The sequence below is a fragment of the Notamacropus eugenii genome, chromosome 1, assembly GCF_028372415.1.
Source record: "Notamacropus eugenii isolate mMacEug1 chromosome 1, mMacEug1.pri_v2, whole genome shotgun sequence".
Lineage (NCBI taxonomy): Eukaryota > Metazoa > Chordata > Mammalia > Diprotodontia > Macropodidae > Notamacropus > Notamacropus eugenii.
The window spans coordinates 216,693,067-216,920,949 of record NC_092872.1 but is presented as its reverse complement, the minus strand read 5'-3'; the positions used below and the strand labels follow the sequence as shown (position 1 = coordinate 216,920,949).

The 227,883-nt window shown below is 39.9% G+C and overlaps 3 protein-coding genes across 9 annotated transcripts; 2 read left to right on the top strand and 1 right to left on the bottom strand.

Annotated features, from left to right (window-relative positions):
- Nucleotides 1–17,510: 17,510 nt before the first annotated feature.
- Nucleotides 17,511–124,896, top strand: DNMBP (dynamin binding protein). 7 transcript variants are annotated; one of them, XM_072627168.1, is made up of 18 exons: nt 18,107–18,389; nt 27,218–27,533; nt 45,898–46,053; nt 47,857–47,979; nt 55,281–57,314; nt 103,009–103,202; nt 103,966–104,065; nt 109,632–109,779; nt 112,801–112,818; nt 112,969–113,168; nt 113,680–113,810; nt 114,756–114,860; nt 115,243–115,371; nt 115,933–116,265; nt 117,000–117,179; nt 118,379–118,577; nt 122,216–122,778; nt 123,089–124,896. In XM_072627168.1, exons 3-18 carry the CDS (start codon nt 45,909–45,911, stop codon nt 123,272–123,274), a joined length of 4,788 nt encoding a protein of 1,595 aa, XP_072483269.1. In that variant the 5' UTR covers nt 18,107–18,389; nt 27,218–27,533; nt 45,898–45,908; the 3' UTR covers nt 123,275–124,896. The 7 variants fall into 7 exon arrangements, with proteins under 7 accessions (XP_072483247.1, XP_072483280.1, XP_072483269.1 ...); XM_072627146.1 differs by lacking the exons at nt 18,107–18,389; nt 27,218–27,533 and adding an exon at nt 17,511–17,625; XM_072627179.1 differs by lacking the exons at nt 18,107–18,389; nt 27,218–27,533 and adding an exon at nt 17,990–18,051.
- Nucleotides 124,897–128,891: 3,995 nt separating this feature from the next.
- Nucleotides 128,892–199,269, bottom strand: ABCC2 (ATP binding cassette subfamily C member 2). Its single transcript, XM_072627207.1, has 32 exons — nt 199,118–199,269; nt 192,716–192,889; nt 177,545–177,670; nt 175,954–176,088; nt 175,362–175,481; nt 174,759–174,814; nt 170,724–170,955; nt 167,889–168,064; nt 165,789–165,966; nt 164,636–164,890; nt 163,191–163,256; nt 162,177–162,314; nt 160,273–160,419; nt 158,689–158,773; nt 157,549–157,615; nt 156,957–157,083; nt 155,316–155,492; nt 153,592–153,759; nt 151,802–151,982; nt 150,467–150,596; nt 149,676–149,817; nt 148,708–148,927; nt 148,444–148,598; nt 145,483–145,638; nt 145,082–145,281; nt 143,541–143,667; nt 141,702–141,803; nt 139,741–139,884; nt 138,682–138,840; nt 133,784–133,950; nt 129,712–129,906; nt 128,892–129,365 (listed from the first exon to the last, which is right to left on the bottom strand). Exons 1-32 carry the CDS (start codon nt 199,148–199,150, stop codon nt 129,239–129,241), a joined length of 4,665 nt encoding a protein of 1,554 aa, XP_072483308.1. The 5' UTR covers nt 199,151–199,269; the 3' UTR covers nt 128,892–129,238.
- Nucleotides 199,270–201,499: 2,230 nt separating this feature from the next.
- Nucleotides 201,500–209,906, top strand: LOC140516152 (soluble lamin-associated protein of 75 kDa-like). Its single transcript, XM_072627130.1, has 2 exons — nt 201,500–201,987; nt 209,219–209,906. Exons 1-2 carry the CDS (start codon nt 201,780–201,782, stop codon nt 209,830–209,832), a joined length of 822 nt encoding a protein of 273 aa, XP_072483231.1. The 5' UTR covers nt 201,500–201,779; the 3' UTR covers nt 209,833–209,906.
- The last annotated feature ends 17,977 nt before the right edge of the window (nt 209,907–227,883 follow it).

The window sequence follows — 227,883 nt, the reverse complement described above, 5'->3', positions numbered from 1 at the left end:
TGATCCAATCTGAACATGTTCTCTCTTAGTTAAGGTATCAAAGCTAAAATGGGTGGTTTTAACCCTGACCTCACATATAAATTTAGGAGTAATTTTAGTAGGGAAAGGCTTCCTGTAGAAAGTGGAATATGAAGTGAGCCTTGAATGAAGCTAGATAGACTAAGAATGCAGGTGAAGAAGTACATTCCAGCAAGGACACTGTATGCAAAGACTTGTTATGTTCAGAGAACACAAGTGAGTCATAAACAGAGGAGGGAAAGGGCAGATTCAAGAGATATTGCTCAATCTCTTGAAACTGACAATAGGGTAAGAGCACATGTTCTTTGCACTCCTATGTGGTGAAGGAAGATAATACGTACAGCACCTATCTCCTAGGTTTATTGTGGGGCTTAAAGGAGATTGCTCTGTAAACTTATAAATGTTAGCTATTGTTAGTAGGGCTTCTTGTATAGCAACCACCATAATAGGGTGCTTAGCATCTATGGTAACTAAACTACAGGTATTAAGATTGCTGGTATTAAGGTATTAAGACCTTATCTCTACTGATCTCTACTATTAATGTAGGACCTCACTGACCCTCTACATACTTCCCCTTGCCCCATGCCCCTAGACTGTAGTGAAGAAATCTGGGAAATTTGCCCCAAGGTCGACCCAGAGACTGCCTGCTCCTAAGGAAATTCAGAAATATGAAGGGGGCATTTCCTGTACATGGACTAGGGCTACTGCAGCTTTCACGGGGCAGTGATTCCCCAGTAGTTTAAGGTGACTCTGATACTCTTGAAACTGAAAATATGATCCTCTCACTCCTACATGGTTAGAAGCAATAAAGTAAACAGACCTGGAGAATTACATGGCAAATGAGAAAGGAAATATGACCTCTTAATATCTTTGTCTGACGTGGTGGACAAGGTAGTTGGTATCATTTCCTTTGCTGGATAGATTTAATATTTTTATATTACACATAACATACTTTTTCTTACAAGGGAAATACATTAATAACTGTAACCAGGGCATATTAGATAGAATTTCTTTCCTTTTAATACTGATCTAGATAAGATAATAGAAACAATCTATGGAGAACAGGTCCCATGTGAAGGTATAACTGAATTCCAATAACTTTAATTTATATTTCTACTGACCTTCATTTTTTTTTCTACTTTTTATTTTGTAAATGAGACTGGGTCTTTCAAATTTGCCCAAAATGGAAGTACAACAGTCCCTTAGGGGTCTGATCCCACTGTTGATCAGCTCATAAGCTTTGACCTGCTCATTTCTAACCTGGGCTGATGTCTCTCCTTAGGCAGCCTGAAGATACCCCTCCTCCCCTCTCTCTCTTTCCCACCTTTCTTCCTTTTCCCCCATAATTCCCAAGAACTCATCATACTGGTAAGAGTATGGACACTGCATCAGTTATGGCCTTACTGTAATTCAGAACTCCCCAAGTGATCCTCAAACCTCAGCCTATCTAGTTATTAAGATTTATAAACATGAACAACCACGCCTGTCCATTTTTTCTGCTTTTAACTCCTTCTTGGTCAATGCTGTGCAATTCCATAATTTTAATGGTTAGAGAAAACTATTTCAAGTCTTTAAAAGTTACAAATTTTTTTTTAAGTAGAACCCAGATCAAGTAGCAAGTGCTTAAAATCTTTTATTGTTGGAAAAAATATCACTTTTATTTACAAATCCACCTCTCTTCTATCTTTCCCAAGAAAGTCATACTCTGGAAGAAAGGATTAAAAAGGGAGACATTAAAAAACAGTTCAGCAAAATACACTAACATATTTACTAAGTCTGTATGAATGAAAACACATTTATTAAGAGCTTAATATGTTTCTAGTCCTGGGCTAAGCACTGGAAAAAAACACAGGCAAGCAAAATAGTCCCTCCCCTCAAAGAGCTAAAATTCCAATGGGGAAGACTGCACATATAGGTGAGCATGAGTTGGAAAGAAGGGAGAAGGGGAACACCAGCGCAGTCTGGGAAGTTTGGGCGCTGGTGATAAGGAAGATAAAATAAAAATCAGACAGCGTATGCAATATTCGGATCTAGAGCTATAGTCTAGAAGTTCTGTAAAGAAAAGAGGGGCATGTTTCTTTCTCTCTTCACTGATTATAGCTACACAGCATTCAGCCTCTTATGTTTTCCATTTATTTTGCTTGTAGCCATTATGTGCAATCCTTGCTTCACTTTGTACCATTTACTATGTCTTCCAGTGTTTTGAGCTTAGTGGATGCCTTCAGCTGAAGTAGTGTTAGGTTCTTTCAGGAAAAGGCAGTGACCCATAATCTAAGTTTGGCAAAAACCTCTCCAGCCGTTCTCGGACGTGATTCTCCTCCAGCAATTACAGAGAAGTATTTTCTGCCTTTTTTCCTTATCCTCCGCAGCAGATGGCAGTACAGAGCAAAGGATACCTTATTCACTTGGGTTTTTCAGAAGGAGAAGGAAAATTTTAGCATCCCTTTGGCTAGTCAAATCTTCCTGACAACAAATGACAGCAGAGAGAGAGGCACGGCATCTTTGAAGTCTCTTCTTTTACCTCAGTATCATTTTGGATCATCAGCTAGACCCTTTCTTGGCAAGAGATCTCAATTTAACCTGTGGTTAATAACCAAATTCTCATTTTCTATCACTAAGCCATAATCAGGTAATATATGTCTGTCCTATAATCATAAAACAGCTCTGATTTCCATATTTTCCCCAATATTAATCTTAGGATTCTCCATTTTAATGTACATATGAATCTTTGAAGTACAATCCTCTTATTCTGTTCTATTACGTATATGCAAATACCCATCCTATTTGGTATTTATTAAATTCAAAATGAAAATTAATAAAGATGTAAGAACAACAAAAGAGAGTCGCATTTTGAATTTATTATATACTTAAAAAAGAAAACAAACTTTAAATGATGGAAATTCAGTTTCATCTTTCAGTCTTTGCCCTCTATTCACTCCAAAGCTCTATAGCTTGTCATATGCAAATGAACACTGAGGCAAACTTAGCTGAGCAGTTACTTACCAAGAATACAGAAGCTGTCTTATGTCCCAGACAGATGAATTTCACAGCTCCACCAACATAAACTGGTAAAGTTTTAATTATCTACATTATATATAGCAAACTGTAATAAAGCAAGACATGGCACTTTGTAATCATATTAAGAAGTGTCTAAAATATTAATATAATAACAATAATTAAGTATTAAGGTCCTAGAGTTGAAGTGGAGATTAGAACTACAGTCAATTTTCTCTCTTTCAATTAAAAAATGTTAAATACCTACTATTTACAAGGCAATGTGCTATGCACTGGGGATGGAACGATTTTCTTTTAAGTTTCTGAACTCCAAGGGCTTACATCCTAGTAGGGGAGACAATACAGATAGGGTAGTAGGAGCCATCAAAGCGGGGTTTTGCTTTGGGGAGTCACAAGGGTGATGAGTGGAACCACAGCAAAATTGGCTTGACATGTACTTTCTGCCAGCTATGGATTAGGGTTCCAGGGATGGAGGGGTGGTGCAATGGTGAGTAGCATGCAGTAGCAGAGCAAATGGCAAGTTTCAGTCATCCAAAGGGTGCATCAGTAATCAGGATAGATGTCAATAAAATGGTTGGAATGGAATGTGACACATGGTTGAAGCTAGCTTTAGCATAATTCCAAATTTTTCTCCAGGATAGTTGGACCAATTCACAGTTCTACCAATAGTGTACTATTATCTTCCAGTTTATTATATAGTATTATACAGTATTATAGTATATAGTATAGTATAGTATATAGTATTATATAGTATTCCAGTGCATTATTGTTTTATTATTGTGGCTCCAGCACACTCCTAGTTGTCACATATTTGTTCTGATATTTCACCCATGAACCTCCTCAAAGTTTAATGTTATCATGGTTTGGGGTTTGAAAGAAGAGTGACCTAAGTCAGCTGGGTAGACCAATGAATAGCCAGAATGAGAGTCCTCACTGGTATCTTTCAATCCAGGGGGGCTTGTTTCTTCCATAGCAGGTCCAGATGAAGGAGCATATGTCACGACTCACATAGAGAGAAAATGAAATATCTTATTTTCAAGGAGCATAAAAAGAGAGCATGACCACTAGATCTTGTAACTTGAGGTGCTGGGACTGAGTCCAAACTGGATATAGCATAGTAGGATCAATGTGATACAGTACAACTCAGATATTCAAGAGTCAAAGGTTAGGGAGTGAGTAACCTTTCTGAATTTTTCAAATAAGCTAAGAAAGTAAAAGGGATTAAGAGGAACACCTGCTCCTCTAATCCTTATTTTGTTCTGTGGCTCAGAGAGTACCCTTGTTTTAGTTTTATTCTCAGCAGCACTTTTGCATATCAATATTAATAAATACTGTTAAGTGTCTATAACATACCAGGCCCTGTGTTAAGCAATGGGAATGCAAAAAGAGGCAAGACAGTCCCTGCCCTCAAGGAGCTTAGCGAATGAGTCATGTAAAATTTCTCATTAGTTCCAGCTAGGCAGCAAATTCATGCAGAGGTAGCAAGGTGCGGAAATGGACAGAACACTGGACCCCAAGTCAGGAACTTCAAATCTGGCTTCAGACACTTACTAGGTATGCAAATTTGAGCAAGTCAATTTATCTGTTTGTTTCAGTTTCCTTTTCTGAAATGGCAATAATAATAATACCCACCTCTCAGGGTTGTTGGGAGGATCAAATGAGATACTTTTAAACTGATTAGCACAAGTCTGGCACATAGTAGGTGCTTAATAAATCCATGTTGACCAAGGTCAGTACTCTCACAGCTCCAGAGGACAATGTAAAATGTTGTCATTGGCCACTCTTTTGTTGTCATTTTACTTTTATTTTTTATTCTGAACCTAACAAACACAAAATAAAATGAGCATTTCCATTTTCATTTTAGAACAGAAAAGGGCAGGGATCTGAAAGATGAAACTGAATTTTCATCATGTAGAATTTGTTATCTTTTTAAGTAAATAAATTCAACATGTAACTCTATTTTGTTGTTCTCATACTTTTTATTTATTTTTATTTTGAATTTAATAACAAATAGGATGGGTATTTGCATATACATAGCAGAACAGAAAAAGAAGATTGCATATGAAACAGTAAGTCTCATACACAGCCTGCTTTTCTTTTTGAATATATAATGAGATCAAGCTGCAACCTTCAATGCTATTTAGCTTTTCTGGGATTACTTCTGGTCTTTGTTTTCCTCTCTTTTGGACTTCTCTTCTCCTTCGGGGGCATGGGGTTCTCATCCCATACCTTCTCTCCTTCTCAACACCACCCTCCCCCATTGGAAAAAAAAGAAAAACAAAACCATTATAACAAATATGTATATTCAACCAAAGCAAGTTCCCATATTTGCTGTGTCCAAAAATGCTTGTCTCTTTCTGAATATTACGTTCATCATCTCTTTCTCAGGAGTTGAGTATAGTGGTTTGTCATTTCACTGATTAGGGTTCTAAAAGCCTTTTAAGTTTATTTTTCTTTGAAATGTAATTATTGTGTAATGGGGGACTGGCCAATGAGGGCAGTATATATGTTAAGTGAGTTCACTTCTGGAAGTACCTGATCATGTGTAATCTAGGGGATTCACTAGGAGCATGCCAAAGTACTCCCTGACTGCTTCTGGTCCACAGGTTGAAGAAATGGCCTTTTCATTGGCTATTGAGCTCAAATTGGGTGTGTATTCAAAAGATTTTAACTGGCTAAAACAAATCTGTCTCCCCACTCACTCAAATCTGACCAGTTTTCCTTAGTTTTACACAGGGTCACATAACATTTCCAAGATTCCTCAGGCAATTGAAACACTCCCTTACGTAACATCATTTCAATTATTCAAGGACTTTTTTGCACTTAGTCTAAGCCTGATGATTGATCATTTGAGACATGTTCTCACCCGGTTAAGGAGTCAGGGAGTAGCATTTTTAATCACTTACTTTAAATTGGGTGGGGTGACTGGATTTATTCACTCAAGCTCTACCTTTCTACTGGAAACTTGGTGGAAACACCCAGTGGATTTGGCTAAGTGCCTTTTGAAGGTACACCCAGTTCTAGTTTAGTAGTAGCTAATATAAGTCAGTTTCTCCACCATAGCAGACTGAAAATGCTCATATATTCTATTCTCCATTTCTATTCTATCATCAGGCACTTCTACAAGTGGGCTCTCATCGACTAATCCCTCATTACATTCATAAATTATTTTCCTGGTTCTGCTCAGTTCACCCTTCATCAGTTCGTACAAATCTTCTCAGGTTTCTCTGCCCTTTGTCATTTCTTTAAGCACAAAAGTACATTCCTACATCATAATGGGTTTAGCTATTCTTCAACTGACAGGCACCTTCTTAGTTTCCAATTTTTTGCCACCACAAATATTAACTACAAATATTTTTGTACCTATGAGTCCTTTTCCTCTTCCTTTGGTCTTCTTGGAAAGTTTAGTGACTTGGAGGCTTAGTTCTGCAAATTGCTTTGAAGAGCAGCTGGAGATGCACACTATTTTGCCTAAGTCACCCAAAGATTGAATTCATACTGCTTCTTTTAAATCATCATACAGAAGTGTTTTGGTAGGTAATTGGTAGGTCACAAGATAATTAGGGGATGTGGTTTCTTTCTCTTTTTCTTCCCCTAATAGCAGTTCAGAGGCAGCCAATGGAAACTTGGTTTAGCTAAAGCAGGCAACCTTCATTGTCTCCCAATGAGGGGATTGGCTACTTTTTAAGTCAAGCCAAGGGGCTGAGTAGGTTGTCTGGAGCTCTCCTCAGACAGGATTTCAGTTGGAACAATCACCAGTGTTACCTTTTAGCTTTAACATTGTCCTGCCTTCCTGAATACCTCTGTTCTCAAGATCCATGAATTCAACAAGTTTTTCTGACACCCCTACTACGCACAAGACACTGTGCTAGTTGCTAGAGATACAGAGATAAAAAAGGATCCCTCAAGTCAAACAATATTTGTTATAAAGAACAATGAGAATTGAAAAATTTAGATTTAGAGGTCTACTTTCAGCCCCTCCCATTGTTATTTTGCAGATGGGGAGAGTGAGATTCAGAAAGATTAAGAGACTTTTCTCAAGCCTTCAGGAAGGTAAGGTAAGTACAGGGGCCTCATTTGAGGCCAGGCCTTCTGAGTTCAAATCTTTGATTTTCCACTAGACCAAAGGTTTTCAACCCAGGGGGTCCAAGAACATTAATGTGTGTGGTGTGTGTGTGTGTGTGTGTGTGTGTGTGTGTGTGTGTAATAAATATATATGTATATGTAAAATTGTTATGTCAATATAATTGGTTTCCTTGATAATTCTATGTACCTTATTTTCTACATTTAAAAAATTCTTCTGAGAAGGAATTCATAGGCTTTACTAGATGGCCAAAAGGGTCCCATAATGTAAATGAGAAAAAGGAAAAAGTGAAGAACTCCTGCTGTATAACATACTGCTTCTTTTCTTGAGATTACAGTCCTTCTTATCCAGGTCCATTGCTATAGCCCAAGGCAGGAGGATTATAATTTATTGTACTGGAAATATAAGACAAGTATAAAGGACAGAAGAACATGCACATGGGAAAATCACTTTGACTTAACAAGGAGTGAGAACCAGGGACCCAAACTGGTTGAGAAAGGTGAGTTCGGAGGTTTTGACAAATGTCTAAAAGGTTCTTTTTTTTGGTCTGTGTGTCAGAGGCCAGGACTGTCAGCCTAAACAACAGTAGAGTTGTTAATGTGTTGGCCAGCCCCAAGAAACGCCTTCTAATTAATAAAGCTGTGACTGTCTGTAGGAAGCAGCAAAGCCACAGGAAGCAGATGGCAACTATAGAAGAGGGATGCAGTACAGAGAGTGCTGGGCTCTTATCTACAGTGGATGTCAGACTGAGGGCAGTGGTGGAGTGTTGGGACTGCGCCTAGGTCATGCCAAGGACCAGGAGGAAGGCACTGATTCATGATGTAGAGGAATAGACATGGACCTTGCTCTTCAATAGTACTTTGTCATGTGGTCTGTGTAGGTTCTCAAAGATGGGTGAGAATCAGTACAGGGAAGGGTTGTTGGATTCTCTAGATCCCTGAGTTATATTCCCATTTGAGTGGGGGAGGGTCTCGATTTCAGGGATGATACTCTAAATATGGAACAATTATAACAGTCTGGGAAAAATGAGACTCGTCAAAGGAGAGTATTTCTTAACTTACTAGACCATAGAGGCTTAGATAATATTTTTTTACTTGCTGTGTATAATCTATAGTCTGTACCTCATTAGTTTGGTGCTGGCAAAGAACTGCAGTTACCCAGATAAGATCAAGGAAGGAGACCAAATGAAAAGTTCCCAGGGTGTGGGTATGAGCCATAGATTGTGATTTTATTATTGATAAGCTTCCCAGATTCAATCTGATCCATCTGTCCTTTAATAGATTCATGGGTTACACATTTCTTCCATAGTCTAAGTAAATAGTATGTCTCATTGATATGTGCATAAGGTAAAAAATAGGAGGTAACTACATGATAGACCTGGAATCAAGAAGATGGTAGTTTATATCCTCCCTTAGATACTGTGGGAACTGCTGCCTACCTCTGTTTTCCCATTTCTAAAATGGGGATAAAAGCAGCATCTACCCCCTAGTTGTGAGGTTAAAATGAGATGGCGTTTGTAAAGCACTTTGTAAATGCCAGCTATTATTATTTTCGTTGTTATTGTGCTTAATAAAATAGAAATTCACTTAAAAGAATTACCAAATTCAGAATACTTTTGCTACATGTTTTCTCAGACAATAGATTTATCTACTCTTCATTCCCACTAATTCAAAGTACTATCAGTATTGGTTAGTCAATGGTCAATAAGTTTTTATCAAGCAATTAAACCAGCTATATACATTTCAAGTAAGTATTTCTCAAACTGCAAAAAGTTGGGAACCATTGCTCTAGCCCAAGTGCCCCATTTGACAGATGAGAAAATTGAGGAGATATCATTAGTACCTTGAAGAGTTAGTAAGAAGAGAGCTGAGACTTGAGCACAGGTCTCCTGACTCTACAGCTAAAAATCTTTCCACCATACCACATTGCCATTCTTAGGAAATAAAGCTCCTTTATAAAGAAGCTGGGCTTGGAAAAAAAAAAAGGCAAAATATTCATAAATCATGTGAAGGCGTGTTGGTATGTATCATGCGGCTCAAAAGCAATGCTCTTTCCCTGCCTCCCACCACGCTGCCACCATGGGTGAGCAGGACAAAAATACCTCCTGACGGAGCTTCTATTTATGAAATGCTCTTAAAGGTAAACAGGGCTGATGCTTTGCAAAATTGTGAAGTGAGCCAACCTCCTCCCCCCTTCTCCTACCCTCCTCTCTTTTCCTTCCCTCCCCCCATCTTTTCCCTCTTTTCCTTTCTCCCTCCTCCTCTTCTCCTTCCTTCCTCCTCCCTTGTCTCTCCCAGCTCCTGTTCCTTCTCTTTCCCTCTCTTCTCCTCTCCTCTCCTTCCCCCTTACTTTCTCCTCTCCTCCTTTTCTTCTTTCTCTTCTCCTCTCTTCTTTCTCCTTCTCTTTCCTTTTCCCCTCTTCCTGTCTTTCATTTCCAACACTCCCATTTTCACTCTCTTCCCTTCCTATTCATATCAATTACGGCCCACTCTACAGGGAACACTCAGTCTCCTGTTTTATAACTCTACTTTTGATAGGACAAAAGTAATCTCATTCAGTTATTTACATTTGCTGATGAACTGATGACATTTGGAGTGGGAACGAGTTTCATTCAAGTGAACTGTTTGCATGAATGAAAAGGCTTTTACTCCTTTTCTAGCTAAAGAGATTTGGGGCCTCAGTAGCCAGGTAGGGGGAGATTTTGAGGGAGCAAAAGGGACCTCACTATAAAGCTGGATCTGAGGGGGCATAGGGTAGAAGTGAGTGATGCCTTAGCTTACACAAAACAAACTATGTGTTGACCTAGCTCCAGCTGCTGAGGACCCATTATTCTTCAGGAGTTATTCCCAGCTAAAAAGCTTCCATTACTGGCTTCTTGTAGGATCTGAAGCCTACCCAATTAAGTACCCTTTTACCATGTAAGTACCCTCCCTTCATACCTAATAGCTGGTGGTGTAGTGGATAGAGAGCACTGGCCTGGGAGTCAGAAAATTAGAGTTCAATCCTGCCTCAGATACTTGCTAGCTGTGTGACTCTAGGCAACTCTCCTAATCTGTCTGCCTCAGTTTCCTCAACTGTAATATGGGGATAAGGATGGCACCTACCTTGCAGGGTTGTTGTGAGGATCAAATAAGCTACTATTTGTAAAAGTGCCTGATTATAAGACAGGTAACAGCACATGGAGGGCTGTTAGCACAAGGTTCACTCCTGATCTGGACAGACAGGAAGGACAGGAAGACAGCTTTGGAGGGGTTAATAATCTTGTTTTATTCTAGTCTAGTCTTCTCACATGAGGGTTGCTGATAATGGGAGCACCAACTCCTACAGCATTCCCTCATCACCCTTTTTGTAGGGGTCGACAAGAAGGAGGTGCAACTACCCCTATGTCTCCACGGGGTCAATGGAGACAGGCACAGCTTATGCACTCCCCTAAATTCCCTCAAGCTTCAATAGGGGCTGGCTGAGGCAAACACAGATTCCCCCAGGCCTTGAAGGGGACTGATCAAGGCACACACAGAACTCCAGCTTGTGCATTCAACCCTAAGGGTGGACCAGTCCCCACCTGCTTTATAGAGCAACAGAGAAAGAAGGCATATTGCTAGCAATAGCCTCACAAGTTTATATCATCTTACCATTATATCTCACTGAGAAGTCACAGTGGATATTTACAATTTAAGCACAAATGTTTATATTATATATCATTATATAATGCTGCACAAGCATGATGGAGATGTTTTGAACCATGAGCCTGAGAAACAGAGATTGTTATGGCCATGGATCCTGGGAAACTAAGTAAGAAACAATAACAAAAATCTACCTCACATACACTGAAATCCACCTTACTTACACTGATACATAGTTGACTCTATAGAAATGTTTATTCTCTTTCCCTCCCTGCCTTTCCCACTGTGTCATTTCCCTGTTTGAGCCTTGAACTTAATTTTCCCCTACCACTACAATTAGTCTTAGGATCACAAATTTAAAGCTGGATGGGACTTTGGAGGTCATCTAGTTCAACTCACTTATTTAAGAAATCTGGAAAGTGAGACCCAAAAGGGGGTAGTGGTTTGCTGAAGACCGTATAGGTAGTGAGTTGTAGGAATGGAACTTTGATTTTCTGATTCCAATTCAGCACTTTCAAGATATCACACTACAACTGCCTCTGGGCTTTCAGAAGCTCATTATATTTTTCCTGGCCCATCTGTTATTTTAAGTAGTATTTAATTGTGTTTTTATACCCTAATCTCTCTTTTCAGAAATCCTATGCTTTTTATATTGTCAGACAATGCATTCTCTACATTTATAGAGACATTTTTGTAAATCTTCATCTCTCCCGGAATGATCTCTTCTAGAAACTCTTTGAAGGTTGGAACTAAAATATACCAGTATTGGTAGCAACTTCCCAATATATACTTATAAATGAGTAACCCTCACTTAACATGGTTTGCTCTTCTCTTTGAGGGCAGGGACTACCTTTGTATTCCCTGCACCTAGCACATTGCCAGGCATCAAGGGACTAATAAATACTTGTTGGTTAGCTGATTGCCTGGGCCACATAGTGATGACATGGCCTTTGTGACCAGCAATGTGCCACTTGTATCAATTGTCACTGCTCACACTGTGGTGCTGCTTCTTCCATACTGAAGGCTGCTGCTTCTACTGCTGCTATACTTAAGGTTGTAGAGAGGAAGGAGGAAGATCCCATTAAGAAACCAAAAGCAATCTGCTGAGTGATACCAGGTTTTGCCATGTTCATCTATCTGATTCATTTTGACAACAGAATCCTTCGATGGAATTGTTGTGGCCCAAAGGACTTTAGTTTAGAATCCTGATATCTTAAAAGGTAACACTCAGGGACTCATTGTGCAAAATCCTCACTCCACAGTTGCTTCTGAAAAACTTTTAAATGCATGAGACTACTTTCAAAATAAAGTTAAAAGAATATTAAGACAAGATGCTCTTCTAGTTCAGAAGAATCAGATAAAGAAATCAGTGTAAGGTCATTGAAAACTTAACTCTACCACACAGATGTGTTTTACTACAATTAATTAAGGATTAATTCAAGTCAACTAAATTTCTAACGTGCCTGCTATGTGCAAAGCCCTGTACTAAGTGCTGATCATATAAAGTTGAGAAACAACAAAGTTTCTGCCCACCAAGAGATACAATCTAACAGGAGATGAAATATAGATACAGATACAGTTGTTACAAGGTAGACTGTAAGATGGTCTCTAGATAAAATGCTCTAAAAATCTGAGAAGGGAGTCTTAAAGGAAAAGAAGTAGTTTAATAGCCAGAGAGGTGGAGGGAATATGTTCCCAGGATGTGGGGTATCCATGAGGATACACAGAGACAGAAGAAGTCAGGATAAAGTTATAGAGAACAGTGAATAGAAGAGTTTGAATGGAATGTAGAGTCCCAGAATGGAAATCCTGTGAAGTTAGGAGGGGAAAGTAGGTCAGAACCATACTGAGAAAGGTCGTAATTGCAAGGCTAAGGAGTTTGTATTTTACAGAGAGCCTGGGAAGTTTCTTCTATACAGGTGACTTGTGCAATGGAAAGGTGATTTTGGTTGCTGTAAGAAGGATAGAGTAGAGATAAGAGAGCCTGGAAGCAGGAGAACCGTTTGAGAAGCTATTGCATTGATCCAGCAATGAGGGACTGGTGTAGGCTGATAGCAATGCAAATAGAGGAGGGTAGATACATGTGAGAGTTACAGACAAAGCAGACTAGATAGGACTTGGAGACTAATTCGATATAGAGGATGAGGAGCAGAGAAGAGTCAAAAATGATTGAGGTTTGAGACTGGGGCACGAGAAACAGTGGTGCCATCAACAGAAATAGGGAAGTTGACATGAGGCTTAGATTTTGGAGTCAAGGTTTTAAAATTCAATTTTAGGTGTGTTGAGTTTGAGTGACTATTCAGGTAGAGCCAGCAGGTAGTTGGTTAGAAATGGGAAATTAGAGCTCAGGGAATAAATGTTTGGATATATGAATTTGGGAAGTAATGATTGGAACCACAAGAGTGGATGAGATTGTTAAGGAAAAGAGTGTAGAGAGAAAAAGAAGTCAAGAACACACCTTTGTGGGAAGCCAGGAAGCCACAAGCAGACAGAAGGAAAATGAATCAAAGAAGATAATGGAAAAAGCAGCTAGATGTTGTGGTAGATAGGGTTCTAGACTTAGAGTCAGAAAAACCTGGGTTCAAATCCTGCCTCAGACATTTATTAGCTATGTCTCCCTGGGCAAGTTACTTAACCTCTTTCAGACTCAGTTTCCTGATCAATAAAATGGAGATAATATTACCTACCTCTCAGGGCTGTTATAAGGATAAAATGAAATAACAAATGTAAAGGGCTTTGCAAACCTGAAAGTAGTTAGACAGCTAGAAAGAATATTAGGAGAGTATAACATCACAGAAGTCAATGTAAGATGACAAGGAATTTGGAGTGGATAAGTCAACATGGTTCTCAGAACCACAGAATCTCAGAGTTGGAAGGGAATTCAAAGAGGGGGAGATCCATCAGCCCACTTCCTTCATTTGGTCCTCATGTAACATTAGCTCACACTCCATCACCTTGGTCATGTTCCTCTGGACACCCTCCAGTTTATCAGTGTCTTCACTCAAATGTGACATCTAGAACTGAACACCATTGTTCAGATCTCATTTGACCAATACAGTATCATTATCACTTCCCTAATCCTGAATACTATGCCTCTCTTAATGGACACTAAGATGGCTTTAGTTTTTTTGGCTGTTACATCACTCTATTAATCATTAATTAATTCATAATGAGCAATTCATATTGTTTCCAACAAACTGCTATCTAGGCATGCCTCCCCCATTTTATATTTCTAAAGTTAATTTTTCAAAACCAAACGTAAATCTTCAATTTACCCTTCACACAGCTGTCAAAGCAATAATACTAACACAAAAATCCAACCATGTCATTATCCTGCACCAAATTGCTCTGGTGGCTATCTGTTGCCTCTGGGATCAAATATAAATTCTGATTTGGTATTTAAAGCATTTAACAATCTGGGTTCAACCTACATTTCTAGACTTATTCTATATTATTCCCTTTGAGCAGTCTATGTTCCAGGTAACCTGACTTACTTACTACTAGTCATTTGCCCAGGCTGTTCCCCATCCCTCCCTCCATGTCTAGAATCCACTTCTTCCACCTTAATGGAATGGAGTTTTGGAGCATGTTCACACCACCTAACATGGTATCACCCTTGTGGAAGGCACTAGGGGACTACTTCTGGGAGAATGGAACACTATAGCAAGACTGGACATTTTGTGTTGAACTACTACACGGCTGGGAGTAGCCTTTTCCCATTGGCATATAACCAGAACAGCCAGTCTTTTAAAAACAGCCTGACACAGTACCTGAAGGGTTTTTGGGGTATTCATGTCTGAGGGTGAAGGATTCTTTCACTCATATCATGTAGTAAGTTGTGAGGAGAAGTGGGGAAGGGATGCTTCCTTCCCCCACTCCCATCCACCCCCACTTTAGGCCATATGGTTACAAGAAATGAGCCTACGTATTTGGCATTTTTGTTCAATCTTTTTCATTCTAGTTTTAAGGAGCAGAATCTCGGATTTGACCCAGAAGCATAAGCCATGGGGATTCAGGAGTTTAAAAGTCCAGGCCAGGTGTTGCAGACAGCCTAGCAGAAGCAAGCCCTGAGGAGTAAGGGTCTAGCGATGCTAGCCAACCCAGCTGGGTTTTGGGCTTGAACATGGTAGTGGGAATAATACTATGTAGGAACTGAGTTAAACTGTGAGCCTAATCTCTCCTTCCACAGAGGCCAAAGCAGTATTGGGGGGCGAGAAGGGGAAGGGAATTATGTACTAAGTGCTGGGGGGAAATGCTCTAACTTTGAAGTAAACCCCTTTGTAAAAGCTAACCTGATGTTAAGATAGTTAAGTAGAACTGGGGGTGCTAGCCATTGTATCCCTAAAATGGGAGGAACAAAGCTGGTGAGGGCTTGAGCCAATAGCTGAGACTCCCCACTCTCCCTTGGGGTACTGGAGAACCCTGTGGTGGGAACAATGTAACAGGTCAACTGGTCCCGAGAGAGGGTGGACCCAGTCATAGATGTTGCATTAGAATTAAATCATTATTGTTGTTGAGGCTTTTCAGTTCTGTCCAACTTTTTGTGACCCAATTTGAGGTTTTCTTGTCAGAGATAGTGGAATACTTCGCCATTTCCTTCTCTAGTTCATTTTACAGATGAGTAAACTGAGGCAAAGAGGGTTAAGTGCCTTGTCCAGGGTCACATAGCTAGTAGGAGTCTAAGGCCAGATTTGAACGAAGGTTTTCCTGACTCCAGGCCTGGTGCTCTATCCACTTCACCAACCTAGTTACCCTCAGAATTCTTAGTTTCCTTCCAAACTCCCCAAAGTCCATCTAGGTCTTTTCTAATCTCAATGACTTTGTACAGTATTAAATTTGTATATTTTGCAATTATTTGCTGTTTGTCTTGTTCCCGCTTCACTTCCCCACATACAAATTACTTGAAGACAAGGACTATTTTCTTTGCTGTCTGCCTGCCACATAGTAGGTAATTAACAAATACTGGTTAATTAAGTTGCCCTTAGAGCTAATTTTTTGAGCCTTGGTCAATCCATGCTTAGCACTTGGGAGAAGTAGAGAAGGAAATGCAATGAGGTGACCTAGGACTGGTGATTAGCAGGGTGGGAACAGCAAAAAAAACAAAGAGCAGAAGGATTCTAAAGGCAAAGTTTGGGAAGTTTGATCTGGGTGATCAAAATAGATGAACAGAAAGGATGAAAGCAGGAAGGTCTCCAGTATTTTGGGTGGACACTCTGTGGCTAACTTTTGGGAGGACACAGAGAAGGGTCACCCAGTATCTGCAGGTATGGATGGGATGCCATCTGCCTCATTGGTGGGAATTCTGAAATAGATAGGATCATAAATATGTCTGAATATTTGAGAGTAAGTATACAAAGAGAAACAAAGTAGAAATTTAGCAAAGGGTTGGACTGGACATCTTAAAAATATCACCCAACTCTAAATTCTTTGGGGTTTTTTTCTTTTTAAAGAACAGTTATAGATTTTTTTGGATTTAATTATTTTGTTTTTCCTCAATTACTTGTAAAGAAAAATTTTTAACATTTTTTTCTTTGACATAGGAGCAGCTCTCTGATGTACTTCAATTCTCATTTTTAGACTTACAGGAAATTGCTGCTGGACACATCTACTACTAGCACTATTACTGCAAATAATTAGTATTATTTTTTTTAATTAATGTTTTTTTTTCATTTAACAGGCATTAGTTTTCTCTTCCTCCCACCTCAGCCCACCCAACAGGAAAAAAAAGGGAAAGTAAGAAAGGAAAAAAAGAAAAGAATGAAAGAAGAAAGAAGAAAAACAAGCCCTTGTTACAAATATACAAAGTCAAGCAAGTCCAATTCCTGTACTGACTGACCATGTCCAACAATACAGGTAGCATCACCTCCCCCTCTGTCAGGAGGTGGGTAGCGTGTTTGATCATTGGCCCCCTGGAATCGTGGTTTGGTTTGTCCAGACACTGATCAGAGCTCTCGCATCTTTCGAGGAGTGGCTTTTCTTTATCAAGCTGCTGTTACACACTAACTGTTCTCCTGGCCCTGCTTGGTCAGCTGAGACAGGTCTGCTCGGTTTTCTCGGACCCTGCCTCTGTCACTTCTGATGACATCCCCAGGCCATCATCTTCCTGCTACTCCTTACCTGACCTACATGCCCTATTTTGCCGCTCGCAGTAAATATCTTAGTGCACACGAGCACCTTTTCTCTGACCTCTTTGGGGTCTCTAGCTTGGGGAGGTGGGGGTGCGGTGTGCACAGGTCGGTGACTCGGGAGCATTGTTCCAAACTGCTCTCCGGCACCACTGACCAACTGTGCACTGGGCAGTGGCTGGCTTTTCTCTAGGGTTTTAAAGTTTCAAAGTACTTTACAGAGTGGCATTTGTGACTCACAGGCCGGCTGGGTGAGGAAGCAGCCTGTGCAGTGAAGAAGGTCAGCACTAATTAGGCGCCCACTGTATGTGGGGGGGGGGGGGGAGGAGCTGGAAATAGCCGGGGATGGGAAGGGCAGAGCGCGAGCGCCAGACGGGGCTGGGGCGGTGGAAAGGGAGGCGACCTGCCCCCCTACTCCCCCCGCCGGTTTCAAGGCGGGGGGGGGGAGCGCGGTGAGGGGCGGCGTCAGGGGCTCGTTCCGTGGGGGCCTGACGGGCCCGGGCTGCAAGCTCCGCCTCGTGGGGGGGCATGCCACGGACGTGCGGGGCCTGGCGGCTCGGGGAGCTCTCCTCCTCCCCCGCTGGGCCGCCCTCTCGGACGCGGCAGCCGGGGCTCGGAGGGAGGCTCCTGGGCTGACTCAGCCGGGCGAACGCGGTCCGGACTGACAGCCCCGCTCGGACGCGGGGCCCCGGCCTTCCCTGTCCCGGGGGGACCCGGCAGGCGCCTCGGACCCGGCTCACCGGGGGCGGGGCCGCCGGGGGTAAGTGCGAGCGGCTGCAGGGGGCGCCGAGGAGAGAGAGGGTCCGCCGGAACACAAGCGCGCGGGGACGCGAAGCGGGGCTGGGGACGGTGGAGAGGTCACGGAGCGGGGCGGGGAGAGGAGAGGGGCCGATGTGGCAGGGCGTGCACAGGGCAGGACTGGGACGGCCCGGGCTGGGGGGGGTGGGGGGGAGACGGGCGCGCGCGCGGCGGCGGGGGCCGCAGGGAGCGCGCGGGGCGTCAGACCGAGCGGGGAGGGGGAGCGCGCGGGGCGTCGGAGGGGGAGGGGAGCGGCGCGCGCTCGCGGGGTCCCGGGGCGGAGGGGCCGCGGAGGGGGCGGAAGGCCGGGCGGGAGGAGGGCCGGATTGACTCACTGCCGGCGCTGTTTCCGAGGGGCCGGAGTCGGCCGGGTCACGGCGGAGCGCAGGTCAGGGGCCGGGGCCGGGGCCGGGACCGGGGGCGGGGCCGCGCCCTGGGAATGAATTCCGCCGCTGGGTGGACGAGGAGGAGGGGGTGGGGCCGGCTGGGAGGATGTCTCGGAAAAAGCGGGCTGCCCTCGGAGGACCCGCGTGGACCCGCAGCCCTTGGCCCCTGCCCCTCCCACGCCTCGGGGCCCCCCCCGCGAGTCATTACGTAGCCATAATAGAGTAACCGACCTTCCTGGGGCGCCCCGCCGGGTTCATCTGAACCAACGACCCTGCGAAGTAGGCACCCTGAGGCACTGTGATCCCCATTTACAGATGAGGAAACTGAGGCCGAGAGAGGGTGAGTGTCTCGCCGTGCCCCGCCCCCGCCGGGCGATTCTCCCAGTTTCTTTAGAAGAAGCTGGAGGGGAAGGGCATGGGGGAGGGCCCCCTCGAACTTGGGGAGAGGTGGGGGATGAATGATGGAGGAAACAGGCTGGAGCCGCGGCCGATGGACGCTTCTGAGAGTGGCCACAGGCTCCGCTGCCCACGAGGCATCCACGGAGCCCCGAGAATTCACTGGAAGGGAAGTTTGGAGATGAAACACGCCGTTTGTTTTGGTAGGGGAGCCAGAGAAGAGAAGGGAGGCAGCGCGATCACTGACACCCTAGGAACCCGTTCTGATCTTTAGGAACTTTATATAGATATATACATATATATGTATATATGTATATGTATGTATATATATAATACACACATATGTTCCCGTTTTCCACCGGAGAAACTGAAGCTTGGAGAAAAGGAACGTCGTCCAAGACAATCGAAGTCAGAGACAGAGGCTGCCAAGGATAGAAACCAGGGTGACTGAGTCCAAAGCCAGGGCAGTGTCTGCCAGACCCGATCACTTGAATTTCCAAGGACAGTCTGTTTAATGGTGCTCTACATTACAGTGTCATTCATAGTTAACCCTGATTTTCATTAGCAAAAACAGTCTTAAGGGGAAGGAACTCTTTCTTTAAAGTGTACACTTTATAATATTGATCCCATTATATGCCATTCAAATTCTGGCTGAAAAATAGCTCCCTTAATAGAGCTGAGTAGTCACTTTAGATGTGAGTGGGTCATGAGGTAAAAATCACCTACCTTGTAAAAAAAAACCAGTTTTCTTCCTCTCCTACTTGTACATTACATCCTGTTTCCTGTATGTACCAGTAAAAAAAAAACCATGTTATTTTATACTTAGATATTATTTTACACTATAAAATCAGCATCCTGTATTTATGGTCAATTTTATTCATTAAAACAATTTGAACTCTAGTATTTCTTTTTAAGGGCTGAACTAAAATGATTCCAAGAATAGGAATACATTGGTAAAAATTGGTGATTACTTTGGGATTGTAATGTCTGCATTTGGAATTTAGGAGTTCTCTAATTTGCTCTCTGTATAGCTGAATTATAGAGGATGTTAATGAGGAGATTTGGCTGTATTCATGATATTATTTTACCTATAGAATGATGAGAAGAAGGGAATATAGATGTCATCTAGTCCAACCTCCTCATTTTATAGTTAAGAAAACAGGCCTGGAAAAGTCATAGTGTCTTCTGAGGCTAATGTGCGTAACCACATAGGAACCTTGTAAGATTTTTCCTAGTTAATTTAAGAAAATTTTTTCATAATGACCTGAACCAAGGAAGTAGGCAAATCATATCACCTCTCTGACCGTCACTCAGTTTCCCTATCTCTGAATTAAACTAAAGTATTTTAAGTCCCTTGCTGTTGTGATTACAAAAATATAATTGAACTTTTTACTACAACAGAGTAGATATGAAAATGCTTTGTTTTGCTTTGTGTATGATATATAAGTGTGGTGTCAAACTCATGTAGAAACAAATTGTGCATAAGGATCCTTGCAGCAGCATATTGATCTAGAAAAGTACATATTAACATCAAGGTTCTATTGTATTTTTATTCATTTTGTTAAATGTTTCCCATTTACATTTTAATCTGGTTGGGTCTCAGCAAGCAGTATTTGACAACTCTGATATACATAATAGTGTCTGACTGGAATGATATACAGTGTACTGCAACAAAAGATGTCTTCTATGATGTACTTGAAGAACTTTGACTCAGAGAAGTAATCAGACTGTCTAAAGAGCATTCGTTAATTTTTTGTAGTAGATGCAGATCTATTTGCTATATATAGTCTTGTAAACTCCATTATCCACTTGCCATATGTGTACCTGTTCTCATTTTCATTTCTTCTTTTTATAGAAGCAAAACCACAATCCAACTCTCACTCAGAGGAAACAGAACGACAGTTCCCTCATTTGCTTTCATATATCTCAAGCTTGAGGAGCAAGGTGTTGTCTCTAACCCTTGTAGGTGACTCAAGTGCTCTGCTATGTATGTTTTCTGTCATATTTCCTATCAGATCCAACTCTTGCCTTGATTTGGAAAGTTTTTGCAAGGAAATGATGAAGTTTCTGCTTCGATCTAGTAGACCCCACCCTTATCGTTAAGAATACAAAGAATTAGACTCCTTCCATCTTTAGTATCTGTACAATTCCACAGTAACAAATAGTTCTTTCATTTAGCAAATATTTATTAGGAGCCTAATGCAATATGGAAGACACTGTGGGAGACAGAAAGTTGAACAATAGAGAATTCCTGCCTTCAAGGAATTTACACACAAAGTAGATAAAAATATTTGTGCTAATATCTTACTGTAGTCTTTAAAATATATCACAAAGGCAGCACCATTAGTGTCCTCCAGAGATTTGGCATTATCTCACTGGTTCTGAAATTACTACTTTGATATTTCATTGATCTATGATTTCCTTCTCACTATAGATCACATCTCCAGCGTTTATTAAATTGCTTCATTAGTTGCTTTGAGGGAGAACATCATCTGGTAGCCAGCCTTCTGGTGATGAGCCTATCCAAATTTAGCTCTTTATGTCCAGACTAGCAATGATGTGAAACCAGGTCAGGCTAGGAGGGGGAATAAGAGGTGGGGATGACCAACCTGGTAACACCATAAAAGGAGGGTATCTCAGATGGAGACTACATGAGACAGTTGTCATTCCCTGATGCTCTGTGCTCAATCATTCATCAAGCATTTAAACACCTACTACATGCTTAATGTTTGAGGCCCCGGGGATATAAGTTAAAGAAGACATCTGGTCCCTGCTCTCTAGGAGTTCTAGCAGGCCCAGGTGAGGAAGTAGAGAGCATTTCAGGTATAGGGAAGGCCTTTTGTCCGGGGAGCAGTAGGCAGGCAGTAGGCCTCTTGGGCTGCAGCGTGGAATGTATGAAGGGGACTAGTGATGGGATCATCCTGGAGAGATAGGCTCGAGCCAGGTTGTAGAGGGTTTTCAGTGCCAAACAGAAGTTTGTATTGCTTCCAAAGTAGCATTTTCCTGATTTCTTCCATTCTGATCTCTTACAAGCTTTGGAACATTGTTCTGGCCTTCGTTTCACAATCCCTGACTAGTGTTTGGGATTAGATACCCAGGTGAACTGTTTGACTTGACCTAGGCACAGCATTCTTTTTATCCTTTTAAATCACGCCTTAGATTATACCCTTCCCACCAGCCTAGATGAGTTCTTTCCCTCTCTGCTCCTTAATTGCTCCTAATCATAGGTTCCCTTTTGGCACATTCACTCAGGTGGTGGAGAATCTAAGAATCTTGCCTCTTGTGCAGACATTCCACCCTCCAACCCCAGATAAAGGGCTTCATGATAGGACTTAGTGCTGTAGCTCCAGACTACTGTACTCTGGTAGTGCAGCCACTACCAGATCAAGTTCAAGTAGAACTACTTAACTAAACCCAGTAGTTTCACTAGTTGTTTTTGTGTTTTTAAAGATCTCTCTTGTTTTTATACCACTTGTATTTCCACATAGAGTCTTCTCACACCTTTCTCCAGTAAGCCATCTATAAGAACAAAGGATTAAATAAAGAAGGGGGTTGGAAGCAGTTCAGCCAAACCAACCAACGTATCAACTCAATATGACAGCATATGCAGTATCCCATACCCATGGGTCCCTGTCCCTGCACAGAGAGAGAGGTGCATTTTTTTCATCTTTTCTCTAGGGCCAAACTTCTTGATCATTAAAATTATAGTGTTCAGTTTTGGACTTCTTTCTAATAACAACAATAATTAGCATTTGTGTAGCGCCTACTATGTGCCATGCACGGTGCCAAAGATCTTATTTAATCCTCACAACATTAGGAGATAGGTGCTGTTATTGTTTTTGAGGAAACTGAAGCAAGCAGAGGTTAAGTGATTTGCTTAGGATCACAGAGCTTGTAAGTGTCCAGGACTGGATTGGAACTCAGGTTTTCCTGACTCCAGGCCCCAGCATTCTATCCATTGTGGCACCTAGCTGTCTCAGCTTTTTACATTGTATATGTTGGCTTCCTGGTTTTGCTTATTTGAGTCTGGATCAGTTGAAAAACATGTAAAGTGTTTTGTAAACCTTAAGGCACAATAAATACTGGCTGTTGCTGTATGTCTTCCCATATTTCTCTTAATTCTCCATATTAATTTTTCTTACAGCACAGTAATACTTAATTACATTCATATGTCATGGTTTGTTTAGCCGTATGCTACTTAGCATCTATATTGTTTCCAGTTTTTTTATATTGCAAAAAATGTGACTGAGTATTTGGGTATATATAGGGCCTTTCTGTTTTTGATCTTGTAGTGTATATCTAAGAATTGGATCTCTAGGTGAACTTATTTTTAATGAAAACAACAACAAAAAACAAACTTCATGCACCACTCAATTGTGTACTTTCAATAGACTAAACAACGAACAGTGAAAATTGTTCCTAGAAGTACATTATTTGGGATGTGCAGATACAGAACAGATGTACTTTCAGGAGTGGTCAGTTAGGAAGAGAGAAGTAAGGTAGGAGGAGCAGTTGTATGTGGTGGGCTTTGGATTTTAACCACTGAGCCCTCTCTTCTTTGTCTAGGTATTTGTCTTCTTTTCAGACTTCTCTCAATACCAGAAAACACTGTAAAAGAAGAGACAGATCTGTTCTGAATTGGATAGACTGAACCATTTCTCCTCTTCTTACTTCCCTCTGCTACCACCCCTCTTTTCCTTACATTAATATCCTGATTCAAAGTGTCTTTTCTCTCTGAGAAATCTGAATTCCTTTAAAGTATGTTATAAATTCTTCTTGAGCTTTATATTACTTTTTCATTTTTCAGAGAGGCTTTACTCTTTTACAACATAGTTTAATTGCTAATCCATGTTAGTCTGAAGACTTCTCAAAATCTGATGTAAAATTCTATGAGGCTCTGGCTCTGGACAAGGAATGAAATGGATTTGAGTTTTTAGTCTTTTTTTATTTGTTTTTGTGTTCTTACATTCTGTTCTTATAATTTAGTGGGCTTGAGGAGTAGGGGAAGAGGGAGACTTGAACTATAGTTCAAGGGCTGTCATGTGGAAGAGAGACTGCTTATTATGATTCTGCTTATTTCCATCCTTCCATTTCCTCAGGCTCACAACCTAGGAGTCCTCCTGGACTCCTCACTATATCTCTCACACCCTATCCCCCTTCCCCTCATATCCAAGCTGTTGCCAAGGCCTTTCAGTTTCACCTTTCAGCATCTCTCAAATATGTTCCCTTCTCTCTGAAACTGCCACCATTCTGGTGTAGGCCCTCACCATTTCACTCCCTGATTATTGTAGTAGCCTAGTGGGTCTACCTGTCACAGACCTGTCCCGTCTCTAGTCCTTCCTCCACTTAGCCACCAAACTGATTTTTCTAGAGTGCAGCTCTGACCTTGTCACCCCCTTACCCCAATCCCAGTGGCTCCCTGTCATTTCCAAGATGAAATAGAAAATACTGTTTGGCATTCAAAGCCCTTCATAAACTCTCCTCCCCACTACCTTCCACCCCCATTTCTAGACTTCTCACCCTTATGCCTTCCCCCTCCCATTGACCCCCATATACTTTTTGCCTGTGACGCTGGCTTCCTTGATGGTCCTCGAACAAGTCACTCCATTTTTTCCTCTGGAAATTTTCCCTGGCTGACTCCAGTGCCTCCAGCTTTCCCTCCCCATCTCTATTCCATGTTGTCTTCTCAATCAGACTGTGAGCTTCTTGAGGAAAACGGTCTGTCTTTTAGCTTTCTTTGTGTAGAGATCACTTAGCACAGTGCCTAGCACATAGTAGGCACTTAATACATTTATTGACTTGACTGCCTGACATGTTACTGTTTCTACTATGAAGTAAAGTTTCAGGCAGAGTAACTGAAACGTCGTGATTGTTCTTTGGAATTCAGTGCCTTCTGACTACCAAGTCCTGAGGGCATGTGACCAAGTACAGACAGCAGAGTGTGTTACCTTGAGCAAGTCATTGATCTCTTCTTCTGTAAAATAAGGTAATGGGATTAATTTTTCTCAAACGTCCTGTGCAGAATTAAGATATCCTTAGCATGTGTTTAAAAGACTCAGAATACCAAGTTATAATTTAAAGTGTGGAAAGGGGCCAGGTTATATCACACATCACTGAATCAGTGTATACTCTGAACCCAACTCTAGCTGGCTCATTCTGAGGCAGATACTTGCGTTGCCAAGTGGCGAAAGCTGACAGCCAAAGATAAGTCTGGTTTAGTATATAAACTCATTTGCAAAATCTTAGGGAAAAAGATGACATAAGATGGAGCAGTATAAAGAAGAGAGAAACAGTGGAGGGCAAAACCGTGGAAAGAAACTTTGTCAAGAGGCTTGCTCTATACCCAAGGACCTTGAAAGTTGAAATGGAAGGAGCATAACAAATAGAAGAAAAATGGAAAATACCTGCAAAGATTTTTTTAAACAAACTTTTCCTTACAAAGACATCATAGAAGCAAACAAATTAGACCAAATGTAACTAGAGGAAACCTATGCTGCAGGTGACACAGTTATTACAGGATCAATTTATAAACTGTATGAGACGGAAGAGAGCATTTCATGGGTATGGAAAAAAATCTCAGGTTTTATAAATATCCCCACAAGGCAACAAAACGTCATTAACTTTTGGCCGATATACCTACTTTACCATTTATATAAAGTTAGATATAACTTTTTATGAAAACAATCTGCATACGCATTGAAGATGTACTTGATTAGGGTATTAGTAGATAATAGACAGGATGTTTCAAGTGAAATTCCACTGTTGACATTTTTTTAAAAAAATTCATAAGATTGTTGAATTATTCAATTCAGCTTTTAATCACATCATTACAAACTTATGCTGGTGGCACAGCTTAACTGGCTGCCCAAATGGGTAGCAGCATTACAATTCGTATGCTGTATAACATGTCTGCAGACTTTAAATTCAATAGATTATAAAAGCCAATCCTAAGGTACGACTTCTTTTAAACCAGATATAAAACAACTCAATAGGAGATGGTTCTTTCTGGATGAATTCATCTGTGTACTCTAAGAGTCTAGGTTGCTTGATTATTTGACACCCACACTATGAAATGGGATGATATACTTTGTTCAGGATTATCATACAACAAAACACAATGAAATGCCTTTCAATAATTGAAAAACCATATTTTAATATAATCATTGGGATTAGATTGTTTACCACTTGAAAAATTAGGGAATTTAAACTTGGAATTGCCTACTTTTAAATTCAGCGGACCTGCTTCAGCCCTTTGCTTTGGATAGGGTGAAGCATATTAGTTTACAAATGGGATTTTGCAAATTAATTGCAAGTTTCCTTCCATGCCATGAGTAACTGGGCAAGTCACTTAACCTTTGTCTGCCCCATTTTCCTGAACTATAAAATAGGTTAAAGTCATATGAGACTAGACTTTCCCCATTAATGATGCTAATAAATGTAAAAACATTTATATTGAAGGGGAGAGGACTGCCTTGATAAAAATAGTTGAAATTGACTAACTCAATCAAATACTAAGCCTCCTCATATCTTTTAAAAGAAACAGAGAAGTGTGAGAATTTGGTTGTTGCTACAATTTTAACAAAACGTGAAAAAGTGATCATTTAAGCATAAGCTTTTCTAATCTACATAATTCCTTTTTTAAGATGACTAAACAAAATTTTTAAACAATGATTCATAATTACAGTTCTCTGGTTGATGTAACCAGCTTAAAGAGGGTGGAGTTATAGTATGTGATAAAAAAAAATAATCTCATAAGAAACTGTTTTATAACTAATAAGGCAAATTCTTGCCTATTCTTGGTAGCCTTTTTGAGATAATGCTATCAAGTCTGTTCTTTTTACTTTGTTAATGAAGGTGAAAATGATTTTTGTTCCAGGGATATACTTGGGATTTTCCATATATTCTGTCAATGTATCATTTCCCAAGATCATGCCTTTGCTTTTACTTTTGTTGACATTTTATAAGAGAACCCAAAGTCTAAGTCTTTTGGCCAGAGTCTGCTCAGATTAGGTCCAGGCTTGCATGTTCCTCCAGCTTGGTGTCGAAGTAGATTGAGTGCTGCGCCTAGAGTCAGGGAGGCTTGAGTTCAAATGGCCTTAGTTATTAGCTGTTTGATCCTGGGCAAGTCACTTAACCTTTGTCTGCCTCAGTTTCCTGAGCTATAAAATGGGGATAATAAATAACACCTACCTCATAGGGTTGTGAGGAGCAAATGAGGTAATATTTGTTAAAGTGCTTAACATAGTGCCTGGCATGTAATAGGGCTTAATAAATGCTTATTCCCTCCTTCCCTTTCCCCCTTTCTTGACTCAGCATCATATATACTTCTGAACAAAAATCTTCTTGTCCTTAACGTCTCCCATTGTGAATTTGGCTCACCCAGCGCACATGCTGCTTGCTTGACTCTTTACTGTCACACATTTATTTATTTTTTTAAAAATGTATTTAATATTTTATTTTTCCTCAACTACATGTAAAAATAGTTTTTAAACATTTTTTTAAAAATCTTGAGTTCCAAATTCTCTCTTTTCCTCTTTCCTCTCTCACCCCAATTGAGAAGGCAAGCAGTTTGATGTAGTTTATACATGTGCAATCATGCAAAACATTTCCATATTAGTCACCATTAAACATTTAACTGAAAGATGTAGAGAATACAAGAACCTGCTATGCTTATTGCTTGTTGACAATAAAAAAAAACCATCTAATTTGGTAGAGCAAAATGCCACTTTAAAGGCTTAATTCTGACAAGATATTTTTCCATTTGCCCATCAGAATTATTCATGATTCCTTGAAAGATAGAATAAAGAGAACCTTTTTTCAAGGACTTCCTGATCATAAACATCTGGTGCATCATGAAATGGAGAGATGTTGCTTATCTAGCATGTTTGGCACTGTGGTGGAGAAGATCCAGCACCAAGTTCAAGTTGAAGAGGATTTTCTTGTGAGGTCCTCCAGATGCTTCTGTCTGTGGATGTCCTTGTGCTGGTTGCCTCAAGCCCTGGAACACTGAAGAACCTTCTGACTGCCTCTCTAATGCTCTTTCTAGCGTCATATGTAGAACAGTAGCAGTAGATATGTGAGCAGCTAGGTAGGTGACATTCTTCACACTATTGTTTCAGTTTGCCCTCCTCCTCACCACTTAGAGTTTATTTCCTTTTTTATCCTTAAGAAAATATGTACAAAGAGTAAAGATAAATTTGTAGCTTATTCTCCAGTTTCTGTGCAGCTATAATTAGCCAAACTGAATACATTTAACATTTTTATTCTGACTCAAATTGATGCAATTTTTTTTTTCAGTGAAAGGGGGTTGACAAGAAAGTGAATGGTAAAATTTATTCCTTATTTCCCTAAACATATTATGCTGCTTGATGAGTAGTGGAAAGTAACGAGGTCACTGGTTATCACTCATGTCAATTAGATCCAGCTTAACAAGTACAGCACTGTAAAATTAGCAAAGTGAAGTTCTGAGGCAGGTAAAAGAAAGAGAATGTATTTAACTTAATGAAAGTTGTGACTTTGATCAGTCTCTGTGACAGCTGGAGCCTCACCTTGGCTAGCCTTGGAGCTATATCCAGCATTTGTCCCAGCCCCTCCCCTTAAGTGTGCCTTTTCCTGAAAATAATATAACAATGCTGCTGATGGGCACGTGGGGGGGAGTAGGGGATTAAAAGAGAATGGCCACTGCTGACATTCTGGCCAGAGGTTCTGGGCCCAGCACAAACTCTACATTGTCCTTATGAGGTGATTGTCTTATGATAAATGATCCTGCTTTATCAGCAGAAAAAGTTGTAAAGGATGTGCCGTATTGTGCTCAATTCCCTATCCCCACACCCTCTTCCTGTCCCTTTCATGGAGTCCAGCAATTCTGTCGTACCCAGCAGTAGAAGAACCTTTCTGCTTCTCTGCCTTTTCTGAACAGTAAGTATTCCTGAATCTGACTCATGGCTCTTCTTACAAGTCACAAGTTATAGAAATGGAGGAGGAAAGAAAGCTCACTATGCAGGAAAGTTGGTGTAATGTCAATAGGCAAGTGTATTCCAGACATGTTAGGTATAGAGGGAGGGGTTCGAATTCTGCTTACTACCTGTGTGCCCTGGGGCAAGTCATTTAACTTTTCTGGGCCTTATTTCTCACCTATAAGTTGAGGAGGTTGGGCCATATGATCTTGAAGGTTCCTTCTAGTTAGACTATGATTATCTGAACCATACTACTTGTATGTTTTATCCATCTGCTCTATCAATGAGAATGGGTTTCAGATTGAACAGTGTGCCTTTCTTTGCTATTAGGAACACCAGGATGACATGGTTCTTTTCTCCCCAAAGTGCAGAATGGTTCTTTTCTGCTTTCTATAGCTGAATTAGACTTCCGAAAGATACCAAAGTAGATAAACACCCACATCTTTATTATAGCTTTCTTTAATAGTAATTTTGAAGCCTATTTTAGGTATAGTTTCTCTGTTTTGAACATGACTTATCTTGCTATATCATCTTCCTTTCTTTCCTGTCCAACCTGAAAATATTTTTTTCCTCTTCTCTTTCTTTAAGCTCATCTCCATATTTTCATTTGGTTCATGGATTTCTGTACAGGTGTATAGAAACATGTCTGTAGAGACATTTCTTTTGTACAAGGCAAAATCAGCTAGGTGGTGCAGTGGACAGAGTACCAGGGCTGGAGTCATGAGGCCCTGGCCTCAGATGCTTAACTAGCTGTGTGACCCTGGGCAAGTCATTTAACCCTGCTTGCCTCAGTTTTTTCTTCTGGAAAATGACTTGGAGAAGGAAATGACAAACCACTCTAGTATCTTTGCTAAGAAAATCCCAAATAGAATCACAGAGAATCAGACGTGACTGAAACTCAACAATAACAAATGCCATATTCTAGTCATGGCTTCTATCAAATCTCAATGCTATCTGAGGTAATGTTTAACTTAGCTAAAATTTCTAGGTCAGTCTGCATTCAAATTTTGATTTCATTTCTATTGATAGTCTGTTTATATCATCTTCAGTAAAAACTGAACAAAGCAAAACACCTTTCCCTTACCCAGCAAACCATCCCTTGTAACCAAAAAGAAAAAAAAAAAGAGCAATTCAGCAAAACCTAACTAGGACAGCAACTGAGTCCAACAGTAGTTATAACGTTGCACACACCATAGTGGTCCCCTTCCACTTTTTTAAAAAAAGGGAAAAAGTGCATTTTGTCATCTCCTGGCATAGGTGACACCGTGGATTGAGAGTGCTGGTCTGGAATCAGATAGACTTGAGTTCAAATGTAACCTCAGACATTTACTAGCTTTAGGACTCTGAACAAGTCACTTAACCTTGTCTCTGTTTCCTTACCTATAAAATGGGGATAATAATAGCATCTACCTTGTAGGACTGTCAAATGAGATGATATCTGTAATGTGCTTAGCACCGCACCTGCCATGTGCTAGGGGATTGATGAATGCTTGCTACTTTTTTCTGTCTCCCTCTTTCCTATGGTATTTTCCCTCCCTCTGCTTAAAAAGAAAAAGGTTTAGCGTGGATTAAAGAAATGGGATGGGGGAATACTTTAACTGAGGTTGGTGCACTGTCATGTCAAAGAGGGACTAGAATTACTCTGCTTCTTACCATCCTCCCAGTCCTTCAGGCTCCCAACCTAGGAGTCCTTAACTCCTCACTCTTTCCCACCCCCACCCCCCACATCCAAGCTGTTGCTGAGGCCTGTTGCTTTCTCCCCTGCACATCCATCTGACACTAACCACACTACTGTGGGTCTTCATCACTTTAAACCTATAGTACTGCAATACCTTGCTGGGATGGGGAGGTCTGCCTGTCTCAAGTCTTTCCCCCACTCCACTCTTTCTTTTAACCCAGACTCCAAGGACCTAAAAAAGCTGAGAGCTTTTCGACTGAAACTGCACAAACAAATTTCTTTTGGAGAGTTTTTATTCTTCTGTATTCTTCTTCAGCTGTCAAAGTGATCTATCCTCAGCAAGGCTATGACCTTGGCACACTCCAACTTGATAAACTCCAGTTGTGCTCTATCACTTAAAGGATTAAATATAAATCCTCTTTTGGGCATTCAGTATTCATTGTAACCTGGGCCTCCCCCTTTGCCTTTCCAGTCTTCTTATACCTTACTCCTCCTCAAGTGCTCTACAGTGCAGTGACACTGGCCTCCCTACTGTTCCCTGGATAAATTCCATCTCTTGGCATTTTCACTGGCTGCCCCCTATACCTGCAGTGCTCTCCCTCCTCATCTTCTCCTGAATTCCTTCAAGTCCCAGATAAAATCCCAGTACCTACAGGTTTTCAGTGCAGTGCCTTCCCTCTGTTAATTATTTCCTATTTATTCTGACAGTAGCTTATTTTGTAGATAGTTATTTACATGTTGTGTTCATTAAATTGTGAGCTTTTCTAGGGGAGGTACTGTCTTTTTACCTTTCTTTGTATTTCTGGTGCTTAGCATAGTGCCTATCACATAGTAGGCATTTAATAAATTCTTACTTGATAGACACAGTTCCAGATCCACTTAGCTATACTGTCATGTATCCCTCATCTCCTCATCTTTTGATGTCAAATGTTTTATCCCAAGAATGCCTCAGTCATTTCTAAGAAACCAGAGTGTTAGAGAAACTCCTCATATCCTTTTTACTTTCTCCCTGGGAGACAAGTTTGTACATGTGAATATAATTAGTTACCTCAGGGATGAAAAGAAACATGGTACCTACTTGTCAGATCACTGTTTTTTGGTATCCTCAACTCATGGGAAAAAATTTCCCTTGTTCAGTATCATAAAAATTGCCTATTTCTGTACCTCTTTATACATCTCTTGTGTGGAAAAGCATGTTACTTATTGTGCTATACTTCTAAATTTCACTTTAATTTGCATATGTTATAAGAAATACATTCAATATGGACCTAAGAAATTGATATGTAGCATAATTTGTATAGTTAAATTGATGTGCAGCTAAATGGCTTGGCCCAGACACTTCCAGTATATTTACTTATGACTCAGAAACTTAAACTTCACTTTAATTTGAAATGCATTCATGATATATTACATGTAAATTTGTGGGAACCCCTAATCTTTCACTTCATGGAAATACTAGTTTAATCCGTTTGGAAATTTAGGTCATTAGTGAAATTTTCTTTAAGCTTTATGAACCTGCAGTTCATTGTTAAGAGAAGGTATGTTGGGGAGGCCCTGTATTTGTTTCCTGGGTTAATTGAGCCCATCTCTTTAAATATGGATAGACCTACATTAAGTATATCCCACTAGTGGGTGATTATGGGTAGAGGTTAAATCTCATCAGAACCATATCTTTATTTCAAACATGTGAACCCCCCCCTCCAGTACTGAATCACCTTTCTCTATTCTCCTTCTAGAGAACACAGAGTTCCTTAGGGGAAAAAATGCTGATGGAGAGCAGAGTGGAACCCAGTACAAATGTTCGGAAATTGTTAGCACAAGCAAGAGAAGATGATGTTTTCTTTAAAAAAAAATTGTCCCTTAGATTAGAATCGATAAAAGTTTCATACCCTAAGTTTCAGCATTATCATTTTACATATTTTATTTTATTTTATTTTTTTAATTAATTTTTAACATTTATTTTCACACAATTTTGGGTTACAAATTTTCTCCCCTTTTATCCCCTCCCCCCCCCAAACCCGAGCTTTCTAATTGCCCCTGTGACCTATCTGCTCTCTCCTCTATCCTCCCTCCCTGCCCTTGTCTCCGTCTTCTCTTTTGTCCTGTGGGACCAGATAGCTTTCTTGACCCCTTAACCTGTATTTCTTGTTACCCAGTGGTTAGAACATTACATTTGGTCCTAACACTTTGAGTTCCAACCTCCTTAGCTCCCTCCCTCTCCACCCCTTCCCCTTGAAAGACAGGCAATTCAATATAGGCCATATCTGTTTAGTTTTGCAAATGATTTCCATACTAGTTGTGTTGTATAGGACTAACTATATTTCCCTCCATCCTATCCTGTCCCCCTTTACTTCTATTTTCTTATGGTCCTTTCCCTCCCCATGAGTGTCGACCTTGTATTGCATTCTCCTCCCCATGCCCTCCCCTCCATCCTCCCCCCCACCCTGCTTGTGCCCCTGTCCCCCACTCTCCTGTATTATGAGATAGGTTTTCCTATCAAAATGAGTGTGCATTATATTCTTTCCTTTAGTGGAATGTGATGAGAGTAGACCTCATGTTTTTCTCTTGCCTCCCCTCTTTATCCCACCACTAATAAGTCTTTTGCTTGCCTCTTTTATGAGAGATAATTTGCCCCATATAACTTCTCCCTTTCTCCTCCCAATATTTCTCTCTCACTGCTTGATTTCATTTTTTTTTTAATATATGATCCCATCCTCTTCAATTCACTCTGTGCACTCTGTCTCTATGTATGTGTGCGTGTGTGCATGTGTGTGTGTGTACTCCCACCCAGTGCCCAGATACTGAAATGTTTCAAGAGTTATAAATGTTGTCTTTCCATGTAGGAATGTAAACAGTTCAACTTTAGTAAGTCCCTTATGATTTCTCTTTGCTGTTCGCCTTTTCATGGTTCTCTTCATTCTTGTGTTAGAAAGTCAAATTTTCTTTCCAGCTCTGGTCTTTTCATCAGGAAAATTTGAAAGTCTTCTATTTCATTGAAAGACCATTTTTTCTCCTGAAGTATTATACTCAGTTTTGCTGGGTAGGTGATTCTTGGCTTCAGTCCTAGTTCCTTTGACTTCTGGAATATCCTATTCCATTCCCTTCTATCCCTCAATGTAGAGGGTGCCAGATCTTGTGCTATCCTGATTGTATTTCCACAATACTTGAATTGTTTCTTTCTAGCTGCTTGCAATATTTTCTCTTTCACCTGGGAATTCTGGAATTTGGCCACAATGCTCCTAGGGTTTCTCTTTTTGGATCTCTTTCATGCGGTGTTCTGCGGATTCCTTGAATATTTATTTTGCCTTCTGGTTCTAGAATCTCAGGGCAGTTTTCCTTGATAATTTCATGGAAGATGATGTCTAAGCTCTTCTTTTGGTCATGGTTTTCAGGTAGTCCCAGAATTTTTACATTGTCTCTCCTGATTCTATTTTCCAGGTCAGTTGTTTTTCCAATAAGATATTTCACATTATCTTCCATTTTTCGAATCTGCGCGGTATGTTCTGAGATATCTGTCTTTCTCGAAAAGTCCTTAGCGTCCATCCGTACCATTCCAGTTTTGAAAGATCTATTTTCTTCAGTGAGCTTTTGAATCTCCTTTTCCATTTGGTTAATTCTGCTTTTGAAAGCATTCTTCTCCTCATTGGCCCCTTGCACCTCCCTTGCCAGCTGAATTAGGCTAGTTCTCAAGGTGCCAATTTCTTCAAGATTTTTTTGGTTCTCCTTTAGCAGGGAGCTGATTTGCTTTTCATGCTTCTCCCTCATCCCTCTCATTTCCCTTCCCAGTCTTTCCTCCACCTCTCTAACTTGATTTTCATAATTCCTCTTGAGCTCTTCCATGGCCCGAGCCCATTGGGTGGGCTGGGACACAGAATCCTCGATTTCTGTGTCTTTGCCTGATGGCAAGCATTGTTCCTCCCCATCAGAAAGGAAGGGAGGAAGTGTCTTTTCTCCGATAAAGTAGCCATCAATAGTTTTATTTCTTTTCCCTTTTCTTGGCATTTTCTCCAACCAGTGGCCTGACCTCTGAATGTTCTCCTCACACCCACCTCGCCTCCTGGTCCTCCCAGCCAGCGTTTGGGGACTGAGATTCAAATGCTGCTTCCCGCCTTAGGATTTTTGGCGGGGGCAGGGCTGCTATTCAGTGTGAGAATTAAGTTCAGGTGGTCAGGTCTGGGCAGGGCCGCCTCTCAGGCACAGTTCCCTCTGGGGGTTTATGCACAGACCTTCCACAATGGATCCAGGCTCCTACCCGTTTGGGGCGCCCTCGTCCGCAGCCGCCTCTCAGCCCCCACCTCCCGGGGGGGCCCGAGCCATGGGGGCACCCCACTCCCCTCTCAACCCGCCAAAGAGACTCTCTCACCCACCCCCGTCAGTCACCTGTTGGTGGGGAGCCCGTGCCACCGCTGAAGATCCCGCCTCCGGAGGCCTCTCAGATCTGTGCCTCTTGGAGCTGCGGCCGCCGCCGCAGGTCCGGGCTGGGCTCCGCGTCTGCAGCGCGACGGACCTTTTGCGAGAGGTTTGCAGGTCCCTCTGTGGGTGGGGGGACCCGCGTGGCCGCTGGAGATCCCATCCCCGTAGCCCTCTTGGATCTCCTCCCCTCAGTGTCGCGGCCGTGGCAGGGCCGCACTCCGCTCCCCGTCCCAGCGCCCAGTCCGCGGCGCGAAGGACCCCCCGCAAGAGGTCCGCAGGTCTCTCCGGAGCAGGAATCTCCCTCGCTCCAATACTCCGTGGTCTCTGGGTGCAGAATTCGCCCTGGCTTGGTCCCCTCTAGCCGTTCTGTGGTTTGTGGGTTCGGAGCTATGTGTATGTGCGTCTTTCTACTTCGCCATCTTGGCTCCGCCCCCATTTTACATATTTTAAATTCCACAGGCTTGGCAGAAGCCATGCTAGGCCTTTATCTTCTACGATGTCTAAGGAAGCTTTAGAAAACATGCTCAGACACTGGTCGAGGGTCATTTTAACTTCCCCCCTTAGCATGTTTGACATAAGCAAAGCATGTTGTCATATAAGCAGCAAAAGCTGATGAATCCCAAGTACTTCTCTTTTTCAGGTAATTTCTCCCAGTCTTCCTAATGTAGCCATCCTAGGAACATAAAAAAGGAGCTTTTCTCCACAATTCACACCAACCAAACTGGGTTAGGAGCAGTCAAAACCTAGGTCAGGAGAGAGAACTAGGGATAGGGAAATATTGTTGCAAAACAATGAATATTAGCCCGCTGAACAGGATGGTCTAATGCCTGCTGGTTTCTATGAGAAGGACTTTACTTACTTATTTATTTTTAATTATTTTATTTGTTTTCAGTGTTCTACAGTCACTTCCATATAACTTATATTTGTTCTCCCCTCCCTACCCCTCCTTCCTCCCTACTTCCCTACTCCCTCCCTGAGATGGCATACATTTTTATAGAAGTTCTACACATACATTCCTACTAAATACATTTTCACCTTAGTCATGTGGCATAGGAGAATTAAAATGAATGGGGGAAATCATAAAACAAAACATAATACACAAGAAAATGGTCTCCTTCATTCTGCAATCAAATTCCATAAGTCTTTCTCTGGATGTGGAAGGCATTTTGCCTTAAGAGACTATTGGGAATTTTTTAAGTCCTTGCTTTGCAATGAAGTACTAAGTCTACTAGAAAAATTCCTCACACACTGTGGTTGTTGCTGTGTACAAAGTTCTCCTGGTTCTGCTCCTTTTGCTCAGCATCAGTTCATATAAGTCCTTCCAGGCCTCTCTGAAGTCTTCCTGTTCATCATTTCTTATAGCACAATAGTATTCCATTACATTCATATACCACAATTTATTCAGCCATTCCCCAATTGATGGGCATCCCCTTAATTTCCAGTTTTTGGCCATCACAAAGAGAGCTGCTACAAATATTTTTGTACATGTGGGATCCTTTCCCATTTTTATGATCTCTTGGGGAATACAGTCCTAGAAGCACTATTGCTAGGTCAAAGGGTATGCACATTTTTGTAGCCCTTTGGGCAGAGGAGGACTTTATTGAAATGAGTAAAACTTCTGCTGTTTCTCTGTAGTCAATTCCCTATGTAATTACCTGGCAAAGACACTGATCTTCTGTCCAGAATGAACTCCAGTAACATAAACTAGAGGAAGAAATATTATTTTTCTTGCTTTCTCTTATTTCCTGACATTTCCTTTCATTCTCTTACATTAGGAGGGGATAATGCTTCCATCAGGCCCAAACTCCAAGGGCTTAAAAAAAGTGAGAGTTCTTCTACCATGGCTGCAACAACAAATTTCTTTTGGAGAGTTTATACAATGTTTGTTATAAATAAATAAAATGTTGGTTGGTCAGATATTCAGTAATCTCTCTTGACTGTACATGCTTATGATTGTAAGGGTTTGAAAGAACACATGGAAAGATTGTGTAGGATTTTACACTGGTTTTTTTTTTTTTTTTTTTGGTAGTCATAATATAAGTAACACCAAAAGCAAAGAAGGGAAAAAGTAAGTAAGCTTATACCCAAGGAAGAGGTAAGAAAATCCACTTCCGTCTTTTACCCAGAGATGGGTGATGGATGGGTGGATTGCATATTCTTTAAGATTTAGTTGGTGTGTTGTTAGTTTTGTTGAATGCCTTTTTTAATTTATAATTTTTGATTGAAAGGATGACTTTCTGGGGAGGGTGAGAGAATTTGAAAATAAAGGTTATATAAAAATAAAATTTTCTCCCTCTGCCCTCCCCCACTCCATAACTTCTTGCATTCTGATTACCCCTTCCCTCAATATGATGCCCTCCTTCTATCACACCCCTCCCTTCCCTTATTCCCATCTTCTCTCTTTTCTTGTAGGGCAAGATAGATTTCTATACCCCATTACCAGTATTTCTTATTTCCCAGTTGTATGCAAAAGCATTTCTCAACATTCGTTCCTAATTCTTTGAATTCCAGCTTCTCTGTTTTCCTCCCTTTCCACCCATCCCCACTGAGAAGGCAAGCAATTCAATATAGACTATGTATGTGTAGTTTTGCTAAAGACTTCCATAATAGTCATGTTGTACAAGACTAACTATTTCCCTCCAGTCTATCTTGCCCCCCATTTATTTTATTCTCTCTTTTGACCTTGTCCCTCCCCATAAGTGTTCACTTCTAATTACTCCCTCCTCCCATTTGCCTTCCCTTCTATCATCCTCCTCACCCCACTTGTCCCCTTCTCCCCTACTTACCCATAGTGTAAGATAGATTTTCATACCAAATTGAGTGAGCATGTTATTTCCTCCTTGAGCCAAATGTGAAGAGAGTAAGCTTCACTTTTTTCCTCTCACCTCCTCCCTTTTCTCCTTCATAGAATAAGCTTATTCTTGCCTCTTTTATGAGTGATAATTTGCCCCATTCCATTTCTTCCTTTCTCCTCCCAATATATTCCTGTCACCCCTTTATTTTATTTTTTTTAGGTATCTTCTTATTCAACTCATCCTGTGCTCTCTGTCTATATAACACACACACACACACACACACACACACACACACGTATACATACATATACGTGTGTGTGTGTATAATCCCTTCAACTACCCAAATAGTGAGAAAAGTCTCAAGTTACAAATATTATCTTTCCATGTAGGAATGTACACAGTTCAGATTTAGAAAGTCCTCTATGATATTTCTTTCCTGCTTACCTTTTCATGCTTCTCTTGATTCTTGTGTTTGAAAGTCAGATTTTCTTTTCAGGTCTGGTCTTTTCATCAAGAATGCTTGAAAGTCCTCTATATCATTGAATGACCATTTTTTCCCTTGAAGTATTACTCAGTTTTGCTGGGTAGGTGATTCTTGATTTTAATCCTTTGACTTCTGGAATATCATATTCTAAGCCCTTTGATCCCTTAATGTAGAAGCTGCCAGATCCTGTGTTATCCTGATTGTATTTCCACAATACTTGAACTGTTTCTTTCTAGCTGCTTGTAGTATTTTCTCCTTGACCTGGGAACTCTGGAATTTGGCTACAGTATTCCTAGGAGTTTCTCTTTTTGTATGTCTTTCAGGAGGTGATAGGTGGATTCTTTCAATATTTATTTTGCCGTCTGAGTCTAGAATATCAGGGCAGTTTTCCTTGATAATTTCATGAAAGATGATGTCTAGGCCCTTTTTTTTTTATCATGGCTTTCAGGTAGTCCCATAATTTTTAAATTGTCTCTCCTGGGTCTGTTTTCCAGGTCAGTTGTTTTTCCATTGAGATATTTCACATTATGTTCCATTATGTTTGATTTTGTTTTGTAATTTCATGATTTCTCATAAAGTCATTAGCTTCCATCTGTTGCATTCTAATTTTTAAAGAACTATTTTCTTCAGTGAGCTTTTGAATCTCCTTTTCTATTTGGCTAATTTTGCTTTTTAAAGCATTCTCCTCATTGACTTTTTGGACCTCTTTTGCCAATTGAGTTAGCCTATTTTTAAAGGTGTTACTTTCTTTAGCATTTTTTGGGTCTCCTTTAGTAAGCTGCTGACTCGCTTTTCATGATTTTCTTGTATCTCTCTCATTTTTCTTCCCAATTTTTTCCTCTACCTCTCTTACTTGATTTTCAAAATCCTTTTTGAGCTCTTCCATGGCCTGAGACCATTGCATATTTATTTTGGAGGTTTTGTATGCAGAAGCCTTGACTTTTAGGTCTTCACAATTTAAGACCTAAATTGTTTCTCCTCATCCAAAAAGATGTAAGAAAATACCTGCTCACCAAGAAAATAACCTTTTATTGTCTTGTTGTTTTTCCCTTTTGGGGGGCATTTTCCCAGCCAGTTACTTGACTTTTGAATTCTTTGTCAGGGCATAACTCAAGGCTGAGATTCAAATGAGCTGCTCAATTCCCCCAGGGGCTCTGGGCATAGGGCTCCAAAAATGGAAGCTGCTGCTGCAGTGGCTGCTTCTGGGGGTGGGGGTCCAGACTGAGCTCCTCTCTCCTCAGTGGAGGAGCCCTCCCACTGACCTTTGAAGCTGTCTGTGGCATTTGTGGGTTGAGCAGTCTGGGAACTGCTACTGCCAGTGGCTCCCTGAAGCCTGTTCAGGGTCCTGTCCCTGCCAAGTTGGGCAGTGTTCAGTGCTTCCTGGGCTGTGCTGTGTGCTCTCCGTGCTTCCTGGACTCTGTTCACTTTTTTTCTAAAGCAGCCTTTTATCCAGTTTCAGACCCATGTTTAGATGGCAGGACCTAGAGCTAGTTATGAAGCTGTTTGGTCTCAGTCAAAAGTTTAGATTTTATGGCCTCAGTAGGTTGAGCAGGAATGTGTATGTCTATAGTCTTTGGGAATAGGTAGTATATACTGAATAAAAGAGTTGTTGAAAAGTGTTGGAAGCCTCCTACCCCATTTTTTTTTAACTCTTTCTCTGGAAAGAGATCTGGCATTTACATTTTAAAATTTATTTCTTTGGAAATTTCAGGGGTTATTATAAAAGGTCTTGATCATTTCAAACCAGTGTCAAGCGCTTTGGGAATTTTAAGGGTTGGCATCCTGGCCTTTAAGGAATGACTAGAAGTAAAAGAGTATATCCACAGAAATAGGTAAGAGGAAAAATTGTTCCAGCTAAGTTTGTGGAGTAAGAGAAGTCCAGAATTAAGAGTACTGTGCCTAAGAAACCAACAGGCAGAAGTAACTAAGGTAGATAGTGTTCATCTAATGACATTTACTTTGGCAGATAGCAAACAGGAACTCTTCTCTAAATTGGGGGGGAGGGGAGTTTTCCAGTAGGAAAATAAAACATTTTGGAAAGGAATCTTAAGCTTTTTGAAAAGATTGTATCCATTTGGTACATAATATGGGTGATTGAGGGCCTGTTTTCATTTAGAAAGGAGTATGTTCAGTAAGGAATATGAAAAGGAGGACTTGTCCCAATAAAACAACTATCCTAAGAGGGAGTTTTCTATAATAGGGACCTGGATAAGAAAGGATATTCTGTGATGAAGAATTCATTCAGTTTAAATTGAGGAGGGGACAGGTATTAAAGAGAGATTTCTCTGAGTAGGGAGCTCATCTTCTATCTCCACAGGAGGCTTCATGCTTGTTTTGGAGCTGACTGGCAGTGAGTCACGGGGGAGACTGCTATGATTTTAAGTTGCTGCCTGCTTCTGGTTGTCTGGAGAGTGGAATTCCCAGGGAGAAACAGGTGGCAGACAGTGAAATTGTAGATGATGTTCAGGGGCTTTTCAGAGAACAAAATGTCCCAGGTGCTGTTTGTCACACAGGTGATAGATAATGTAGATGCGGAAGGTTTGTCACTGGTGTTTTGGGAGCAGTGCCAAAGCTCCACTTGAAGTGTTGCCCCCTTCCTTTAGTGGTTTTCTTTGTCAGTTCTCTCGGTTCCAGTTCCTTCATGGTTTCTTTTCTCTTTCCCCTTATCAAAACCTAATGTTGAGAAAGATGTGGCAGTTATTCACACTAAAGTGTAAATGACTACTAGCATGAAGTATTTACCTCTTCTGGGATGTATGCTCTAACTGTGGTTCCAGGACTCTGCCAGCAGGGAAGCTTGTTCTAGGCAGGTACATACAGCTTTCCTATGGGGGAAAATTGGCTTTTCCATTTCTCCTCTGCTTTGGATTTTCTTTGTCCTTTCCCGAGGCAGACAGCTGAGCAGCTTCCATTTGCCTTGTAGTTGGTGCCTTGTAACATCTTGGTGGGGCCTTCACACATTCCAAGTGTGAATGATATGTCCTTTTTGTTTGTAGCACCCAGAGATTGAGATGAATTTTATGGTAATATTTGGGGGATGCAGCCATTGAGGTTCAGCTTCCTGACCTTGCACATGAACCACTTCAATTACAGAAGTCTTCAGCTGTTTTGTAACAGCAGCAGCAGCCTTCTAGGTTGTCAGGGGAAGGTGCTTTATTTAACCTTTTTTTTTTTAGGCTACAACAATCCTGGCTAATGTACTCGGTAATGTTGTTTGTAAGAGAAAGCATGGTGCCATTTGTTCTAAACAGATGACTTGAGGCTCAATAAATGCTTCTTAGAAGAACCAACAGTATTAGTCCTATGCTAGTCCTATCAATTTAATGTGATGCTTTCAGAGGGATGCCTTTTAACTAAAGCCTGAGGGCCTTGTAAGGAAGAAAATAAATTTCTGTCCAAGATTAGCATTTGAAGGTTGTTGCAGTTGCTTCTAAAAAGGTAAGCCCTGTGTGAAAATAGTTATTACTATTTTTGTCCTGTACAGATATTCCAGTTACCTGGAGGTTGGACTTGGGACAATTTCAACCCCTTCAGAACCTTGTCAAAAAGTAATCAAAAAAAGACCAAAAGTTTTCTGAGCAGCTGAAATAATTTTCACTGCCATGTGAAAGTTACTTCAAACACTAAAGTCTTGTTCTTTCTCCTAGGAAAAGCCTTTAGGTTCATGCTTGAAGTTGAATTTGAGTTCATTTATATAAAAGTATTTTGAAACTTGTTTGGTAACAAGCAGATAGATTTCTAGTGGCAAACTAGAAGAAAGCCTGAGAGGCTGTTAAAAGGTAAACTGGTTTCAATAAGAAATAAGGAGAAATAGGAACAAAACAGCCATCAGAATTTGCAATGTAGTACACTAGGAGATCTTCATAATACTGAGTCCTAAAGAAAAGATTACATGTAAGAAAGCACTAATGAGAACAAAACATTTTAGGAATATTTCCATCAAATTTACTAAAATAAACCATGTTTTGATACTGAAAGCCTTCAAGTTTCAAAATATTTCAGGTATCTGGAAAATTCACTTTTGCCAGATAAATATTTCACTGTAATAATATATAATGGATTTATAGATGCCTGCAAAAATGACATTTTCTGCATCTAATTGTAATTTAAGTGGTTAATAAAATTGTAGGAAATGTTTTGTATGGGGAGAAAGCAGGGAGTTGTGGAAAGTGTTCTTCATAGCTACTTTTTTTTCCTCTTTGTACTGGGATATGAAGTCAAAGATAATACGATCAGCTTTCTTTCTATTCTGAAATTTTTTTTAATTCACCATTTTATTTTTTCCAATTACAAGTAAAAACAATTTTGACATTTTTTCCCAAAATTTTGAGTTCCAAATTCTCACTGCTTTCTCCTCCCTTCCTCGTTGAGAAGGCAAGCAATTTGATGTAGGCTATGCATGTACAGTCATGCAAAACATATTTCCATGTAAATTATGCTGTGAAAGAAAATAGACAACCCCCCCCCCCCCAAAAAAAAAGAGAAAGCATGCTTTGGTCTGCATTCAGGCTCTATCAGTTTTCTCTGGAGATGGACAGCATTTTTCTTCAGCCCTTCAGAATTTTCTTAGATTATTTTATTGCTGAGAACATCCAAGTTACTCACAGTTGATCATCATACAATATTATTGTTACTACATACAATATTTTCCTGGTTCTGCTCATTTCACTTTGCATCAGTTCATGTAAGCTTTGCCAAGTTTTTCTGAAAGCATCATGCTCATCATTTTTTATAGCATAGTAATATTTCATCACAATCATATACAGCTTGTTCAACCATTACACAATTGATGTACATAACCCTCAATTTTCAATTTGCCACCACTAAAAGAGCTGCTAGAAATATTTTTGTACATATAGGTCCTTTTGTGTGTGTTTTCTATGTCTTTGAGATACAGATCTAGTAGTGGTATTGCTTGATCAAAAGGTATTTATGGGTTTATAGCCTTTTGAGCATAGTTCCAAATTGCTCTCCAGAATGATTGAATTAGTGTACAACTTCACCAGCAGTATGTTAGTGTCTTTATTTTCCCACATCCCCTCCAACATTTGTCATTTTTCTTTTCTGTCATATTAGCTAATCCAATAGATGTGAAGTGGTAACCCAGAGTTGTTTTAATTTGCTTTTCTCTAATCAATAGTGATTTCATTCTGAAACTTCTTGACAGATGACCCCAAGTCTTTTCTTTTAAGGACCTTTTAGATCAGTTTTGAGTTTAAGGTATACCAACATAAGCTATCTTACCTTAATTTCCCAACAAATGTAAATAGTATTATGTCGAAGGTTTAATTCTATCGTTTATGATTCAAACTTAATATTCCTTTCTAACACTTGAATGTATGTGCTTAACATTTCCCTCTGGGGTTATAAACTATATGGTAAGATGTGGGTGATACTACCTTATTGTCATTAGCTCTCATTACAAAGATTCTAAAGCACCTTAGTTTTAATCTTATCTGACTACATACATGTAGATATTATATTGGACTAGTTGAGGGGTTCTTAATCTAGGATCTGTGAACTTGTTTTTTAAAAAAAGTTTGATAACTGTGTTTCAGTATAATTGGTTTCCATTATGCATTTAAAAACATTATTTTGAAAGAGGTCTTTAGGCTTCACAAGATTGCCAAAGGGGTCTATGACACAGAAAAAGTTAAGGACCCCTAAACTAGATGATCTCTGAGGCCCTTTGCAAAGCTAAATCTCTCTATTTCCTTCTATTTCTGTTATTGAGAGTGACATATACACATCAGAATACTAAACAATGTGATGATCATATGCTTTCCTTAAAAAGCTTAGTACATAAGGGGTAGGCACAATTTCCACACCCACTTAATACACACTAAGATGCAAGACCCTATATGTTCTTGCAGTATCTGTAAAGTATTTTTCTATCTGTATAGCATTTTCTTTTTTATATATAATTAATTTATTTTTAGTCTTCAACATTCACTCCATAAAATTTTGAGTTTTAAATTTTCTTCTCCTCCCCTCTCCCCAAGATGGCATGCAATCTGATATAGGCTCTACATAAAAATTCCATATTAAGCATATTTTTAAGTTAGTCATGATGTAAAGAAAAATTAGAACTAGTAGGAGGAACCATGAGAGGAAACAAAACAATTCAACAAAGGAAAAAGAAAGCAAGTAGTATGCTTTCATCTGCATTCAGACTCCAAAGTTCTTTTTCTGGATATGGATATAGCATTTTCCATTGTAGTCTTTTGGAGTTTTCTTAGATCCTTGCATTGCTAAGAAGAGCTAAGTCTATCAAAATCAGTCGTCTCACATTGTGGCTGTTACTGTGTACCGTGTTCTCCTGGTTCTGCTCACTTCACTCAGCATCAGTTTATGTAAGTCTTTCCAGGTTTTTCTGAAGTCCTCCTGTTCATCATTTCTTATAGCAAAGTAATATTCCATTACATTCATATACCACAACTGGTTCAGTCATTCCCCAATTGATGAACATCCTCTTAATTTCCAATTCTTTGCCACCACAAAAAGAGCTGCTATAAATATTTTTGTGCATGTGGGTCGTTTTCCTATATAGCATTTTTTTGACCATTTTATAGGTTTAGCTCTTGACATTTCAAAGGCTCAGTTATTTGAGTGGAGTTTGAGGCACCAAGTAAAAGTAGGTAAGTCAGTCAGCAAGCATTTTTTAAGTGCTTACTGTGTGTCAGGCTTTGCTAGTAGTGAAGATGCAAAGAAAGTTAAAAAACAAACAACCAACCAAATATGATGTTTGCCCTTAAGGAATTCACAGTCTAATGATGAAGAAAGCATGTAAACAACAACAGTAGTAAACAACCAACTTTTGTATAGTGCTGTGTGCCAGGAACTGTGCTTAGCTCTTTACAACTACTATCTCATTTGATCCTCCTAACAACCTTGGGAAGTAGGTGCTATTATTATCCCCATTTTACAGAGGAGGAAACTGAGGCAAACAAATATTAAGCCCAAAGTCATTCGTTAAGCTAAAGTACTTGAGGTTGCATTTGAACTCAGTACTCTCCAGCCTCAGTACTCTATCCATTGCACCACCTAGTGGCCAACTTTGTACATACAAGACATTTATAGTGTAAATACTTCCCTCACTTAGAGGGAAAGCACTAGCATTGAGAGGGACAAAGAAAGCCTTCCTACAGAAGGTAGAATTTAAGATAAGTTTAAAAGGAAGCCAGGCAAGGAAAGAGGTGGAGATGAAGAGAGAGCATTTCAGGCAGGGAAGACATTCAGTAAAATGACACAAAGTCAAGAGATGGAATATCAAATATAAAGGACAGCAAGAAGGCTAATGTAACTGAATCTGAGAGTACACAGAAGGGAGTAAAGTATAAGAAGACTAGAGAGGTAGGAAAGGACCAAGTTAGGAGGGCTTTACCAGCTGGACAGAAGATTTTCTGTTTGATTGTGGAGCTAATAAGGATCCACTAGAGTTTATTGAGTAGAGAGGGTGACACAATCAGGCTTGCATTTTAGGAAGATTAGTTTTGCATCTGAGTGGAGGATAGAGTGGTGTGGGGAGATACTGGAGGCAGGGAAGCCCTCCTGTCTCTACAGACTGAAGGGGTCCTGCTTCTACTTTTCTAAATTGATCGAATCTATGAATTGCTTCTGGTGAAGTGCAAACCTACATTTCCTAACAGGTATCTCTTCAAACTCTCATGTGTATGCAGGGGTGGAGAACCTGCGGCCTTGAGGCCACATTTAGCCCTCTAGGTCCTCAAGAGCAGCCCTTTGATTGAATCCAAACTTCACAGGACAAATGCCCTTATCCTGTAAAACTTGGACTCAATCAAAAGGCTGAACTCAAGGACCTAGAGGGCTCCATGTGGCCTCAAGGTCACATGTTCCCCACCCCTAGAGAGCATCTATTGCCTTCCTACTTTATGAGCAGTCATTGAATCCAATGAGAAAAAGACCTCGAAAGGTTAAAAAGCACTCTGTAAATGTAAGAGACATAAGAATCAACCTTGTTATTATGAATGTCCCTCAAAAATAGGACAATCTCTTTGTCCTAAAGACACATCTCTTTGACTAACTCTTAGACTTTGTTATCTAAAGGTAGATTTGTTTCTGTGACCTTTTCAGTTTCGGATAGAAGTGTTTTTCTCTCTTTTCAGGTTTCTAAGCCATGGAACCTGGCTCAGTGGTTCGTGCTATTTTTGACTTCTGTCCAAGTGTATCAGAGGAACTGCCCCTGTTTGTAGGGGATGTTATTGAGGTGCTGGAAGTAGTAGATGAATTTTGGCTCTTGGGAAAGAAAGAGGATGTTACAGGTAAGAGGTCTACCACTTATTCACTATACACAAAATCTGTCTAACTCCTTTCCAGATTATAACTTAAAGTGAAAATGGGGAGTCAGAGGTGGGGGAGGAAGGAAGAGATAGAATTGGGAACTTACAAGTTAAAAAAAAGTGAAAATAGGGGAAGAAAGCCCAGAAATGAACAGTAGTACCCTATATTCTTATAATAATACTTACTTTATTGAACAGAGAATTCTGTGAGAGGCAGCATTATTTAGGGAAAGAGTATTAGCTCTCAAGTCAGAGAAATTGGATTCACACCCACTTCTGATACTTGTTACCTCTGTAAACCTGACAAGTCACTTAACCCCTCTGGACCTGAGGGGTTGAACTAGAAGGTTTCTGTGGATCCTTACAGCTCTAAATATGTGATCCTATATGTCAGTGAAGATAAAACTCTTAAATATTCCATATCTGTCTTCTGTTACTGGTGACAACTTTTTTTTCTTTAAGGACAACAGTTTGAGACCATTTGATGCCAACTACCCCCATTGTCCTTAACCTCATTCACCCTTATCTCTTCCTTCTTTTTTGCCATGAATTCTTTCTCTTCTGTAGTCAGTCCTAACTACTTCTCTTTTCAAAATCTGAATCAGTTTTCTCTTCAAATCTGATTCCAGATTTGGAAGGAACCTCAAAGTCTTTACAGAAAGTGAAAGTCTAATCCATACCTGAAGAAGAACCCATTCTGTAACATTATCAACAGATAATCAACAGCCTTTGCTTAAAGAGTTCTAGTGAGAGAGGATCCACTACTTGTTAAGATAGCCCATTCCACACTGGATAGATCTGATCAAGGAAGTTTGCTCTTATACCAGGTCCAAATTTGTATCTTTTTAATTTGTACTGATCATTCCTTGTTCTATACTTTGGGGTCATGAGAATAAGTCTAATCCTTCTTTCATTATGCTAGCCTTTCAGACATTTGCAGACTGCTAACATATTTTCCCTAAGCCTTCTCTTTTCTGCTTTAAACAATATTAATTCCTTCAACTAGTCATCTTCTGGCATGAGTTTTAGGTCTTTAACTCTTCTGAGTGCCCTTCTCGGGATGTTCTTCAGTTAAATGCTCTTCATTTTCTTAAAATGTGATTCCAGATATTGGTCTAACTAGGGTGCAGAATATAGTGGTACTTTCAACTCTGTAGTCTTGGACACTGCCTCTCTCTGAATGAAGCCAGAATGCACTCTTGTCCTTCAAATGCTCTGGGGCTTTCTACTGCCTTTTATATCCAACAGCACCTCCTGACCATGATCATTCAGATCCTTTGTTTATCTTTCCTCATGCCCTCATCTCCTGAAATGATCCAGCCTTCTTTTAGTTCAGTCAGACTGACTTGTGTTTTTATTTATGCTGATCATTCTTTGTAGATTATTTAGTCTGTCTTTGCTCAACTTGTCTTCCATTTTAGAAGTCGTTTCTTAGTTTCCATTCACCATGTTACCTTACTCCTATAAAAATCAGATTGAGTATTTCAGAAAGTCCTCATTGATAATGTTATAATGAATAGGTATATATTTTCATTTGAATAATTAACCTTATATGTATTTTTCTTTCCATGAGTCTTGTTTAAAGTAGATTTTAAAGTTCTTGAAGATAGACCCTTTGTCTTCTGTGTTATGTACTTGCCTTATGCCAGCAGTATTGGATAGCAGCAGAAGCTCAGTAATTGTTTCATATTAAAGTATACATAGTCTTGAGGAATGCTTCATGTGTTTTTGTGTGTCTTTCAGAAAAAAAAAGGTCATACCTGAAGTTTCTGTTTCTATTTCTAGGACAATTCCCTAGCAGTTTTGTGGAGATCGTGACCATTCCCAGTATGAAGCGTGGAGAAAGGCTGTTTGTTTGCATCTCTGAATTTTTATCCCAGGATATGGATAGTCTTTCCCTCCATCGAGGTAAACTGTCACCCAGGGAAAAGAAAAGACTACCTTAACTAAGATGAAAGGGAATTCTTCTTAGGCTTGGTGACTCTTAGGCTAGATTTTCCATGTTTAAATTCCCAGTCTTGAGCTAGGAAGACCTTCTGTCATGGTAGAGAGAGAAATGAGATTCAGGGGTCAGGCAGTGAATGACAAAGGAGACTCATTCTACTCTTCTAGTTCCTAGATATGGTTGGAGTTTTGTTTCAAATTTAGCTCTCCCCACAGTCATGAGGACCTAGTGTGAAATCAGTAGTTTTAAGAAGCTAATCCTAACCATGATCTTGGACGTATACATGCAACTTCTTAGAAACTAAAGTGTTATTATTTCTTTGAATTTCTAAGAATGGGATATAAAAAAATTCAAATGAGTATATTTGAAATCAGAACATTTCAGCACTGTAATGTCCAATTTATTTATGACAGTAATAACAGTGATAAATGGTAAGAGCTGACTTGCTTTAAAATTGATAAAATACCTTTTTCACATTGCTTCTTGATCCTCACAACAATCTGTGAAGTAGATATTAAATGTATGATTATTCCTTTTTTTTACAGAAGAGGAAGCCGAGGGTCAAAAATTATGTCATGTAACCAGTTAGCATCAGAGATAGGATTTGAACCCAGATCTTTCCTGGCTGCAAATCCATCAGTCTTTCTACTGTACTTTATTGTCACAGAGGAAAAAGAGAGTTCTAGATGAAGTACTTGAGGAAAATTTGAGGGGTGAGAGAGATCCCTTTAGTTTGTGAGTGAGGGAAGATTTTAAAAAGGAAGTGGCATTTGAACAGAGATGGAGGAAGAGAAGGATTTCAGTGGGTAACTGAGATCTGAGGGCCACCTTGAGGCATGAAGGGTGACCTCTGTATAGGCAGAAACGTGGGAAATGACAATTTGAGCAGAATGGGTAGCTGCTAATAGGCTCCTGGGCCAGGGGTATCAGCTCCTAGCTGTAGACTCTCTCTGCTTCCCTTAGTGTTGTAGGGTAGATATGTAATCTCCTTCTGCAGAGTAAAATGCTCCACCCTTGGACCTCCAGCAGGTGTCACCTGTCCCTCCTTTTTTTCTTCCATAAGCTTCCCATTGACTGGAAAAATCAAGGTGTTTTTGAGCTCTCCCTTTAAACACAGAAGCTAACCTGTCTTTCTGCTTAAATATCAAGAGCTGGATTAAGCCCTAGCTTTGAGTGCCGTTGATCACTGAAAACACAGGGAAGAAGGAAAATAAGGGGAATGAGCAAGAATAAAAAGGGAGAAAGAAAAGAGAAAAAAAGACAAATGTGGAGAGAAATGTCAAGAGTGATGCCCATAACCATTTCAAAAGCCCCAGATTGCTTGTCTCCAGTTTAGGACCTGTTTTGCAAGTCTGGTGACACCTTAAAGGATGGTACCTCCAATGACAATTACCAGTCAAGAAAGCTTCCTTCATCGATGCAGATCAAAGCCTCTTTTTCTGTTTTACTTTATAATACTATGTATTTGGTGTTTGTTAAGTTCATGGTTTGAAAAATGAAAACAAGAGACCAAAGAAATAAAATTAAAAGCAAAAAACAGCAGCCTGGAGGCTTTAGGGGGCTCAGTATGAGTCAAAAGTGATAAGGCAGCCAGAAAAGGAAATGTCATCTTAGTCTGCATTAGTAAAGTATGATGTCCAGATTAGGGTTGGGGCTAGTGTGGCAACTGCTCTGTCCTTTACCTTGCTCGGACCATATGAGGATATTGTGGTTAGCTCTTTCTAGTATTTTAGGAAGGACACTGATTAGTTGAAGAAAGTCCAGAGAAGAAGGATGAAGATTATAAGGGAACTTGAAATCTTGTCATAGGAACATCAGCTAAGGAAACTAGGGATTAATATCCCTAGATATAGCCTGGAGAGAGACAGTGGTGACTACATAAATGCCATCGTCAAGAATTTGGAGGGAATGTGGAAGAGTGATTAAATTTGCCTTGTTTGACTCCAAAGAGGAAAACAAAACTGTGGGTGGAAGTAGATGGGAGGCAGATGTCAGCCTACTGTCAGAGCTGTCTGGAAGGGGAATGTGGTACCTAAGGAGGAGATGAGTTCTTCATCACTCCAGGCTTCATGCAGAGGCCAGGTGGCTGCTCATGAGGATGATTACTAATTAAGGAAGAAAGGAGAGACAGGGTCCTTTCCTACACTGAAATTCTTTGAAATACTTTTCCAGTTTCTAGGTAAGGTGAACTAAACAAATGCTAATGCTTATCTCTACAAAGACAGAGATGCGACCAGAGAACTTACGGCCTAGATGGCAGCTTAAATGGAGACAGACTGCCTGTTCTCACACACTCTAGTGAAAACCTGAAATTCTCAGTTGACTGAATGATGATCAGGAAATCCATTGAGAAACTACAGTAATTGGATTCTCCCACAAAAGAATTGCCCAAAAGTCAGAAGTAGGAAAAGACCTTCAGCAAAGCTAGAAATAGTAAGTGCAGACAGATACACTAGTAGTCTATCAGTGCAAGTGGAGATGGGCCACAGACATGCCTAGCCTAGCAATGTCTGTGTCAGGAGACAGCAAGAGGATCTCTGGCCAGTGGCTCCTTCTTTGGCTGTGGCACAAAACCCTTTCCCATCTAGAGAAACCCCAGGGCTTTGGTATCCCAATATAGAGACCTTGGAAGCCTGATAGAGCAGTGGTGTCAAGACCAAATAGAAATAGAAAACCACAAATTAACATTACGTTCTATTGTATTTTTATTTTGTTAAACATTTCCCAATTACATTTAAATGTGTGTATGTGTGTGTGTGTGTGTGTGTGTGTGGCCCCTCAGGCAGTAAGTTTCTCACCTATGTATTACAGCATCAGTAGCTAGGGTGGCACCACAGACCTCTTATCTGGATACCCTAGGCACCCAGAGACTTTGAGGTCTCCAGTATTTTGTCCTGAGATGCTCTAGAGGGCCCTGAAGATCAGTGTTCTGAATCTGAAAGATTCAGGGAGGCCTGACTCTGGGAGGTAGGAGTCACTGCAAGAATTCAGAGAACCCTCAAAGAGACCAAGAAGAACAAATAACCCCCTCCAAAAAGCACAGCAGGGGATGGAACCTGGTCCTGGCACAAACTCACATTACAGAGTGAAAGGAGAAGAGATGAGCCAGCTAAGATGCTTACCAGTATAAACAATTATTTTAGATTGAGAAAAACCTGAAAAGGAGTAGAGAGTAACTCTGTAAAAACTATAAGCAAGATACTCAAAGGATAAAAAAGGATTTTCCACAAGGACTACATGAATACCTAGAAGAAATGAAGCAAAAAATTTTAAAAGTGAGATAAAAGCTTGGGAAGAAAGAATTAGGAAAAAAATAAATAGCTTGGGTAAAGGTTACCCAAGAAATGGAATCTCTGAAAATGAACATTCTAGGCCTGGAGCAGGAAGATCTGAGTTTAAATCTGGATTCAGATGCTTACTAACTGGGTGACCTTGAGCAGGCCACTTAATTTCTTGTTTGCTTCAATTTCCTCAACTATAAAATGGGGATAATAATAGTAACTACCTCTCAAGGAGGTAGTGAGGCTCAAAGGAGATATTTGTAGAGCACTTAGTATGTGCCTGGCACATAGTAGGCACAAAATAAATTCTTATAACCTTTCCTTCCTTCTTCCCCTAAAATAGATCAAACAGAAAATAATGGTCCCATGACACAGCAAGAAATATTAGAATAAAATCACAAGATTGATAGAGGAAAATGTAAGGTGCATGATATAAATAATTGTGACCTAGAAAAGAAGTTAAGAAGAGAATTTTTAGAATCACTACAATCCCTAAAAACCTATAATTTGAAACAAAAAACAAAGCCTGGATATTCTATTCCAAGGAAAAAGAAAATCACTGTCCTCAAGGAGCTTAAATTCTAATGGTGGAGAACAATAATAACAACATAATAGGGAGGGGTGGGAGATGGGGCAGACAGCAGCAGGTACATGGAGAAAGGCATGGTGGTGAAATCTGGACAACCAGGGGAGTGAAGCGTGGCTGACTGGACCTGTTCCCAGAATGTGAGTACCCTCAGAAGGAACTTTCAAATTCAAAAAGAGGGACAGCATGGTGGAGCAGCGTTCCAGGGGTGAGAAGATTCTGGACATGAACAGAAGATCCAGAATGAGGAGGCAGCTAAGCTGTGGTAGCAACGTCCAGAAAGTCCATAGCACAGCGGATAGGGAAGTGAAAGTACTGCGTATTGATGCCGACGTTGATGCAGAGTGAAGTAGACTCGAGAATAATTTATACAAGACCAACATTGTAGAAATCATCTTTGAAAGAATCAAAAATCCTTTCTTCAGAGGATCCATGAGGAAGCATGTCATCTGCTTCCTAACAGAGAGGTGACACACTCATGTGCAGAGATGTGAATTTTTGGACCTGGCCATTCTCTGCATTGGTTTTGCTTAAAAAGCAACTTGTTTTTTTTTTACAAGTTTGACATACAGTTCTTTTTGTATACTGCTGTATAGACAGGAATGACCTCTTTTGATTCTTAAGTTCATAATAGGACTTTTGAAAATGCAACCAGATGCTAATACAAATTTTGATTTGCAAGGATGCAAAAGATTTTAACTCTAAAAATGTCCATGTTAAGTATTATTCTCTTTTGAAAACCTAGTCAGTTTGATCTTGAACCTTCCATAGTGGTGTGCAGGAACCTAAGAATGACCACAAGCTCTCCTCTCACAGGAGCCAATGGCAATGGTCTCAGAGAGCTTCTTGCTTTAGTAAAGATTCATGCAAGGACCACATTAGTCATGTTGGCCTGACTGCCCTGCCATCATTCCATGTAGAAACTGGAAGCCTCCAACCAGAGGAGATGGTGGAGGGCAGAGATCCTGTCTTAGCTTCAATTTGTAGCCACACAATCAGCAATAAATTGCATCCCCTGGTAGGGCCCAGAATCCACCTGAGAATGCCCTTTCAGCTGTCACATATGCTACATTTGCTAAGGTCATGTTGGAGGAAGTGGCTGATTATCCCTTCTTCTGGGTCTTGGGTCACAGTCATGTTAGTGGTAGGATTAGTGTCTTTCATCCTAATATAGCACTATGTGCTACCCTGGGAGGTAGGTGCTGTTATCATCAAGGGTATTACCTAGGGTCACACAGCTATTGAGTGGTTTGAGTTAGATTGAAACTCAGGTTTTTCTGAGTCTGTGCCTAGTACTGTATCAACTGTGCCACTGAGCAGCCCACTCTGAAATTCACACTTTTGTATTATGACTCTCCTCTTATTTGATTAATATAATCAGAGACTAAGAGCAGCCAGAAAGGACCTTAGAAGTCATCTAGTCCAACTTTCTCATTTTATATATGAGGAAACTAAGACTCCGAAAAACTTAATGACTTGCCTAAGGCCCCCTAAAACCAGATAGTAAAGAACAGAACGCAAGTCTCCTGACTCCAGTTCCAGAGTTCTGTCTGCTGTACAGACTACTTTTTTCTCATTTTTCAATTTGTGTTGTACTTTGATGGGTCTGTGATCTAATCATGTGCACACTGTGTCCAGTAGGGCCAATTACAACCCATCTATGCCTCCTGAACAATTCTTGTCCATGCAACCACATAAGTCCAGTGGATGCCAGTACAGCACTCAGCCTTGCATCACCCGTAGTCCTAAAATAGTGCTTTCTATATAAAAAGTGATCAGTAAGCATCTACTAATTGGCTTTATTGTATATCCTTCTGGGGAAAAGTAAATAACCATCCATCTTGGCAATAACAACATGGGGAGTAATATTGGTGGTTTTAGTACTCCCTATATTGCACAAAAGAGGCTTAGTGGAGAAAGATTTGGCAAGACCTGGGGGCAAGTTCTACCTCTGTCACACACTGGCTGTATGACTTTGGGCCAGTCACTTTTCAGTAGGAAAAGGAATAGGAAATAAGCATTTATTTAATGTCATCTGTGTGCCAGGCACTACACTAAGGACTTTTACATATATTACCATTTGATACTCAAAACAACCCTGTGAGGTAGGTGCTATTATCCTCATTTTACAGATGAAGAAACTGAGGCAAACAGAGGTTAAGTGGTTTGCCCAAGGTCGTACAAATAGTGTCTGTAGTTGAATTTGAATTTAGGCCTTCCTGACTTCAGGCCCAGCACCCTTCCCTCTGTACTACATAGCTGCCAACTATATACGTACAAGATTTATCTATGGTGTTTGTCTCTGTGACTTTATCAGGATAAGGAACTCTCAGTGTGGAAACTACCTTCACTGATGCCGACCAGCAATAATTTATTTGTATTTTATGGCCTTAGAGAACAATCTGCCTCTTCACCATGACTCTTCTTCCTTTTCATCTCTTTTGTCAGAATCCACATTCTTTGCTTTTAATAAATGGCAGACTGCAAAGGTGAAAAGTAATATGCTATGACACACTGTTAGGTAGTTTTTCTGAACTGTTTTCAAGGAATACCTTGGTGGCTACTGTGGTTTAGGTTTTTGTGGAGAACTGTTTCTGGGTCTAAACAAAATAACAGTGTTTTAAAAATTCATTCATTATATCCCATTCTCACTTTTGCTTAATCTACCAACACATTTACAGATCTTTTTGTTTTTACACTACAAATTTTGGTCCCTGCCTCGAAATATATCATACCAAATTTAGAAATATAATAACCCAGGGAATGAAAAAGATTCAGAACATTGTTCTTTCTCTACTTACCTGGGAGTCAGGAGACTTGGGCCCGTTCCAGTTCTAGCAATAACCGGATATGTAACCTTGGGCAAATTACTAAGCCTCTCTGCACCTCATTTATTTTTTCAACTGTAAAATGGGAATACTGTCAATCCTGTTTCTCCCTTGCTGTGAGAACAAAATTAAATACTATCTATTGGAAAATGCTTTTAAGAATGGAAGTACTTGTGTATGTTGAAGTTTTGTAATCATATCTCATTATGATTGATTTGGGATTGAGTAGTTTTTGATAGGATCTTTGAGAAGCCAAGGCTTGGCTACAAATATCTTCTTGCCAAAGGTTTCAATTTCATTTTAGGAGATCCATTCTGGGCCACTTCCAGGGAATTTAGCTACTGAACCATCATAAATATTTTGTTTACATATACGTTGACATCATAATGCATTTTTTACCTTTGAAATAATTGAAAACACAAACAAAGACACTGTTATAAGGAGATTCCAGGATATTCAGTTGTTTAAGATTCCTAGAGCTTCTCTAATATTTAGTGAACAGGTACTGAAGATATTCTCCAAGGATGGTCATAGCATGGTCATTATCTATTTTCCTCCTTCTGCTTTAGGTGACTTGGTGATTCTAGATGGCCCTCCTACCTCCAGCTGGCAAGAAGGTCGAAGTTGCTGGGGGACCAGAGGCTTTTTCCCATCATCATGTGTACGAGAACTTTGCCTCTCTTCTAGAAGCCGCCAATGGGAATCTCAGAATACCCTGCTTCAGGTTCCTGAATATTCAATGGGCCAAGCCCGGGCACTGATGGGACTTTCTGCTCAACTGGATGAGGAGTTGAATTTCAGAGAAGGGGATATAATCACCATTATTGGCATACCTGAACCAGGCTGGTTTGAAGGGGAACTTGAAGGCCAAAGAGGTATATTCCCAGAAGGTTTTGTGGAGCTTTTAGGGCCCTTGAGGACTGTGAATGAAGCAGTAAGTACAGAGAACTCAAGATACATTATTAATGGTGTGTTAGATGTAGCTCAGGAAGAGAAGAAGAGAGGACTAGAGGAAGATGAAAATGAATTGGGAGCTTACGGTATTGCCCTCTATAAATTCCAAGCCCTGGAGCCAAAAGAACTGGACTTTGAGGTGGGAGATAGGATCCAGATTCTGAGGACACTGGAAGATGGCTGGCTGGAAGGAAAACTGAGGGGCAAGACAGGCATTTTTCCTTACAGATTTGTAAAATTGTTTCCTAGTACAACAATGGGGGAAGCTATAGATATACCCCAGGAGAGTGATCAGAATAAAAGTCCTATAACTCCATTGAGTAACCTGGAGACCTCCTTTGTTGCCCATGATGAAAGGAATAAGCTTCACGAATGTGATGTAGAGGAATCCACTTGTACTGTCTCTGAAACATCCAGTTTGTCACTGAGCCATCTGACTTTTGATTGTGAAGAAGATAAAATTCTTTACGAAAGGGAGAGTGTGGGTGAGCTTCCAAGAAGCCCAGAAAGAGGCTGTGAAGGTCGTCTTAACAAAGGCTTTCTTAATACTGATTCCACAAAACCAGTCAATGGCATTTTCTCTCAGACTCCAATTCTTCCTCAGTCCTCAAAGCAGAAAAGCCTAGATTTCCACACTATAAAAGAGACACAACTGAATATGGAAGCAGCAGAGAGCCACCAAAGTTCCGAAGGATGCTCTAACACTCTTCCTTCAGAAGCAAAGGACAGGGATAGCCCTTCTGTATCAATCAGAGAAACAGGTTCTCTGCCCAGAACCCTTGGTGGTCTAGTGAGCCCTCTTCAGAGCAGCTCTGCAGCTTCAGACTCTGGGCTACTAAAGTCCAATCAACTAAGCCCTAAACTCAAGGATGGGACTGGCAGGACTAAAAACCAGCAATACAAACCCAGAGAGCCTTCTTCCAGCTTTAGTAGTATATCAAAAGACATGGAGATACAGGCTGGTCTGCAAGCCAAGGGAACTGTCACTACAGCACCAGTCCTTCCACAGGGAGAAGGCAGTACTGATCTGGATTCTAAATTGACAGAGCAATTGGCACAATTTGAGAAGAGCCTAGCTGTACCTAAGGCAGAGTTGAGCAAGAAAATATCCAGGCACTTTTCAATCACAGACTTTAGCTCTGAGAAGGATATCGTCCGTGGTTCTCCCACACTAACAACTCAGCAAGAGCCACCTGGAAGGCGAAAGGTCCTGAGGCCACCACCTCCCCGCCCCTGTGCTCCAGCATCTACTCCTCATTTATTGGTGAACCAGAACCTGAAACCTGAATCCCCATCTTTTTCAATGAGGCCCTCCCGTCCAGCCCCTCTCCCTCCTTTGGCACCACAGAGGATGAATTTAACATCAGTCAAATCCCATCCTCCTTCTCAGCTTCACTGTGATACATTAGAGAAAGAGAACTCTAGTTATCTGGACAAGACCCTAGACTCAGACTCCCAGTGTTCCTTTCTGCTTGTCAGGATTCAGGAAATGGAGCAGGACCTAGAGGAATTTAGCAGGACTCGAGAGGAACTAAACCTGTTGCTAGAAGAAAAGCAGGATGAAGAACTAACAGCAGGGACACTGGAGAACCTGGAGTTCTGTGACTATCACATTGAAAGGCTGAATATGGAACTCCAGCACCTTCGAGGTGAGTAAGATGGAATTCAGTTGTCATATCTGATTCATGATACATTCATGTAAAAAGCTTAGCTGGGCTAACTAGGGACATGTTATAATTTCTCACTTACAAAGAACTGTTACTTAGCTATTTTAGTTTTTGGTCTTTCAAACGAAACTGTTCTCAACGTCATCCTTCTGATTGGGGGATCCTGTGAAAATAAGTTAACCTTGCTCAGCCTCAGTTTCCTCACAAAAGTGAGGAAACTTGTAGGGAAATTTTTTTTAATAAACTTTAAAGGGTTTTATTGATATGCAAGTTATTATTGCCTTCGCAGGGCTGTTGTGAAGAAGGCTCTTTGCACATGTCAGAGCACTATATGAATGAGTTCTTTTTATTAGCTGTGACTTGGTAGTTGACTAACTTCATTTAGCCCTTAATAGAATCTACTGTCCTCCCTTCATTGATGACAATTCCGTAAAAGTAAAGTGGCACTATCTGTGGTGCCTCGGGATAGAATGCCCCTGATTATATCTTCTCTCAGTCTAACTGCAAAGGCAGTGAAGACATGGGTGGTGGGGTCACCATAGTCCAGAGTCTCAATCTCAGTTTCCCAGGTTCAGAAAGTCCACTTTAAAAGACTACCCAGGTGTAAGCAGGCCCTGGAAAAGTGATTCCTGCTAACCAAACTGATAAGAAACTGTAAACCAGCATGCTATTTCTAATAGTCAGCAATATTAAACATGTAACTTGTCTGAAGGAATCTATGTTGCCTAAGAACTAAGACTGATTATTCTTTCTGGTGGTAGGTCCTTTGCAGACCAGGTTATACATCAGAAAATTTCTTGGAGAGAATGATCTTTGCTATCACTTACTGAGGGTGAATTTCCAAATAAGCCCTTTAGAAGTTGTTTGTTGACCTGTAAGTATAGGAAGGAAGAGGCCTGCAATACTAGTAGCTGACATCAGGTAATACTTTAGGTTGTAACGCATAAACCAGTTGGCTGTACATAACCCCTCAGGTATGGATAATGGAGAAAGCTTATAAGCTACTGGTAGTTCATGTATACTTGTTCTAGCAAATTATAGCTTAAACTAAGGGCAAATTACTTAGCTACCTCCTATAAGAGAGGCAGAAAATCTGGTTATGGCATTTACTTTCAGTGGCTTCCTAGTGCCACTGGACATGTTCCTCAGTTTGACATTGAAAAAGGCTTTTACAGTTTGGCTCTTAGCTGGCATCTGAACATAATTTCACATTATTCCCCTTAACACACATAACATTTCAGACAGACTGGCACACTTGCTGTTCTTTGAATTCAGCTCTCCTTTTTTCACTTCCCTCCCTTTAGACAAGTGATAGTTTCCTCTTCCCTTCTGCCTCTTAGAATCCCTGGTTTCTTTAAAGGCTCAGCTCATAAGCTGTGTTCTATGGGGAGTCTTTCATGATGCCTGAATAGCTAGGTTTTGTCTAGCTTCAGATTGTCCTGTGTATATTTATCTATTAATACATTCTGTCTATCCAACAGAACAGAAATTTCTTGAGGACAAGGACCATTTTTATCTTTGTATTCTCAATACCTAACAATGCTTTATGCCTAGTTGGTGCTTAATGAACATTTATTGGATTAGTTTTCATAAAGAACTATAGTAAGATTTTCAAGCAGTAACACTATCTGATGAAGTCTTATACTTTTATGCCCTAACCTTGATTGTTATTAACCACCATTTAATAAAACACTGATATTTTCTTATAGCTCAGTAGAACATATCTTGAATCTGTGATCAGCTTACTCCCAACAGCATCTCTAGGCTGCAATTTAGACATTAAATTTTGATGTTCTCTTTTTGTCTACAAAAAGCTTGCATTTATCCCATGATTTGGACTGGGAGTTTAATCACTTCTTGTATTCCTGTCCTTGCTTCTTCCCCTGGCTTCTCTAGTCTCCTAATTCCATACCATTGGGCACCTGGGAGAGACAGTAAACAAGGTCAGGAGAGGGAGTCCCCACTGAAGTGTCCTCTGGCAGTTAACCAGGCACTCCTTTTTCTTTGAACCCGTTCCTCCCACTCACTCCTCAGCAGTATCTATAGAGTATTGCCTCAACTCTGGGAAATGTATAACCTGACTAGCTGCTAAGGATCTCTGGAAGTTTTTTAAAGAGTCAAGAAATTCTTCCTGCTGAATATTTTAAACAGCTTGAATAGAAAACAAAAAAAAAATTTAAAATACAGTTAACATGATGGTTTCCTCACAAAGGCACCTCTGACCCCTCCATACCTCTGTGTTTTCTTTGTGTTCTTTTGTACTTTAGTACATTACTGCTGCTTTGACTTAACTTTTTTCTCCCAATGTTGACCTATTGTTAAACAGCACTACTCTGTACTGTTATCTGCTCTCAAAATCCAGCTTTTCTCACAGAAGCTGTACTAAAATGTCTGTTCTCTCTTCAAGTCTCCCCTCCCCACCAATCATAAGCATTTGTTTAGCATCTACTAGATTCTGGAAGTACAAATAAGAAGAATGAACAAATCCCCTTTCCCAAGGATCTTATGTTCTAATGGGGAAAACAAGTACATAAATTGATATATTCAGAATAAATATAAGGAGGATAAGTATGCAAAATAGTTAAATCTGAGGTAGTTTGGGAAAGAGGGCGCTAACAGCAGGATAGAAGGCAATGCCTGAGGAATGGAGAGAAGGCCTGTGTAGAAAGGGGAGCAGTATATGAGATGAAAAGAAGGGGAGAAGAGGGGATTCATTTTCTTACGTAAAGACCTAACTTTGTACTTTACTGAGACATTTGCTCTGAACCCCTTCTTTTCCCCTTCTCTTCACCTCAAAAACTATTTGATATCTTTTTCCCTCTCTTTCCTTCAAGTTTCTGATAATGAGGTCCTTTCTGAGCTAATCATTTCCACCAGTTGCTCCCTCAATCTTCTCTCTCTCTCTCTCTGTCTTTCTCTTCCCCCCTTTCTGTATCCCTCCTCCCCAATTCTTCAGCCTATTTACTGGTTCTTCTATACTGCTTTCAAATATGCTGTCTCTTCCATCCTTCAAAAATCTTCCCAAGATCCTCCTTTCCCCTCCCCTCAAGCCATTGTCCTATATCTCTCCTCCCTTTCTCAGCTAAACTACAAGAAAAATTTGTCTATATTTGTTGACTTCACTTCCTGCTCTCTTAATCCTTAGTTTGCAATTTATTTTGCAACCTCATTGTTCAACAAAAATTGTTCTTACCAAACTTAACAAAAATCTTTTTTTTCAGTCCTCACATTTTTTTGATCTCTCTGTGACATTTGATATGGTTTACTACTACCCTTCTCTTCTTGGATACTCTTTTCTCTCTGGGTTTCTGTGACCTTGGTCTTCCTGTTAGCTGTCTAGCCTCTCTCTGGCACCTATGGCTAGATCATTGTCCTTATCATGACTTCTAATTCTGGGTGTTGTGCAAGGCTCTGCCCTTGGTCTTCTCATTTCTGTCAGTTTTCTTTCACTTTGAGGTGCCTTCTAAATTTTTATGTCTAGCACTGTGCTCTCCAGCTGAGCCTCAATCCTACCTTTTGAGTATTTCAGACTGAATGTCTTGGAGACATCTCACACTCGACATGCCCCAAGTCATTATTTTTGTATTTATTTATAAATGCTGTCCTGTCTCAAACTTCTCTCTGGCTACAGCACTGGAGTTCTTTCAGTCTCTCAGGTTCACAAACTCCTGATTTGTTCTGTAATTGAGCAACATTGCTGCTATGAAACAGTAGCTAGCCTGGACTTCTCCCACGCTCCCAGATATCCTCCACAGAGCTGCCAAACAGATCTTGAAACTCAGATCTGACCATTTCATTCCCACACTCAGTCAACTCTAGTGGTTCCCCATTGCTTCTAGGATCAAATATAAACTCATCTGTGGTTTAAAGGCCTTTTCAACGTGGCCTCATTGATTTTACTCCCCTTCTGTCACTCTGTTGTCTAGCCACTTTGGCCTTCTCTCTGTTCCTCACAGTCCATCTCCCATCTCTCTGCCTATGTGCTCACTGTCCTCCATGCTTGAAATACACTCCTTCCTCATTTTTACCTCATAGAATCCTTCTTTTCAAGATGCAACCCATGCACTACCTTCTACACAATTTCTTTCCTGATTTCTGCAACAGCTAGTGCCCTCCCTTCTTAACTACCTTTTATTTTTATTTATTTTCTACATATTAATTTTGTATCTACATATATATCTACTTGTTGTCTCCTCAATACAGTGTAAGTTCCATGAGAGCAGGGATTTTTTTCTTTTTTCTTTTTTTTTTTGCCTCTGTATCCCTAGTGCCTAGCACAATGCCTGGCACATAGTAAATGCTTGATAAATACTTGTTGATTAATTAAGTGAATGATTTTTAGAGAGATTTGTGTTTCACTGTGGTAGTTTGTAAAGCTATTTTTATCCATAGAACTACAACCAGGATCTAGATTCAAAGAACCTTCTCCTCAAACCATAATTGAGAGACATTGACAAATTCTTTCTCTCTAATTCTTATAATTTTAGGCTCAACTACTTTCACTTTGCTTACATTTATTAGTGATGGGTTACAATTTCCAAATTTACACACTATTTTTCATTGATTATATTTTAAATTGACTGCTTTCTAATAATATTTAACTTGGGTCAGCAGTCCTTGGCACACTTAAGCACTCAGGGCAGTTGCCAGCAGTCCTTGGCACACTTAAGCACTCAGGGCAGTTGCTACTGCCAAATTATTCAACCCTTCCTATTCATGAATTCTTTTTTCTTTCCTTTTCATGATTTCTTATCTAACATTTACTTAGTTCCTTTTTCCCCACTGCAGCAAGAAGCATATATTCAGTAATTCCCTTATCCCTTACTCCCTAAACGCACCAAAAAGAAAATAGTTAATACTTAAGTTAGAACACCCAGATGCATATAGAGTCAGGTAGCCTCATCATCTCACTAAACTGCCTGTAGATCACAAAGTAGAATGAGTTACTTTTGGTAATGATTTCTCTAAGTAATGTTACCTATGAGTTACAGTTTCTGGTTAGCTTCCATCATGACAGGTTGCATTTTATACTTTATACCTGTTTGGGGATATTTCTTCCTTTTGGAACTTTGGTATTTCCGACCCTGTGTGAAGAAGTGGGAAGTCTCACCCTCAGGACAACTTGTTCGAGACCCAACCCAGTGACACTCTTTACAATTTGCTACGTTTTCACTACCACAGTCTCTCTTGATCTTTCTAGCCTTTACCATGAATTTGTCTAGCCATGCTGTTGTGCCTGAATGTTCTGGAATTCTGCTCTTTAAGGTTGAAATTTCTGTTTTCACACTATTTAGTACAAATATGATGCCGTCTAAATTTTTTTCTTTAGCCTTCCCACCTCCAAGAAAATGTTGAATCGGTGAATGAATACTCTGGTAGTAAATGGGTAACGTCACCATTCATTTCTACCCACATCCTAGAATTTTTTGCACTAAATAAGTAGAGAAATTACTTCCAAGGCTGACTTAATATCTAGCCATTGTTCATATTTCAAGTTATTTTTAACTGCTAAGTAAAAATCTAGAGTGTAGGTTAAGTTTCATGTAGGTAAACTTTACTTTTGATTTGCATTCTTATCAGTCTCTTAAGTGTTTAATTCCATCCAAGATAGTGTTGAGCATATGGGAGGCACTAAGTAAATACTGATTTAATTGTGTATCATCTCTAGATTTTCTGTCTGTATCCATATCCAATCTGACAGCGTTCATTTTTACACCTTTAGTTCACAGACATGCTATTTATACTGTCTTCTCATGTGACTACATAGAACTCTTCTAGGTACCTAGCAGCACAAACAGCCATGCCAGGCAGGGAAAGAATTGACCAGATCCAGAGCTTTTGAGTGATAGCCTTAGCCTTTGACCTTTGCAGTACTGTAGTCCTACAACTTAGGCTCAGGCAGCAGCAGTGGCTGGGTTGCCTTCACAATTGTACTAGAACCTACAGAGACCTAGTTCTGTAACTGCTTCCCAGCTTTCTTTCCCAGTCTATTGGTGTATTCACCTTTCTTTGTTATCTCTAAGCAGAGGATAGCAAAGTAACTAACGTTAGACTTACCAGTCTCAGAGAAGTGATTACATATGCCCTTCAGGCTCTTTGAGGATATCAGGTTTGGTTGAATCACTATTGCTTCTTGGGATCCTATGAAAAGCAGTGTGAGGTAATCCCTAAAGTGTTAAACTTAGAGAGAGATAAGAAAACCTGGGTTCATATCTCTCCTCAGATATTTATTAGCTGTGTGATGCTGGGCAAGTTGCTTACTCTCTGTGCTTCATTTTCCTCATCTCTTAAATGAGGGGAATGGATGCAGTGTCCTCTAAGATCCCTTCTAGCCCTAAATCTATGATTCTATGAGTTCTGGAGTCAAGAAAATTCTTTTTTATACCTGCGTATGCTGAATTCCCTTATTCCCCCCCCCCCCCCCCCCGCTTTTTCCAGTAAGAAATTTGTTTTTTATATGCTATATGGGGAGAATTAGGGAGGGTTTAGAAGTGTAATATAACATGTTAGGGGGTAAAGCATAGTTCTGTAAAATTCAGAAGGATGATAAGGTCCCAATTGCTAATCAGTAGACTGAGATCCATAGCCATGTTCAGATGATACTATTTCTAAAATCTGATCAGTATTTTGCTATACTGGAAAGAGCATTGGATTTTGAGTTAGAGAGCTAATGTTCAAATCTTGGTTCTGCTACTTATTCTGGGACCTTCAGCAAGTGATTTCATCCGAGTCTCAAGGAATTAGAACTGCATGGTTTCTAAGGCTATAGCTCTAGCCCTAAATATATATCCAATATATAAATATATAGGACAGCTAAGTGGCACAGTGGATAGAGCACTGAGCCTGGAGTTAGGAAGACCTGAGTTCAATTCAGTCTCAGATACTTACAAGCTCTGTGTCCTTGGGCAAGTCACAATTCTGCTTCTGTTTCCTCATTTGTAAAATGAATTGAAGAAGAAAATGACAAACCACTTCAATATTTTCTGCCAAGAAAACACCAAATGGGTTCATGAAGAGTCAGACATGACAAATAGCTGAATGACAAAAATATATATATATATTTCTCTATATCTGATGATCCTGTAAGTTGACTTCCAACTCAGTAGATTACTTCTGGTGTTAGTTTGGAGATGCTAGTAGTTCAAAGATAGAATGCCCCTGGAAACAGTTGTGTTTTACCTTGGGAACATGATGTATTGGTACTTTAGAAATTCCAGGACCTCCCATAATTTTCATTAGCACAGCAATACAGTACCAGAAGAAGTTCTGCTGACCACATTTATTGCATCAGCAGGATGATAGTGTCTTTGGTGTCCTTCTAATCTGATGATACTTGGATTGGCATCCATGTTCACATCATATGGAATTACCTGGAATATGGAGTTACCTGACGTGTGAATCTTGGGATAGATCAGGACCAGAACCAACCTCATTGTTTTCTTTCTTTCTTTTTTAATGTTATTTTTTTAACATTCCTTTTTAAAATATTTGAGTTCCAAATTCTCTCTAACCCCTCCTTTACCCATTGTGAAGGCAAACAATGTATCAATTATACATGTGAAATTATTAAAAACATTTCCATATTAGCCATGATGCAAAAGAAAAAGCAAGAAAATAAAGAAAGTGAAGAAAATAATGCTTCAATTTGTACTCAGGGTTTATCAGTTCTCTCTCTGGAAGTAGATAGTGTTTTTTTTGGTGAGTACTTTGGAATTGTGGTGGGTAATTGTGTTGATCAGAGTTACTGAAAGTTTCATAACTATATTTATTATATTGCTGTTAGGGTGTAAATTGTTTCCCTGATTCTGCTCATTTCACTTTGCATCAGTTCACATAAGTCTTTCCAGGTTTTTCTGAAACCATCTCCTTCATCATTTCTTACAGGATGATAGTATTCCATCACATTCATATACCGTAACTTGTTCAGCCTTTTCCTAACTGATGGGTAGCTCCTCAGTTTCCAGTTCTTTGCCACCACAAAAGAGCTGTCATAAATATATAAATACATATATATCCTTTTTCTTTGATCTCTTTGGGATACGGACCTAATAATGGTATTGCTATGTCAAAGGGTATGCATAGTTTTATAGCTCTTTGGACATAGTCTCAGGTTGTTCTCCAGAATGCTTGGACCAGCTCACAAATCACTAAAGTATATAGGGGTCCTGATTTTCCCACATTTCCCAGCATTTGTCCTTTTCCATCACGTTAGTCCGTCTGTTAGGTGTGAGGTGGTATCTCAGAGCTGTTTTAGTACTTATGTATTGTGTACCCAGTATATTCCCCTGATTTCCTCTGTTCCTTAGCCATCATTAGGTTATTTTGGTGATTGGTATCCCATTGTTTTCAAAGAATTTTAGATATATCATAGGCAAAACACAATTTCCAAGTGTTCATGCTTTCTCACGCACAACCTAAATGTAGAAATAATTATCATATAGTAAGCACTCTAGTTTTTTTGTTCATTTTAAGTCACGAAATAATTTATTGAGGAATGATTTTCTGATGGACAGTTTCCAACAGTAAGTATAAAGTATGGAAAGCACAATGTAAATCGGATAGTTGCAAAAATGTATTTCTGGTTTCCAAAAATAACGGTCTTTGACTTGAACGTTCAGGGTTGAGAGTGCCCACATTCACCTGGGAATGAAAAATATATCGTGGGGGAAAACCTTAATGACCGCAGTGTGGTGAAGACACTCGGATCCGCGGTGGCCACCTCCACAAACATGGCGTGTACCTTGTGCCCGTCACGTCTCTGAGAGGAAAAGGGTAGCGTGCGGCCTGCGAGAGCTTTGGGAAGCGGCTAGAGCCTGCTCTGAACGGAAATGGTGCTTCTGCTTATTGGACTCCCGCCGATGCTTCCATTCCATTCACATAGCCCAGTTTGTGAGCCAGTCTAAGGCATTCCCTTAGCTTCCGGGTGAGGCCTGCACAGCACGAGGCCAGTGCAGGTGCGCATGCGTCTGTCACGTGACCCCCCCCCCGGGCAACCAATCAAGTGTCTCCAGAGGCAGGCTGACGGTGGTTGGTTTTGGCAGATCACGTGACAGCCACGCCAAACCCTCTAGCGGGCGGGGCGGTGTGCTGGGTAGGCCTCTCCACTTTGCCCACCCTTTCGTGTCGTTGTCTGCATCAAGAAGTCTGTTTTGGGGTGACCCTTCGTTTCCCAGTGTTATCCGCTTAGACGCCTCCTCCTCTTTGTTCTCACTTTTCCCTTTAGAGCTTGACGCATTTCTGAGAGCGGTGGGGGGCTGTGTGATTTATCCCTTTCCGATGAGGGCAGAATTGATCCAAGGTATGGAGGTGCCGGACCCGGAGTCAGGAAGGTCCGGGTTTAACCTCGGACCCGAGCGCTCGGCAGCTTGTGACCCTGGATTAGCTCGCCATTTCTTCGGCCTAGAAGGGGGTGTTAAGGTTCAGATGAGATGATCCTGGCGCATGTTAGGCACTTCCCTCATCATTTGGAAGGGTTATTCTTCTCCAGTATCAGCGCACTTTCTCTGGGTAGCTGTGTGTGTGTGTGTGTGTGTGTGTGTGTGTGTGTGTGTGTGTGTGTGTGTGTGTGTGTGTGTGTGTGTGTGGACACATAGGTGACATGCACAGAGAAGAGCTGGTTCCGGAGGTCTCACGCTTTCAGCGCTGCTGAGGTGCTATGGCTTGGTGAGAGGCGTGGTCGCTGCTGTCTCGGGGTACACTCTGGCTCTTACCCAGCCGGGGCCCCTGTGCCCTTGTGAGCAACTCTTGCACTCTTCTCCACACTGGAACTACAACCCAGAAACTGCCTACGGCAACAGAGTTGCCAAACACTGCCATCTCCTGCAGCCAGTGCCAGCAGGGGGTCCCCTGTGATGTTTCCCACCAGTTGTTTGACCACCTTTCCCAGAGCTGCTGCGCTGCTGTGCCCGCCTCTTCAAGGCCTGCAGCCTGGATGGGCTCTGGGCCAGTCCCTGCCCCATTGTCGCAGACCTTTCCTGTGGACTTCCTCAGTTGTTTTAGTCTGGAAAAATGCCTCACCCCAACCTGTCATTGGCACTGCCACTTCGGAATTCGATTTGAGGCGTTATTTTAAAGTTGTTTAGAGGGGAATGTTAAAGGGTTTGGATGGGTTGCTGTCCATACTGTGCCATCTCGACTCTGCGCTGCCTGTATAGTTTTTAATACCAGCATCAATATCAATTGATTTTAAATATGTAATTTTCCGAGTTTTGATTTGTGCTTCTGTAAATAATAGGATTTTAATTTTTAATACGTTAAAAGAGCCGTGTCTCAATATGTCAGCAACTTTAAATTTGGAGGACTAAAGTTTATTTTGAATGGGTTTAATCTGTTACCTATTTCCTTATTAAATGGCTTTTTCTTGCTTTGCTAAACAATGTAGAAAATGCTGAGGAAAAGCCCCAGGATCCCTACCCTATTCATTGTCTTTAAATTTCTTTTTTGATTTTTATAGACATATACAAATGCATGCATTTGTGTTTATCATTATGTTTCTGTTAGTTCTCAGCATATAAAATAGAGATTTTTGGCATTGAAGCTGAAAATGATTATTTTCATATGAAACATCAGTCTACCAAGTAGGTTTTATTAGCACCTCCACACGTCTTTGTATCCTTCTAATCTAGACTTTCTCCTGAACAGCAGAACATAGGAACACACCTCTTGGCAGATAGATTCTGTTTACTGTTTCTTTTCTTTCTCTTTTTAATTTAGTTTTTTTTACAAGTTACAAAAATCCATTTTCTCTTCTTTTCACCTCCCACTGAAAGAGAAAACAAAAACCTTGTAACAAATATGCAGTCAAACAAAGCAAATTTCTACTTTGGCCATGACCCAAAAATGTACCCTGTCTCTAATGTTGTAGTGCAGATTTAAGTTTTGATAGATTCTGTCAAGTGGCAATTACAACTTCACAAAACTTATGTGAAAAACTAAGTTTATTATGAGAGAAATGAACATGTTTACGGAACCCTAAGCTAGGGCAGAGTGGTTCAGAAATATAAATGCAACAACTTACAAAAAAATGTGACCTCAGAGTTAATTATGTGTATTTCTTTTTTATATGATTAATTTTGTGAATTCCACATAAATTAAAATTTTCATAAGACAGGGCACCTTGTCATCATTACTGCATTTATGACAGTTTTTGGATGACACTTTCTCAGACCAATGGTAGGTAGAGGAGATCCTCATGTTAGACCACCTCAGTGGCCTGATCTATCTCCATTAGATTTTTTTCTTATGGGGTCATGTTCTCTGGATGATAAGGTTGGTATTAAAAATACAGTTCTTTTGGAACTTGAAAGGATGTCCGTCAGTTGGGTAGTGGCTGAACAAGCTCTAGTATATGGTTGTAATGGAATATTATTGTGCTATAAGAAATGATAAGCAGGATGATTTCAGAAAAACCTGGAAAGTCTTACATGAACTGATGCAAAGTAAATTGAACAGAACCAGGAAAATGTTGTACACAGTAACAGCAATATTGTTTGATGAAGAACTGTAAATTACGTTGCTATTTTCAGCAGTACAATGATCCAAGACAATCTCAAAGGATGATGAAGCATTCTATCCACATACTCCAGAGAAAGAACTGCTGTTGTTTGAATACAGACTGAAGTATGCTGTTTAAAAAACAACAATTTTTTCAGTCACCGAGCAGTAGGTCATGAAAGTTTTTACAAAATGTGAACATCTACTATAGTGATATATGGCACAAAGTAAGTATGTGGAATTTTAATCTTGTTTCAATATTTTAGGAAATATAAGTAACTTTTCAGATGTTATTTTTTTTGGTAAATTTGTAGTATTTATACTTCTTAAGTTAAAAAAAAGCTTAAAATTGCTCCTAGACTTTTGGGACACTTCATATATGTCTTAATCTGCAGCCTGAGTTCCTCGCTTCTCTTTTAGGAAGTAGAGAGTATGTTTCTTTTTGTTGGGAGGGGAGGATGTTAGGGGGAGGAAAGCATGTTTACTGTAATGGTGTCAAAAAAAGATGGCATTGAATGTCTTCAAATATAAAGAAGAGGAAAAGCTTCAAAAGGAAACAAAGACAAGGAATAACCCTTGGAATCTATTTTTAAAAGTAAGTGGCATGAGATGGAAACAGTTCCACATAGAATCTTCTGTTTCTGTTTTGCTGTCGTATGGAAATATGCACATGTATGGGTGTGCACATATATGTAGAAAGCACATGTGTATGTGTAATTATGTGTTTTAAAGTTCAGAATACCTTTTTTTAAGTTGCTTGCAGCACATAGAGGTTAAGTTACTTGCCTGGGTCATACAATGATTATGTTTCAGAGGTGGAACTGGAACCCAGATTGTTCAACATTTTATCCATTACGCTAGACCTTCTTTTAAAAATGCTAAGCAGATGAAGAAATTAGCATCATTACCAGAGAAGTCTTTTTTTTTTTTTTGCAAAAATACAAAAAGAGTACACATGAACATATATGGTTAACCAAAATGGTGCATGCTTTTCAGTCCTGAAAAATTAGTCCTGAAAAGCCTCAAGAATACCTCTGAGAATGTCTGTGAGAGGGCCCATGCTTGGGAGAGGCAGGAACATATTGTGTGTCTTACTCTGGATCACTTAACTGAGAAGAGAACAGGATTCCAAGAAAGCCACAGTGAAATTAGAAATTTGATACTCTATTAAAGCCAATATCCCTTTCCTGGGATTGAGAAGATAATTTTCAAAATATGTGTGTTGAAGACTGCTTTAGGAAATGTGGTTAGCATGTCGATTTCAACTAATCAAACAAATTCAAGGCTTTCCAACTCAAATTAGGGAGCTTTTCGTAAAAGGAGAAACTAATGTTCTGTCTAAGGCTCTGAATGACTTCATTAAAATTACTGTTGCATGCTGGGATGAGTGCAGCAAGAAGAAATTCTGCTTTTTTTTTGCAGAGCCAACACCCTGAACCAGATGTTAGGCAAGTTCAGCATATTTGTTTTTCTCCATCTACTCACAGATCAGAAGGACTGCCTCCTGTTCAGGCAGCCTGTTTGGCAAGAAATTATAGTCAACTTTCTAAGAGTAGCAATCTTAAGACACCTAGCTGTGGAGGCTCCCTGAGGTTTTCTTCCAGGCTTTCTGCCCTCTTTTCAGGGTGGCATCAGCTTAACATCACCACAAAGCGTATGACTCGGAGATCTCTACTATAAACCAGCTCTGGTCTCTCTCCTGACCTTTAGGTTGTCCTCAGTTGACAACTGGATTTTTAAAACTGGATATCTCAGAGCCATCTTGAGCTCCATATTCAAACAGAACTTATCTTTCCTCTTAGACCTCCTCTTCCAAACTTTCGTTTTTCTGTTGAAGCCACCATCATTCTTCTAGTCTTGCAGTTTCATAATCTGAGCACTCAGTGGCCTCTTCATTCTCCATCATCCTATACAGCCAGTCATTTGCCATACTTTGCTCTTTCTGCCTTTACATCTGACCTGACCACTTCTTTTTCCACTTCTACCACAGCTCGGAGCCCTGTATAATTGGTTTCTCTGCCTCATCTCTCTAGCCCCAGCCCTGGTACATATTTCTGCCAAATTGTCCTCTCTGACTAGCTCCACTAGCTTTCTGAAGCCCCAACTCAGTTTTTCCAGTCTCATTGACCATCACTGCCCTTTCTCATTTTGAGATCCAGCCACATTGTCTCCTCTGCTTCTTAAAACCCTCTACCTCCTATTTCCCTGCCTTTGCACAGGTAATCTCACATACCTGGTGTACACTATTAATATCTTTACTTCTACTTTGAAGAATCACTCTAATTCTTTAGACCCTGCTCTGTTCTCTTCTTTTGCAGGAGGTATTTTCTAATAATCCCAACTGCTAGTACCCTCCCTCACCAAATAGTGTACTTAAGTACATTGTATGTATCTATAAATATTAATTATACATTTATGCCTATACTTCTTGTCTTTCTCATTAGAATGTAAGTTCCATGTTGGCAGGGATTGTTTTATTCTTGGTACTTATATCCCCATCACTAGCAAAGTGCTTGGTATATGTAGTAGGCATTTAATAAATACTTGTCAATTGATATGTTTCAAAGAAGATGCCATTCTTCATTGGTAGAGGGAATTTCCTCACCCAAAAGTTCCCTAAATCAATGAAATCACTGATCCTGCTCTTGTCCCTTAAAAACATTTATAAAACACTTTCCTCAGAAAGGTTAAATGATTGTCTCATGAGTTCAAAGTTCAGATTTGAACCCAAGTCTCCAAGTCCATCAGTCTGTTTGCTACACCAAGCTCCCTCCTCACTCAGTGCCTTTAGGAGATGACTGGGAGGAGGGTGGTACTACTGACAGTGCCTTTGTCTCAGTCTCAGTGCCTTTAGAAGTGTCTTCTACATTACACTGCCCTTTTAGTTAGGTCTGAGGATGAAATTCTGTTTAGGAACCCGCAATACTACTTTAGCATCACCTAAAGGTGGCGGAAAAGGCCAAATCTAATGGCCTTTTCTCAGTCTTCATTCTTCTTGACCTCTCCAGAGCCTTTGATACTATCAGGTACTCTCTTCTTAATACAGTCTACTCTCTAGGTTTTTATGTCATTCTCTCCTGTTTTTCCCCCTAACTATCTGACCATTCTTTAGTCTCCTTTTTTGGATCTTCATCTAGGTCATGCCTGCTAACCATGAGTGACCCACTGGGCTCTGTCCTGAGCCCTCTTCTCTTCTCTACACTATTTCACTTGGTTATCTTATCTGCTCCTGTGAATTCAGTTATCATCTCTATACTACTGACTCTCAAATTTATTTATCTAGCCCTAACCTCTCTGCCGACCTCTACTCCTGTATCTCCAACTACTTACTGGACATCTTAAACTGGATGTCCAGTAGACATTTGAAACTCAGCATTTCCAAAATTGAACTCATTATCTTTCCTCCCTACTGCCTCCCATTCTGAACTTCCCGATGACTGTCAGTGGTACCATCCTCCTCCCAGTTATCAAGGCTTACAACTTAGGTGTCATCCTTGACTCCTCACTTTCTCTCACCCACCATATCCTATCTGTTGCCAAGGCTTATTGATTTTATTTTTATAACATCTCTTGTATTTATTGACTGACTGATTTAAATTTTCAAATTAAAACTAGTTCTAGCCTCTTTGGTATCCTTCAGATCCAGGATAATCTGAGACTGAAATTATCCCCTTCTTTCTCTTCTGAAAAGCCTGCTTCATATGAGATACACTCTGCTGAATTTACCTTAGGAGGGATCTGATGGATCCCTTAAGGGTTTAATATACAAAACAGAAGTCACCATTGAATTTATCCTATGGTATTCACGTTAACGTCAGATTTTATATGCTTTCATATGTAGGGCAACACATTCTAATGAAAGCTTAACCAAAAAGAGCAAGAGGTTATCACATTTCTTCCAATTTTACCTGATATCTTAAAGTTCTTGAACTACTTTTCATATAATCAGACTCAGATGGTTTGGTTTAAATCAGCTTCATATTTTGAATAACTGAGGATTTTATTTGTGGCTAATTGACTTCATTTACATTTCATTTGAAGCACTACTTTCGGGGAGGTAGGAATTGTATCACATGGTTTTTATTTATTTATTACATAGTTATTAGATGTAAGTTAGATGATAGAATTGTAGAGAAGGACAGGACTTAAAAGACCATAGAGATTATTTAGTCCGAGCTAATTATTTTATAGATGAAAAAAATTGAGCAATTGAGCTTTGGAGAACTTAAGTAGACTGTTACATGGTAGTAAATAGAATATCATGAGATATAATGGAGGCATTACCCCTGATATCCAGTCCCCTAAAGCAACAGAGGGAAAGTATAATTATTGGTATAAATAACAGCAGGAAATTCCTGTTATGGAAAGTGAAGCGACAAGTTTATAGAGTAGGAGGACCAGGATCTAGAGATATTCTTTCTCATCTGGGATATTAAGACTGAGCAAAGAGAAGAAAATTGAGATCACTTATCACATTTCCTTCTCCGCAGCTCATCTCTGTGTGTGTGTGTGTGTGTGTGTGTGTGTCTGTCTGTCTGTCTGTCTGTCTGTCTGTCTGTCTGTGTCTCTCTCTAATCCTGCAGGAACCAAGACAAATATCTTCCTCTTCAAAGGTCTTGTTGCACCAGAATTCAGTTAAGTTCAAGAATAGTGCAAAATATACAGGTAGATGCAGAACTGAGACAGTTGCTTCATTGTCTATTAAAGTGATAAACACAGAAAGTAGCAAAGCATCTGCTAAATAATCAATACTTACAAGTAAAAGCAGGTCCTAGAAGGAAACCCTGAAATCATTTCTGAGTCACAGAAGATGTACACTGAAAGCAGATAGGTATTGCCATTCCAATTTCTCACTGATAGATGAGTCTAACCCAGACTTCTGAGTCAGAAGTCCTTAATTTCATTTTTATTTCCTTCTGCTGTCCTGTTATATACCTAATGTGCCTATGACTCATTCTTTATCCTTCCCTTTTATCTCCTCTCAATTGATTTTAATAGGTGTGTTTTCTATCATACTAGCTATATTAAGACTTTTCATTTGCTCTAGAAGGAACAAAGTTCCCTCCATAATCATTCTTGGAAGGTCTTGTCAGATCATAGCATTATAGATTGTGAGAGCTGTAAGAAAACAGATTATCTCGCCTGACCCTCTCATTTTACAGGGCAGGAAACTAGGACCTTGAAATGTTAAATGGCAATGGCAGAACTGGGACTAGAATCCATATCCCTCAATTCCTAGTCATTATTCTACATTGTGTCTCAAAATGATTTATGAATCACTGAAGTCCTGTCAAATTGTTTTGCTAGCCCAGTGATTTGGTGACAAAATCAGTTTGACTAGTGGTAAGGCAACAGCATTCACATTAGGAACTGGGTCAGTGCTGCTAGGCACAAATTATTAGTGATTTATTGATGTTAGTCTGCCCTTACCTTACTCAGTGTGGTGAATGCATTTGGGATAGTGGCATTGGTGGTTAGAAGAGGGAATAGTGGGTATCCTATGAATTCAGTAGTAGTACCCCCTCAGAGCAATTTCACTTATGAAGAAAGTTAGTAGTCTCTGGTTTTGAGTTGTTCTTAGAGCCTAGTGATTATAGAAGGTATAGAGAACTGAAGCAAACAGCAAACTACATCATAACCAAAAAGTTCTGTAAATGTGTTGCTGGCTGTGCACCCCTCACAGGTCCCAGGAAGGCAGTTAGGTCTCCCATCAGGATTCTCCAGGTAACCCTGAAGCTTCACTCATGAATTCAGATCCACTGAATTCCTCTTGATATCAGTCAACTTGGTTACTGAAGATCAGCTAATCACTGATTACTACCCTAAAGTTATTTTGATCATTTTATCTCTTCTCAATATCAATTAAGCAATTAACATTAGTTTTTACAAACGAATATATACTAAGAACATACAGCAAGGCCTGAAGTACAAAAATCTCTGAAACTAGGAGTTCATTTTCTTCTATTACTGTTCTATACCCTGGGAATAGTAGACTCACAAAATGGTTGTGAGTATCAACTCTACAGTCCTGCCAAGTTCACTTTTTTTCTTGCAGGACTTGCTGTCTTGGCTGCTAGGTTAATTCGCTGCTGGGATAGCTTAATCAGGTTGCTGCTCAGGGGTGACTCTTCACTGAGACTTCTGCTATAGCCACTGGCAAGCTCTGCTCTGGGCTCCAGTGTCTGAAACTCTGCATGTTCTGGCTTTTCACAGCTCACAAGGTGATAACTTGATCCATTCTTTCTCTGATACTTATTTATATAAAATCAAGAAAGAATAAACATAACAGGAAAAAAAAGACAGCACCACTATGTAACCATGTGGTAACTTGATAGGGAGATAATACAGCTTGTGGCAGGTGGGAGCCATTGCTTCTTTCACTGCTGCTACAGCTCTTTGTCCTCAAGAGTTACCGCAGTTCTCGTCTGAATGTAATTTGAGTGAAGTTTGGGATCCCAGGGTACAGACGGAAGGCACATGCCACAGTACTGAATACAGCATGAGATGGGGACTAGCCGAGAAAAGAAGAGCAAGCCAACTTTGTTTACAATATAAGGGGGTCTCAGTTAAGAAGGATGGTCTGCTCCAAATGGCCATCAGATCTGTGGGACTTTGTGGTGTTTTGAGTTTTTATCTCGGCCAAATAGGACCAGGCACTGAGTGGTGGGGGGAAGGGAGGGGGCAGTAGGGAACCTGAACTTTCTGTGGAGGTAATGGACAGGGAACTGGTGCTGATTCATGTTGGTGGGGGTGGAGAGGGGATGCCTGAGGAATTGGGCACCAGCTACTTGGTATTCAGATTCCTCACTGGCCAGAAATCGGTCTTTTGGCTATTACCACGTGCCTTACTTTGGCTAGGTGACTGGGAATTTGGGCTTCCCCAGCTTTGTTTAAAAGACTATGGAAATCTTTATTGCCCTGAGGACCTGAGGAAAGAGATCAGTTTGATCTGTTGAAACTTTAACTCAAATCTTCCCTTCTCCATGAAGCCTTTTCAAGTCCCCTCACTCCAGCTCTTCCCCATCTTCCAGCACAAATGGCCTTCCCCTTTCAGATTACTTTCATATATCCTGTATATGTCTTTTATATACCTATATTTTATTTATAAGTTGTCATTCCCATTACAGTGTGCCCATCAGGAGGGCAAGAGTTAAAACCAGCCCTTTTGCTTTTCTTCGCATCCCTAGTGCAGTGCCTGGTACAGAGTAAGTGCTTACCGAATGCTTGTTGACTGACTGACTTGACTGACGAACTGACACGAAGCTCTGGCTTATCAGCCACTTAAAAGGCTTCAGCATGGCCTGCATGAGGAGCCAAGGACAAGTGGACACAGATTCACTATGTTTAAGGGGAACTTAAATCTAGAAAAACTTTAAGTATATCAGTAGAGTACTCACAGGATGTATAATATATTAGGGGCTTGAGATAAGGAGGCATGTAGAATTTTAATGCTTCAAGGAAACTTAAGATCATAGATTTCATAGGAACCCTAAAGTTCAGCAAGTTTAACATCCTCATTTTATAGATGAAACATTAAGACCTAATCTCATTTTACAGATTAAGCTCCCAGAGGGTCTTGGTCACCATTAATCAACCAGTTAATAGCACATCTGAGACTAGAAGCCAGGTCTCCCAACTCTCTGCATCTCATTATTTTTTACTATGCCATGATCAGGGCCTGGACAGAAGTTTAAGGACTCAGACATTAAAGAGATGAGCAGAAAAGCCTTTATAATTCTAAATATAAGGAAGAACATGAATATTCTTGAGGTTTCTTGGGCAGGGCCTAAACTTTAGTAAGGACTTTGAAGATGTCTTCTGGGGAAGTCTGATATTCCACATATATTCTCTTGCACAGGAATTATCTGTTCATCTGACTGGAGTAGGAGGAGATAATTCTTCTCTTTCATTTCTTCAGCATATCTAGGAGTTTTAGTGGTAGTATCTTGGAATTTGATTATTCTGTTTTTGGTAACCCGATATTTTCCGCAGTGGAGCCCTAGAGAAAGAAAGAAGCTGACCTCTGGAGTGTGGAGGGAGGGGGCTTGAATTTTGGAGGGAAGGAGAAGAGAAAACTGGATTCTGAAATGAGAAGAAAAGGAAAAAGAATTGGGGGGCTGTTTGGATTCCATGTGAAATAATTTGATTTGACCACTTATCCAAGAGTTTTTAAGGTAGTTTCCCTTCACCTAGCTTTTCTTGACACCCCTACCTAGCTCCCAGCAGTTCAAAAGGCCTCCAGCCTTTACTGTGACAAAGCAGCCAAGCCTGTTTGACTAGCTCAAGGGAAACACCGAACAACGCTGCCAAAGAACGTCACGTGATACTAGTTACTAATTACCTTCCAACCCAGATGGGGAAAGATAAAACAGCTCACTTACTGATTGGGTACCTAGGTTTAAATAACTACATACTCTACTGGATTCCAGTTAAGGCATCAGGAGAAGGGAGTGCCTAGTATAGAGAAATATCTGAAGGAGGAACACAGCCCTGGGCCAAGCTGCACCTGCCTGGATTTCCGCACAGCGATGAATCTGTAGAAGAAAGAGAGTTGTGGAGTGGAGAATGTGTCCACACTCCAGGTTCATTACATATTAAATATGGGCGAACCCCAAAGGATTCGAGAAGAAGCAGAGACCATGAATAAGGGGCATAGAATCCCTAGCTGGGAGTATGAGGATTGTAGCAGTATACGAAAAAGAAACATTACAGAAGTGAATAGTCGTTATAGAGAACATGTTTTGGATTTGAAATACAGGACTGAGGGACAAAACCGGCACTGTAAAAAACGGAATTGTGGTTATTGGGAATTTGGAAAGGCTGAACCAAGCTGTATTGACTCCAGGAACACAGACTGTTACTATGAAAATCTTGAGACTACAAAAAGTATCAATCAAGACCGTGGTGATTATATGAAATTGGAAGATGTAGACTCTGGGAAACTGAATTACAGAAATAAGGATGACTGCTATACAGAAAGAACAGATCTAGACCAGACAACTGGAGATTGGAAGAAGTCTAATGACCACTTTGCAGATTACAGAAATTTGGATTATGATTCTGAGGATTATAAAAAAACTGGTAGGCAGAGGACTGACTGCAGGATTTTAGATGATTGTTTGGGGCATTTTGATGACCTTCAACAGTGGTATATGTACCCCAGGAATTTTAATGATAAACCTGAGGATTTTAGGAAAGCTAATTGCTTTGAAAGGAACCATAGACATTTGCATTATGAAACTAGGAATTATAGAGATATTAACAATGAGTATGTAGATTGCAGAGATCTTAACCTTGACAGTGAAGGTAGGAAGAAGGCTGTCAACTGGGGCATAGACAGTAGAAATATTTATCAAAACAATTCCTGCCTAAAACCAAAGATTCAAACTATTGATCAGTATAGCTCTGAACAGATCAATTTTCGTAAAAGTGAAGGGTATGGCACTCAGTTTCTAAACTGTAAGTATAAACTTCAGGCCTGCAGAGACCCAGATTTTCAAGATCTGGAACATAATTGCAATGACATGTCACTGAAAGACAGAAAGCTTTCCTTGGATAATTTGGAGACTATGAGAAAAGACACTAAAGGCTATCAGCTTGGGACTCCTCGAAGCCCCTCAGAACTGAGGCAGGTCTGGGATCTTGAAGAAGACAAATTGAGGGGCTCAGACTTGTGGGGAAGAAACAGTTGTTACCGACGCACCGCGCCCAGCACCCTGAGGCACTCAGAGTTTGTGCAGAACAGGAGGAGAAAAGGTACTAAATGAGCTGCTTAAAAATAGACTGGGAAAGTGATTCCCACTTTGGGGCCCCTTAGTACTGTAGTGACCATATCACTGCCTTCTTCCTTAGATTGACCTTAAGGACTAGCCTTATTCTGAGACGCTTTTGAAGTATTTCTTGAGAGCAGAAGAGTACATAATGGTGTAATGCATTTCTCTCAAGGACATTTTCTGGGTGCCTCACTGTTCTCTCTAGCGTCTGTAACTAAAATAATCTTTCTGTTCACTCTGGATCTTACTTTATTTTGAATGCAGTGCTCCATGGATGATCAGAATACATAACCCAAGAACTATAATAATAAAATAACTCTATATTATCCTACTTTGTTTATGGGGTCTACCACACTAAAAAATCCAAAATTAACATTAACTTTGATCTGACTAAAAAATACTGATGTATTTTTTTCTTTATACTTCTTGCTGTTTTTTTCTTGCTTATTTCTCTTTTCTTCCTGCTCTGCAGTGACCTTTGCTTGGGTTTGTTTAATTATTCTTTTTATGAGCTCTCTGTTAACCCTTAATTTACTGTCTCATTCTACTTATCATAGTTGAAATAGAATTTATCTATGCAAAAGATCAGACTTAGGGTACACTGTGTTGCTCTTAGTCTTAAAGTTTGACTTCATTTCATTCTTAGACGTGTAGAGTCAGACCATTATGTAGTCAGTAGAGAGGAAGACATAAGGAAATGAAGAATTCTTAACTTCAGAGTGAAACTCTGATTCAGTGTAGAACTCAGGCTGTAGCCTGAACTGAAACTTTCCTCCATGTTGAAGATCTATAGAATCTAAGACAGGTTGTTGCTTAAGACCAGCTCTCTTCCCAGTTAATCATAATGTAGTGAAAAGAGAAAAATTTAAAATCAGGTGACACTTGGCTTTGAATCCAAGTTTATGGGGTGTATCGTCATGGAGATCATTTAATCTCTTTGAGTCAGCTTCCTCATCTGTAAAAACGGAATTAATAGTATCTGTAGTACATGCCTCATAAGACTGTTGTGAAAATCAAATGAATTGGTATTTATACAGTACTTTATGAACTTTAAAATGCTATATGGGTTTTTTAAAAATTAGATTTGAAACATAAATCACCATAAAAGGCCCTAGAGCAGCTCTAAATGCCTAGATTGACTCCCCAACTTCTTTGGCTCTCTGAGTGATCCTCTGAGTTTGAATCTTCAGTGAGGTTGTTCTGAACCAAAGTAGACCTGCAGTTCCAAAGATGGCCTGGAGTCAAGGTAGTATGTGGCTGCATTTGATCTCATACTGATTGTCTCCCCCTACTCCTTATCACTCCTGTTTTGTAGTTCTCCCTTGCCTTTGTGGCTTCTCCCTCCTTTCTTTGGTTACTTATTGTATTGAAGTGCCAGACTCCTTTGGAATATGTGGTCTTCCTTGTGTTTGACTTGCTGAAGTCACATTCCTTCTGGGGTGTGTTATATTATGCCCAGTGATCTCTTTGAAGATTTGTAGCTCAGACCCACTTGACTTCATTTGCATTTACAGCTTTCTCCTCCATGCCTCTCACTACAGATATTATATTTTCTCCCAGTTTGACCTCCCTTTCTCTTGTTTTTGCAGAAGTGATACTCCTATTAATTTCTTAAAGCTAGATTTTAAATTTTGCTATTGTTTCAGAAATATAATGTTTTCCATTCATTAGATGGGCCAATACAGCATGTAGGAGGCACCTCCAATAGAAAGTGCTAATCAGAATGAAAGCAGTTTTAGACTGGAAATAATCTAGTACAAATTTATCATTTTTCAGGGCCATGAACAAGGGAATTACTGGTACGGCAGAATCCATTTCATCATTTTGTGTCTCATTGCCTTTATGTCACAGGTTATGAGGTCCTGCTATCCTATAACCTTGAGCATTAGGTCAGCCCCAAGTCAGCTTATCCTTCCCCCAGTGAGAGGTACAAGTTAAGTCTAAAGTTTTTATGGAGATGGTTTGGTGCAGTTCAGAGTATGCCCGGTAAGGTAAATCTGAAGGTGACTACATCAGTCCTTAGTGTTTTGGGGGTCACAGATCTACATTCTAGATTTACACTTGTCAAGTTCAGCTAAGGTGAAAAGGATGCTAAGACCTCTTTTCCCTTCTCTTTTCAATACCTGCTCCCCTTAACATGGAAATAAGACTTTGCACACGGAGTGCTTAATGACCCCTAAGGGGGGAGATGTAATTGCTTCTCTTCTCACATACACTCCTTGCCTTGTGCTGTTTCAATTCTGGGGACATAGATTCTGGACCTGTGTCCTTGTGTGCATTGTGCGCATGTCACATCGTGTCCATAAGCAGCAGCAGCACAGACCGGATTATACATTTCTGTTCTCTATACCCCCTCCTGGGCCACACCCTTTGATCCATATTTTTCAGGTTCTACTTTGGACTTTGTGGCATTTTAAGTGATAGAGAGGTGAGGTATTATCATTTCTTCCAGATTCTGTATCTTTAGTTTTGAGATCTCTCAGCCTTTGAATTGATCATAACCTTGTTGTGGAATGGTCCTTTGGTGTATAGTCAAGTTGACTTTGGACAATTCACTTAAACTTTCTAGTTATCTGTCAAATGAGGTATTTGGGAAAGATCTCTGATCTCATGAATCTAAAACTTCTTATGTTTATGTGTCCTTGGCAAAACATCTTATATCAGATGGAAGCCTTATAGGAATATTTTTAAGAATATTGCCAAGCAAGCATATGCTTTACAGGTGCTTGCACATCTTTTTCTTAAGTAAATTTTTATTTATTTGAATTATAAAGCACTTACATTTTTATTCTTCCACCTACCCACTTAAAGTGAAGGGAAGAAAGAAAAAGAAGAAAAGGAAAAAAGATGAAAAGAAAAAACGGAAATACAGAACACTTGTGTCATCTAAACATAGGTAAAACACATTTTCATGTTGCCTTCATCTAAACATGCATTACTCATTCTGCATATTAGTTATTAGTCCAGCATCTCTTTATGATAGGGTGGGCATTGTTCTCCTTCATGAGCACTCTGAAATCATAGTTGATCATAGCATTGAACAGAGTTCTTTTTTTGTTTTAAATAAATTTTTATTGATATTTTTGGGTTTTTTAATATCATTGTAATTTCCCTTAGCATCCCCTCCCCTTCTCCCAGAGAGCCATCTATAACGAATAGCATTTTTTAGTATTTTTACTATATAACGAATACTATTTTTTAGTATTTTTCATAGACGTTTAAATGCCTACTTATACTAAGCTCTGGGGAAACCAGAAGAAAGAATAGTCCCTGCCCTCAAGGAGTTCACACTCTAAAGGAGGAAGACAATACAAAAGAAAGGAGGCTGAAAAAAGGTGGGGGCCGTGATGATGGTGGAGTCAGCATGAAGCAGAGCAGCTGGTGGCGAATGAAGATTTAAAAAGATCAATGTCTCTCCAAATTATTGACCTCACTTTTACTTCTAAGCTCTTTTATAATTGAATTATAGTTCTCGTGTGTTTTTGATAGACTCCCAAGTATTTTGTGCTTTCTATAGTTGTTTCAAATGAAATTTTTCTTTCTTTTCCTGTTGGATTTTATTAGTAACATACAGAAGTACTGATTTGTGTGGATTTATTTTATCTCCTGCAACTTTGCTGAAGTTTTTATTTCAGTCAATTTAAGTTGACTTTTCAGGGTTTACTCTAAGTCTACCCTCACTTCCTCTGCAAGAAAAGTGATCATTTCTTTTAACCTATGCTTATTCTCTCAATTTCTTTTAATTGTCTTATTGCTTTTGCTAGCATTTCTAACGCTCTATCAAATAGAAATGAAGACAGTGGACATCCTTGCTTCACCCCCTAATCTTATTGGAAATGACTCTGATTTATCCTGTTATACTTTATATATTTTATTTACCATGTTAAGGAAAAGTCCTATTTATTCCTTTATTTCCTCATGTGTCTTAAGCTTGTTCTGCATCTCTTAGGGGAAAAGCATTATTTGTTTTGTCCTTGTTATTATTAATACGGTACTTATGTTTATAATTTCCCTCATATTAAACCAGTCCTGCGTTTTAGGTATAAATCTGACCTGGTCATAGTGTATAGTCTTTGTTGCTATAACTTCTTTATTAACATTTTATTTAAAAATTTTTGCATCTGTGTTCATTAAGGATATTGGTCTAATAGTTTCTTTTTCAGTTTGGATTCTTCCTGGTTTATGTATCAGGACTACATCTGTGTCATAGAATTTTCTAGTATCTCTTCTTTTACTATATTTTCAGTTTGTGTAATATTAGAATTAATTTTTCTTTGAAAGTTTGATAGAATTCACTTTTGGATTCATCTGGTCCTGGGTTTTCTTTGGGAGTTTATTTATGTTCAGTTAGTTTTTCTCCTCTTGAGAGGCTTGAGTGCTCTATCTTATTTTGTTTATCTGTGTATTTTATATTTTTGTAAATATTAATCTAAGTAGCTGATCTTATTGGCATATAATTAGATAAAGTGACTTCTAATTATATCCATTATTCTTTATTTTTTTATGAATTCTCCTTTTGAATTTTTGATACTGATAATTTGGTATATCTTTTATTTAGGATTCCCCTTCCAAAAAAACAGCTCCTACTTTTATTTATTAATCCATTTTTTGCTTTCAGTTTTGTTAATCTCTTTCTTGACTTTATCATTTCTATTTTGTTGTTTAATTGAAGTTTTTATTTGCTAGTTTTCTAGTTTTTTTAGTTGCATGTGCAGTTAATTAATCTATTAATTATTAATCTGTCCTTTCTTTCTTTTGTTGATTGTGTTTAGAGATAGAAATTTTCCTGTACAAACTGCTTTGGCTGTATTTCAGAAATTTGGGTATGGTATTTCATTATTATCATCTTTAAATTATCCTTTTATGATTTATTCTTTGCCAACCCCTCTCCACCCCCAATTTGCTAGGGTTGTGAGATTTATACATTCCAATACATGATCAGTTTTTGTAAAGGTGCCATGAACAACTGAGAAATATATGTGTTCCTTTAAGTTCCCCTTCAATAATTGCCAGTGCCAGAGATATCTTATCTAACTTTTCTAAAATTCTGTTCACATCTTTCTCAGCTGCTTTTTTTCCCTAACTTTGAGACGAATATATTGAATTCCCTCCACATATTGTAGTGTTACTATCTATTTCTAGCTTTTCCTTTAAGTATGTAGGTGCTATACTAATTGGTAGATAAATGTTAAGTATTAAAATTAATTCTCTGAGTTAACTTTCAGCAAAATATGATTCCCCTGTTTATTTCTTTTAATTAAGTACTTTTGCTGTTGCCTTGCAAAATCTTGATTGCTACTATTGCTTTTTTGAATTCATCTGAGGCATAATAGATTTTGCTCCAACCCCTTATTTTAACTATGTGATGTTTGAAATGTGTTTCTTGTAAATACCATATTGTTGAATTCTGCCCTCCTTCTTCCATTTTCTGGGTGAGTTCATTCCATTCTACGTTTATTTTAATGAGTGACATGGGAAAAGACAAACTTCTCAAATGAAGGTTTAGAATTCATTCAATTAAACAAACACTTAGACATAGTAAAGTGTTCCAAAACTGCGATGTTATAGGAATACTAAGAGGGGAGAGGATTCGTTAAAGAGTCATGTGTATTTATATTCAAACCTTCAGTAAGTTAAGCTTGATCTAACAGACACTTAGCCTTTGGTGCTACAACTAGACATCTTATTGTATGTTAATGGTATTCCTCCCTTTCCCCCTCCATTCTTCCTCATACATCACTTGTGGATTTGGAAGTTTTGTTGTTCAGTTATGTCTGACTCTTCATGACCCCATGGACCATAGCACGCCAGACCCTTCTGTCCTCCACTATCTCTTGAAGTCTATCCAAGTTCATGTTCATTGTTTCTATGACACTTATCTATCCATCTCATCCTCTGCTGTCTCCTTTTCCTTTTGCCTTCAATCTTTCCCAAAGAGTTCCATCTTCTCATTAGGTGGCCAAAGTATTTGAGCTTCAGCTACAGTATTTGACCTTTGAGTGAATCTCCTGAATTAATTTCTTTTAAATATTGACTGACTTAATCTCTGATGTCCAAGGGAATCCCAAAAGGCTTGTGTAGCACTATAATTCAAAAGCTTTGATTCTGTGGCACTCAGCTTTCCTTATAGTCCAACTTTCACAGCCATACATTGCTACTGGAAAACCAAAGCTTTGGCTATATGGACCTTTGTTGGCAAAGTAATGTCTCTGCTTTTTAATATGCTGTCCAGATTTGCCATAGCTTTCCTTCCAAGGACCAAGTGTCTTTTAATTTCATGGCAGTAGTCACTATCTGCAGTCATCTTTGAGCCCAAGAATATAAAGTGTGACACTGCTTCTAGTTCTTCTCCATTTGCCATGAAGTAATGGGTTCAGTTGCCAAGATCTTACTTTTTTGGAAGTGGTAAACCTGTTTTGGGTAGAGACCTTTGGGTAAATCTTTTGTGTGGGAGAAACCATGCTCGGTAGCCTAGGAAAAAACAGTACAGACCTGCCAGCAAACAGATAAGTAAATATAAAGTAATTTGAAGTAAACTTAAGAGTTAGGAGTCTTTGCGAAACAGGTGGCTCCTGAAGGCTCTTTGAAGGAAGGTAGAAATTCTGAGAGAAGGGATGGAGGAAGTTCATTCCAGGTATGAAAGAAAGTTAGAACTGCAAGTATTAAGTGGGGTCAGTTTGCTTGGAATGGAGTTCTCAAAGGACAGTCATGTGAAAGGATTCCAGAAAGGTAGTCTGAAGCCAAATGGTGATTAAGTGGTTTGAAACTATGGGGATTCCATGGCAACCCTGGTGATGGGGTGATACTGTGAGAGGATAGAAGGAGTTATGAAGAAACTTCTTGTCCTTGGAGAAACTGGGGACCTCTAAAAGGTGAAAGAAAAACCACTGGACTTTGTGTCAGGAGACATGGGAGGAGCCCCATTACTTTTATATGATTTTTGTGACTTTTGGGTGAATCACTTAACCTCTTCATCTTCTATTATTTATCTGTAAAATGGGAATAACAGAAGGCTTATTGGAAGGAGATCAATTTGTAAACTGTCAAGTACTACATAAATATTATTTAAATTTAAATAAATTATTATTTAGAGCAGGGTAGCAGGTCAAGTAAGATTGAGGAAACCCCTTTTTAAAAAAAATTAAGAGACTTTGATCCCAGGAAATAAATAAGATAAATATAAAAATATTATATATAAAAATAACGTGTATTGTATATTATATGTTATATAAAAATATCAAGTAAAATAAATTTTAAATTGATTAGTTTCTGAGTGAGAGAAGTATTTTTATACTTTCAGCTTATTCACTTTTAAAATGAAAGACAGGGATCAGAAAACTTAAATCTTTTAAAACTTCAGTTCCTAAAGAGGGAAATAGGTATAGGCATAGGCAGGTAAAAGTGATAGTGAGCTCGCAGAAGGGGAAATAAAATAATAACTTAGATTTATATGATGCTTTAAAGATAGATGTAGGCATAGGCAAGAGACAGTCAGCAGGAGAGGAAATAAAATAAGGGCAACTCAGGTTTGTATGGTGCTGTAAGTGTATGAAGTCTCTGGTGCAAGTGTTTTTGCTTGTTTTGTAGATGAGGATATTGAGACTCAGAGAGATTAAGTAATTTGTCACACAGCTAATTTTTCCCCAAGTTCAGCAATGAGGCAGAGCTAAAGAAGCCAGCATTTCCTACCTGCTCAGTCTCAGGATCTCCATAATTAGGTCAAGAGAAAGGAGAAGGAAGCCTAGGATTTCACTCTCTACAATTACTTATCCATACCTCTCTTTATAGACAACCTTAGGACCATAGTGTAATAGGCTCCTGAATTTAAAACTGTAAGAAACCTTATTTAGTCCAGCTGCCTTATTTCACAAATGAGGAGACTGAGGCCCAGAGAAGTTGTGATTTTTCTGAGATTTGAACCTTTGTCTCTCCTTTCCAAATCCAATATTTTTTCTTTTTATTTTTTCAATATTTTAAAATTTTAATTTGAGAAATTATAATTAAAATTTAATTTTCAGTTCCAAATTCTATTCCTCCCCTATCCAATGAGAAGCACAAAATATGACCATACCCATTATACATATGAAGTCGTGCAAAATGTATTTCTGTATTAGCAGTGTTCTCAAAAAAAGAGGGGAAAAAATTTCAGTGTTCACTCTGAGTCCATCAGTTCTCCATCTGGAAGTGGATAGCATTTTTCAGCACTAGTCCTTTGGAATTGTGATGGGTCATTGTGTTGCTCAGAGTTTCTGAGTCTTTGACATTTGATTTTCTTTACGATATTGCTGTTAATGTGTAAATTGTTCTCCTGATTCTGCTCACTTCACTTTGCATCAGTTCATATAAATTTTCCCAAGTTTTTCTGAAACCATCCTCCTCTTCATTTCTTAGAGCATGATAGTATTCTATCATATTTACATACCACAACTTGTTCAGCCATTCCCCAATTGATGAGCATCCCCTTAGTTTCCGATTCTTTGCTGTCATAAAAAGAGCTGCTATAAATATAGGATCTTTATACACGTGTGTGTATGTGTGTGTGTGTGTGTGTGTGTGTGTGTAATATTTAGGTATATATAATTTATACAGGTTCTTTCCTTTCTCTTTGATCTTGAGATACAGCCTTAGTAGTAGTATTGCTGGTCAAATGGTATGCACAGTTTTATCATCCTTTGGGCATGGTTCCAAATTGCTCTCCAGAATAACTGACTCAGTTCACAGCTGTACCAACAATGCATTAGTGTCCCTGTTTTTCCACATCCCCTTCAATATTTGTTATTTTCATTTTCTGTCATATTAGCCAGTCTGACAGGTGTGAAGTGATACCTCAGAGTTGTTTTAGTATACATTTTTCTCTAATCAATAGTGATTTAGAACATTTTTTCATTATGAGTAGAGATAACTTTGATTTCTTCTTCTGAAAATTGCTTATCTGTATCCTGAGACCATTTGTTAATTGGGAAATGACTCTTATTCTTATAAATTTTACTGACCTCCCTATATATTTGAGAAGTAAGACCTTTAGCCAGTGGGATATTTTAATGGTTCTGTTAGTAGGATATCCTCAATACCAAAATATTAACTTTATGTTATCTTTATTTTGGATTATCAAGGGTCCTCTTTTCATTATAATAACCGTATAGGAGTCACATCTTTACAGAATCTCAGAATTGGAATTGACCTCAGAGATCATCTAATCTGTTCCCTGCATGAACGGGCATCCCCTCTACCACACACCTTGTTATACTGTCTTTGCGTGAAAGCCTCTAGTGAGGGGAAACCTACTATTTTCCAGAGCAGTGTATTCTACCTTTGGATAGTTCTAATTGTTACCGACTTTTTCCTTAATATAAAGTGTAAATTTTCCTCCTTGCAACTTACATCCATTCCTTCCAGTTCTATCCCCTGGGTTCAGATGGAACAAAGCTAGTCTCTCAGTCCCACACAATAGCCCTTCAGGTACTTGAAGACAATTCTTAAGTACTCTAATAGTCAGTTTTTAGAATCTTTGTTTTTCTTTTTCCTCTGAGGAAACTTTTTTTATTCCTCTCTTCCCCTCCCCAGTTGTTAGTGCTTCCTCCTGGTCACCACTTCACCATGTGGCCTATCCCAGACAAGTCAAACTTGAGAGTAGCCCAAGTGGCCTGCCAGAGTTCCTGGGACAAAACTCTTCAGTGTGGCCCAAACCAAATTTAAAATGTAATGGGAAATATTGAACAGAATAAATAAAAATACAATACAACATGGAGAATGTTAATTTGTGGTTTTTTTAAGCACACACACACACATACACACACCTGGGGCCCCAGACTCTGATGAGGTGAACTCATATCTTATCTTTTACCTTTATTTTGGTGGGAACCGGACCTCCATATAAGTAATCTCCTTGTCATACTGCCTTTCCCTGTGGATCCCACCCCCTTTGGAGCTCTTCTTTATGTGTTGTTGCCTTCTTCCATTAGAATGTATGCTCCTTGAGGTAGTAAAACTTAATGCTTTGTCATCTTTGTCCTTCCCTCTCTGATAAGTATTTATGTATGAGCTTGCATCTTCAATCAGGCAGTCATCATTTATTAATGTAAATATGTACTAGACACTGTGCGGAGTGTTAGGGATACAAAGTAAAGAGGCAAAAGGCCTGCCCTCAAGGAGATATGCAAAACAAGCTATGAACAGGATAAATAGGAAATAATTAACAGAGGGAAGGTGCTGGAATTTAGAGGAATTGGGGAAGTCTTTTTGTAGAAGGCAGGATTTTAGTGGGGACTTAAAGGAAGCCTGGGATGTTGGTAGTCAGAGCTGAGGAGGAAGAATGCTCCAGGCAGGGGGAAATTGCCAGAGCTGAGAAATGGAGTGACTTGTTTGTGGAATAGCCAGGAGGCCCTTGTCACTAGATTGAAGAAGATGTGTTGAGGAATGTGGTGTAAGAAGATTGGAAAGGTTATGAAGGGCTTTGAATGCCAAACAGCATTTTATATTTGAGCCTGCAGGCAACAAGCCTTCCCCAGCCTCTCTTAATTCCAGTTCCTTTCCTCTATCATTTCCTATCTATCTTGTTTATAGCTTTGTATATATTTGTGTGTTTCTCCTTCATTAGATTGTGAGCTCCTTGGGGTGAGGGGAACTGTCTTGCCTCTTTTGTATCCACAGTGCTTAATATGGTGCTTGGTACAGAGTAGATGCTTAATAAATGTTTACTTGCTGGTTATTTTGGAGGAAACTATTTGCCGGAGACTAGGGAATCAGGAGAGGCCTTACCTTGGAGATGATGTTCTAGCTGAGCTTTGAAGGGATTTAGGAATCATTAAAAAGGGGGGGGGGGGGGGGCGGGAAGAAAGGAGAAAGCCCTTTTCAGTCCTTGAGGACAGCCTGAACAAATGACCTGGAAATGCAGTATGTTGCAGAACAGCTAGTAAACTAGTTTGGCTACCCTGTAGAGTGCCTGAAGAGAATGAAACTGAAAAAGTGGACTGAAGCCAGATTATGAAGAGCTTTTGAGTAAGGAATGAGTCTGTATTGTGTTCTAGAAACCATAAGGAGTAATTGGGGTTTGTGAAGCAAGAAAATGATGTGGTCAGATTTGAATTTTAGGAATTTCAGTTTTGCAGGTGTGAGGGAAAGAGTGGGGAGATTTAAAGTAGGAAGACCAAATGAGGTTACTTCAATATCATCTTTTTGATTCCCTTCCTAAATTGTGGTGCCCAGATTGAACATGATACTCTAGATGTGGTCTGACCAAGGAGAGTACAGAATACAGGGCACTATCACAATACTTACTCCTTAACCTTTTAAAGTTATACTTGTTGTAATGCAGAACAGGATCAGCTTGGTTTTGTTTTATTTTGTTTTTGGCTGACAGGTTAACACTTTTTACTTAGTTTGCAATCTGTGAAAACCCCCAGATCTTTTCCAGACTATCTAAATATGCCTTCCCTCTTTTGTACTTGCCAAGTTGATTTTTTGAACAAAAGTGTTAAGACTTTGCATATATCCTTATTGAGTTTCTTTTTTTAGGCATTTGGTCTGCATATAGCTTAACTGGATAGGATTTTTTTGAATTCTGCCTCCATTATACCAGTGCTTAGTAGTTTGTCCCAGCTCTGTCATCTTTCAAATATCATAAGCTTGTCTATTATGCCTTTATCCAAGTCACTGATAAAACTGTTAAATAGCACAGATCCTTGGGGCACTTCACTGAGACCTCCTTCTAGGTTGACTTGGAACTAGCTACTCCAGATGCAGCCATTCAACCAGTTCTTAAATCACCTAATTGTACTATTGACCACCGTGTAGACTTCTCAGAACTAAGCTCCTTTCCCCCTCCTCTCACAGCCATCTGTGTCAGTCCTATACCCTTGTGCCCTCTTGAACTCTGTTTTTAACAAACTAGCCCATGCTTCTTTCCCCAGAATAGCATGAAAAACAATAATGAATGTTTTGCTAAAATATAGATAAATAGTAGTTGCAATATTCCCCTTTAGCTACTACTTTTGTTACTCTGTCAAAAAAAAAAAAAAAAGGATAAAACTGGTCTAACATATGTGGTCCTAACTGAAGCCACACTTCCTTATCTAGATATTCACTAGCATGTCTAAGTACATTTTAGAATTTTGCTAGGAATTAAATTTACGTTCATTGGCTTTTAGCTTGCAAGTTCTCTTTTATTCCCTTTCTAGAAAAGTGGGACAACATGATTTACCCTTCTCCAGCTCTATGGCACTTCTCCTATTATTCACAATTTTTCACATATCACATCTGCCACCTTCTGTGTGATATAGTTGATAGAATATTGGATTTTGAGTTGGGATTACCTCAGTTCAAATCCTGCCTCAGACATTTATTAGCTATGTTAACTTTGGGCAAATTACTTAAACTCTCTTGACCTCAGTTTTCTTATCTGTAAAATAGGAATAGTCCATAGTAAATAACATTTATTAAGGCCCTGCTTTGTGTCAGGCACTGTACTAAGAACTTGGTATAATAGTACTTTCTTCATTGGGTTGTTGACTCACCTTTAACCAAGATAATATATGTAAAGCATTTGCAAATCTTTAAGCACTATATAATGTTAACTGCTGCTATTACTTTTAACCTAAGGTGTTGAGTAAATGGTTTGGGCTTAGTGATTTGAACCAGCTCCAAGATGTCTACGAGTTCTCTTACTACATTTTTACTCATCTTATTGATGGTAACAAACTTTCATCAAACCTGAAGCTCTATAGTAACGAGAATGGCACGATAGAAATTTGGAGTGTCCTGGGCAATTCAAATACAAAAAATATTTAAATCCCTATTGTAATTAAGATTGTTGTTGTCTTTCAATTATGTCACACTCTTGGTGATCCCATTTGATTTGGGGTTTTCTTGGCAGAGATTTTGAAGTGGTTTGCCATTTCCAGCTCAATTTACAGATGAGGAAACTGAGGCAAACAGGGTTAAGTGACTTGCCCAAGGTTACATAGCTAGTTTCTGAGGTCATATTTGAAGCAGGGAAGTTGTCTTCCTGACCCCAGCCTGGCACTCTATCCCCTGTGCCCCCTAGCAGCCCCAGTGAAGATTAGGGAAAGCGGCCAGCTAGGTGAACATAAAACCCCAGGTAACTGGGCCTAGAGTTTTGGGAAAGTGTCCCATTGTAAGTAAGTTTCTTCTATATAATCAGTTAGAGGCTTATCTTGAAATTCTCATTAGGGTAAGTAAATAAAATCCTAGGAAATCAGAAGACTTAGATCTGGAAGAGATCTTAGAGATCATGTAGTACAGCCCCCTTATTTTAAAAGAAGAAAATTAAACCTAAATCTCTTGGTCTCCCTATACAGATCATTTTTTGGTGAATTCTGTCAAGGGAAGATGTTGGGTGGGAAGATGGGGAGGGATCTGGACAGGACTGGATAGGACTAGAAAAAGAGGGAAAGTCTCTTAGGTACTAGGAATTCCTTAAATCTAACCAAGCCTATATATAGCATGCGCAAGAGAGATTTGTGGCATAGTGCAGTTTATATATTCTTGTTTTGTAGTTTGTTTTTTATGGCTGGTTAATATCAGGTATATATACTCAGTAGTAAGTGGCATAGTCTTTTCTTTATCACTGACACCATTTTAAGAGTTTAATCCATTTTTGACATCAAATTATTGAATCCCATATCCCATATTGGATATTACTGGATCTGGTATCCCAAATTATTGAATAATCCTTATTCCTACTGGTTTCTGTTTGAATGTTAGAAAAGATAAGATCTCAGTTGACATTTACATAACTTTCAGGTTTAAAAATTGTCCTACATTATTTATTTCAGTTAATCCTCATACCAACCCTGTTAGTAGGTAGATATGGGCATTATATGGCCATTTCACAGATGAAAAAATTAAGGCTCAGAGAATTTAAACTACTTGTCCACAGTTACACAGCTAGTGTCAAAGTCAAGATCCTGTTTAACCTTTCCTGATACCCATTTTGGGCATGAGTAACCAGAATAAGTTATTACCTGATTATAGATAAATTATGTCACTGTCATGTTTCATATGTACATTTAAATTCTAAGAGTATATCTTCTCTTTTTGTATCTGTTACACCAAACCCAATGCTGGTTGACACAGTGAGCATGTAATACTTATTCACTGATAGAATAACACTTGGAAAGTGAACTTATAGTTTGACAAATGCAGTTTGACTTGGACATTCTAATTGGATGTAGGTGAGGAATTTAGTTCTCAGGGAAGAGATAAAGTCTGAATATTTAGAATCATTTGCATAGGAGTGATCATTGAATCCATGGGAATTGATAAGATCATATAATGATAATGGTGATAATAATATCTGGCATTTATATGACACTTTAAAGTTTTCACTTTACATGAACTATTTAATTTGATTTCATAATAACCCTGTGAGATACATATTATAAGTATTATTATCCACATTTTTTCAGATAGGGAAACTGAGCCTGATAAAGATTGTGGCTGGCCTAAGTAAATGTCAGAGGTGGGATTTGAGCCCCACCCAACCTTAAAACCTCTTAATCTTACCTCTCTTCATTGTAGGGAGTGGGGGCTGCTTTTGAGTAGTGTCAGTTTGCCCCCCCACCCCACTTGCGCCCCTCCTCCCCCTTTACACCCAGACCCAGGCCTAGGGGCAGGGCTTGGTATGAAGATGAACCTAGGAAGGGATCCTTGGTGCCTTCTATGTGACAGGATTTGTGCTAGTAATTGAGGCTGTCTAATGCCAGAATTATTTCTACTCTATATCTTATATATATAAGCCTATTTGTGTATGTTTTCTCCCCCATTAGAATGTGTGTGCCTTAACACAGGGGTTACTTAAACTTTTTTTCTTTAGTGCTTGGCACATAGTAATCAGTAAACATTTATTAAGTACCTACTATGTGTCCCACTGTCACTTTGCTAAACACAGAGATACAAAAAAGCCAAGGACAATCTCTGCCCTCAAGGAGTTTACAATCTCAGGGGGGAGACTACTTGCCGACAAATGCAAAGAAAGCAAGCTATGTACAGCACAAATAGGAATAATTAACTGGAGTTGGAAAAGGCTTCCTGCAGGAGGTGGGATTTTAATTGGAACTTAAAGGAAGTTGGGGAGGTCAGCAGTTGGAGTGATGTGAGAGAGAGCTCCAAGTTTGGAAGCAGACAAAGTGCCTAGAGTCAAGAGACAGTTTCTTATTTGTGTCATCACCAGGATGCTAGTGTCTCTGGATGGAAGAGTGTCTGTGGAGGGAGTGAGGTGTAAGAAGATTGGAAAGGTAGGAGGGGCTAGGTTATGAAGGGACTGGAATGCCTTGAAGAGAATTTTATTTTTATTCTTGGAGGTAATAGGGAGCCAATGAAATTTATTGAGGGGGAGGGGGATGTGTGTGACATGATTGGATCTGGTCTTTAAGAAAATGCCTTTGGTGGCTGAATGGAGGATGGGTTGGAGTGGGAAGAGGCTTGAGGCAGGCAGCACCATCAGGCTATTTCAGTAATCCAGGAATGAGGTGGTGAGGGCCTGCACTAGAGTGGTGGCAGTGTCAGAGTAGGAGGGAAGAAAGTTAGCAGAGGTGAAATATACAGATTGTGGCATGGGGGCGGGGGCCGTAAGAGGGAATGAGGAATTCAGGGTGACAACCTGAGGGACTGAGGGGTATGATGTGGCTCCCTAAGTAATTGGGAAGGTAGGAGGTAGGGAGAGTTTCGGGGAAGTGAGCTCTATTTTCGACATGCTGAGTCTGAAAGGCAGTTGGAGATGTGAGAGGTAATGGAGAGAGGTTGGGAGAGGATAGGTAAATTTGAGAATCAGCTGCATAGAGTTAATAAATGATTCCTAAGGAATTTCTTCAAAAGGAAAAAAACAAAACAAAAAAAACCACCCTGCCTTCAAGGAGTTTATTCTTTTGGGTGAAAAAACCATAAGCCGAATTTGATTAGAAATATCTTACCGTTAAACTTGTCCATATAATGCTAGGAATGTTCTTGCCTGTGTGACAGCCACAAAAATACTTTTGTTACCCAAACTGTCCATTGTTTAGGGTGTGTTTGTGTGTGTGTGTGTGTGTGTGTGTGTGTGTGTTACCCAAACTGTCCATTGTTTAGAGTGTGTGTGTGTGTGTGTGTGTGTGTATTGGCAAGAAACTTAATCTGATTTGGAAGTCTAGGAACCTGGTTCATATTTGGAATCCAACTGGGCAAATCAGTTTAACTCCACCTCTACCTCAGTTTCCTAACCTGTAAAATGAGGGTACCTGGCTTATTAAGATGCAATGAAAATAAAATCTGATATAGCTAAGTTTTATTCAGATACAAACTTGTATTATTTCAGTCTTTAGTCAGAATCATGTGAGCTTGAATATGATCTAAATGAAATGGTTTACTTATAAAGTATTTTCGCCTATTATTATATATCTGTATTTTATTTCTAAAGATCCTTGTATTTTTAAGGACCCAAAGAAAAAATAAACAAAAAATCCACAAACTTGCTGAGTAAAACTGCCTGGTGTCATGGTGTACACAAAAGGGCTGAAACTGGTTGTTAATTGTATTAAACTTATCACTGTGACAAAATGAAGTCCAACAGTGAGTTTTATCAGAAACCTGGGACTTTTTTTAGTTAACTTTCTGGTTGTCCATGACGTGCTTTCCAGGGATAGAGGGACCACAAGAAAAAGAAATATGGAACTGATCCAAGTTAGCAGACACGGGAATCCTTTTAGGGATTTTACCATTGTATTTTTAGCCAACTTTAGGGGAGGAGCAGTTATTGGAAAAACTAGCCAGAGAAGTATCCCCTTCCCTCCACCCCTGTTCCCCATTCCAGTTTTTGGAGCTGTGCTTTATGGATTTGATTTTGGTATTTAAAAATCTGGGAAGAGGCCTTCAACACGGTAAGACTAGACAGGATTGTGAATTACAGTGCTAAAAGGACACAAGATAAACTTTCTCCAAAAGGGAAGAAATACTTTCTGAAGTTCTAAAGGAAAGTGGTGTGGGGGCTGGGTGAAACTGGTTGGAGAGGTGTGGTGAAACATAAAACCGGGATTTAGAATTCAGCAGCACTCTGGTAGAGGGGGAAGATGCACTACATCTAGATGAGAATTATTTGCCATCTCTCTGCCTCATAAGGATGTTGTGAGATAACAGTTCTAAATATGTATTATGTTGGGCATTCCTTTCTAGCATATTAAATTAATTTCAGTAATGAATCAATTTTTAATCAGTAATTTAGTAGAGGAAGGAGCAAAAGAGACCTAACATTAAATTAAATTAAACCTATTATTAAATTAATCACAAAGTTGAAACAAGATTATGGTAGGTACGCAGGAACAATAGTGGAAAGTGACATTTATGTGGTTTGTGACCCTACAGGATAATCTAGAACTGACTGTTGAGGTTGTCACATTATTTTGCAACACATATCCATAAAATCTGACATTTGTCTTTACTTTAAGGGGACTAGTAAATCCATGTTGGGTGCTAGATTCCTAGCCCCTAGGGCAATGCTTTAATAATAAATATTTCACAAGATAACAGGATTTAGGATTGGAAAGGAGCCTTAGATATCTTCCTTTGCATTTGTACTATGAGGACTCACCCTCTTCATTTAATCAATGGAAAATTCACACAGAGGATGTTGAAATGATTTACCTATGACCATATTTTACAAACCTCAAATCAGAACACTTGGTTTGATATTGTTGTTGCAAAGTTTTATTAAAATTCTTTCTTTTTATTGAAATCAGACCTATCCAGAAAAATCCAGAACATTTGGTAGTCATGTCCCATTGAATAGTAGGGGAAAGGGTGAGGGGCTGTGGAGGGGGATAACTACTTCTGAAGTCACCACTTTGTGGTTAGCCCCTCCCAGGTCACTTGGCATAGTCAGACTACTTTTCCCCCTTGGGGTTGCTTCCATTTCCTTCTAATTCCTTAAAGCAGAAATTCTATTTGTTGGCTCCCCAGACTGCTGAGCTAAATACTTTAAAGGAGGGAGGGTAAACCAAGGTCTCTGGAGACCACCAAGATTTCTTTGGAGACAGGAAAAGCATGGATTAGCACCATGTGGTAGCTTTCATTTAAAAACTCATCTTTCTTTTAAAATAAAAATCTTTTTTTCACCGGGTAAAAGAACCAGGAAATGACAACTGAAATGACTGAGAAAGGTTTGATATGTAAACAGTCGTTCTTACTCTTCCACTAATGGTAGTATTCCAGCTCCACCCTTTGGGAGCAGCCGAGCTGAGATAGCCTCTGGGACTTCGGGCTATTCATATGGAAATGTTCGAGCTGGAGAATGAAGACCCTATTCCCTGGATGTGGGGGGGACTTTGAGGGGAGTGAGAGGGATTCTGGAGCTGTGGGGAAGATACCCACAGACTCTACCCTCCTTATTTCTGAAGCTGCAGGTACCACTGGAGGTTGCAGAGTCAGGCCTGGAATAGATTGGTTGGAAAAATACTTTCCTAGCTCTCTATTCTTTGGCACCCTGCCCTCCTTAAGAATCATGCCGAACTGATAAGATTTCTACTGCCAAAGAAAGGAGGAGGACCCAAGGCCCAGTTAAAGCAAACTCAGAGGTGAGGGATGGTGTGGAAGTAGCTGAGAAACTTAAACCTTGCAACGGCTGGAATGCTCTCAAATCACCGCCCGTGATCAGTTACCTGCCACAGTCACCTTTTATCTGTGATCTCTGAACTCTTCCTTACAGTTTCTTTATAGAAGTTAAGGGTGGTGGAATGGGGAGGGGTATGCCTGCACTTTTCTGAATCCGCCCTTTTAGTGCCTAGTACAAGAAACACTGGTAATGGTGATAAAAATGAAAACCTGCCAGGAAAGAGGAGAACCGTGTAGCATGTTTCTTGCATCGCTTTTTACTTTTAGAACTATCTTAGGAAGAGACCCAGAAAAATAAACTGGACTTCGTTTCCCCCCATGCATTTTTCTCTTTATCCTAATTTCAGTATATTTTATTTAGTTTATTACTTATTTATTTAGTCAGATCACTTTTCAGTCATGTGGTGCTTGTTACTTGGGGATTTGAACTCCCACACTTTGGAAAGAAGCCTTTTTTGCAAAGCTACGTTTTCCTTCCGAGGTGTTTAAGAACAAGAAGTCTGCTATATTTGGGGATCAGAGCTGGAACTGGTCATCTAATCAAACTCCTGTTTGGAGCACGGAATACAAAATCATTTCACAGTTCTATAGAGGATGATTGGTTGACCTAGTGAAAGGAGTTTGAAGTTAGATTGGAGGCCTAATTTAGTTTGTCTAGATAAACCAGTCCACCTCTTAGCTGTTTTTATTTGTAATTAGTTACCTCCTTTTAAAAAGAGGATAATGTTTACTCTAGGTTCAATTTGATAGAACATTTTTAGTGTTCAATCTCATTTGGATTTTTGAGTTGATCTGACAAAACTGTTGTGTAAACTCAGGTAGTTGTTCATTTTAGTTTCTTGTTTTCCTGAGAGAAGCCCAATTGGATCTTTTGTCTCTGTTTTGCTGGTTTCTGATTGCTGAGTAAGAGTGTGCTGGAACTTTGTAGCTTTAACTGTAATTTAATAAGGTTTTTGTTCAAGGGAATGGATAGTTCTTCACGGAGTTTGAAAGGCATAAAATGAGTCAAATAAACGGATTTTTTCCAGAAGACACTACACAAAAGATAAAATTTTAATGGATAAACAGTAGTGAATTTTCTTTATTGATCAAAAGAACATTTTCGGGTCTAATATCCTGTTGGATTTAGGACCCAAAGGAACTGTAAAATAAAGATTAAGAAAAAACTTAAATAAAATTTACTGGGTCTATAGAGCTATTTTTAATTACCATATTCTATAATGAAATGGGAGTTAATACTTTAAATAGACATATTCTTAGAATCCTGGAATTTTAGAGCTAAGAGATGAAAGATTATCTACTCCAACTTCCTTAATTTTATAGATTTGAAACCAAACCCCAGATCTCAAAATTTGCCCAAATCAGAACCAGGATTCTAGATCCTAGGTTTCCATAATCATTCTTAACCTCCGCAGTCATCCTTCCCCAAATTTTTATTTTGTTTTAGAAAGAAAAATCGGTTTGCTCTTTGTCTCTTGGCAGCTAGGTAACTCGGTCAATGGATAAGAAAGGTGGGCCTGGAGTCAGGAAGATCTGAGTTTTAATTCTGCCTCAGACACTTACCAGCTTTGTGATCTTGGTCAGGTCACTTCACCTCTGTTTTCTCAGTTTCCTCATCTATAAAATGGGGATAATAATAACACTTATTTTCCAGGGTTGTTGGGGACCAAATGAGATAATAATTGTAAAGTGCTTATCACACTGCCTGGCCCATAGCAAGTACCATAAAAATGTTAGCTGTAATTATTATTGTTAGAGCTATTGTTTTAAAAAATATTGATCAGTCAGAAACCAGTTGTTGTGCATTTGCTATGTTCCAGATCTTATGGTAAGCACCACAGAAATTAGTGTCTGCCTTAAGGAATGTACATTCTGTTAAGGTGATAGAACAAGTCCATAGATAAGTAAATATAGAATATCTATGAAGTAAGTTAACAGAGGAAGGGACCAACATCAGAAAAGGCCCCTTGAAGGAGATGCTGCTTAAGTGGAGGCCTTAAGAAAGCTGGAGGTTCCAAGAGTAGAGATGAGGAATGAGGCATTCTAGGCAAAAGGATAGTCTGTGCAAAGGTGTAGAGGTAGAAGATGAAATGTGTGAAGGGAAGACCAAGAATGTAACTGAATAATATCTAATCAGCCCAAAAAGGAAGGCAAGAACCAAAATGTGAAGGACTTTTTAGATAGGGTGGAACAGGAACTTCCAATTTACACTGGAGGCAGTGGAGCTTTTGAAGCTAATTGAGCCAGGGTCAGTCTTGAGCTTTAGGCTTTTGGAAAAGAAAATGAACATGCGAGGTGGAAGATTGGGTTCAGTCAGCTTTGATCAGGTAGACTGAACAGGATTTAGCAGTGATTGTATATAGTGAGCAAATCAGCCAGCATTTATTAAGTGCCTATTATATGCTAAGCATGAGAGACCCATAGAAGTCCCTGGTCTCTTGGAGCTTGCCAGTTAATGGAGACGATGTGTAAACAACTAAGGACAAACTAGATCAACGGGACAAATTGGGGATACTCTTGGAGGAAAGGCTTCTTAATAACAGTAATAATAGGTAGCATTCGTATAGTACTTGGTATGTGCCCGATACTGTACCAAGTGCTTTACAGTTATCCTCACAACCACACTAGGAGGTAGGTGCTGTTAGTATCCCCTTTTTACCAATGGGGAAACTGAAGCAAACAAAGGTTAAGTGACTTGTCCAAGGTTATACAACTAGTCAGTGACTGAGGCCAGATTTGAATTTGGATTTTCTGAATGATTCCAGGCTTGGTGCTCTGTTTGTATTACCTAGCTGCTTTTTTTGCAGAAGGTGGGACTTTAGCTGAGGCTTGAAGGAAGCCAGGGAAGGTAGGAGGGAGAGATGAGGAGGGAAAGAGTTCTGGATATGAGGGACAGCCAGTGAAAACGATCTGAGCCAGGGGATGGAGGTCATGTACAATGAACAGCAAAGAAGGCCTGCATTGCAGACTAGGTGGAGGAGAATAAGGTCTAAGAAAACTGGAAAGATAACAAGGGGCCAAGTTACAAAGGACTTTAAAAGCCAATCAAAGGGCTTTATTTTTCCTTCTTCAGCTAATCAGGAGCAGTTTTTTATAGGAGGTGAAATAGTCAGACTTGCTCTTAGGAAGATCACTGACAAAGTGGAGGAAGGACAAATGAGGAGAGACTTGTGGCAGGGAGACCAATCAATAGAGGTGACACTGCACTGAGGTGACAGTAGTGTCTAAGAAGAGAAGGGGATGTATAAAAGGAATTATGAGGGTACAATCCACAGGACTCGGCCACAAGCTAGAAATGGGAAACCAGGAAACTGGCAATCAGAGGTTGTGACTTTCTCAGGGTCACACAGCTAGGGAAAGATTGAATCTGGATTTGAACTCAGGAGTTCCTGATTCCAGGCTTGGTTGCTCAATTCATTGTATTGCCTATGTAAGGCATCTGATCACTGTTAGATGTGGAGGAAAGGAGAAGAGGAATCTCTGAAAAACATGGTCCAGGGTTCTCAAGAGCTTAGGAGGTTTGAGGAGGGATAAAAAGACTTGGAAAAAAGCTTCACTGTGTTGAGTGGAAAAATGAGTTAATTAGGGAAGTGTCAACCTATTACCTTGCTACAGTGACAGCCCATTTGAGATGAGACAGCATAAATTCATGGTGGATCCAGTCAGCGTGGTTTTGTGATTTTTCTATAGCTTTGTTCAGCAGCATGTGAGTGAGTAATGAAGACAGCAGATGGTGGGAATGATCCAATACTGGAGTTTGGAGGCATGAGAACTTTGGTAGCATAAAGGGACAAAGGACCTGAGAAAAGACAGTGCAGAACTGAACTGAGTAGGCCTTTGCCAGTCAGTCCCTCTTAATTCTAGGACCTTCCCTCTGTTAATTATTTCCTATTTATTCTGTACGTAACTTGCTTTGTATATATTTGTTTGCACATTGTCTACCCCATTAGATTGTAAGCTCCTTGAGAGCAGAGACAGCCCTTTTTTGTATCCCTAGACCTTAGTACAGTGCCTAGCACTTAGTGGGCACTTAATAAATGCCAGTTAACTGGCTGGAAAAAGGTGTGCACGTTGGAAAAGGAAGAGAGTGTAGCCAGCTGGTGCAGAACTGAGAAGCAGAGGGATAAAGCAGTGAGTGAACAGATGTGCTTGAATCTCAGGAATGAGCTAATTAGTCTTTTATGGTTTTCTTCTTAGTAAGATGTTTTTGTGGCCTAGGCCTATCAGTATAGAGAATGTGTTTATGTAAACATAAAACATAAACATAACATATTCTAAAAAAATGAAGAGTTTCAGGAATCCTGGGTAAGCAGAGTTAAAACTTGTGACAAACTACTCTGACTCTACAATTTTACATGATGGCTTTATTTTTAGTTTTTGCTTTACTATGTTCTTATGTCCCCATTTTAGTATTTAATGTTATCTTAAATGAACAAAAGTTACTTAGTTTTAGTATTTAATCGCTTTCTTAAATGAACAAATAGTCTGTTTATTTTAGTAACAAATAGTCTGAATATTTTAATGTAGAATCTGGAATTCCTCCTTGAAATCCATCTCATTAGACATGTAAATAAAATAGCAATCTTTTCATTATATTAAGCTGCAAATAACTTGGTTTTTCAGATAATTAGAAAGTTAAATAATAGAATAAATGCATATTTTCACTTTCAAAATCATCCAGCTTGATCCCTACAAGTAAATCCTTTTAGCCCTTTTCTCCCCAGACATTTGAAACAAGTCACTTAAATTAATTTGTGAACCTGGAATTTAGAAACACGTTTCACTGTCAACTGACATATTTTGTTAATCAATTAGCCAATAAGCTTTCATCTTGACAGTATCTGTGGTAATGGAAAGAACCATAAGAGATTTTTTTTGGTACATTGATGAAAATCTGTCTTAGGTCCTTAGAACAGTTGTGCTCAGGCTGCCCCACAGTGCCAAGCTCAGAGTTCCCAGGCTGCTTCTACAGCCCCAGACCTCAGAGCCTGACATTCTTCAAGAAGCTCCAGGGATACCACATGTCACTATGAATACCATCTCTTCTAGTTCCTCTAAGTCTCCTCTGGACCCTCATTCACTAGTAACCCTTCCCAAGCTTGCTTTGGCCCTTCCTTGAGCAATAGTTGTTCATTATCTCTCCCTGATAATAAACCTGTACCATTCACCCTCCTCTTACCCTCTCCCCCACCTCTAACCCCATCTTCTTATCAAAAACTTCTCTGGGCTGGCTCAGGGAAGGATGAGAGGAATACATGGTAAATCTGACTGGATACTTGATAGAGTATGTACGATTGTTGTATAAGTGAGATAGATCTGTGTGCCTAAGAACAGCTTAAACTACTAGGGCGAGGGGTCTCATAGACTACAGCAGATTCAGGAGCCACATGAAAGGAAGGAGAATACTATTAAATGTGAATCTTCGTGGATGAGTGGTAACATAGCCTAACTTGTTAGCAGTGGAGAAAGTTAAGTATTAGGAGAAGCAGTGTCACACCTAGAATTATACAGAAACTTGTAGGGCTCTTCATATATGACTTGTTTTAGAACTAATCTCTTATGAACCTTATATATTCAGTGCTGTATGAATATGTAAATTCCAGGTGAACAGGCCCTACTGAGAGCTACCAAGATCTTTGTCTTCCCTTTGGGATTTCAGAATCATTTCTTTGTTAAAATTTTTGTGCCTTATTTAATGCTCTAGATTCCTAGCATGCCGTATCTTTTTTGGGGGGGGTATGGAGACATTAGGACTATGATTTCATTGGTGTAAGGAACTCCAGGTAAAGCAACTGTTCTGTTTTTCTTTCTAGAAATGACTCTCCTCTCCTCTCAGTCTGCATCCCTGCAGTCACCCTCTGTGTCTGTGGCCTCTGAGGACCCAGAGCAGAGAATGCTGGAGAAGCGAGCCAAGGTGGTCGAAGAACTCCTCCAAACTGAAAGGGACTATGTGCGGGATCTTGAGATGTGCATTGAACAGATCATGGTGCCCCTGCAGCAGGCACAGGTGAGACACATGGAACAAAATGTATTAGAATAGTGAAGCTTTTACCACAAGCACTTAATTAGGTAAAAACAAGGCAGTGACTGCTATTGATATAATTCTAGGGCCCTTCAAGATAAAGTGTCACCAACTTAAGGCTCAGTTGTCCTGATAGTACTTGAGTCAGCTACCATCTCAACAACTTCACTACTGTTTCTCTGAAGTTCCTGTTAATCTTGCTTCTTAGGACTCTAAAAGTGGCAGCAACTCTTAGAGGCTCTGGCTAAACTTTCTCTGAGAAATGTCCTCAAGGGAGATCAGTGGGGGTGGCACCTACCCTATTGAGTTAGAGTTTTTCCAGGTATGTGGAGTCCGTAGTTAAGTGGCACCCAACTTCTTAGCTACTATGATGGGTATTCCTAAATGCTTTCTTTATAAAGTAACATGGCCCTAAGCTTCTAGGTGCTAGTTGAAAATATTTGTGCCCTGGAATTCCTTATCATGGCATTAATCACAGGTTAGGCTGAATATATCCATAGATTTATTGTGGATTAAAGAATTAGGTGGGTAAACATTTCATGAGTGATGATAGTACATGGTGGTGTTGAACTATATAGCCTTGTGGGAGTTACACTGTTATTAGACTTTTGATTCTGGCAACAGTGATTGCTGAAGAAAGAGCTCATGACAGGAAGTTCTGAGATGTGGAGGAATGTGTTTTCAGTGTCTTCCCTGGTAAACCCATTTTTATGTATCATTATATGTATTTGTCTCTTTTGTCTCCTAGGTGCAGAACATGGATTTTGAGGCACTTTTTGGAAACATTCAGATGGTGGTTACTGTCTCAAAGCAGTTGCTAGCTGCTTTAGAGACCACTGATACTGTAGGTATGGATGTCAAGTATTACCTCTCCCTAAACCACCTTTTTCTGGACTTTGTCCTAGAAAGGCCATAAAGTAGGAGTGGTATTTCTGCCACAATTTTGAGTATAGTTATGCAATCAAAATTAGGTCTTGATTACTCATTTTGTGGATTATTTACTTTTTTGCTTCTCTTAAGCCACTTGCTTTGAGGTCATGAGAATTGTAGAATCTTAGAGGAGGAAGAGATCCTTCTAATGAGCATTTAGATCAACCTTATAATTTTACATAGAAGGAAACTTAAGCAATGAGTAGTTAAATAATTTGTCCAGAGTCTCATTGCTTGAAGAGTCAGGACTAGAATCTAGGTCTCTTGACTTTGTTAGTCCAGTGTTCTTTTCATCATATCAGTCTTTCCCAAGTCATTCGTACCACTTAATTCTACTCCCCAAAGGATGAAGAGAGGAAATAAAGAGGAGATACCACACCAATTTAGCAGTCTAAGTCGAGTAAAAGCTGATTAAAGCATCCCCAATATAATTGGTAACTCGCAAATTTTGGAAGAACCAAAATGCCCAAAGATTTGCCTTGAATGACTTCCAAGCCCCTAAAACTGCCTGTGCAAATCTTGCCCATTCTTCAGTGGTCTCAAGTCCCACCACCTCTTTCAGAAGCTTATTTGTGTAACATTATAGTGCCTTCATGTAAGTTGGTAATCATTAAATAAATGCCTACTTTGTCATCTTCTGTCTCCTCCCCCACTTAAAAAAAAAATCTCCACACAGCTATTTTCATATTTGTTAGTGCTATCTCCTTTATTCCCATCTCTTGGGCTAGAAACCTTGAAGTGACCTTTGACTCTTCATCCGCTATCTCCTGTATGTACCATATTTTGTCATTTCTTTATTGGAAGCACTTTTTTCTGGTTTATCACCTTGTTCCTAGCTGTCACCAGTTCACACCTGGATAGCAGCAACCTTCTACCTGGTATTCCTGCCTTTTTTTGTTTTATCCATCTTACTAGAATAGTTTCATCCAGAAGGTTAACCAATATAAATTAATTGCCACAATAGGGAAACCAAAAGAACCTGGTCAGCATATACCTAAATTACTTCCACACAGAGAGAGATGGTTGTCAGAGGCAACACTAGGTTAGAGTATAAACTCATCTGTAAACTCTTATGAAGAAGTATATTGGATGACTATAAGCAGTATTGTCTCATAAATCAGGAAGAAGCAATGGAGGATAAAACCCTTTTAAAGAAATCTTGGTAAGATAGGCAACAACTGGGCAAAATAATCCTGAGCATTCAAGATGAAAATAGAAGGAAGACTACAAACAGAAAAAAAAAATGAAAATCAAAGACCATGGAACTACTACACTCAGATCCGGCAGCACAATCCTCAAGGTACTTAGAGAGAAGACACAAACGCTACTAAAGAGAACAGAGCTACCAGAAACAATTGGATTAGACTAATACTATTCATAGAGATCAGTGCTAGTCCCAATACTATTGTAAAGGAATTAAGGGACGAACATGCAGCCTGTTTGAAGGAGAGAAGACATCAGAAGTGTGAAAAAAAAAAAACCTTAGATCTTATTAATACTAAAAAAAAAGGTGACCAAGAGGACATCAGTAACTGCAGATCTATATGCCCACTCTCACCTATATTAAATCTTTATAAGAATCATCTACCCATAAACTGAGGACATAACTTGATGAGGGAGAGTATCAACAGGGAAAAAGCAAGACTTTTTCACAGATGATATTAACCAATATGTTGCATCGTTTTTAATCTCACAGTGGTCTGAAAAATGTAGGGAATTTAGGATCTTGTTTTGCTTACTCTTCATTGACTATGAAAAAGCATTTGATTGAGTAGAAAGAAAATCAGGCTGTTTTAGAGCAAAATGTATCCTGTCAAAATGATTCTGTAAACATCTGGTAAGGCTTAAGACAGGAATATGCTAATCAAAGGTATTTGCCACTGTGATAGAGGAGTTCCAGTGAAGAATGTGGAGTCAAGGAAGGATTCCTTGTGAATACTGAGGTCTTCTGGATATTGTTCTGACTGCATCAAGCCTAAGGAGATCCTCCTGGTAAAGATCAGAGTTGACTCAAAAGGTTTGACCTTGTCCATACAAGAAAAGGCAATGGATAAAGAATTTCTCCTGCCCAGATTGTGACATGCCTTTGGATGGACACCATATAGAATTTTGCTAACGATAGGTATATCTGAAACAGCATCAGTGGACAATAACTGAATCCGGAACTGAAAAGTAGGAAGAAAGAAGGCCTTGTTTTTGTTGTTTCAGGCAAATTGATAAACTCTTTTACTGACCCCATGCTACCTATGAAAGCAAAGGCCCATCTTTTCAATACCTAACATTTTATTGTTGTTAGATGGCAGTGAGATGTAGAATACCACTCACCAATTCTGATTAGCTAAAGATGAGTATCTTTCAGAGAGCATTGAGAAGGCGATGGTGGCTGTGAGCTGGCTATATCATGACCCAGGGAATCATTCCAAAGAACAGGAGTAAAGAACATTTTTGAGGAATTATATGATAGGAAGGAAAGATGGGCTAGTCGAATGACAAGATGATAAGTGTTCTCATAGTGCCCCTTTTTGTACTATCAGAGGAATAATATCAGAAGAAACTGAGAAGGACCTCCAAAATATTGCGTCTAACCCTATTCCCTATTTTTGGAAGTCTGGATAAGAGTTGCATGGCCAAGAGAAGCATGAACAGGTCTCTGGAGAAGATTCCTAAATCAATGAGATCACAGAACTGTTTTTCTTCATTTCTGTATAGTTGATTATGTTAAGATATTAATGTTGTCATCCCCAAAGTTGATGTAATAATCCAACATTTTTTTAAAAATTAAATGAACTTTTAAAAAATGAATCTGTGCCAGGGCTAGAATAGAGGCCCTAGAATTTCACACTTCTCTTCTTATATGTCAGGGATCTCTGTAGCGGTCTTTTAAAAAATTCTTTTAAAACCTTATAATGGTAGTTGAAGGACGCAAGCTGACTTTGAATTCTCTGAGTAGGGGAATGGATTGAGAGCTGGTTCACATATGTCCTAAATACTAATTGATCATCATTGTGTATAGCTTGTAATAAGCAGGTATGTTAGAAAAAACAGTACAGAATAAAACCAAGTAAATATACAGAAAATCAGATACTTCTTGCTTTACTAAAATCAATGGAATATTTAAGGGACTATTGGCAGTTTGTCAAATATAGTAGAAGCATAAAACATTCTTCCTATTCATAAGGTGCTCAGAGTCTAGACAGGTGATAACAGAGTTTGGAGAAAGGACTTATAAGTGTGGTTTATAAAGATCACATGTTGACGAGGGGAGTTGGGCTTTGGAGAACAGAAAGGATATTTGTGCAGTGAGAGACAGTTAGTAAGCCTACCTGATTGGAGCAGTGAATTAGTATTAGAGTAATGGAAAATGATAGGAAAAATGACCAGATTTTGGAGGGACTTGAAGAAGTCAGGCAAAGGAGTTTAGATTTGATTCACAGGCATTAAGGAACCCTTGTAACTTTTTTATTCAGTCAGCAAGCAGTGTGCCAGATGCTGGAAATATAAAGACAAAACAAAAGGTCTGCCTTCAAAGAGCTTATATTCTACAGGGAGAGACCACCTGTATACATATAAATATATGCAAAATACATATAAGGTTAGTTGAAGGTAGAGGACATACCAGGGGAATTAGGAAAGGTCTCATGTAGGAAGGAGTGTTTGAGCTGAGCTTTGAAGAAAACTAGAGGTTTCACGAGAAAAATGAGGAGAGAGTAAATTCCAGGAATGAAAGATTTCCAGAGAAAAGAGATAGTATATCGCGTTTGAGGGACAAAAAGGCCAGTTTGGCTGAACAGAAGAGTGCCTGAAGGAAAATAATCTATAGTAAGGTTTGAAAGCTAGCTTGGAGGTAGTTTGCTAAGTGGTTAGAATGTCCATTTTGAAAAAAATGACATGAAATATTACATTTTAGGAAAATTACTCAGGCAGCAGTATCCAAGTTAGTTTGGAAAGGTCAGTGTCAAAGAGACCGATTAAGAGACTTGCCTGTATTAGAGTGGTGGCAATGGGCACGGAGAGGAAGGAGACTTTTTGAGACAGTGCTAAGGAAGAAATGTAGGGGAAAAAAACCGAGGGGAAAAGCAAAGATGACTCTTAACACTGTACCTGGTTAACTTGGGAAATGATTGTGTCATTTACAGAAATAAGTGAATTGGATACTCCCTCCCTTTGGTAGAATATGATGGATGTTGTCAAATGTGGTTACTTACCATGTCTATTAGCTTTAGTTAAATGTTTTTCTTCGTTACAAGGAAGGATTTGAGGGGAAAGGGTTACTTAAGGGGAAATGATTAGTATCTTAAATAAGACAACAAATAAAATTTTAAAATAAGAAAGAAGTTAATTGGCAGGAAATCATGGCAGAAATATCTTTAAAATGGTTGAAATTACTAGACTGAAAAGCCATGTGAAAATGCAGAGCCAGAGTCATTTTCAGGAGTCATTATTATAGAGCTGTACCATTAGGAGAAGATAAGCTTTTTGAGGGAGTGAATTTGGAGAGAACCAAGGAGGAATTTTGCCTTGGAGAAACTGATACTTCCCCCTCTGAGTAGAACAGAATGCCAATGAATGAGATAGAAAAGGAGCAGGTAAGGAATCTGTTATGTAGGATTTTACAAGCCTATTAGACGTTTTAAAGAAGTAGGGGCTGGTCCAGTGAAGGAGAGTGGAGAAAAGTGAGGATTGAGTAGAAGGCATTGGGTTTACCTAAAAGGGAGGTTATCAGCTCTATCTTTAGAAATAGCAATTATTATAATTGTGGAAAAAGAAGCCAAAGGAGGTAGGTAATGAAGGGTGAGGAAGTGTTGCTGTGGAATTATTTATGCAAGAAACTTGACTATGCAAAGGATGGTAAAAATTGCATAGTAGGAGGTTCAAGTGATGGTTTTTTTTTTGTTTTAGCTAAGGGAGAGATACATGGGTGGGAGTGGGAGTGTGTGTGTGTGTGTGTGTGTGTGACAGACAGACAGACAATGTTTTCTGGGTCAAGATCCTAGAAGATGTTGGAGGGAATGGGAATGAGGCTATTAGATGGAAGAGTAGTTAACCTTGGCAAGGAAGAGAGCCATCTCTTTTTTTGAGAATGGAGGGTAAAGAAAAAAATGAGCAAGGTCATTGAGAATTTTAGCAGACTGGCCAAAGGGAATTCTCATCAGATGGTCAATTCCATCTAGTCATTGAGGGAAATTGTTATGCTTTAAAGGTTTATTTAGTACTTAATGGAAAATAAAAACAAATGTAGCCTGAGAATTTCTTTTGAATATGGTTCTCAGTGTTTTTGTTTTGAAGACGTCATGCCTCGACTTCTTTAATTTTCTTCAGTGTTCTTACTCTTTTAATTAGGAGTAGTAGACTAATAATGAACTTGGTAATGAAGGGTAGGTACCAGTTTTTAACCAAACTCCTGTTTATGTAATACTTTCAAGTTGATCAGGGGAAGAAAACTGTTTGTACTTGGATTCCTTAGTATCCCTCTCTGTTTTAAAGGGCCTGTGTTCTTGGAGCATCGGGATGAGCTTGAGGGTGTATACAAAGTTTACTGCCAGAATCATGACGAGGCCATCGCACTGCTGGAGGTCTATGAGAAAGAAGAGAAGATTCAGAAGCATCTTCTGGAATACTTGGAAAACCTTAAGTAGGAACTCTGATCTCTCTCTCCCCTCTCTGCTTCCCCTTAGCTCCATCCTATTTCCTAACTCAGCCCAGTATGTCAAAGAGATGTTTTGAATCATAGAGTCATGAAATTGGAAGGAGTCTTAAATGGCCCAGGCCTAAAATCCCAGGATAACTATGGAACCATCCCAACTTCCTGGTGACCAAAAAATTACCTTGAGATTCTAAGACCTGCCTACCCAAAGCTGGAAGGGATGTCATTTACTGGTTTGGGGGAGGTACCACAGGGCAGGGGAGGAGAAGATAGAAAGTGGATGACTCTTTTTGTTTTTAACTAAACCTTTTATTGGAAATGATATTAAATATTACCACAAATATTTAGCACATTAACACATTATCTTATCTAATGATATCATATATTAATACATGTATTATGTGACGTGTCACAATATGGTATATGTCACGGGGCATGTAAATGCATATTATTATAACACATTGCAATATAATTACATGTACTACATAGTTATATCTCACATATAACTATATATTAAAATATACTATATTATATACTATGCTGTTATATATTAATATATTCAATATTATTTGTCATATATATGTACTAAATTTAATAATAATATTTGTTAATAGTAACTTGTTATTATTTACATGAATTAATATCAGTGCATAAAGTATCAGTCCCTCTTAAGATTCTTTGTTTATCCTCATCTCGGTTTATTTTATTTCCCCTTATTGTATAGTCCTTCACTAACATGAATTCTGCCTTATAGCATAGAAATGACTCTGGGTTCTTAAAGGTTATGCCAAATGAGTTCAAGCTCTGGCAGGTCACCTTGAGCTGAAAGGGATTTAGGTGCTGGCCTTGTGACAGACCGTCTGTTATCTGTGCACTAGCCTTGTTAAGTTCGGAGAATCTGATAATCAGAGAATAATGCCTTTAGTTAGCCACAGCTTTTCATGTATACTGTCTCCTAAGATTTGGAGGGATTTTAGTCTGCATCTGTACCCATATCAGAGAAATTACAGGTCCTTGAAGTATTGCAATGAGAATTATATGCATATTCTGTACTAGGTACTATAAAAAAATCCTTTAACATTTTTTTAAATGGTCTTTTGTAATAGGAATTTAATCAACATCAATAAACATAAAATTACATTTTAATTTTAACACAGTAGTAACAAAATTGACCTGCTTGTTTCTGTCTCCTGCTGAACTTCTGCGTTCTCCTGGGCATTTTTTTTTTGTTTCCTTGATGTTCTTGTTTGTTTTCCTTCGGTTGTATCACTTGTTACTATGCACCAACTCTGCCTACACCTCCACTTTGATCTCCCCCAAATAAAAACTGCCAAGACGTATAGAGACGGTCTAAACCTTACACATTGGTCATTTCTGGAAATAATATACTTCATTCTGTCTCTAGTTCAGCTGTTATCAAAACATGGCCCCCAAGTCCTTCCTAAGGGGTCTGCAAGATCAGAAATGTTTTCCTAATAGTACTGCGACATTTTAATTTCTAATATGATAAATATCAATGAATGTAATTCACGTAAACAAAAGCTCTTTGTGGGATTCGTAATAATTTTTTTAAAGAATGTAAAGGGATCCTGAGGCCAAAACAATCTCGAGAATTGTATTAAACTGCCCCTTTCCCTGGAAATAAAGAGCATGCTTCATCATCAGGAGAAAAGCTTTTTTAAGAGTTGAATGCTAGATTCTGCATCCTGACTTTTTTCCTGTTAACTCTACCTCCCTTAACTTTTCATTTTAGATCTTTTTTTCCCCTTGAACTGCTTTTTATTCACATAAAATCCTTCTTAATTCAGGGGTTATTTCTCCTGCTCTTATATATCACCCTTTACATGCTCTATGTTCCTTCTCTTAGTATATCACTCACTGCCTCTGCTCTGAACAATGTACACCAAAGTAAAGTTCAAATCCCCATAGTTCTCAAACCAAATCTAGTGCCTCCCTCTTCTTACCTCCTTCCACAATCCCAGATAAAGTTTTATAAGCCTGATCCCTAAAAGGGAACAAAAATAGTCCCTGTTTTTGAAAATTATGGTGTGTGGGATAGGGGAATTGTGGGGGGCAAATGGGGATCTTTTCTATCTCTAAAGTTACTGAAATCATTCCCTTTGCAGTTTATTCCAATGTGTTTCATTTCTTGTGAGGAAAAGGTGGTACTATACTAATTTTTCTTATTCTCAAGAACTTAAATAATGATATGTATACCATTTTTTTTCCCTCAAGATGCCTGAGTAGTTAAAATCCTTTCTTTCTACCAGTTTTGATCTAAGGATTTCTGTACCTTGCTGTGGTTTAGAGGTCCATGCTAAAATCCTATCATTACACTTTGTTACTCCTGTTAGTTTTACTTATAGAGACTTTAGTTGGAACTCTTTTGGGTTGATTTATATTTGAAGTTCTCTCTGTGTTGAGTTAACATTTCTAGGTCTGTAGATTCAAGGGGACCCAAAATTTTCCCTAAAGCGTCAGGAACAGAGGTTGTGTCCAAGTAAATAATCCCCAGGATGAGGACAAAGACCAAGTACTGTTAGTGTTGGCAAATCACCGAGCCACATTTCCCTAGATATAACAGAGTTATATCTTTAAGAGAGACCGCAAATAATAAGATATGTTAGATCACAGATTCTTCACATATATACAAGGTTAGAGATTTAATTCTTCACTTTTCCTACCACCATTTGAAAAACAGCCATTTGCCAAACCAACCATTTCAGGGGGAGGGGAGGAGAGGGGGGAGGGAAGGCAGACACATAAATCTTTCTCAAATTCTAAATCCTATGTCCAGTCCTTGTACAGTACCAGACGCCTGAGTAAAGAAATATTTGAAGTTAACAAGGTTTATCTCTTCTTTCTAATAGCCTAGATATGGCAAGAATTTCTAGTTTCCTCTTTTTCCTTGTGATTTGGTATAACCATTGGATATCCATGCCTTGAGATTAATGTAAAAAGCCGCTAACAAATTGTTTCTTTTTTACTTTCATGTTCTCTGCCTTATAGGAGCCTGTACAGTGAATGGTAAGTTCCTTTGTTACTTGCTATGTCAATCCATTCATTTGTTCATTGACTTTTCTGATATAATCTCTTTTATAAGTACAAATATTATGTTTTGCCTGTAAGTGACACAAAAGTTGTGATGATTGATGAAAACCTCTTTTTCTTCTACAGGGGTTGCACAAACTACATTAATTTGGGCTCCTTCCTCATCAAACCAGTGCAAAGAGTTATGCGTTACCCACTGCTGCTAATGGAGCTCCTGAATTCCACTCCAGAGTCTCACCCTGACAAAGTTCCTTTAGCCAATGCTGTCCTTGCTGTCAAGGAGATCAATGTTAACATCAACGAATATAAACGTCGAAAGGACCTGGGTAAGATTGGCATGACAAAATTCCTAGAAAAAAAGGAGGTTATGAGAAGAAAAGCCCTTTTAAGAGAAGTTGGCAGAAAAGATAGGTACAAGTTACAGTAGAGAATGGTGGAATTGCTTAGGGATGTAATTTTTATGAATAGTCATTCTAAACTAAGTAACTACAATCAAGAACTAACATTTAGCTACACAGATGTATAAATGAAGTCATAATACCACTATAACTTCAGTTATTTAGCTCTCTAACATTAACAAGATAGTAACAAAAACACTGTTTACATCTTCTTTTTGGAGGTCTTTTTTTTTCCCAGTTGTATGTTTTAGGGGTTTTGTTACAATTTTTACATAGTTGTAGTCAGTATGTATAGCGTATATCATTCTGTTTCTTCAGTGAGGATGGGAATTAGGTATTGTTTTGGTACTAAATCTCAGTTTTATAGCCAAATACTCTAATCCCTGTCAACATTTTAGAAAGTATTTGTTCAGTCACTGACTTGAGTTTTGCTCTTTAGTCCTCAAGTACCGTAAAGGAGATGAAGACAGCCTAATGGAGAAAATCTCTAAACTTAACATCCACTCCATCATTAAGAAATCCAACAGAGTAAGCAGTCACCTGAAACACCTCACAGGCTTTGCTCCTCAGGTAAGATCCTAGCATATCTTGGGCTGCTGAAGAGAAGGTTAATGTGTTTGTTCATGATTAGCTGGTGTAGCAGCTGTTCTTGCATGAGTTCTGTACATGAGTTTGAGTTGAAGAATAAAAAGCACTTTTCTTAAGAATAGAGCCTCATCTGTCTCTTGGAATATATACCAAGACTTAGGGAGTGACTTACGACACATTTCTTCAATAATCCCCAGATATCTGCTACCTTCCCTCTCCTCCCACCATAAGATAACCTTTTCATTCCAGAAATTCTCTCCCTTCTTTAGCTAACCATTCTAGTGTATGTCAGCAGTTAAGTTGAAGAACCTGAAGCCACTGGTTCTGTTGCTCTGTGAATACCTAATTGGGAATACAGATACATGAAACTTGTTTCTTGACCTTAAAGAGCTATCAGGAAGAGATGAGACTAACATACATTAAAAAATGAGAACAAAATATAACTAATTATATAGTGTGTCCAGTGAGTTCCTCATGGTTCATAGGAAGAAACAATGAAAGCTGGAGATTCAGGAGAAACTTCATGGAGGAAGTGATATTTGAGATGAGCCTTAAATAACATAAAGGAGTTAAGCCAGTGGAGAAGAGGGAAAAGCTTTATAGATTAAGGGAACAAGAAGGAAAGCATGGCAGTTAGAATGAATATGGCCTGTGCCAGGGACAATAATGAGAGCAACCTGATCAGACCAGAACAATGTTCTTGTCAAAGAATAGTGGGAAATGTGGTTGGATGGGTAAAGTACAGACCTGAATTATATGGCTTGAAAAGGCAGGCATAGCAAGTTAGGGTTGGTCCATTTGGAAATTGGGAGCCAAATAGAATGATGAAATGTTTAAGAGAGACCTGTTTCTCGGGCTTTAATCAAGCATTGTGACTTGACTGTAGACAGAAAGAAAGACTATGTATTTACTGTTTATTTTATACAGATAAGAGATGAAGCATTTGAAGAAACGGAGAAGAACTTCAGAATGCAAGAAAGACTTATTAAGTCTTTTATCCGGGACCTTTCCCTCTACCTTCAGCATATTCGTGTGAGTAAATAACCAACCAGTCGTGTTTATGTATTATTTACTTAAATTTGTCGATACATTTTGTTTTAATGAAATAGGCAATAAACCTCCCTTGCAAAGTATTTTTCTCCAACCCAGCAGGATTTGTTAACAAGTTGTTAACAGAAAGGAGGGACAACCTTTAATTTTGAGAGTGTGATTCATAGATCTTGAATAGGACTAGTACAACTTCCTCATTTCTTAGATTAAGAAACAGGCCTAGAAAGGTTAAGTAACAAAGTTACATAAATAGTAAATAGCAGAACCAAAATTTGATTCCAGTTTTTCTGACTTCAAATCTAGTCTTTTTTTCAGCTGTAATAGGCTGCCTTGATTATAGGATTTGTTATGATTCTTGCTCCAGGAATCAGCATGTATGAAAGTTTTGGCTGCTATCAGCATGTGGGATGTGTGTATGGAGAAGGGAAATGGAGACTTGGAGAAGTTTGAGAAAGTGCATCGTTATATCAGTGACCAGCTCTTCACAGATTTTGTAAGTGGCTTCCTCTGGTACTATTTCTTACAAGTTGGCGTCCTTACTACTCATAATTCGTCCAGGTCCTAGAAAAAATTCTAGAAATGTAAATATGTAGGAATTACTTGTAAGTTCTTAAGTTGTGCTAACTTCAGGCTTTTGGTTCATTTACTTCAATTTAAGTTATATTCAAGCCATACAAAATTAAGGCAATCAGACCTGGTTTGCAATTTGAATATTAATCTTTTTTAGGTGTATACTTTGGTATTAATCATCAGTTTACATTAATTGGTGAAACTTCAGGTGGAGATCTGATTAACATCACTTATTAAACGCATTTGCTTGCATGTTGGTGAATGCTGGGCAAACTGGATAAATGAATAGATAGAAATTTAGAATGTGGAAGTGTGAAATAATGTCACTCATCCTGGAATGCTATAGATGAATATTATACTGTTATGAATCCTTACAAATGGGTCTATATTCCAGTGTGTGAACAAATGACAAATGTGGACAGACAGTGCAGACTGAGTACACCAAGTAATTTGCCCAAACAATGTTCCTTTCTTTTCCCCACAGAAAGAGAGGACAGAAAGGCTTGTCATCTCACCCTTGAACCAGCTTTTGAGCATGTTCACAGGACCCCACAAGCTCGTCCAGAAACGCTTTGATAAGTTGTTGGACTTCTACAATTGCACAGAACGGGCAGAAAAGTTGAAGGACAAGAAAACTTTGGAAGAACTGCAGTCTGCCCGTAACAACTATGAGGCCTTAAATGCGCAGTTGTTGGATGAACTCCCTAAATTTAGACATTATGCCCAAGGCCTTTTCTCCAATTGCATCCATGGCTATGCGGAGGCACACTGTGATTTTGTCCATCGGGCCCTGCAGGAGTTGCAGCCACTGCTCACAGTGAGTGCCTTATTCCCTTTAGTGATATGAGTGAAAAGCAGCCTTTTCTGAAATTTTACTCATTTGGTATGGAAAATAACAGTATTATCTGGTAAATAATGTAAATCCCAGTTGGTAAGATCTGGCCCTGGATCAAGCCTAGTTACAATTTGCATTCTTGATCTTCTTTCGTTGTTGGTGAGATATCTGCTCTGGAAGTTTCTCTCATTTCATCAGAATGAGAACCTCACAGATCACAGAGTCTGCCCCTTACCTGAGCAGGAGCCATCTCTACAATATCTCTAACAGTACTCATCCGACCTCTACTTGAAGGTCTCTTGTTGTGGGAAACTTAATACTTCCCAAGGCAATTCATATCCCTGTTGGACTACTTAAAATCATTGTGATGTTTTTCCTTATATTGAAAAAATAGCCTTCCTGAAACTTCCACTTTAACAAACAAAACAAAAACTCTTCTACAAACTTTTTTTCAAATACTTGAAGTCAGTGATCCTCTGTCCCCGTGTCTTCTCTTGGCCAGGTTAAATAGGCTGGTCAGTTTTGCATTTTGACTGTGCATAGAGTTGTTAGAGTTGATACTCCAGCCCGTGGTTGTTGACTCTTTACATGGGGTGGACTGAAGCAGAGCTTTTACTTCCAGAATTAATTTTGATGGAAGCATTCATTCCTGCAGTTCTTTCTTCTTTTTGATTCTTTCCCTGCCTTATCATTGCTCTCCTTTTCGTGGGCTCTAGCTGCTTAAAGTTGCTGACAGAGAGGGAAACCTTATCGCCGTCTTCCATGAAGAGCACAGCCGAGTTCTTCAGCAGCTCCAGGTCTTTACTTTCTTCCCAGAGTCTCTTCCAGTCACTAAGAAGCCCTTTGAGAGAAAAACTATGGAGCGCCAGTCTTCTCGGAAGCCTCTTCAGGGTTTGGTGAGTCCAAGACTACTTCCACAGAAGAAGTTTGTGTACCCAAGCCAGTGTGACCAGAAGCGGTCTTCATACAGAGTTTGTAGGAGCTTAAATATTGTAGCAGATGGAAAAGGAGAATTCTGTTCTTGTCTAGGTTCTATCAAAGATACCTGGAGTCATGAAGTTGTAATTTCCACAGAATGTATTTATCCCATTCATTTCTCTGAAAAGCATACTTTGGAACTGATCTTGATAATTATTAGAAGGGAATTAATTCCTTCTTAGAAATTATAATATGTCTTTACTATATAATGAAAAGGTTACTTTTTTAAAAAATTCCAACTTTTATCATTTTAATTTTTAAAAAATTACCTTTTTAGTAATGCATTTGTTTTAATATTATCCCAATCCTTACACAAACCCAATGAGCTTTCCCTCATAACAAAGAAAAGCAGGTAACCAAACCACCTGACATAGAGCAGTGTCCTCCCTCATTGAACCACTGTTCTTCAAAGAAGGAAGAGAGGTATGTGTTCCCTCTTCTCTAAGGCCAAGAATAGTCATTGCAATAACGTGGTATTTGGCTTTGGTTGAATATATTTTTCATTTACATATTGTAGTCATGGTGTATAGTTTCCTGGTTCTATTTAATTCATTCAACTGTTGACACTTTTTTTTTTCTAAATTCTTCATATTTGGTTTCTTGCAGCACAAGCATATCCCATTGCATTATTTTACTAGTTATTCATTCATTCCCCAGTTAATTCACCTACTTTTTGGCCAAATTATATATACGAAGATAAAATGATAATTTTTCTTAACCCAGATAGGAAGAAATTGAACACCAAAGTTCTTGGCCTGTATCTGTAATGAGGCCAAGGAGTCATGATGGTAATAGCTAACATTTATATAGAGCTTACTGTGTGCCAGGCACTGTGCTAAGCACTTATTTGATCTTCACAACAACAGCCTTCTTACCCCTGTTTTTATAGATGAGGAAACTGAGGCAAACAGATGAAATGACTTCTCAGAGCTAGAAAGGGTTTGAAGCTGGATTTGAACTCAGATCTTCCTGACTCTAGGCCTGGTGCTTTTAGGTCTTACATTTTTATGAGAGGAGACTTTTGTCATTGTTTCTGAGACTCTCTTTGAGCAGGTTGTGAATTAATCCAAATGAGGAACCATTATTAATCACTTGTACCTTTTGTGTTACTTTTCAGCCAAGTTATATGCTACAGTCAGATGAACTCCGTACTACCCTGCTGGGGAAATATCCCCCTGAAAAACTCTTCCAAGCAGAAAGGAATTTCAATGCTGCCCAGGATTTAGATGTGTCACTCCTCGAGGGAGACCTTGTGGGTGTAATCAAAAAGAAGGACCCTATGGGTAGTCAGAATCGGTGGCTGATTGACAATGGAGGTAAGTGTTTGAGATGGCATTTGGTGCTAGCTGCTCAGCAGGGACAAATGGTATTGTAAGTTATTCATGAATTTGTTCCAGTCCAGGAACAATGTCTTTTGATTCTTGCCTCATTGAAGCAGATATCTGATTCTCAAGACATCATTTGATTTCTCCTTTACCTTTAGGTAGTAGTGTTTAACACCTGTGCTTCAAAGATGATAATCAGTCCATTTCTTTTAAATCTCCAAAGGAGACTCTTTGGTTTATCTTAGATATATATTTGATTAAAAACATTGATAAAACTTACAACCAGTAAAATCCTACCTCTAATAGCTAACTTAACTTCTTAGCATAACTTAAGCCTTTTGAAATGCAGCACATTTATAGCGGAAAGAGAATTTGAGGTAAAATAATCTTGAGTTCAAGTCCTAGGTCCTCTAGTTACTGTGTGGGAAAATTACTTAACCTCTGATTGATCCTTGTTTCCTCTTTTGTAAAAATAGGTATTTGCACCATCTCATGCATAGGATTATCACCTCTCTCAAGATGATCCCCAAATCCACATATCTAGCCTTAACCTCCCTCCACATTTCTTTCCTAAATATCTCCACTCACTGGAGTTCTCACTGGAAGTTCAAATGCAACATATCCAAAACTAAACTGATCATTTTTCTCTCTTAAACCCCCTCTCTTTCTCCAAAACATCCCTGTTTCTGTTCATTGTATTCTTGTTACCTAGGCTTGAAACTTCAAGCCCATCTTTAACTCTTCCTTCCCACTCCCCACATCCGACGTGTTGATTTTACCTCTTTTTTTTATTAAATCCATCTTTACAGCTGCATTCTAACTCAAGTCCTTGTCATCTCTCAGCTGAACTCTTCTTACAGTCTTCTTATTGGTCTCCTTTGTCTCTATTATCCTCCGTTCTCCAAATTATATTTCACACATCTGTCAAAGTAATCTTCCTAAGGGCTGATTTTGTCACTTTCTTGCATGGTGGTTTCCAGTTGCTTTTAATGTAAAACGAAGTTTCCTTAGCTTGGCATTTAGGGCCCTCACTAGCCTGTCTCCCAGCCTACTTTTCCAAGAAACTCGATTACTAGAACACTCCTGAATCTACATTCGTGGACTTGTCTAGACTTTCCCTTCATGCCTGAAATGCACTCCTTCCTCATCTTTGCCTTTTAGAGGCTTTGTCTTCAACGCTGTGCTCATTTCCTGATCCTCAGTTTTTTCCATCTTCAGATTTTCCTAGGGTACTTTCTCTGCATCTTGCCTTTGCCCAATTATTCCATACTTACTTCAGCTTGTACTTATCTATATATTTCTCTGTATAGATGTCTGTTCCCCCAAGTAGAATGTTAGTTACTCAGGGGCAAAGATTTTGTCATATTATATTTTTGTAACTTAGCAGAGTAGTGTTTTTAGAGGAAACATTGAATGAACATTCTGTTCACTTCATAGCATCCTAGGAGTGGTACATTTTTAGTCGCCATGAGCGGTAAATATTAGACTAGGAGATCAGAGAAATCCTGTGATTTGAACCTTACAGTTTGTTGAGATTTCAGCAGGACACATCAAATCATAGGACTTCAAGGTAGAAACTTTAGAGAATACCTAGTCCAGAGGTTCCTAACCCAGGGGCACATGAATTTCTTTTTTTTTTTCAACAAAATTTGTTTTCTTTCTAATCCTTTGTGTTTTATTTTAAGCATTTAAAAGCATTCTTCTGAGAAGGAGTCCACAGGCTTCCCTGTAATGCCAGAGGAGGGGTCCATACACAGTAAAGGTTAAGTGCACCTGATTAAGTCCACTGAGGTACAAGAATTTGCATAGGGCTAGAAGGGACCTTACACTTTCCATTGGGACATATTTCTTGTCCCAGTAACCTTGGAGATAGAAATTTGGATTAGACAATAGGCCTATTAGGTAAATTAATAAGATCCAGACTTGGGTTACAAAAACCAGCTTCCACAAATACAATAGGGGAAAAACATGGCAAGACAACACTTGATGCAAAGAAAACTTTAGAGGTTTCATTTGATATAAACTCAGTGTCAGCTATATGATGTGGCCATGTTATTGAAATATATAGTGTCTAGAAGGAGAAAGGAAAGAGTTCCTCATTAGCCACAGACAGTCATGTGTCTTAGTAATTCTTGACAGCATATTTGAAGAGGGACATTGATTAGCTGGAGCATGTCCAGAAGAGGGTGACCAGGGTGCTGAGGGGCATGAAACCATGGCATGAGAATCATTTGACAGAACTGCAGATGTTTCTGGAGAAGAGAAGACTTCTTGCTTTTGTTCAGTCATGTCCAACTCTTTGTGATCCCATGGACCACAGCACGCCAGGCCCTTCTGTCCTCCGCTGTCTCCCGAAGTCTGTCCTACCCCACATTCATTGTTTCCATGACACTTATCCATCCATCTCATCCTGCTGTCTCCTTCTCCTTTTGCCTTCAGTCTTTCCCAGTATCAGAGTCTTTTCTGTTGACTCCTGTCTTCTCCTTATGTGGCCAAACTCATTTAAGCCTCAGCTTCATTATGTGACTTTCCAGTTTCCCAATGGAAAGCATAAGGTTCCTTCTAGTCCCAACGGTACTATGTAAAATCTTGCACCTCACTGAACTTAATCAGGTGCAGTTAACCTTTACTGACTTTATTTCTTTGAGTATTGACTGATTTGATCTCCTTGCTGTCCAAGGGACTCTCTTCTCCAGAACTAGTTCAAAAGCATTAGTTCTGCCCGTGCTCAGCTTTCCCTATAGTCCAACTAAGAGAAGACTTAGGGATTGTGATTTCTATCTTGAAATATTGAAATGGTGGATCTGTGAAAGCAGAAGTAGATTAAATACATAAAACTTCAAAGAGCAAACTTGGATCAGAACTTAGAACCAGATATACTTTGCTCAGTCTAAGAAGAGAACTTCCTACCAATTAGAAATATCTAAAAATGAAAGGAGCAGCTTGATGAGGGAGTGTGTTCCCCTTCACTGTCACTGTTGTAGCACATCTGAGGGATGGTGTAGTGTTCATTCATGTTATTCATTTTGACACCAGGTCAGGCAGGAGGTGGGGTCAGAGGAGGGAGGTCCATTTAATAATAAGTATTGTTGAAGTTCCCTTTGTGTTAGGCAGCTAACTGGTGCAGTGGGGGTGGGCAGGGTGCAGGACTTGGAGACAAGAAGACTTTTATTGTATTTGTAAATGACCATACAAATGGTAGATATTATTGCCAATGCTGTAAAAATTTATAAATCATTTTACAAAAAAGTTTATAGGTACATTATTTAATTAGAACAGTGCAACAGACCTGTAAAGTACGTACTTCAGATTATCCCCATTTTACAGATGAGGAAATTGGAGATTCAGAGAGAGTAAGCACCTTGCCAGTGATCACACAGCCAATAAGCAGAGGCATCATTTGAACTCCAGTCTTCCTGACTCCAAGTGCCACACTTGGTCCACTATTTCATGCTGCATTGAACTTGATGAGCTCTACCATTCTTTGTGATCTGATTTTGTGATTTGAAGATCTCTTGTCCCTAGGCATCTTGGCATTTTTAAAAGAGTGTTCTTAGCAGCTTGACTATTGATTTTGTTATTCCTTTGTTGCCTTGAAAACTGCTGACCTTTGTATTTATTTACTGTAGTCACCAAAGGCTTTGTGTACAGCTCCTTCTTGAAGCCCTACAACTCACGTCGGAGCCATTCAGATGCTTCTGTCGGCAGCCATTCCTCTACTGAATCGGAGCACAGCAATTCTTCTCCTAAGTTCCCCAGGCAGAGTAGCAACAATGCCTTGTCCATAAACCCTGGCAATGTAGTGGCAGATGCCTCAGGACCCCTCCAACAACCCACTCAGAGCTCTGCCTTGTGGCAAGAGTCTGGCCAGGAGAATGTCCATACTTCTTCAAACTCAGTTGTTCCTGAGGAAGCTCCTTCCAGATGTCTGCTAGACAAAGACTCTCCTTCCCAAACCAGGTCATGGAATCCTGTGGACATGGTAGACTTAACTAGAGATGTTGACCAACGGACTCCTGCTGTGAGAGGCTACCGACACACCAGTCACCCTGTAACAGTTAGCCAAGTAGTGCCACGACGCAATGGGCAGCCTAGGCAAGGGGGAGACCTCTTAAAGGGATGTTCTAAGATGCCACCCTCAGTGGAAGATCCAAATGAGGAGCTGGAAAGTGTGGAGGCTGCAGGCAATCAGGTAAGTGCTACCCAAGGGCCTCAGATTTACTCAGAAGAGATAGACTGTGATAAGGATAAGAACTACTTTCCTTTGGGTTGGTCATGTGAGGGCATTAAAAAAAAAAACAAAACCTGGTCATTGAGCACCCTGTAGCTGATCTTTAAAGAGCTACAGTTGGGAACCTTCTTTTGGAGCACTGGCCCACCCAATAACTGTGTTGATTGAGCTTTTTCCAGCCTCAAGGCCATGAATTCAGGTCCCTGAAAGGATGAAGGGTGAATCTTGGTTGCGAGTGGTCTGTTGATAACTCATTCTCTTATACACACAGGTTTATTTTGCTGTCTACACTTTCAAGGCCCGGAGCCCAAATGAATTGAGTGTGTTGGCCAATCAGAAACTCAGGATTCTTGAGTTCAAAGATGTTACAGGAAACAAGGAATGGTGGTTGGCTGAACTGAATGGGAAGAGAGGCTATGTTCCATCCAATTACATCCGAAAAACTGAGTATACCTGAATCTGCACTGCTTCCTGTTCAGTCCTGGTGCTTTTGTTTCCAGTTGGCAGCAGGGGTTCTAGGAACCCAGTGAAGAAAAGGGAGAGAAAAAAGGGGCACTGTGTCTCCTATATCTGATATAGAGGGGTTGTCTGCACTGTTTAACTATGGAATGGCAGAATACAAGATTGAAACCTTGTTGTCTGCAATGGTATTATGAATGCTGCTGCTCATTAGAATTAGTAGAACTTAAAAATGGACCTGGGACTTAGAGGTGGTTCAGATATCACTAAGGGGAGAGCCCAGGCCTGGAATCCACATAGGGAAAGAACATTTATGACCAGCTTGTACCTGCATATGATGGTGATAGTGCCTTAGCCTGAGGATCTTAAAGGGGATTGGCACAGCTTGCTATGCAGTAGCTGCATTTGACCTCATGCACAGCCCCAGGATCCAGCAATGAGATGCTGACTTGGATCAAGTGAAAAGTGATGGTTATTTGGGTCATGGCCTGACCTGTGACCCATTTCAGACTGCTTCTGGTTGGTTCTTTACACATGGCAGTGACATTTTTGGACCTAACAGACCTAATGATTGTAAGCTCCTCTGATAACGCCATTCTCCAGTACACAAAGGCCCCCAAATACTAACAGTCCTTTTACTAAAATGTTCTTCCTTTCCCTAGTTCTGGTATGTGAAACATCAGTTTTTTCTTTATTCTCTCTAAGATGCTAGGGTTTTTTTTCTATACATACTTCACCTGAACAAATTCTTTCTCCTGTGGTGGGGCATAGAATAATTCTTCCCATTTTAGCTCACCTTCACCTAAGTGGAAATGGCCCTTTTTTATTATCACACTAAATGGGAATGATACTTTCACATATCCTCTTTTTAGGTGGCTCCATAGATTCTAACCCAGTAGGGCTAGAACTGCAGCCAGTTTATAAAGAGCTTTAGATCTCTATGTTTGGGATGTTGTTTGGGCTAAAGCAGCATGTCAGAATATTTCCAGGGATATTTTGCCCTCCTTAGTTCAGCAAGGCCTCCCTTCCCTCGCATATCTCTGGGTGCTAAAAAGGTAGCCTCCTTATCTTGTTAGACTAGAATTTCTAAAATCATTAGGGAGCTCTCTGAGGTAGATTGAAGCTGGAGAAGAAGCATAGGGCCATATACTCAGAGTAAGAGTGGATATGTGCATGTGTCTATATCCAAACATAGGACTGCCAAGACCAGTACTATCTGCTCCATATTTTCTGTCATCTCAGAACATACTCCCCAATCTATACTCATGTCAGGGTCATTTTCCACTACAACTTATGACAGCATACCTCCACCAGCCTCCCAGCCAAGACACGTATTTGTTTACAAGAGCTTTCCTGTCTTGGAACCACTCATGATTGGGTATTCAAAAGAGCAGTCTTTCTGGAACCTCCTTTTCACCTTCTGCTCCTCAAAATCAAGCTCAAATGAATTAGGGAGGTAACAACATGCCCACCCTCTCCCTCCCAGCATGGAGAGATGTCTGCTGCTCTTGCTCAGAGGAGAAGGAAGAGGTTCTCTCCTTTAGTCTTGGACTGTTAGTAATTTTAGAGTTGTGGATACTGAACTGGTTCTTTTTGTAAATAAATTTTTTTTTAAGTGAATGGCCCTTGGCATATTTTATCTTTTATTCAACATATTTTTGGTCTTTGGACATTTTCTCAATAAATGCCATAGAAATAAGCAACTTTTAAAATAAAAGAATGCTTTTCTCAGGATCCTGTGTTTCCTTAAACTTAACAGAATGGGAGATTCCATCCCAGAAAGTGCAGGACAAAACTCATCTTTATTGCAGCGTAAACTGATGTATGATATGGTCAAAAGATATCCAGGCTTTATTTCAAGGAACAGTCACTACTACAAAATTTGAGAACTCGTTGTAACAGGGTTTGACCTGTAGAGGAAAGTAGTTAAATAAGGAGTCTCTGGGCTCAGGGAACAGTTTTAAAACAGCAATCTCAGGCAAGTCTGGTGGAAGAAAGGAAGAGATCTTAAGCAAATAGGGACTACATCCTGGTTAGTATTTAACCAAGGAATGAGTCTGTTCTTGAGCAACACAGTGGCATGATGGAAGCAGTATTATAGGAAAATTGGTTGGACAGCAGCATAACTTGGAGGCCAAGAAGTCATCCAAGAAACTGTTTTTAAAAGCCTGGCATAGGGGGACAAGGGCCCTGCCAGTGGGGCAGTGCAGTCACAGAAGAAAAAGCAGATCCAAGAGACTTTGCAAAGAAAAAAGGGTTATTGGCATTAAGTGCGGGGAATGAAGAAGATAAAAAAGGAAAAAATATTTTCTTGCCTAGAAGTCTCAAAAGAATGGCAGCCCCTGACAAAAATGAGACCACTGAGAAGAGGAACCAGTTTGTGGAAAGAGGATCATGTAATTGTGGGAAAGTTCTGTGGATATTTGGAAATAAAAGGTCTAAAGCCCAAGTGAGAGATCTGGAGAAGTGGGTGTGAAAGTCTTTGGGATAGGAATTATGGTTGGAGCCATGAGAGTTGAGGATAAGCTCACTCAAGGAAGGAGTGTAGAATGTAGAGGCAAGGACCAAAGGCAGAACCAATGAGGTTTGCCTACAGTAAAGAGGTAGAAGCAACCTGAGAAGGAGATGAATTAGAAAAACAAAAAGAAGTGTTGTTCCAAAGAGGATTTCAGGAAGCAGGTAAGGGGGTGGGGTGGGGGAGGAGACCATCGGCAGTGTCAAAGGAGAAGCAAGAGAGGTCAAGAAGGAGAAGGCACTTTCTGGGTGCCTCTTTATCATCATGGTGATCTTAGTTCTCTCTAATTGTCTGGATAGATGCCCCTGAATCTCTGACTGTAGGAACAGGTTTGCTACGTGTTCCTTTAGGTAGTATGGAGGTAGCATAACATGATGTAGAGGAGAGATGAGTAGGTTGGAGAGTTGTATGTTTGTGACCTCAGGCAAGTCCCCTAACCCCTTGTTGGCAGTTTCCTCATGTGTAAGATGAGACAGGAGGGCAAAAATGAACTCTTATATATTCCTAGGTTTCAGGCAGAGAAAACGACCTCTGCCCTGCCCCAGCCTACGTTATTCAGGTCGGATAATAACTAGGGGTGGGTGTGTGTGTGTGTGTGTGTGTGTGTGTGTGTGTGTGTGTGTCTGTGTGTCTGTGTGTCTGTGTGTCTGTGTGTGTCTGTGTGTGTGTGTCTGTGTGTGTGTGTGTCTGTGTCTCTGTGTCTCTGTCTCTGTGTGTGTGTCTGTGTGTGTGTGTCTGTGTGTGTGTCTGTGTGTCTTTGTGTCTGTGTGTCTTTGTGTCTGTGTGTCTGTGTCTGTGTGTGTCTGTGTCTGTGTGTGTCTGTGTGTGTGTCTGTGTCTGTGTGTCTGTGTGTGTAGCATCTGCTATAAAAGTTGGGTGCTTTACAAATATCTCATTTGATCCTCACAACAACCTTGGGAGCTCAAGTGCTATTTATTATCCCTGTTTAATGGTTAAAGAAACTGAGTTAAGTGATTTGCCAAGGTCACAGAGCTACTATGTATGTGAGGTCACATTTGAACTCGGGTCTTCTGACTACGAGGCCAGTGCTCTGTCCACTGTACCACCTAGTTGCCTCTCTTTGTAGCCCTCCCATAGGGCATGTTACTCCTAAAATAAGATCACACTTAACAAAATTTTATGTTTGGCTTTTGCTAAACATTCATAACGTGTTAGGTGCTATGGAGCACAAGTATAAACCTCCAGTCCAACTAGCGCAAGGGCTATTCATATGAGGTCTCTTGAATGTCATAAATTTCATTGTGCTTTCCTCAGTAATCGTACATGTTGTATTACATTCACTTAAGAGCATCAGTCTGAGAAGGAAGAATAAGCCGAAAGGGGCCCCCGACACAGACGAGGTTAAGGGTCCCTGGACTGGCCTGTTGCTTTATTTGTGGTTTTATTTCATACAGTTTCTTCATGAGGTAGCCTGTGCCTCTGAAGTTAATAGATTCATTGTTACAGAGACAAACTTCATCAGTCTGACGTAGCTCTGACATTCTTGCCTCAGCATTTGACAACATTCCCAGCAGAGAAGCCCAGATGCTAAGCAGGTGGCCCAGCATTGTTTTGCCAGTGGGGTTTGGGGATGGGGAGCGGGCTTCCCCTGCAGTAGTGATGGAGCCTAGACTGCGTAAGAGACAGGTGACTAAGGTGTTTGCTGAAAGGAATGTTTTTATCTTCAAGATGGCTCCAGACACCACAGCGGTTTTAAATGTTGCTGTGACAACTGCTGGAAAGGGGGAAGGTATATGTGCCTCATTTTTCAGGCAGCTGGGGCTCAGAGACCAAGGACTTGCCTGCAGTCCCATAGCTAGTGTCAAAAAGCAGGACTCGAACCCATGACTCCAAGACTCATGTTTTCCCTGCGCCATCCTACTTCACAGTGTGGTTGTGGGAGGAAAGTGCTTTTTACCCTCTTCTGGCTTTTTTGGGGGCAAGGGAGGCAGGTAGAGGGCCAGGGACATGTGGAAGTCATAGAGGTTAGAAGTGGAAAACTGGGAATGGTGGGAGTGTAGACTCTTCATGAGATTCATCAGTTCAATCCCAAGGACATTTTGGTGCTGTGGGTAAATTTTTTGAAAGGAGTTTTGAGATAGAACTTGTAAAAAAAAAAAAGTAGGAAGAGGGGCTTGAAACAAAATTCGATATTTTATACTGGTAAACTGCTTTTTGAGGTTAATCACTACTTAATCCCCCAAATCCCATGGTGACAATAATAAATGTGATATGTTACTATTAGGAAGCTGAGATAGAGATAGTGACAATAGTAGGCCTTCAGTTGGTATATCTGATGGTTTTTCAATTTTGATTTTTACCCTATCAAAAGGTAAAAAAAATACTCAAAAAATTTTTTAAAAACAACTAAAATATTACTCAAAAGCAATATTTGCATTTGACATCTGATACATTAATATTTTGAAATCTCTTTTGCATTGTTGTCTCTCATTAAGGTAGATCTGCCTCCTATTCTGAGGGGCTCAGGGTGGATAGCTGTTTACACAGGCTGCACACACACATCTGAAGTGGGTGCAGGTGTCTGATTTTTCCATGACTCCCAGGTTTGACTCCTCACCACCTTGTGTAATATTACATTCAGCTTGGGCAGCCCATAGACATGAAGACACTGGCCAAAGAGATGTATGTTCATGATGGCTGAAGCTGGTGGATGCAGGTGACAGACTTCTTGGGCACATGTGGGTGCAGGCCTCCTTAACTGCCATTTGTTATTCTCTCTTTGGGAACAAGGAGCCAAATATTTTCATTTTTACCCTTTCACTTACCGTATATCACAGACAGGGAGGTAGAAGCATCTGCCTCTTTTTAAAAAAATATTTTTTATTTCATTAAATATTTCCCAATTACATGTGAAAAAATTTAACATTTGTTTCTAAATTTTAGGTTCCAAATTCTCCCTCTCCCTCCCTTCCCTTTCCCACCCATTGAGAAGGCAAACAATAAGGTAGCAATTACAGTCATCATCTGCCTTTTTTTAAGGCAAATTGGATTAGAGGCACATCCCTCATTTGTCACTACTAGGGAACAAATGGGCACCCAAAATCCTTAACACTCATAAAACAAGAAGGCCAACACTCCCTTAATCAACAGGCTTTTATTAAGTACCTACTACTTGCTAGGCACTGTGGACAAAATAGGTACTGTCTTCGGTGTTACTCAGCATTCTCCTACAGCAGGTACCACCCAAGGTAGCAGTCACCCATCACTTCTGTCCCTCATGTATATTTTGGGAATTTTAATATAGTCTTAAAACCAACATAGAAGGGCCAAGGCCAAGTGGATGAGTTTCATTGCCTCAGCCCTGTGGGATAGCTGAAGCATAGTGAAGATCCAGATGCTCCAGCTCAGAAGCCAATGTCCTTTGTACAGCTTCATTTATTTACATCAGGCTTTGTGCATTGGTGGCCTCCTGGCATTTGGATGTAGCTAAAGTGATGTGTTCAGACTTTCAATGCCAGCATCTTTGGCCATGGAGTAAAAAGGACCAGACCTCTGGAGCAGTTCATCAGGACTGTCAAATTCTACAATCTTGCCACTATCCAACACCATAACCCTGCAACCGAGACAGAGAGGAAGTGTTGAGTCTCAGGAGTTAAAAAGTAAACCTAAACTCTTAGAATCTGAAGGAACATCCGCAATCCCTTTCACCCAGTATGATGAGCCCATCTTCCACAACTCATTTCCTCCCAACCCCCCAGTTTCTGGACTGTTCCATGGAAGGGCTATTTCCAGCAGTTTCCATAGTATGTTTTCTCCCATTTGTTATTCTGTCAAGTAATAGATTTCCCATCTATGGATTCTCCATCTCTGTATTTTATAACAGATGCTCGCCTCATTCCTGTTCCCTTTTACGTGTATTCTCCCATCTCATCCTCTCAAGTTTAACACTCAGGACTCACCTGTCACTGTCCATAATTGTGTGGAGGCGGTGGGCAATGGTGATGACTGTACAATTGGAGAACTCCTTTCGGATTGTGGCCTGGATTAGGTTATCTGTTTCCAGATCCACAGCAGCTGTGGCCTCATCCAGGATGAGAATCTTTGATTTCCGAAGCAGAGCACGACCCAGGCACAAAAGCTGTCGCTGCCCGACGCTGTCATCAATATAATAAATCACAAGTGAGCACTCAGATCAGTGGTATTCTGGTCTTGAATGCTGGATAGAGCTCCAGAATTCTTGGTCCAGATCATTTCCAAATTGGTAGACTCAAATTCCCAGCTAGGTTCCAATTAGTGCAAAGTGGATGGGTCAAATGTATTTGAATTCACTCTATTCAATATTATAATTATGTAAAATATGGTGATTGACTCCAGCTCAGTGAAAATAAGGGTGAATTTGAATAATGCCACCACTTAAGAGGATTCATTATTTGTACTAATCAGGACCTACCTATTGCCTCCTTTAGAAGCTATGCAAATAATATCAAGGAAAAATGATGGATATTTGGTACTAGGAATAGTACTGTGAGACTATTGTGGGACCATCTTTGACTTGTATCATTTGTGTAGGGGGGATATCGTAGTCTGAAATGTTTCACAATTTCTGAATAATGTTGGCAAATTCACTAATTTTTACATGTACTTTTAGCCTCAAGTCTACTCTCTGTTTAAAGATCTGCCTTGACTAAAGATGACCATGTTTGATGAGCCCAACTTCCTGATTTAAGCAGGCTTGTGAAGTGCAAACAAGCTTTGATTTAGGAAAAGCCCATAAACTAGGCAGAAACACCTGCTTAAGGAGTGAGACAGTTAAGGAATATATTCATTGCTGTCCCCTGTTGATATTAGAAAATATTAAGTAAGAGTGTTAGTAAATTAGAGTTCTGCATTATCAGGCAGAAGAAAAACCTTTCCGTAGAGGAGTCAAGGCAAGATAACCCAGCTTTTCTCCTTGGCCACTTCAGAGAGGTTTACCAACTATTATCTAAAGCTCCACCTGCACTAATGTGACTATCTAGTCTGCGGTATGTACACAAGGCTGGTGGTAGGCCTAAGAAAATGGGCATGGTCAGGAAGCTCCTTCTGTGCCCTCTGAGAAGGTTATTTAAAGGTATCTTTGCCAAATCTCAGATCAGATAAAATGATCAAGGCTGGGGCAGCATTTTGGTGTCACCCATTAAGGGTCAGGGTGTCAGGATCATTTTTATTCTATAGAACTAAATGGAACAAAAACCATTATAGCGAAGATTGTAGCTTATAAAATGTTTTGCATGCCCCAAAGTACCATATAAATGTTAGCTATTAAGTTGATCTCAGGATTTAAAATGTTCCCCCAAATTTAAGAGGTGACTGAATCTTTTGCAACTGGAAGCATGCTACTAATAGGTGGAAATCACTCTAGTCTGGTCTCTTGATAGTTAGTCCTGACATGTATCAGGGATCCCTCTGCCTGGGCCTGGCATGATGCCACCCATAATCAGGGGCTATGGTGCTCTCAGACATCTAAGGAAGAATTGCCCTAGATGGTGAATGTGGTTAAGAAATAGAAATCTTGAGCAGCATGGTGGTATGGTAAAGGACTAGCTAGATCAAATCCTAGTTCTAACCCTGGCTAGCTATGTGACCAAGGGTGAGGCATTTAAACTCTCTAGCACCAGCTTCCTCATTGATACAACGGTAATAATAATGATCATTAATATGGAACTTCAAATATCTTCCTTGACCATCACAACAACCCTGCAAGGTATTGACCTTTGTCATCCTCATTTTATAGATGAAGAAGCCAGGACTAAGAGCTATTACGTGACTTGCCCAGCATCACACAGTCAGTCAGTGTCTGGGGCAGGATTCAAACTCCAGCAAGCTCTCTATCCACTGGGGCACCTACCACCCTCTACTAACACTCCTTTCCTCAGGATGGTGAAGAAGGAATTTGGCAAACCTTCAAGAGACCTAGAAATACGAGCTACTATCTTGCAGAAAAGGCCAGTTTGATTTATACTTCATGAGAAAAGAGCCCCCAAATTGGGCAATAATGACCTCCCCTTGCCATAGAATACAACGTCTATAAAATACCTTGTTATTAAGCCTGATTCTCCCCTCTCAGGCAGAAGTCTTTGGGGGGAGAGGTCACAAAGGCATCAAAGTCCCCACAACCCCACCTGCAGCAAGAAGCCAGTCTAGATTCCTGCCATAGGAGGACACAGGGAATGTGAGGGAAGCTTATATGCCCCAGAAGACTTCTGGGGAAAGAATGACTCCAAACAATGTAGCATATATTACTTTAAAATGTAACCAGGTATGGGAAAATGAAACTGTCTTAATCTCTAAAAGAACAAAGATGATGCAAGATAACTGCAGACTTCAGCTTTTTAATCTAAGTCTGAGCTTTCCAAAAGGGTTTTAGGAGCATTTTACCTATTCTTGGGGTGGAGGGAACACCTGAATATTGGAATTTGGAAATGATCTTTGAGGAACTTAACAATTCCTCCCAAGTCGTAGATGCATTGTGTGCTGTTTTCTCCCATATCCTCCCTGTAATTAGTTTATACATGTGTGGGAAGAATCAGGCTCAGTATTATTTAAACAAAAAGTATGGAAGGGTTAGACCCTACTGCTAAGCACACACATCAAGAGCTGGAATTTGAGCCAGGCAGTCTAAATTTCAACACAACCACCTTCCTGGCTGCCGTTTTCTCTTTGGTTTTGAGAAAAAAGTTTTAGGGCACTCTAAGGTGACTTCCCAACAGGTGACCCATGGAAAGTGACAGCTGCTGAAAGAACTCTGCAGGCTGCTGTGGAACAATGCTTCTATCTCCTCATGGCTCCATCTAGAACCACACCAACCTCAGGCATGGAATCACATGGTCCCAACAAGGATTCCTGCCAGAAGCTGGGGCAGATAAGTGAAATCCTACACTCCTCCCTCCAAGAGGGCAATGTGGTGGCACAAATGGATCTCAAGAGATCCACTCTGGTCACTGAGAGTTTTAATCCATGATGTCCCAAGGGACTCGGCTAGTTTCTGGGAGACAGGATGCCCAGCAGTTTTCAGTCCTACAATAGGCATGCAAGAAGAGAAGGGCCTTTTCTTACATTTCATTTCTTTACTACCAACCAAAATAAAGTCAGCAAGACAAAATGATTTCCAAGCCCCCGACAACGAAACACTTGTAGAGATAATATGTGACAAAACAATGCAACAAAAAAAGGTGTAGAGTCCCCTGGAGTTAATTGTACCACACTGGGATTTAAACTATACCACTGTCCTAATTCCTGCCTATACAAACACCCTGGAAATAGCTCTTAATGCTGCTGTTCTGCCATCATCCACATCCTTTCTGTGACTTTGCACAGCAATAACCAACATGGCACTTTGAGACTTACAAAGCTTTCTAGGTATATGATCTCATTTAATCCTCACAACAATCTGGTGAGGTAGGTGGTGTTATTCCTTTTTTACAGATGGGGAAACTAAGGCTGAGAAAAGGTGGTCCAGTGTCAACCAGCTAAGAGTCTAAGGACGGATTTGAACTCATGTGATCTACCCTGTGCCACCTAACTGCCTACACAAATGTGGAAATGAAGCACATCAAAGGACTATTCAGGGATATGAGTCTGGTCAGAATGGAGTCAGGACCAGAACCCAGTTCTCAATATTTATAAGCATCATGCTCTTTCCACAAATGAGAATTAAAAAAAAAAAAAAACAGACCTGAATCAGCTTTTTCCAGAACATTAATGCCCCTTATTAGTCATCTAGTGCTACATATTTACTTTAAAAATGAGTAAACTGAGGCCCCTGAAGGGGTGGTGCCGACTTCATCCAGTGTCCTTTTCACTCCTCCAAGCCGATCTAGGATGACCCTCTCTGGCTGAGGATTTTAAGATGCTTTATTGACATGATACCCACATTACAGGATGAGGTTAGTTACAATCACTCACAAGAAGCATGAGAGAGAGGAAACATTGCTTCCATACTTTGGTCTAATGGTTGTCTTAAGAGGACAACCTGTGTGTTTGGGGACTTACCTGAAGTTGTCACCAGCCTCGCTCACTTCATAGGACAGACCTTGTGCCAAGCCTTCCACGTAGGGCTTCAGGTGAGCCAATTCCAGCGCCTTCCAGATCTCTTCATCAGAGTATTTGTTGAAAGGATCCAAATTCATCCTCAGGCTTCCAGTGAACAGGATGGGATCCTACATAAACCAAGGGGCGGGAGGAGATATTGGATCCTGGCAGGCAGGACCACCCTTCCTACAGTCTCCAGATTGGTGATGGGTAAGCTTTAGAAATCTCAGGGCACTTAAGACTAGTGGTGGATCACAAGAGTAGAGTTCATTCAGTGGGCAAATGATAAAACTGGTACCATAACAAGGCATTTTTAAGCTTAGTACTATATTTCATCCACTAAGTTTGGTGTTCTCCCAGGGGAATATGTCCCGGAAGTTTTATTCTGAAAGGAGAGGTATGGATAGCTGAAACAGTTTGGTTCTTCTTGCTTTACCAATGGGGCCTAGCCCTGACAAACATAGTCCTTCATTAAGAGCACCAACTTTTTAATCAAAGAACTGGTGTTCACAGTGTCGGATTAACAGTGGTCAGAGCTTGGGTTTATTTGTCTTGAGTCCAGAAAGCAGAATTAAGTCAAATGATCAAAGTTATAGGGAAAGGGAAGGAAATAGCATGTATTAAGAACCTACTCTGTCCTTAGCACTGTGCTAAGTGCTTTTAAAAATATCTCATTTGATTCTCAGGAAAAACCCTGGGAGGTAGATGTTACTACTACCCTCATTTTACAGATGAGGAAACTGACACATTACATGACTTGTCCACGGTCACCCAGCTAATAAGTGTCCAAAGGCCAGATTTGGATCTTTCTGACTCCCAGGAGGTTGGGGGGTGGGGAGGAGAGTTCTAACTACTGCACCTCTTGGGCAGGAGGACTTCATCTCAATATAAGGAACAGCCACGTGAAGATGGAATGAATTGCCTTAGGAGGGAGTAACTATCAAAGGTATTAGAGCAGAGGCAGGAGGACTTCTGGGGCGTTGTTAAAGGATCCATGCTTCTGTGAGGCATTGTGCTGGTGGATCTCTGGCTTTGTATGATTCAAAAGGATATAACTTGGGAGAAGTGGATGGGAGTGAGGCATGTGGTCAGGGACAGCTCCCATGGACCTTCACACTTCTCTTCTTTGTCACAACTAAACTCTTATGCACATTTCAACTTTGTGTCCAGCTTCATCCCTCAGTTGAAACTGTTTTCTCCAAAATGACTAGGGAATGCTGATGTGCTAAATCAGACAACCTTTGCTCAGTCCTCTTCCTTCGCCCCTACTGCCACATTGGACACTGTTGGTCACCCATTCCCCCCTGGAGACTTGCCTCCCTGGGTTTTTGTGACACTGGGTTTTCACAGGTCTCCTCTTACCTGTCAGACTGCTCCTTCTCAGTCTCATTTGTTGGTTGCCCATAATCCTTAACTCTTAGTATCTCTGCTCAAGGCACTCTTCTATTTCTACATTCTTTTACCTGGTGAACTTATCAACTCCCATGGGTTTAATTACCACCTCTATACTGATGACTCCCAAATCTATATATACTTAGCCCTAGTATCTCTCTCTCTGTTTCTCTCTGTCTCTTTCTCTCTGTCTCTGTCTCTCTGTCTCTGTCTCTCTGTCTCTCTCTGTCTCTCTCTCTCTCTCTCTCTCTCACACACACACACACACACACACACACACACACACACACACACCATCTCCCATGTCTAGAATGCCCTTCCCATCCATCTCCTGTCTGCCTTTTAGGATTCACCCTTTCCTAAAAACTCTGCTCAAGTAACACCTTCTACATAAAATCTTTTCTGATGCCCCCAGTTACTGGTGCCTTCTCACAAAAAAAACTTTTTTGAATTTATTTCATATATATGTTTTATGTACAAATTTCCCTTCCCTCATAGAACACACATTTCTTGATAGCAGTAACTTTCATTTTTGTCTTTGTATCACCGGTGCCTAGCACCTAGTAGGTGCTTAATAAATGGTTATTCATTATTTGATTGACTGGTTGTTGCAATATCCTGTCTGGAGAAGACAGACTTAGTGGGGACATGATACCCAATGGTAGACTGTTAGACTTAAGAGTCAGGGACACCTGAGTTAGAATCCTATGTCAGATAGGTATAGCCCCAAGTAGAGGGTTCACTGTTCAGATATAGATTACATTAGATAAACAATTCTCAAAGTGTGGTTTGCAGATCCCAGGCCCCAAACCCTCAAAACTATTTTCATAATATTATTAAGATGTGATTTGCCTTTTAAAATCTGAATCTCTTTTCCAACTACATATCTCTTTGAGGCCAAATTTTCTTCAACTAAAACAACTTAGTGCAACATATGTAATATTTTAGTCTTCTGTTAGACAGAGATTTGCAAAAATATGTAAAACAGTGTCATTCTCATTAAATATTTTGTTTTGTCATAAAAATATATGACTATAATGTATTTATTGTTATTTTTAATGAATAAATCATTTTTAAATTTTATCAATTTCATTTTCTGTCATGGTAAATATTGATATTATAATGCACATAGACAAAAGCTCTTTGAGGTCTTCATAAAGTGTTAAGGGGTCCTTAGATCAAAAAGACTGAAAACTACTGAACTAGATACCTTCTGATGTCTCTCCCAATTACGAAATTATGTGGCTCACTGATTAGAAAATGCCTCTCCTTTAGTCATTTGATAAGGGGAAAATATTCTTAGGTTGGGTCATGGAGAAGGGCATGTTTAGGTCAGGAATTCCAGGAAAGATCCCAAAGTCCTTTGCAAATGCTATAGAAGAGCTAAAGAAATGATAAATAATAATCCTAAAGTGTTGAGTTACTGCCACCTACTGGTTGTTTGCTAAATCATAGCTGTGATTTTTTTTTGGCTGCTGCTGCTGCTGCTGCACTCAGTAAATAGAAAGCATAAGAAGATAGTAGACTATTCATGATTTATATGGTTTGCAAAGTGCTTTGCATTCCAAGATATGTAAGGAACTGATTAAAAAATATAAGATTAAGAGCCACTCCATAATTGAACAAACTGTGGAAGGATAGAAAAGGTGGTTCTTAAGGAAAGAAGTTCAAATAGCTATGAAAAAAATGCTCCAGAGCACTAATTATTAGGAAAATGAAAATTAAAGCAACTGTGCTTCCACCTCGCATCCTTTGCTTGGCAAAGTTGGTTTTAAAAAAAAGAAGGAAAATGACAAATGTTGGAGGAGCAGTGGGCAAATAGGTATGTGAATGCAGAGTTGGTAAAGCAATGAAATTGTCCAGTCATTCTGAAAAGCTCTTTGGAATCCACCCCCAAAGTTACTAACCTGCATATTCTTCTATTCACAGTGTCACTAGGCCTATCTCCCAAAGAGATCACACGTAAAAAATGTTGACAGTAACTCTTCTCGTGATAGCAAAGAACCAGAAACTAATGAAATGCCTGTCAATTGGGGAAACGCTGAACTAATTAAGATATGTGGATGTAATGAAATTCTATTGTGCCGTGATTCCAGAGGACCAATGATGAAAAATGCTACCTACCTCCTGACAAAGAGATGATGCACTAAATAGGAAGGGAGGAAGGAAGGATTCAAGAAGGAAGAAAGAAGGGAGGGAGGAAGGAGAGGAGGAAGGAAGAAGGAAGCTGGTATTTATTTAATGCCTACCATATACCAGGCACTCTGTTAAGTGCTTTACAGATATCTCATTTGATGCTCACAACAATGCTAGGAGGTAGGTATTATTATTATCCCCATTTTACAATTTAAGAAACTGAGACAAACAGGGATTAAGTGACTTGCCCAGGGTCACACAGTTAATGAGTGTCAGAGGACAGATTTTAATTAAATATACAGAATGAGTCACATATTTTTGTACATGGCCAATGTGGAAATTGGGAATTGTTAGGTGGACTAAATAAATGATCTCTAAAGTCCCTTGCAATTCTGAGATTCCATGATTCTGACAATGAAGGAATGGTGGAAAGGACTTCCTTTCCTCCCCCTACATTCTTATGTACCTCCACATTACCTATGGGACCTCAGTAGGATAAAATCCCTGCAGATGGCCCTATTTCTCAGTAATCTCAAAAGAGAAAGAAGATGAAAGAGAAGAGAAAAAAAGATGAAGATGTAAATAGCAAAATATCAGAACAGTACCTTGTACAAAATAGGTATTCGATTAATATTTGTTGAAGGAAGGAATTCATTAACTCACTACCCACCCCTCCCACACCCTCTTGCCCCTAGGAGGGCCCGCCAACTTCATTCATAACCATCCAACAATGTCTTTTTTATTGCTGTTTATTGCTGAACAGCAATTTGAATATAGCTGTTGCAAGAAGAAAAATTCTAGGTATGTTGTCTGTTTATTTGCTCCTAGACAATCAGATAGTCAGCAAGAATTTAAGTGATCACTGTGTTCTAGGCAGTGTGCTGAGCACGGGGCGTATAAAGAAAAGCAAACAAAACTAATCTAAAAAATCAGTCTCTGCCCACTGGGAGCATACATCCTACCAGTCACACTAGTGTGATTTGTTCACTGGTTTAAAAAGCTGAAAATTGATTGTAATGACCAAGTTGTCCAAATTCTCCACAAAGCAGAGAACAAGAACTTCAGATACTAAACCCTGCAGCACAGAGAACTCCTTGTCCTGCCCTGGGATGGGGCTGTGCCTTTTGTTAACAATATACCAGGAATGAGGCCCTGGAAGGCTCTGGAAGGCTGGGAGCCACAGGAAATGGTCTGATCATTCCCATTAATGATCAAGTCCCCTTCATCTGCACTAGGGATTAAGCCAAGAAATGGGGATATGACTAGAGTCCCATGGACTTCCCAGGGGCAGGGAAGTGGGGAGGGATGGGAGGAGGGCGTCCAGAACTCACCTGAGGGATGATCGTCAGTTTGTTTCGGAGATCGTGGAGCCCAATAGTGGCGATGTCTAGTCCATCAATTGTGATCTGGCCACCGGCGGCTTCTAAGATCCTGAAGAGGCAGTTGGTAAGGGATGACTTCCCAGCCCCTGTCCTGCCCACTATGCCAACCTGTAAGAAACAGTCTTTCTTTAAGTTATTTACACATGTTGCCCTCAAAGAAATTTTATTTGCCTGTGGCCCCCTTGCTGTCATGGGAGAAGCAGGTCCTAGACCTTTGTAAAGTTCCTTTGTACCTCACCTTTGACCATAATTAAGCCAAGGGCTCTACTGAATTATCCCCAAAGAGAAGTCAAGCAAAGCTAGGACTGTTCTTTTTTCTCCATAGGATAGGGCACCCCACTTCACTGTTTTCCTGCTCCAAATGATCGTCTCCCTAAAACTGTCCTTGGGACTCCACTGATAGTATTCTTTCCAGAAAAAAAATTTAACCCAGGACAGGAAGTAGAAATAGGGATTAGATGCCCACCTGCAGGGTAGGGAAGGGAGATAGTTACCTTGGATTACCTCAAAGGTTCTATATTACTAAAAATATGGCCACCTAAGGGGGAAGTCACACGGAGGAGGTGGGCAGAGCTGGCAGGGGAACAAAGGCATTAGTAGAGAAGGTCAGTGGCAGGGGCGGCAAGTGAAGAATCACCCACAGGAAGGGGCTGTCAACACTTTCCAAATGATGCACCCTGGAACAAAGCTCTAGCTACCCCACCCTGGTTACTGCTGCAGTTACTCTCCTCCTCCTGGCTTCCCTGTACACCAAGTAGGGAAGTAGAAGAACAAATCAAGGAACTGTGGCAGGAGCCCACATAGGTAGGAAGAGCAAGCAGAGAAATGCCCAAGTACTCTTGATATTCTGCAGTCTGTCTGTGAGAGCAGCTTCCTTATTCTCCAGGAGGGCAGCAATCTGTGTAGCACAATCCTCCACCCTGGCCCAAGGAGGAAGGATTCCAGAGGTCTGGGACCTCTTTCTGGTTACCAGACATCCACTTCAGGGTAAGCTACAGCTATGCTTACCTTCTCCATACTCTCAATGTTACAGGTTATCCCGTGCAATGTCAGGTCCAGCTCAGGGCGATAACGCACTTGGTAATTAGTGAACTGGATCTCCCCTTTGCTGGGCCAGTCATCTGGAGGCCTCTTCTCTGTAATCCAGCGGGCCTGAGTGAGAAGCCAGACATAGAAGCCTCAGCACCAACTCTTCTTTAAAAAATATTATTGCTATCTTTTGTTTTTATACCACCTTGACTTCCAAATGTCTCCCTTCCCCTTCCCCTTGCCAGTGAATAATGCCCTTGTGGTAAAGGTTTAAAAAGGAAAAGAAGGGGAAAAAGTAAGCAAAATTGACTTACACCTCACCACATTCTAACAATATATGTAACATTCCACACCCATAATCTCCCACTTCCTCAAGAACAGGGGGAGAACACCTTCTAAAAGGAATATGCTGAATCAAAAGATCTGCCATCTGAGGACCTGGGCTCACATTCCAGCTCCGCTAGCTACTGCCTGGGGAACCTTCAGCATCACACTTTCTGGGTTTCAGGTTCTTCATCTCAAAGTCAGAGAAGATGATTCCTATATTCCTTTGTAACTCCAAGTCCTCCATTTCTATGTCTCCCCTGAATTGAAACTCCTATGGAATTTTTATCACTTGATGTTTGGGAGAATGGCAGACCGCTACAACCCAATGTTTTAGTTTCTCAGGCCATCATGTTGAATCTTCTTGTCCACTGGCACGGATTGGACCAGAATCATGATTGCCCCATTCTCTTGTCAACTCCAGCTCATCCACTAAAGCCTCAGAAGTTGTATCAATCTTCATTAAAAAGCTCCATTTGATGAATCCCTACATACAAACCCCCAATTCCCCACTCAAATTCAATTCACAAGCAAGTCAAGACAACAACAAGGGAGCCGTAAATCTAATTTTTGTTCCCAGGTTGAAAGAATCAAACTCATTAAATGTCTTGCAAGAAAATGCTTAGGAAAAGCATTTTTTCCCTAGAACAATCTTACATGAAATTTAGAGGGGAAATGTGTGTGCTCTTCAAACAGTTATGGTTTCATTATAAGCCTGACTAACCAACCTGAGATAATACTGAGCTAAAAAAATTATTGATTACTTTTGTTTTTACATTATCTACCTTTCTGAATGTATCCCTTCCCCTTCTAGGGGGACTAGGGACTCAATAATCCCTTCTATGTGCCTAGCACTGTGTTTTAGGGAAAGAAAAGGCCAACACAGGAATAAGTGAGGATGATGAAATACAGAGTAGTTGAAAGAGGATGTTCTGAGTGGGGGAAAATTGTCAGGGTGGCCTTCATGGAGGAGAGGAGATTTGAACTGATCATTGAAGGACACAGCATTTGGAAGATGACATTTTGGGGTCTCAGGAGCAGAATCAGCACACCAAAATGCCCCTCCCTGCTTCCTCCATGGTTCTGTCACCTTTGAGAGTGACTTCCTTTTAAATCTTAAGTCTCAAAACCTAATGCAGTGGCCTTATATCCACCCAGAAAACCAATTCTTCTAACAAAGAATAAGAAAGGATGGGAGTGAGGGAGGAAAGAAGGTCAGCAAAATTAACCAACACATTAGCCAATTCTGACAGTATGTGCTGTGTCCCATTCCCATAGACCCCAACTTATACAAAGATGGGAGGGAGATGTGATTTCCTATCTCTTCATTGGGGATGTACTTAAGTAGGATCATTATCCAGCATTCTGCTTCTATTTTTCTTTTTGCCAACAATATTACTTTAATTAACAACCCTCAAATTAAAATATTCTGATCTGTTTGTCATAGGAGGCAAGGAGACAGAGAACAAGCAGAAAAGAGTTGAAGAAGGAATGAGGAAGATGAAAAGAGGAGAGATTGAAAGGGAAAAAAAAGCAAAAATCTGTAAAGGACAAGGTCCACTTAAGCCCAAATCATTCCTATCTCCTGTCTCCTTCTCTCTGGAGTTCCTTCTTACCTCATTTTTTACTTTGATGTACTCATTTATTCGTTCAACAGCTACAATGTTGGTCTCCAATTCAGAAGTCATCCTTACCAACCAGTTCAGAGTTTGTGTTATCTGTACCAAAATCAGAAAATAATGGATCAGCCTCTGACCAAGAAACTTGCTCTGCATCAGCCTGTCAACAAGCATTTATTTGTTGTTTTCTATGCTTTCTGTGCTCAGTATTGTGAGAGATACACAATTAATACATAGATGAAGCAGTTTCTGCTTTCAAGGACAATGAAGTGTTACTGAGTGCAAGACCAGAAGGAGTTTGGGGAATGGAGAAATTGGTGTCTATGAGGGGTGTGTCAGGAATGCCCAGAGAAAGCTTCATAGAGGAACCTTGAAAGATGGATGCATAGGGGAAGCCAGAGTGGGGAGGGTCACGACTTAGCAGATGAAAACTACCCTGTCTGCCTCCTCCTAGGTGCTCTGCTTCACCAGGGACAGGGTTAACATCAGAGCCTAAAAGCCCTAGGGTAGGATCATTGGATGGGTAGTTAGGAAAGCTGAATTCTGGCCACACTTCTGCCAGCAGTAGCTCCTGTGATCCTGTACAATTCACTAAACAGTTACAGGCTTTTCTTTTTCCCATGGACAAAATCAGGAAGCCAGGCTAGAATAATTCCCGAGGCTGGCTCTCACAGTCTGTGCCCCCAGAGGACCTGTAACAGGAGTATCTGTACGCATTTCTTTTATCTGCTTCACAGTGATGCAGTCAGTAGTGTTGGACTTGGAGTTCAGAGAGCCTGAATTCAAATCCTGATTCTGATTCTTTCTAGATCTGTGGCCCTGGAGAAGTCACTTAATCTATCTAAGCCTCATTTACAGAATGAGGATAATAAGGGTGCCTTCCTCATAGGATTGTTATGAGAATCACAGGAGACAATGTATAAAAAGCTTTGCAAACCTTAAAGTACTTTATAAATTCTATTATTGTTGCTGTTATTAATATTAACAATATTACTGTTACGCTGGATCTATCCCAGATTCCCAGTTGTTTTCACAAGGATATTGCTGGGTCATCCCTGATCTTAAGTGGCAATACAAGGGTATGTAAAAAGAGTAAACCTAGAGGTATCCTCTGTCAGTCAGTGGGATGCCACTGGATACCACAGAATGCGGTATGGGTAAGGATCCATCTTACTCATCTTTGTACTTTCTTCCCATACCACTCTGCACAGCACCTTGGATAGCGCAGGAGCTCAATAATAAATGAATGAATGAAGTAGAAATAGTAATGAGGAGAAACTAATGGTGTTCCGCACAGTGCCTGGCATGCCATAGGAACTTTGAAATGTTTGTTGGTTAGTTAGTTGATTGATTTATTATGAATAATTATGCAAACAATAGCTAGCATACATGTAACACTACAAGGTTTATAAAGTGCTTTACACATTATTTCATTTGATCCTCACAACAACCCCAGGAGGTAGGTGCTCTTGTTATCCCGATTTTATATTGAGAAAACTGAAACAAAGAGAGGTTAATGTAACACAGGTAGTAAGGGTCAGAGCCAGGGTTCAAATTCCAGCCTTTCTGACTCCTAGCCCTCTGGCCTCTGCCTAGGAGGAGTGTGAATATGACCAGGGAAGGACTATAGACCAAGAGTTCTGGGGAATCCAGGAAGAAGAGGAGAAAACAGAGTATGGCACCTTCCTCTGGATCTGTTGCTGGCTATCTGCGTTGGGTCCTTACAACCAAACCTGGGAATGGGGAATGGAAAGACTAAGGGGAGCATTGGCTAAAAGGCAATGATAACCTTTGAAATTCGTCCCTAGCATTGTGGCACTGAAGCTTCAGACTTACATTGAGTGCGTTGGAAAGTACCAAGCCCACCATGTCCCCTTGCAAGTTTTTTCTATAAATGACCATCAGCAAGGCAGAAAAGAACACCACCAGGTTTCCAACCAACTCCAATCGAATTGCCAGCCACCTGTAGGGAAACATGACCAAGAGAAGAGTTCTTGACTCCACAGCCCTCATGATACAGTGCCCAAAGCAGTTCAGGAGTGAAAGGAACAGTGAACGTGGCACCAGGCTCCTTAGGAGGAAGGTACAAGGAGGTACCCAGTTGCAGGTGTGCCTCTCAGAGTAATATGGGTGTCTCTAAAAAAAACCTGTAGGTATTCACTTTTGTAAAGTGAATCTGATTTTAAAGAAATCTAATACTGGAAAAGGGGTCATGCAGGAGGAGCAAGAGATCACAAATGAACAAATGAAAAAGCCTCTATTGTGTGTTTACTCTGTGTCAAGCACAGAGTACAATTTCTGGGAGTACAAATACATTATCCCAACTGCCAAATAAAGGAATGAATGAATGAAATACAATAAATCTGATTTTAAAGAGGAGGAGAATGCTTTTTAAAGGCAGCCCACGGTGAGTCCTTTAATACAAAAGTCAATCACTTCCTAATCAGTCTGTTCTGTAAACCTGTACTTTGACAAATTTTATTTACTTCAGTCAAAGTGTAATTCCTGTGGGATTTGGTTTTGTCTTTGGCAATGGGACCACAGCAGCACCCTGGCAGTAGGAGATAGATAGGCTCCAAGCCCAAGTATACGGAAGCATCTTCTTGGCCTTAGGGACTCATTTGTTTCCATTTACAATAAAGTTCTTGACTTCTTAGTGTTCTGCCACCATCTCCAAAAACAAAATAACCGAGGAACTCCAATCTGCCTCTTTGAGTGCGTTCAGCAATCCATCAAAGAGTTTTCTTTATCTTTAAAAATGTCTTCCTGTTTTCTGGGACACCTCAACCTTTAATAAGTTTTTGAGTTCAGTAGATATCTTACCTGGAATGGGAGAAGTCCCCTAGCCCCTTTCACCTCAAAAGATATGAGCTCGCTAGCTTTTTACAGGAACATTCTGTCTCATCTACTCTCCTTCCCCTCCATGCCTAAATACAAAATAATTATCCTAACATCAAATGGATCAGTCTACTCCTACTGTACCCCGTACAGTACATCAGGAGTATATCCAGTACTGTGAAATGAGTTTTGTAAACCATATTTTTGTTTATAACTTTTATTTTTACATCACCTTTATTTCAAACTCTATCCCTCTCCTTCCCTTCCCCTACGAGTCATCCCTTGTAACAAAGATTAAAAAATGAAAAAAGAAAAATACAACAAACTCAGCCAGTGAACACATTGGATGTGTCTGGCAATATATGCGATATTCTTGACCCACAGTCCTCTACATCCATGAAGAGAGGAGGAAGATACATTTTCTCATTTCTTATAAAAAATAAATAACAGTTGCTGCCCAGGCTCACCACACCCATCTGTAGTCAGTACCAAGCTTACAGAATTCAAAAACGTGATTCCAGACTAGAAATGCTCCTCACCTATTGGAAATGATCCAGGAAAAGACACATTTCTTGTTAGTGTCAATTAAGGTTTCATTGTGCTTCAGAAACTGCTGCTGATGCTCAAAGGCCCTGATTATGGGCAAACCAGTCACCGTTTCACTGAAATGGGAGTATATTGGAGACTTGGTGACAGAGTCTAGACGTCTCAGCTGGCGGGAGGTGGCCACGTAAAATCTCTGAAAGCATAAAGGAAGTTGAAGATGAAAAGGGGTGGGTAGCAGAAAGTCAAGTCATGTCTCACAATGAAAAGGAGAAGGAGCTGAAAAAGTCAGTGGCAAGCAAAAGAGTGGATACTCATTAGGAGGCCTGAGCTTGTAGAAAGCAGAGATGGGGAGTGGCTAGTTCTGAGCCTCAGCAGTGAGAAGAGAGGTCTCTACCTGTACAAGGATGTAAAGGATGGCTAGAGGAATGATGATGGCGATAAAAACTGGGGTAGCCACAGAGATCATAATAAGGGTACTGATGATGCCCAAGAAGCAAAGGACCCAGCTTCGGAAAGACATAGGTATGGTGTCATCCACTGTAGAAATGTCCTGGGGACACAGAGAGTGAGGAAATTGGTTAGAAGAATGGTAAGAGGTTATTCCTATGGGCCTTTCCCATCCCCAGCCCCCTTACTCATGCTTTATTTTAAAAAAAAGATTCCTTAGTTCTGCTTTTGTTGTAATCTCTTTGTAGAGAAAGCAATGTATATGTCTTATTCATTCTTCACTCTGGTGCTCGTATGCATGACTGTCATTTCTTCCCCATTTTTTGCTGAAGAGTAAGGATTCCAGTTATGGATATTCAGGCTTGTGACTTTCTCAGCCCTGGGAAGGCTTTTCCAAAACTTCAGACAACATGGGCATTTCTTCTTTTCCCCAGAAAAGGGGAGTTCACCTTTCTTTCGTTTAACCTGTCCCATTGGCATCTCAAGTTCAGCAGGTCCAAAATGGAACTGATCATCTCCCCTAAGCCTACTCTGCTTCCAGACTTCCCTGTTTGTGGTGAGACCACCATCATCTAGTCGGGAATCCATAGTTCTGGAGTCTTTTTTTTTTTAATTCCCTTATTCCTCAGCACCCATATCCAATTAATTGTCAGATCCTGCTGGCTCTATCTGAATCTCTCTCACATAGCTCCTGCACTATCTCAGGTCTCCCCAACCCTCATCTGGACTCTACATAGCCTCCTGTTTGATCTCTCAGCCTTCAGTCTCTCCCTTCTCCAAGCCATCTTCCATAGAACTTCCAAAATGATCTTTGTGAGGCACAGCTTTGACTGCTCAAAATTCTTCACTGGTTTCCTATTTCACTTGGGATAAGATAGAATTCCTCGACTGGACTTTTTAAAGGCTCTCTGCCATCTGATTCTGGTCAACCTTTCCAACCTTATTTCACATTACTGTCTTCTGCACACTCCATGGTCCAGCCAAATTGAACCTGTTCTCCAGATTCAACATTGCATGTCCCATGTGAAGTATTTGTAAAAGCTTTCCCCTTTCCTCTCTGTCTCTTAAAATCATGGTCTTCCTTCAAGGCTTGACTAACTAATGCTCTCCAGTATTAATGCTCTCTCACTCCTCAGATTACTCTCAATTTATTTATCTTTATGCATGTTGTATGCCCTAGACCACATTCTGATGTAAATTGTTAAAGGGCTTGACTGATCTCTTCTCTGTTCTCTTCTCTTCCCTTCTCTCTCTCTCTCCCCCCTTCCTTCACTCTCCCCCTCTCTTCCTCCCTCTATTTTTCTCTTCCTCCCTTTCTCCCCCTCTGTCTTTCTCTATCTCTCTTTCTCTCTCTCCTTCTCATTCTCTCTTTTCCTCTCCCTCCCTCTCTCTGTTTCTCTCCCACCCCCCCTTCCCTGTCTCTCTCATCAGAGGCACAGCAGGTCTTATAAAACGTTTCCTTGATTTAATTGAATAAGAGCTTCTTGTGGGGATAGCACTTGATTTGGAGTCAAAGGACTGGGTTTAAGTCCTGACTCTGCTATTTACTTTCTGTGTGATTCTGAACAAGTCATTTGCCCATTTTGGTCTGTTTCCTCATCTATAAAATGAGAAAATTGGCCCTAAGAAACACTAAGGTCCCTGACAACTCTACATCTGTGATCCTATGAATGTCCCTATCCCCAGAGGTGGATTCAGTCTGTTGCTAACTCAAAGCAGGTCCTTCCAAATTATGCTGCCCGCCAGAAGTCTTGCCCTAGTTATCCCTGTTTTATTACACTAGGTGTAGCCTATTAAAGTGGTTCCTAGGTCAGGCCTGGGTGGCAGGCCTAGGCTAATAGTTTCCCAAGAGATCTCTGAACTGGGACTGAACCACAGTCACACTGTCCTGGATCATTCCAAAACCATATGAAGAAGTGGGCAAGAAAAAAGATCCTACCAGGAAACAATTATGTATACATATAGAATTGTAAATACTGATTTTTATGCCTTGAAGCAAGTAGCATTTAACATACCTTCAAATCAACCATCCCCATGAATAGGAGAGACACTAAGACACTGCTAGGTGCATCTGGGAAAACCACTGAGAAAATGTAGAGGGGGGTGGAGCTGGGAGGAGCTCATCTGTGATTTTGGGATGAGGAGGAATCTTCTGGCAGCCTCCTAGTTTAACTTATTTTTCTTGCTAACTAGTTTCTATGACACTGAGGGAGCAAAAGTGTTGTCGAAATAGAAATGTAACAAAATTTAAAGTTGTACAATCTTTTAAAATTATTGTTTTAAAAATTTTGTCCCTTCTAAATGTCAGTGCTATGGTACAAAGTCCCAGTCTCTCCACCCTGGTTAAAGCTTTGATTCTATTTTTTTTTGTTCTATTGCTTAATAAAAATGTATATCCTTTTATACATTTTTGTATGCATCTATGTTGTCATCCCAATAGAAGGTAACTTCTTTGGCGACATTTTTGTTTTTGAACCTCCAATGTTTAGCACCATGTCTATCATATAACAGGTACTTAATAAATGCTTGCTGGTTGATTGATATGGAGATGAATTGGATCATGATCTAGTTCCCTGCTGTCCAAAGAGCATCTGGGATCTGGACCTTTCCCTGCAAGGAAAAAACCCCTCAAAACCTACCTACTATGATAACTTTCCCTTCTCTCAAGCAGATAAACAAAAAAAGCTGACTAAGCCAAGCATGTGTTAGGAAAGGACACCTCTTGCCCCAACAGAAGAGTCTAAAGATTCCTGACCTTGTTCCACAGATGTGGCAAGGTTACTCTCTACCTCTTCTCCACTGCTGTAAGAGACAGAAGTGCACAACATTTGTAAGGAGACTTCAACCTCAGAGAGAAATAGGGGGACCTTCAGATCTCAAAAAACCAGAATGCCTTTCAAGTACTCACATTGGCAAACCTGTTCACAATCCTGCCTGTGGGTGTTGTATCAAAAAAGCTCATGGGCACTCGAAGGATGTTATCTAGCAGCTGTGTGTGCAGGCTTCGGGAGGCATGTACAGCACCATAGGCGGACAGAACACTTGCCAGGAGCACAAAGAAACCTAAAAATGTTCATTACTCCAGTCAGTCTTGCTATGGTTGGAGGAAAGTTGATCCAATTCTCTTCTCCAGCCCACAGACAGGAAATGTTTTTGATTATATCAGACCAACCTTGAGCAAATCCTAGAGTTCCATAGATTCCAATTCTCAAGTCTCGCTGAGAGGCTGGATAAGTTTTATTCCAGTAGGTCTTGGAATCGTTGGTCCATTCAGTGAGCCAGAAGTTGGATCCCATGAAACCCGCAGAATTTCCCATGTAAGCAAGGAGGATGAAGATGATAAACCACCATCCCATCGAATCCAAGTACTTCAGGAATATGGAAAACTTCACCTGGAAATCCCCCACACCATCATCATCATTATCATTATCAACATCACTACCACAACCATCATCACCATAACCGTCATCATCATCAGCACCAGCACCAGCACCAGCACCATCATTATCATCATCAACAGGAGATCCCCTGACACCTTTATGGTTAGGTGCTGCCTATAACATTAATCAGGAGCAAGCCCAACCCAACAACCTTGATGAAAAGAGAAGCTAGCAGCAAAGTCTAGCAGTCATTTTCCTATGGTACCTGAGCCTGGGTCAGGCCAATAGGCAAATATCCAAGTGCCCATCAAGGTAAACACCCACCAGGTTAGTGATCCCCTGGAGACAGTATGTGTATGTGGGGAAATGGGGGGTATTGCAAAGAGAAGAGAAAGATTGATAGAGATTTACTTTGTCTGTTTCCCAATCAATGTTATTTTCCAATAACATCATTAATATATCACAAACAAACCCTATCAACCACAGTTGGCTAAACATAATCAGATGATGTTTGAGGTCCAGTAGCAATAACTCTCCTGAGCATCATCACTATCTTACCTATGTGTGCATAAACATTGCTTCTATGGAACTAACTGCCCCCTATCATGTTATTTCACCTGGCATTAGTTTTTTTGCAAGAACAATGAAAGTATTACGTAGGATATCCCCGTAGACACACTAGGTTCCACCTATCCTTGTGGTCTTGAAGTTCTGAGCTAAAAGATGATCATACTAATAGTGATGGTTGTTTGTTTTTTACCTTTCCAGTTTCTACCACTTCCTTCTCAATTAGTTTCTGCCCTTTCACCACCTCTTCATGTTCTTTTTGCTTTGGCTCCATATTACCAACTTTTAGGGAATTTCGGAGGGACTTTCGATGTCTCTTGCTGTCAGACCTGGATCTGAAAGGGAATGGAAAAACACCATATTTAGAAGGCAGCCTCACAAATCCCCTGCCTACAAGCAGATGTTTCTATTCCTCTATTTAGGGAGATGACTTCCCTTTGGGATGCATTCTGAGCCACACAGTCATTGTAGGAGGACTGAGTTGACATTTCAGTCCTTACTGAAATCCACACACACTCACACATTCACACAACTCTCTCTCTCTCTCTCTCTCTCTCTCTCTCTCTCTCTCTCTCTCTCTCTCTCTCTCTCACACACACACACACACACACACACACACACACACACACACACACACACACACACACCCCTAGTCCTGTCCTCAAGCCTTCTCCCGCCCCCTCCATCCACTGAGGCAGAGAAATATGGTGCAGTGGAAATGACATTGAACTTGGCATCAGAGGACCTTAATTGGAATCTTATATCACTTATACCCATGTGACCTTGATGAGGTTGTTTAACCCTCTCTGCCTCTCAGTTTCTTCATCTGTAAAAGGAGAGAATTATGCTAGACAACCTTCAGTTCCAAATCTAGGATACTTTGACAGTAAGAATCTCAACAATTCCTTCCTTTAGGCGAAATACTCAGAGTGAAATCAGAACATGGAAGCAGCAGGGGCTTCTGCTAAAGGAGAGGCTCCCAACCTTCGACTGAGTGTTCGTTGAAAGCTGTTCTCTCTTGTTAAGGCCAAGGAGACTGCCTCATTAGGAAGTTCTTCTACACTTGGTATTAATTCAAGGTCATCCTCATCTTCACCTTCACTCCCATCACCAACTAGAGAGAGACGTAAGGAGTATAGACAGAAGTACAAAAAACCAAAATCCGTATCTATAGAAACCATATTACTCCCCAGATCAATGCATGGAGAATCTCAATCTTACCCTTTATCCACATGCCAATAATTTCTCAAAGAGACATCATTTCTGAATAGAAAACACAGTGACGTTTCAGGAGTTATCTGTACTTTTTGCCTACAGTAGACCCAAAAATGGTGAGAATGTTTCCTTTTCTAACCACTATTGCTCCAGAAATTCCTTGCCTTCACATGAAACAGATAAAATCTGCTTCAGAGGGAGCTTGGTGCCACAGTGAAGAAGGTGCTAGACTTGGAGGCAGGAAGATCTGAGTTCAAATCCTGCCTCTGACACTAGGAGTGTAACCCTGGGCGAGTCACTTAAACAGTTCCTACCTCAGACTTCTCATCTGTAAAATGGGAATAATAGTAGCACCTACCTCCCAGGGTGTCCCCTAGCAGCCTCGGGTGCCAAATGGCAGTGGTAGAAGGAGCTCTTCATCTGAGAGTTCTTATATCAATGGAATCACGGGTCTAGTCTCTGTCTCTATGATGCCTAACAGCTCCTGGTTTGTAGATAAATCTTTTTTCTCTTTTAATACAATCTGTTTAAATGTTAAAGGAGGTGGATAGTAAAGGATGGACAGTACCAAGAAGTGACTTTACTGGTTTGGGGGTTGAGGTTCTAAGCCAATAGAAGTGTGGCATTCCTAACCAGTAGACTTGTGTGCCAGGGATGCCTCTGAGGTGAAAGCCAGAAGAGTGTCCCTCTTGAGGTCGACTTGGTAAGGGACAGATAGATAGATAGATAGATATACATGCGTACATACGTATATATTATATATATATACACACACAAATACATATATATATACACACTAGGTTTTATTGACATGTTACATCAATAAAGCTTTTTGCTTTTTTGAATACTCTTCTATACACTATCCTCCCATATATTTCATTCATTTGTTGTATCCCACAGTTTCAGGGAGTGCATCTGGAATCTGAGTCAGGGACTGAGTCTGGATAAATAATCTCCAAGTACCTTAATTAAAAGTGTTGATGATCCCAAACCCCATTTTTAATAGGAACCTCTGCTCGTGCTCAGTACACAGAAGAATAAACCACATGGTCTGATACCAACTCCCAGGTACAATTTTATCTTACATGACATTTACTCCCATACCTGTGGCCTCTCCTTCCGAGCTGTTCTGCTTGGCATATAGCTTCAGATTCTTGGCGAATGTCGCTCTGTTAGCCAACAGAGCACTGTAGGATCCTTTCTCCACTATGGCACCATTTGCCAAGACTACAATCTCATCCACTTGAGGAAGGAAGTGAATGCCATGTGTCACCAAGATGCGAGTCTGCAAAATGGAATCATTAGGTATCCCAAGTCTATTATCCACTCCTGCTGGGGCAGGCTGCAAATATCATCTCCCTCCATCCCATAAAAATGATCAAGAAAAGAAATGCTTTGGAACTCACTCTGGCTCCAATCTGGGGCCCCATCCTGCCTCTTTTCCTAACTTTTTTCAAGTCCATAATGATAATAATACTAATGATAATTCCATTCCACTCAAGAAGACAACACCTTTAACCTCCTTCTTAATTAGTCTTAATGAGACTAATATTTTGAGTTGTTTTGACCAGGTGAAGCAAGAGGGTTTGCACTATACACACTCCTATTCAGTTACCCTGCTGATCAAGAGAACATGTCCACAAAACATCTGATTGGTGGGGGAAGGGTGGTACAATCTGTGGCCAGAGGTTATACAAGGGGTCCCAAAGGTCTTGGTGTAGTTTAAAGCTGCACCAAGACCTTTAGGAAACCCTATATAATGAAGCTAACAGGTCCGCAGGATAACCAGTTCCGTGGCATTCTAGCCAATGAAATGAAGCAGCACAAGTTGCCTGATATTGACACGGGGAATTTTAAACCAAGAGGACCTCTGAAGCAGTTCTGTGACACACAAAAAGGCCCCACAGTTCCCTGAAAAAGAGCATCAGCTCTGGTGACAGAGGACTTCAGCTCTACCCCTTACTATCAATCAATTAAGAAGCATTTATTTAACACCTACTGTGTGTAAGGCACTGTGCTTGACTCAGGGTATACAAAGACAAAAAAAAGAGGAGCATTCTTGCATTCAGGGAGCTTGCTTTCTTCTGGGGAACATAGTATGCATGTATATAAGAATACCTAAAGTGAATAGAAGCTGATTTTCTGAGCGACAAAATGTTGTCAGTCACGGGTTATCAAGAAAGCCTTCACATGGAAGGTGGCACTTGAGCTGAGATTTGAAGGAAACAAAGGATTCAAAGAGGAGGGATTGAGGGACCCTCCGTGAAGGACTGAGGGACTCCCAGGACAAAGAAAGGGATGCAAGAGGAGCAGAACATGATGTTCTTGCAGAAAGAGACATAAAAGCAATAGCCACCATTTACACGACACTTTGGAATTTACAAAACATGTTCATAATAATCTTCTGGAGGTGGTGGCACACATGCTATAGTCTGTTTTAAAGATGGGAGAAGGTAAGTGATTTGCCCAAGGACACTCAGATGATAAGTGACCACACAAATATGAAACGCCAAGTTCAGTGTTGAACATAGCTTTGAACTCAACACAATACAACTATCTCCTAAAAAAGGAAAAGACTTCTGTCTGTCTCTCTCTCTCTCTGTCTCTGTTTCTGTCTCTCTCTGTCTCTTTCTCTCTCTGTTTCTCTTTCTCTCTGTCTCTGTTTCTTTCTGCCTCTGTCTCTCTCTTTGGTTCTCTGCCTCTTGCTGTCTCTGTCTCTCTCCCCAAACCCCAAGGGAGATAATAGTAATTGACAAAGAAGTAGTGTGAGTTCATCAAAAGCACAAACAAATAGTCTTCTATAATTGTATCCCTGGCACACAGTGGTGCTTTATAAATGCTTGCTGATGGATTTTTGGGTAGGCTGCCTCAGTTCTCTCCCTTTGTATTCTTACCTTGTCCTTCAATAGCCCATTTGGTCCAATGACTTTGTTGAAAAGATGCTTCCCTACATGAGAATCTACAGCAGAGAGGGGATCATCCAAAATGTAGATGTCTGAGTTATTGTAGACAGCTCTGGCTAGGCTGATTCGCTGCTTCTGCCCTCCACTGAGGTTTATGCCCTAAAAAGAAAAAAAAAGCATTTGTGTTCATCCTACTTCTTAAGTACAAGGGAGTTAAAGAATAATAATAACTTAGATCTGTTGTTGAGTCATCTCAGTCATATCCAACTCTTTTGTGACACCATTTGGAGTTTTGTTGGCAAAGGTACTAGAGTGATTTACCATTTCCTTCTCCAGCTCATTTTTCAGATAAGCTGAGGCAAACAGAGTTAAGTGACTTACCCAGGGTCACACAGCTAGTAAGTGTCTGAGGTCAGATTTGAACTCAGGAAAATGAGTCTTTCTGATTCCAGGCCTAGAGCTGTATCCACTGCACCAACTAACTACCCCAGCTCACCTTTAGGTACCTGCTTTAATGTTTATAAATTGTTTTACCTGCATGAGCTCACTTGATCCCCACCATGTACTCTGGGAGGTAGGTGTTATTATTATTATCATTTCACAAATGAGGAAATCGAGGCCTGGAGGGATTGAATGACTTGCCCAAGTCATGTAGCTAGTAAGTGGTAGAGGATGATTTGATTGTCTCTCACTCTATGAAGCTGACCTAGGATCTTCCTTCACAGATCAGAATTCTTCCAAGCCATGCTTAGCTCTGTTTTTCTTTTAATCAACTTTAAGCATGCTCACTCTCTCATTCTCTCTCTGTCTCTCTCTCTCTCTCTCAGTTGGGGTTAAGTGACTTGCCCAGAGTCACACAGCTAGTAAGTGTCTGAGGCCTCATTTGAACACAGGTCTTTCTGACTCCAGGGCTGGTGTTCTATCCACTGTGCCTCTTAGCTGTACCTTATAGACAATCATTTGACCTTTTCCTTTGAGTCCTTACCAGCTGGTTTCTCCAGCCTTCATTTATCCTTAGAATTTCTCCACTGTGGATCTCACACACTAATGCTATGCTCATGTAGCCCCCTAAATCATTACAGACCACAAAACACTGTGAGTCACTCAACAGAGTGAAGAGGAAGACTTTTAGCGAGGAGTCACAAGTCCAGTCCGCTACCCTCACCCTACTAAGGAAGGCAGTACAACATAGTGGAAAGAACATCAAAATAAGAGTCAGGAGTTGACTTCTTGACTGCTACTTATTAACTTGTGTGAGCTTGGGCAAGTCACTTAACTCCAAGGAACCTCAGTTCATTCATCTATAAAATGCAGGTGCATGTAAGGGTGGACCATCTTATCAGTAAGATGTGGAAAATATTACCATTGGGGTCCAGCTCAGGTTGTCATGAGGCACAGACCAGATAAATTCTCATTACTATTATTGCTATTATTACTAGCGAACTCCACACTAGAATGCATGCAGAATGGGGTAGTGGAGAGACATAGGAGCCAGGCAACCAGGGTTCAAGTCCTGGTTGGACCATTTAATTCCATTGTAACCTTTAGCAAATCACTTCATCTCTCTGGGCCCCACTTTACCCATCTATAAAATGAGGAGGGTTGGACTGGATGATCTCTAAGTTCCCTCCCTCTCTATCTATGATCCTATGACTTCTAAGGACCCTCTCAGCTCTCTGAGTCTAGGATCCTAAATCACTTTGAGCTCCAAGTACCTTCTCTCCGATTTCAGTGAGGTCCCCTCCAGGCAGTATTTTCAAATCTGGGAGTAGAGCACAAGCCTCTAGAACCTGCTGGTATCTCTTTTCATCCAATGGGGCCCCAAACAGAATGTTGTCTTTTAGAGTGCCATTCTGGATCCATGACTGCTGAGGGACATAGGCTATGGAGCCCTGGATGGAGAAAGAGAAAATCATGCTGACATTTACAGTTATAAAAACAACGAGAATAAAGGAGTAAAGAGGAGACAATAAGAAAAGAATGATGTTTCTAGAGTTTTCATTTTGGGAAACAGAGAATGGATGAGGCCACTTGGGCACCCAAGATCTAGAAACATGGCCAGCACCCACTGCACTGACCATGGAGACAAAGACAACCATTCCATTCTCTGCTTGATAGACCATATTGGGTTTTTTGGAATTTTGTCTTCCCTGCATGATTCCCAAGGATAAAGAACAAGAAGATTTGGGGCGCAGGAGGTGAGGGCATAGGGCATATGTTTGTAGATACCCAGGTTCTAGTCAAGCCTGAATGATTAAGATGAACACAGATATGCCACTGGTGGCAGAGGCAATAAGAACAGCATGCAGCAAAGATAGCAAAAAGGCAGAAATTAGAGCCAGAGAATAATATGTGGGCTAGCAGAAAACTGTTTTGCATACTGCTCAAAAGAAGATCTATTTAGAATTGTCCCTCATAATAGGACCATTTAGTGGCAGAATGGTATTACTCTGAGAGTAGGACATTTCTGGGTAGTCATATGTAACCTTTGACCCAAAGGGCCAGTATATATGTCAGCTTCATCCCAGAGTCTCTCTCTCTTCAGGGACCTGAAGAATGAAATAAATTCTCTCACAGCTGCAAGTCAGAAGACCAGGATCACCAGCTCCTCCATTGCAGGCACAAAGCACTGAGTAATCAATCTCCACCAATGAAGCACTTAGCACTATGTGCCTGGCACATAGTAGGCACTAAATAAGTGTTTATTGAATGAATGAAGCTAATCTTATACAAACGGCCCTTTGACTCAAGGGTTACACATATCCAAACCAATATAGTCTAGGAGTAGAAGCTAACCTAGTTGAATCGACTGATTTTGAAGGAGGATCCAAGACATTGCACAGAAAGGGCAGCCTTTCCAGTCACAATGAGGTAACATAGGAAAAGGCATTTGTTACCCTCTGCTTTGCCATGGCATCCTAAGTAGCATGATTCCTTTACATCTACCTTGCAACTGAAAACTCCCATATACATTCTCTCTTCTCCATTAGAATGGGAGATCCTTGAGAGCAGGAATAGTCATATTTTTCTACTTGTATCTTTATCCCTTTACACAGCACTTTGCCTATAGCAAAGGGTTAATAAATATCTTTTCATTCATTCATTCATTCATTAATTCATTCATCTCTGGTTGGAGAGTGATCCGGAGCTGAGGTTATAACTAGTCTCTCAGCTCCAGTGCATGTTTTCAAATGAGATAAAAGAGCTAACTGTGACTTCCAGTTTTCAGACCTGAAATGCCTTAAGACATTTCACTAATTTCATTAAGAAATTTAATTTTTCAATTTCATTAAGACATTTATTTCTGCCTCTATGATCAAGTGTCTGAGATGCATCATCCAGCTATTTCCCCTTACCTTGATATTGATGTGCCCATGGATGGGCTCCATTTCTCCCAACATGGCAGACATCAGGGAGGATTTCCCAGAGCCAACAACCCCCACCACAGCTACCAGTTGGCCTGTCTTAACATCCAGAGTCACACTGAAAGACAAAAGAGACTATTTAGGGGAACAAAGGAGGGAAGAGAGAGATAGTTAGAGACATAAAGACTGAGACACAGAATCATATAGAGACCAAAGCCCAGAGTCTCCAAGGGTATTCTGGCATTGGGGTATGTTATCCTTCAAAGTTGGAGACTTTGCCCTCCCAAACCCATGACTTAGTTTCTCCCTCCATCATGTCTACCAGAGCTATGTCCAAGTATTCAATTCAGCAAGCTTTTATTAAGTACTTATTGAGTATGTGCAACTTTTATCTTAAGGAATTCATCTGACCCATGAATCTGTAGCTTTTCTTCTCCCCATTCTCTTGCTTAGAAAAATCCTCTCTTGCATGGCTTTTTCTGTCTGTTTCATTCAGAGAAGTTATACAGAAAAATGCTTCATTCTAAGGCTGGGCACAACAATGAGAACGCTTCAGAAAATGGCAAAGGTGTTAACTACTCACTTTCTGACAGCTGGTTCAATACTTCGGTCCCAGGTAAAGGAGGCCTCGTGGAACTGAATAGCTTTGCCTGTTGAGAGAAACGTAAGCTCTTTCAGCTAGAGACAAGGCAGAAAATGTGGCCAGATCTATTGTTCGAACTGCCCCTCAGTTTCTACTACAACAAGTTGAATACCTCTTGTCCCAGACTATCCATTCTTAGACACTAATTCCTGCCACAATAGGAGATACATAAAAACTATTAGGATAAGACAAGGATTGGCTCAGGTCTTTCCCGTTGTGAGTGTCTCAGACCCTGTCCAGTCTCCTTGGCTGGAGTCTTGCTGCCTAAACTACCTCCCCCAATACCAGCTATGATCTTTGAAGTCCTTCCTTAGTAGCTAGTCTTGGTCAGTCATTGCCTATCTCTGAGTCTCATTTCTTAAAGGCCCCTTCCTCTTCAGAATGTTCTTCTGCTTCTGCCATCTGCGAATGTCCACTCTCCAAACTGCCTTGTGTTTATTTACTTTATTTTTATGCTGTTCACACTTATGTACTTGTCTCCACTGTTTGAATATAAACACAATGAGAGCAGAGATGGTCTCATCCTTTGTACTCTCATCCCCAGCACCTAGGACAGTGCCTGGCTTATAGTAGGCACTTAATAGATGCTTACTGATTGATGGATGGATGCCTGGTCTTCACTGCTTTGATGTCCAGTTTCTAGACCCTTCTGAAGATCTGCCTACATCAATACCTCTCTTTTATCTGCATTCATGTGAGTTCTTCTGGCCCTACTTCACTCTGCGATCATCACTACTATGGCAGCATACCTAATATATGTGACCCAGGTTGTGTGATAAATTTACGGATGACCTGTGGCTACAATACATATCTCTTTATTCTTAGTCCAGTTATCTATCTTCTAGGTCTGTGATGTCCAATGGTTGCTCAATATACTATGTTGCATATATACTTTTAATATTTAAATGTAAAATAGTTTTGTTTTAAGAATTTGGTAACATCCACCCTACTCATTTCTCCTTGCTCCCCTCAGTGGGAAAATTATAACTACTATGGAGATGCAAAAACAGATTTAAGAATCACTGCCCTGCATGCTCTCTGTGGGTAAACATGACCCAGTTTCCAAAAGCCATTATTTACCTGAATCAACATCCTGTCCAATGTTGGATGTATCCAAGTCACCTCCAGTCAAGTACTTTTCCAGGCGCTCAGTGGAAACACTAACCTATAAGAAAGTACAAAATATCCTTAAGAATTAAAAGCCACTATGAACTGATGCTAAGTGAAGTGAGCAGAACCAGGAGAACATTATACACAGTAACAGCCACAGCATGCGAGGACCCTTCACAGCAATTTAAGGACCTAAAACATTTTCAAAGGACTCCTGATGCAAAATGCCATCCATATCCAGAGAAAGAATTCAGAATGAAGCAGAGTATATTCTCTTTTGTTAGGTTTTATTTTGTTTTTCTCATGGTTTCTCCCATTCATTTTAATTCTTCTATGCAACATGACTAATTTGAAAATGTGTTTAATAGGAATGTATATTGTTGTTGTGTTCGTCCTTCATTTTCGAAGAAGACCATGACATCAGAGAAATGATGATGTGACTTGCACTTGACTTTGTTTTGAGTGAGAGAGGGCTGTGCAGGTCACCAGTCTCACTTTCTCCTCCTGAGCCATCTGGATCCACTGACCAGATATTCATCAGGATGACTGGAGACAGTGCCCGTATAAGGTTGCATGCTATCTTGGGGAGGAAGGAGGGAAGGAGGGAAATCCTGTCACTGAGTTTCCTACCTATGGTAGGGCCCTCTGAGAGAAAAGAAAGGGATAAAATGCCAAAGAAGTCACTGAAAGCATGCATAGTTGTGGAGGCTGGAGATTTATATGGAAGAGGTCACCAAAACTGAGACAGGAGACTTTAACTCACCAGAAGCAACATAGGACCATTCCAAAGCCCAGAGGGAAGAATAAGGCAAATCAAATCAAGATGTGCTTATACATCTAAGAGAAACATTTTTACCTGCTACTTTCCAGTGAGACAGGTACAATAGATATATTTCCATTTTACAGAGGGGGAAACTAAGGCTCAGAATTATGAAGTGATTTAACAAAAATCAGACCAGACAGCTCTAGAAGACCAACAAGCCCCTAGAATGGCAGGGTTGTTGGGAAAGGCCCCTTGTCCACCCCAAAATGCACCAAAGTATTCTAAGAACACTCAGTACTTTGAGCAAGTAATTTCATGTCTCTAGGCCTTGGTTTCTTCATTTATTAATTGGGGAATCAGGAGAGGAAGATCTCTAAAGTCCCTTCGAATTCTCTTATCCTATGTTCTGTTTTATATCATAAACCTCTGCTATAAAGCTTATCATGACATACTCTTAGCAGCAAGGTAAAATAGAGGAGTCAGGATGACCTGAATTTGAATCCAGCTTAGATACTTATTAGCTGGATGATCCTGGGAAAGTCCCTTAGTCTTTCTCAGCCTTAGTTTCTTAATTTGTAAAATTGAAATACAGTAGTCCCTGCCTTACAGGGATGTAATGAAGATCCAATGAAATAATATATATAAAATGCTTTGTATATCTATCATCATCATTGTAATTATCCTCACTGCTACATTACTCTTCCTCCCCATAATTATCATCATTATTACTCCTCCTGCGACTCCTCATTGTTAACATAATTATCGTCACTACTGCTATTGCTGCTGCTTACCTGGAGTAGGGAAGAGATCATCATCGGGAGCATGGCCAGGGGGAAGCGGAGGATGTTAAACAGAGTGATGGATGTGAAGGCCTTTTGTGCGTCCAAAATATTATTCTCATCCACCATAACATAGACGGTGAAAGTGATCACTGATACCTGAGAATCATAAGGTCATTGAGAAAACTGGGTGCTTTTAAAGGACAATAACTAGCCTAACTCTAACTTTGAAACATGTACATTCAAAACATATCATTTGGGCGTCAATCAATCAACGAGCATCTATTGAGCACCTATTCCAATCTGCCGGCTGAGAACCTTGCCTCATATTTTAAAGAAAAAGCTGAGGTCATTTGCCATGAGCCACTTCTCCTTTCCACTCAGCTCATATCACTTAAATACCTTCTGACATGATCTCCATTACCTCTGCCTTACAAGACAAAGAGAGCTTACTTCTTATCAAGGCAAAACCCTTTACCAGCACAAACAATCTCATTCCAGCTCCTCTCCTCCAACAGAATGCCCCTTCTGTCAACACCACCCTTTCACTTATCTTCAGTCTCTCTCTGTCTATTGCACAGTGCCTGGAACAGTAGGTACATAATAAGTATTTATTGATTGTGTCAGGCACTAGGCTGGGTGCTGGGGATTCAAAGACAAAAACGAAACAGTCCCTGACCTCAAACAGTTTATGATATTCTATAGCTCCCAGGTGCCAGCACTTTATATCTTCTCCCACAAGCAGCTTCCTTCCATTTCCCACATGGGTGCCTTCATCTTAGGTGATCCAGACAAAGCCCAGTTACACATATAAACATTCAAAGGCTAAATAAAGTATGATTTTAAAAGGACTATTGATTTGTTAGGGGAAATTTGGGCAATTGCGACTTTTTAAGCAAAAGGTGAGTCACTCAGAGTCAGGAGGCTCTGGTTTAAGCCATGGAACACCAGGCCAAGAGGTGCAAGTGCAGGTGCAGGTACAGGTGCAGGTACAGGTGCAGGCAGAATGGACAAAGAACCCGACCAAATAAGGAGGAAGCTGGGATGAGGGGGTGAGGCTGAACAAAAGCTGCTCAGCCCAGCTGTGGCCATTAGGGGCAGTGTGGTGATGGAAGGTTCCAAGCCAAATGATTCCCTATTGATCAGAGAGAACTAACTTTATTGGGCAAGAGCTCCAGGCACATTTCAGCACACCTGGAGATGGAGAAAAGTGAGTAACTTTTCATAAGGGTTTGTTGCTCTCTGCTGCCACCTCTAGCTGAAAGAGGAAACGGAGAGAAGTTCTGTAGCTGTTTTGGTGCCCAGGTGAGTCTGGTCTTGTCTGCTCACAACAAAAATTTAACTAGAGGCTTTCACAGGTATGCAGTATAGTCACGGTGTGCTGGAACCAGCCCATAGGAGTGGATTGTTAATTTCAGTGTGAGCATTTACACTCCAGATATCTGCAAATTCTACAGATCATGACTTGATTTATTGTTTATTGTCTGGACTTAGGACAGGGATGGAAAAAATATTAACAATTAAAATTAAACTTAAAAGTATGTCTGGAGCACTCTTCCCATGACCCCTCCCAAGAACTAGTTGCTAAACATTTTTCACCCCTGACTATGCCCTGCTTTGCCTGTGGGCCCCATTGTATCCCATTTGCTGCATTACATTGAGGGGGCTCATCAGGGTAAACAGAGGAAACTATACCTAGGGTATCAGAGACTGTGTTTACTTTTTCTTTGTATCTCCAGACCTTCATGCTGCACTTGGAACATAGTAAACCCTTAACAAATGCCTGTTGATTGACCATCATGGCATTACATGGACCGTGGGTGGGGCGGGGTAGGACAGTCTGCTCCCTCCGGGACACTGTCCTGAGGAACCAATGACACTCATTTCATTGACCCAGATTGTTCCCTCACACTTACCAGAACAGGCGCCAGGTTGAAGATGAATACAACAACAGACTGAAGCAAAGCGAACGACCGCAAGTTCTTCAGCTCCGTCTTTCGAATTCCCTGGATCTGCTCCATAAATGAAGGCTCCCAGGCAAAGTATTTCAGGATCTAGCAAAGTCAAAAGGCCACTGCATTTTAGAGCTGGAAGGAGATTTGGGGGGGGTCTACTCATCCAAAGGCTTTATATTCCAGATTAAGATGTGTAATATCAAGTGACTTGTCCAAAGCTATGTAGCAAGTTAAGGCCAGATTCCCCAATTCCTAGTTCTTTGCCTTTCGCAGGATGTCCTGCTGATCACTGACACATACACTTTAGAAAGTATTGCCTATTGGGGTCTTAGGACATAACATCTTGGGCAAAATCTTGGGAAATGGAAAACTTTGAGAGAGAACCATTTGAGCTACAGCTCAAATCATGTCAATAAAAGGATCCTCAAGGGCAAGAACCCGAGTCTTTGAGTAAGTTCAAAAGCTGAGAAGGGCAGTACTTCAACATTCAAGAATCTGTGATTTCACTGTAGAAGAGTCCCTCCAACAATGCAAATCCAGCTTCAATATAACTTATTAGATGGTCTTCATGAGTAAGTGGCTGAAGAAGTCATCACTTTGATGACAAGTAGGTGATAAAACTCTCTGAACTCAAATTGGTCCTCGGACAACAGCAGTCCATCTCTAGGTCCCTACTCAAAGTCTTTCCAGCTTGGTAGTAACTGCCAGAATTCTCATTCCACCAACACGGCCTTGGAAAACCCTAGATCACCACTATACCACAAAGGGGTATTGGAGGATGGCTAACTTTAATGGAGGAATAAGGAGTAGTAAGATATGGAAAATGAGATTCTACAGGGTTGTCAGGTGGACCATGGCACTCACCAGGACAAAGGGGGCAGAATCTCAGATCTCTGAAAGTTCGTGAAAATCAGGAGGCTAATGAATGCCTATGACCACACTGTGGGGGAGGAAGCCCCAGGCTCTGCTTCTCACCTTTATTCCACTGAGAACCTCATTCATGAGTTTCAGACGCTTATCCTTGTTCTTCATGTTCTCAACCTGCCAGGAGAGAAGGAATGTATGTTATGTATCTACATATGAACACATATCATATACATGCATACCTCTGTGTACGTATACATACATATACGTAAATATGTGTGTCTACATATATACATACACACATATATGTATATACTTACATATGAGGGAGCTAGGTAGTTCAGTGGATAGAGCACTGGGCCTGGTGTCAGGAAGACCTGAGTTCAAATCAAGTCTCAAACACTTACTAGCTGTGTGATCCTGGGGAAATTCTTTAACTTCTCTTTACCTTAATCCACTGGAAAGGAAAATGGCAAACTACTCCAGTATCTTTGCCAAGAAAACCCCATGGACAGCGTTGATGTGCGATGGTCCACAATGTCGCAAATAGTAGGACACAAGTGAGCAACTGAACGCCAACAACTGCTCCTTATAAACGTCTATGTATGCATGTATATGATGAAAAGATATTGTATTATGTGTATATATTCACACACACATTTATATATATATATATATGTACATGTATATGTGCAGATATATCGCAGGTATATGTTCCACTTCAGATCTGGTCCCCCTCCATCTTCTGTAGAATATTTCCCCTTCTATCATCCCTGCCATCTCAATTTCTCCCTATCCACAAGCATGCCAACTCTCCCTTATCCATAAAAAACCTGTACTAGATCCTATATTCATAGTAGCTACCATCAGTTATCTCTCCCACCTCTTCTTAGTTAAATTCCTTGGAATAAAACTATCTACACTTAATCCCTCTATTCTCTCTCCTCTCTCTTTTAAACATTCTGCCATCTAGCTTTCAACCTCTTTGTTCAACTGAGACTGCTTTCCCAAAGTTACCAAAATCTAACTGACAAATTGAATGGTCTTTACTCTATCTTCACCCTTCCTGGTCTCTCTGCAGCACTTGAAAACATGAACCACCTTCTTCTCCTGGATACTCCCTCCTCTCTGGATTTTCCTGGACTCTGCTTGCTCTCTCTTTCTCTTCCTCCCTCCCTCTCTCTCTCCCCCTCCCTGTCTCTCTCCTTCCTCCCCCTCCCTCCCTCTTCTCCCTCCCTCCCTCTCTCTCCTCCTCCCTCCCTCCCTCCTCTCCCTCCCTCCCTCTCTTTCTCTCTCTGTGCATTTAGCACAGTGTAAGCATACTGAGCATACAGTGAGTACTTAATGGCCTGAATGTCTGATTGGTGTACCATAATATTATTTTCCTGGTTTTGCTTACTTCATTTTCTATCATTTCATCTAAGTCTTACCATTTCTTACCTTCACCTAAGTTACAAATCCAAACTTTCATTTCCAGAGGTTACAAAAAGGAAAGGTTTCAGATTGTATTTCCATGTGTAAAAGAATGAAGTTATTTTATTCCCTTATATTCTTACCTGAATTGCTCTGCATTTGGTGGCCAGCACTCCATTAACAGGAATAAGTAGTATCATCACTCCTAGACCTGCAAGGATAGAGGGTCCTAGCTCCATCCACAAGAAGACAATGGATAGCACAATTTGAAAAGGACACGACCATAGCAGGTGAATAAAGTTGGTTACATCCATAAATCGCTGGGCATCCACAGACATCAGGTTCACTGTTTCCCCAATAGTGTACTGCCTCCGAGCATTGTTGGAAATGGTCATTGTCTAAAGAGAAAATCTTGGATTAGTACCCTAGACTAACACCACTTTGGAGCTGGAGGAAAGGGACTTAAAGGCAGCCATTTATTCAAGAAAGTAAGATAGCAAGGAGAAAACAATCAGTTAACAAATAATTTATTGAGTGATTGGTTCTGGCCTCAGACAAAATGGATAGAGGAATGTCATCTTGAGTCATCTCCCCATTTGGGCAGTCTGGTTACTTGTAGTGAGTGAAGAACTTTTGGAGTGGAGAGAACTATGGAATCCACACTTGAGGTCAAGTAACTTGCCTTTCACTAGACACAATTCTTTTTTCTAGGATCTGAGCCCTATTGGCATAAACCCACTAAACAAAATGGATAGAGGACCATGTTTCTGAGCCTTCCCCCATAGGAAGTGGTGAGCACTTACAGCAAATGAAGGCCTTTTAGAGTGGAGAGAACCATAGCATCCACACCTGAGGTCAAGTCAATTGCCTTTTATCAGGCATATTTTGTTATTTCTAGGCTCTGAATCTTGTTGGTGTAAGCCTCTTATTCTCTTGTGTGGGATCAGGTTAGATCCACCTCTATTGCCACTTCTCTCCCCAAATCTCTTTGTCTCATGATCTTTTCAGTCCACCAATTCACTATTTGGGAGGACATACCAGATTTCTTGGTCATGATACATAATCAAGAAATGTCCCATAGGCAAGGAGCATAAAGCTACTAATGTTCCCTTCCCTGGATTTAAGGAAGCACACAGATGACCCCATTTCTGCCTTTGGGCAAATGCCCACTTACCTTCTGAAGTTCTCCAACCATCAGTGATGGTGGGAAATAATGGAGCTATCTTATGATAGCTCCAATCATAGTAGCTATTTGGGGACAGAAGTTGTTTTCTGGAGACCCGTGATTCTGCTTACCTTCCTATAAACAGCAGCCATGAGGGTTGTCCGCACTGACATGCCCAGAAAGAAGCAATACTGAAAGTACCACTGAAGGCTGAAGGACTGGATGAGGGCTACCACAAAGAAGAGGGCAGAATACCCGTAGCCTTGCCACACATATGTTGAGGGGTCACTAGCAAATGAGATCATCAGCCTGCCAGAGAAAAGCCAAAGAAGTGACACCATCCAGATCTCCAAGGACCTTGAACCCCTCACTTTGACAGACAGGTGGGACCCTGTCTGAGCTCTGGAGACTAGAATTACTGGCGTGCCGATCAGCCTCCTGGCTTGACAACCAAGCTCCCTTCCTCCCACTCTGCCTCCCTGACTTTACTGAGAGTCAGGCCAGATTTGGGATTGAAGGATCCGGTTTCAAATCCTGCATCTGCCACTTATTGACTTTATGACCTTGGGTCCTCTCTCTCCCTCAGTTTCCTCATCCACAAAAATGAGGAGATTATACTTAATGATTTTTTAAGTCCTTTCCTGCTTTAGGTTTGTATCCTATGGGGAAAAGCAAAAGTAGAGAGGGCAATGTAAGGCACTGAGGTTATCATTCCCTTCTCTTAGCCTTACTTCTCCTCTCTTCCTGTGAATCAGCCTGTCCTGAGCGTCAGTGGGATAGACTGAGGGGGTTATAGCTGCCCTTGCCCAGTTGGAAATGCAGGCTTGCTAAGCAAGCAGGAGATGCGATGCCTCTGGTGTAAACTGAAAAGGTTTCTCCTCTAGAATGTGGCTTTTGATAGTCCACAGGAAAGAATAGGTTTGCAAAGTATTAAAGAACAACTAATCCAACCTTCTCATTTTATATCTGAGTAAACTGAGTCCTAAAGAAGTTCTCCAGGTTACATGGCTTATGACAGGACTAGAACTGAGGTCCCTGGTCTTGTGCAAGTCATTATAATATACCTAAACCCCCATGGAAGGCCACTGTTAGACAGAAGGCATTCACCAAAAGCAAAATGGGAGCGTTCCCCTGGCAATGCAGGCTACCAAATGCACCTCATTTAGTCAACAACAATTCTATTGTGCAGGAAATAGGATCTATGAGTCTGTCTTAGGTTTCCCTAAAAAGCCCAATCTAATCCAATAAGCATTTATTAAATCCCTACAGTATATAAGATATTCTACTAGGCTCCAAAAGACTAAAGACCAAATGAAAAAGCTGCCTTCAAGGAGTTTTCTTTCTACTGGGAAAATGCCACAGGTGAACAGATTAAGTGTAATATGTAACAGATACATAAACATAATACATAACAGATACACAAATTGAGTGCAGCGAGGACGAACAAGTAGAGGGATGAAGAAGGCTTTCTGTAAACAGTGGCATATGAGCCATGAGCCCTGAAACAGCCGATGATTCCAAGAGGCAGAGGCAAGAATGGAGTGCGTTCCATGTACGGAGGCCAGGCTGCTCAAAGGCATGGAAACCAGAGATAGAACATTCAGTCTGAGGAACAGCCACCAGGCTGGTGTGGTTACCACACAGGGTTTGAGAGATGGAGAACAGAGTTCAGGGAATAACAAGTTGTCCAATTTGGCCAGAATTCAGAGTGTGTGAAGGGGAATAACGGGAAACAGGCTTGCAAAGGTAGATAGGAACCAGATTGCAAATATGAAACTGGGCAGCTTGTAGGATGTCAGGGAAGCAATAGGGAGCCACTGAGGACTCTTAATTAAGAAAGTAATAGGGTCAGATGTGCTTTAGGAAGATTTTTTTGGCAACGACTCAGAGAATGGATTGGAAAGGAGACAGATCAGAAGAAGGACTTAATATGAGGCTATTACACTAGACCAGGTAAAAGGCAGTGTGAGCAGAAAGTATGACAATAACCACGCAAATGGAGAAAAGGAAAATAGGGATAGATGCAAGAAAAGCTTAGAAATGATAGAGGGAAGGAAAAGAGACCCACTACCATTTCCATCACCTTAGTTTTTGAAAACCACTCCTTTGTTTTCAATCAACTAAATGCATTAGGTCGCAGTAAAAAAGTTCAGTGGGCTAATGCCAGCCTTCTGCCTAGATAGACCAGCACTTTATCCCCCACAATGGCAGCACAACACTCCACAACTCACTTGAGAAGCTGAGGACTCAGAAACGTCAGGATGTCTTGAGCCAGCTTATAAAAGAAAGACTTGATCAAAATACCACGGAAAGTTTTAAACAGAACTTTGATCAACCAGGACTTGGCAAAGTCATCCTTGGTTCCAGATATTGACTTTTTCTTCTTTTTTTTCTGTTTCATGTCTTCCTGAGAGCAAAAACAAATAATTGAGAAAGGATAGAAGAGCCATGAGTTAGGTTTCTATCAGTCTTCCAAAGTGGGTATCCAAGATTATATGTGTCTTTTGCCTCACATGTGATATAATAAATTTGAAAGCCCAGGGACAAAGACATACAGCTCAATTTTCTCATATTTGGAATGATTGGTAGGCATTCTTGCCTTTGGATGCACTTTTTCCAGTCTTCTAATTCCGGACCTCCTACCTTCTTTGGGTAAGTCTCTCTACTCTTTCCAGTTCCTTGGTTTGGCTCTTGGCCCAACATCCAACCACTCCACTGCTCCTTCCTACTCTGGGCTCTGAATCCCAGCACCTCCCACCCTCATGCAATCTACTGCTACTTCCTCAGTGCTTATGCATTAATGATTAATCCTTGCTCAGCCATGGCTGATGGGATATGTCTGTCACTCTGCTCCATCAGTCATTTTCCTCACCATCTCCTGGAACTCACTGCTGATTCCTGTCCTCTGTCCCTTTGCTTATGTTGTATCCTGTCCTTAGTCTGCCTCTCCCCACTCTTTTCTACCTACTTCAAAATCCTTTAATTCACCAAATGTTAATTGTGTCATTGTCTCCACCCCTAAACTCTAAGAACTGAAGTTGGTGGTCAACCAGCATTGAATGGTATCACGCAACACCTCTCTGGGGGTAGAGAGGGGACTGTATTACAATGGACTGCAGAAGTTAGGGGTTACAGGTGTTTGGGAGGTAGCCTGATGGTCATGGCAATACATTAAGAAGATCATCCTGGTAATGTTGTGGAGGAGAGATTCAGGGAGAAACTGGAAGCCAGGCGACCAGACAGGGGACCAGACAAGTTCAGGTGAGAGGTAATGAGGTTTTGGGCTAGCGTATTGGAAGTGGAAATAATCCTAAATAACATTTGTACAGTGCCCTAAGTTTTTAAATGTACCTTCCATGTTAGCTTATTTGATCTTTAAAACAACCCTGTGAGATCTCAGAGAAGTTAAGTGGCTCATCCAGGGGCATATAGTAAATGCCACAGGCAGCATTTGGACCCAGCTGTCCCCTGACTTCTGTGCTTTTTTTTCAGTAGATTGCTCCGCCTTTCATGGAAATGAAATGAAAAGGAGAGGACCATGCAGATGACACTGCAGAGAGAGACTCACCATGATATGGTGGCATGCACGTGTCTAGGTGGGGAACCGGGGTAAGAAATAAAAACCATATTCGTTTTGAACTTGAAGGACAAAGAATACCAGGGCCATTAACAGAAATATAGAAGACCTGGGGAAGAAATTATTGTGGGAGGAAAATGACTTCAGTGTTGGGGGTGTTAAACTTGAGAAGTCAGTGGGACATCCACCTAAAGATACCAAGTAGAAGCAGCTAGGTGGTGCAGTGGATAGAGCATCAGTGCAGGAGTCAGGAGAACCTGAGTTCAAATCTCACCTCAAACACTTGACACTCACTAGCTGTGTGACCTTGGGCAAGTCACTTTACCCCAATTTCCCCATCCTGGGTCATTTTGATGAATAGCTGGTCACTAGATTCAGATTGCTCTGGAGAAGAAGTGAGGCTGATGACCTGCACAGCCCTCCCTCACTCAAAACAAAGTCAAGTGCAAGTCATGTCATTATTTCTCTGATGGCATGGTGTTCTTTGGCAATGAACACACACACCAAGTAGAAGGTTGGAAATGTGGACCTGGAATTCAGCAGAGTTTTACTTCTATTTTAGCTAAAGTTCTAAGAGATAGTCAATGGAGAGGGTAAAGAGAGTGGTTCAAGGGAAAATCATGGAGAACAACTCCATCTAGACATTTAAGGCTCACTGAAATCCCAACCTCCTTCACAAAGTCATCTCTGAGGACTGTCTTTTCTCTTTGTTTAGTCGTTTCAGTTGTGTCCAATTATTTGTGACTCCTTTAAGGGTTCTCTTGGCAGAGATACTGGAGTGATTTGCCATTTCCTTCTCCAGCTTATTTTACAGATGAGGAAACGGAGGCAAACAGGATTAAGTGACTTGCCCAGGGTCACACAACTAATACATGTCTGAGGCTGGATTTGAACTCAGGAAGATGAATCTTCCTCAACTCCAGGCCCAGTGCCCGGTCACCGAGCTGCTCTTTCTCTTTACTTTGATCTGATCCATCTAGCATATATTTATTAAGCACTTACTATACACAAGGTACTGAGAATACAAAGACAAAATGAAAAGTATTAGTCCATGCCTTCAACGAACTTCCATTCAGTAACAGTAATGGCTTAGAATACACAATTTAGCACTTAGCTCTGTACCTTCTTGTATTGTTCTCAGTTAAAGAGCTCTAGATTGTGACCAGGACATTGGATTTCTGGCCTTAGTTCATGAAGCCTCATGCTATGTCACTTGAATCTTTCTGAGCCTGTGTCCCCATCTGCCCATGAGTCTGATGATACGTTTTCCATGTACTGTTGGTATCATGGCAAGGGTCCAATGAAATAATTGAAAATTGTAAAGTGCTTTACAAATATAGGGCATCATCCTCCCTGTTATTACCATGGGCACAGATATGCACCTAAGATAGGGAAGAGTGTGTGTGCATTCACGCGCGCATACACACACACACACACACACACACACACACACACACACACACATTCGTCAGTGCTCTGAGAAAGTTACCAACACAAGGTTGTCTTGGCTCTGACTGGTGCTTGGGCCATTCATGTTGGCTCCAGAAGTCTCCCGGGATTTCTTCTTCAGACGGCGTTTCTGCAGCGCCTTCTTGGCCTTCTTTACCTCTACTTCCATGTACTTTGTAAACGTCTTAGAGGTTTCTTGGGTTTTCTCATCTTCGTTCATATCCCAGACATCTTCCAAAGTCAAGGGTTGTTTATAGCCTTTCACAATGATACTGTAAAAGAAAGTTCACAGGATTATTGAGTTAGAGCCAGAAGGGACCTTCCAATCTCACCTTCTCCACTAGATCCTTCCCCTCTCACCTTTCTCTTACCTTTTGAAAAACAAACCAAAATCCACTTGACTCTGCAACCTCCTTCATCCTCCTATTTCCTTAATTTTTCCTGACTAATTTTCCTAAATAATTCATATTATTGCAATCACCTCCTTATTACCCACTAATTATCTCCCTATTATCTGTCTCCCATCCCAACATTCTATTGGAAACAGCTCAAGAGTCACCAGCAACCACTAAATCAACCCAATTAAGTCCTCACCCTCCTCCTGATCTCTCTGTAGCATTAACAGTTGACTCTTCCCTTCTGTCTTTCTTTTTTAAAATACATTTCTATTGATCATTCCCTTGTTCTTTAAATACTTTCATGTTTCTCTCTCCACAATATCTCTCCCATCCAGCTCCTTCAACAAATATCTGTTAAGACACCCTACAAGGCACCCTGAGAGATTTTTTAAAATGAAAAAAAAAATGATCTCTACCCTCAAGCGCATACTAGTTGTGGACATAAATGATGATGTGCATAGGCTACAAAACTTTATGTGTCAATTCCATGATATAAACAGAATGCTTCTAACCTTCACTGAAGGAGAGATCAATTTTGGCTGAGCTTTTCATAGGAGGCTTCATAGAGATGGCCAATATGGATAGATAGTATTAGGGTAACCAGTGGAGTGTTATAAGTTGGTAGGGGAAGAGGCATTCTAACTAGAGAGAGTAGTCTGGCTAAAGAGGCAGAAAAATGTAAAGAAAGTGCAAAAAGTAGTGAGTGCAATAGTATAGATAGGAAGTAGCAGAAAACAAACCAGGAAAGGTTGAGTGAGATTATGGAGGGCATTTCATGACAAAGAAGTCTTGAGATGGGGAGTCATTGCCTTAGTTCTTATCCCCCTCATCTGAAGTATTGCAATGGCCTCCTAACTGGCCTCCCTGCCTCACATCTCTCCAACCCATCCTCCAAATATCTGCCAAAGTGATTTTCCCTAAGTGCAGATCTGACCATGTCACTCCTCTGCTCCATAAACTCCTCTGACTCCCTATTGCCTCCAGGATCAAATAGAAAATTCTTTATTTGAGCTTTAATGTCTTTCACAACTTGACTTCAACCTGTCTTTCTAGCTTTATTCTACTTCATTCTATACCCCTGCTTCTTGTTATTATTGTAATTCTATGCAAATCTCTTATCTTTTTCCCAATCTCTTTCCTGAACTCCAGTTCTTATATTTCCAGCTGCTGATGGGATATCTCTGTCTGGATAGTTCAAGTGTTGCTCAGGAGGTCTTGAACCTAATTTACCATTTTTCTCTCCCTTTCCCCTCCCCTCCTCAGACAAGCTCTTCCTTCTGACTTCCCTGTTTCAGTTAACAGGTCTGCCATTCTCTTAGGCATTCAGGTTCTGAGTCCTGATGCCCTTGTTAATTCTTCCCTGCTTCTGATTGATTCCTGTACACTTTTTTCTCTAGAATCACTTTCACACGTGGACGTCCACTGCCATTTCCACTACTATCACTGACATTCAGGCTTTCTTAGCTCACACCTGCGCATATGGCTGAATTCTTCTGTCTTCTTTTATACAGTTTTGCTATGGCAGTGGCCTTCTAACTGGTCCCCCTGCCTATAGCTCTCTTACCTTCTAATCCAGGGGCAAGAAAACTGCAGCCTCAAGGCCACATGTGGCCTTCTAGGTCCTCAAGTGCAGCCTTTTGACTGGGTCCAAGTCTTTCAGAACAAATCCTTTCATTAAGGGGCTTTGTTCTGTGAAGCTTGGACTCAGTCAAAGAGCCGCACTTGGAAGGCCACTTGTGGTCTCAAGGCCACAGGTTCCCCATCCCTGTATCTAATCCTTCTCACACAACAAAATGCCATCAGATCAATCTTCCCAGAGTATTGGGTGGATTAGGTCACCTCCCCTGTTCAGTGAGTCCCCATTCTTAGACTTCTTCATTTGGCTTTCAAGGACATCCATAATCTTGCTCAGCCAAAAGGCTTTGTATTTCCTGCTCCTTCCTACCCATACTGTCTTACTTGTAATTTTCAGAACTTGCTTTCTGCCCTTTTTTGCCTTAGTATCTTGATTCATGGTTTTCCCTCTAGCCAGAATGATTTTTTGCTACAAGCATGGTAATAATAGCTAGCATTTAAATATTCACTTTGTGGTTTGCAGAGCTCTTTTAATGAGTCATCTCATTTGACCCTCATAACAACCTGTGAGGTGGGTGTGATTCTTGTCCCCACTTTACAGACGAGGAAACTAACTTGCCCAGGATCACACAGCCTACATCTGAGACAGGAATCAAATTCAGTTCTACCTGAATTTGTGCCTCCAGCACCCTATCTACACCTCTGACTCTCAAAAGTCTATCCATCCAATAAATAAATTTTTTAAAAAAAGGCTATCCATCCTTCAATATTGTCTCTATGAAGCCCTTTATGGAAAAAAAATAGCCAAAACTGATCTCTCCCTTCTCAGAAGCATGGCAGGACTTTGTCTATATTATATATAAGTCTCTTGTCACATAAAGGTGCGTTATCTTTGCTATGTGTAGCTAGCTGGCTCAGTAGATAGAATGCTAGGCCTGGACTCAGGAAGATGCATCTCCTTGAGTTCAAAACTAGCTTCAGACACTTACCAGGTGTATGACCCTGGGTGAGTCACTTAACTTTGTTTGGCTCAGTTTCCTCATCTGTAAAATGAACCAGAGAAAGAAATGGCAAACCACTCCAGTATCCCTGCTAAGAGAGCCCCAAATGGGATTACAGAGTCAGAAATAACTGAATGACAATATGACTGCTGTTAGGTCAGGGATCATATCTTTTTAATCTCCCAGGATCTCTAGTACAGGGCCTTACTTGATAAACATATGTTGAAATTAATCACGGTGTATTTTGAAACACACTTCCAAAGAACATCACCAGCTTTGAACTAGGAGGGCAAAGCTTAGTTGGCTGGTTCTTGCTGTTCTTCAGGCATTTTTCATTTGTATCTGACTCTCTGTGACCCCATTTGAGGTTTTCTTGGCAAAGATACTAAAGTAGTTTGCTATTCCCTTCTCCAGATCATTTTATAGATGAGAAAACTGAGGCAAACAGAGTTAAGTAAGTGTGTGAGATTAGATTTGAACTCATATCTTCCTAACTCCAGATCTGGTGCTCTATCCATTACACCACCTAGCTGCCCATTGAGCAATTACTGCCTGGAGTCTATCTCTAATCCTGTGCCTACAGTCACTCAGAACCTCTTCTGATTGCTATCAGTTCTTGTGCAACAAGTTGTTGCCAATGGATACATTTCATTTGTATGCTTGGACTGTTAAAAATTATAGCCAGGGATGTTTGTCTTCCTTTTCCCTGTCAATGTCCTTCTTCCCCATCCCCAGACCCTAGGAAGTAAATTCCATTCACCCATCTGGACATTAGCTAGCAGTAAATGAAACTTAATAACACTTAGAACATATTGTCCTCTGTTTGTATTTGAATAGGGAAACTATAGGAGTCAAAAAAAAGACTTCTTAAACCAACAAAATAAATCTATCATAGTAGGATTAAAGACAGACTGGTAGGTAATTATTTATCAGTAACAAACACTTGGACTTAACAGTCCATGCCAACTTTGTGTCCAGAGCAGAAGAGAATCAGAGACTGTCTCCAAATCCACTCTTATGTAACTTTCCATGTCCTCTCGAAAGAGAGGGAAGGGGAAGAGACAATTTTGAAGAACCAACCCATACCCAAGTGTATCCTACCTGTCAAACCAACTAAAGGTAATGGAACTAAGAAATGAGGCCGTGGCTGATGGATTCTGCAAGACACACAGAAAAGAAAAAATCAGACATAAACATAACAAGAAACTCTGAGATCAGGAACATTTCATTCTCCCACAGTTCAGACATTTCCCCAGACATTTAATCTGTTGCCCTGGAATCTGTCAGTCTAAAGGGCTTGTTGAGCATGTTTGAAGTTCTCAATATGCTAATAACTGGTACATGATTCATCAGGAGTTTTCTCCAAGATAATTATTAAATAAATGTCCAGGCTGAAGACAAGGAGATCCTTCTAAAGTCAACAAGTCAATGCTATAGCCATCCCCTGTTTCTAAAGCCCTTGAAAGTATCTCTATTATTCTATCCTGGGCTTCTTGGATCCCCCACATGGGACTGCTGAGATTGCCTTCTCTCAAAAGACTAAAAGAATGTAAGTTTTTGAGGACAGAAACTGTCTCACTTTTGGTTTTGTATCCCAAACACCTGGCACACTGCCTAGCATAGTACTCAATTAATAAATATGTGTTTATTGAATGGCTGGCTGACTATCCCATGACATATGGAGTCAAAATTTCAAAATCTCACATTTGATGCTGCTTTGGTTTCTGGAGTCCTCTCTGAAATGGATGAAATTATCACAATAAGGACCTGAATACCATAGGAGATGAAATATAGACAGAATCCAGCAATATTGGAATTGCTTCCCTAAGGAGAAAAAAATATCAAAATAAACCCCAGAATATTATAGCGTAAGCCTCCAAGATGATTCAAGACCAAGCTATTAAGCTGGGATCCATGAGCTTGTTTTTTAAAAAAATTATTTTGACAACCACATTTTAATATGATTATTTTTCTGTAATCTGATATATTTTATTTTGTATACGTATAAGTATTATTTTTCAAAGACCTTCCTAAAGTGCGTGACACACAAAAAGGCTAAGCACCCCTGCTCAAGACTGACCAGATCTTTTCCCAATGATTAGAACCAATAAATACATTTTATTTTTTACATATCATTATTTTCATTAATATATTTATACTAACATATTTGAAAAAACAAAAAAACTGAATCCCAAGCCTGATAGTCCCATCATCACAACTCCAGCTAGAACCCTCTGATTTCCTTGAACTTTGTGTCCTTGTCTCCCACTCCCTTCTCATTTCTCCCTTCTCTAACCTTTAAGAGGATCCGGATAAGAGTCTGTAACTGGAAAACCCCACAGACCAGAGAGAGAATCCAGAACAGAAACAGTAGCCAAGAGTCCTTCTTCATGCACCATGTCCTACAGTGATGGATCACCAAAACCAGGAGCTGGGGAGAAAGCCATGTTTTGTAAAAATCTTGCTCCTTAACAGAATGATGAAATCAACAATGGAGATGGGGAAAGACAAATCCAAGACAAAATGGTAGCCAGGGATGTTTGTCTCCCTTTCCCCTGGCAATTCCCCATTCGCAGACCCTCAGAAGCAACACTCTAGTCACCCATCTGGTTATCAACTAGCAGTGAACTAAACTTAATAACACTTAAGATGTGCTATCTTCTCTATTTGAATGGGGACCTGTGGGGAATCAAAAGAAAAAAAGACTCCTAAACCCACCAAAATGAATCTATAATAGTGGGATTAAAGACAGATTAAAGAGGAAAAGATGTAAGATCTCTATGCATATGCCTCCTACTAATAACAGCCAAAGCAAATCGAAGAATCAGAAAAGCTAGCCGGTTCATCTAGTCCACCTACTTCTGTACCTAGATGCTCCAGGGGAAGAAAGAAATCTAATTCTGTTGGTTTCTCCACGATCCCTTTTCAGAAGGTTTATAGAAATAATACTAGATAGCTTTCTACCCACGTATTGCCTCTGGCTACCTAGGATCAGATTTAGTTTTGGGCGATTATTTTTACATTCATATCAGTTGAATTTCTCTCTCTGCTTTAATCAAGAAACTCACACTTCATCTTCAGTACTTAGATGGGAGGATATAAGAAAATCCAGTTCACCCTCTAGGAAGTAGTGTGCTGCTGCAGAAAGCAGACCTAGGTTCCAGACTTGGCTTTGTTACTAACTATAATCTGGAGCATTTAACTACTGAGTTATCAGTTGCCCCATCTTTCCCATTAAGGAAGATATTCTGCCTCAAATAAAGCTTGGTTTGGCACCTTATCATAAATTATTACCTGTTTCAATTATCTATGCTTAGATCTTCATCCCCTGTTGGAGCAGGGGTCATTTCTTCTCTAATCTATGTCATGGCCCTAGAACCTAGAATAGTTATCAACTTAATAGATGTTTGTTGAATTATATAAAATAAGGGGGTGAATTAGAATTTACATCATATAATCCTATTATCCAAATCTTTAAAGCTCTCATTTCACTGAGGGAAATGACTCCACAAATCAATGCCTACCAGAAAGCTAAAAACCTAAAATGATCTGTTCTCCAGTTTTACCCTTTTTATAATCCACCTCCTATTGTACCAGCAACTCCCTTAGAAGCAATATTCAAGTCAGAGGGAAGTAGTGGAAAGTCCATTGGACAGGGTATTAGGAGACCTGAGTTCTAATCCCAGTTCAGACAGCAATTTACTAGTCATGTATTCTCTGTTTGACTCAGTCCCCTCATCCATAAAATGAAGAAACTGGACTAAAGTATCTCTAAGATCTCTTCTAGATCTAAGATAACTATGACTCAATGACTCTTGGATCTGGACTGTTTTCATTTCATTCCAAGAGAATGAATTTCAGGCTCAGAGACTTATGAAGCTTCTTACCCAGGTGACTATGTGGAGACATGGGTTAGTGTATTGAACAGGGGGACCAGGCTTTTGACCCCACCCTTCAACAATGGTGAAGACCAGCTCTATGACTGATGTAATTAGGAGTAACACAACAAGCACCTGGAAAGAGAAAAAAAAGCTAATGTTAGTAAGAGGTCACTCTCTACACTCTACAGAATTATAAAGCCAGGAGATTGGACTAGATCAGGAGGTTTTAACCTGGGGTCTGTGAATTTTAATTAAAAAAATTTTTGGTAGCATTTTAATATAATCAGTTTCTTTTTTCCCCTTAATTTTATTTATACATATTTTAGTTCATGTTGTATTTATATTTTATTTAAAACATTATTTAAAGGCTGAGAAGAAGTTCATAAGACTTCACCATCCCGCTAGCCCTCCCTCACTCAAAACAAAGTCATGTGCAAGTCATGCCATTATTTCTCCGATGGCATGATCTTCTTTAGCAACCAGGATGAACATACATACACCATTCTGCTAAAGGGGACCATGATATCAAAAAGGTTAAGAATCCCTGGTCTAAACTAAGGTTCTCCAAGTTCTTTAAATGCTCACTTTGAATCTGTGACCTTTTGAGTTCCTATAGAACCAAGTGTCTCGAATACAAAGGATTTACAAATGATGTACATTGGTTCTGACAGGACACTTAGTAAGATCACTATTAGGAGTATTTGAAAAAGTCAAGGTGTCAGGGTTCCAATGTCATCCCAACTCTAGGCCAATCCTTTGTTTCTCACCCAGGACTAAGGGCAGTCCCAGAGGGCAGACAGAGGTGAGATCCTAGAGACTGACCAATAAGACCCTGGGTGAAAATATTGATAAAATGGGTCACTTCCTTAGATTGTACACATGTAACTGATACATTTTCTGGGACTCCTTAATTTCTTACATTAGATATATTTCAGGGAAGTCATAATAATTAAGCACACTTTGATGAAAATCAATATTTAAAATAATAAAAACAAAGATGGGTCATCAAAGTTGTCTGAGCAGAACTGGCTGGAGGGATATGAGAACTAAATATAAATACAGCATAAAGAAAGGAGAAAGAAAGAGGAAGGAAAAAGGAATAGAAAAAGGGAGGAAAGGAGAAGAGGGAAAGGGAGAGAATAAGAGAGAGAGGAAGAGGGAGAGAAAAAGGGAGGAGAGGGGGAGAAAAAGAGAGAGAGAAAGAATGAGAGAGTTTCAAGAAGAAAGAAGGGGGCAGAAGTATTAAATGCAGAATGAGGACTGAGAAAAATCCCATTGCATTTGGTGACTAGGCTAATCCTTGAGAGGGCTGTCCCAGCAGGGCAATAAGGTAGAAAAGCTAGATTGTAAGGAGCTCAAGAATGAAAGGGCAGTGACAACGTGGAATGCCTCAATAATTTTGGGTGGTTCCCTATTGCCTCTAGGATAAAATACAACTTGTCATTTAAAGCCCATCACCACCTGGTTCTATCATACATTTCCAGGCATATTTCACATTGTTCCCTTTCACAAACTCTATGCTTCAACAAAGTTGGCTCATTTGTTGTCCCCCAAATTCAGGATTATATCTCCTGTGCGTGAGTCTTTGCCCAGCTCTTCCACCATGCTCCACCTCCACCTTAGAATCCTTGGCTTCTTAGCCAATCTCTGGCTCATTTCCAGTACCACCTTCACTGAGAGCCTTCCAAGATTCCCCTGGTCATCAGTGTTCTCTTCCTCTTCAAAATGTCTTACATTTACTTATCTGTGTACATGTTGTATCATTTTAAACAAGGGATCACAGATTTAGAGGTGAAGGCAATCTCAGAAATCATTTATTTTTCAATCCCTTTATCTGTAGATAAGGAAATTGAGGTCCAAGAAATGACTTGCCCGTGGTCATACAAATACTAAGCAGTGGAACTAGTATTCTATTCCAGTTTTTCTGAAATATTTGAACCATGTTGGCTCTTCTCAAGGGCAAGAACCCTTTTAGAGGGTTTTGTCTCTATATTCCCAGCACCTGGCACCATGCCTTGCATGTAATAAAGGTTTAATAAAAGTTTTTGTAATTGAGTTAACAGTATCAAGTCCTAGAGGAAATGGGAGATATGGGGATCCAAAATATTTGGACAAAATGTGGGAATATGTCTGACAGAGTTTAATAAGAGAAACATAAATTCCTGTTCTTGGGTTCCAAAAAGGCACTGCTTCTGTTCCTCAAAATTCTAAATCTTCTGTGAGAAAATATTCTCTTCTCCGACCATTGATATTTAATAAGGGAGAGGAAAGAACTTCAGTAATTATGTTCAGTCCTGTCCTCACTAATGGAATTTGATTGTATCATTATCTTCTCCTGAGGTAGGAGTGACGGGGCCCCAGTTCTATTTATTGCCAACAGTAAACATTGACCTGAAAGCATTATACCTTCCTCAGGAATAAACCTTGACACAGGATAATATGTTCTGGGGCCCACAGCAGACCCCAAGATAATATAAGAAATGTGTTTGAAAGGATCTAGGGAAAATACTGGGTGGGGCTGGGGGGGTGGATTGAACATATAGCTGTCGTAGATAGCTCCCTGGGATAAGAAGGAGTGCAGTATAGTACAATAGAAAGAGCAATGGATTTGGAATCAGAGGACCAAAAATGGACTTAATCAGAGGCTTAGAGCATTCTGCCTGGATTTTGTTAAGTTGACCTTGTCTATATGTATAACTATAACTATGACTAAAGAGCCATCATTCTTGATGATCAGGGAGAGGTTTTCTATTGACTAGCTCTTAGCAAAGAAGAATCAATATAGCTAGTAAGTGGCCTTGAAGGCATGAAGGCTAGAAGCTTGTAGCATAGAAAAGCCCAAATACCTCTGAGACCAGTAGAGACCCCCTCACAGCCAGTACAATGCTCAACAGAGACCAGAGAGATGAAGTCCAGCAAAGAAAAATGACACCATCTCTAGACAACCTTAGCAACTCTACAGCACAATTGGTGTAAGTTGCCCTACCCATGCATGTGCCCTAGCCCCATATGTCTCTAATATGTGTATCTTCACACAAGTTCTCTGATCATACTGATTCCTTATGAGAGTACACTCCATGTGTAATCCCTGATCACACATGTTCTCTCTGTGTGTTCTCTTCCACTAGTGTGGTGGTAACTGGTAGGAGGGTATATTTGATGCAGCATAGGAGGATTTTTTTAGTCATTTTATTTGCTATGTTATTTGATTAAATATATTTTATTTTGAAATAATATATCCACTGGAGAGCTGGAAAAAGGTAAAAGTAAGATTTCATGAGCTATGATTTTAAAGCTATGGTTTGATGGGGTGCTTGGGTACATGTGCTTGGGCCCCAATTCTAAAATCACATTTTTCATTAAAAATCACATTTCTCCCTAGCCTCAAAACATTATCCCAGGCATTTTCTCCCCAGCCCAAGGACACAGCCTGCCCTAGCAACAACTATTATCTCTCTTCCTGCTACAATAGCCAAGTGCACCTGTAGAACTTATTAATCTGAACCAGCTGTGTACTGAACTGGGTCATAATGACATTTACTACTCACTGACCAATCATAGGTATCCTAAACTTAGACATACATACACTTCCTTACATTTATCTTGTCTAACAAGATATTGATGAGAGCAGCCTGGTATTTCTGAGCCAGCTCTGACTGTTAGTTGACTCAGTGATGTCTCAGGTCTAAAACCTCCTAGCCCCTCTCCTCTTGGGTGATTTCTTGATGAATTTTGGGTAAAATACCTGTGCAGAAGATACCAAAAGTGCATGTTCCTTTAAAGATTCCTTAACCACTCCCTAACCCCCCCCCCCCAAAAAAAGCCTAGTTAGCATATTTGGCACATATTTCACTATAGAATATCCTATATAAACTTTACCTATACTCCTCTAAGGTTGCAGATTCCCTAAGAACTCTTGCTCACTGAAAAGCATAATAAATCTTTACCTTGACCTCAGGAATGCTTGAGTCCGTGATTTCCTTCCAGGCAGCCTGCCCCTGGTACTCTAGTCTTTGTGGGGTCTCATCACCCTCCCCTTCCAGCAGCACAAAGTGCTTAAATCTGAGATAGCCCCAGGGACTAAATTTTTAAAAAGAACCAAATTTGAAAATCATTTTTAAAAATTAAATTAATTAGAAAATTTGGTTGCTTAAAGATGTTATTTAGAGTTTTGTTAACTCTTGCATTTTACCCATAGCATTCTGACTAACTTTTAATATTGCAGGCAACCCTTATAATGACTGACTTGACTCTCTACTCTATCTCCCTCTTGTATTTGCACTTTTGGTCATTTAAATCTCAACTGTAATTTTGATTATACTCTACACTTTGGGACTTGTTTTTTCTTCACTTAGAGTACTATGCACATAATAGGTGTTTAGTAAATACTTGACAGATTGATTGGACTAGGTGAAGAAACTCAACAGACTTCTCATTATCCTATTACATGGTGGGGCCTCTATTTATTTTGATCTCGTTGACCTCCACACCTTGAGTAAGGGAAATTCTCACAAGTTCCCTAATTAACAACCCCTATTTCAAAGTGACCTAGGCTGTCCTTCAATTTAGCTTTTGCAGATATTTTTTTTCAAACTTGGATCTTTCAAAACTTCTGAACATTCTTCTCTGAGTATTAATGAATATAACCTTAAAGTACTGGACCTCAGTCAATTTACTTGAGACCCATTCACATAAAATCAATTAAGGTCATAGATCACAGGGATTATAGATTTAGAGATAGAAAGGATCTTAGATGCCATCTAGATCAACCCTCTCACTTTACAGATGAGGAAATTGAAGTATATGGAAATTAACTCACTTCCTTAGCCACCATTTTCCCATATGTATTATCTACCTAATTAGGATGAAAACTCCTTTAGAGCAGAAACTATCTCATATTTATATTTGCATCCTCAGCCCTTGGCAAAGTGCTTGGAAATAAATGCTTTTCATTCGTTCATTCATTCATTCATTCACTCATTCATTGGCTTGTCCCAGGTCACTCAGGTAATAAGCATAAGAAGCAGAATTTGGACCCAGTTCCTCTAACTCCAAGTTCTTTTTCCACTACACACATAATTTTTTTTAATTAACCAATTTGTCCAAGGATATTTCTCCCTGAATTTTACGTTTCTAATTTTTTTAAGTATTTGTAAAATTTGCAGGATGTCAAATAAGAGAGTCTCTATATATCAAACTGAACTACCTGTTTGAATTCCTGTTCTGTCATTTATTAGTTATGTGACCATGAGCAATACCCTTCATTTCTACAAGTTTCAGATTTCTCATCTATTAAAAAAATAATAATCCTTAGTCTAGTTATTTACTTCAAGAAAAAAGTTCTATAAACATAAAATGCTCTGAAGTATGATTTCTGCCAGTAGTGACAGTACCATTAATTGATGTTCAGTATACAAAAAAGGGCACACACCTGTGTTTTCATAGTCAGATGACAAACAAAGTAACATCTCTAGATCTCAGCTTCCTCATATGTTAGACTAGAAGTTTCCTTTCAGTAAAGGTTAAAATCAACATCAAATTAGAAGGCTAAAGACAAGAAAAGGGCTTCATGCAATTACAATAGCTTTAACCTGACCTACTTGAAAAAGCAGTTGAAACTGGATAATAGTGTGGTGGAAACTGGGCAAAGGCCAATGCCTGACACCATATACAAGAATAAAGTCCAAATGAGTACGTGATCTAAGTATAAAGGCTGATATTATAAACAAGTTAGCAGAGCAAGAGATAGTGTATTTGTCAGATTTATGGAGAATGGAGAGATCTATGACCAAACAAGAGATAGAGAACATTATAAAGTGCAAAATGGATAATTTTGATTACATTAAATTAAAAAGTTTTTGCACAAACAAACCCAATGCAACCAAGATTAGGAGGGAGCAGAAAACTGGGAAAGAATTTTTACAACTAGTGTCCATTATAAAGGCCTCATTTTTAAAATATATAGAGAACTGAGTCAAACTTACAAGAATACACATTATTCCCCAATTGATAAATGGTCAAAAGATATGAACAGGCAGTTTTCAGAGAAAGAAATTAAAGTTATCTATAGTCACATGAAAAAATGTTCTAAATCACTATTGATTAGAGAGATGCAAATCAAAACAACTCTGAAGTACCACACCTATCAGATTGGCTAACATGACAAAACAGGAAGATGACAAATGTTGGAGAAGATGTGGAAGAGGTGGAACACCTCATTGTTGGTGGAGCTGTGAGCTGATCCAGCCATTCTGGAGAGTAATTTAGAAATATGCTCAAAGGGCTACAAAAATGTGCATACCCTTTGACCCAACAATATCACTTCTAGGACTGTATCCCAAAAAGATCATAAAAATGGGAAAGGGTTCCATATGTACAAAAATATTTATAGCAGCTCTCTTTGTGGTGGCCAAGAACTGGAAATCAAGGGGATGCCCATCAACTGGGGAAAGGCTGAACAAGTTGTGGTATATGAATGTAATGGAATTCTGTTGTGGTATAAGAAATGATGAATAGGAAGACTTCAGAGGGGCCTGAAAGGACTTGCATAAACTGATGCTGAGTGAAAGGAGCAGAACCAGGAGAACTTTGTACACATCAACAACCACAGTGTGTGAGAAATTTTTCTGGCAGACTTAGCCCTTCACAACAATTGCAAAAGGCAAAATGCTTTCCACATCCAGAGAAAGAACTATGGAACTGAATCACAGAATGAAGCAGACCATTTTCTCAAGTTATGTTTTGTTTTGTTTTATGGTTTCTTCCATTCCTTTTAATTCTTCTATGCAACGTGACTAAGGTGAAAATGTATTTAATAAGAATGTATGTGTAGAACCTATATAAGACAGCATGCCATCTCAGGGAGGGAGGAGGAAAGGAATAATGTGTATTCTTGTAAGTTTCACTCAGTTCTCTATGTATTTTAAGGAAAAATATGGAAGTAATTGTAGAAAACTGAAAATAAATAAAATATTTTTTAAAAAAATGCTCTAAATCACTATTGATTAGAGAGATGCAAACCAAAACAGCTCTGAGGTGCCAACTGGGGAGTGACTTGTATTCTTTTAAATTTGACTCAGTTCTCTAAAATGAAGGTTCTTCATCAACTCATGTTTGTTTTTTCATTTTTATAAAATCTTTATGATTTATGCACTCATATCAATAGTATGCTTGATGAAAATTCGTCCTTCAGTCTTTTGTAGCATTTAATTAAACAGAGAAAATTGGAGCCTTGAAGTTTCTCCTCCAAGATTATGCCTTCTATGCATTGGTTAAACTCACACAAAATTCTTTGATAGATAAAAGCACAGGGAGAACTTTGTCATCATTATCAAGGGAAGCATAAAACAGGGAGAGGTATGTGTGTCAAAGGTGTTTGCTACTGATGTGAAGAAAGTGCTGCCCAGAGGCACCAAGGAAATGGGCACTGCAGGGCCTTCCAGGAAGCCTGAAGCTAGTGTGGTCATCAGTATCATTGGGTCCCATCAAGGCCATAGTAGGGAAGAAAGACAATTCTTGGTTGATGATTGTGTGAAGAGAAGGGGATACATATGGGTAATCACTACATGATATATAGGCAGAAACCAGAGACTGAGGCAGAGGGTCGGATCTGGCCCCAACCTCCTGTCACAAGGAGAGGGACACACTCCCAAGCCATCCCATCCAGAACAGCAGCAAGGCTGAGAAAACAGCAGCCATACTGCAGAAGAGAGAGAACTAGAGCCTAACTACCCAATCCAAGAGAGGGAGAACCTGACCCAAGTATACTGTGCCAGTCTAGGAATTGAGGCTGGAGACATAACTAAACAGAAGAAAATGCTCTACTCAGTGAAGCAATACTATGGAGTTAAAGAAACTCAAAGCTGGGTGCTCCTGGCCCCTACTGAGGCTGCTAGGGATAGCAGTGGCCCTGGCACAGACTCCTTTGGGAGGCACAGAATGGATGCTGATTTTTCGGCAATTATGGTCTGTTTCTCTTGTCCCAAGAGTTCCGCCACCACCATTGTGTGGCATGCTATGCTGCATGACTTGGGGAGCCCGCGGGACAGGTACAAATGAGTTGTGATGGAAACTTTGAAAATGTAGAGCTGGGTGTCGGAGGGAAAAAAAAGAAAATTCCAAGATGGGTCATTCACTTTGTCAGTGGTGAAACCATGGAAGAATATGGTACTGATGAAGGTGAAAGCAATGGTCAAGAGATGAGACCTTTTACCTACTATTGATCCAGGTCACTCAGGAGATTCGTGCTTCCCTGAGGCTGCGGGGCAGGGATTACATCAAAATCACCTAAGCACATTATCACAAAATTACCTAAATTAGCAACAAAGGAAGTCAGTAAAAGCAGTTATAGACGAAATTTTATCCTGGGTAGTTCTCCTGAATTAAAATTTAACAAATGTTCAAGTTATTGTAAGAAAGTCCTGGGGATACAAACATCCAAAAAAACCCAACATTCATAGAATCCTAGAATTGTAGATTTGGAAGGGACCTCTTCGCATCTAATCCAAATTATGCCTGAAAGGAACCACCACTGTCAAATATCCAACACATAGAATTATATTGGAAAATAACAAGTTATACACTTTAGCAAAAGTAATTTGTCTAGAGTATGCTTTTAAGAATATAACTTGACTTTTGGTAAAGATAATAGAAAAGATTGTAGATTCATCTCCCTTAATAAATTCTCTAGGAAAGTTTTAAAAGGGTACCAGAGGAAACAGTGATGAGTATGTAAAACCAAAGTTCCTTCATCCATTCCAAGACTTCACAAAAGAGTGGTGAGAGGAAATCTACTAAGGGGACCCAAAGCAAACGGCATATTGCTGGTTCCGGGACACCCAAAGCAAGATAAAAGTCCCAGAGAAGTCACTGTTCAAAAGATAGAGAAGACTCTACCCACCTGGAGTTAAAATCTCTAATAACTTAGATGCTGCTCAAGAGAAAAGAGCCAGCTTTCATCAGCACAGTACCTTCATAACCTGGAGTCACAGTGGGGACAGTTCAGTGGGAAGTACCCACTATGAGGCCTGAAATTAATGGGGTTTCTGTATTCAGTGGTCAGGCTCGGATACTGAGGATAAAGAGCTGAGGCAGAAACTCCTCATCATGCCCGAAGCCTCTTCTCAGGGTCTCTGTTAGGGACAAGCCCAATTCATGGTTTAGTGGCAGTGGAGGAGGCAGAGGAAGGACCAAAACCAGCACTGTGTTGGGCTACCAGGAATCAGAGGCAAAAGTCAGGAATTTCAGCAGAGGGTGAGGACAGATCCCAGCTCTAAGACTATTTTTTGTTCTAAACCAGGAGCTAAAGCAGAGAGCCAACAGCCAGCTATGCCATCCAGAACTGTAGTGAGTCTGGCAGAAGAAGTGGCATCTATATTACAAAACAGTCATGAACAGTCAGGGCTTGCCCATACCATCTAAAAGTGGAAAAGGCAGAGCCTGGATCTCATTACAAAGTCCCAATCCAGGAATCAAGATTGGAGGGGTGAATAAATGAAAGAGAGCTCTGAATACAATAAAGAAATATGGTAGTTTAGAAAAGTCCAAGAGAAAAGTAGAGTCTCAATATAATTGACTTGGCCATAAGGATTCTTATGAGTGTATCAAGAAATGAAACAAGAGGAAAGAGAAATTAGAACCCTTGAGGAAAGAAATTTGCAGAACAAAATGGCTTAGAACAGAAGGTAGAAAGCATTATGCAAGTAGTGAACTCCCTGAAAAGAGTGGAGCAAACAGAATTCAATTAGGATCTCTAATCCATTTCCTGGATTTTGCCTCAGTTTCCTAGTAGTCCAACATGGGTCTTAGCCTCAGGCCTGCTTCTATATCCATTGCCTTCCAAGATCTCTCTCCAGACACTATGCTGGTTGCTGAGAAATTCAAAGACAAAAACAAAATAATCTCAGCCCTCAAAGAGCTTATGTTGTAACAGAGGAGATAGCCATAGACACATAAAAGCTTGTGCAGAACACATATGAAACACCTTCTTGAGGAAGAAGACACAAGCAGCTGGAGGGACCAGCAAAGGCCTTTTCCTGCTAAAGCCCAACTGATAGGATGGTGAATTTACTAGACCAGAAGAATGCATCTCTGCTTGTGTTGTAGATGAAAGGAATGAGAAAAAAAAAGAAACAACAACAAACCTCTCAAAGGATTCTACTTTATAGGATCATTCTGAAGAAAGTGCTTTACCAACCCTCAATTTCTTTATAAGTACAAATAAAGATCAATTATAATTTTTATAAATAAAAATTTTAATGTAAATTCCATTAAAAAAAAAAGCCCAAAGCTGGGAAAATCATAAAAGAGAATAACTCTATATAAAGCAGTTAGATGGTACAGTAGATACAGACTGGACCTGGAATCAAGAAGACCTGAGTTCAAATCCATCCCTAGACACTTACTAGTCTTGTGACCCTGGGCAAGTCACTTAACCCTGTTTGCCTCAGTTTCCTCATCTGTAAAATGAGCTGGAAAAGGAAATGGCAAACCACTCCAGTATCTTTGTCAAGAAAACACCAAAAAGTTGGACAACAAAAATCCTTAAAGCACAATGTAAATTGTAGCTATTACTATAATCTACAAGTACAAGCAGACTACAACCGACTCAAGTACACCAAAAGTAGATGAAAAGATGAAGCAAGAGACTTTTTTAAAAATGAAATTAGAGCTCTTAAGGAAAAAATTGGAAGGAAAATAAATAGCTTAGAACAGAAGGTGGGAAATATTAATCAAACAACTCAATGATTCAATGAGACAGTGACAAATATTGAAACAAAACAAATGACCTGGAAAATGGGTCAAAAGAGGAATAATTTAATAATTTTCAAACTCCTGAAAACTAATACCCAAAACAGGACACTACACACACTCACACACACACACACACACACACACACACACACACACACACACACACACACATACACCCTAAATGCAGTATTCCAAGAAATCATAAAAGAAAACTGCCCAGAACCAGAAGGTAAAATGAAAATAGAATTCACTTGTCAGCTCCTGAAAGTATATCCTCTCCCCAAGTCCATGTTATGATTGTCCCAAAGACTAATAGAGAGATGGGTATAAGAAAATGCAACATATTACCTATGATAATTTGCATGCAGGAAGTGGCAAAAAAAATGTTAGCAAGAAAACATATAACTGGAAACAGAGACAGTTCTATCATGGAATAAGGTCAAAGGTACATGAACAGTTCAAAAGCTGCAATGGAATCCAAGAAGACCGAGAGGAAAGCATTTGTTATGTTGCGTAGATCCTTTATAGAAGACTTATGGGAGGACATGGATGAGAGTCCTACAGGATGAGAAAATGTAGACAGATTGTCCTCTGAAATGGTGGGATGGGTTTTTGCATTGAAGTGATTGAAAAGCCATTAAGATATCAAAGTGAGGAGTAATAATTATCATACCAAGAAGCACATCAGAACATACCAAAAGTTCATTCTTATACTGTTCCCTGGCCCTTTCTGGTAAAAGGACTAGAGCCTATGGCCAGGAGCTTTCCACAGAGTAGACTGCAATTCCTATAGCGTAACTGGGTCTGGCAAGGCATAGTACAAAGTTCTGGTGCATAGTACATAGTACATGGTTCTGATAGTGAGGCCATCTGAGGCTGAAGGATCAGTTATCTCCAGGTAAAGTCCAAACAGGAGCCAGAGGCAAGTGACCTGTCATTTGTACATCTGTAAACATCTATCCACCATTTACATCTGTAAGATGAGGGAGTTGGACTAAGTAATCTTGAAGGTCCCCACAAGCTTTGAATCAATAATTCAGATATAGAAGTCAACAATTTGGAAATGTCATACTCCAAAGGGCAAAACTGGGAAAATGAGATGCTGAGTCACTTCCTGTTGGATTCCCATTAGGTAGGAATCCAATCACACAAACAACTCTGTGCGACAAAGAGAGATTTCTAATTCTAACTCACTCGGTGCTACCAATATCTCTCAATAGCCTTTTGAACCCCTGGTCTTTGAAGCTTAGCCTACTCTTATTCTTTTTCTGCAGCACAGTGTAGTGGAATGAGCATTTCAACCTGGCCACAGATCCCAGTCTGTGAGATCTTGCACTTCCTACCAAATCATAATGTGTCTGAGTCTCTGTTCCCTCAATTTTAAATCAAGGTAGTTGAACATTATGATCTCTAAATCTAGGATCTGATGAATGAGCCTCAGCCATGGACAGTTCCCCATGATAGCAGTATGGGAAACCTGTTATGGAATCAGTGTATGCTATTCAAAGGCTAAAGTATCTAGGGCTGGAAAGGGTGTCTGAGGCCATCTAATCCAAACCCCTCTTTTTCAGATGAGGGAACTCAGGTCCAGGAAATTTGTGATTTGCCCCAGGTCTCACTGTTTGTGATTGCCAGAGTTGTCAGAGTTCTATTATTCCAGAGTCCCTGTTTGTTCCGTTAAAAGTCAGATGTATCTGTGCTCAACACAGAAGGGACTGATGGAAGACCAGATGCATTGGCATTGTGGTTGCGATTCTTGGCTATCAGTAAGCCATCATATTTACTACTTGGACAATGGAGAAAGAACCCATGGCTCTGCCTATTAGTTTCTATGTTCTAGATTGTCTAAGTTCTAGATTTTCAGCCATATTTGATACTGTGCACAAAGAGGTTCCCCCAGGGAAGATTACTGAATCACATAGCTGGAGGGAACTTTAGGCCTTATCTTCCCTAAACTATATATCTGAAGAAGGATCCCCTCTATAATGAACTTAACCAAGTGTCCTCCATCCTTAGACTAATGCCTCAGATAAGGTTCTGAAGCAGCTCATTCCTCTTCTAGACAGCTCTCCTCATTAGAAAGCTTTTTCTTCCATCATATGGAAATCTGCCTTTCCACAACCTCTGCCCATTGATCCCATGATGCTCTCCTGGGTCAAGAAGTCTAATTCCTCCTTCTATATGATACTTCATCAGTTACTTGACAACAGCCAGCATGCTTCCAAAGTCTTCCCTTCTCCAGGCTAAATACCCCCATTTGTTTCAATTGCTCCTTTTGCTTGTCGGTTTTTCATATTTAAATCTTTTCATTGGATTTTAAGGTGGGAATGGGGTGTGGTTGTCGCTGTTCCTCATAGCATTAGCTCCAGGCCCTTCACCATGCTGGCTGCCCACCTCTGGACACTTGCCCACTTAATATCTTTTCTAAATGTGTCACCCAGAACAGAACACCAAACTCCAGAAGTATTCTGATGAGGGCAGAGTACAAGGGGCTGAGCACCTCTCCTAGAAGTCATTCCTCTTTAAGAGGAGCCTAAGCTTGCATTTGCTTTCTTGGCTGTCTGATATTGACATGTTCAGTTAATAGTTCACTAAAAGGTATTCTCAGGCAAACTGCTGCCTAGTCATGTCTCTTTCACCTTGTACTTGTGAACTAGATTTTTTTGAACCCAAGTAAAAGACTACATTTACCCTTATCAAATCTCATCCTATTAGATTTAACCCAGTATTCTAGCTTGTCAAGATCTTTTTAAAGCTTACTTAGAGCAGTATTTGCACCTTGCTCCAAATTCCCAAAATCTCTTCCCATACCTCTTAGGATACTGTGACATCATTCCCTCCCCCCTACCTCTAGTCCCTTGAACTATCTCTAGAGTAACAATTGAAATTTTAAGGCTTTTCCCCACAACCACACTTCTGACAGTTCTAAATCTTTCATTCTCCCCATTGCCATCCCAATATTGACCTAGAACTTTAACCGTCATTCCCATTTGCCTTAAAGGAGTGTTGGGAGGAAAGTACTTGGTAAATATTATCTAAATATAATTGTTATTCGCATCGTGCCCACATTTATGTTTAAGAATAAAATTGTATTGTCAGAAGATATGTTTGTCATAGGACATAAGAATCCAGTCTGACATTATGAAGTCAGATTTGTACAGGTGGGGAAAATATTTGGAGGGTCATGGAATGAGGGAGAAGACTGGACATACGAGTTACAGAGGAATGATGGTCAAATTAGGGGCCCCCAACCAACCAATATCATTATAACTCACAGCCTTACTTCATAAATCTCCAAGATAGTTGAAGATGTAAAAATCCATTCTCTTTAATTAGCTGATATTCCCAGTGGGGGAAAAGAGAAATGCCTACCTCCCCACCTCTGCCAGATTATCTAACGTGCTTGACTATCAGAATACCCTCCCTTCTAACAAGACTTTGGAAAAATGAAGTAGCTCTCCTTACACAGATTATGTAGTATGAGAGTGAGTTAACCTTTGGTTGAAGGAAGGACAGCCGTGTTGCTTTGAAGAACTGTCTAATGAAAAATTAAAAATACTGTTACATAAAACAGATCTTTATTATGGAAATCCATACTCTAGACTGATATTATCCAAGGCATAGTAGATAAGAACTGGACTTGGAATCCAGAAGACCTGAACTCAAATTTCACCTCATATATACAATAACTCTATGATTGTGCAAGTCACTTAACCCAGCAAAGTTTTTGTTTCCTCATCTGTTACACAGGCCTTACAATAGTGCTTCAATATAAGCCTTGGTCCCTAAGGCTCCTATAGTACCTACATAATAAGGCTATTTTGAGGATCAAATAAGATTGTATATTTAAAGCACTTCATAAACTTCCAAGTCTAATAGAAATGTCAGGTATTATTTTTGTGGGAGGTTCAGAAATATCAAAATCTTACATAGAATGAGTAGGTTTGAAATATAGATGTGTCTCCCTATCATCTCCTTGGCCAATAAAATCACATAAGTCTCATTCATGAAAAGTGCTTGCTGGAAATGAGCCTATTTCTCTCTCTCTCTTTGGAAAAAAAAAAAAGTTTTTACCAGCTTACTGATCAACTATTTCCATTTGCAGTTAATGTCAGGTTGTACCAGAATCTAACAGCACAAAATCTCCCCCATGGATAGATTAAAGGTGATGTCAGCCAACAACGTGAGTAAGGGACAACATGGACATGGAACATGAAGTGGTGAATAAGCTCAAGCATCTGCTAGTTATTGACTTAGATGTAAAATGAGAGAATTGGATTAAATGGCCCTTCAGATCTGGGATCAATGGGAAAGTTACAGGAATCAGAGTCATGGGGTAAAGAGAGTTGCTTCCTTCTTTCTTTACTTAGACTCCTTTGCTATGGACCAAGGACAAAGGGTAGGGAAATGGTGAGAGCATCATACCTGCTTTGTGAGGTAGATTGTGGTTAAAGATGAATTTTTGGTTCTAGATTTATACGTGTTGAACAAATGCCAAGGAGCCAAAAGCCAAAGGAAGATCAGAGGTATCCAGACCAGAACAGTTTGTTCAAAGCACAGAGGTAAGTCGGCATCTGGGCGGTCCAGGAATGAGGCATCCTGATGAAAAGGAAAGAGAATCCAGATTAGTCACATCCATTTCATGCAACAGTATCTTCCAATTTTTCATTAGAGAGTTCTTTAAAACAACATGCCTGTCCTCCTCCAACTGAAAGTTAACTCACTCCCAAGTGAATGCTCCTCACCTGCAGCCCTATTTCCCAATTGTCCTAGTAAGACAAAACTTGTCCTTTGCTCGAGGCAGTCCTATAGAAAGAAGACCCACCCTGGCTAATCACAGTCTAAGTTGTACCCTAGAGCCCTACTTGGGGAGGGGAGAGGTCAAACTTTGAGTGGAAGAGATTCAGTGTGAAGTAGAGCACTGTTTTCTAGGTTTGGCATGACCTTCTTACTGTACAGCCTAAAGACTGTGCAGCATAATTCACATTCATAAAAGTGGGGTATTGGGTTTCCCATTTTCGTTTTGCATATACTCTGTTCATCAAATAAGAAAAAAACCCTCAATATGTATGGAAGTTTAGAACCTCAAGGCAGAGAGGTGGGTAAGAAGCTCTGGGAAGTTAAAAGACAAGATGGAGGAAAGGAATATTTACTTCAGAGATTTTCTCCTTGGTTATCTAAGGCAAAATTCAACTATAATACTTGCCTTCTAGGTGGCAAGTAATATAATATAATACTTGGTCAGCTAGATGGCACAGTAGATAGAGTGCCAGATCTAAAGTCAGGAAGATCTGAGTTCAAATTCAGTCTCTTACTAGCTGTGTGACCTTGAGCTAGTCACTTAACCTTGCTTGCCTCAGTTTCCTCTTCTGTAAAATGAACTGGAGCAGGAATGATAAACCACTCATGTATTTGCCAAGAAAACTCCAAAAAAGAATCACCTTGTTTGCCTCAGTTTCCTTGTCTGTAAAATAAACTGGCAAAAGAAATGACAAACCGTTCTATATTTTTGCCAAGAAAATCCCCAAAAAGGATCATGAAGAGTTGGACACAAGGAAAATGATTAAACAATAAAACACTTGACTCTTCCTCCCATTCTAATTTCTGGATACAATTCCCAAACCTATGTCTGTCCTTATGAGAATGAATCCTAGGCAAGAAGGGATTTTAGTACTAAGGTGTCTTAGGCTCTCTCACTGTTTTCATTCCTTTTCTTGTTAGTTTAGAAGGAATTTTCCTATATTTTGGGTAATCTTAATTATGAAAATGTGACTTGAGCACCCATTCTAATCCCCATTTCTTCATAGACTTTGCAGAAACCATAAACCAAATATCCAAGTATTTAATCAAAGCAATATAAAAGGTAACTCACAGGGAAATACACAGGCCACCATTCTCATCTCCTTTCTTCTCTCTCTGAACATAATCATTGCTGCCTCCTATAAGTACCAGTGGGGAAGTAACAACTGCCAGGAAAACCTTTAATTGAAAAGCCATCCTTCTTCTGCATGGGAAGATGGAGGTGGCAAAAGTTGGGCTTCTCTTGTTTCCTTTTAGCTTGATCTTGAGAATAGCATGAAGGTTTATAGATGCCTCTCCAGAGAAGGCATTTGCCTGACTGGATTCAAGATCATCATGATTCCTCTAAGACTCCTCCTCAGTTAAGGAGGGTCTTTGCAGATTCAGCCTTTCAAATCCACTTCTTTCTTGCTTTAGCCAGAGATCCTATTTCCAAACACAGTAGCAAGTCATCTGTATCTCAGATGACTTGGTCTCTAAGAAGTCAGCTCCATTAGTGGCTGCATCCCCCAACCTATACTAGCCACCACCATGAATGCTTCTCCATGGTTCCTACTTTTTAAACTGGCCCTTACCTCCTGATACAATCAAAGCCCAAGTATCACAGGATTTTGTTTTCCTGTGCTTTTCCCCAGTGAATACTAGCATGGAGTAATGGAAAAGTCACTGGGTATGGATGGAGTCATAAGGTTTGAGTCCTGGCTGTTCAACTCACTAGTTGTGTCACTACAAGCAAATTACCTCAATTCTCTTAGCCTCAGTTTCTTCACCTATAAAATAGAAATAACGATGCTTCTCTCTGTCTAAAGTATTGCTGTGAGGGAAATGCTTTGGGAACCATAAAATTCCATAGAAATATCGACTGTCATTATTACTAACCAGAATTGACCTTTGGGACTAGTAATTAAGGTAACTGAGGAAATGAGGGTAAATCAAGTCTGATAGCTAATTCTAGGAGACTAGACACAACAAACCAAGTATAGCTTGTAGAAACTGCTCAGAAGAATCTCTCCCAAAGAAATCCTAGAAATATCAGTGTCTGGTTCATGTTTCTCTCCAAAAGAGTCATTAGTTTCTCTGAAAGCAATCGGTTAATATTATTTAAAATTTCAGTCAGGTTACATTTAACCCAGCCAAAAGTACAGAATGGTTTATGTAAGAGCCACTCCTCTATCAAACAAATTGTCTCCCATTTTCTGGAAAGTGCCAAGCAAAATTTTCTCTTGTGGTAGGTCCTACCTCACCTCAGGACCTGTGACTTCCATGTGATTAACAGTACCAGGAAAGGGGTAGATGTGAGCTGCACGTGGCTTTCTGTCATGACAACCTGCCTAGTATCAGCAAAGGCAAAGTTCATGGGGCTTCTCATGTCTATTATGGTTCTATAATCTATTGTTCCTCTGGGTTTATGGTTCTCTATTGAGCTGATATGTCCAATGTTAATAAAGTCAAATTGTATGGGTTTATTTCTCCCCACCATCGTTCTATGCCTCATTGCTTATCAGTACCCGTGGCTCCTTGTGACCTCTTCCGTACTACGAAATGGAAGATTCACAAGTTTTTCCTTCATATCATGGTTTGGTTATTATTTCATTATGTCTGTCTGAAATCATTTCCTGGGTGGCATTGGTTTCTTGCCAGGACCACATGGATGCATAGCTTTGTGAGTGTGGAGGCAGAGATGACACCAGTCCTTCATCTTTTGTGGGAAGGGTGCTGAGAATAACTAAGAAAAGATATACTTCCAAATACAACTCTTAGAAGAATGGGTATGATTTCTTTCCAAGGTGACTATCCCTTTTTAGTATTTTGGAGGTTAGTAATTCTTTCCCCTCCAAGATACGTTTTAGACATGTTCATATAGCACTAAATTTAAGTACCTAAGATGTAACTTATATAGTCAGCCTTGGAGTAGATCCTTATGACCACAGGTAAAACATTAAATTTTCAGGAAGCCCTCTAGTACTATAAATTATAGATGAAGTTGTCTATTTGTGTTGGTGGAGGGGATTTCCATACTAGGAGTTCCAGAAATTGCTGAAGTTGCTGAAATTACAGATCTAGATCTTCCCTCATATCCTCCCCCCCAAAAAGCTACAGGTTAGATCTTTGTAATATGATTGGAACAATTATCCAAAGCCAAAAGGTTCTCAAAAAGTTCTCTTTGGGGGCACTGTGTAAATTACTTCAAACTCTGTAACAGACTTCTGTGAGCTCTAGGAGATTTGGTCCTTTGAAACTTTGGTTAGAAGATGATTGCTTGAATGCACACACAGGCTGCTCATTCCCCCCAGCACCTACTCCAACAAAAATCTGCATTTGGAAATCCTAAAAGAAAAGTCCTAGAAAGGCCATAGCCAAAAATCCAGATGCGTCACGTCAAGATTTCTTGAAGAGAGAAGATCTTAGAATACGATATTCCAAATGATAAAAGGTATAGTCTCATAGCTTAGAATAACTTACTCTGAAAACCTCCAGAGTACAATACTTCAGGGGGGAAAATGGGTCTTTAACAGAATAGAGGATTTTCAGACATTTCTCGTGAAAAGACCAGATCCGGGTAGGAACTTTGAAATTAAAAAACCCAAGAATTTAAAGAAACTTTAAAAAAAAAAAAAAGAAAGCAAATGACATGAAATGTAGATTTATGACTTCATATAGAATCCCTCTTTTCGTGTTCTGCAGTATGTACGGAAATGCTGTTTTTGCTGTTTCAGAGTTCAAAATTAAAAATAATATTTAATTTTAAAAATTCCTGGATGATACTCCTATAGTCTGTAGGCTTTTCTATTTCATCATTGACTCATAGGAAGCTTTCATTTCCCCCAGAAATCTCCCCCTCCCAAACTTCAACATTTAATTTAGAAAAAATAATTTATTTTTCAAACAGCATGCTGAAAAGTTTTTATGCAGATTAAGGAATGAAAAGGTTTAGGAATTTATTTTGGAAGCTTTGAATCGTTTTCCTAGATATACTCAAGTATCTTTAGCATTCAAAAAAACCACATCTGCCAGGTGGCCTTTTTGTCTATTCTCTAAAATATTAGAACCATCTTTCTCTGTCATGCCTGAATTAAGATTGTTCTGAGACTTCTTTTCAAAGAAAAATCAAATTCAGAATTTTTTAATGGCTAGTAGGGTCCTAAATAGGATAGTTTAGTATATACAATAACAAAGAAACAAAAATCCCTTAGGAATAAATGTGCTGTAGGGTTAAGCCATTATCACGTACTAGACTAATACTTGCAAAAAGTTTTGAGTAAAAGAAAGAATTACAAACTGATGTTCTGTAACCCTTTTATTCACATCTTACTGATTTCCTAACACATTCATCACAATAGCTATCTCAAAATTACTTTTTCCCCCATGAATTCTTCATTCATTCTCCTTTCTCTCTCAACACTGAGTTGTAACCAGTAGCCAGTCTTTGAATGTCTATCTCTATCAGCATTTTATCTTCCTTACTTCCTTGGGAGAAATGTCTCTCTGCCTTTGGAAAGTTAATCTCTGCATCTGTGCCTTTTGACCCCACTCCCCTCCAACCTCCTCTGTCAATTATCCCCTATCTCTTCCTGCCTACTGGCTCTCTACTCTGGGTCTTCAAACATTCAGCTCTTCTCATTCTGAAAAATGATTTAATTTGATTATTAGCCCATCAAAGTACTATCTTTTTACTGACAAACTTCTAAATAAGTACTATCCTTTTACTGACAAATTCTAAATAAGTAATCAGGATATCGGCTTCTGCCCCACATCCTCAAAGAAAGAAAAAAGGAAAGAAAAGGAAAAAATAGAAAAAAAAAAAAGAGAAAAAATCTGTATGTTTCTTTCCAATCATGCCTTAACTAACCCCCTACAATTTCTTCTCCTCTCCACCAATCATCTCCACTCTACTGAAATTACTCCCTAGAAGGTCACCAATGACAGCTTAATTACCCAATCTAATGAATTTCTTTCAATCATCATTTTTTAATTCCCTGCAGCTTTTGACACTGTACAGACCACCTTTCCTTTAAAATTCCCCACTTCCTCCATTATATATATTCTAAATTATCCTGGCTTATGTCCTAGTTCTTTATTTTAAAGTTTATTTATTTATTTTTAGTTTTCAACATTCACTCCCATAAGTTTTAAATTTTCTCCCCCTCCCTGCCCAAGACAGCATGCAATCTGATATAGTTTCTACATATACATTCCTATTAAACACAATTTCACATTAGTCATGTTATATAGAAGAATTAGGATGAGTGGGAAGAACCATGAAAGAGAGAAAACAAAACAAAAGAGAAAATAGTCTGCTTCACTCTGCATTCAGACTCCATAGTTCTTTCTCTGGATTTGGATGGCATTTTCCATCATGAGTCCTTTGGAACTGTAAGTAAACTTAGTTCTTTGACTACTCCTATCTCCTCTTCCTCATCGTGCCCCTTAAATTTGAGCTTATCCAGGATTTTGCCTTTAGTTTCTGTTCTTCTCTCACTACCCTTTCTTCCCAAGAGAACTCAGCCTCTTTCATGGTTCAGCTATCATCATCTTGATGTAGTTCTTCCTAAATTTCTTTTACTCCTGTCTTTTCTCCAGTGGGCTAGTCCCATTCCTTCAATTAATAACTGACTCTTTTCTACTTGGACATTCTCACTAACCCTCATTCTCAACACATCTAAAATCAAACTCCCCTTTACCTCCCAAAAACCAATTCTTTCTATCAAAATCTCAGTGAGGGAATTAGATTCAATGACTTCTAAGGTCCCTTCCAAAAGTCTATGATTCCAATTTGATAAACTAATCCATGCTAAAATATGAATGGGTGATAGAGGATGAATGTGCTACCTCTTTCCAAAATCACTATCGTCATTCCATCCTGAACATCTTGGAGATGAAATGCCTTGACTTACAGAAACAACCTCCACAGACCTATTAAAAGGTGAACATCTCTAGAATTTCTGAAGGTTGTCTCGGGCTAATCAGACACTTATCCTGAGCATTAGAGAATGGTCTTCAGCAAGGATAAAAAAGCAAAGTGCTCACCCAGAAGGTAGAGTTGCAGTATTCTTCTAACATGATTCTTAGTTTGTGTACAGGCTTCTACGGTGAATCACAATTCCTCTCCTTTCTTCCTTTTCTCGGAGCTTATAGTAGGTGAACCACAAGGCATGTTCTCTATAAGAGACTGATGGGTGGAGATAATGATCTTACCATCCAACTAAGAGCAGAGTCTCTAGGTCTGATGTCACAAGTTATTTAATCTTTAACCTCATGGCTGGGAGGATGTTTGTACAATCCTAGAAGATAGACACATGACTGCAGTAGGGAATTTGAGTCATCTGGCAGGATCATTGGCTCTCAAAGTGCTAGGTAGATCATTTCTTTCATCTTAAATCCTCCTGGATGATAATTTCTAAAGAATCACTTTGAAAGATAAGCCTAGGCCATGCCCAAAATATGGGATCAGGAATCTTGCCATCCATTGAGAGCCTCTAAACTGCAGAGAAATGATAAAAACAATAGGCACTATACACAGTGGGGGAAGAAAACCCAGTTCTAATAGAAACAAAACATCCCCCCAAAATATAAAGAAAAATATCTCACTCACCTGCTGAGATGGTTCAGTCAATTATTCTGGGTTTCAGGATTTTGGTAAAAGAAATTATAGTAGCACTGACTGCTGGAATTTCAGCACAGTGAATTATTTCATAAAGCAAGAAAATTCAAAATTGGAATAAGTACAATTTTCAACTGTATTGTCATTCCCACTATCAGGTATATGTGGCAGAATATTTTAACCAAGAGATCCCTTCTGGTTTGCTCAGGATGGAAATCTGGATGGAGGGAATCAACTCCCCCTGAAGCCTGCACGTTTTGGGTTTTTTGGGGCTATTTTATAGAAGAGTAAGCAAAGTACATGTGAGAGGAAAAAAAGAACAGAGAAAACCAGCTGAGGACATCAGGTATGTTTTGCCCCATAAATAAGTTTATAGGTAAAAATTGTTCTAACCACAAATCAAGTACTGCTTTGAGAACTAAAATTTGCCTACCCTAGCATACAATCAATCAGCAATGTGTTAGGCACTTATTATGTGCCAGACAGTGAGATAAATACTGGCATACAAAGATGTTTCCTCAATACATCCTCCATGGCCTTTTGTTCTGATGGAAAAGACCACATGAACATATCGAGATGTACATTCAACGCATACAGAACAAACACAAGGTGACCTCAGGGGTGAAAGGAAGGTTCTTGCAGCTGAGGGGACCAGGAAAGGCCCCCCTGAAATAGGTGGTATTTGTAAGACTCAAAAGAACTCTGGGCTTCCAAGAGGCAAAGCTGAGCAGGAAGAAAGAGCATTCCAAGTATGGAGGAAAGCTAATACTAAAGACTGGAGAAAGGAGATGATATGCCAAGTATAATGAACAGCAAATAGGGCATTTTTCTGGATTGTAGAGGGAACAGAAGGGAGTAAGATGTACGTAAACTGGGAAAGTAAGAAGACAATATGAAGATGTTTGGTTGACAAAGTGGGAAATTAATATTTGATCTTAGAGGTAAAAGGAACCGTTCCTCAAGCTGATGAGGAGACTAGGAGATTCTTTTGCCCTAGTGAGTTGTACTGGGAGGCATACATACATACCTGAATCTGTGTCTAAATCCACCCATTGAGCTTCCACAAGCCCTCCCCCATTCCATTCCAGTCTAAACACAACATTCTTTCCTGTCCAATTCAGATGTTATATATATGGGCATATAATTTCATGGCATATACTTATGCCACAAAAAGAACACCTTGACACTAGATACACTACCTGCCACCTTTTTTGGGAGGTAGATTTCCACATAAAAATACCTAATTGTGTCATCTTTAGAAGACTTTGAATCAGGGAAGGCTGACATTCTTTCCTGATGGACACAATAATTGCATCCCAAATTCCAATATTTCTTTTTGCCCCTCCCAGCATGTATATTACAGAGTGACTCTAGGAGCATAGGCTGAGAATTGGAAGGGTTCTTAGAGGCTACCTAATTCAATCTCCTTGTTTTTCAAATGAAGAAACTAAGGACCACAGAGGTTAAGCAATTAAGCCAAGACCATATATCTAATAAGTGGCAGAACTCCATTAATGCAGGACTTTTGGCACCATATCCATACTCTTTCCTATATGTGACCATATTACATATCTTAAGTATTCTTCAACCTTCTAAAACCCATAGAGGATTCCATTGACTCCATTTGGGCTGCCATACATAGTTCACCTTCCCTAAGCCTAGACTCATATTTCTCCTGACCCTATTGGTACAGAGAAGCCTTAGAATGTGGGTGTAAATTGGGTACTGGTTATCCATTCACCAGATCCTCTTAGAGTTCTGGGGCATGGCCTGTTGTGACCTAGATGTGACCTAGACTTCAAGTCCCCTTACCATCTGCTGCCAGAGAGTCTCCTATGGTTCTGCCCCCTTCCACACAGAAGAAACCTAAAGCTCTCCTTCCTCTTCTTCTCAGTGATTCAAGAACCTTATTGGTCCTTCATTTTTGAAGAGGACCAATGATGTCACAGGGTGGATTGGATCTAAGTGAGGCAGAGTTGCCCAAAGTTCTCAGGTCTCACTCTCTTTTCCAGAGTCACTGAAGTCCAAGGACAGAACAAAAGTCAAGACAGCTGGCACTGGCTCAGGACACAGCAGATAATCTCTTCAATGTCTGGTCAAACTTCAGCTGCCTTTGAAACAACTTGTTCTCATTCACCCATTCTGCTGGGGGAAAGTCTTCACATGCTTGGGGTGGACATCCCCTCCATTCACACACCACCAGGTTTGAGACCTGCCAGTTACTCTCAACCTGGTTTAGCCCATCTGCTGAGAGGGTTTCCTGGAGTGCAGCTGCTACAGCTTCTTGGAGCCACAGGTAAGAGTCCAGTGATAGGTAGCTATACCAAAGGTGGTAAGGGATGAGCAGTCCTGAAAAGGACCCAATAAACCCTCATACCAGAGATGCTAGTCTTCCTTGAACACTCCATACACCCCTAAGAACCTTGAACGAGTGCTATAAGAAATCTTGACTTCAATGTCTACCATTCGTGGAATGGATCTAGACAGAACTGGGAAATTACATATACATATATGCATATATATATGTGTGTGTGTATACATATATGTACACATAATGAATACAACAATGTAAATAAAAAAACTTAATATTGTAGAATTATATTGAGCAAGGAAGCAAAAAGAGAATGCACCCCTCCTTCCTCCCTTTTTTTTTTTGCCAAGAGGGAGGATTACATGTGTGGAATGTTGCCTGTGTTATCTGATGGGATGATGTGTTGATTAGTTTGGCTGAACTGTCTTTTTTCCCTTTTTGTTAAAAGGATTAGTTGTCTGGGTAGTGGAGAGAAAGGGTAAATATTATAAAATGAATGCAGTATAAAAACGAGATATCAATAAAAATTCTAAATACCCAGATGAGTAAGGATTCTAATCACAGAGGAGGACAGTTGTTGATAAGGACCACAGGATCATACAGTTAGAGCCAAAAGGGACCTCAGAGGCCAGTGAGTCTAACTGCCTTATTTCACAAGAAAGGAAAAGGGTAGGAAATAAGCATTTATTAAGTACCTACTGTGTGCCAGGCACCATGCTAAGAACTTTACAAATATTATCATTGGATCTTGACAACAACCCTTTGAGGTAGGAGCTGTCATTATCCCCATTTTATGATTGAGAAAACTAAGGTAAACAAAGGTTAAGTGAATTGCCCCGGGCATGCAGGTAGTAAATGGCATAGGTAGGATTTAACCCCAGGTTCTGTTGACTCTAAAGCTACTATACCACATTGAAACTGACAGGGATGAGAGTAAAGAGAGATAGGAGGGATATGTTTTCCCAATAGGGTGCAAGTTGAGAGGAAGAAAATAGATATCCTTATTTTTTAATAGAAAGGTGTGTGTGGGTTGCTACAAACGTGAAATGTTACATGCACTTTTGGATAAGGTCACTCTATTAGTTTTATTTAATTGTCTAATTTTGTTAAAAGGGACCTCTCACAAAGTGGGAGGAATCTGTCAACATATATAATGTAAAAACAATACACACGAACAAAATTGAAAGTGACCAGAAAACAGAACTTGAATTTGCTTGAGCAAAGCATGGGAACAAGGAGAGCAGGAGCTGGGAATTCATCTTCTTTATGGTGAGGAATCACTAGTTAATAGGGGCATCTACCTTCTAGAGTCCTGTGAAGACTGGCCATATGTAGGAGAAACTAACCACCAGTGTAGACATTCAATTTCCCATCTCTGAGTCCCCCTAAAGAGAAGGCTCCCTCTGTACATTAGGTTCATGGAGGCTTGGCATCTAGGATGACTGAGTCCCCTTTGGAGAAGATATCCTGTTGTCCCAGACATTTATTTGCAAGTCATTGTAGAAAGAATGTGAACTTTATGGAGGAGTGACTGTCAGGGAAGTGCTGATGTGAGCCTGAACTAAATACTGATGTTAAAAGTCAAAAGATGTCCAGAAACCCTGTTTTCTGGCTACTGTTTTAGCAGGCAAGGGGTACGAAGTTGAAGACGTATGTGTAATAACACACCATACCTTCTCTGGAATTTTCCTTTGAATTGTTGACCTCTTACACTGCTGAAAATTTCATACAGGTATTGGTCCCTAGATTAAATAGTGATTGATATCCAAACTTCTACCCCTCAAATAGCCCCCTAACTGCTTCAGTATCCTTTACCAAATGTTGTCCATTAATAATGAGATGAAGGAGAGACTGGGCCAGAGCGATTGCTCAAGACAGACAGAGGCAGTTTAGATCCTAGATTATTACCACATTCTGGCTAACAGCAGGAGTGTTCAGATATCCCTAGGACTAAACAATAAATATACACAGTTCCTTCTGCCCATGAAAATGAGCTCCTTCTGAAAAGCTGGATGAACTGGTATTGAGAAGAAGATACCTGTCAAATCCGTACTGGTATATTTCCTATTTCCATGTATCTGAGAGAAAGATCATGTCAGATTAGTATGGCTGATAACAGCAGACCAAAAGCTTGAAGGAGATGGCAGTTATTTTGTAGACTCTCCCAATCTTTCTCAGTGGTCACAAGAGGGAAGTAAATGGTGATCTAATGAGGACCGTGATTCGGAAAGTAACAAAATTCTTCATAATGGTTAGTCATTAGCTCTCCTGAAGGTACAATGATACTGTGTTTAAATATTTGCCATGGGAAACATAGTATCAAAAGTTTTTACTTTGCACATAGCAGTGTGGGATAGTGGAAACAGCAGTAATTTTGGATCTGTGTTCAAATTCTGCTTCTGAGAGTTATTTTGTCATTTTTTTCCGCACTGAGGTTTAGCAAAGTTGGAGGTCAGACAGAGTGTGGCAAAACCAGTCAATGAAATGTAATGGAGGACCAGTCACATGACCAAGTTGATAGAGAAGTAGTCATTTTCTCTGTTCTAGGACACCGAGAACCTAAGAGACAATAATTTGATGAACTAATAGCAGTGAAGGATCATCACTAGCCCCTAAAGTACTCACTCAGCACCCACTCCCCCACTGCTTACCACATTGGAACAGCAGGATTATACAAACTGACCCATCAGTTCCCAACATAATTCAACTTTATACTTTCTTCTCCCTCCTTCCAATGCCATGGAAAATCAAAAAAGCACAAGGTTGCTCCGGCCATGAGAGCAGTAAGCCAGCACACTGTGCCACAGTGAAAACTACTAGAGTATATGAATCCCAAGGCGGTGCAGTGGAGAGAACACTGGGTTGGAGTCAGGAAAACTCATCTTCCTGAGTTCAAATCCAGCCTCAGATACTTACTCATTGTGTGACCCTGGGCAAGTCATTTAACTTTGTTTGCCTCCATTTCCTCATCTACAAAATGAACTAGAGAAGGAAATGGCAAACCTCTCCAATATTTTTGCCAAGAAAACCCCAAATGGGGTCCCAAAGAGTTGGACATAACTGAAAAATGACTTAATAACAAATAAGAAAACAGTCATGCTAATGAAGTATAGATAGAACTATACCATTTGTCCAGCCATTCTGGAAAGTAATTTGAAACTATACCCCCAGATTCATGAATCAGTACATACCCTTTGACCCAGTAATACCACTAGTGGGGTTATAGCCCAAAGAAATCAAAGAAGGAGGAAAAGAATTAATATGTACAAAATATTTAAAATAGCTCTTTTCATGGTGTCGAAAAATTGGGAACTCAGTGGAGCGCCCCCTTAACAGGGAATGGTGGAACAAATTATGGTATATGAATATAATAGAATATTATCAAGTCATAAGAATTGACAAACGGGCTGGTCTCAGACAAAGCTGGAAAAATTTGTATGGACTGATACGGAGTGAAGTGAGCAGAATCATTTACAGGAAAGTGAGGGAATAATTTACATAATAGCAACAGCATCATAAAGAAAAAGAAAGACTTAAGAACTCTGATCAACAAAATGACCAACAATGATTTCAGGTGACTGATGATGAAACATGCTGTCCAAACCCTTGACAGTCTGATGATGAACTCAAGCTGTAGAATGAGACATACATTTTCAAAAAACATAAGTAGCCAGTTGGTGGAGTAGTGAACTGGTCCAGCTAGTCTGGACAGCAACTTGAAACGATGCCCAAAAGGCTATAAAATTTGTTCATACCCTTTGACCCTGAAATATTACTAGTAGGTCTGTCTTCCAAAGAGATCTAGAGAAAAAGGAAAAGGACCTATATGTACAAAAATATTTAAGTCACTCTTTTCGTGGTGGCAAAGAACCGGAAGTTGGAATGCTCATCAATTGGAGAATGACTGAAAAAGTTGTAGCAAGTAATGGTGATGGAATAGTATTGCACTGTAAGAAATACTGAAGGGGATAGTTTCAGAAAAACATGGCAAGACCTGTATGAACTGATGCAAGGTGAAGTGAGAAAACAGAGAGATCACCGCACACTGTAACAGCAAATGTAGTAATTATGATCAATTGTGAAAGACTTGGCCAACCTGATTAATACAATGACCCAAGATAAATCCAAAGTACTCATGCTGAAAAAATGCTATCCACCTCCAGAGAAAGAACTGAAGAACTCTGAGTGAAAGCTGAAGTATAATATCATAATTTTCTTATAAAATAAATTTTACTTATGTTTTTTTTGCTCTTTTGTTGCAATATGGCCAGTGCAGAAATATGTTTCTCATGCTTTCACATGTATAATTGATATCCTATTGTTTGCCTCTCAGTGGGGAGGGGAAGGTGTGAGAGGCAGAGAAGGAATATGGAACTCAAAATTTAAAGGTGAAAATAATGTTTAAATAAATACTATTTTTTAAAAGTAAGAAAAGAGCATCACTGAAACATTTATTTTTAAAATACACAGAAGAGAACAGAAAGAGTGGCAGTAGGAAAGAGAGAAACAGATTAATTTTGAAAATAACATGTTGTGGTTTATATAGAAATAATTTGCATAACTTCACTTGTATTACAGGGATAATATTGCTTGTTTTCTCAGTGGGTGGGGGAGGAGCTGCAGGGAGGGAGAGAATTGGGAACTGAAAATAAAAATTAAAAAAGAAGTTGAATTTGCCACATAGTTAGAGAGAAAGCAAGCAGTACAGATTTGTAACTGCATACTCAACCCTTTTTTTTCCTGTTCTGCTTTATGAATGGAAATCCTCATCTTAGCACTCATTAAGTTCAGAATTTTTAAAAAACATTTTTTCTCTTTTAAGATTGTGACAGTCTAATAAAGGGCAAGCCCAGGAATCACCTAGTCTAGTAGAGATGTTACACTCTGTGAATAGCTCAGCAATCTTGGCTTAGAACTTGAGCATTCAATATTTTATATATATATACCTTTGAAATCACAATGTGTTGGTGAGTATCCTCTATATACTTACTATTTGGGAGACGGGGAGGCAATTGGGGATAAGTGACTTGTCCAGGATCACACAGCTGGTAAGTATCTGAGGCCAAATTTGAACTCAGGTCCTCCTGACTCCAGAACTGGGGCTCTATCCACTGTGCCCCCTAGCTGCCCGCCCTTCCTGTATGAACTAATTGATTTTAAAATGTCCCTTCTTCATAATCATTCCTCTCTCTGTACAGCCTCTCCCTGTTAAAACGTGAACTCTTTGAGGGAGGACATTTCCTTGGCTTTTGTATTTGTATCCTGGGTGCTTTGAACTGTGCTAGGTTAACAGTAAGTTCTTTTTTTTAGACTTAAAACACCAGAACACAGATACAGAATAGAGCACAGAAAAAAAGAACATATTATAAACTTAAATACTGGAACTTAAACAGAGAGAAAAGGTGTGTGTGTGGGGAAGCATGTCATGTGGATAGCAGAACATAAGAGAGGATGCAAAGGGTGTAACGATAAATTTTCATTTCAAGAAAGCCTGTATGATAAATACCACAGGTTGTGTTGAGAGCTATCGGTCTTTTCTTCACTTCCTTGTAAGTTTTCTTGTGTTTTCTGCTGTGCACTTTTTACTTTGTTCTTTTTTCCACCCTTCCTCCCCTCCCCCCATATATATACATATGCAAATATATATATACATACATATATTTGTATATATATATACATATATGTATGTAGACATATACTTTCCCTAGAAATTGATTTTTGTTTTTATATTTGTGAGTATCTCTTATTTCCTATCTTTCCTGACTCCTCTATTTTACTTCTACCTGCTACCTTGCCCTTCTATTACTTAGCCTATCCCACTCCAGGATCCCTCTCCTTTCCTCTCATTCCCATAAATCTAAATGCTCTTCTATAGCCCCTATAACCTATTCCCTCACCCTCCCCTCTAGAGATTCCCTCCCTTGTCCTCTCCTCATTCCCCCTCCCCTTACCATTTTATTTCTTCTGAATTTAGAAAGATTTTGTACTTTTCTAGATATGTATGTATTGTTCCTTCTTAAAACCATTCTCAATGAAAGTTGGTTTCCCGAACTACCAGCTATCCTCCCCCATCTAATTCCTCTCTCTATATTCTTCCTCTTGCACCTCATTTGTATAAAATAATTACTCTTTTTAGCTATCCTTAAATGGTTTTACTTTTTAAAGTCACATCATGGGACAGCTAGGTGATTCAGTGGATAGAGCACCAGCTTGAGTCAGAAGGTCTTGAGTTCAGCCTCAGACACATGACACTTAACTAGCTGTGTGATCTTGCCTTGCCTTCCCCCACCAAAAAAAAATATAAGTTAAAGTCATAGTATACTCAGGTTTATCCCAATATTTCTTACAAACTACCCAATTACTAATGACAGTCTTAAACATATATACATTTTATATGTATAAAAAGTAAATGGTCTGTCCTTACAGACTTCCTTATAATCAGTCCTTAGTATGCACCTTATGTTTCTCTTGGCTCTTGTATGTCAAATATCCTATTAAATTCAGTTTTTTTTTAATAAAGTCTTAAAAGTCTGATAGATATTTTTGGCTGAAGCCCCAATTCTTTTGTTCTTCGATATATAGTCTTTCAAGACCTGCGGTCCTTTATGGTCTCCACTGCTAGGTCTTGTGTGGCACTATCATCAATTAAATTGATTTTTTTCTGTTGCTTTTAATATTTTATCCTTGAGCTGGGGATTTCAGAATTTAGCCATAATAGTCCTATGAGTTTTCCTCATAGGATCTCTTTCAAGGGGTTTTCTATGGATTTTTTCTATTTCTTCTTTCCCTCCCTTTGTTCAAATGCTTCAGGACAATTTTCTTTAATTATTTCCATATTATTGTATCAAGATTCTTTTTTTGATCATAACTTTCAGATAGTCAAATTATTCTTATGTTTTCTCTTCTTGTCCCATTCTCCAAATCAGTTGTTTTTCTTATAAGATGTTTTCATTCTTCATATTTTAATCATTTCTTGATCTCTTATAAATTCACTGGCTTCACTTTGCCCAACTATAATTTTCAAGGTGTCATTTTCTTCCTTAAGATTCTGGATCTCTTACTCAAAGTTATCAGCTTCCAGTGCTTGATACAATGTTTGTAAGAAAGAAATATCGTGGAAAAGACTTGGGGCTACTGATGCTGGAAGACTTTGTTGATTCCTTTACAGAAGACAAACTTGGTTTACGCTTTCCACTATCTTCTTTTATGCATACAGCTTGTAGACAATATTTTGAGAAGTACCCAGGGGATCACGATCTTCTTTGGGAGGTTGAAGGAACTGGACAGTGGCATCAGAGAATCCCCATCATCAGCGCACTGCAGAGAGAAGCATTCAGACATGCAGGGGTGTCTCAGAGTGAAGTGAGAAAACTGACATTTGAAGACTGTGACACTGCACCTACTTCCAAAGATGAAATAGGATGTGGAGAAAACCAGCCTCATGAAATGCAGGTTGATCCTGTAAGAGAAAAAGGTATCTCAGACCCCAATGCAAGTACATCTGAAGGACTTGATAATACATCTATTAACACTCAAACTAGAAGCATTCATTTGAAGCGTCCAAAGATTGGAAAGAGGTTTCATGATTCAGAAATTGACCTTCTTCAAGATATGGATGAAAACACTCCCCAGGCTTCATCTATGGCTCCAATAAGCAGACTGGAATCTACTGCATATACATCTGAGAGCTCAGAAGAGTTAGTTGAAGATGAACCAGATGAGAGTGTGGTTGATTTTGAGCAGGAAAGAAAGGATAAAGACCAACACATCCTAGAAACACAAGGGTTGAGTAAATCGGTCTCGGAGAAGAAAGATGACGAAGAGGTATGAGACCACAACATAAAAGTCAAACTTATTTTGCTCCTCTTAATAAAATACAGTGAAGAAATAAAAAAAAAAAAAAAGATTCTGGATCTCCTTTTCTAATTGGTCAACTTACTTTCCATAATCTTCTTTTTCTTGGATTGTTCGTATTATTTTTTAAGGGGCGGAGCCAAGATGGCGGACTAGAAAGTCACACTTACACAGGCTGTCCCCACACAGCCCACAAAATACCTGTAGAGAAGGACTCTCAACAAAATCTGTTGCAGCAGAAGTGGAAAACAACAGAGTGGAGGAGATTTCCAGCCCACGGTGACCTAAAAGGCCCACAGGAAATGCCAGTTGTGCCGGACGCGGAGCGCAGAGCCCAACCCAGCCTTGGCTGCGCAGAGCGGCACGACTAGACTCTGGGAGGAGGACACCTTGGGGGAGGAATCTCCAGTCACAGAAGCAGGTCCTCAGATCCCTCAACCCACAGGCACCAAAGGTCAGTGATGGGGTTTTATGAGCTGGCCAGGAAGGGAGAAGGGACTTCCCATAGCTCCGGTAGCAGGCAGCGGCCACAGAGGCTACACATCAGCTGCTTCATTGTTAGAGCATAAAAACCCCCGGGGCTACTGAAGATCAGAGTCTTACCTCAGCCCTGAGTGGAGGCCCTGGCTGAGCTGGTCTTTTCAGCTGAATGGCGGCCCTGCCCATCCCACTTATCTGAAAATCAGTCCCTAGCGCTGGCTTGAAGGAACTGGAGACCAGGTGGCTGTGGAGAGGTAAATGCTAAGATTCTGGGCACAAAAATAACTCTCTGTGTCCAGACCAGTACACGGCTTTGATGAGGTTCAGACTCTGGGAACTTCTTTGAGCTCCCCTGGAATCTCCTCACAGAATCTGGCCTTTCATACTCAAATTGAACTCCCCTTGTATCTCTCCATAGAACCTGGCCTTTCATACTCAAATCTGTGACCATTGTCTGTTATCTCTTGATTGCCCCACCTGCTTCCCACCCAAACCCTCCATTGTCTGATATCTCCTGATAGCCTCCAGCTGTTTCCAGCTTTTGACCCTCCTTGGATTCCCTCCTTGGACTTCTCCTCAAGACCCTTCCTAAACCCCTCCTCCCATCACCCTGGACTACCAGACCCCCTCCCTCCCCCAGACCCCTCCTATACTCTTTTCTGTATTTAAGTCCCACCTTGGCCTCCATGAAGGCGCTCAGATTCAATCCAGCTCAGACTCTGTCTATCTGGGATGCTCTCTGGCCCGCTTGTGAATACAAGCATTGCAAATGCTTAGGCTCCTTAAGAGGCAACCCAATTAGGCGAATCTTTAATAAACTTTGTTTTCTTTGGCTTTAAGAAGGCCTTGAGTCAAATTCATTCGAGCACGACCCGGACCGTCAGTATTTTTGGGTCCCCCATCACCCCTCAACCTCTTCAGCTTGATTGTGCCACCTTGGAGGAACTGAGATCTCACAGATCCCCAGAGTATACCCTACTCTTGACAAAGGACCCAGAAGTCAAGTAACTGGTTGGGAAAATGCCCAAAAAAGGGAAAAAAAGTAAGACCATAGAAGGCTACTTTCTTGGTGAACAGATATCTCCTCCCATCCTTTCAGATGAGGAAGAACAATGCTTACCATTTAAAAAAATTTTTCCTCCATCTCTCTCAGTTGATTTTTAAAGTCTTTTTTTAAGTTCTTCTATGAATCCTTTTGGGGCAGGTGACCATTTGAGATTACTCTTTGGGGTAGAAAAGGGTTTCTTTGCTTCAATATCCTCCTCTGAACCCCAGTCTTCTCTATTCCCATAATAACTTTCTATGGTTGGATTCTTTCTCCTTTGCCCATGTATTTTTTTTTGTAGTAATAGCTTAATTTTTGTAATGACCTCTAGCACTGGGATATGGGAATGGCCTCTTGCTCCAGATCTCAGTTCTCCCCTCTAGCCTGGAACAAAAGCCAAACTTTCAGCCGAATGCCCACCATGAGGGGAGTACTGCCTCACTGCATGTGCACTTACCGGGCATGTGTTGATCCCTTCTCGCCCCCACCACTAGATGCAGCACACCTGGGGCTGCCGTTCCTATCAGCAGAGGTTCCCTCCATCTTCCCCAACTCAAACGCCCAATTCCCCTCACTGTCCCTGGGGTAAAAGTTCCTGTGACTGGGGCAGAGGTAGCCTCCCTACCCAGCTATCCCCAGGGCTTGTCACCCGTTGTTTAAGTGACTTGCTGCTTGTAGTTAATGCTGACCCCAGCCTGGAGGTGTTTACTCATGGGGACCAAACCTAGTCCTGGGATTTTCCTTCTCTTCCATTGTCCCAGGAAGGCCCCTATTCTTCCTGTTGTGCCCCTATTCTTATTTATTTTTACCTGCACTTTATTCACCCTAAGGTGCTATTTTAGCTCTTTTGTAGGGGAAAATCTTGAGAGCTTGGCATTTTCTGACCTTCTCCTCCATCTTCCCAGAGTCCTCCCCATAGTAGGCCCTTAATAAATGCTTTTTCATTCATTCATCTTATTCTCTAATGTAACAACAAAAAACCTCATTGTCAGAACCACCTCCTTAGGCAGCTGTTCAATTCCCAAATCTGTTTTCTTCTCCCCTCCTCATCCTTTGCTTTCAGTGATCAGTAGAAAGGAAAACAGAGAGCAGGGTCTTTGCCCCATACTCTTTAGTTTCTTGCCCAATACTTAATGACCTTTCGCAAAATTTTTGTGGTTCCTTCTTGACAGTATTATTTATGCCCACATAAATAAAGAGATGTGGGAATGGAATGGAATAAACATTTATACAGCACTCACTCTGTGCCATATACTTGTGCTAAGTACTTTTTACAAATATTAGTAGTGGCCATGCATTTTAATAAGTCCTGGGAGTGTTTCTGTTACGTTTTGGATATATGATCTGGAAAGACAACAGACCTGTCTGTCAATGTGTAACACTGTTGCCAAGATGAACATAGGCAAGCACTTAATGAGCACCTACTATATGCCAGGTCCTGAGCAATTCCCTAAGGACAGTCCTGGGATTTTGCTATACTTGTACAGAATCTAGTCAAATGACATTTAATGGTAATAAGTGTAAAGCCTCATGCTTGGGTCTAAAAAGATCAACTTCCCAAGTAAAAGATGGGGAAGGCATTGCTGGATAGCATTTTGCCTAAAAAAATGTCTGGAAGTTTTAGTGGACTAAAGATTCTTATCTGAGTTAATAGTGTGATCATATCACTCAAGGAAGCCAATGAAACCTGAGGCTCCATTAAGAGATGTTTACGTCCAGAACAAAGGAAGTGATAGCTCCTTTGTACTCAGACCTGTTCAGTCCATAGTTAGAATATTGGGTTCAGGTCTAGGTACTTCATTTTAGAAAAAGACGTTAATAATCAGGACAGCTTCCAGAGGAAGTCAACCAGCATGGGGAAAGATCTTCAGATCATGACATATGGATATTGGTCAAAGGAAATAGTGATGTTCAGCTTTGAGAAGAATTGGGCAGTGGGAAGATAGGAAGAGGGATAATAGTCTTAAAGGGCAGTTGATGCAGAATAGAAATGCAGGTTCTGAAATGCTCTATATGGCAGAATTAGGAACTATAGGTGAAAGTTGTTGACAGGCAAAGTTCAGTCCTATATAAGAAAAAGACAACAACTTCCTAACAGAACTATTCTAGCCCAAGAGGGGCTACATGAGAAGGGAGCAGGTTCTCCTTAGCTTATAGCCTCTAAGCAAAGAAGGACTGCCCATTCATCAGATAGAAAGAATTCTTCTTAAAAGACAGATTGAACTATATGGCTTCTGAGTTCCTTTATAACCCTAAGATTCTGAGATTCTGTGATTCATTGACTCCATGTAATGAATACCATTCTCCCTTCTAAGTGCTCAGAGATCATTTAAGTATTGCCAGCAATCAGCCAAGTTCACCAGCCTAGAGTTTGGTGAATTTTGAAAATGGCACAATATATGATCATATGTGGCACCATGGTATTGCCCCCTGCCCATGCTCCAGTATTTTTCTAAGATCACTCATAGTAGCTCAGCAATCCCAACCATAATTTCCTTCAGTAACCTGAGATGTCATTCATCAGGGTCTGGGAACTTGAATGCTTTGAGGGCAACTGTATGTTCTATGACCATCTTCTCATTTACATTTGTCTTGGGTTTCCAACTCTTTATTAGCCATTTTTTGAGCTATACTTTTCAGCCTCAAAATTATTCTCCATAAGAAAATTATATACAGTTACAGCCACATTGTATGACGACTAACTTTGATAGACTTGGCTCTTCTCAGCAATGCAAGGTTCTAAGACAACTCTAAAAGGCTCATGATGGAAAATGCTATCCATATCCAAAGAAAGATGGAGTTTGAATGTAGATCTATGGAATGCTATTTGTTCTCTCTTTTTGTTTTGTTTCTTCTTTCTTGTGGTTCATTCCATTGGTTATAATTCTTCTTTACAACATGACTAATGTGAAAATATGTTTAATATGAATGTATATGTAGAGTCTGTATTGGATTGCATGCTGTCTTGGGGTGAGGGGCAGGAGGAGAAAATTTAAAACTCAAAAGCTTGTGGAACTGAATGTTGTAAACTAAAAATAAATGAATTAATTAAAAAAATATTCTCCATGGAAGGAAAAGGTTAGGACTTCAAAGCTGGAGCAGAACTTAGAGGTCATCCAGTCCAATTCATAGCAAAGAAGAATGGATTCTCCTCTACTTCCTAACAATGAGAGGTATCCTGAAGTAGAATGCCCTGCTTGAGGATGTAGTAGGAGCCTGCTCAATAGTGGTCTTTAGTCAAGGGATGAATGACCACTTGTTGAGGATACTAGAGAGGGAAATCTTGTTCAGCTACAGTTTGAGTTTGATGAATTCTGTAGCCTTTTCTGCCTCTAAGGTTCTGTGAAATATAACTATAGGTAGTAAATATGATAGATATAAGAAAAGGCAGAGATCACTTCTAGCTGGAGTTTTCAGAAGAGGTGCCAGAGAAACCAGGTCTTGAAAGGTGAGAATCCAAGAAAGTATTCCTCTTCTTAGAGGATGCCAGGAAGGTGTTTCAGGCAGGGGACACAGCGAGAAAAGGGTAAAGACATGGGAAAGTGTAAGACACATTCCAGAGCCTAAGGAATTCAGACTGGAATAGAGGTGTCAGAGTTGGGGAATAGTGGGTGACAAATCAGAAGGATTAGCTTGAGGACATATTATGCCAGACCTTGGGCTCATTGTGGGAGGCTGGGGCAAATGGGCTAAGATATTGGTGGATCTTAGGAAGTCTATTGGAAGGACCTGGGGGTTCCCTCCCACAACACCAGCTGAGATATGATAGAAGAAGTTGGAGTACAGAGCTGAGCAAGTCTGAGTTAATTTTGAACTCAAGTTGATTGATCTAGAACCTACCTTTGGACCCTTTGGGCAAGAAGAATATAAAAACAGTTTTGTTTTTTTTTTCAGTTGGGAGTGAGGGGAGCTCCTGAAATCACAAGGAACCTACTTACCAATAGCTTTTTTAATTCCCTTGCTGGAGGCCTTTACTTACCTTTACTTCTCTAAATCCATTTTTGAATTGCTTTTACCTGGGGACAGATCTATAGATTTTTCTTAAAGGGATTGATTATTTGAACCTCAGCACCTACCAACTCTTCCTCCAGTGATTTCTTGCCTCAGGTATTGAACCACTTCCAAATACCACCTGGTAATATCCTGTTAGTCAGTGGGGCTATGGGCAGCAGAACTTAGCCATTATCAATATTACCCTTTGAAATATAGACTAGCTACTCAAGAGTCTACAACTGCCCGTTCTGCACAAGGAAACAGCTTGTTTTCTTTCATCCTTGGACTTTAAAATGAAATTTTTTAAAATGCTTATTTTCCTATGAAATTCTAAAAATTTGGCATGTCTATAAAGGAAGGATTTAGGTTGAAATGCTTCAACTTTGGAACTTTAGAACTTATATAGTTATGTCTGAAAGTTTCTTTGGTATGCAAAATGTGTCAAGGTGTCATATATTTTTTTCTTCTGAGAGATTAGAGTTTCTTCTCTATGACTAAGGGTTATTAATTATTCTGAACTTTTCCCCCCAATAAAATGTAATGGTATGAGTTGTTATTTTCTTCTGCTAACTATTCTTGTAATTGGGCTCTGGTGGGGACTGACAGTAGAAACCTTTAAAAAAAAATTCTGGGGGTATCTACACGGCAGTGGAGTCAGGAGGACTAGAGTTCAAATCTGGCCTCAGACACTTGCTTTATGATCCTGGGCAAGTCACTTAATCCCGATTGCTTCCAAAAAAAAATTCTGAGTTAAATGTCTTCAAGACAGCAAAAAGAACTCTCTTAACTGCACTTAAAAAGGAAACATCAACAAGGAAAGAAGGGATAAACATATCTGCCTAGTGGAGAATGCTAGATTTAGGGTTAGGGAGATTAGGGTTCCAATTCCATTTCTGGCTTATTAGCTGACTGACCATAGGTCAGAACTTCAGTTTCCTCATTTGTAAAGTGGGGATACTATATGTATTATCTACCCCCAGCCAAGGCTGTTATGAGGCTCAAATGAGGTAATGGATGTAAAAATGCTTTGCAGTCTCTGAGGAATTTTAGAATTTTAAAACTTGCTAAAACACATTTTTTCAAAATTGGCTAGGCATTTTTTTCTGTAACAGAGAAAAAAACTAAAGTAAATATTAAGTTGAATTACCAAAGATAAAGTATAAAAAAAGAGAAAGCTATTACGATGGGCTTTATTGAGCCCACCAAGTATGGAACTATTTCTCTAACAATAGCACCTTGGAAAATTTTTGTAAAGTTATGAAGTTTAAATTTACTCTACATATCATTAAAATACATAGTTCATTGCAATTGCATGAATCAAAAATTCTTATATGATCTTAACATAAAAATAGGAGATGCTTTCTTAGAGCATTTAAGAAAAACTTTAATTTTTAACAAGTAAATATATATGTATATGTATACACACAGAGAAATACATATGATGATAATTAAGAAACAAAAAAGGAAGTGATATATAAAAAAATAAAATATCTTTTAGTTCTGACATTCCATGTTGTAACATCCCTTTCAGCTCTGACATTCTCTATTTTAATGTATCTTTCAGTTTTGACATTTTATGTTCTCTAGTTCTGTTGTTGTCTCCTAATGATTCTTCCCGGTCTAAAAAAAAAGTGATTCACAAATGTCAGAGAGTTGCTTTAATGTAAATTATTAATGAAACTCCAGAGGGCATGTTGCGTGAATATTAACAGAGATAGCAACACTGTTCAATTTTTATTTTGTTACTAGGCTCCTCAGTAAGAAAAAGGTTAAGACAGTCATGGGGCAAGGATCCTAGGAGGGGAACACAGAAATCATTTATGGCAAACCTGATTTTAAAGACTGAAAAGATGCAATCCCATTGCATCTGTGACTTGGCCAAAAGATCATATAGGTGAGTGGCAGAGTCAGATGTAGGCCATCTAATTCCAAATTCCCTGTTCTTTCCCTTATACCCAACTATCTGATAATAGAGTGACTGGCCACTTGTTGAATGGATAATCCTATAGGCTCCATTGGATTCTCACTTTTCAAAGTATTGAAAGAATTTACACTTATTGCCTCAGAATCATTGTCGGTAATCTTTAAATAACCAGGAAAATCAAGAAAAATACAAAAAGACTGAAGATGAAGGTGGTCCCATGTTTTCAAAAGCAAATTTGGTAAAACAAAACAAAAACCATGTGTAAGTTGCACATCAATCCACACCAAAATTCTCTAATGAATTTCTAAACAACTGCTCTCCAAACTCTTATGATGGGAAACAGTGATCACCATGAGTCAGCATGAGTTTGCAAACAGATGTGTCATGCCAAATAAACTGGTTTTTGTGTGTGTGTGTGACTATAAGATTAGCAGGTGAGAGAAATTCTCTAGAGTAGACGTAAGTTGTCAATTTCAGCAAGATGCTTCTCAGAGTCTCCCCTTGTACCCTTGTGGACAAGATGGAAAAGACAGGTTGAAAGAATAATGGAAAGGAAAAGACCAGCAAAAGTAATGAACCACTCAGTAATTATAATTACCAAGAGTGATTCGGATGAAGAGATGAGAAAACGTCCCTCCGTTCCTCTTTCTTGGCAGAGGTCTGTCTGTGTTCATCCTTTGTTTTCGAAGAAGACCATGACATCAGAGAAATGATGACATGACTTGCACTTGACCTTGTTTTGAGTGAGGGAGGGCTGTGCAGGTCACCAGCCTCACTCCTCCAGAGCCATCTGGATCCAGTGACCAGATATTCATCAGGATGACTGGAGATGGCCCTGGATGCATTGGAGACCTTGGCCTATTCAGGTACTCACTTTTAGAGGGAGGTAATGCCCATTCAGTGAATAGGTCTCTTTAAGAAGTAATCAGGGAATGACCCCTTTGAAAAACAAAGGAAAAAAACAAATAAATCAAACCGGGAGGGAAAGAGTCATAGTTACCATTGATAATCATTCTGAAGCCTGGAGGGTCCTGAAAAGAGCCATTAAGTGCAGTTTGGGAAGAGACCCATTGTTGTGCAATGCTCGGGCTTCAGAGTGCACTAGGTAAGCCATGATGATGGAGTAGAGCATTGCTCACTAATCTGGGTTCAAATTACATCAGACTTGGTTGATATGTTGGTCAGCCTTAATGACTTGTTTTCTGTTTCTCTTTTTAAAATTCTTTTTTGTAAGAGATAGTTCTCCAAGTTGAGGAAGGGAAGAAATTTATTTAGAAATTAAGGTAATATAAAAACAAAAGATCAATTAAAAAAAAAGAAGTTTGGAAGACAGTGCATTTAGTTGAATGCATAACTTGTTAAATAACTATGCTTTTAAAAATATTGATTAATGCATCTGACCCTAGAAGAATGTCTTTATGGGATTCACAGCTCCATACTTGACCCAAATATTTTTGTGTGTGTGCGGGTTCGTCCTTCATTGCTGAAGAAGACCATGCCATCAGAGAAAGGATGACATGACTTGAGCTTGACTTTGTTTTGAGTGAGGGAGGGCTGTGCAGGTCACCAGCCTCACTTCTCATCCAGAGCCATCTGAATCCAGTGACCAGATATTCATCAGGATGACTGGAAATGACCCAGGATGAGGCAATTGGGGTTAAGTGACTTGCCCAAGGTCACACAGCTAGTGAGTGTCAAGAGTCTAAGGTGAGATTTGAACTCAGGTCCTCCTGACTCCTGCACTGGTGCTCTATCCACTCACTGGACCACCTAGCTGCCCCCCAAATATTTTTAGCAATAATGTGGATGAAGACATAAAGGTGTACTTTATTTGTCAATGATGCAAAGCTAGAAAGGAGCACTAACAAGCTGAAAGACAAATCAGAATTCGATCAATCAACAAGCATTTATTAAACACCTACCATGTGTTAGGCACAATGCTAGAGGCTGCCACCCAATGATTCAACCACCAAAGTGATTTTCCTAAAGCACAAGTCCGACTATGTCACTCCTCTACTCAATAAATTCCAGTGGATCCCTCTGCCTCCAGGATCAAATACAAAATCCTCTGACATTCAGAGACCTTCATAACCTACCCTTGGCCCTCTACCCTTTCATTCTTACTCTGATCCAGTGACACTGGCCTCTAGGCTGTTCCATGAACAAGATCCTCCATCTTTCACCCTGAAAATTTTCTGTGGTTGTCCGCCATGCCTGGAATTCTCTCTCCTTCCTTCACTCTGCCTACCGACCTCTCTGGCTTCCTTTACATCCCAACTCAAATCCCATCTTATAAAGGAAGCTTTCCCTAATTCCTCTTCATTAAAGTGCCTTCCCTGTGTCAACGGTTTGCCCATGTCTCCCCCCTTAGGTTGTATGCTCCTTAAGTTCAGTAGCTATCTTTTTTCCCTCTTTTTGTATTCAAGGTGCTTAACATGGTGCTAGGCAACATAGTAGGAATTTAATAAATGGTTATTAACTGATTGATTGCTGGGGATACAAAGAAAAAGAATCTCTACTCTCAAGTAGTTTACATTCTAATGAGAGACAAGTATTGGTCTTTGTACACACATACAGTGTCTCAAAAGTCAATGCAGCTTTAATAGATTAAAAATCTATATAATAATAGTAATTTATAATGATATAATTAGTAATATAGAATAATTTAGATATCCAATATATCATATAATACACACTATATTAATATACATCTCTGCAATATGTATAATAATGTATCACATATAATTTATAATAATTTCATATCTATTTATTATTAAATAGCTAGCAAGAGCTGTTTAATAGCTATCGAACTAAGCTGTAAAAGCTTACAAGTGCACTCTTTTGGAATATTCTGTACCATAAGTATATGTAGATCCCAAGCAGGCAAAAAACAGGACTCACCTAGACTTAACAGCCCCAGCGCCTGACTCTGGTGGCCTGGTTGGACTGTGCATCTGTCACTTCCACAGTGACACAGCTCTCTGGAGCTTCTGCTTTCCCTGCTTCCTTCTCTGCCCCTTGCCAGGACTGCCCCTGGCATACCCCTTCCACTGAGGAGTGTGTACTCTCCTCATGCCTGGCTTCTGCCCTACCCCTCCCTTAGGGTGGAAGGGTCTAATTTCTTCAAAAATGGCAGTGTCAGTCCAGGAACAAGGCAATTCCCTCAGGGGAATCAGACTTGCTGACCGAACTAGCTGGTGTTTTCTTTCTTGCTCTTCGACAAAATCAAAATAGGGCCACAGTTCAAACAGACAGTTTGGACTGGACAGTTCATTGGGTCCTTTCCATTGCTAACATTGTTCCTTCTCTAAAATTGTACACAAAAAGCCTATCTATTCCCCAAAATATTTATAGTAGCATTTTTTATTAGTAGCCAAAAAACCTTCAAAAAACTGGAAACAAAGTACATGTCCTTAATAGGGACCAATTAAATTGTGGCAAATTAATGTAATGAAATATTATGGCACTGTAAGAAACAATACAAAGAATATAGAGAATTATAGGAAGGATTTTGTAAATGGATGCCAAGTGAAGGAAGCAGATCTGGGAAAAGAACGTTGACAGTTACTCAAACAATACACACAGAAAATAAAGCAATTGAAATTACATTCTCTGAAATTATAACCCAGCTTTGACCCAAAAGAAAAGAGATGCAAAGTTTCTTCCTTCCCCTCTACGCAGAGAAGAGACAATGAGAATGGGACACTACAGACAGTGTTGGACTTCTTTTTTTATATGCTGGTTAGTTTTGTTGAACTATTTCTTCTTTTTCATTTTTTCATTATAGAGGATCATTTTCTGGGAGGGGAAGAAGGTTGCACTGGGAAATGTAGGTGGTATAAAATTGATTTTAAAAAGAACTATATGGCACGCAGGCAATTTTAAATGTTATGCAAGAATTTCCAAACATTCCCTGCCACTGATAATTGAAGGAGACAACCTCCATCCCCCGCCCCCCCCCCCCCCCCAATGCTGTCTCATTTTCAAGTTTAATACTTAATCAGGTTAATGGCTGCTGTTAAGTGCCTCCTCCCCATCACTTTAATAAGCTACTGAAAATACCCAAAGTTCAATGTTCATAGATACCTTTAGCATCCTAGATTGCTTCTATTAGTTACTTATTAGTAATGATTTTATCGGCTTCAGATCTTTTTGGTTTAGGAGCGTGTTTTTAAACATGCAGCAGTAGCGCAGCTCAAACATATTTTTAGCTATCTCCAAATATTCTTTTTTTAAAAAAAATATTGCTACACTTAGTTTTGACATTACAGAAATATTCCAACCAGTAAACACTGAATCCCTTACCAAGTACATGCTCAGCAAAATATTAAGCAAAATTATCTAAAAGAATGGTTGGTCATTTTCCACTTCTATACTTTGCCATTTGTTAATAGAAAGAATTCTTTATGTTGTGTTCTTTGACCTTAATAATTTGGTACTCACATTTCTTATTATATTTGACCTGAGTTTTATGGATATTCAGTGCTGTCTTAATTTACATTATTATAGTAATCATGCCTATTAAATTTCTGGTTCTTCCTTCTTCACTCTGCCTTTCTTCATACAAGTCTTCCCATCTTCTCTGAATTCTTCATATTATTCTTTATGACAAAGCATTTCATTGTGTTAATATGCCACATTTGTTTAGCAGTTCCCCAGCATGACTTGTTTTCAGCTTTTCACTATTACAAAGTGTGCTGCTATGAATATTTTTGTATATGTCGGTCATTTCTTGTTAAAGTAACATATTTAGGATATAAACCTAGTAGGAAGATCACTGAATCAAAAGGTATAAAAAAAATCAGTGATTTTTCTTACAAAATTTGAAATTGCTTCCCAGAATGATCAATACTTTCCACAAATGCACCCATAATGGACCTATTTTATTATACTCTAAACCCCACAATAAGTTTTGCCAACTTGCTGAGTGTAAAGTAATACTGCAAAGTTTAAATTTACATTTCTCTGATGGGTGATTTTCAACATATTTTTAGATGATTGTTGATAGGTGGTGTTTCTTTTATCAAATAAAAATATATTTTTACTAACAAAAATAGATTTATTTTCTCTTTCCCTCTTACCATAATTGGGGAAAAAAAGAAAAACAAAATGCTTCTAGTAAATATACATATTTAAGCAAAACAAATTCCTACATTTCCTATGTACAAAAAACATGTGTCTCATTTTGCACTCTGAGGGTGCAACGGTCCTCTAGAATCATGGTTGGTCTTTGCATTGATCAGGAGTGTTACTAAGGCCATTCAAAGTTGTTGGGGTCTTTTTTTACAATATATGGGGTTTTGTTATTGTATACGTTGTCCTCCTGGTTCTGCTCACTTCATTCTATATCAGTTCTTGGTGCTTATTCTTTTGAAAAACTATTTACATCCTTTGATCATTCACCTATATCCTGTATCCTACAGGTTTGTGCCAATTCTCTACAGATTTGAGGTATTAGACTTTTGTGAAGGATGTTTAATATAAATGTTTTCCCCAACTGATTTTTCTTTTTATTCTGGTTACGCTGACTCTGTGTAAAAGATTTTAAACTGTGCATAATCAAAAGGTCCTATTTTGTCTTTTACAATAAAAAGACTCTACCCAAGGCTTGTTACTAATTATTTCGGTCTCTACAGCTACAACAGTTTTAACCTTCTATTTCTCCTCCAACTTTTTAATAGAAGGCACTTTACATTCAGATCTTTTATCCATCTGGACCTTATTGTGGTACGTAGTGTAAAATGCTACTCTAAATTTTCAATTAAATTGTTCTTTGGTTTTCCAAGAAGTTTCTGTTGCTTCCTCTGTGGTTTGTGTTCTGAGGTTTATCAAAAACACGAAGCTGCTGAATGTGTTTATTTTTGGTCATGTTTATTTCATCAGTTCTATTAACTAAGGTTCTTATAGCTTTTTAAAACCAGTATGGTGGCTCCATGGATAGAGCACTAAGCCTGGAGTCAGAAAGATCTGAGCTCAAATTCAAACTTAAACACTTACTAACTGTGTGACCCTGGGCAAATCCCTTAACATTGTGTACCTCAGCTTCCTCATCTGTAAAATGAGCTGGAGAAGGAAATGACAAACCATTCCAGTATCTTTGCCAAGAAAACCCCCAATGGGGTCACAAAGAGTTGGACAGGAGTGAATAATAACATGAAATAGTTTAGATAATATTTTATAACACGTGAAATCCTAAACAGGGTGATTTATCTCCATTTAGTTATCTCCATAGCAAATATAATCCCTATTTTTGCAATTCATGGTTCAAAGTGCATTCTATAGGATACACTTGAACTTGGATGAACCGTGACTTAAACACTCCAAAGCAAATAATGGGTCCTCTCCGGTAAAAGTCCAAGAAAGTATATTTAAAAGGGAAAAAATGGAATAACTGACTTTCCCTTATAATGAACATAAGAAAGTAGAGGATGAATTAGAGTGGGAAGAGACTACAGGGAAGCCATTTAGGAGTTGCCATAATTAAGAGAACAGTTTATAAAGCCCTGAGCTACGGTGGTAGCTGTGAGAGTTGTGTTTGTACTTTGTTCTCAAAGAGGACCATGATATCAAGATGATGATATGACTTGTAGTTGACTTTGATTTGAGTGAGAGAGGGCTGTGCAAGGTCACCAACCTCACTTTCTTTTCCTGAGCCATCTGGGTCCAGTGGCCTGATATTCATCAGGACAACTGAAGATAGCCCAGGATGCAATGGAGACCCTGGCCCTTTCAGGCTAAGGTCTTATCACATTCTTACTTGGAGTGAGTTACACCCATTTAATGAATAGGTTTCTTATCAAACTGGGAGGGGAAGACCCTCAGGGTTCTTGGGTAAAAGAGAAACAATTACTATTTAGTTATTACACTCACTCTGTGCTAGGTGGGTGGGGACTTGTTCGGTCAATGAGCTCCAGGGTGAATTGAGTTTAAGGTTTGATCTCTGAGCAAGAAATCTAGCCAGTAAACAAACCCAAAGGAAAAAAAGGCAGCTTTTGGCGAGAAGAGAGGAGAGGGGAGGGGAGGGGAGGAGGGAGGGGAGGGAAGGGGAATTGTTACTCACAGGTTGTGTTTGTCCTTCCTTCTTGAAGATGACCATGACATCAGGATGATGACATGACTTGCAGTTGACTTTGATTTGAGTGAGGGAAGGCTGTGCAAGGTCTCCAACTCACTTTCTTCTCCTGAGCCATCTGGGTCCAGTGGCCTGATATTCATCAGGACAACTGAAGATAGCCCAGGATGCAATGGAGACCCTGGCCCTTTCAGGCTAAGGTCTTATCACATTCTCACTTTGAGTGAGTTACACCCATTCAATGAGTGGAGAGAACCCTAAGCCCTAACTCTGACAGGAACCCTGAGACCAGGAGAGAGGGTAGGTGACTTGCCTAAGGTCACATAGCTAATAAATGCCTGAGGTAGAATTTGAACTCAGGCCTTCCTGACTCCAAATCCAGCTTAAGCACTGCAACCATCTAGCTACCTTCCAACCAAGGTCAGGTCTACTTTTAGAATATCACCTAATTTGAAAGCTCAATGAAATGTCTTTTGCAGTATTTTTTTAAACCTATTTGCTGAGTGCAGAATGAAGCATAGTTTTTTCCACTTTTTGTTTTTCTTGGTGTGTGTGTGTGTGTGTGTGTGTGTGTGTGTGTGTGTGTGTGTGTGTGTTTTCTTTTGCAGCATGGTTAATATGGAAATGTTTTGTATGACATCAAATTTATAACTAATATACTGCTTGCCTTTTCAAGGGGCTGGGGAGGAGTAAAACAGAGGGAGAGAATTTGGAACTCCAATTTTTTAAAGCTAAATGTTAAACTTTTTTAAAAATGTAATTGGGAAATATTTAATGAAAAAATTTTTTTAAAATAAAACTCATTTGCGAGGTTGTATTTCTTTTCATCTGCATTCTATATATACATTCATATGTGTGTATACATATACATGTATGTGTATATATACATATATGTATATATACTCTATGTGTGTATATACATATATACTATGTATCTTCAACTTTTTTATTGTTTATTACTTTTTCAGTTTCTCTTCAGTGTGTATGTATATATCCTGTGTGTACATATATATACACACGTACATATATATACATATATATGTATATATGTATGCTGTGTATCTTCAACTTATTTTTATTCAGTTTCTCTCCCTCAACTGTCCCTCCCACACCCCAGCAATTAGCTTCACGGTTGGCTGCTGCACAGAGCAGCACCATAGCCATCATCAGAACATCTGGGTTTGAGTGTTTGTCCTACTACCCTAAGCCTCAGTTTCACTATTTGCAAAATAGAGCTGACAATATATGCAGGGTGGTAGCTCTCAAAGTTAGTTATCTCTACTGCTTCTGCTGCCCCATCACAGAGAGGTATGAGGACTGGATGAGATGTTCTTTATATACTGCAGCTATAAAGGGTATACAGAGCCATTATAATATCATTTGCCTCAGTTAGTTGCAGGATGGGAAACAGACCTGTTATTTTATTGGTATAAAGAACTGTTATGTGAGGAAAGTACTCAGAGTCCCAAAGTCAATATTTGTCAGAGGTGAGATTTAAACCCTCATTTTCCTGGCTTTAATGCCAATTTAATACCCACTATGCCATGCTGCTTCTTGTGCTGATTTTAATTTTATTTACACTAGGGAAGAACATCTATCAAGTGGGAAGTCAAAATGGATTCCTTGGGGGGAAAAAACAAAATTACAATTTAAAGGAGATTTATTTTAATAAAATTTAATAATTTTAATAACTCCAACCATGCACATGTTTAAAAATCCTACCTTAACTGTGAGAGATGAGATCTTTGAAGAGGAAGGGGCTCTCTCTCCAAATATCTTATGAATAGGAGGAAAGATTCCTTAGGAGGAATTTATTCATAGGTGATTTATTTACAGGTGATTGATCTTCATAGCAAATATAACCCCACGTGTGCAATTCAAGGTTTAAAGTACATTTTGTGGTATGTATCTGAACTTGGATAAACTGTGGCTTGAACACTTAAAAGAAAATGATTGTTTGCTTAATAAAAAGCCCAACAAACTATGTTTAAAAGGAAAAAGGTAAGACCAGAAGAAAAGTACCTTTGACTTGTAATGGACACAAGCAAATATGATAGAAAAAATAAATAGGGCATTTCATTGAATGTGGAAACTGTGAAATATAATACAGGTACAACAGCTAACCTAGGATGAGATACAAAAAATGGACCTATGAGGTTTGATAGATAATGTGGAGCATAAAAAAAAGGAGACACAAAAGGGAAGGGATATATTCTGGGCAAATAAGAGACCAAAGCTCTTATGATAAATAGATCTCCAGGGTATGGTAGAAGGGTATTTTTTCCCAGATTTCTGAGAATCTTAAGCCATCTACTTCTTGGAGCATGAGTCCTTGTTTATCAGAAAAAGTTGGCACAAACAAAGTCAATGTAACCAAGATTAGAAGGGAAGCAGAAAGCTGCGAAATAATTTTTACAAGCAGTGTCTTTGATAAAGGACTCACTTCTAAAATATATAGAGAACTGAGTCAAATTTACAAGAACACAATCATTCCCCAATTGACAAATGGTCAAAGGATATGAAGATACAATTTTCAGAAGAAGTTAAAGCTATCTCTAGTTATATTAAAAAATGCTCTAAATCACTATTAATTAGAGAAATGTAAATCAAAACAATTTGGAGATGCCACATAACACCTATCAGATCAGTTAACATGACAAAACAGGAAAATGGTAAATGTTGAAAGAGATGGGAAAATTGGAACACTAATGCATTGTTGGTAGAGTTGTGAATTGATTCTGGAGAGCAATTTGGAACTATGCTCAAAGAGCTATAAAATTGCGTATACCCTTTAACCCAGCAATACCACTTCTAGGTCTGTATCCAAAGACATCATAAAAACAGGCAAAGGAACCACAAAATATTTATATATAAAAATATTTATAGCAACTCTTTGCAGCAGCAAAAGCTTGGAAATTGTGGGAATGTCCGTCCATCAATCGGGGAATGGCTGAACAAGTTGTGGTATAGGAATGTAATGGAATACTGTTTTCCTATAAGAAATGATGAGCAGGCCGACTTCAGAAAAACCTGGAAAGACTTATATGAACTGATGCTGAGTGAAATGAGCAGAACCAGGAGAACTTTGTACACAGCAACAGCCACATTGTGTGATGACTGACCGTGACAGACTTAGCCCTTCTCAGCAATGCAAGGATCTAAGACAACTCCAAAAGACTCACAATGGGAAATGCTATCCACATCCAAAGAACTCTGGAGTCTGAATGCAGATGAAAGCATATTATTTGCTCTCTATTTCTTTTGTTGTTTTGTTTCTTCTTTCTCGTGGTTCCTTCCATTAGTTCTAATTCTTCTTTACATCATAACTAATGTGAAAGTGTTTAATATGAATGGATAAGTAGAGCCTATATCAGATTGCATGCCATTTTGGGGAGGGGGAGAAAACTCAAAATCTTCGAAGTGAATGTTAAAAACTGAAAATAATTTTTTTAAGCTGGATTGAGTTTTCTAATTTGAACTAGTTGTCATGTAGAAAGTTCTTTATGCAGACAA

Excerpts from the sequence above, each read along its gene's own strand:
- DNMBP (XM_072627146.1), top strand. The coding sequence starts at position 45,909 with ATGGAACCTGGCTCAGTGGTTCGTGCTATTTTTGACTTCTGTCCAAGT. Across the intron at positions 46,054-47,856 it reads AAAGAAAGAGGATGTTACAG|GACAATTCCCTAGCAGTTTT; the intron begins GTAAGAGGTCTA and ends TTCTATTTCTAG. Across the intron at positions 117,180-118,378 it reads GGAAGCCTCTTCAGGGTTTG|CCAAGTTATATGCTACAGTC; the intron begins GTGAGTCCAAGA and ends GTTACTTTTCAG.
- ABCC2 (XM_072627207.1), bottom strand. The coding sequence starts at position 199,150 with ATGTTAGAAGAATACTGCAACTCTACCTTCTGG. Across the intron at positions 157,084-157,548 it reads ATTGAACCAGCTGTCAGAAA|TGTGACTCTGGATGTTAAGA; the intron begins GTGAGTAGTTAA and ends TTTGTCTTTCAG. Across the intron at positions 148,928-149,675 it reads AAGTGGTAGAAACTGGAAAG|GTGAAGTTTTCCATATTCCT; the intron begins GTAAAAAACAAA and ends GGGGATTTCCAG.
- LOC140516152 (XM_072627130.1), top strand. The coding sequence starts at position 201,780 with ATGTCTGGTCAAACTTCAGCTGCCTTTGAAACAACTTGTTCTCATTCA. Across the intron at positions 201,988-209,218 it reads ACAGCTTCTTGGAGCCACAG|CTTGTAGACAATATTTTGAG; the intron begins GTAAGAGTCCAG and ends TTATGCATACAG.